Source organism: Calonectris borealis, chromosome 24 (genome assembly GCF_964195595.1).
Source record: "Calonectris borealis chromosome 24, bCalBor7.hap1.2, whole genome shotgun sequence".
NCBI classification, from domain to species: domain Eukaryota; kingdom Metazoa; phylum Chordata; class Aves; order Procellariiformes; family Procellariidae; genus Calonectris; species Calonectris borealis.
Window position 1 is genome coordinate 616,424 of NC_134335.1, and position 284,036 is coordinate 900,459.

At 55.4% G+C, this 284,036-nt stretch overlaps 1 protein-coding gene across 7 annotated transcripts; it reads right to left on the reverse strand.

Annotated features, from left to right (window-relative positions):
- Positions 1–935: 935 nt before the first annotated feature.
- CADM1 (cell adhesion molecule 1) lies at positions 936–165,046 on the reverse strand. 7 transcript variants are annotated; one of them, XM_075172796.1, is made up of 13 exons: positions 164,895–165,033; positions 54,437–54,583; positions 53,167–53,319; positions 49,498–49,635; positions 47,505–47,660; positions 36,681–36,780; positions 33,541–33,713; positions 29,472–29,543; positions 19,067–19,099; positions 13,378–13,431; positions 11,323–11,403; positions 4,101–4,232; positions 2,459–2,794 (listed from the first exon to the last, which is right to left on the reverse strand). In XM_075172796.1, the coding sequence occupies exons 1-13, from the start codon at positions 165,001–165,003 to the stop codon at positions 2,676–2,678; spliced, it is 1,467 nt and encodes a 488-aa protein (XP_075028897.1). In that variant the 5' UTR covers positions 165,004–165,033; the 3' UTR covers positions 2,459–2,675. The 7 variants fall into 7 exon arrangements, with proteins under 7 accessions (XP_075028903.1, XP_075028898.1, XP_075028901.1 ...); XM_075172797.1 differs by lacking the exon at positions 11,323–11,403 and having other exon boundaries at positions 2,392–2,794; XM_075172798.1 differs by lacking the exons at positions 11,323–11,403; positions 13,378–13,431 and having other exon boundaries at positions 2,394–2,794; positions 164,895–165,046.
- Positions 165,047–284,036: the final 118,990 nt, after the last annotated feature.

Genomic DNA, 284,036 nt, shown 5'->3' on the forward strand with positions numbered 1-284,036 from the left:
CGGGCGTTTTAAAGGGAGCCGCGAGGCAATCTGACAACAACCAGAACCGAACTGGGGGTAGGAACGGGCTGGAGGAGGGCACGCGTTTCAACGCTCACCCGCCGTTATTTAATGGATTTAAATGATGGATTTAGATGGATTTAAGTATTTGTCTGCGGTTAAGGCTCCATACCGGGCTGCCGCACCGCGGCTCGGGAGGACGGGAGCGCCAGTTGCAGAGGAGTTTTCTCCCGAGGCAAACGCCGTCGAGGGAGAAGCAGCACCGGAAGACGCAGTCGGAGCGCCGCCGACCTCGGGCCGGGCTTCCGGCTGCTCGCGGCGAGGTTAAGCCTGGAGATTAATTAACCCGAGACGGTCTCCCCCGCGGGAGATTGAAGGCTGCGGCGCTGGGGACGCGGGGGGAAGGGGAAGCGGTGCCGGCGTTCCGCCGCTCTCAGAGCAGGCCCGCGACCCGCAGCAGAGCGCGCGTAACGGCAGGGGGTAAAGAGCGCAGAGCGAGATTTAGTTTTGTAACATTAATTTTTTTTTATTAAGAAGACAGATATTTTATAGTACTTCTTTTCCCTTGTAAAAATGGTATACATGAACCGATACAAAATGTGAATGGGAACAGATGGATATGTATTTTCTTACACTGTAACATCTTCCATGGACACCTTAAAAGAGAACTGGCCTAAGGGGAAAAACTAAAAAGGCCGGGTGAATAAAGAACAAGGTTGTTTATCATCAGTTCCGCGTCCTTCATTCGTAATACTCTTTTAAACAAGGTTGTTCTTTCTTCACGCTTCAAAATCCTAATGATCTAAAGCTGTACAAAGTAATACTCAACAATACATTTCAAACAGTGCACTGCATACTGAAGAAAAAATACATAAACCAATATACAACTAAAATTCGGAATCTCCTGGTTTTTATCCCATTTTTTTTTTCTTTTTCCAATGCGTGGGGCCGAAATTTTGCAATCTACCTGAGACGGAAAACACCAATCAAAACACATGAACCTGAGACATGTCAACATCGTAAGTCAAAGTTACATCGGTAACACTGCACTACTGTACACTTCCAAAACAAAGATGGGCTGCTCAAAACCAGGATGCCGATCCCGTGACCGATGGTGGGTAAAAAAGCCCCCCGCCCTCCGCCGTGCTGACTGCTTCTCACCATGATGTGGTTTGGCAACGGTGCTGAGGGCTCAGAAAAGAGCTGCGCTTGACCAGATCTGCTCGGAAAACAGGGTGTTTCTGCGAGGTTCCTCTCGTGGCAAGGGGAAGGACAGAATACCGCCGGAGAACGGGCTGGCTCGCTGCCCTCAGGCCAGCCCCTTCCCAGAGGGCTCCCGCCCGGTAACGGCTCCGCCGAAGACGACAACTGAAAAAAACCGCACGAAAACGCTCCCCCCGAAACCCCTAAAAAAAACCCCCGAGGCTAAGATGAACGCTCCCCTTAAATAAATCGGCACACGTTGTCCACGTCAACACAGTAAAAAAAAGGATCGCTCGAAATCCAAGGTTACTCGCCAAAAGAAACTCAGCGTACACAACCGTAATGCCGGCTCCCCACCGCGGTCTGCTCCCCGCCGCCGTTCCGATTCACCTAGAGTCTCCTTTTCACCTATGGCTTTGTAAGTCGGTCAGCGCCGTCGTTTTAACGCGAATTCCCCCGTTTTACCGAGCGGGTAGAAAAAAAGGCAGTTTGGCTCGCCCGGCTGCTCTGCAGGTCTCGGCGCGTGCCGGGGGGGGAGGCCTCTCGCCCGCCGCGTCCCGCGGCTGCGGCAGGAGGGGAGGGGACGGCCGAGGCCGGGTGCCGGCAGCCCCCCGCCGCCGGCGGGGCTTCGCCTTCTCCAGCGCCCCGGGGGAGGTCGGCAAGGCGAAGGGCCGGGGCGGAGGCCCCCCGGCCCGGCCGGAGCGGGCCCCAGGCACGGCGCGAAAGGCGGGCTGGGTGCCCCTCCCGGGGGGAGGCCCCGGCCCCGCTCCCCGCGGCCGCACCGCGCCTTTGCCGAGCTCCAGCCTCCTTCCTCGCCGCCGCCACCACGGAAAGCCCCTGACACGCGGGCAGCCGCCGGCGGGCTCTCGGCGGTTGTTTATCCGAGCCGTCGGGACGACAGAGGGGACGGGACGTGGGCACACCGAACTGCCAACTACGGAATCTAACACGTGCTGGTTCTCCTCCGACGCGCTCGAGCTCCGAAGGGAAAAGGGCGAGGAGAAAAAGCAAGAGAAACGCCTCCGAAGAAAGCCACCTACTCCGAGGGGACCCCGCTCCAGAAACGGAAGAGGAAAGGGGAAACGACGAGCCACAGAAACCCGAAGGGAACTAACGCACAGAAGCCCCTCTTCTTCCCCGCCTCCCCCCGACCCGAACGAACAGAAATTAAACAAGGCACAGAATCTTCTGCAAATGACTTCACTAAACTAAATCCAAGCTGGACTTGGCCAAAAAAAGGAAACCCAAACAAACTGAGGTGTCGAACAGCAGAGTGTACTTTACGAGGAATATTTTTACACAGCAAATCCCGGACCCTCCCAGCCTCACGGCTCTCCACCCATTTGCTTTTTTTTCTCTAAAAAAAAAGACACAAGCTGGTTGCAACTTCCAATATCACTGTCTCTTTAGCGTTTAAATAGGGCCAGTAGTAACCGTCCACGGTTGGACACCTCATCGAAACCAAGGCTGCTCTAGATGAAGTACTCTTTCTTCTCCTCGGAGTTGTTTTGTCCTCCTTCTGCATTGATGATGGCTGTGTCCGCGTCGGCCGCGTCATCGGCTCCTTTGGCTTCGTGGGTGAAGTACGTACCTGAAAGGCAAGCGGGAGGTGGCGTGACTCCTCGGAGGCCTCTGCCAGGGGCTACGAGAGGGAGCCACGAAGCCGCGAGCGGGGGCGGGAACGCGAGTGGGGACGACCGGGAGGCTGAGCGCCGGGGACTGCGCCGCCCAGGTGCCAGCCACCGGCAAGACCGCGCCACAGAGCCGGCGACGCGGGGGCAGGGGTTCTTCCAGCCCCGCCTCAGGCCTCCAGGTGAGCAACCCCCGTTTATGTCAGCAGCCGCTGGGCGTGCAGCCTCCGTAAAGCAGGAAAACACCAGGCTGCGGCACGGCAAGCCGGCGCCAGCAACGAGCAAGGGCGATGCCGCCCGGCGCGGGAGCTCCCTGCTCCTGCTCCATCGCTGGGGTCCCGCGGCCGACCACGCGCGGGACACCGACCCCCCCGCTCCGAAACGCGAGGGCGTGTCGCGCTCTGCAGCGTCTCCCTCGGAAGGGAAATTGGGTCACAGCTATCTCCCCCTCTCAGAAGCACACAGGTATCGGTAAGGTTGCGTTTTATAGGCTTGACTTAAAGGAGACAAACCCTTCACCCCCACTTTCTCTCTCCCCTAACGTGCTTTAGGTTTTTTTTTCCCCTTTCTCCGCCCTTCTCGACATCATTCGCTCCATCCCGGCTGTGGTCGTAACCAGCCTCTCATTCTCTCCCTGCTTTTCCAAAGAAAACCCGCTTAACGTTAAATCCTTCCGTACAGAGATACAGAGGAACAGTCGCCGTTCTGCGTGCGGGTTTAGACTTGCTCTGGAAGTGGTAACGAGTTCCCCAAATGGTCCGTTCTGCACGTAAAGCGCAGAGCCCAGATAGCGTGGCACGTACGTGCCAGCTCGGGCCGACTGGGTTTTGCAGAGGGGCTTCCGGATCTCAGTTTCGACCTGTGCGCCGACGTGCTGGCCGCAGGCTTCGGGGCCGAGCTGGGCTGGCGTCGCTGTGCATCGTTACACACGGTAATCACCTCTAATACCTGGGACTCTAACAGGAGGTGCTGCGGGCGACGGAGCTCTCTGCCGAGAGCTCAGCGCGCCCCGCGACGTGGAACGCCGCTCCAGAAGGAGAATATACCTCGTTTGTCAGGCCTCGGCGCCGGCACGTCGGGTAAGGTCTGCGCCTGGGTAAACCCCCGTCCTAAGCCCCAGGGGCACAGAGCGTCGCGGGCTACCCCAGCCGCCGCCTCTCCCCTCTCGAGGGCCCTTCGGGAGACACCCTTCCAGAGCAAGACGGGGCAGAGCGCGGGGAACCACGGGCCAGGTCCCCCCGCCCTCCGTCGCGGTCTGTGTCTTACCTTTATGTCTGGCAAAGTATCGCCCTAAAACGATGAGCAGGCAAAGCATCGCAAACACGACCACGGCCACGACGCCACCAACCACCGCGTGGTCCACGCTCCGGATGGCCCCTTCCTCACCTGCACGAGAATCTGTTGAGATCAGAAGAGGAATAAGAATTCGGGACTTACTACGAGGCGCTCTGAAGGGTTTGGCTGCAGCTGCCCCCAGGACTGGAAAAGCCACCCTTGTGCTCTCCGAAGGAAAAGGGGCAAAGCGCGGAGCTACCGAGGCCGGCGAGTTCGGGCAGGGGAACGGTGCCCAGCGCCGAACTCACCTGGCGGCTCGACTCGCCAGGCGGCCCCCGCTCTAAGCAGCAGCGCTACGACTACGCAGGGGGAAGGCGGCTGGGGGAGGGAGAGGAGGGGAGAGCTGGAGCTGCCGGTGGGTAGGTATTTTGGGAAGCTGCCCTGGAACGCTCCCCAGATTTCGACCTCCCCGGGGGATGGGGGCGCAGGGAACAGCAGCGCAATACGGGAACGCTACGCATCGGCTCTGGAGAAACATCCCTAACAAGCCCCTGCCGAAAAACATTTCTACTTCGGCCCAGAGAACTCCTTGACCAAAACCCACCCCGCCCAGCACGCTCAAGGTGTTCACACCCACCCTCTCCCCCAACCCCAGAAGAAAACATCACCAAACGCACCCTTTGCCGTTCAGCGCCGTTCACGAGGTCCGAAGACTTGCACAAGACTCCTAACCCAACCTCTAAAAACCTCTTCAAAAGCAGACAGCGAGCAATAGTTGTACAGTGCCTCCAGCTGCTTTCGTTCATTTATTTAAGTCCTCACCACGCAATTAGTTTTCTTTCATAAGCGCCTCTCCCTTAGGACGCCGTCACCCGGGAGAGGAATGACTTATTTGGCGGAGGAACAACTCCGAAATGAACCCGGAATGAGCTATGGCCGTGTAAAATGAATGTATGGCAGTGTAAACAACTTTAATTTAAGAATGCGGCTACATCAACCCTCTCTGCAACCCTAATGGCAACCGAGATTTATAACGTAGTAAAAAACAATTATTCTCCCCTTGATTAATACATTAACATTTTGGAATAGAAGCTAAACCATTGTCTCTTTTTTTTATTGAGTCGAGCGCGACACCTCCATTAAAATGATTTACTGGCCATACCTTACAATTTAAGCACAGCAGCAACAGAAACGGTAAAAATCTTTTAACTTTACATGATTTGTGAAGTCACATGTGAAGGATTTACCATTTAAATCTTTCACTACAAGAAGCACATGGCCTATAAATCTGTCCTGCATGCAGTTGCCCAGACACCTAAGAGAAATGCATTTTACCAGGAAGACCGAGAGTGCGAATGCAAGTCAATTTTTAAGAAAGATTTATCTCCGTCTCCCTCGAAAGAACAGAGCAAATCTCTGAAGCCTCCACCTCTAATAATATTTGAAGTTTATCGATCAAGCGTGCAGATCCGTGACAGCTAAAGGTAATGGTGCTCTTTTGAGCTGAAACCCGATACAAAGCTTTCGAGCGGCAGCCCGGGATTTACGCTTTCTATCGATATTTCCAATTCTGCTCCAAGATTAAGGACTCGGGGACCCAAGTAAATAACTCGTGACTGAGAGCACTAGAAAGCGCCTTGTAATTAAACCGATTGAAGGAAAAACCCCTCCGAGTCTTTCTTCCAGCAACGTCTGAAAGCCGGGCCCTGGCGCGGGCGGCGGGACGCCCCGTCGCCCCCACCCGAGGCGCTGCCCTGCGGCAGGAGCCTGCCAGCGCAATCGGAAGGCAGGGAGAAGGGGAAGGGAGGCACTCTCTGCGTCGTCTCCAGCAGGAACAGACCGCGGCACCAGCGCTTCCCAGCGCTTGCTGCTTTGGCAAGCGGCAGAACTCCCCCGCTTGCCGACGGGGAAGCGCCCAGGGCGGCGCAGCGGCGTGCCGCGCAGACCTCCTCGCCCGGGTGAAGACTCCGTGGCTGCCCGGGACAGCGGCGGGGGAAAACCGGCGACCCTGGGTGTGCCGGGTAGCTGCCGCTGCAAGACAGCCTCTTGCTGCGGCTGCCAGCTCGGCTAATCCCGGCCTTTAAGGACTCGCCCTCCGTAAAGCAACCAAACCCGGCTCAGCCGCTTGAGACAAGTTCCGCTCCTTTTTTTTTTTTTCCCCTCTTAAGAACCTTAGCACCCAGTTCCGCTCGGCCGCGCTAAGGAGGAGACAGCGGCATCCCAGACTGGGAGGATGAGCGTCTTGTTGACATCTGGAGCAGCTGAGGGGAATAAACACGCTGAGTTACGGCTCTATAATGCGCTTCGAGCGGGATTCTGCATCAAGAGGCTTTTTTTCTTAATCACCATAAATCGAAGTTCTGGAAAGACGAAACCTCGGTGCGCCCATCCCGGCGGCAGCAGCCTCCGTGCCGCCCCGCCGCTGCAGAGCCAGGCCCGGGTTACCGCAGCCGTGCCCAAGCCTGGCGCCGACGCCGTCACGCCTTCCCTTCCACCTGCCCGCCAGGCGAGAGCAGGGAAACAGTGCTTCCCCGCGAAGGGACTTTTGCATAAAGCGTGGCCAGAACAGTTTGTTAGCTATGGGTTCGTCCACTGGGACGTGCAGGGCCGTTCGTCATAATTATTTCTGTTAAGGGAGACCTCTGCCAAGGGCCAGCCGCAAGTTTATTTTATTACGTGCGTGGCTGAACGGCTCGTCTTCAAGCTTACCCGCGAGGTAAAAACGAAGTATCTTCCGAGGGTGCCTAGCGCTTGCGAACCACCTCGATTCAGTCTGCGAGGCAGCCGCCAGCGCGCTCTCGCCTCACGAGGTGCTCCCTTTGCGGCGCCGGTAGCTTGGCAAGCGAAGGGATCGGCTCCTGCTGCCTCCCCGCAGGTGCGCGGGACGTCGGCTGCCAGCAGCGCCACGCGCATCCGCCCGTCCAGCAACCAAATATACCCGCGAGCCCGCTCTCGCTCCTGACGACGTCTGACCCCAAGGCTGCTCGGCGGGCCAGGGTGACGCTGGGATCGTGGCACGGCTCGTCAGCGGCGGGGAGCGAGAGCCTGCCAGCTCCTGGGACCTGCGGCGACGTCCTGAACTTGTCTCTGCAGGTGAAACGGGCGGAAGGTCTGTTCTACGATAAATACGCCGCACTCGGAGGCCTTGCAACGCTTGCGCTCATCAAAGCAAAATCCGCCTCGTGCCTTTTCCATGTTGCATCGATGTGCTCTCCAAAGATAAACCACTCGCAATTTTTAAGAAGAAGTCAAGTTTTTGAAAGTTCTTTAGGCCTCTCGCCTCTTTTTTCTTCTTTTTAAGCAGGAAAGTAAAAACAAGACACCTTGAGGGGCCAGGGACCACGATCCCCGCGGCACAGCCAGCGATGCCTCCAGCACTGCTAACGCTGCTTTCGCACGCCAGCTCCCGGGTGAAACCCTCCGGCGATGGATCTTCCCCGCGCAAGCCATCCCAGCGCGACGCCGTCCCCTTTGCCGGATGCTCCTCCTGCAGCATCTCCTCTCCACCTCACCGAACTCCGTCTGCTCCAGCGTAGCGCCCGCCCTCAGCCCAGCTCGAGGGCAAGGCCAGGCCAGCGGCCAGCGGCCGGCAGAGCCCGGCCCCAGCCCTTCCGGACGCCGCTCCAAGCAGATCGGTTCGTACGCCACCAGCACGAGAGGGGCTACTTCATTTTCTGCCGCTCGTTATTGCCCTGGTCTTCAACAGAAAGCCTCGGGTCTACGGGGCAAGGAGCAGTTCCCCAAATTTGTGCCAAGACAGAGAGACTTGACCTTAAAAACCAGAATCTGCTTTAAAATGCTGTCTCCGATTCACAAAAGCTATTCCCGCTTCATATCTATGATTAAAAAAGAAATCACAACTTTATTACTGAAGAGGGAACAGACGAGATGGCAGGAACTGACAAAATGCCACATTATTTGCTAATCCTAATATGTTATTCTTCCTCAAGATTTGCTTTTCTCAGCACCAATTCAATTATAGATGCTACAAATCCTTCTGACATTTAATTCCCTCTTGTCAGAGAGCAGTAAATGTATACACGCAGAGCCTTCCCATTAAGACATTAATATATATTGGAGCACGCTGGCCTTTAAATCGAATAGTCAGACTTTCTCCGTTACGGTCGTGTTTCTGGTCTGCTGGTGGCTTTTTTGCGGGCGGGAACGGAAGGCGGGAGGGAGGAGCGAGGAGAGGCGCGGGCACGGCTGCGTGTGGCGGCCGACGCACACCCGCGTGGCGCCTCCGCAGCTGCCTCGCACCTCCGCTGAGCCCCGTTTTGTGCGCTCTGCACCATTCCACAGCGCCGTCAGGGAAAACTGCAGCGATAATGGTACAATCCGCTTGCAGCAACTGAATATACGCAGAAAAAAATGGATTTTCCTGTTAAGCTGCTGCGATGCCTCCGCCGAGAGAGCGGCATGGTTGTGCCCTGCATTAGCGGGTGCCGCAGTTCTACCTGAGGTAGCGCTGAGCTCGGCTGCACGAGACGCAGCTCTATATACAGCAGCAGAGAGCTGGGGACCATTTCAAATTCCGGCCAACAGGAGACTTTGGGAGCTTTAAATTAGGTTGTGCTTCTTACTGCAACCAACTGCTGGTCCAATCAGCAAAAAAGAGATTGCGCCACTCGAACCCTGAAGTTCTCCTTTAAACAAGAAGCGCGGGTCGTGAAACGGGACGTGGAGAGAGAGAAGAAGGGCACCTCTGGCTGCTCCCACTTGTCCCCATGCTAAGGGACCTTATTCCCAGGGCCAGGAGCAACGCCTGGCAGATGGCTGGCTGGTCATCTTCCACGCGAGCGTTGTCAACTGACATGCGCGTCCTAAACCTGCAGCTTCTTCGTTACGGGGGTTTTTATGCAATGGGAGACACTTTGTAAAAAAGAGATGTGTTCATGACCTCGAGACTTCTAACATTTCTGCAGACGTAATTGTTTAAAAATAGCTTTCTGCCGACCGTCTCAAGGGTAGGAAAAAAAGCCGGCAGATTTTAATATCCTAACAATGTCGGTCAAGCGCTTACAGCAAGGTTTAGCGGATGGAAGACTTTTCTCCTCCCAACTACTCAATAAAAAGGTTCCATTTGATTCTCTCTTTAATGAGGCTTTAAAAACATATATATAGGTGTATATTCTAGCCTTCACTCTTTTAGTAAGTGGCAGCACCTCAAGATTAAGAGAAAGACTAGATTGGACCTGGCTGACTTTGCTAGCTAGCATTTTAAATCTCAATTCTCCCCGCTCTAAAAGCTTCAGACCTACTAGGAGCAAAGCACGCAATTTTTAACGTCAGTGCTCACCGAGTTCCAGAAGCGGGCCCGGTAAAGCTGGCAGCCCCTCTGCGGCGGGAGCCCTCTGCACGCAGCAGCAGCCCCGGTGCCCGCAGGCAGCGGCTCCTTCCCGGCGCCGGAGCTGCCCGGAGCCGGGGCCGAGCCAGCCCCAGCCCTTCCGCAGCCTCGCCGCCTCCAGCGGCACCTCTGCCGCCTCCCCGAGCGCTCCGCACCCTTTCCCACTAAGGCTCTCCGTCGCTCGGCACCAGACATAGCCTTTCCCGTTTCCACTCGGGAAAGCGCGTGTTTCGATCCAACGCCTGCTGCGTGGGAGCCCCCGTCTCTCTCCTCTCCTTGCTCCTCATCTTCCTCCCTGCTTTACGCTTGGTAGGCCAACGTTCTGGGACATTTTTGGGGTATCTCTGAACAGCCCTGAACTTCTTCTAGACACGTTTGTGCTGTAAAAGCAGAAAATCGATGGAGATTTCTGTGAAAACATAGTACAGACGTTAATTCTGGCATATTGGGATTTACTGCTGCTCTCCCACAAAAATGGACCTTCTGCTTCTTGGTGAAAATTTCCTTCAAGCCGTTGACGTGGGACGGCGCGGGCGGAATCCGTGTGCGTGCACAGGCAAGCGTATACACACGCTCCTGCCATAGGCACCGCGCCTCCCAGGCGTTCACGTAACAGCTGCACCACGGCAGGGAAAAGAAAACCTAAATCGCTTTCTCTGAAGAATCCCAACTCTACCTCTCGTTAAGGTTTAGGTTACCAAATAACGAACACACCGACGTGACTTAAGCTGCCACGTCTCACTGCTGGGCACGATTTAGGTGCGAACGGCCTGAAGCCTCCGGGTGCTTCCGAAAAACCGGCGAGCCACCCGCTCCTCTTTGCTAAGAGGTAGGAAACGTAAAGCTAGCACTAACGTTTCCCCCTGAACCTGTGGTCAATCCTTCTGCGGAATGAAGTTTTGGAGAGGAGGGAGCCGCGCGAGGCTGGGCTCGGCGGGGGCTGCTGGTGGGCAGGCCCGGGGGAAGAACAGGCGGCCGCTATTTCCGAAACACTGGAAACCGCTTATCCACGCCGTGGGAGGACAGGAATCGCTGCCTGCGTATGGCAGGATGAGCAATAATATTATTCATCACTACAGCGCGGCATTAAGCGTGCTACCCCTACTCTAATTCATTGACGGACCGTTGAAGAGTAGCGTTAACCTGTTTGTCGTATGGTAATTGAATCTGGTCTAATTTAAGCCAGAGAAACTCGAGGAGTTCATCCTTCTTCAATCAATAAGCTCCCCTTCAGTGACCCATTTCAAGATCGCTTCATAAAAAAGGATGCGCTTTGTTTCGATAGATTGAATCACCACGACGGGTGCTCGATGTTTGTTGGTTTTGCTTCTTCAGCCTCCTCTCTGCTAGAAGATGGGGCCCCGCTGGCAATCGATAGCGACTGATCCGTCAGCAGCCCCCCCGGACCAAGGTGCTGATCAGGTTTTGATTAGTTAATCAAACCCCACGGGAAGGCTACACGGTCCTCCCCGCTTGCTCCCTGTCTCACAAGCGGGGTGGCAACCCCCTCCAGCCGGGCGGGAAGCCCGCGAGGCAGCTGGGGGGCCGGGGGTAGGGGCGTGCCGAACGCGGGAAGCGGCTTACCGCGATCGCCGCGCCCAGCAGCGTGCATTTACCTCTCTGCAGGCGCGCGCGCGCACAAACGTCCGGCAGCTTGCCCCGGAGATTCCCAGCACTGCAGGAACGCGGCTGCCAGGCCGCGCCGGCTGAACAGACGCTGCGGCGGAGGAAGGGACCCGCGCTGCAGGAGCGCGAGGGCAGCTCTCCCGCGCCTTCTCTAGGGTAGGAAGGAGAGGGAGGTCGCGAGCAGTACGGGCACACACAGCTCGACCAGGAAAAGCGAGCACAGCTCTGGCGACTAGCTACCTGGACGGAAGGCAAGGGATGCATTACTTAATTGCACAGTTGGCAGAGCCTCCGTCGAAGCGTTTAGCGGGACAGGAGTACCTGCAAGGAACAGCACACTGAGCAAACACCGCAGCAGCGCCGACGCGTTCGGCGCACCACCACCCGCCCGGGGCGAGGCGAGGCGCGGGCACGCGCCCCGGCGTCCCCGTGGAGGGCTCCCAGCACCCCGTCCCGCCGGAGCGCAGGGCGGCGATCCCGACGGAGAGCTCAGCTCCAGCACTCACCTGGACCACCCGTGCTGACCCCGGCCTGCAAACGGGATCTGACTTCAGTCGCCCGGAGTCCGGGCACGGGTGATGGGACGGGGGCCCACCGCAGGAGAGAACGGCCTGGGCTGTTTCTCCAGCGACACTGGCGTATTTGCCTCGGTACGATTACCCTTTGGGCGTACATTAGCCGAGAGCAAAACAAGCCAAATTTTGAAATTCTCAGGGGAAAAAGAATCGGTGGTCCAAGCGGATGCTCCAAAATGGGTGTTCGGTAGGGCGCAAAGGGTGCTCGCTCATCTGCTCGCTGCCGCCAGCAGCTGCGCTTGCACTGCTTTCCGTGAAGCCGGGGGCGGATTCTGACTTACGTTCAAGACTCAGAAAAACGGGAACGTTGAGCTACGTTCCCGGGAGAACGCGCCAGCCGTTCGGCCCGTGGCGTGCGGCAGGTGGCTGCGCTGCGGGGACAGGGGCACGCGAGGGAAAGGCAGGGCTGCTAGCAGACACCCATTTTGAGGAATTCCGTGTGGAACTGTCTCCCGTCCTCCTCTTCGATTCACCAAAAGGTGTATTTTTCTTGAAAAAATGCAAATTAAAAGCCCAGTAAAGCTTATCAGAGCACAACGATCCTTTCCCATCCACAGAGTGACATTTGACAGACACCTAGTGCTTCTTACCCAGGAGACCTGGCCCCGGCCTGCAATAACAATCATTAGTATCGCTCAGGTGTTAGAACACACAGGGAATCAATCCATCGTTTCTAGCCTCTTGGCCAAAGCACACCTATAGTGGCTTACAGGAGGAGATGCTGCCCGCCGGCTCGGCTAAAAGGAAAGCACTTTGCAGAGCGGGCGGAGGGCTCGGGGGCTCGCTCTTTGCTGAGCGTCGGGACGCCCAAAGGGAGCAGCGTTGGACCCCCCCCCTCCCGGGCAGGAGGCTGCGGGGGGCTGCGGTCCGGCCCCCTCCCCGCCGCGCTGCCCTCGCGGGCTGCTCGACGGCGCGCTGGAGCCGGCCGGCGCTCGGCCTCGCAGCCCGCCCGCGGGAGCGCAGCGGGCAACCTGAGTCTGCAGAGGTGCTCCGCCACGCGGGAGCGAAAAAATGGGGTGAATGGCTAAACGGGCTTAGGGAGACTGGGGCAAAACACAGCGATCAGAGGCTTAGATGACATCTGCACCGCTGATACCGCCCCCGTTCGAATGCACCAACCGCATCCACGGAAGATGCTTTTACTTCTGATCCGCATTGGTGCCGATTCGCGTGGACCAGCTCTAAGGACGTATTTGCTTTCAGTCCAGCGTGGACGGAGAGAGGTTCAAACCATTTACTGGCTTCGCCTCCGCTGATAAAACAATTGCCTCCTTTTTATCCCCAGCCTGAGGCTCGTGTTATGAGAAATCACCGCGCGGCCGCGACCTAGCGCCGGCTGCGTTTTTTAAGGACGGTTTCGCACAATAGGGCAGAGTCGAGCGTTTTACAAACACAAAGCTTCAACTCAGCCGGTCTCCGAATTAGCCTCCCCCAAATTACGGCACAGCAGCTGGGAGGGAACCTGGAACGTGAGGTCTCACCGCTCCGCACGCCTCCCGCCCCGTTTTCAAGGGTGCCGCACAGAAATGGGTGCCGAAATCGAAAACAGGGAGGAAAATCCCACCAGAAAACAGCGTGCATCCAAGCTGCGAGACCGTGCGTTGGAGGAATGGCTACACCACAGCGACTATACAATGCAACATGGCCAAGATGCAGAAATCAGAGTGGAACCAGTAGCTAGCGTAGAAGAGCAGCGGTTTACCTACGTACTAGCCCTTACCTGAGAGATCCCCATAGTCCAGCTCCTCTGCCGAATTGGGCAACTGAGTAAAGCCTTACAAGCAAAAACAAACTCATTTTTCTCTGCGTTTCTCCAGTGACAAAAAACAGCACACTTAAGAACTGAGGGTGAAGTTCTCGGGGGGGGGGAAATAATGCGTCAATCACTTGCCGCCTTCTGCCGGTTTGGGCAGAGTAACTGGTAGGACAGAACGGCAATCATTTCCTTTATTACAGACAGAAACATTCCTCGGTCTACACCGTTGGCACACGAAACACGGAATCAAAATCACTCATTCATAGCAGCATGCAAAGACCCCCAAACTCTGTCATCACGGGGGGCAATCGCCCAATTTAGCCCTGTTGGATTTCGGTTCTGTATAGGCACGGCAATGTAAAGTTTTCCTCCAATTTTCCACACAAGTCAATCTTTTTGTGGTAATGTTGACAAGCCCGGCAATTTATCAATCCGTGACTATTGCGGATCGCATTTCAAAACCGTAAGGCACCTGTACGTGCAGACCGCGGGCTGTGCCTTCTGCAAAGAAATCGGACAAAAGCTATTTTTTAAATTTTCCCAAATTTGGTGCGTTTCTGGAAAAAGTATCCATCCTCAAAGCTGATAAAGCAGTTAGGGGAGACACACTCTCCTGACCACAAAAGGCAGCTAACGTCGCTGCCTGCGAAGCCGTCGTTTTCTATTTTGTTTGAGAAAATGTTGGGGGGTCCGCGGGAGGCCGGAGCACCCGGTTGAGCGAACGCCTCAGCAGAGGCTACGGGGCAAACCAGGGCCTGGAGGTCAGAGAGATCTATTTAAGTGGGGGACAGTACAGCGTCACTAATGAAGGCTGGTACTTGCGATAACTTACTCTTGCTGCTGGCTGCTACAGCAAACGCCTTATCGAAGAAAAAGAAAATACTTCCCATGAAGAGAGGCCACCGTCACCGGTCATTGGGAAACCCGGCGTCGGAAGCTTGCAGACTGCTAAAAACGCCGACTTTCTTTTAAATAGCAAAGACGTTAATGCAGTATAGTCGATGTGCAGACTGTCCCCCATCGGAAAGCAGCAAGCAAGACGTGTTCATATACAGCTCGTTAAAAAGAACACTCCTTTTCCGTGACTCTTTTTTCAATGCATCAGGTCACCTGGAAGCTACGGTCGGAACCGCCTTCTAAAGTGGGAAGCCGTTTAGATTAATAGCTAGGATTTTGTTTGTGCGCGGCTCCCGGATTTCAGGGACCCCCCCTTTTTCGCTAGAATAGAGAACCTAAATATAATTACCGTCGACTCACAGAAGCATCGGACGTGCAAACCTGGGCCGGGGAGAGGAGCCGTTCAACTTTTCTCTCTCCAAAACTGCTTCTGTAGAGCCTTCCCTTTCACTTAAAAGGAACTGCATTTCCTCAATAATGAAAAAGGGCAACGGTGCATTTTTTATGAGGGAAAAATATCTTTTCCAAAAGAAAATTTAACAATTCAACAATTCGGTTTCTACCTGCACCTGGTGTACTTAAAAATGCCCCCGAACAGTATTATAACCTGTTGTGAGGCATTTTAACTACGTGGGAAATTACTTCTTGTTTTTTCGCATTAAACTCTCATATTGGCTACTAAAGCCCCTTCTTTTCGCTTCTGATCAGAATGAAGTCAAAGTCTGCCGCGACGCCTGTTAAACAAATGAAAGGCGACTTCTCGCTCGGCTACCGTCGCCCTGCCAAATCCTAAATCTCAGGAGGGCGCACTGGCAAGCCGAGCCGCCTTCCCGCAGCCTGAGCCGGCTCTTGGCACAACGGCACGAGCACGAGCCGGTTCTTTACCGATTCCTGCGGCAGAGCAAGGCTCCGTACTGCTTCCTAACGGCCTCCCGTTTTTAAGGAAAAGCCAATTTCTCCTTTGTGTCGAGCTGTAAATAACCAGTCGGGGGTTCTGTTTTACGCTGCGTAATGCTGCGTGCTCCACGGCACCGCGCAGCAATCTGAGCGCGCGCAGAGAGCTTTGTCGTGTTTTAGTCAATCGCCCCAAGGACCGGATCTGGAAAATATACTCGGGAACGTATTTACCGTCAGTTGCGCTTCTCAGACGGGCTTTTTCAAAAGGAAAAAAGGCAGCCGGGCAGGCAGAGCCGCTGGATAAAGTGAATGCAGAAGGCAGGGAGGCTCTTCCCGTCCGTGCCGTCGCATTTGGCGAGATCTGCAAGGCGACTAGCGCTCTGGCACGGCCGAGCCTTTGGCTTCAGACAAGGAAAACCCATTTGCAGAGACTGAGCGCTATCGGAAAAAGCAGCGAGAGCTCAAGACAGTCGTGTCAAACGTTCTTGTACAAAACCCTGCTAAGGCCGTAATTAAAAACCCACCTGGGCCTTCGGGGAAGAATTTCCAGCTTACAAAATAATTTACCTGCTATATTATGGGCAAGGTATTTCCTTGTCACTCTTCATTCGCGACTGGGACGTTTTCGTTATTTTAACCTTCGCTCCAGACTTCCTGCTTTGCCAGCTTCGGGAGAGACTTTTGTCACCCTACCTCTTCGTGAGGACGAGCAGAAGTTCTGCCTGGGCGGAGGCGGCAGCGCCTGGTTTCTGCCTCGGGGGGGGAGCCAAGCGGCAGCCCTGAGCTCCCCCGCCGCGCCCTCTCTCTGCGCACGTACGGACCGGGCTGCCCGACGGCAGCGCCGCGGCAAGCGCGACGCCTTGCAACGGACGTCGCCCCTGCCCTTGAAAAAGCGCTCTTTGAGGAGCCCTTTCAGCTCTTTGCTCGGGGTCAAAATTTGGGAAGAAGTGGCGAAATTAAGTCACGGCTTTTGCTGCAGCAAAAGGCATCGCGTGCAAGGTCACGGCTGCTTGTACACGTCCTGCGTTGCAGGGGGCAAAACGTGAGCCAGGCGTCTCACCCGGAGGGCTGAGAAATTAAACGCCCGCCCGTTGATTTTGGGGGGGGAGAAGAAAAGAAAGGGCCCGGCAGCAAAAGTGCTTGCTTTCCAGATTCAGCGGAGGCAGACCCTCGGGGACGCTACTCTCCCGGCTCCAGCACGGTCTGCCCGTGCTTCCGCTGCCAACGGGCAGGGGGCTGCGAGCCCGGCCCCGCCGGCACCCTGCCCCCAGGAAGGGCAAAATGAGAGGGAAGGAGGGCTTAAGCTCGGTAAACCCGGCTTCGTGCGGTGCCGCAGAAGCACAAGCCTTCCTGCCGGCCGTGACCATGCTGTTATTGGAGTTCTGGCAATGAACAGTGCAGAGAAAGGAGAAAGTGCATCAGAAAATTTACAGTTAAGCTCTCACTTTTCAACAAAAGAGTTAACAACGTTCGTGCTTTGGGTCACTCATGCATGGCTGCCGTCAACTCCATTCCAGAAGGAAACGGGAACGGCAGGGGCTTTGCTACCGCTTTTACATGCACACACATACAGGACTCCTTTCCCCCCCCAGTCCTCTAGGATACGCTCCAAAAAATTAAATTACTCAAAAATCCTTTCCCCGATTGAAGTATTGTGCTGGTTCCACACTAGCCTTACATTTCGTGTTCTTTGCTATCAATCTCTTTTTTGGGTTCTTTTTTGTTTTGGTTTTGGATTTTTTCTTCCCCCAATTCATTTAAAAGCGTTTTTGGAGAAAATCCATTTGGCTGTAGTTCATGCCCATGCATTTCTAGTCATTCACAGACATGCTCACTCCCACCGGACATCGGTAAGAACAAATGGCCAACATACAGAAACACCTGGTATACTCCATACACACTCCAGCAACACAAGCTTGGAAAGAGACCCCCGAGTCTTCACGGGAAAAGCACCCCGCGAGGGCGAGCGCAGGGGAGCTCCGAACAAAGCGGCTGGGTTTTAAGGCAGGAAAGTTTGCGGCAGCTCATTTGACTGGGGCTGTCGTCATTTCAGCTGTCACTCTCACAGCAGCAGCAGTCCTCCCCCACAGAGGCGGAAACATTCCCAGGTCGTCCTCGAGGCAAAAACCTGCTTTTTATGGCTTTCCCCAAGAGAAGCAAACCTGAGGAAAGCCATCGGGAACTGCGTTAAAGAAACGGGCAAGGGCTGCTCGGCCGCAAGGCTGCGTGTCCCCTTCTGCATCGCCCACCCTGCGCCGCGGCCCCGCAGCTCTGCCTTCAGCGACGACGTTGAGCCTTCCCGGCTTGCCTTCACCCAGAGATTAATGCACGCCGCCTGTCAGAAAGGCCTCGCCGAGACAGCTAGACGTGACGCCCGGAGTCATGCTAGCGCCAGGGCGGCCCGCTCTTCCCCGAATTTAGGGACCGACGTCTGTACCTGCGCGCTTCCAGGGCTGCCTGAGAAAAAAAGGAAAAACCTGTCCTATTTTCGGCTGCTCTCAGGCACTTCTAAGAAAGCGAAGCGCCAGGCCGGTACTTCAAAGGAGCCGTCGGACCCTTACCACCTGAGCGAGTGCAACCGAGCAGACCTGCAGGTAATTAAACTCTGCTACCATCTTCAGAGTCAGCTCTTGAAGGCTCTCCCCGTGGCTTAACGATCGGGCGATTAACGCGTTGCCTTCATCTCGCTTCCACGGGCGTTAGCGCGGTGCTGGATGAGACGTCGCTTGGACTTCTATTGCCTTGCCGTGACTTTCCTTGCAGTAGCTACAAAACTACCGGTGTTGAGCCTTGACGCTAAACATACGCAGGGAGGTCGGCAACGTATAGAAAACAGAAGCACGCCTGAAGGCTTCCAATTGTTATGTCCAGCGGGAAAACGCGTCCCGGTAGGTAAGCTACTCGGGACAAGAACCGCGTCTCCCTGCGCTTGAGACGGGGCATCGCTACTTAGCCACCGCTTTACTCCGTCCTCCCTCTGTCATGGCCCCAGATACGCCTCGTCGGCAGCAGGCAGGAAAAGGAGCTTGCTCTGCGTTACAGAGTTCTGTCAGTAACAGAAACAGTCGATTCCTCAGAGCTGAAGGAAACTAAAAGAGCAAACTCGGATATGGATTAGCCGTAATTAAAATTGTCAGAGGTTTTGGAGCTTTAGCTCGTGCCAAAACAGGGTACACTCAACTTCCAGTCTGAAGTGACTACTTAGGCTCGCTTTGGAAATGTAGGAAGCTGAGGAAGCTGTCAAGCAGTTAGCTAGACTGCCTTCAGCAGACGAGAAGGGTTAGTGTGCTAGCCGGCTACGCTGACAGGAAAGCGTTGCTATTTCTTTTCCAAATCTGCTTCTGCAGTGCAATAACGCAAACTTCAGCGCTGGCCTCCGAGGCGAGCGCTCCCCTGCGGAGCATCCCCAGAATGCCAGCCGCTGGAGACGCTGCCTTACAAACTCAAAACGCAAGAAGAACGCTCCAGATCTCAAGCGCCTCTTAAAAAATTAAATTTGAATTCCTGTTGTCAAGAGCCGGCTTTCTTCTTCATGCGTGGAGCGATTGCCCCAGTAATCAAGACGACTGGAGAACGGCTCGCTTCCTCGGCGCTGCCCGCACAGGCACGCCGTTTCCAGGGGGCTTGGGGATCGGCGCTTGCCCGGCACCGGAGCAGCCGGCTGCGAGGCCCACAGCAGAAATGACAAGACCAGACAGACTTTCCAGCCTTAAAAGCCGCGTTGTATTTATGGGCTCAGTCCGCCCGAAACACGGTTTTCCCTTGAAGACTACATTTCCCTTTTTTGCTTCCCCTTCCCAGGCTTGTCTTGCCACTCAGCAGCGCTGAGAAATAAGATAAACAGGAATGTGATACCAACCGTGAACCGCCGGTTCTGTCGTCGCCGTTGTGTCTACACACGGGAACAGAGGATTGGAGGAAGGGAAGAAACAGGAGGAACAGCATGCAAAAAAAGGGAAAATGGAAAAAATGGAACAGATAATATATGAGCAAGCTTTCAAAGAACATTGCGTGACAAGCAATAATAAAATGAAAGGCAAAAAGCATTTGAAGTGAGTTGCACTGTTTTAGAAGACATGCCTCCAGTTCAAAAGCTATGAGCCTGAGGAAAACAGTAAATTTTTCTTTTTCCAGGACCTTGCCAGAACAATTACTGGTGGCTGCCAAGTCAGGGGAAGAACAGGAGACGGGGGAGAACACCAATGCTTCACTTGGTAGGGACCAAAACAGAAGCTCAAGACCAGGACCAAGTGCCGACTCTCGGGAAAGAGGTTTTACGCATTCAAACATTGCCTTCACCGAGGGCCTGAGCCGCTCCGCCTCTTCTCCCCCTTCGCCCAACGCAGGGACCCTCAAGCACGGCCGTGCACGGCACGGCCTCTGCACCCAGACCGTTCCGGAGGGGCAGCAAACGCTGAAACCGAAGGGACTCCCAGCCATCGCACTTCTAGTTCTGGAGGGGTGCGCGGCTACGCCGAGCCACGCGCCTGCCAGGGGCGTGATTTTTTCAGCGAAAACCCCACCGCTCTAGAACGGGCAAATGCAGGCAGACGTCACCGGTCCCTCTATCGCAACAGTTAACTGGTCCACAGTTGCTGGTAACTGAAATACATCGGCACTGTTTCGGTCGCTAGCCTGAAGCCGGCTTGACTCCGTAGGGATTACACGCCACGGGAAACCTGTTGGGAGTTGCTGCCTTGCCAAGGGAGAGACGGTTCATCTCTTCCCAGGTGTTTGGTTTAAAGACTGAACCAAATCTGAAGGCTCTTCCTGACAGCGCCCGATGTTATTTCCTCTACACCAGTAGGTCTAACTCATATTTATTCGCGTTACCCCAAGTGCTGGCTTTTTCAGTTACTGAAACTCGCTTACTCCTCCCCTGGCTCTACATGGCCTCCTCTCGCCCCTGTGACGCTGGCTGCTTGCTTTGGTGGGCTGGCTCCTCGCAACCTCGCTGCAACCCTGCCAATCCCCGCGGATACGCTCGAGCCGGCGGCAAAGCCCAGGTGCGGTCGCTCACCGCGAGGACAGGGCTTCGCACAACCCTCCTCGGTTCGATGCAGGCAATGTTTAAATGAATAAAATCCTCTCGGCAAGCGTAGAGGAGCGCTCTACTGCCTATTTCTGCAAAGCAGCCCCGAGCTTGAGCTTCGTAGCAGCAAGAGACGATTCACATTGGCGTCTCCCCTCATTAACGTGCTGGCCGGAGAAGCCCCGGCCGGGCAGTCCTCCTGCACGTTCAGGGGCAGCAGTGGGAAAAGGAGGACCCGCTCCTTTGCAATTTAGCAGAGGACAGGCCAGGTCCGAATTTCTGAAGCACCGGTGAGGACAAGAATCATACAAGGAACAGACAATACTTACAGAGACAAGGTCTACATGCTTTAATTACGAAAGCAAAACAAATAAACCCTGCACGATTTCAAAAACTGCACCAGGATTTGCGTAACAGATTACCAAGCCGTCATTAGCCTGTTTCCACTGCCAACGTATCCTGTTCTCATCTTGGCAATCCAATCTAACGCACGCTTAAAGACGCTAGCGCCTGCTCTCCTGCTGGGAGCTCTGGGGGAGGCTGCAAGGGAAGCCTTCCGAAGCAAAACGGAGAACAAGAGCGGGGCTTTTCTTTGCTTTCGGGTAGCAATCCCCGAACGATGCCTCGCTTTAACCCAGCGCACGGTGAAGGGGAAAATGGTGGTGAAGGTGGGGGGAAAGTTGTTGTTTAGAGAGGGTTGTAAAACTGGGTATTAATTCCTGAGATAGCATCTTGGCATCTACAAATAGTCTCAATTTACTGTCTTCCTGAAACAGAAAACGTTACGTCAGCTTTTACACTAAATAGAGAATCTGCGGAAAGCAAACTCGTATTCACGTGCTGGAAGAGATATTAGTCAAGAAACAGTGCAAACTGGACAGTGCATCTCGCTTCCCCGTCTGGGGACAGAGACCGACAGGTTACAAAAAATAAAGTTCTCAAGCGGTTGTAAGTGCGAACAAATATCCAAGTCAAACAACATGTTGGCTGCAGCTGGAATGACAAAGTTATGATTAGCAAATGGTTTGGATGGTTGCAGTAGGAAACACAGACCAGTTAAAGTTTAGGACGAGCTTTCTGGAGGTCCTTTCCATCCCAGAGTCTTCTTGGAGAAGGAGGATTGCGTACACACAGTGCTCCGAAGAGGAATAATCTCACGTTAAAGCGAAGCACGGAATGCCCCCGACACAGGCACACTACTACAGCGGGTGCGTGGCAAAGGAGAGAAAAACCGTCACTGTTGCTTTGGTATGAAATCAATGAATACGTGCAAAACTGTGCGTAGACCAAGCTCCACCGCTGTTCTGCCTGACGTAGGAAGCAACGTCCCCGGCCCTGCGATGCCTCTGCTAAGACAACCGATAATTTTAAGACGGATTGGCTAACTTTAAACGGGCTCTCCTGAGTTCCAGGTACGTGCCGTTGACCTCCACCTCGCTTTCAAGAATAGCCACGTTTATATGCTGGACCAGACACACAGCACTCCGGAGACTAGGCTTCTGCCCCACATCCTAGAAGAAAAATCACCTCTTCTCCTCAAATGTGGACCAACAAGAAAGTCCTCGATACGCTTCTGACTTAACTAAGGCTGAACGAAGCCAATGAAAGGCTTTGCCATCACCAAAAAGCACCGTTCTGGTCCCGAGCCACAGGTGTGAAGGGCAGTCACGCAATCGCACAAAGCTGATGCTTATCATTTAAGATGATAAGTTGGTGCTGAAAAAAGGGGCTGTTTTACAAGATGCAGCAAAGCAGAGGACGCAGAAAGCACATAGAGAGGCTCAGCGTGGTGCTTCCCATCTTAAGGGCAAGGCTTCTCTTCCTGATTCTAATCAGGAAGACAACAAAATTCGCTGCATGGGGAGAAGTAAAACAACGCAATGGTCCTTCAAAATCTACGCGTACATAAATTCACCAGAGGACTGGTTTATAATGAAAGAAGGTATCCGAGAAAGGAACCATTGGCCCCTGTAAAGCTGCACATTCCGCCTAACCGCGATTTCTTTTTAGCATCCGTCCATAAGAACAGAGTTTAGCGTTTGAATGAAGACACTAACACACGTCGTCTTGCGATACAGATGGTGTTATCCGCCAGCTAAGAAAACTCGGACGACACCCAAGTTTTCGGCACTCACCACTTCATTAGGTAGCTACGCAAGCGTGCACACACACGTATATATATACACATATTGATAAAATTACTGCACGGAGGCATCTGGGCAACATTTACTTGAGTTACGAGCTCCACCGCTAAGCCGCCTCCTTTTTTCAAATGGATTCTCTCCAACTTCAAACTGTTTGCGGAGTGTGACAGACCGGGCCCTTTAAACTCGTCCCTAATTAGTCCACAGCCTCAAACAGAACGAGCACGGTGGAGGAATACTAAAACCCCAGCAGCAAAATTAAGCTCGCCAACTTGAATGCTTGAGCTGCAGTGCTGCAGCCTTACAGAACCACATGATAGGTTGGAGCTTAAAACCACACAGCTATTGCAAAGAGAATTACAACAGCATGTCACCAAAATAATGGCAAAATACAATTTTTTTTTTAAATTTAAAGAGGCATTAGTAAGCATAGCTATCCGTTCAATATATTGCTTTGGAAATTGCTTTCTGAACCGAAAACAAAAGCCAATCTGATCGCTGACTCACGGAGCTCCTATTCCTCCTGATTTTCCAGACCACTTCACCTTCACTGGCCAGGGCGAGCACGAATCCCTTCATGCTGCTGCTTTCATAGCAGCCTTCGGGACCTGCGGGCAGTATTACAAACAGGATTTCTGCTTCGTTTCAGGTCCGTAAGGCTAGCAAAAGGCCCTACACAAATCCCCGTCATTCCCACTGAACAAACACCTCTCGGACACTAGCAGAGACGTTCCATTTCAGAAACACCGCGAGAGCGCGGTCCGCGGGGCGAAGGAGCTCGAACCCCCCGCCGAGCGCACAAGCACGGCGATCCTCTCCCTGGCTACATGCTCCTCGGAAGGATGGATGAAGATGTACTTTGCATTATCATACTCTGCGATGATCCTCCGTAAAGCCATTCCAGCTCGCGCTGAACGCTTTCGCGTACGGGCATGTTGCAAGGCACCCCAGAGACAGTTTGATTTGCGCACCAGATGTTTCACAAAAATAATCACAATCTGTATGGAAGTTGTGTGCGACAAGAACAAAAATATTCCGAAATTAGTGCTGCGGCTCCGGCTATGCCTTTTTGTGTTTTTCCGTAAAGACCTGCGAGGATTTTGCTTTTGTTCAAATCCCAGCCTTGTGACCACCCTACCTGCCCCCGGTTCACGCAGAAGCCAACGCTGTGCCGGCAGGGGCGTTCGCTCCCACCGCTCTGCTGAAACGGGAAAGAGCGTGGGTTCAGACGGCGGCCCGCCGCGCCGCCGGGCGTCGTACAAGCCCCGTGCAAGCCCTGACCCCTCCGGCGCTCCACCCGCAGCCAGCCCGAGAGGGGACGGGCCCGCTGCCCAGCGCCCTCTGCCCTCCCCCTCCTAAGCGCACACGTTTGCCGCCCGGCAAAAAGGTGGTTTCGGCACCGCTCACGCAGCGTCACCGCCGGTAGGACCAGGCGTGACAGTACCGCGCCTGCTCCTGACTGGACGGGGTACTAAAAGACCGAATTTTATGTCATTTTATTTTCTGCAACAGGCCTGTCAGCTACTCTCTCTTCCTTTATTCCCTTTAATGCGGTCACATCCTGGATGAAAATGTCAGAAGAGTGCAGTACCATCTTTAAATTAACTTGACATTTTACCAGGGACGTGCAGAAGCTTCAACGGAAAGTTAAATAATAAAAAATTGGGGGGAACAAATCACTGGGCTGAGTCCCTGCGCGGTGGCCTCAAGCGCCTGGCCGCGCTCTTGCCGACCCGCCCGTCCCCCGGGCATCTCCAAAGGGCCGCTCGGAAAAGCGGGGAAAGCTATGAAAGAGCCCAGAGAGGCGGGCTGGAGCTGAGCACCGCCGTCCGTGTCGGGTTTGACTGAGGGACAAACCCGCTTCCTATTTACGCTTGAATTCCCGGAGAACACCACCACCGGCGGCAGCACGCGCGAGCAACCAAACCCGCTGAGACGCAAAGCCTGCGATTCTGCGGGTACAGATGTACGTTAGTAATCCCCACGCCGCCTCTTCGCCTCCCACAAACCTACTGCAAGGTAATTTGCGCAAAGAATGACTTTCACTGCATTCTTCCCGCCCACCACCTTTTCGGATTGCTGCCGGAATAAACCCCATGCAACTGTAGGTTTTCACACAACAAGCTGTAATCAGAAAAGGACAAACTTCTGCTGAGGATAGCATCATCACCCTCCTCATGTCGAGGAAGTTTTCTGGCACGTGAATTCGCGGTTTGAAAACGTGCCACACCATTTCTTCTCAAGGACTGCCGATTTCCATGCATTGTTGTTTCTTAGGTAGCCAAGACGGCAGAGAAATGCCTGTTTTAACGGACACCTCGCCAGCCTCTGGCAATAGGCACCGAAGCCCTCTGCCCTCGTCCAGCGCCGGCACGGCGGCGCGCGGGCGAAAAGGAGGGCTCGGCTACTACGTCACCCTGGTCGAGACGTGGCGTTCAGACTCGGCATCAATTAACGGCTCCTGCGCTGGAGCGCGCGGACTTCTGAACACCTTCAGGTCAGACAGAGCTGGCTTGCTCCTCCTCCTGAAAATCCCCAGCCTCAAGAAGGAAGACAGAGGGTTTCCGCAGCACAGGCTTGGTGCTTTCCAAGCGAGTTCATCCGGGAGGCTCGAGCACCCCGGGAATTCTTAAGCTACCTTCCAGCCCCCTGAAGACACACGCACGTACTCTAAGGGATCCGTGGGGTTTCAAATATGGTATAAAATGGCATTAAAGCCACAGCGAAATCTGCCGGCTTGCCATTAATACTGTTGCAAGACGGACAGCGGGGGCTTTGCGGAATCGGTAGCATCCAATGCAAGGCTTGAATACTGGTAACGTGGACGCGTGTCGCACCCCCAGGTCTCCACCGAAACTGTTGCCAAGACACCTGCGCGATCCATCTGCAGAGGAAGCGTGATAAATGCAAATTTGCATGTACAGATAATACTGTAGGTCCCGGGGTGCGGAGGTGTATGTGCTAAGCAAGACCAGAAGGCAGCAAAATGATGCTTGAAAAGGCAGGCTAAAACTCTGCACTGAGCCCAAAGATGAGGGCTTTGCTGTTAGTAAGAACCTTTATCTCCCAGGAAACAACAGCTGTCCAAAACCAGTATTTCAAGGAACAACTCCAGGGGTAATTCAAATTATGCAGTTTGCTCTGCTGTATCATATTGTACATCTTAATGAACAAAGCCACAAGGACAATTTGAACTGATAAAAAAGGGCTTGCCAGCGATAACAGCTGAAACGCCAAAGGACGGTCGGAATATCAATGCGGTTGGAGGATATGCGAAGAAGATCAAACTGTCACGCAGGAAATCTTTTCGAGCGCCTACACCGAAGCAAAGCAACAGTGACAGAGGGAAAGCTTGAAAGGTCGTGCTGTTTTGGAAACTCTACCACTGCTCAGCTTTTCCTCCTCCCGGAAAAAAGCAGCAGGTTAGCTTTTCAGAGATCTCCCCCCAAACCCCCCTGCCCTAAAAGCGCTTTATCAGCTCAGCGTGCCCTGGTAGGTCAAGCCTACAGCAGCAGCGATACAGGGTTTGGACACGTCAAGCAAGAGGGGCCGATAAAAGGACCCTTTGCTCTAGGCATGGACTTGGGTGGCTTTGGGGAGGGACTGGGAGCACACGGGGGAGCACCCCGCACCCCGCACGCGCGGGGAGTAAGGACCACGCTCCATCATACGCCTGCACATCCATTGCCTGTCCTCTCCCGTTTGCTGCACCTCCTGCTCTGGCTCGTATTTGCTGAGCAGCGCCTATCATCACTCGAAGATAAACTCTTTGGGACAGGGTTGCGTTGAACGCGTTCAGAGCAGAAGTACCGCGCGTAAGCAAGTAAACCAGATGTTTGCCGTCGGAACCTGCACAAAAGGAGTAACTCGCCATGCACGTGGAGTAGCAAATGCAGCCCTCCGAGATTGTTCCGTTGGATAGTTTTAGGAGGGGAAAATGAATCCAGAACAAGTTATCTCCAGTAACTCAACAGGACTACATCCAGGAATACAATTTCCTACCGGCAGCTGCTAGAGATGACAGCATACCTACCGCGTGAGCTTGGAGAGAGACACTGTTTCAGTGCAGGGCTCTCTTCCCCCTTTTTTTTTTTTTTAAATTAAAACAAGACGCTTGTTTTTCAGAACTACTCTGCGGTTTCAGGGGACGTGAACTAGGCCAGCATTATACAAGAAACAGGGGGAAAAAGGCAAAATGAAATAGATTTCCAGTCCCCCTCATCCTAAGGAACGGTTTTCAACCCAGCTGGCTGGCGGACGACAGCAAAGACAAGAAACAGCCCGTCTGCTACCAAAGCGCTGGTGTCACACTAGAAGAACGTTTCAGCGTTTTGGTGATGATGGGAATTAAGGTAGCAATTGTCTCTTGAGGCTTTAGAGAGTGTTTCAACGCTACGATGCTATGTAATTCTAGAGATTATGTTAATTTGACCTAATTTCTTCCAGCTACAAAGTCTCTTAACTATTGAAGAGCAAAAGGTTCTGCAGCTTCATGCTGCCTGGTTGCTGGCTGGAAAACACACACGTGCACGTTTCCGCGCACAGAAGGGAGGCGAAGCCTCAGCCGCTCTTTGTGGGAAAAGCACGCTGAACTTGTGGGCAGAAGATGCGAAGGCACACGTCAAGAAGATTCAGCGTTAGATCCGTGTCAGGGAAGAATATAAGAATTTCTCTCATCAGCACCAATTAATCTCCTTCCCACACGTCGTGAGCAGTAACTGCTGGAATCAGTGAACAGTATTACATTTGCATTACCTTTCTAGCCTCTTCAGCAGTTCAAAGCCAATACAGAAGGGCGTCAAGGAGGTGATGGAGACACATCTGGGTTTTGCCAACAGGATGTCAAGCACGCTCTGAGTTTTAGATCCTGCGTCATTGAAAACAAAGGTGCGAGAAAAACGTAGGACAGCCACGCGCTCCGGATCCCAAGGTACTTCTGCTAGGCTGATAAAAAAGCAACCCACAACTCTGCTTGTAAAGGAAATAAAGAGCTGCCAGTCAACGCACCTCTGTGTGCGTCTAACCGTTTTCCAACGCAGTCGCACCTCCCCAGAGAGCAGCACCCTCACAAAGGGCAGCGCTGATCCTCAGGGCAGCGGTTTGCTCCGATGGAACGTTACTGAGGAGAAACGGCTGGGAAAACGTCGCGCCAGAAGGTCCTCCCTTCCTGGAAGACCATCATCCCTTCAGGTCCCTGTCGAGCAGCTCCTGGGCATCACCGACTCGCCAGCGAGGCCGAAACCCTGCTGGGCCCACAGGACAGCGGCAGCTAGACCCTGCTACGCTTGAGATCAGCTCGGCCAGGAGGCTTGGTGATAGCCACTTCTGACCTCGAGAACCGCCCACCTCCCCTTCTTATTCTGAAGACGAAAAAGCAAGGAACGACTGCGGAGGAGAGCCTAGAAGCCCAGAGGCTACTGAAAACTCACAGACGAGTTGCAGCGCTTGCGGCGGGAGAGCAAACGACAAAACCGCTCTTTCTTACGGCCAGCCGCTACCTCGGAGCCTGAAACGGCAGGTGAGGATAGCGCGGCTTTGGCAGCCCGTCCTCGGGCGATCCCTAAAATGACCGGCTGGTAACCATCCAGTTCCCGGGAAAAGGACCGTCATTAATGTTAGCAGGCACCGACATAAACGTAACGGGGTCAGTCGAGCACCAAGACAAATCCTTCCTTCCGGCCTTCCAAAATTCGCTGAAAGCATTAGCAAATTACCGTAAACCGAAAGCGTATGCACGTTCACTTCCGCCGAGACACACGGGAGCGAGTTGCTCTGCCAAGGGCTGTTACGGAGACTTTAGCGAAATCTGAAACCTACTCTGAAATGAAAACTGGTTAAGTTAAGAAATTAAAAACAGGTCTGAAACGAAGCGACCAAATCGCAAAACGGGAAAGCGTTCACTGTAGAGTGCCTCAGGCATCCAGACTTGGGTGCCTGGAGTTCGGTTTTGTGGATAACCACCTGGAGGGAGGAAGACAGAGAATGGCAAGCTCCGGACAACACGGTGGTGGGTGGCAGACGGCGCGCGCGCAGCGCGCGTTAAGGCACGTTGGGAGAAAGGCTGCGATTGCTTGTCCATGCCAGCGGAGTCTGACTCGGTTGCAAAAACCTCAGAAGGAAAGAAGCCACAAAACGCCCTGAGCAGGACAGTTAGAGTCAGCTGAGCAACGTCATAAAAGCAAATAAAACGTGAAGGCATTTACACAGGGGACGGTTTACAGCAGCAACAAACGTTATGCCGTTGGCTAGTCAACGGGCCGTTCTCCCCTTCGGTTTGTCACCTCTACCTCAAAAAAAAAAAGCAAAAAAAAAAGCAAGCCAAAGCAAAAGCAGCAGTTGAAATAGAAAAGATCAGAAAAATGACAATGCGAATGACTATAAAGAAACCAGAAAGGCCTTCCCTCTGCGTGGAGAGAGTCGGGTCTAGCGAGGAAACGTGACGGATGCGTGTAAGAGAGAGGTGTCCCGCGATCGGCTGGTTGGTTTTACTCACCCTGTCTCGCAAGACAGGGAAAAACTCAAACTGCTCCAGGCCAGCTCCTCAAAAGGGCCCCACGGGCGGTGCTGGACTCAGTAAAAAACGCGTGGTGGAATTCACTTTTCTGGGAGCGTGAGGGAGAGGGCTTGTCACAGAGACAGACCAAACACCGAGGCACGAGGGAAAGCGTCTGGAGCCACATCTGAGCCGCGTTACGTTACCGAAGACCGAGCTTTCCGCCTCCCAGTATAGCTCGCTCAGAAATCGGTACTGGCGGGGGTGAGGCTGGAACAACCGCCCGGATTCGACGAGCTCTAAGGCCGCCTGTATCCCTCGTGTGAAAGCACCCAGTACGAGCCACCAGTAACTGAATTCATAGCTGCTTCTGCCACGGCAATCCCCGCCCTTCAGAGACACCTGCAGCAAGGACTGTCCCACGCGCCGAGCCGCCCGACCGGGACCCGGGCTGGTCCGTGGGTGTGTTTGAGGAAAAAAAAAGTAAACCGCAGGTGATCTGTTTGCTGTTTTTCCCCAGGCTTCATGCTCTGCTTATATACATAAAAGACAATACACATTCAGGACATTTCCAATGGTTATGAAGGTACCGTACCTGTGATGGTGGTAGGGATGGTGGTGGTAGTGGTGGTGGTTGTTGTGGGAGGAGGGATAGTTGTGGGGGGATCTGGATAAAATATAAAAAGGAAAATAATAAAAAAGCAAATTAAGAAAAACCAAGCAGAACACAACAGCGATCAATCGTGATCAGAGAAAAACAAGGACGCTAAGAAGCAGCGCGGCTGTCGGATGTCTTTCCTCCCCTAAAGCCAGGTGGTGACCGCCCAGCTGGCTTTAAGGACGGCGGGCCAGGTCCCCAGCCGCCGGACGCGGCTCCCAGCTCAACCCGCGGCTCGGGAGCCGCGCGCGGACTCCTCTAGCTGGAGATCTGGCCCCGCCCCCGCCCCCCCGCCCCTTTTGGCCTTCTACAATGCTAAGGAAAATCAAAAAAATAAATAAAACCCAGCACAAATTAGTCAATGAGAGAGAGAGATGGAATGGGAGAGGCATAAGAAAAATAAACTGCACGCTTTCCACGACAAAAAGAACAGTTTATATGTACAAAGAGAGACACAGCGGTGCTTTCTTGGTTTTCTACGTCTACATTTGAAAATGCAGGTGGGAGGTTTGTGTGAGGGGCCCTGCTGCGCTTAACGGGCTAAATATCAACAGCACGCGAATGCATCTCGCTTTCTGCCCAGGGCCATTAGCTTCACCATTCTTCCTCTCCGAATACACGTCAGCAGGGTGGTAGAATCTACTTCAAAGACAGTAATAAGTACAAAGAAACGAGAGCGTCATCACTAGATATCCATTTCAAGGTCCGGAGAATTTCACCACGATCTTTAATGAGAAAAAGCCAGTCGTTTTCTGACGACTTCAGTCGAAGGCTCCTGTTTTTGCTACTAGTGCATCGTCCACGAGAAGCACGGATACGGGGACGTTTCTCTTTGTGACTGACAACCCCTCCTCAGACGTGCTTGAACTCAAGACTGCCCCTCTTCGCAGAACTGATGCTAGGTACAGGGGCACATCCTCATCAAAACTATTGGGCGGGAGAAGGTAGATACGAGGAGATGCAAAAGAAAAAATACGTATCGATGCCCCGATGATCAAACTGAATGTGCTAAGTACTCGGGAAGACTTTGAACTACGGATTCATCCGGCAATAATGGAGCATGAAACATTCCATGGGCTTTTGATTTCAGGTTTCCTCTATAGCATGTCAACTTTTCATCACTAACACATCTGCTACTCTTTTATCTCCAAGCGAGCTCTCTCAGATTCCCTAATTAATACACCTGAACTTGAATCGTATGCTGCACCTTCGTCATATTCCATACAACTTCCTGAAAATTAAGAAACATTACCTCGCAGTTCGCTTCGCTGGGCAGCGTTTGTTTACGGCTGTATTATAAGCGGTTATTGTCCTTCCCCTACATCCGAAGCACCCCAGTCCCTGCGCTTACGATAGGGAACCTGAGACTTGCTCGTCAATGCGTGCGTCTCCCGGGGAGCAGCGGAGACGGCCACAGCTGAAGCACAGCAGAACCAGGGGCAGAAGTCCCCGGCCTTTCGCCAGGGCCAGCAAAGGCCGGCAGACCCAGCCCGCCTCACAAACCGCACGGGGACGATGCCGTGCAGCAGAGTCTGCCTTGATAAAAGCAAAAAAAAAAAGATTGCGTGCTAGTTGCGCTCGAAGTTTCTAGCAAATGCGTCTGCCCGCTCCCATGGGGAGGAAAAGCGTGAAACGCATTTTAAAAATAAACGTGTTTTCGGTGTGTGTCAATGCGATTAGACATCCTTATACCACGTGCGCAGCAGAGGAAGGTGTGTTAAGCACAGCTCAGCAGCAGTTCCTTTGCAAGCCCTGGCTCCTGGAAACCATCTGCACGTAAAACCGTTCAACTGCATCCCTTTGGTACGGAGACTACGTCAACCCTGCCGCTCGCGGAGCTGTGCCGGCCCACGGCTCTGCTGTGGCTCTCGCTGCTCCGCTACGGGCGTGGGGGGGCCGTGTCCGTAATTCCCCCCCTTCCCAAGGGATTTGGGGAGCTCTGCACCGACAGGCGGCGAGGCAGAGGGCCAGCAGCGAGGCACGCCCTCCCTCCAACGTCCACGCTACGCCTACCGAGACGTTTCTGCAAGGACGCGGGTTCCAGCGCTGATACCGCTGTTGCCGTCCTTTAGCGGGGAAAGGGGCCAAGGGCTGGAGATGCTTTCCGTGGGCGAGCGGGGCGGGACCGGCACGCTCTGTGCGAGCAGAAGTTTCCTTCAGCGACAACCTGAGTTAGGTTCTGTACCAGAGGGCGTCGGAAGACGGCCACAGCCCAACCGCTTCCTCCACACCAACGCCTCCGGATTTCTCCCTTCTGAATTCAGGGCTAACGGGATTCTTTATGCTGCCCAGAGTGCCGGATTCTAGCCGGACACTCCCAAACGTGCAGAAACTGGACGTGACGGGATGTAAACCCGTTATTTGACCGCGAGCTCCTGAGAGACCACGAAAAGCCCTTCCCTACGCGGCCAAAACGTCTGCTGGATGCTTGAACTGGAGCCCACGGGTTTACATCCCCGGGAACCTCCATCTCCTTTAAAGTAATACGGTCTCGGGTCTCCTCCTGTGGATTTAATCCTGAGGGGGAGCCGCACTGAAGAAGTGCTGGGCGGTCTAGTTCTCGCCCACACCCAGGAGGCAGAACAATTAACAAGTGCGAGAGTCACCCCGGGCTCTACACCCCAGGTCGCTAACGTTGCCGAGGGCTGACCTCGCACTCACTTGGGCCAAAGCAGGTACATAAAACTACACGAGGAATGAAACCGCCTCGTCGGCAACTGCTTCACAGCAGTAGCTCTCCACAGTTTTAATCTCCCGGGGAACTGCCTGCGTCCTATTTCAACTTCTTTACTCTCCACAACTTCAGTCGTTTCTTTAGACACCGGTGTAAATGAGGTATTTTTTTTATACCAGGAGCATACAAATAATTCCCATCGTAAAAGCGTACCTGACTTCATTGTGTAAACTGGAGCCTTTTGGAGCTACAGGCACTAGAAAACTACCCGTACGATGTGGTAGACGAGTTCAATTTCAGCTCAAAGCTGTAGCTTGGGATTATCGCCAATCTTTGGGCAGGTTTCTAAGGCTGGGCTTAAAATGGCTCATGTGCCAGTGGCATTTGGATAGGCGATGTCAACCATTTAGCTGGATCAGAGCAAGTACAAGAGAATTTGGCCTGCGGAGCTTCAAGCGGCTGTTGCATGGAACGAACTTCAAAGCAAAGCGGGTTACCGTCCCATCCGAGTAACAGGCAATACCCACCACGAGCTTAGCCCAGCCACACAACAACCGCTCGTAACAGATAAAGTTTAAATATGCAGCCCAAGGGAATGGCTCGTAATTAAACTGGGGGATCGCTCTTCAAGTGCCTGCTGAACCTTTATTGTACGCAGCAGCTCGCGACAGGAGCGCAAGGTTTAAAGCAATGGCAAAACAATGCAGAGGAACGGAGAATTAAAGCAGTTACTTAATAGCTCTTTAAAGAGATGCTGAGACATGTTTTAGTGTCTGCCCAGCAGCCAGGGACAGGCTAAAGACGTCTCATCCCTCCAGTTTATTTACTGGTTTGTAATTACCTGGGGATGCTGGCTGATTCTTCGGTAATTTAACTTGCTAATGAAAGACCTGGAGCCCCCCCGCCCCGGACCATTGCTGAAGACACGGGAGAAGGTATGACAAAAAGGAAAAGGAATTGTCGGAGGAGTCCTAGGAGAACTGTCAGGCCAGAGAACTTCACAGTTCTCCCCGGGCCCCGGCTCTGGCTTTTCCCTGGGCTGCACCTGACAGCACCGGCGTGCCGCGGCAAGCCCGCGAGCACAGCTCCGGAGGAAGGAGCTCACCGGACACCGGCGCAGGCTCTGCGCCCGCTGCACGACACCGAGGCTTACAGGAGCAAAATAAGTGGTTTTCCAGCCCCTGCCCCAGCCCGGCGTGAGGTAGACGTGTCGGGAGCTATCTGTAAACCTTGCATTAAGCAAAACGTTAACTTCTGTCAAAGCTTTCCGAGCACGGTATGTTGCAATTATGTGTAAATGAGTCTAGAAGAACGGTGGTTTTTCTCACGTACCGTATACAAACAGCATGTAATCCGCATGTGATTTCCCCACCGCGTTTGAAGCCTCACAGCGGTATGTACCATTATCTGTTTTGTTTAGGTTACTAATGAGAAGGTTTGAACCAGACACTACAACGTGTTGAGGCATCTCATCATCTACTCTTAACCACCTCATGTCCGTAGGCCTACAGAGGAGGGAGAAAAAGAAACAATCACATTACTATTTTCCTATGGTAAAGATGGCATCTTCAATAGTTCATCCACAGACAGAAAGCCCAAACCACGAAAAACTGTAAAGAAATAACACATACTTTTTTGCGCTACTCAAGCCCAGATGCTGTCGGGCTTCCTCAATTTAAATTTATTTTAACCCAACAGGAAACTGTATCCAGACCTTAAATTTTCTGAAAGCACTAATGCAAGCAGGAAGAAAGTTCATTAGTGGTTAATCGTTCGCTTATGCAGTCAACCTGCAACCTTGGAGTCTAGGGACTACGGGGGCATCCACAGGGTGCTCTGCGGGCAGATCTGGACAGCACGGGGCAGAACGAGGCCGTTTCGGTCACGTCTGAACCCTTCCACAAAGCCATGCGATGGGCCCGTTTACCTCGGCGGTGGCCGGGCCGCCCCCTAAGAACGTTTCGGCTGCGAGGAGAGGGGGAGGCCTTTCTCCTCTCCCCCCGGCCGAGGAGCGGGCTCTCCGGCAGCCCTGCGCTAGCGGAACCACAACGAGCAGCGTGTTTGCGCCACTCTGGGAGCGAAGCGAGCGTGCTTTGTTAGAGCTCGTAAAGAAAGCGAGCGCTGGGGGGCCTGGGAGGGGGCTTTTTTTTTTTTTGTAGTTGTTACTACTGTAGTCTTTAAGCAGCGGTAAGGAGAGAGCAGCTACGCCTGAGACAGCCTTCCCCGGCAAGAAAAATACAGCCCCTCTCGGGGCGACTCAAGAGCGAGCTCTTAAAAGGGGAGGTTTCTGCAGCACGACGTTCGTCAGCCTCTCTGGTCCCCAAGTTTGCCTGCTCCCGCTGCTGGCGGCATCCCGCAGCTCGGGCTCTTCCCAGCGCCCACGGGGCGACTACTCGCGTGACGCAGAAGCTCCGGAAGCTTCGCCATCCCAGCCACGCCACTGGGACGGACGCAAGGCCGAGCAAAGCCAGCCGGTGATCGGCCGCCTGCCACAAAGCTGGCATCTGGTTTTGGACAAGGGCTTGGCGCTCTCCTCCTCGCCTCCCAGCCGCCAGCTCACGAGCCACGGCAGGGGCAGCGGCAGCTCTCGAGAGAGCAGAAACGCAGTTTAACCTCAACACGGGCGGAAAGGGTTTCGAGGCTGCCGGCTACGGCGTGCAGGAGGCTGTCCCTGACTCTGGAGTCCCGAGGTTTCAGACGCTGCGGGCACTAGGCAGCAGCCTGTTTCCCAGAGACGTGTCTCAGCCTGGATGTCCTACAAGTGACCCTTTCGGTGCCTTCCCACTTTTGCCACGGTCCTGGGGGGGGTGGGCGTGCGTGTGTCTAATCTAACAGAATACCCGTGTTAACACCAAAATAGAAATCTCTACCCTCCGGTCTTTCGTTTTCCTCTGGGCTTCCCTCCCCCAACGTTTACGTTGCCAAATTTTGCAGAGAAATGATTTTGTTTAACTGGAGAAACGTCCCCGTTCATCTTAAACCTCCGCAAAGGATTTTACTAAATCCGTTTGTCTTAAAAAGATAGAGCTAAACACAGCCCGTTGTTTTACCGTGTATTTTCTTAACGCTTTGAGAGACACAGGTGAAGTGACCTACATAAGCGAATTGCTAGCACGTTACGAGCATCACCGTAACGTTAAGTGGCGTGCTGCCGGGGAGATGCGTCTGTCCTATTTAACATGTGTATGTCTTATTCATAGCCTGGAAGGAAAAAAAGTAAAGCAGCCTATTCATTAAATTCCCAGATGATAGCAAATGGGAGGACCGGCAGTCACCCATGAGAGGGGGAATGCAAAGGGGCTTCGACAGACTCTGAGCAGGGAATAGCGATTAAAATGGAACTCAGCAGGGGACGGGCCGCTCTAACGTACGGGGAAGGAATCAGCCTCGTGCTGAACGGAAGAAACTGGGAAGCAGGGATCGACAAAACAATCTGGGCCAGGAGGTGGGCCCCCGTGGAGGATGGCAGCACCCCGAGCCTCCTCACTGCGGAGCGCTCGCACCCTGCCTGCCGCTGCCCGCGGCCGCGGCGCTGTCAAACCAGATGGCTTCCAGTTCGACTACACCTGCGGCAGCTCCTCAGCTCTGGGCACGCTACCAAGGAGACGCTGACAGATCCCAGGGACGTTTGCAGGAATCTTACGAACATGACGAAAATAAAAAAGGGTAGTAAATACTTGACAGCCGTAAATCCAAGGGGAAGAGGAAGTATTTTTTAAAAAAAAAAAAAAAAAAAAAAAAGTCGTCGACAAAACTTAAATTAGAACAACAATGGAAGTGTGGAAGAAAATCTACCCTCCCTGGCCAGGATTTTCCTGATGCGTACATTTCCTGATGCGTACTATATAAGCGAGCCTCAAGGGCATGGCAAGAAGGGGGGAAAGAACAAAACTTGCAATTCGTAAACACCCCACAGGGCACCGAAAGGGAGGAAAATCATCCCACCGTCGACACAAGCAGACAGACAGGCTGCCTTACCTTGGGGACCCATCCCACTTTTACAAGCGCTCAATTGCCGGGCGTCAGTCTCGCGGCTGCGTGCTGGCACCCCACCGGGACCCAGTACGCAGGGCCCTGGCCGCGCTTCCGCAGATTCACTGCCCCCGGCGGCCGCCCAAGCCATTCCCTGGGGGAAGAGGCGTGCAGCTGCGGGATCTCTCCCTTCCGCGCCCGAGGGCTTGCTGCGTGGGGACCGCGAAGGGCCCTCCTGGGAGCTCTTCCAGTGCTAACCCCTCAGCCATCAGCTGTACCGGGATCCGAGCAAATCAGAACGGACTCCTCAATTGCGCAGCAGACGCTCGGGCGCAGAAGGCGCCTCCCTTTTTCACGCTGTCGCACCGCCTTCGCCGCAGAGAATGGCACGCCGAGCGTCTGCAATAGCGACAGAGGCCGCACGACGTCCGCAGGCTTCTGCCGCACGACCCCCTCACCGCCGGACAACCTGGCCCATCCTCGGGAAGAGTCCAACTTACTGTGGTTTTCCAAAGGCTGCGCACGTCAGTTCGAGCGGCTCCCCTTCTCTCGTGAGGCCTTGCACCGGGTAATTCTGAGAGACCCGCACTTGCGGCTTATCTGCGGGAGAAAGACATCGTTCGGTCAATCGTCGTGCCGACCCGGGCCCGCCGCGCGCGCCCGGCACGAGGGCGTGGAGCCGACGGCGCCCGGCACGCCGGCCGCCCCGCCGCGCTTCCCCGGGAAATGCATTTTGCTGCCCGGGAGTTTATCTCTGAAGGCGCTCAAGCTAAAAGGAACTCATTTGCCTTCGCGCTGAGGTGAAACCAGAGATATTTGCGGTGCTCGCTACTGATAGGTTTCATCGCGTATCATATATTACTGTACGACAACACTCGGCGCCCACGCATATTAACGCGTCGGGCTTTTCAAAAGATGCTCGTTAGAAACACCAAAAGGAGTCACAGCCACTGCTGCTTTTGTTTAAACAACAGGAGATTTTATTTCGGCCAAACGAAGCTCTTCTAAATCCTAAAATAAACACGGGGAATTAAAGCATTTGGAGTTAGGGAGCCGGCTCAGAAACACGTTAGTAAGACCCTGCAGGGGAAAAAAGCGCCAAACCGCAAACCTAGAGTCCGCAATTAAAAAATTCATTACCTTCTACAACTGAAAGGCAGATTAAAAACGCAATCTAAGCTCTAGCTAAAACGTTATCGGCGCAAGAAATCAATTCGATGCTACAAATGCCATTAAGCCATATATATTTTTCAGGAATTTACTCAACTGTAAGGAACAAAGGCAGGCAGAAGATCAGTGCGCATAAAGGTCGAAACCGTTTAAATGTTTCTATTTCCTCTGAGAGTAACTGCTACCAAAAATATTGGCTTGCTGCATTCTATTAACTGTGTTTAACTCATTAACATGCTTCCTATGGAATAATAGAGATTAGGAAAAAAAAAATCCGTGTCAGGATTTAACCAATTTAAACTCTCATAATTTCCAGTAATGGAATAAGCTACAGGAGTAAATCCTCTCCTGAGATGACTATACCACAAACATTTTACAAACTAACCCCCGTTACAGATGCTTCTCGCAGCTATGAAACGCGGGCGTCTCCGCGGGCTGGAAACCGCGGCAGCCGCGGGGGATTGCGACGCTTTGGGGGTGTCAGGCGCCCGAGGCGCAGAGCCCCCGTTCCCCTGGAAACGTGCCCGAAAACACGCTTAACGCTTCGGAGGCGCAAAATAAAGGCGTGGAAGCGACCGCTGGGTTCCAGGCACCAGCTGAGGAAAAAGGTCCTTCGCAGGAGGGTGGAAGAGCCTCTGAGCGCGCCCTTGAGCCAAAGCCGGGGCAGGGACTGTCCCCGCGCACCCGGGCTCGCCCACCGCAGCGGGGCGCCGGTACGGCCAAGGCGGGCCAGGTCTCGGAGGCACAAGCCAGCCCTGGGAGGGACGTGGCAGGAGTAGCCAGAAGGCAAGCACAGGAAAGCACAAAGCAGTGCTGAAATGCTGTGGAAGCTTGGTCTGCGACGCTCGGGTCTGCACTTACACAACGCTTAAACACGGGAAGACGCGTTAAACCAAGTATTATGCAGCGAGTAAATCACAAGCAGCGTCTTAAGCGCCGTGCTCACGCTCGCCACTCTCATTCACAATTCCCACCCCCCCGGCCATCTGCTCGCTATTTATTATTTGCTTCGCGGCAGTGCCGAAGAGCCCATGCCGGGAACATGGATGCTGTTCTACTCTGTGCTGTGGAAAGAGCAGAAAACCTTTTCAGCCCAATTTGCACGGGAACACAAAGACGACGGCACCCTGCGCCGAGAAGGCTCCGCGCAACATCTTCTGCAGCTTGCCTCTCCTGTTGCTCCCATCCCGTTTTCATTAGATCGGTTTTAGTATTTCTAATGAGCTGTTTACCAGCTGACAATTACTTATGGAAATCTAGAGGAGCACACTGAAGGCTTGCTGTACTGAGGACGAGCCGCAAACTAAGCGAGCTCTCCCGGAACTGCAGGAGCTGAGCCCCTCCAGCCCCACAGTCTCCGTTAAAGAAGTGAAAGCAGCCAAGTGAACCCGCACCATTCTGACCTGGGCGCCCTAGAGACGCCACCTGCAACATAAACCTGGGCTTTATCAGGGCACGTGCACGCGCGCGTGAAGACAAGAGCATTCCCAACGGAGTTACCACAGCGAACGCCTCTCCCAAGCAGGACTCGCCAGCACGCCAGTAATTACAGCGGGCACTCGGGAAAATGCTTCACGAGTCTGGAGGATTCAGGAGGATGGCTGGGCGCTCCGGAGAACCGACGTCGTAATTCGGCTCACAGCATACCACAAAAATTTCACGTGCTTTGGCCAAGAATCTGGGGGGGGGGTGGTGGTGGTGTCTTTTTTTCTTTTTTTTAAGAACACGCATTTAAATAATCTTTAGTTCCACCACTAAGCATCCCAGCTCAGGCAAAGCCAGTATCCGTTTTCTTCAGATTATGGACTCTGCTAGCAAAGCTTTGCAAAATGCCGAGCACCGTGGGATCCCGCGCTCAGTTCCGACACGGGATTGTGACATTTAGCAGCCTACACCGGTAAAGTTGCGATGGTTTTCAATGCCTGGACTAGCAGTTTGCCACCTACTAACCGCTTTATTAAAAAGGCCCCGTTCCAGCCGCGACATCTGTGGCTGTACGATCCGGGGCAACGACTATCTCGGATGGTGATCCAGGGCGTAAGGCAAGCAGCAGCAGAGTTTTTCCCACCAAGTGCGTTCCAGCAGCCCGAAATCCTCGCCTTGGGACTTCATAATATCACACCGCTGGACTACTACATAAAAATAAACGCTTTGCATCTATGCATCTAAGCCACCACATACTCCACCGGCAGCCAATTAGATCCAACAACCCAAAGCTATTTCCTAGTATGCCTATTTCTAGCAGCTTAAAAAAACAGCCTAGTAATTTAATAAGGCACCTTTATTAAGCTAAATTCATTCAAAAAGCTAAGAGTGATATACAAGGTTAAATACCAGTAGTCTAAAGGTTACGCTGTAGCAGCAACCAATTTGAAAAACTTATTACAAACCCATTCTGCGTTTGATGAGATTTCTTTTACAACAGGCGCGCTGTGTGCCTGCAAGCGCGGGATCCGCAGCCTTCCCGGAGGGGACAGCACGCCCCGCTCCTCGCCCCGCCGGTCACTTACGGCGCGAGCCGGCCCGGCCCCGCGCCGAAAAATGCTCCTTCCCCCCCTCCCCGCCGAACAACCTATATTTTAATTTCTCAGGCCACGGAGATGCTGAAGACTCCTCCAGCCGACACGCCGTGCCGAAGCGGCAGGCGCGCGCCCGACGGCTCAGACGGAGCCCAGCCGACACCTCCTCTCCGGGTTTCACCGCCCATCCCAGGCTGCACCCACCGACGTCTCGCGGTTGCAAAGCTCCGGGGTTTGCAAGTTACCAACACACTCAAGTTATTCTGCCTTTGTCCCAATTCTTCCTCTCATTAGCTGCTCGCCCGGTTTTTGCGCCATCAGCAAAGATTATTAACAGTGACTTTTTAAGAACTTCAAATGCTTCGTGGGAGCACTGAACGGCATCGGGCCAAGCACCCAGGCCCGTGCATTCACTCTAAAAATACCATCGTTTGCTGATTACTCTCTAATGACTATCCTTTGAGATCTGCCAGTTAGCGATTTCTTAATCCATTTAAATGCGCGCTCCATCGATAACGCTTAGATCCCATTAATCAGCCAAGATATCAACGTTATACCGCGTTCGGTGCCTTACAAAAGCCTAAGCCTATTATTTCCACCCATTTCCTTTCATCAGGGCGACCTACGATCTTCAAAGGCAGGCAAACCTCACCGTCTCAAAGCCCGTCCCCAGACGGATTTGGCCAGCCTGCCCTCCCCGCGCGCCCGGGGTACCAGGATGCTCCGCTGGGTCAGCCTCTGCCGCGCACCCCCTTCCCACCGCGCCGCTCCTCAGCGGGGCTGCACCCAAACCCGAGCCCAGGGCAGGCTTCCAGGCTCCCCCTAAGCAGCTCCCTCCAAACGGCTGGCGCAACCTTTGGAGCTCCTGGAGGTGCGCAGCAAGCGCTCCGGAGGTGGCAGCGGCACGGCTTTCTCCGACCACCCCCTGCGGCTACATTCTCGGACGCTGCAGCCAGCAAGGATGACTACTGTCGGGGAGCATCGCCACGTACGTGAACAAAAGGCGGGTTTTCTTCGGAAAGGCGGTTACGTTCTCGCCCTCGCGCCTCTCCCCTGAAATACAGTCAGAATATGCGTAACGAGGAAACCATGTGCAATAAACGCAACTCTGGGGTCGTATCCGGTGATTTCACCGTGCACAAGAGCTATTGGAAGCTGCTATAGAAAACCTGCATGGCACTCGACGTACGTGTTCTCTGGGGCCGTGCCAATGGTAACGGAGTCGACTCATCACACCGCACCAGCTCCTGGTCCTCCGGTAGTCTCCGTGCAAGTGATAGGGCTCCTACCATGCAGCAATCTGTCCACTCTAAGCACAAAACCTGCACCAAAACGGCCATTAATAACACAGGAAAAACAGTTTGGGAAACACCGCTTCTTTTCCGAAGCCCAGGTGACTCCTAGCCCTCGCCAACCACCAACAGCAACAAACCAGTCAACCCTTCCCGGCCGATGGCTGCCAGCCGAAAGCCTTCTTCCCACGTGCTGCTTTGGGGGGAAACCGTAGAAAACCACGAACGAGGCAGACAAGCTCTTGAAGGCAGGCTGGGGCCCGCAGAGCTCCACCACGGAGCAGGAACGGGCACCCTCCGACAACGCCGAGGTTCTCCCCGACGGTTCAATGGCCTGCAGCCGCTCCACGGAGCGGACACGCAGCAGCAAGAGGGGCTACCCAGGGCCTCGGTACATTGCCAGCACAGGATTTCTCTCCCTCTGCTCCAAATTACAGCTGAGCAGGTACAGCAAGCAAACCACAGGTGACTGCAGACGGCCGCTTTCTCCACGGCAGGCGCGAGCAGACAAGGACGTGCTCCCGCGGTGGGTCTGGGACAGGGGCGCTGCAGCACGCGGCTCGGCGTCCTTTGCAACGCCGGACCGTTTGCCAACAGAGAGAACTGCGAAATGGATTCTTTCGACGATTCAGCTGAGAATTCTCTTGCCCGCGCCGTGAAATTAGGCACCCAAGCCAAGTTTTAAAGTCCGTTTTACGATTACTGTACTAATTCCTGACGCGCACCTCTTGGTAAAAATGGTGACAGACGGCACCCCCGGGAGAAGGGTCCCGCAGGTCAAGCAGAGTTCCTGCCCGCTTTAGGTAACTCCAGCTTCCACATCACCCGACAACACTTTATACACCTCTCCTCAGACCAGCACTATTTTCTCCAGCTCCCCACCTCTGCTTTGTTCTGCCGCCCAAACTGACCACGCACCAAACCTGACTCCTGGCCGTTTCTGCACCTTCCCACGCCGGCCTGCTGGGGGAAGAGCGGGAGGAGTCCCTTCTCCGGCGCGAAAAGACGTCGGCGAAGTCGCCGTTTATACACAGCTCTCGCCTCCGTCCTAAAACCAAGCGGGTTTGCTCATCAGGAAACGGAGTCTGCGTCAGAGGCAGCCCAGAGCCGGCAATCCCCTACCTTCCCCTCACCTCTCGCAAGGACCGGAGGCCGCGCTGCTGGTTTTCAGCCAAAGGGCAGGAGTCTCTCAAAGAAGTAGAGCCCGCGGTTAAAATAACGAAAAAGCGTACGACTGGCAGCTCACAACCTCTCTGGAAGAGCCTTTCCACCCCAAACACGACTTCGCAAAACTCGCCCTCGACTGAGAGAATTGCAACGCTCAGCTCGCAGCAGGAAAAGCAGAGCCAAAGCCAGGCGGGAATGTCGGGTGTCAACACTTCTCGCTCGAATCCGGAAGCGCGTGCTGCTGCTTAACGCTCGCGGAAGGCAGAGTCCAGGCCGCGCTGCGCGCTCCTCACTCCCAACAACATTCCTTCGAGAAAACCTTATTAATGAGCTTGCAAACGAGCACCCAACTGGGAAATGTCACAAACAAGAGTGGCTAATGCCCCAGAAAATCAAATAACTGAACACTTGGCTGATTGTGCTGCTTTTCATATTTATTAAAAGAAGAAAAAAAACGCTTTAAACCAAAGTTTCTGAAGGGGTCAACACCTCGCTGAACAAAACAACTCATTTATGCATTTTTAGAAATCTCCAGATGATAAATTACATTGATGTTAATCACTTCACTGCATACTACGCAATTAATATTTGTGCTCGATAGAAATGTAAGGATTACCAGAGATGCGACAGCATACATATACGGCCGATTTTTAACATAATTGGGCGCAAAAAATCCTCCCATCGTAACAGCAGCGGCCGAAACAGATTCCATCGGTGCCTATTTTAAAAGTACACGTGTAGATATTATAAAAATGAATGTGCAATTAATTAAAACTTCAGAAAAGCAACAAAAAAAGAAGAACCCAGAGAAAACGCCAGATCAAGGCTTCGACACTTTCACTTCCAGTAACGAGATAAGGAAGAGTACCACACAGGCTGAACTTAAATGTCTCCGAGAATATCTGGCTCCATGCCACTCCTTAATGATATTGTAATGCATTTTGTTGCTTCATTTCCTTTCTAAAATTACACTCAACGCGCTGGCCTGCCGTCCCTCCCTGACGGATCTGCTCGACAGCAGGCAAGCCCCCGCCAGACGAGGGGCTGTTTTCAGGCCGACAGCCCGCCGCACGCAGAGGGTCACGCGTTCTCTGGCGGGGCGGGAAGCGTCGCCCTTCCCGGGAGCACACGGCTCCGATCGTCTGTTTGCTTCCCAGAAGCGTTACCAGGAGCGTTTCGTACACGGCGCGGGCGGCTTGTTTGCAGCCATTTCTTTTCAATAACACACCCGACATTCACGCGGCAGCATTTCTCTCAAAACTTCGCAAGGGGCCAGGCAGCGCCACGTTACGTACGCAACAAACCGCCTGCTCCGTGAGGAGGACAAGCTGACGCTCAGCAGGAATCAGTCCTACTTTCGCTGACCACAGCAAAACCGTCCTTCCCCTCAGCGCAGGCGCCGTGGACTTGCTATTTATTTTTCAAGTGTAGCTTGGGTACGGTAACAAGCGATGGGCCTGTATTACGCCCGCTTACCCGACAACGCGGTACGCCTGTACCTTGCCGCAGCAGCAGCCCCTCCACGCCTAAGAGGAGGAGCAAGAGAGCCGGGCCCCCCTCTCCGTCAGAGACGAGACAGCCTCGGCAGCCGAGGAGATGCTCGGGAGGGCGCAGGGCAGCAGCCGGACAAACCAGGCGCAGCAGAGCCAACCACCGCCTCGTCCCATCTCGGCCGAGGCGGCGGGGGCTCGGTGCCGCACGCGCGCGGGGCGCGCCGGGGCCGCAAGACCAACCGCTGCGACGAGCCCCGCGCCTCCCCCTGCGGAGGGTCTGAAACTGCTCTGCCTGTCCCCCCCAAGGGCGCTGCCTGCTTCCTCCCTCCCGGCTGAGGACGTCGGGAACAAGCCCAGCCTGCCGTGAGGAGGCCAGCAGCCGTTCAGAAATGTCTTCCTGAAGCTGCTGAGCAACTGCCCAAACCCCCAAAGTCTGCAATGTTCTTTGAACTACAGCACAGAAGAAAACGTTCAAATGAATTGCTTTTAAAACAGAGCGAAGTAGGTCACTTTGCAGACTTAAATTTCTGCACCTTCCTTTCTTTTTTTAGCGGAGGAGACCATTTCAATAAACTAAATACACATTTTTGGCAACACCCCCAAGCAAGCCAAAGTACAAACGCTCCAGACTGTCAATGACACTTAAGGTCCTCATTTACCAAAAGACATTTGACACACCTAGCTTCGAGAAAATCACCTTAAAAAGGGAAAAGGTAAACATTTTGAAGGCAGACCGAAGGAACTCTGGAGGAATAAACGCCCCCCTCCTCCTCTCTGCGATCAGCCACCCTGAGCCTGCACCCCGCCTGCGCCCCAGCTCTCCCGGGGGAGCGTCACAGAAGCCACCGCCGCAGCCCCTCAGCAGCTCGCGAGGAGCAACAGCGGCATATTCTTCTCGGAAAACGGCTGGACCGCGTGGGAGAGTAACCTGGGAAAACGCCTGTTTTCGTTTCGAGATCGCCCGCCTCCAAAGGGCACAATCTGCAGGCGGCTCAGGGTCTGCTCCCTTTTGCGGGGCGCATTCTGAACCATTTCCTGCGACGACAAGGGTCCCACCCCTCCCCTCCCCACGTTCCCAACTATGCAGTTTTCTGCCTGATTTTTTCTTGGGGGGAAAAAAAAACCCCACAGCTTTTGAGTCACACCTTACAAAAAATCTCTCCGTACTCTAGAATTTAGTCAGACAAAAAAATCCCTCATTATCTGAGAAGGCTCCATCCATCATCCTTCTGTCCTTCCCCAACGCATTTCATGCTTGAGTTGGATACACTAAGTGCAGAGGAATACAACCTCTGCTGAGAAGAGTATTTTCCCATGCCCTGCTGACGCTCCGAAGAGGCGGATCTGCTGCGCCCGTGGCGGGAACGGGCAGGACTTACGGGGAGAGAACGTAAGAGCAGACACTTGAGCAAGCCGCAGAGCTGACGGGTCTGGAGCGACGTCTCTCCGGCTGCAAGAAAAGCAGCAACCAGCGCACGCACAGGAGAGCAGCCAGCGCGGGCTGCCGCGGCCGGGGGGTTCGGCAGTCGGCGTGCCTGCGCGGTGGTCAGCGGAAGCGCACAAAGCGGTCAGTCGGGAGGAGTCCTTCGCTCCGACTGCAAACCCCGTACCTGAAACGCAACTGAGAAAGCGTCAGCTAGGTCTGGCTGAGGGAGCCCAAGTTCCCCACGAGGCCAAGCCCCCGTCCGCAGGAGCTCCGATCGAGATGCCAGTCCGCGAAGACAAGAGGATCTTCCTCCTGCCCACGCTCTCCCATCGGCCAACAAGGCATCAGCCCGAGGCAGGAAAAGCTCAAGGGCAAAAGTTTGCTCTGTAGGTGCCTTTTCTACCCTAAGTTCAGGTCCAACAGCAGGTATTGAATGCAAATGTCTGGATGGACTCCAGCACACGAAGTCCCGGAGCCGCTAATTGCTGGGAGCCGCAAGGTTATGACGCATGACACGTTCTTCTGCTGGTACTCTTCTCTCGAGCCATCTGCTGCTGCCCGCTGAAGGAAGGGGCTGGACTAACGTGGGTCAAGTCCCCGTATATAAACACCATTGCTTTTAACAAGCTCAGAGATTCACTCAGACCGGAACACAAAACCAAACCCGTTTCCCACTCATCCCCGTTCCCTTCCGAGGAGGCTCTGCGCTAGCTCCATTCCAACAAAGAGCTCCGCAACAACCCACGGGGACGCTAAAATCAGCGCTACGGGCAGCAGCCTCTGCCACGGATGCAACGGGAGCCTCCAGCGCATTAGCTGAAGATTGCACGCGTCCCGTAGGACATCCAAATAACCGCAGTTTACCTGTGCTTTGCCTTCACGGCGCGGGGAAGGCTGCAAACGACCGTACTCAAGAAGGGGTTTACTTGAGGAAGAGCGGAAAAAACGTTGTTAAATTTTTTGCAGAAGCAGTGGCCCTCTCCTATCCCATCAAACGATCAGGATTTCAGGGGAATTTCTGGAAGGAAGCCTAACGGCACTCTGATGCCCTTTCAACCAAAGGGAAGAAACCCGGCAAGATTTCAATACCTCCGCATAACAGGGGAGATGGGATTTTTTCTTCCCCGTTAAGTATTTGATCAAGCCTCACAAAGGTGCTAATGTATTATTAAAGCTAATGAAGCTCTACAAGAAATGTTAATGGACGTTAAGTTTGCATAAATGAATTACACATTAGCACAGTCGCAAGAAATCTAGTATCTGCCAATTTAGGTAGTATCTGATCATTTCTGTTTTCCTCATTACGGGAACATTACTTCCCGCGAGTTTCAGAGATATGAGAATTGTAACCAAGATGTTCATAATGAAACTACATAATGAAGCAGACGAAATAAATTAATACAAAACTTCCTCTTCCCCTTTTCGGGCAATGTCATAGTTGAAGCGCACCGATAAAAACAAGCTCTTTGAGTCGCCCCAGCACCCCGGTTTGCCGCGGCACGCCAGCCTTGCTGCGAGGACCGTCTTGACTTTGCTTTTGGGAGCCATTTTCTGGGTAGGGGCACGCGGATGCAGCAGCTCCGTTATCTCCACCAGCTGCAAGTCAGGCTGCATTTGGGACCCCTGGTATTTCCAGGTAGCTGCTCGTAAACCCCGTAACGTCATATACAGTAGAGCAGTTCCTAGATGAAGGGAAATGCATTATTAACACCGAACATGTTAGGAGCATTACAGAAAATAGGTTGGCCTTAATCAGCGGTGTTACTACAGATTCCACGTAACTCGTGTTACTCTGATTTAGAAAAGCAGTTGGTGCTGTATGGTCACAACGCACAATACCGCGTTTCTTTCGCACGGTGCCAAGTTTTCGCCAGTAACCTCGCGATGCTGGCCAGTCGCTTTGATGTGGTAGCAGAGGAGCACTTTTCAAAGAGATAAGTAGGTTGCTAAAAGAAAAATACTCAGATTTAATCTGTTCTGACAATTACGAAGCCCAGCCAGGAACCTCCGACGCTGCGAATTCTATGTACGGAAAGTTATTCCTTAAGAGAAGTATTTCTCGTGTCGCAGAAGGGCTGGGAAAAGCCGTGGCTTAACCCGTGAAGTGGTACCCAGCATTTTGATTTCAGTTTTTAAATAACAGGATATAAAGCCCCGCTACGCTGTGATTTTACCACGTAGTGAACAGTTCCTGAACTCTTAGGTGAGCGATTTTACACGTTTTACAGGTTAAGAGAATTAAAGTTCTGCTACTCACACATGACTTCCAGGTAACGCTGCGTCTGCAAGTCTTTGACAGCAGGGTGATCCACCAGGCAGATGACAGGGACCCCGTCGTCCTCCCGTCCCACCTTCAGCACCAGCTGGCTGGTCACCGTGTACATGTCGGACCACTGCTCCACTTCCGACTTGCCTGCCGGGGAGAGCGGAGGGTGGTCACGGAGGGAGCGCCTACTGCCCCCAGGTCACCTCCCTCCTTGCCGTGCCCAGGTGACACCTCCCCGCCGCATCGCGTCCCCCCCCTGCAGCCACCCAGGCTTGGGGCGGGGGGCGCGGGCGCAAGAAGTAGCACACCTCCCCCCGAGGCTGTTGCCAATTAAAGTCCTCACTACGTTACCGCAATGATTAACAATCCCCTTACACCGTCCCCAAATCCCCAAACTCTTAAATCAATGAGCTACACAAATCCCCTCCCACTCTTGAATCAACAATTAGCTAGAAAAGCGATTAAACAGATTAACTTAATTAAAAGTAGTATCGATAGGCCGAAGCGTTTCAGCGGCGCTCCCTTTGAAGGGGAGAATAGCACGGTGGTTTGAGGGAGGGAATAGCACAGTTCAGGACTGGCTGCCTGAAGGATGCCGTAACGCACGGCACGGAAACAAGGAGGGAGAAAAGACAAGACAGGAGAAAAAGGATTTTTCCAGGAACTCAGCCAGCGCTTGCTGACAACGCACCTCCGCTTCGTCCTCCCATACTCTTATCTGTGGCTTTTCATTTAAGAATTCACAGTCAAAACGTTTTGTAGCAGAGGTTTTTCAACCACACAGTATTTCTGTACAATATAGTCAAGTGAAACAGAGGACGGCCGCAGAAAGCGACACCCCTTGGTATTTAGAGGAAAGGCTTTCTGATGGGCAAAGCCACACTTCACAGCCCGCAGTTGCGTTTCCCTATTTCTGTTTAAACAGTTTCCCTACTTCTGTTTAAAAAAAAATACCCGAGGCTTCAGCAGGGTGAGCTGGTCCTGCCAGAAGCCACTACTCAGCCCAGCGGGCTTCCGAGAGACAGGAAAGCTGGGACTCGACTGCCGACACAGGAAAACTCAACCAAGAAGCCGGACAGGTCAAGCAGGAAGGGAGACGTCCTGTCGCGCTGCCGCCCGCCGGAAGGGGGAAGGGAAGGGATGACTGGGAGGTCCCGCACCACGTCGATGACAAGCGGTGCTGGGGATCAGTGGGGCACCGCTTTGCGCGGCGGCGGGTTTGCACCCCACCTTTGTCAGCGCGCTCTCGGCACGTCTCCTGCTCGGATGCTCGCCGGCGTTGGACTTAAGGAGAGGGTTTTCTCTTGCCCGTGTAGGGGGGTGGATTTGAAGTAAGGAGCCCGGACTTCTGTAGAGAGCCCTTCAGAGCCTCAGACTGGGTAAAGCACAAAGGTGTTGTCAACCAAGCTCACGTCTACAGGCAGACTTAAACTAACAGCACGTCACATGCAATCAGAGCCAGTGACTCGAATGTGCAAACACCAGGAGCAAGCAGGCTTCGGGGAGTGGGAGAAACCCGTCTTGTATGCATATTCAACGGAGCACAGAGAAAACGCTCTATAAACAAGAGAGCTAGACCGGGCGGTGAATTGGAAACAGTTACAGCCCGAAGCGCAGATGAGCCTGCTCGTACCAAAAGCAGGGCAGAAAGCTACACGAACCACCGCAGAAAGAGATCCAACGCACAGCTTTGGGGCTCCTCAAGGTCACCTGCGCTTACAGAAAGACTCCAGAACCCTGCACTCGAGTCTGGCCGGTAGGCAGAGGACAAAATAGAGTTCAGCCCTCCTGCGTTAGAGAATAATCTGTCTGCCCACATATTCCTTTGTTCCCGAGCTGGCGCTTAAAGCAGCTTGCTCTACTTTTTTTTTTTTCCCCTTTCTTTTTTTTCCCCCTCAAACTGGCAACAGAGAACAAATACCCAGCATTACACAAATCATTTCAGCTATCTGAAAAAAGCAAGTGACCGAGAGGATACATCTACCGGTTAGCTCCTTGTTTCCTTTGAACCATCTGATGGTGGTGGCTGGTCTGCTGGCCATGGCAGTGCAGTTCAGCTCAATCTCTTCTCCCTCAACGGCGACTTCTTTCTGGATATCAATTACCAGATTGCGTGGCGGGACTACAGCGAAAGAAACAACACAACACATTCTTGATGAAAACAAACATTTTTTGATCACTAACACAAGACAAAACCTTCAGGAAAACCCATAGAATCTACTGGAGGAAACTAGCCACCAGCATTTATTTGATCTTTCAATCGATCAGATCCTTTGATAGGCGGTTTCACAGTAATCGGAGTAGGCACTTTCATTCTCCACCTAATAACCACCCTAGTTTCGCAAATGATTACTTATCAAATTTGTAACTTTCTGTTCTCCCTCCCAGGCAGGCACCGTTCCAGGGAAGAGCCTTAGTCTTCTGCGCTCCTCGGTTGGGTATGTTGCTGTTTAAAAACACAGCTTGACTGCACGCGCGTTTCTTGACTTCTTCTGACAAGGAGAGGAAACACAAAAGCTGACATTTGGAAGTGCGTTACTTACTGTGCCTCTAACCTCGCAAGGCGATTTCTCCCTCCTGCTGTTCAGCTCCAAGCCTGAGCCGTACGGAGCGGAGGCAGGCCAGCAAACACCAAGCTCATTTAAGACGCTGAAAAAGCCTCCGAGCACAAGCCCAGAGTGGAGTGCCATCTCCTTTGAAACAACACCGTGTCCCCCACCAAACCAAACACAAAACCACCCCAGAGAGGAGCGCGCCAGCCCTGCACCCAGTGGCAGGCACTCGCGTCGTACGGCAGCTCCTCTGGGATGGCAATTTGCCGTTCTCCCCAGACACGTGCCTCCTTGCAAAACGCAAAGCCAGGAGACTGCAGGCAATGAGAAATCATCCAGTAATATTCAGAAACAGGCCAGAACTTCAGGGGGATAACCGCCGCGGCAGCACAACCCAGAGGTGTGACCAACGGGCTTAAAAATTACGACACAGAAGAAAGGAATCTCTTCCCCATGAAAGCACTGGTGGCTAGTAAGGCAAAAAACAGGAAAAAATGAACATCAAGAGTTTGTGCGGCTGCAGAAAAAACCCAGAACTTCCAAAGGAAACTCAACTTTGCTCTGACGAGTATGATGAAGCAACTGCATAGTTCAAATGCGACTAGCATGTTTGTGAGCTAATGAAGAACAAATATGCATAAATACCATCCAGATGATCAAATGGACTCATTAGTCACTTGTGGCTTTTCTCTAAAAAGAACAGAACGGGCTACATCGTTGAGGTTTTCACGTGTCCCAATTAAGCGTGAATAAATCTATGGATCGTGTCACAGAAGACACTGAAGCACACGGGAGAGCGGGGGGAAGCGCGCTGCTAACGCAGGAAAAAGCAAGGGCGAAGCTCTCCCCGAATACTGACCACGAAGGACGGCTCAAAACTTTGCTCCGCTCTCCGCAGGGAGGATCATTACAAGCAGATGGGCAAAACTGCTCTTCGACAGAACTTAGGATATACCGAAGTCTGAGTGATGACCACGCGATCTTTGGTGGGGAATGGGACCAGCCATATACCGACACCGAGAACCACTCCCCTGCCCCGGCTCATTTCTTTCTTCTAATCACAGAGTCAGTAACAAGGAAGACAGGAAAGAGGTGTTATCCTTGGAGTCACGGTACCCGATCTCTCCGTACAAACGCTAGCGAGATAAACAGTCCCCTCCTTCGTCTCCTAACAACAAACACCCATCTTCGCCGCCTGCTCTGCGAACTGAGGTTTGGCTGGCGTGTGCGACAAAGGCGGAGAGAAAACACCCGCCGCTTTACGGATCTGGGGGAAAGGCAGGCACGCGCTGGCCGTGCTGCAAGTCCTTCTCAAACAGAACTGAAGTACGGGGCAAGAAAACAGACTTTCCCCTGAATTCTGAGGCGCGATTCACGCTCAAAAAAAAATCCCCCCGAACTGCATTTTGTCTCCCACTGGGAAGAGATGCAGCGCTGCCTTATAGGTGAATAAAGTAAGTACTGTTACTTCAAACACCTTCTTATCGTGGTTAGCAGTGACATGAAATCCAACAAACGGTGTGGGTGATCAGAGAGGGGAGCTGCGAGGGAGCTTCCTGTTCCTACGAATACCCGAAAGCGCACTGAAACTTTGAAGATGCTGATAAACGTAATAGCCATAGTAGAACTGCTTATAAACATTATTTAAACAACGTATAAAAAGCTAAGAACCAAATCTCATTAAATAAAAGAAGGAAGATTTAAACTAATCAGCGAGTGAGATCTTACATTAAGTCACCCTCTGTGATTCAGGTTCTCCTATTAATAGTCTTAAGAGCCGCTGCTAATCTGCAGGAACAGCTCTAATAGCGCGAGCTGCTATTATTGGTAACCGCATCGGTCTTGCGGCTGCACAGGCACCGCAGCCTGGCAAAGCAGGAGGGAGCGAAGGGAAGGGGGCAGAATTAACTTCAGCTCTGCAAGCAGCCGCTCCTAAGCAAACGAGCCAACTCACGATGTCAAACGAGAGACCTCACCTTCTTTTACATGTGAAACACATTTTCCCTAAAACTCACAGGAGGCTATCGCTTTCCAGTAGTTGAACTCAAGATTTCCCTGAATATGTAAGTCAACTGACAGACGCGCCAAAACTTACGCATCTTCACGAGGGCGGGAGGTTCACCCGCGATGCCGTTAGTAATATTTGCCCTTAAGGAGTATCGTCGATGGGCAAGGATGCTGTCATTCGTCATTAAAATGCAATCTCTCAAATCCCCACGTTTCGGAAGAGAAGATTCGGTATGTGATCATAGTCGTCTGATTATTGAAAACACAACATTCATAAAGCGAACAGTTCTACCACGCTACGAAGCATTCACGTGAATTTATTTTCCCTCTGCACATCAGATAATTGCTGAAAGACATTTTCTACAGCTTTTGCTTTCCGGCTGACTTCTTGCTCTCTTCACCGAACGAGACGCGACCACTGCAACTGATCTCCCTTCTTCCCAAGAAACGCGCCTTCTCCCGCCCTACGTTGGCAGGCCCGGACCTGCCCGAAAAGCCAAGCAATTCCCTCGGATACTCTTACGGAGCAGCGAGAGCACAAACAACTCACCCTTGCAGGCTGTCTGCAAGCGAAGGCTGGTGTTAAGCCCCACTCCAAAAAGGGCCGTAAACCTCGCAGCCTTTCCAAGTGACCTGCCCAAGTAAAAGGGAGGCTTGGAAGCGGACAACACCTCACGCTTGCACCTCTGCTAATTCTTTGAAGCCAAAAACCGCCTGCGAACAAGAAGGGGAAGACCCGAGCGCCCCGCCACCCACGACGTAAGCCACGGAGAGAGGCTCAGGTGCAAGCAGGGAGGCCTTGCAAGGGAGGAAGGCGCCGCACGGGCTGTGGCGCGCCACCGGAGAACCCGCTCGGCATTCGCTGGCAACCCTTGAAAATCTCGTCTCTGCAGGTTGAAGCCCCGAGCCGCGCTGAGCTGCTGAAGAGCTGAGCTGGTCTCCAGCGGGAGAGCGCTCGGCACGCAGCCCTCGCTGTGTTTTGTCGCTCTCTCTGGGCGGCTGGAGCTCTCCGCACGCCGCGCGGAGCCCCAGCCCGCTGACCCTGCGCGTCCGGGGATTACAAAGTTCACCGCGAGCAGCTGTTCGCTCCTTACCGAGCACTGTAATCGTGGTATAAATCTCCTGGGGGGGATCAGTGTAGAGCTGGCAGAAGTACCTTCCTTCGTCAGAAATGGAGACGTTTGTCAAGGACACTCGGAGCTCGCTGTTGGAGAAGTTCACCAGCTGGAACCTGCTGTCCTTCAGCGCTGCGGAGCAAGCACACCCTTAGTGACCGCGACGGGAGGCGCAGCGTCCCCTCGCACCGCACGACGAGTCCAAGGCCGGCAAAAGCGGCAGCAGCATCTAGACAAGCCCCCCGCGGGCTCCCCACCGCGGCTTCCACCCTGCTTCTTACCTCTGCGGCTGGGCCTGTGAAGCATTTCTGTTCTCAGATCATACACAGAATCGACGTAAGCAAACCACAGGCACGGTATCAAACCTTTGGACACCGTTTTATTACCAGATGGCCTAGGGACAGGTAGGTAAATCGCTTGTTGTGAAAACCCACTTCCGCATGCACCCATTCCTGACTGTGTGCAGACAGCGGACTAGGGACAGCGTGAAAGATGACAGAATTGGGAAAAGTATAGTTTAAAATTTGCTTCCTGACCAGTAACGGCTGTCCAAATGCTTTTAGGAATTTGGAAACCAGGCATTTTAAATCTCACCAGCCGAACAGAAGGGCCTCGGGTAGCGGCGCACGTGGAGGGAGCCGGCCCCGCCACGTGTACGCGTTAGATCACACAACGCCTCGGAAGGGAACGCGGTCTGCCGCGCGTTTCCACGACGCTGGGCACAACGTGCCGCCGTGTCCCGTCCCCGCAGCAACAGTAACGCAGACAATTTAAAGCCTTTCACTGCAGCCACCATGCTCTGTGGCATTGTCGCAACAGGAAACAAAGCCAGACTCATTCACTGGCCGCGGCAGCGTCGGGAGATTTTGTTTTGGTTATAAAGAAGCATAGATGGTCTTGAAATTTTCCGTCTTGGAACCAAACAGATTACCTCTGAGAACCGTCTCGGCGTTGGCCTATTCAATTTGTTTGTGTCAGCTAAATATTTGGCACTCAATTGCAATTCGCCCTGAATTACTACAATCAATTCCTATTGCAGAGTAAGACGGCCTGACTTTTAAAGGGGACCATCAAGGTTTCAATTAGGGAGAAAGATTATGACTGCCTGTCTCATCTCCCCTCTAAAGAACCGGCTAAACTTTAAGTGCCTAGCATTACATTAAAAGAAGAGATCTCCGCAAACGCTTTCTCCCGAGCGCAAGCGAGGCGCAGGAAAAGTTGCTATCAAGCAAGGGAAGATGGAACTTACGTCTGAAATCTCTGAAATAAATCGTCTGTCTGTTGGGATTCAGGAGCTGAATCACCGAGTCGTCGCTGTTCTTGACTCGGCAGCTGATGGTGGCGACGTCTCCCTCCACCACCGTCACATCTTCGGTAACCAAGTTCTGACCATCACCTTCGGAAGAGAGCAAAGATGAAACAGCAAACTGGGAAACGACGCCAGCAAGGGTCCTTTGGGAACGAAAAGCGCTCAGCGCTCCTGCAAACCGCGCCCAGCGGCACAACCCACCGGCCGCCCCGCCAAAACGATCTCGGGCTTTTATCCGCCCAGCCTAACTGGGGCAGAGCTGGTGTGTTCTGGGGGGGAACCCTGGGCAGGCAACGGAGGAGTCCCGGCCCGGGGTCCTCCAGCCAGCTGGGGTTATCCGGAAGCGGGACCCTCGCCCTTTTCCCCCCCCAGCAACTAACCAGACATACCTCGCGCAGCCGCGTTTGGTTTTTGCTGGGACTGATGCCAATTTCACTGCGCAGGTACAATTCCCGCCCGACAAACCCTCAGCACAGCAACGCCAGGGCATACGAGTAGGGCTCCTCCCCCCGACACTGCGCTGGCCACCACTAAATTAAAGAGGAGTAGCTGGAAGGGAGCTCTGCGACGGGAACAGGGGAAGAGGGACTGCTCCACGGCTGTTTGCAAAATGACCGCTGTTCGGCCTCATTACGGAGCACGCTCTTCATTGCAAAGGAGCCATTTTACCCCGGCACATTCTCTCGGCTGTATTTTAAAGCACGACCAAAGGCAGAGGACGAGGGAAAGATCGCGCTGGCCGCCACACGCCCCTCCACGCTTTAATACTCGTACCGGCCGCAGGGAGCAAGTTCCACGCCACACGCATGGAACCGCCAGAAATTCGCTGCCTCCCTCCACGGATGAATTTTGTTAAATTACCTCGAAAGAACAATGCGCTGAAAGAAGCATTCATCCTTTGACTGGAGCAGACAGACTTCAGGGAAGCGGTTTTTACTCACTCTGTGTAATCAGTAGGCGCTATTAATGTCCAGAGGCAGGAAAAAAAGAATTTGATGCAATTATGCTGCGGGAGCCTTGTAATCATTTACAGGTCATCACCTCGAAAACTCTCCTCCTAATGAATCGAGTCATTACATCACACGCACGCTGAGAAATTCGCTTCACGTGTTAAAGAATGCAGAGGATGGGAATTTGAAAAAAGCGCTTTGCATTTCTGTTTTTCCATAGCTACCGGGACTCTCGTCAGGACCGGCAAGCCAGCTGGAGGGGCGCGGAGCCAAGGCAGGACCGGGGGACACCACCCGGGGGAGGGGCCCCAGCCAGGGGAACGCTAATTGGAGTCCCTTCCGGTAACGACCGAGGGCCGCTCTCAAACCACGCAGGCGCCACGGAGCAGGAGGCGAAGCAGAGCGGGAGGAACGCCGGCGCTTTGACGGCCCGTTTGCCCATCGAAGCGAGGGTTCGTGGGCACCTGGCCGAGGGCTGGGCGGCCAGCAGAAGCCCTCTGCTGATCAGCCGCTGCCTTTGCACGGAGACCGGCAGGGAGAGGGCCAGCGCCCCAGCTCGCCGCGAAAAACGCAAAAATGCAGCATTTTGACAGCAAGTCTGCAAACAGTAAATCTGGGGATGTTATTCACGCTCTAGTTTTTCTCTCGCCTCGCCTTCACCTTTCGTGCTTTTTGACTCACTTTTATCATTTGAGACGCCTTGGAAACAAATGTTTGACAAAAAGTTTGCGTCGTTTGGAGAGACCGATGAATCGTCAGGCGCCTTTCCACGCCTGACGGCAACGAGTTGAAGCCTCGGCACGTTTTTTCTGCCCTCTTGGTACAAATTTCGTTTCTCCAGATTGACGAACTTTGAACAGCCACCCAAAAAGTTGTTCTCAACCAGCGTAACAGCCGTGCCGGAGGAGAGTCCCCCAGGCCCGTCGCAGGAGGCGCAAGGAGCCCGTCACGGACACTTTCCCGGCTCCTGCCCCACTCCCCCACTCAGGCTGATCATGCTCAAATCCCTCGGAGCTGAGGACGAGCATCCAGCCGTCCGCCACGCTACCTCTGCCCGTAACACAGTGTTCTTGAAGGTTTCTCACCGCTGTAATGCGCAAGTTTGTCAAGTAGTACCCCCCACCTGATGGCGGGGGGGGATACAACCGTTACTTAACAAAATAAATTACCGTCCGCGTGGTGTAAGGCTTCATACCCAGGCCAGGGGGTGCAGAGCTGGTTAAAGACAACTGCGTTAAAAGATGACAGCCTGTCGTTGCACCCGCTGCTTCGCACCGGACCTAGTGACGTCAGCACCGCCCCGCGTGGGGCACGCGTCTCCCCTCCCGCGCTCGGGGCCCGCCCAAAACCCATCGCCCACGTACCGGCCGCGCGGAGCCCGAGGGCCAGCCACCAAGAGCCGCGTCGACCGCCCGCGCGGCCTCTCACCCCGCTAGAGGAAACCATGGACCCGCCACGGCAGCGCAGACCCGAGCCTCAAGAGCCGCCGGCAGGCTCCAGCGCAGACGACATTCAAATACCTCAGAAGCAGTGCAAGCAGAAATATTAAACGTTACTAACTGCTTCTGGGGAATAATTTTATCAAAGCCGTTCAAAACAAGGTTCTTGCACAAGGATCAGCTTGATATGTTCTCATAAACGCAATATTCACTACAAATCATTAACAAAGCTATTAAGATTCGATTGCCATCTAAGCAATTATTGCTAGCGTATTTTTTTACATTTACTTTAAAAGACTCGATCCTATTTTCAATTCATTAAACTGTTCCTTGCGTTTACTGAATTTTACATCAGCTTAGAAGCCTATTTGAATTAATAAGAATTACAGTAGAAGTAATTTAGAAATAAATTATTTGAAGTTCAAGCCACTGAAGCTTTTCATGCCGGGATGCTGCTACATTAAGCCCGCTGACTGATGGCTTCAGCAGTCCGGCAGCTCGGTCCGGGCTGGCATCAGGGTCCCTCTTCTCCCCAAGGGCCCGGGGCTCACGACAGGCAGGGAGCACGTAAGGACACGCTGAATCCAGGGCCCGAAGCAGCCAGCGTCTCCAGCCTCACGGGCTTCGCCTATTTATCCTGAGTCAGAGGGCGTCTAATCCGGCCGCTGTCTGCAAAGCTCCTCGTGCGCTGCTGACCTAAATCCGCGTGCTCAGCTGAGAGCACCGGCGCGTACCCGTTAACGCTTTGGGGCATCTCTACCCCTGCCTGCTCCCGCCCACCCGGGCAAGGAAGCTACTTCCGTGAACAGCACCAATTACAAACTCTAAATGAAAGAAAAAGGCAACGTGAAGCGAGAACGCTTCAGACACATCTTCACGTCAACATTTCCGGAAGTTTCTTGGTAAATATTTACTGGCCCTACATAAGTATTTTGAGGAGCGTTCAAGCAGACACATTCACAGCACTACAACACGTTGTAACAGAAGAGGGAAGACTGGGGGCGGGGGGATGAAGTTCATGGACCCAACATAGAATCCCAGAAGTTGAGAGCAGCAAAGGAAAGCTACTGTTGAAACCAACTTGAAATCACCTGCCAATTAGCAACATCGGGGGGGCAGGGCACGAGTAGGGCCAATGGGGGAAAAACCCAACGGAATTGGGGGTATTCAAAACAGATTTCAATTCAAAAATAGATTTTCATCTACTACAGGTGAACGGAGTATAAAAGCCCCTGTGCATTGCCCGTGTATTAGACGGCAGTTTCTTGCTGGCAAGTCCAGTACAAAGCCCAAATCCTCCCCCCGGCGTTCGATGCGCACAACGGAGAGACTCCAGGACCTGCCCTGGAGGTCTGATCACCTTGATCTCGAGTACAAGGCATTGCTGTCGCGGGAGGGGAAAAGGAACACGCAAGAAGCCAGCCTCCGAGGTGGCCTTCGGGGTGAACTGCCCTATGCATGCAACATACGGATGCAAGATTGCTGAGCAAGTAGCGTAGCTGGAACAGGTATCTGCAATGCAAGGGGAAGGAAAAAAAATGCTATGCGTGTTTCCTTTATTACCCAAAGCAAGTCTCTGGCCTCGTTTACTCAATCTCTCTGGGCAATGTAAAAAATGACATGGTATTTGACGCTCTGAACTGGAAGGGGGAGTAAGATGGAGGGATGCAACGCTTGAGGAACCGCCTTGGCTGGAACCTATGCAATTAATTTTTGCGCTTGTCCTTCTGCCTTAGACCACTGCAGCCTTTGCTTTTAGGACCGCAAGGACAGACATGGACGAGTAAACTGTGTTTCAAACGGTTCCTCTTAGCTGGACACAGCCCAGGGACCTTGGCTCATATGCAGCGGTCACATTTAAAATCAATTCTTTCTCCCCTTGTAGCACACCAGGATAGAGCGAAGCGTCAGGGAGAAGAGCGGGCAAGATTAAAAATACGTGCTTGTGAGCACGATTCTTCAATTTCTAACAAAAGACGAGCCACCGGTACTCCGTCACGAGCAGCGGCGCTGCTGATTCAGTATACAGGGCACTGACAGGAAAGAGTAATCTTCATGATACCTGAACTAGGGAAGCCTGTAAACCTCAACAAAATTCCTCTTAATAAATTGAGTCAAATGAAACAACGCACGCAGATACACAGATTATTTGTTCATGTGTTCGAGGAAAAAATGACACCGTGGTCAATCCACCGAATTAATGTAATTTGAATGTCAAAACTCATCTATCAATTGCCGCTACCTAAAAGGAATGTGGTGCTTAAATAACCAGCCAAAGTTGAGCTAAACAGTAGGCAGCTTTTATAAACGCCTAGCGATCCGCCTCCTGCAAAAGCTTTGTCTCCTTGCTGTCACTTCTCTGCGCTGAGCAGTTTCTCTCCATCCACCCTTTAAAACAAACATCACGAACCGTCTCTTCGGGAAGACCGCAGGAGCCAAAGAGACCCTCTCTCGTGATCGGATGGGGAGCCTTACAGAGCAGGGAGAAGGAGGAAACCCAATCGCTGCTTGATTTCTCTGCAGCTTTGCTTCAAGGAGGGAGAAGAGCATTGACGAGGCTGCGCTGGAAGAAGTTGCTGGAGCTCAGTGCATCTGGTCTTGAAGCCTTGAGAGACCGTTTTGAACAGCTACAGTCGTCACACTTGAACTTTTGCGAAGAATGGACGATCTGCTCTAATTGTGCTGGCAAGAAAAGGCAATTGCTTTTTACAGAGCCAATTTCACGACATCTTTTCACAGGCGAAAGAATGATAACGATTTTGGATCAGGCCGCCTACAAAATACACGTGCGCACGCGAGCGCACGAGGTGGCTTTCATCCCGTGCGATCGCTGCTGCAGCTGGAGAGGTCCTGCCCCAGCGATGGAAAGGACCGGCTCTGGCGTTGGAAAGCAGCGCCTACAAAACACACGCTGGAGCCCAGCCTGTATTCCTCCACGGGTAGTTGAAGTACGCAGAGATAGGGATGCCGTCACCCACTTGCACGGAAAAGCTCGTCGCAAAAACTTTAGGGCCAAGGGGAGGCAGGAGAAAAGGCAGCCTGCTGCGGCTTACACCCACGCACGATCCCTCCTGGAAACCCTCCGAGGCCACCGAGCCTGGAGCCACGCGTGGGCATCTCTGAACAATTCTTCCTTTAAGTTGATCCCCGCCCAAAGAGCAACAGTTTGGTTTCCACCAAGATGTACGACGAACGTTTTGAAATGGCAACTTTCTCTCCTAATACGATCTAATTACCCGCTTTGGGACCCCGAGTCAGGCACCTCTGAGACTTCCCTGCATTCAGGCAGCTCTCCTTCCCTCTTCAACGCCTTCTGCGTGGCCAGCCACCCACTCAGCGCGGCCAAAACGCAACTCCGCTTCCCAGGGCAAAAAGCTCTTCAAAAAAGAGTAACGGTGGCAAACAAATAGAATTCTAGAAAAACCTCACTTTCAAGTTTGTTCTGCTGTGCAGGTCCGTCATCTTCGGTGGCTGGGGTTAAGTTTTGCCCTGCGGAACCCCCTATTCACCGAGCAGCGAGAGCGATAGCTGCTTTCCAGCAAGGCGTCGCTCTGCAGCCCCAGAACCCGGCCGCACGGATCCGGCAGAAAGGACACGAAGGGAAGGGGGGATCGCAGCTCAGCTTCCCTCTCTGAAGCTCAGACTACAGCGAATGGATAGGGTAACGCTCACCCTGTACCAATATATTTTTACTTTCCAGTTCAATGCGTATCATTCTTCCTTCACCGCTACAGCTAGGTTTAAAAGAATTGCTTTGAGAAAGGACACTGCCGATTCTGCTGCTACCGGTTTTGGTATCACCTGACGACGCTAAAAGCACCAGTTTCCGTTTGCGGAAAAAAAAGGTGGGGTGGGTGGAATTAACGTTCACAGAAACTGTTCCCCCAACGTCAGCATCGCGGAGCCGTAAAAACACAGGTACTGCCGACCACCAACAAAGTGCACTGCAACGAAGGAACTGCTCCTTGGCGACGTACGATGCCTTCTACTTTCAAAGCAGAGAACAATTCCGCGCAAAGGTTCATCGTTTCTCAGAAGAGGGAACGGAAAAAGAGATGGAGACCTCGCCACGTGCCCCTGAAACCTTCAAACCTAGGCTGACAAGCTTGTACGGTTTGGGGACGGCCAGTCACGCAATCCAAGTGGATCCCCAGCAGCGATCCCGTCACCGGCCCTGGCTACCGCAGGGCTTCTGCTCTTCGCAGCGGCCCTCCGCGAGTTTCCCTGACGTCGTCCGCAGGGACAAAACCGCTCCTGCCGCTCGGCGTCCTCAGCGCCAGCTCCTTCATCTTCGCGTCACGCGCTTTACTCGGCCTCTGCAATCGCAGGGACCTACTTCCCCTCTTTCTCGGTACATATTTTAGCAAGCTCACGCGCACGTGTGAAGGCTTCCAGCACCTTTCGGTGGCAGACGGCTCCCTTCCCCAGCCCTCCCAGGCTACAGCTCGCACTTCCCTGCTGAAACTGCTCTCCTCGTTTCAGGGAGAACGTGCGGGATTGTGCTAAAAATCACTTATGGTGGGGAGCCTGTTTACGTTATGAGACATACACTTCAGAAAAATATACTGCAAGTTCGAGCAAGTTGCGCACAGCTATTACATTTGCGGAGGAAAAAATGCTACAGCCACCTTTAGAGCTCTTCCTGCTCAGAGAGCAAGAATGAAAGACGACAACAGCTCCGAACTGACACCAGAGGCTGTGTTTACTTTAAACATCTGTGAATTTCTGCCTGATGGAACGGCACTGGGGAATTCTTCCTGCCGCTTTGCCACCAAAACGGTGCGGAGAGAGAAAACCGACGTGAAATGCTGCGGAGGCTACGCGGCCAGGGCTAGGCACGGTTAGTCCAAAGGAAAGCAGCTCCTCCGCCGAAGCACGCTCCCCCCGCCCCGAATTATTAAAACGCTCGGCGTTACTGACTCTGGCGGGGCGTACGTCACTCGGCGAGGACAAACTGCTTAGCCCGCGCCCCAGCTGATGATCGAGGCGAAATATTTCTTTGGGGCTTAAGAACAAAAACCCACGCGCCGTCGGCCAAAAGGTTTTTCAGCCTAAAGCATCTCCCGGCTCCCACCGACGCCGCTTCACCCCCTCCCCTCGCGCTCCTGCCGTTACCAGTAACGCGTCAGCGCAGACGTATGACCTGTCGCCTCCGCTGGGATTAGATGTCACGCTTGTCTTTCTATTACCCAGATATCGATAGGTAAAACTCCACGGCCATACGTCGCCTGTCCCTTCAAAGGTTACCCTCGGCGGGTGCTGAGGATCAATACGGATCTTACCCGCCACTGCCCGGGGGGGCACGGCCAGCCAGGCTCCCGGCGACCGGCCGGGGAAGATTTTGGCACGGCTCGCGGCGTTAGTGCCCGTTCTGCAACAAAGCCTGTTGTTCTGCAAATCTCAGGTTTTTGTTCCACGTTTCTAACCGAATCTTGTGACAGAAAGCAATTTATAACAATTGCCAGAAATTTAGTCTTTCGGAGTACGACCGCATTTCAAGTTAATGGGTTCGGACCACGTGAAGGAGGAATCCTACAAGTCACGCTCGCCACGATGGAGCTTCCGATGTCTAAAAACACAATTTACATGTTTTGCTGCCACGGGTAAGCTGGAAGGCTGTGCGCTATGTTTTTCCTGGTTTAGAACTAATTTCTTAACCTGTCTGACAGTTCTTAAATAAAAGATGTTGCTACTGCAGCTTTTTATTTTATTTATAAATATCTATCTATCCACGTAGGGATGCTCAAAGAGCTTAACTAACTTTCCAGAAGACTAGCTTTCCAGAAAGAGAAGCAGCTGATCTCCCGCTTTTATTCTGCAAGTTGACAGTCCACTGCCAGACAATAAAAGGTCACTTATTAAGAGCCTGTCTTGCTCTCATAAGGTCAGAGGTTTATCAGAGCATCGTCCAAAGGACGTCTGTGGAGCACCGCTCCTCGGCTGCCGTACACAGGAGACGCAGAAGACCTTTTTGTGGAAGGGAGGCAGGACGAAGCAGCCACCCCCCGAGAGATGCCTGGGGGCTCTGACGGGGGCTGCCAGGGGGGACGCCGAAAGGGAGAGCGCGGAGGAGCGCGCGAAAGTGCGGCAAAAGGCAAAGCCGCGCACGGCCCCAGAAGAGGTGCGAGGCAGGTACCTTTCGCTCGTGTTCCTCCTTACGCTCAGCCGCCGCTGCAAGCCATCAGCCGTCAAGGACACCTCCCAAAATCCAACGCTTCGGTCTCCCTGCCGTTGCTGGGAAGCAGCATCAGCAAGGGAGAAGTCGCTTGACAAGGTAAGACGGTCCCAGCAGACTGCTGCCTCCATTCCGAATGTGTAAATAACACTGCGTTAGGATCAACACTCATTTATTATTAATGTCGCCCTAACACAGAATTCCTTATCTGCATTGTATCTTGCAGCTACATCGCCACCAAGGACACACACAGCCTCGATCTACGGAAGGAGACCTTGGCTAATCCGGAGTTTAAAACACACCTGGCATTCCCTCTCTCTGCCGTGACTTGTTCCATTAGGCGCTGAAGTCTGATGTACAGCAGGTTGCTGCAGGTAAGAGGAGGGAGCACTGATGAAATATTCAGCTTTCGCAGAGGACGAGTGCATTCGGTACATTTACATTATCAGAACAACATTCTTTAACAGCACCTGCCGCCTTACATTCGTTTCCGTCTCTGCCACGGGGGGCTAAAGCCCCTGCTGAAACCCCCAGCACGGCAGCAGAGACTTTACGCGTTTGCAGGTCTGTCACCTGCACCGCCACCTCCGCTGTTGCACTGCAGGGGCTGGCAGCAGCGGCTTTGGCGTGGCACTGGTCACGCTGGGACCTCTGGAGGAAGCTCGCCCACCCGCTCTCTCTCCACCGCTCCCTGCGGCCGTCAAACCTGCGCTACCAGGGGCGTAAATCGGGTACCGCGCGGGGCAGGGCGGGGGGACCTCCCCTCGGCGTCCTCCGCGCACGGGGGAGCACCTGCAGGGATACCAGCCGCCCCGACCCTCCGTCGCCGAGACGCTCTTTGTGCTCTCCAAGCGCTCTGTGAAGATGCCGACACCGTTGAAGTCCGTCGTGGTACACGCTCAATTCTCAGACACCGCAGCACCTGCTCTAGGCGCAGCGCCCGCGCCCCCCAAAAGTCCCCAGTACGCATGAGTCAGAATGATGGGATTTTCCAACAAGGAGGAAGACTGCTTCAAGTCAGATGACGGGTTTCATTTCACTCTAATGAGCAGATATGTCTTCTATCCGTAGCTGTAACCCGTTTCTTGCAGATCTTTTAACATCCCTTTTTTCTTACTGTCAGTAGCATCTGTCACAATGCGCAGCTTAATAATCTCTTTTAAACCCAAGAAATCTTTATTTCCATAAAGCACCCAAGATGAATTTCGAGCAACACCAGCCCCGTCTCTTTCCTAAAGGAAGGATCTCCCTTAACTGCCTGCACACCTAAGTTAAAGCCGTTCTGAGACCTTTAGTTCCGCCACCGCAACAGGCAAGAAGTAAATGACAAAATTAACAACAAATGTGCAAACCTGTAGAAAACGTCCTGAAGCACAACGGGGTAACAGATTATAAATTGGAATGCAATAGTTTTCTTGGGGTATTCTGGCCAATGCCCGTTCTTTGGCCAAGACAGCACGCAGTCAGCTTTAAATGACAACGCTTTACTCGCTGCGTTATACACAGAAGTTATTTTGTAAGCCTTCAATAAAACCCCCGCAGAACTTTGATCCAACGTGTTTACTGTTACATAAAATGAGAAGGCAAAACCTTCACCAGCTCGAACAGCTGAGAGCTTGTACATCTAAACTACCCCTCCGCGTACAAACCCGTCAAACACCGAACGCGCGAGGATGAGTTCTCCTCCATGGATTAAGTGGAGTTTATATTTTGCCCTTTGAAGTTAATCCCCAGTTTGCAGTCATGGGAGAAAAGCCGATCTCGACTGCCGCGGAAATACCCGCTTTTTGAGTCCCTTTGCTCACAGGCGTTACCTGGCCGCTCTTCCGCTTTCTGGACGGGCGCGCACGTTAATCCACGGTCCCGGGTTTCGGTCCCCCGTCGTGCTCGGAGGCGCGCAGCGCCGCTGCTCTCGGCCAGATGCCAGGGCGTACACCCACCGCCCCGCGCAGCTCCGCGGGGACCGTCCCTTCCAAGAACTGCTGCGTCCAAGCCCGGGGTGAAAGACCTCCTTGCACGAGCGGTCTGCACGCTTTGCTGGGTTTTTTTTTTGTGTCTGAGACGGGGAAATGCCCGCGCCGCACAGAAACCAAACCTTTCAGGGCTCAGCGGAACGCTAGGGATTAAGATACAACGTGCCTCCTGCTTCGCCAGCCGCTAGAATTCAGGCGTTTAATATTTTCCTGGCCTTTTCCCGCTATGATAAGGCCAAAAGTGATGCTACTATCTTTTACAGTAAGAGCTGGGTTTCTAATGGAAGCTTGATTGATTCCAGTTGCTGGGGGCTTCACCGAAATGACAACCAGGCTCAATAAAACAAAACACAAGACGGAAACAGCATTCGTGCAGAAAGCAAAATATAGTTCTAAAATGCTCCGTCTTCCCAAATACGCAGCCTAATTCGGAAAGCCTAAACTACCCTCTGATGTGCCTGTCGAGGGATTACCGGGAGCTGCCGGAGAGCGCCGCCAGCTGCACGTGACCAGGGGCGAAGGGAAGCGGCAGCCCCCGCGGCTGCCCGCCCCGGGCTGGGCTGTGCCGGCAGCTCGCCCGCCCCGAGCCGGCGGCACGGCAGACGGCAGCGGGATGCACCGGGACGCCGTGGGAGCCCCGCGCCCGCCAGCTCCCGGGGCGGCTCCCGGGCAGAGCCAGGCTTACGCTCCCCGTTAGTCGTTCTTAGGAGTTTTCCCGCGCGTCAGAACTCTCGGGCCCTCGCCCGTCTTGCACGGCTGCTGCAAAGCCCACGCTGCCGGGGGGAACGCAGGGCAGGTCCTCGGCCTCAGCAACGCGACGCGCGAGCGGCGCCGGTTCTGTTTGCCTGTTCCCGTACAAGAGCCGAGGCAGCGCCCACTTCACGCCTTTCCCAGGCGGGTCACCGAAATATCCACGCAACGTCGGCGAGGATTACGCGCTCCCCCCAAAAAACAGGGGGGGGAAAAGTCTCAGCAGCAGCACTACGATCAAAGCGAGAACTCCTTCCAATTTCTACGTCCAAGAAGGGATAAAAAGGTACGTAATCACAAAAGCCTGCAGCCTAGGTTCCAGATCAGACACGATGATGAATGCTGGCCTAAAGGGCAACATATTTGTAAGTTTTAAGTCTCCTGCAACACCAACAGTCCTGATTCATCCCTGCGATACAGGCAGTTCCGAGAGCTATTTTGCCACATTTATTATTTTACAGAAGAGGAAGAAAAAATGCGGAATCAGCCCTCAATCTGCCACCCATCGGATTTATAAATGTTAGTAAAAGACCAGTGCGAATGTCTTTAAACATTAATCTGCTCGCTGCAGATCCTGCACGCCCCTTCAGCCTCCACCTCGCAGTTCTTCCAGCCTAGGGGAAATAAAATGCATTTTTGTATTTCCCCCCGCCCCCCCCCTTCATCTATGCGATTTGCTTTGACTAAACCCATGAAAAGAAGAGAAAGGGCAGATGCTCCTGAACACATTACTGCCTGCTGTCAGTGCTTTGCCAGCTGAGCGGAAGGCACAAAGCTCTGATCCAGTGTTTATTTTTAAAGATGCAGCTTGCTCGATACATACTCATTCTTCATGCCTTGTTTTCAACAGAGAATCTGTGCCTGCCGGCTAACAGGACAAAGGCAAAGTTGGAAGGAAGGGAAAAGAAACCGTATACTGCACACAAAAACAAACCCCTGATTTTATCAGCTGCGTCAGCCCAATCCCCCTTGCTGCCTCCAGAGTTACAGCAACGAGACCGTAAAAGAAATACAGAAATAACGGGCAAGAAAACAGTTTGGACGTGGTCCCGCCCCAATCAGCAGGCGCGGCTGGCGCCCAAACCCCCTCCAGCGCTCGACCCGGAGCAGGGCGCGCTGCCCGCGCTGCCCCAGCCCCGCGGCACCCCCGGCGGGGAGGGGGGCCGTGGCTCAGCAGCACCCTGCCACGGCAGAGGGGAGGCGAGGAGAAGAGGGTCACCTTGCCGCTCGCCCAGCCTTCCGAAACCAGCTCGAGCCACGGGAGCCCAACACCTCCCAATTCAAATTCTCATCAGGCACTGGGTCAATTTTATCACACATATTTCTTAAAGTTGCAGTCGCCTTTTAAAAATGGATCGCGCTCAGTTTTTAATTAAGTCTTCCTCTCTGTACAAAAACCCATCGGCCTCGAGGTTGAGATTGTCATTTGGAACAAAAGTAAAATGGTAAATGCCTTTTACATTCCATACAATTAAGCAACGGGTAAAGCATACATCGTGCTATAAACGTCATTTAGTTTTACAGTTAAACTCATCAACATTTATCAAAACACCGCCTCGAGAAAGAACGAGACAGCTACAGCTAGTGACTTCAATTCGCTGCTGTCTTTGAAGCAGCACGCTCCCAGGCAAAACCGCAGCAAGAAAAGCCTTCGCATGCCGTATTTTCATCGTTTTGACCGAAACGTTCGTTTTCTGCTGCCCTCCCGGACAGGGCGGGACGGGCGACGGGCAACTCCTGCGCGCTAACGCTGGGGAAGGGAGCCCAGGAGAAGCCCCAAAGGCAGGGGCAGGGCGAGCAACCTCACACAGAACGGCCAACGGTCCCAAACGACACCCCCACCGACGGCGTTTCGCCCGATCAACACCTTCGTGTCCGGCGCTGCTCCGCAAACCCCTAGGAAGAGAGGCAGAAATTATTTACGGGACTTCGGGGAGCGTCAGCGGGCACCGGCACGTTCTGCTTTTGCTCATTAGGATCCTGTTTTGTTCCAGCACCTTCTGCTCTCCCATCCTCTCAAGCTACGCGCCTCCGCTGCCCCCGCGGAGCACGACGTAAAACCACAGCCTTTACGCCGGCGGCAGGGTTGTGGCTGCCGGACGGCAGGATCCTGCCGCCACCTCCTCCCCGGGGACAGCGCGACCGTCACGGCCCCGGGGTGCCTCGGGCTGCGGGTGCGGAGGAGAGGAGCTACGTAAGGGGCGTGCAGCGATCCCCGCGGGCTGGCGTACGCACGGGGTTCCTGCTGCAGCAGGGCCAAGATAAAATGAGATTTTTGCGTCTGCTTTCTGGTTAAGGGGGCGTTTGAGCTACCACAACAGGGATGCGAACTGTAAAGGAAGAGAAACACAAGCGACGTGCGTTACCAGATACCGCTGTGCCTGTTCTACTTTCAAACCTCAACATTTCTTGTTTTCTCCCGAGCAGCATTAAAACATGCAAACTGAGCCCATTAGAGGCAATTTTCAATTTACTGCTCCTCCTTGATATTCACATGGTAAACACCGGCAGCTATCAGCTCCGTCAATAAGGATCGCAGGCAGCCAGTTGACTGTAAACTATGTCGAGCTCCCCGACTTTGCAGCTTTAGACAGAAGAAAAGGCAAAAAAAAAACCCAGATTGGAAACTGATGTTTCATCATTAAAAAAATTATGCTGTCGTACAAATCCAGAAGTAGCAAGGAGTGAGTGCTGAATGATTCTGCGACTATTTATTAATCCTCCCTTTCTGCAGTTGTGTAAAGGAGCGTTTTTAAGCGGGTGAGGTTCTCCTCCTCCTCCTCGCCTCCCCGCTGCCCTGATCCGCCTGGCATGGCAGCTCTGCAGCAGCAGCAGCCGCCGTCTCTTTGCTCAAACGTCTCCTCGCACCCGTGTTGGCAAGGCAACAGGCATCGCCGGGCTTCGGGGAACTCGCTCCCGCGCCTGCGCCCGCAGAGGGGAGACGGGAAGGGCCGCAGCAGTCGAGCGGTGCTTCAGATACCCGAATTGCGTCTCGCTTTGCATTTGTACCTTCTCCGAAAGATGGGAAGCCGTTCCCGGCGCGGGGCTGCCCTGATGCTCACAAGGAACGAGCCGGTGGCTGTTCAGAGCAGCTAGGGGAAACCGTTTGCAGCCCTTATTGGAAATCACAAGCGCTAGTATTAAAACCAGGTTTTTGCCAGGGCTCGAGCAATTACTACCTCGGCCATGTCGCTCGTGCATTTGCCCGCGCTGCCTATCTTTAGACGACCTGGCTGCTGACGGGAATGCGTCCCGTGGATAGCACGGCCGAGACGCAAAAGTGGTATTAGAGAGGACCCGAGAACAGCGAGAGCTGCGAGGCGCTTGCCGTCTTGGGGAAAAAACAAAAATCGGTGAAAACGTCCAAGAAAGTCAGTCTTCCCCCGGGTTTTTTTGCCCTTTTGGCTCTCCCAGTGAGTTTTGCCCACCCCTCGCCGCAGCGTTTTCCCCCGGCGTGCGGCAGCCCCTCGGAAGGGCTGTCCTTAAGCACAGCGCGGGCAGGGAGGACAGCAGGAGCGCGCGCTTTCCATGCTGCTCCTTTGCCACGTTTCTAAGCTCAGAGACCAGGCTTCAGGGATGAAAGGAGTTTGGCCGGTGTAAGTTTGTCCCCCCGCCCGACGCTCCTCCTCCTGCCCACCCCGCAGCGTGAAAACTCCCAGCAGATGAAACTCCTGCCTTCCAGCCCGCCGGACTGCCCCCAGAAAGGAGGGGGTACGGATTTACAGCTACCGCCAGCTGGAAGTGCCGCCAGCGACCTCGGAAAGGGACGCCACATCCTAGCGCCAGTCCTCCGGGTCACCTTGTTCTAAAATGGCCTGCAAATACAGAGACCGCTCCACTAAAAATCTATCTTCTTAACTGCTTGAAACGGAATTAAAATGCATGTATGCAGCGCTCCTCTCTGTTCGCTCTTCTGAGTTTCTCCTTTGGCCTTATGATAAAAGAATGCAGGAAATTATAACCAACCTTCCCCCCAGCCCGGAAAAGGGAATTAATTACTGCGAGCACAAAGTCAGCGCTATTCCAATAAAGCAAGGCAATCCATTCAAGGGCTGAAAAGCAAGGAAAACATCCTAGAGGCGTGATACCTTGCTAGCCATTCATACCGCGTACCGACGTGGATATTACGGAACAGCTGTGCCCGGGACTATCACAAAGCCAACATTATCTCTACCGTTATTAGAATTAAATAAAGCCTCTCCTTCCCCGCACCAGTGTGGCCAGGATTACAAAAAACCTGCAGCTTCTTGCTGCGCCTGGCTTCCCGGTAGGGTTTACTTTTTTTAGCCAGGATTAGATGGTCGCAGCGATCAGCGACAGAGCTCCTCGATGCGACGAGAGGCGAATGCGTGCTCGGTGCCACCTAAAGCCGGCTGGTGCCGCGGATCAGCTCTCGGAAACGCTCTGGAGGAGCCCAGCACGGGCGCGAGAGAGGGATGCTCAGCTGGAGGGATTCGCTGCTCTCCGCTCACCCGCGTTCACACACCGGCTTTTCAACCCGGCGTCACGCTGGTGTCCCGCCTTCCCCTCCCCGCCTCCCTGCAAGTCCCATCTTCTCTCCGGCACGAGCCTGGGTAACGCCAGCAGCCAGACGCACCCGACAAACTGCTTTTTTGCTGCCGTTTTGCACAAAACCGCGCTCTCGTGCCGGGACTCCCCAGGCGGGAGCGGCCTCTTCGCGCTGCGGCTTTCCCGAGTCCCCGGGTCAAACTGTTCGGATCGCGCCGTCCAAAGCTGGCGCTGAACATTGCCGCTGCGGCGGGGAGCCTGCACAGCGTCTGGGCGAGAGAGAACAATGTCTAGCGGTCATTCAGAGGAGGCAAGCAGGTAGTCGGTGTATAAACGGCCTCCCCTCTTTTTATTTGTAAATACAGCAACTGTATTTCACAATCCCCTCCTCCCGCAGCTTATCGTTGTGCCCCTGCTATCAAAGCTAAGCGCACTCAAATCGTTCTGCTGACACGTCGCAAGAGGGACACGAGACCTTTTACAGGTGTTGCCCACAGCAGCTGAAAACCTACCAGACAGTCGCTTAGCATTTCTTGAAAGAACAACTGAGATTATACACATTCTTCACCCTGCTCTTCTCAAACCCCAACAGTTTGACGGGGTCTGCTTATTTTCGCCGACTTGTAAGGAACGGTAAGACTGGCCCTCTACTACTCGGCACACCAAGGGCAGAATATTTTAAAAAAAGGCTCACTTCTAAAGGAAGTGCTCTACAATAAACAACTCAGCAGCACCGTCGTGAGAGTTTAAGTTCTCGGCAGCTGACTGTTTTATTCAGGAGTTGCATTTGCATCCGAGAGCAAGAGAAATTCCCCGCCTTAATCCCTTGCGTTTAAAAACGCTTTATAAAAACCCCTCCACCTCATAGCAAGGTCTGTCAAAACTACCCTTCCTTAGTCCCCGGGAACCCCGACCTTTCAGTAACGCTGCCGTTGACGAACTGCAGGACGCACCACATTTTGGAGCTACAAACATTAAGCGCAATTCAGCGTGGGTACTCTTCTAGCGAGTCACTGCCATTACAGTCTGGCTCAGCCTGGCTTTTAGAAGCCGTTTATAAGCCTTAGAACGGCTTTTGCTGAAACGCCACTTGGGTGGCTCCTGCACTGAAGGTGCTTTTGTTTTGGGGTTGTTTTTCTAAACCTGCCAGGGCTGCCTATTGCTGAAATATTGCCAGTAGTGCAGGTTAGCTGTTAGCTGGAAGAGTTACGCCAGCTTGCAGGTACCATAAATCACTCGATCCTTGCCAGGCGCTGGCAGGGTTCCGCCTCCAAAGTTACGTTAATAACTCGCCCAGACTCGAGCCACGCCATCCTCTCCGCGAGAAGCGCGAGGCGCGGGCGCAGCTCCTCTCGGCAGCTCGCCTCCTTGGGCTGCTGCTTGAAATTCATTACCCTGGAATCACGATCCCGTGAATGGCACGTATGAAGCTCAGCTGATGAGATAAACCACACGGGTTTTGCGGAAGAACGCTTTGGCGCAGGCACCGTATGCTTAGCGCCGAAAGCGAGCCAGCTTACTTCAACCAGGAGAATCTCGTTCTCCTACCGCGTCCCTCGAATTTGGCGGCAGCTCGTCCCCCTGTCACCGCCCCGGACACGGAGATCTAAGCAGCGCGCCTGGAAATGGATGGGCGAGCACGTGCCTTTCTCCGGTCGGGGATGAATTATCCTTTGCCTGCTACCCAGAGACAGCCACGAGCAGCCTTTGCCGGGTGATGAATGGCTTTTTAGTGCCGGCTGCGTTACGAGAACAAAACAAACCATCACGAGGTTTTATGGGTATGCTGTTTCGCAAAAATTTCCTAAAAAAGCAGAATTACATTCCGCTCATTAGCAAACCTCGCTGCGCAAAGCGAAGGATTTTGAGAGCGCGCAGCAAGCCGATGCACGGAGGTAGCGCGGGGGACAACGGATAACGAGTGAAGTCAAATTCTATTTTAACACGCCCAGAGAAACAACAGCATAATCGAATGGGGGTAGGGAATCAGAAAAGAGGGAAGTTCAGCTGCCATACTCTTCGTTTCAGTCTGAAACGCAATATAACGGATTAAACTTGTCGCTCTGCAGCCGGAGGCTTGGACGCGAGCTGCCGCAACCAGGATGCTTGTGAGCGCTGGCTGGCGGGTGGGAAACACCGATCCCCCCCAAACCCTCGTACCAGACATCTGCGAGGTGAAACGGCAAGTTTGCCTGCGTTCGCCCCCACTTGCCGTGGCCTGTAGAGCTACGAGGCCTCACAACGCTCCCACGGCAGCAGTCCCGCTGCTGTATTTCGGACTGAAACACAATACACGCCGTACCCGTCACCTTACTCAAAGTCCCAGCGGGACGAGGCTTTCAGAGGGTTTTTTGGTTTGTTTTCTAAGCAAACATCAGCAAAACATACGCTGATAGGCAAGTTACCCACGTGGACACAAACACGCCCGTCTCTGAGCAGACCTGGCAATAATCAACTGCAGAAGCCACGGGGATTTTTATCGAAACTTCACGTCTTGTTTGGTACCTACCAAACTCTCAGGAAAACACCCAGAAGCAGCAAGCTTTAAAATGCTCAAGCGCAAGCCCCAGGGCACCAACGGGTATAGCCGACAGGGGGGCGTTCGTTCCCAAAATCGACGTTTGAATACGCTTTCTCCTCTGGAGGGTCCTGCCATTGCACCGGCCGCAGGCTGTCGCCAGCCTGGCACTTCTGCTCGGGACCGTTTGTGAACGGCAGCTGGAGCCCAGCCACCGCGAGCCCACCCATTTGCAAAGCTCCGGCGTTACTCTGAGCTGCGAGATTTTGCCAGCCGGTCCCGACTGATCTGAAACAAAAGGGTTTCGGTGCTTCGGGCCCGGACTCCACGCGCGAGCAGCAGCCGAGGCACGGCTCGTGCGTGGTGCAGCCCGGCGGCAGCCGCGTCCCCACGCCTTCTGCTGGTTTCGTGCATGCCGGGAAGCTGGGCAGGACCTTTGCCAGGAGGCACGGAGGACGGCCACCCGCCTAGGTGAGGTAGCGCCCATCGCCAGCCCTCCGCCTGTACTCGCCACCCTGACTGCCGCCTTCCAAAGACCCGCCGGGGCGAGGGCGTGCGGGGGGAAAGAGCTCGGCCGGAGCAGCCTCTCCCACCGGGTCACAGCTAACAAGGATGGTGCTGAAGGCAGAGAAAGCAAGCCTTCTTCCAGAGGACCGCGTGATCTTTTTGCTACGATGAGACTCGCCCAATCGAGAAGACGACTTGGCGTACTTTTCTGGTCTGAAAAATGCTCAATCGTGCCTCATCCCCATCGCCAAAAATCATTAACGGCGAAATCCGCAGGAGCCGCAGCTTCTCAGCCCTCTTCCCTCGCTACCAGCACCCTCCCCCCGGGCTGGAGCTCGGGACGCACACAGAGCTAGAGGGAACCTTTCAAGCGGCGATCCCAATTAGCAAGCCCACATCTATTCACGTTAAAAGCTTTCGCAGCTTTCATTGAAAGTGTTGCTTTTGTCCTCCCGCCGTCCCTTCCCAAAGTAAGGGCTCATTACTGATGTAGACCGGTTTTGTAATTGGTTGGGAATGTGGTTCTCGGCACAATACCCCGGAGAGGCTGCTTTACGAGGTCTCCTAATACTACTGAAGATCGCCATGAAAAGCCCAAACCCAGATGTCTGGCTCAAAACCAGGAAACTTGGCTGGCCCAGCGAGCTTTCCATTGCGCCGACAGCGTGCTGCTGCAGGGCTGCCAAAGCATTGTGCTTATGTAAGGGCGGCATTCACCGATGAATACTGTAAAATAACGAGCGCAATCGCTACCGCTTTCTGCCCGCTCCCCTCGCGGGGAACGCGCAGTTTGGCTTTCGGCAACCGCCCTTCCCCAGCGTCGAACTGCAGCTTTCTGCAGGCGAGGCCGTGCTGTCTCACCACGGACGGGGACCGTTCTTCCTAGGAGGATAACGCAGACGCTCACGCCTCGTAACGTCGCTTTGATGCATCGGACCTCAGCGCACCATCTAGCGAAAGACAACACCCCAAGACTCTGAGCGTTGTTCGCCAACCGTGTTTTTAGTGTTCTGATTTTTGCACGCAGTCCTTGCTGTCTCATAATCTGCGCGGGAACTCGAAGGAAACGCAGCATCTTCACCTAAAAAGTTTTGCCCAAGTACAAACGCGAAGGCGTCTTCTGGCCGCAGAGAACGAGGAGCATCTTAAGATAGGACAGGGTCAGTAAAGCTGCTGAAGGGAAGCTGCCTGTCGGGGGCAAGACCCAGATGGAGCCGAAACTGGGGCAGACTGGGCAGCGTGGCGTGCCCCCGCCTTGGCTGGGGCAGTCACGGAGGCTGAAGGGCCGCCCGTCAGCTCTTTGTCACGGGAGAGCCACACCTATCGCAGGGAGGAAAACCGCGTTACGGGCAAGCACTTCGGCACCATGCAGATAAGCAACGGCAAACTTCGCAAAAGAGAGAAACAGGTCAGGAAACAGGCTGGGAACCGTGGCGAGAGAATTACTCGTGCATCAGCATCCCCCCCAGTAACGGTCAACAAAGCGAGACGGTGGAGTTATCCACGTTAATTGCTCTCCCGTGGTTTAGAGCAGAGTTTGGATAGAAGCCATGTCCTCCAGTTTCTGCTTGAACTGGAAGATGAGGGATGACCAAGGGCAAGGAGAGGAGCCACCACCAGAAAAGCACCTATTTCTCCGCAGCAAATTTTCGCCCTGTAAGGAACACGCTCCTGTCTGACCGCCCAGGACAGCGACAGACCGACTGTATGATACAACCGGCAGAACATACAGCACAGGAGAGCCCTGCTAGAGGAATTTAAATAGCCAGGGTGCCTGCAGTCGCATCGCTTCACTGCCAAAAGCACTCTAGGAACATAAAATAAACACAGTGAAAGCCTCTTAGCGAGACTGCCAAGCTCGAGGAGCCAGCCCTCCACTTAATTAAGAGAGCCACGCAGGACCGGGGAGCTTCCTCTGCACGTCTGCAGGATGCATCCGCCCACCTGAAGAAAATGGAACTGCTGTCCACCACAAAAAAAAGGATTTCTCTCAGTTCAGCACGCCGGCTGCCGCCGTCATGTCCGCCGCTCGTGCTGCGGTTCCCTGAATCCCCTGCTCCCGGGAGTCCCGCAGCCCACCCGAGCTGCGAGCGGGCAGCCCGGGGACCAGTGCGGGGCAGCAGAAGCAGCGATGTGCAGCTGTGGATTTGGCAAACCCCCCCCCGTACAGCAGCGCCGCGAGGCTCGGGCGGCTGAGAGGTGCCCGCAGCGACAAGCGAAGCAGCCGGTCAGCTCGCCGCGACCCACGCCAGCCCGAGGAAGCCCGCCGGCGCCTGGCAGGCGCAGCACGCCGCCTGCAACCTGCGGGCGCTCCCCGGCCCGCCGCTGGCCAGCCTCAGGACGCGCCTCCCCCCGGCTCAGGGTGCAGAGTCGCCCTCCCTGAGCTTTCTCTACTGTCCCAGCGGGCCGGAGCACCTCAAGCCTGGCAACAAAATGAAACAAGGATGAAGGAGAATTGCCGGAAGAAAGGAGGTAGGGAAAGTCCTTCGGCGGAGGCGCCAGACCACGGGAAATTTGCCTTCTTACTCATTCCAAACAAATCTGCATTTTCCTTGTTTGTCAGCTAAGGTCCCCCCACTGCATCCCTTCTCTCCCCAGAGGGGGTTGCAGAAAGGAACGTTTTCTGGAAGCAATACCCACGGCGTTTGAAAGACAGCCTTTCTACGAGAAAGAAATTTTGGATTGGGTCGCTAAAAGCATCAGCCTGCTTATCAATCTAAGAGCAGCATCTTTAAAGGTCACAAGCGGAAAAAAAAAAATCAGAGACTCATTCTAATTCCTCGCAAACAGGAGCTCGTTTTTCACAAATCCACCCTGCAGTGCTCAGTAAAATGACCTTTCACTTACAAAGAGAACAGCGGATTTCTGTCTCTCATGTGTTAACCTCCCTTCTTTTCCATAAATTAAACAGTCTTGATACCATCGTAACACGCTCTTCCAGCAGTCACCCTACAGTTTCCACAAGCTGTTTCGGTTTTGGAACTGCTGAGGGTCTTGAGCCCACGCAGTCATGGACAAACAGAAAAAAGTCAAACCTCAACGAGAAATGCAGACGCTCACAGAATTTGTGGGCGAAAAACCTGACCATTAACCGCCCAGAGGTTTAACATAGCGTGGGCAAACCGGGAGGTGCCTTAGTGTAAACCTGCGCTTTTCCGTGCCCAACCACAGAAGTCCTGGATGCCAGTCCGATCACCAGTTCACGCTTGTTAATACGTTGTCAGGACGATAGGGGCTTCTCGGAATGGGAATTTTTAACGGTACCTGGTATATACAAAGACAATACAAAGCCAGGAAACGTGACAACGAGAACAAGGCCTGTCCTCTCGAAACCTTCCCGTTTCTCAACACCTACAAAAACCCCAAATCAAAACCAGAGTTGAGTTGGAAATAGGCGGAGCCGAGTACCATTTGGAGGACAGAGCTATTTGTGGAGTCCTCAGGGGAGTCTGTAGCACGCCGTTTTTCAATCCTAGCCCATTTTAACTACTCCAGACTGCAAAACCCAAACCAGGAGCATCCCAAAAGCCAGAGTCACTTTGGGGGTGGGGGTGCTAACCTGTGTTCCCCTCCAAGGAGGCAAAGGAACAGAGTTATCACCTCCTACGATACAGTACACCCACAAACAGGCGTAACGTGACTTGCTTGGAAAGCCACGTATTTAACATCATCGTTACATTTTGGCAGCTAGAAAGTTGCCAATACGAGTATAGGTTGATCTTATATTTCTGTAGTTACTCATAACGATCTTTATCGGTTGCGTGATCTTTGCCTACTTGTTTGCACTGCTTCATCTCTTTTACAGGAGCAGAACATACGACATTTACCGCTGCTGCTGCTTTGCAATTATCTCTTCTTTTAACCGAAGGTATCTGAAATGTCAGCATGGGATTCCACCCACACCCACTGCTGCCCAACTTCATTTTGGCCAGAAACGCTCACGCATCTCCACCCCGCCTTGCAGTTTCTCTGGCGTGACAGATTAGCCTGTAAAGGAGCTCACGAAACCTGGAAACCGTCCTTCGGCGTGGAGGCGATCAAAGGTGTGTTCCCGAGGGACGAGACAACCTTCACCATCCCCGGGCAAACTCTTCATGCCAGGCCGGCGCGCAGCAGGCTGGACGCTGCTGGAGTACCCGAAGCGAAGCTTCAGCTCTTCACCTTGCACACTCGTAAGGGAGACCGAAGCGAAGAATAACTGTCACACTGCCCTGCACGCTCTCACAGGTCCGTTCTGAACATTATGCATACTTTTTCCCCTCTCTGACACGTACTGTCATCACGCGGCTAATACCAGTATGATTTGCCAATTTAGAAGGCATTGCAGGAGCAGCAGGCAGGGCTGCTGACTTCTGGTGACTGCCGCAAGCGTGACGACGGGATTTGACTATTAGCCATGAGGTCAATTGGCTTCCCGCGAGCTGAGTCGGATCCTTCCTACCACGTACGCCTCCAGAAGGAGCCCCTCGGCTTGCATTCGATAACGTAAACCTTCCACAGAGTCACAGGAACTTGCGACTTCCTTGAGCCAGCTGACTGCGCTTCAGCCGAAAACAGAAGTGCTGCAGTAACGAGAAGAGAAAGTCCCCAAGGGCTCCACAAAGACAGCGTTACAATAAACGAACGTGCTTCTCCAGGCCTCCCGCTCTATGGCTGCCCTCCCTCGGGCACCACCTTCCACTCAAGGGTCTGCGGTCCCTTTGAGCAGCGAGGCGGAGCGGCGAGGCGGCACAGGCGGACACACCTACAGCCACAGGTATCCCTCTGAAGGAACTAACAGGCAGACAGACAGACAAGGGTTCGCTTCCACGACAAGGAACAAGACGGTACGGAAGGATCGCTTTGATCCCTTTACAGGCTGATGTGACGCAGCCCCAAGCATCCGTGATTGCTTCTGTCTGCTTCCATCTCCGGCAAACGTTTAATACAAGAAAAACCGGGTAGCAGATACAAAACCGCCAGAGAAAGCAACCGTGCAAAACAGCGCTGACCGGCAGGTTGCGCCTCCCCCCCTTCTGCCGACAAGCAGGCTCTGTAAAAATGCCCCGTGTTCCTCCTATTGCCAAAAATGGGGAACTAGTAGCAGCCTTCCCTCGATTATCCTCGCAGGGGAGGGCGAGCGAGTGGGTTCTGCTGAGCTATCAGGACCAACACTATCGGAGTGCTTATGAGCGATGAGATTAAAGCTCAAGGCAGCGCGTGGGGGGCTGTGGGAGGGGAATAGCTAGCATTTGCATCGCGTTTTGCGAGCTCTCGAAAGGGATCTGGCAGATGACTACGTTTCTCTCCACCCCCGCTCTTCTGGAGGCGAGTCAAAGGCTTCGGTCAGGGGTGCGCATCTCGCGTAACGACCACGTTCAGCTCAGGTGGACCAGCAACATCAACTTTCATCGGGTGACCTCACCTCCAGAGCCAATTCCGTTCCCTGCGTTCACGAACAATCGATCTCTGCCGCCGTATCAATAATAGGCAGGCAGAGCAGAGCACAAGCAATCCGCGCTTCGCAAAAAGCAACACCGGAAAACTCAGTGCAAGCAGAGGAAAAGTCTCGTTTCACAAATTTCAGTTTAGCTGTGTATTTCCAGCAACTCCCCTCATCCCTATCTTTATCACCGTTATTTTGTATCACCTCCGTGCTTTTAATGCTAACTCTGTCTGGAAAATATTTCTGCGAACAGCCTTTGTTCGGCACCCACCACTGCAAGGCTGCTGCCAGCTCCCGTAGCGGTATCGCAGGCAGCATGTGCCAGATGAAGAGAATGGCGTGTACCTGTCAGTCTTTGTGAGAGCAGCTATTTCTGGCTTGGATTTACACGCGCAGCCTCCTGCGCGTTGCTTGAGATCTCCATTTTAGAGAGGAATCCGACGTTACCTGACCGCTGGCTGCACCGGCGTGCTGACAGCGAGCGGACAGCACCGGGGCGTCCGCGGCTTGTGTTGGAGAGGGCTCACTGCAGCGCTCAGCTCACGGCTCATTTCTTCATAGATTTAATTAACTCAAAAGGCTTTCGTCTTTGCGCTTGCAAAAAAGCATTTTCCATCTTAAACCGGGGATAATAAGGGCGGTAGAGCTAAATCTCCAATCAATTTAGAGACACCGCAACGCTTAAGGAGAACTGATGAGAAACTAAATAAAAACGCCCTTTGTGTTCAGAGCCGTTAGGCTCAGACGTTTCGATTCCCTTTTGCTCCCCAGAGCTCCAGCACAACAGCCTGTCCTGGGGCAGCCTTCTGGACCAGACTTTTTGATGTGCCTTCCCGACCTGGGGCCTTGAACGACTAACTGCTGCACAGAGAAGCACGACCGCTCACCCGTGCCTGTCCAAAGGAGGTCCAAGGATGGGCAGCTGCCGCAAACCGTGCTCAGCTTATGCCGAGGTTGGGCCTCCTCCGGTTACTAAAAATAAAAATCAAAACCACGGAAGATTTTGAAAATGGCAACGGCCGAAAGCGAGCCAAGAAAGACGCTGTACGTACGCACATCCCGTCCGCACCGCGCGCTGACGCGGCGCTGCTTCCACTTGAAGCCGGAGTGCTCGGCCGCCCCGGCTTCAGGCACGTTACCGTACAATTCGGCATCACATCCCGGCACCCCCGCGGTCTGGCACGCTCCTCCTGAGGTGGGACGCAGCCTTACCGAGCAGCCGCGAGCGCAAGGCGGCCCTGGAAGCCCCCGCACGGATCGGCATCAGCCCTTCTGGTGACGGAGGCGATGCCGAGCACCGGGACACGCTCACCACCGCCTTCCCCAGGACGATTCTCTTCTGAAGATGGAAACGGAGTCCCGTCTTGAATCGGTAACGTTTAAACAAAAGGCAACAGAAACAGTTGTTTGCGCATTTAAACATCTGCAAAGTGTCCAGAAGGAATCTAATCTGGCAAAAAAAAAAACCAAACCAAACACTTTAAAGTTACCTCTGCACAGAAGCAGTCGAAACCCCTTTCTGATAGGAAAACACGATTTCAGATTAGCCGCTTCAAGTGTACGGTTGATGCAAATGTAACAGCTTTATTTTTATCCCAGCTAAATTGAGTTATAAACAGAGAAACTAACATCTCAACTGCTCTAGGGAGAAAAGTACCAGTTTTGTGTCAAGTGAAAATTTCTGAAAGTAAGCTTTCTCGGGAAGCCGTACTGGACTTTCAATAGAAACACAAGCGTTCGCCATAGTTTTTTTCCCTGCCTGAACATATTTTTCCACGTAGGAAAAACGGTTGACTCGGTTTATATTCGATCATTTCTTCTGCAGGACATACTCGCCGAAGAGAGCTGCTTAACAAGATGCCCCGTTGGCCCGTTCAGCACCTGTGGCGTCCCGGCTCTCCGTGGGGTATTGCACTGCTATGCCTTCGGGATGCTAGCGCGGGGGAGGACAGTCGAGAGGCAGGTACGCGCTGACGTACGCGAGAGAAGTTCCGATCCGGAGACCCTGAACCGAAGGACGAGAGCACCTCGGTGCCTGGGCGGCGAGAAGACGACGCGGAGCTCGGGCACAAGGAACAAGCTTGAGATTTCTCTTCTCGCCTGCCCGAAGGAGGCTAGCCGACGCTTGCAGAGACCAAACCGCCCCGCTGAAACCCAGACTCAGTGCTGGATTAGCCTGAAGTTCTGCGCGTGACGCACCGCCTTCGAGGTACCAACGGCCGCGACCACGTCCCGCGGGCAGCGCTGAGCAAACAGAGCAAGAGACCTCCAAGCAACAGCGACCGCCGCCTCCCCGCCCGGTCCCTTCCCTCGCTTTGCTTACAGATGCTCGCCGTTTCACCAGACTTCATCGGTACAATGAACAAAATAGGTCTTTAAAAAACCCCTCCCCTTCCGACGTACAAGGCGAGAGGCGACATTAGCAGGGCTGGGGTCGTGCAGATTATGGGCTAATCCAAGCACTGCACGGAGAACTTCAGGTTGCTTCAACCTCCACTTGGGCAAGCGCCTTCAAGAAGTTTCCACCCTAGGAAAAGTAATGAATTCTGGTTTTCTTAGTACAGTAATAATTCTCTGCTCCATTTCCACAAGAGCTACTTCTCTTTAGTAACGGCTATAAACTCTAATCCTTACCAGAATTCGCTGGCTCGTCCGCACCAGCTTCATTGCGGGATGAAAGCCACAAAGGTGAAAGCGTTTCCCGACCGAAATCATGAGACCAGCCTCAAAAATAGCATGGTGTTAACTCCAGTAGTCGGTGAAAAGCCTTAAAAGGAATTTAGTTTATGTGAACTCTTTGAATCAAATTACTTCACTTTTTATCACCTCGAGTAAGACTAAGTAGCAATAGAAAAACCTTTCAAACGCAGTAAAAAAGTTCAGAGTGAGATTCTGGATGATTTTCAGTGCTCTTCATTTGGGTCAGGTGTTCCATCACCGGCGCTGGAACGCCTTTAAAGTAATCGCAAGGGTTTTCCTTCCCTTTTTAAAAAGGCGGCAGAAACGATGCCGTCATCCAAACAGCACAAGGGTTAATGTTAAATAGAGGGCAATTCACGTACCCGTACAGAACTTGGCTATAAAAACAGCAGCTGTACCTACAGGTGCTGTGCTCGCTGTAACCGCGCGCCAGGTTGCCGCAGGGGAAACGAGCGCGGCCGGGCGACGCTGTCCCGGCTCCAGCACGCTCCTCTCCTGCCGGCGACGGCGCTTTCTGCTCGGCCGGTTTTACCGTTCCCCGCAGAACTGGCTCCCGCCTTCCCGAAAAGGCCACCGGCCGCTGCAGAGGGGCACGCTGGCATTCCTCAAAGTACGCACGCAGCTGCTCATAAGGTATACGTATTTTTTATTATATGACACCAGGAACCTCGCTGTGTGTGTAGAAGGCCCTTTTGAAGGCCAGGGACTCCCCGATTTCTGTCGGGAGGAGAGCTTTCAGACGCGCTTTTACAAAACCCATCTGCATTTATGCGGCAGCCAGCGTATCTGGGACAACCTGGTATCCGGCAGCTGCTTGCTCTGCCGCTGCCGCACACCCAGACGACGCCCAGCTTCCCGAGCCGTTAATCCCGGGAACGTCAGCAGGAATATCTCGCGCTTTCTGCTATTCCAGCCGGGACCGCTCTTTCAGCCCTCAATGCCACAAAACGTTGAGGGGCTGGGAGAGGGATCGTCCGCCGGTTTTAAACTGGAGGACGGGGACAAAATCAAATAAACCCAACTTGCCGCTGCCGAGGCGAGAGCGGATGCCGAGCGGCGGCAGAAACGCCGATGACTCCCGGTTCTTTCCCGCGGGCAGAGAAGAGCCCGCCGGCCGGCCGGGCAGGCCGCACGCAGAGCAAAGGATCAGGTTTGTGCATTCCTTCCCCCAGGGAAGCCGAAAACTGGATTCCGGGGTACGAAAACAGGAATAAGTGCATCTCCGGGGCGGGGGAGCCGTCCTCGGCACGGCCGCCCCCCCGGGAGCGTCCCCCCGCGCCCAGCGGCGTCGGGGGGCTTTCGTAAGGGCTACGCCGGGCAACACCTCCGCTCGCTATAGGAGACTGACCCGCTCTCCAGGGATATTATGTGCAAATTGTCTGGTTCGAAGAATAAATAGCGGGTTCGCTTTATGACGGACGTGCGCAACACGTTCATTTGTGATCCAAGCCTCCGCTTTAAAGGAGGAAGAAAGGATCCTCGCCTGCCTGGAGATAAACTTAAGTAAATAATGTTTGCCATCAACTCCAAATGAAGAATGACAGTTAAATTTTATAATCATCTTCACAGCTCCAGGACTTACTTTATATTTTCTCAGGCTCATGACCCAGGGGTTGTCATAGCAACGAGGAAATCCTACCTTATCAGCCTCTTACATTTACATTCCTTACGGCTGCTTCCCTTTATGAATTAAATCCATCACGGGCTTCTATTCTCCAAATAAGAAGTTCTTAGGATTATCTCGCAGAAACAAGGATCAAATGCTTTGATTGAAACACTATGCAAAAGCTAATTCACTGGTGGTTTTCTTTAAGGGAAGATTGACTGTGCTACAAATAAATGGCTCCCGTCCAAGTTTGCAGTTGGCAGCTTCTCGACGAAAAAGACCACGTTGGGAGAGCAAACACGGGTTTTGCAGTACGTTCACGTCGGTCGAAAACGCTTCTACATCTGGGCGGCAAGAGGAGCACCCGCTTGGCCGAGAGGTCTGCAGATCAAGAGCTTCCAGGGCCCCGAGAAGGTCACCGTCAGCACGTGTTGATGCGCAGTTACGACGACATTACGATAACCTCCAGTACGATTGCACCTCTGCAAATCCTCCCTGTTGGGCGGAGCAGGGGCCGAGTCCCGAGGCGGCATCGGTCGCCGCGAGGCGGGCAGGACGGCAGCACGGGGGGAAGCCTCGCGGAGACGCGGCCGAGCGGCGAAGCTGTGGAAGGGGGCACCTCCCGCACACGTCCCTGCTCTGGGTGCCTTTGACACCGCGCGGTCACCTAAGCAGACCGTCTGATTCAGGCTGTCATCTCCTGCACCCCGACTGCGCGTTAACTAAATGCAGGTTGCGGGAGGGGGGTGAGACCACGTCATCGTTTCAATTCCATTCCCCTGCATCCGACGGGCCCCGAGTCAGGGCGCAGTTAAGCATGCAGGCAGGACACCAACAATGCTCGCCTCTGTCCTGAGCAACACAGCATTAAAATAAACTTTAAATCCCGGAATGTTTTCTGCAGGAGTCTTTTGATTAACAGAACTCTCACAGACTGTAATGAATTTCATAAAGGCAACTCTACACTTACAGACCTACAGGCATCAAGAGTTTAATTTAGTTAATGTACTTTTTATTCATTATTGGTCCTCCACCAGAAGCTGATCACCAACTTGTAGAGTGCATTGCTTAATTATCCATGCTGCACTTGTTAAAAGGAGAACTCTTTAAGCTGTCTGTCAATACGGCACGCAGGGCAGCGGCTGTGATCGATTGATGCAGTGAGAGCAATGCAGCTGGAATGCCAAAGACCGGCAGCAGCACCACACTGTTGCACTGAAAGACCCGTGGAGCATGCACGAAGCGAAACAATCAGAAACTCATCGCAAAGACTTAAAATCCTCTCTGTTTCCAGTGATACCATCTTCCGCATTTGCAGGTGGCGAGCAGACTCCAGAACTCTTCTTGCATGCGCCGTACATCTCAGCTGCAGTGCAAAGAGCTCCTGAGCATCTTGCCTGGGCAGCATTAAGCCAGAAATACGTATGGTTTTTTGCTTTCTCTCTTTCCTCCATGTTGCTACAGGGAGGACAACGGCGATGTGCAGCGCAGTCATCTGCCGGCTCCCTCCGTCCCCCGGGAAAGGCGTGCCGAAACCGGAACCGGTCCCTCAGGAGCGCCGTTTGCCTACCCGTCCCTAAGAAGTTGAGATTTAGAACAGCACACCTTTTGCAGGGGTATCGCCTCGAAGTCAGCAACTCAATAAACACGAATTGTGGTCCCTTCGACTGAACGCAGATGAAAGCTGCATTTACCAGGAGAAAAAGCCCTAGGAAGCTCTAGGACTGACCTAGGACGCCATTCTGTAGAGACCTCTCCCCCTCCGGACTGAAGCCCTGCCCACCGACGTCTTCATCAGCTGGCGGGTTTGACGGTCTCCCCGTTCCCTTCTCGGTAACCGAAGTGATGCTGTGTTTCAGGGAAAGCTATTACAACCTGCCGGGTGGTTGAGGAGCCGCGTCCGCAGGGACGGTGCACAGCGATCCGCCTTTGGTCCGAGACGAGGGCGGTTTGAGCCCGGCCAACGCACCCTTCGGGACCCGGCGAGACTCCGCTCGTCCGCTTTCAGGGCGGAAGGAGGGCAGAGCAGGCGAGGGGTTTGCCAGCGCCAGCCTTCGTCGCGCGCCTTTACTGAAGTATTCAAAATCAGCGGATCAATAATTCATTATATAATATGATAAAAGGTAATCCACTGTTTGAAGTCAAAGCTTAAACAAACTCCGCTTCAGCTACAGCACTGCGAGGTCTTACAAATTTCCAGATACTCAGCGCCACGGTGAAAGGCAGAAAGAGGCGGTCGGAGGGGACGAACACCTCCCTGCTCCGGAACTTCCCGAGCCCCGTTGGAACGGAAACGATTTACAGCTACGACTTAAGCCAGAAGCCCTTTGCAAAGGGACACTAATTCAATATTAAGTAACATAAGTCAATACTCTTGTTTCCCCTTCCATCCAATATAAACTAATACAAATGATAATGACGTGTCACCCATGACCTCTTAAACACGCTCCTTATGTTAGCAGTCTAATATTTATTCTCCCCTTGAAGCAGATGACTCAAGTCGAGTGAAAATTTACTTTGGGCAAAGGAAGACCTAAACTGCGTTAGTGCAATCCTCCTAACACGCCAAAACCAGCAGAAGCAAGTTGAATGCCCCATTTTGAGATGATATGCTGGGATTTTCAATACAAACGGAACGCTTTGCTTTAACAGCCCAGGCTGTAACTCAGGCGTGCGGAGCGGGAACACGGCAAGCTGATTTCAAGGGGATCGGATCAGCTTTATTGCCATTTCTGGACCGAAGGTGTGTCAGAGCTGGAAATCCGAAGGGCACTGCGGCAACCAGACACGGAGTTTCCAGACTTGCAGGAGGCAACCGTAGCCGGCGCTTTCCTGGACTCCTCATCTGCCTAGAGCCGTTTAGGAGAGCTTAAAAAGATAGGTATCTAAACAGAAAACGTACCTGCATTCACAAATACCTCACCGGCACAATAAGCGCCAACGGCGAGATGCACGTGAAAGGGAAAATCCCCGCCTCCTCCGACATCCACCCCGTACCGCGAATTCTTTTGCCAAGCCCGTAGCCACAATAGCGGCTTGTTCTTCGCACAGAAGGCCACCACGGCGCACAAGAAACCCTGCTGATACTTGAAAGGCACGGATCCAAGGTCAGCCAGGCTCAGAGCCAAGGCTCCAGCAATAAACCATCAGATCTGTTCTGAAGTGGGGAAAGCAAAAGACCTTTTAATTGCAGAGCTCTAGAAGTCTTTCATATTAATTTAACGTCCACCTTGAAAGGCGAGCTTTCCTCAGACCCTCAGCGGAGCGCGGAGGACGGGGGAGACCACCTTCAGAAAGGCGGAACGCTTTTCCCCAACGCTTGACTGGGTGATAATCAAGGTTATAACAGAAAGGCGACAAAATCGACATCCCAAAGCCAGCCATCATTCCGACAGCCCACTCGAAGCTCCCACAAGCCTGCCCGTGCCTTCAAACCCTGCCCCATTCGTTGCAACCACGGGCACCAAAATCGCACCTGAAGACCTATACGCGCTACAAAAATACTTGCCGTGGGAGAGGCTTTGCTCGTAAATCGAGCGAGAAAGTTCATTAAATGATAAAAATTCCAACCATGCTACCGGGATGTAAATTGCATTCGTACCCAGAGCTGACATCTTAAACAGTTTAATTTAGGTACAGCTCTTAGCAGCGTTGGGTGGCTGCAACAGAAACAGATGCCTTGAATCATTTCAAAGTATGCTCCTGTCAGAAATGTCCTTTCTGACACCAAAATCAATTTCCTTCTCCTTTACTAACTACTTTTCCAAAAATAGAACGGGCAAAGTTGCCTCGATTTTACCTTTTGTAAGCGGTACAAAACGTGCGTTCGAGCTTTCAGGAAGAAGACGGTAGCGCGTAACACGTGCGACTGCGGTAATTAGCACTATTTTGATAGCGCAACTGGCAATGAGAACGAACCTGATCCATCTTCATTACGGAGACTTACAAAACCTTTGACGAGCCTCGACTACCAGGCAGACAGGCGGCTTCCTCGTGTTTGCACCGGCGTTTCCACCCAAGACGGCAGGAACGGCGGCGGCTCCGGAACGGCAGCGGCAGAAAGGCACCCCTCCGAGCCCCCTCCCTCTCTCCGCGGAACGCTGCTTGAGCAAACTGAACGTACGGGGCCTGGATTATTTCACGCTGATGGTCAAATGAACACCTCAGCAGTTCCAGAGACCTTGCTGAGCATATTTAAGCAGGCCTTGTAAATCACGCCTTTTCAGCGTGTTTGCAAATCCAATCCTCGGACGACGTCTATCGCCGGCCGCCGCCGGCCGGGGCGTTAAAATGCTCGGTTAGCTTACCTCTTGCCCCCGAACACGCAGAAGTGTTTTCAAGACTTCTTACCCGCACACACACCGTGCCAGCCTTCACAGTCAACGGTTACGTGTACGCTAAAACGTGAAAATACGTCACCGCTTCCTCATTTTTTTTTTTAACCTATGCAAAGGAAAAACCTGTCATGGTTTGTGTTCGAAAAGGAGAACGCGATGTGGAAAAGCAAGCTTAAAGCACGTAAAGCTACAAAAAAGATAGCCCGAACAAGCTCATATTCCTGAAAAATGGATTCAGAGGTTCACAACTGAACGATGAATCAGCTGGCTAAGGGCATCTGCATATCAAATTAACGCGGTCGGGGAGAAAAGGGGCCTTCGGCAGCCATAAGCCACAGCACTCGCCGTCATATTTTAAGTTTATTTTTCCTTGTCTGACCAGTTCCCATAGGGCGGAAGGCTAATGACGGCACTTCATCACGAGCAGCGGCGGGTATTTACACCCGCCCTGCGAGCGTGACAGCTGTGTCACCGCGTCCCCAACCATCTCCACCACCCCAACCAATCGGCTGGTGCGACGCCGCGGGACGGAGTGCCCCGCAGTCATTATTCACCAAGCACTTTCATTAACAAACTGCCCTTAATTACAGCGGTAATTGCAAAATTATTTCGTAGCAGCAATTATTCTTCTCAGCCCGATCCAGGCTATTTAAGCGGGACATCGTCTCCGAAAAAGGCGTAACCCCAACCCGTCTACAACCACGACTTTGCTGCAACTGCCCTGCACCGCTCCGAAAGGGCGCAGGCAAAGCGGCCGCGCCGGGGGGACGGAGCCCCGAGGCGGGACACCGCGTCCCACTCGGGCGACAAGGGGTAACGAGGAAACGGCTCATTAGACCAGCTCGTTAGACCAGGTCAAGCAGGGACGAAGGCCCCTGGAAACCCGCATTTAAAGCCTTCTTCGAAGTTCACCATTTCAAGCACGATCCCGGGTCTCCTCGTAGCAGCACGGGATTGAGACAAACCGGTGATTTTCTCCGAAAAGTCTACAGCTGTGTTAAAAACTCCTCATACATCATCCTTGTAACAACTTTACAGCCAGTAAGTGAATCTATTTCATTTTGATCATTTCAAACACTCCATTAATGAGAAAAATTGAGGCGTATTAGTCAGTGATCTGAAATACGGGCAAGTGCAAGTTCAGCGCCAGGTTGCGAGCAATTCGCGCCTCTGATGGTGTCGGGGGCAAGAAAAAACGGGGCAGGTTACGACACACCACCGGGAGAAGCCGCAACTCGAGTTCGCCGCCTGGCACCCTGCTCCGGGAGCCACAGGCTGCCCAGATTTGCTCAATTAATTCCACGCTCCTCTTTGCCTCTGCTGCTTTTTAACGTCCTCTGGAGTAAATACGGTAGCTGCGAGTGTGCAGAGAAACACCCAGCGTAGAAAATTTCAGGCAAAGTTCTCACGTAGTTGGGGAAAAGAAAAAAAAAAATCAAACGGCAAATCAACCTGCCACAAATTCGGCTCTTCTTGGTCTCCTGAGTCCGAGTGCCCGCACGCCAACCGCACGACAATGCACCTTTAATGCCTGACCCCGTTTACGCGTGCAAATATTGGAATAACACCATCTTTGACGCTCTGGGAGCACCCGATCCGCAAAGACAAGAGCTGGCTGCAAAACGCCCGAGTCACCGGTTTGGGTTTCCCGGCCGTTGTGCTTCCCAGCCGCTCCTCGCTGCGCTGGCAACACCGCGATCTCGTCAGGCTGGTAATTCCTACCGCGAGATGTTTCTAAATACCGAGAGCTGGGGGCTTTTTGCATCTGTATCATTTTGGAAATTCTAGGGTGATTTATTTGTCAGTTTTGTTAGAGGAACGCAAAAACGACTCGCCTCCGCTCAGGGCGGCTAGTAAAACGAGCCTACTTCCCCGCAGAGTTTCACGCTCAAACGCAGCGGGCGAACGCGAAGGGGAAGCAGATGAGTCCGCTCCTACGTACGGGCAGCTGAGCCTGCGAGGCGGCCGTTTGTCCGACATCACCCAAGCACCTTGGCCGAAGAGGAGGGGAAACACTGGCCCCCGCCCCACGAAGCGCTGCGGAAAGCGAAGCGGGGCAGACGCCCGGTTGATAGCGCGACTGATGACAGGTATCTAGCTACAGACACACGTTCTCCGAGATCTCAAATACCTCAAATTACAATACGCTTACGACCGCGGTGTTACTGCACCTCTCAGTCAAACCAGAGACATTCAATAATCACCCAGAAAAGCACCATCTGTTATGCCTTATTGCTTAATTAAACTAAAATACAGAACTCCTTAATTCTCACAGCTCATAAAAGATAAAGGTCATCACACAGCTTTACTGTCAGGTAGCCTGTACATAAAATGTGAGGTTGGAATTTCTTTCGCCCAGACATCACTCAAACCGCACCATCCGCCCGACGCACAAAAACATAATTCCAGCAGCGTGACACCGGATCGATGGCGTGACTTTTGGGCTGACAGCCGGAGCGAGCGGACCGCGAAGCCCGAGACACCATTCGCTCCTTCGGCACGAGCGTGCCGCCGGCGGGGCTTGACCAGGCTACGGTGGGCACCCCCTCCTGCCACCCGGACCCCTCCTTGGTCTGGCTCCGAGCACCTGGAGGGCGCTGGTCCGAAGACCGGGAGCAGCAGGACCAGAGACGGTGCCTATCCACAATACCCTAACGCAGAGCTTTTGCCCAGGCTGCTTGCTGTCCCGTCGATTTGCAGGCACCCGCCACGCCAATATTTGAAAGTTGCCAAGCACTTCAGTGCGCTACACCCTTCCCGTCCTCCGTACAGGGACATCCCAAGGCGAAATCTGTTCTACCGAAGAGCAACCCCGACATTCACGTTGGAAACCGAGCCGAGCTGCTCACCACTTCGGGAACAGAACGGGAACCGAACGGTTCCCCGCAGAGGAACCACGGGCCAGTCGTCCGCGCTTTGTTGCTTTTTCTTCTGCGTTCGCATGCAGAGAAAAGGGAAATGGAACGTGACCGTGGAGGGCGACTCAAACAGCAGGCACCACCTCCGCACGCAGGCACCACCGCCTTCCCTGCGCCCAGCGCGGCCGCCTCGCTGCCGGCTCCGGGGCAGACAGGAGAGGTCCCGCGCGCCCCTTCTGTAATCGTCTCTAGGTGAAAAGGGATCTCGAGCACTTTCGCTCCCCCGAAGCCCCTGCCCAGCCTGGCCGGCGTGACAGATGTGAATAATCGACCCCGTCCTCTTTTCCCGTGCAGGGGCAGCAGATCGAGCCAGCTCCCGGGCCGCTCGCCTGCCGACCGCTCCTGCCGGACCACGCTCAACGCTCCACCTTCCCCACAGCTGCTGCTTCCCAAAACCTTCCAGCACCATTATTGTTCTCCTCGGAAATATCTGCTTCGTCTTTCAACCGTGAACCCCAGCGGAAGCCTCACTAATGCCAACCAAAATTCAATTACTGGCTTGTCAGCTTTTGCGCGTTTTCTTTTCGAGGCTTGGGTTATGAGAAAAGGTGAATTAAAACCTGTCTAATGGGTAAGAATTCTTCAGACTGCCACGGCACCTTTCAGGAGCACGTCAGAGCGGTTTACGCAGCAACGGAGACTGACAAGATGCTTTAGAGAGCTCCTCTGAAAGATGAGGGCTAACAGACGGTATTGTGTGATTACGGGGTTTTTTTTCTTGCTTTCTGCTTCCTGTAGGTGGAGGCAAACTCCTTGCGGACGAGAGGAGGACGTACAGAAAACAGCTGAAAGGTACCTGCAGCAGCTGCGAGAGAAGCGCCAGCGCAGCCCTCCTGCACCGAGGACTTCTCCTGCAGCAGAGCACCCTCGCCGGTGCCACCCCAGCCGCGCTGGAGCCATGCACCCGCAGCAGGCTCCCAGCGCAGGAACTCGCCGCAGCCCCACGCACGATGCCCAGCGGACCCCCCCGGGGCAGTTACCCCAAAGCACTCATCGCAGAAGACCTCCGGTGGCGCGTCCGCCTGACAAGCCCTGGGACCGTCGCGCCATCTGACGCCGTCTACCCGCTCGCCCCACGGCCAGTAACGCATTTCGCCCCCCTGGGGTTTTCAAGGCCCGATGAGCACTGCCCGTTCCGTTTCGGAGCGTCCTGCCCTGGCTCCCGGGGAGAGGCTTCCGGCAGCGGAGGTGTCCCAGCCACCAGCCCCATCCTCCTCCCAGGCAGAGCCGCCCCGGAGCAGCAGCGCGTGGGGACAACGGCCGGATGCTTAACAGGCCAGGCTCAGACGCACGGATGCTGCCGAATCCCTGGCACCGAAGGCTCCTCTCCCCTTGGAGCTATTAGGCTGGCTGCGAGCGCAACTACAGCACTCTAATGAGCTGCCTAACCTTGCCCCTCTTCTCCACCCAGGCTTTAAAATTTAAAGCTCCAGCTAGCTCAACATGAATAGATGAGCAAGAACATCACACTGCTCTCAGGGTAGGTGCAGTGCTTTATATCTTCATTAATCTTTCAGTTTCTCGCCTCTCCTCCTCCTCCTCCTGCAACCGTCCTCGTGTTATTTATCTCTGCAGGACACCGCTCCTACTGCCTCCGAGCTCTTGTTTGCCTGGAGAGACGCTCCCCGCCACGGGACCGCACGCTCGCAAGGAAGCAAGCCCTCCCCCTCGAGCTGGGGTAGGCTGCGCTAATTGCTCCTCACCTCGTTAAGAGGCGTTCCACGGACCAGCGCAGGACTCGGGCTTGCCCGCTCGTTCAGCCTCGGCCACCCAGGCCGGCGCGTCGCCCCGAGCTGCGGGGAGGGATCGCTGTCTTCCGGCTCCGAAACCAGCGGGATTGGTACGGCGCCTGTGCCTCGCAGGTATTCTAACGCTAGCGACGGATCAATGAGGTTCAAGGTGCGAGAACAGGCCTATCGAGCGTAGGTCACCCGAGTAAAGGCGAGGGAGGATTCAGTCGTCCGTGTCAACGTTCGGTATAGCGAGGCGTATCGGACGGACCGCGCAGCTGAGGTTCCTGAGCCCCGTGGTCAGCCCATACTGTTCTGACTTGACTACGAAGAAAATTCAATTATACAAATATTTCACTAAATATCTTTTTAAGCCTATTAATATTAATACCAATTTTGCCTCTTATGTGCCTGGCATTTAAAAATCCATTTTAAAATCTCAAACCGACTTAAGATTTACATCTAGAATACAAATCAGCAAGCAAGACTCCCCGCTCTCTGTTTTGCCTGGCACCCGTCTCTGCCCAGTTAGTCTTAGATGTTACTTGGTGGCACTTAGAGAGGATGAATATTAAAAGCGTGCCCTTGCCTGCAAATGTTTTACAGCTTTCTGGCCACTGCATTTGCTTAAAGCTGCAATTATACTGAACAAACGGCCCCTAGAAGACCAAAGTATCCTATTCGTTTGCACGTCACCACACAACCAGCACACTGATACGGTTTCAAATTAACATTCAGAATCCTGTACTGAAGAAAATAAATGCTGTTATGCACGCGCGCACGGGTGTGGATGAGTTTGCTTTTCTGTATGTACTAGATATAACCTTTAAGGGATACACGAAGAGATGCACGCTACCCGCTTCGCATGCGATAGCCTTTCCTTTTCTTCCTCCTCTACTGAACTGCCTCGGATTTACGCGCGTTTATTTTATTTATTCCAAGAGCCACTTTCCCTGCAACCGCCTCACGAGACACGCAGCTTGTTTTTGTGAAGGTAGCCATCCAGAAGCAGAGGAAAAACGAAAAAATTGCCTTTTCCGAACGGCTATCCAACAAACAGAAGACGAACAGTAAATCAGCGTCGTTTAAAAACTGGGACATCAAGAGCTACGATTGGAAGAGACGTCCCACGCTGTCGGGCCTGCCCCTTCGCCTGCCCGGAACCCCTTCCCAGCCCCTCTGGGAAGAGGGTCGGTCCATATTCCCTAGCTGGGGTCATGACGGTATTTCCAGTAACGCAATTTTCCTTCCGGCGTTTAAGGCGTCCCCGCACACCGCGTCACTTGCCGCCCTCCCGCAGGCAGGGCACCTCCCCGGCCAGCCCCGCGGGACCGACGAGCCGCTCCCCCGCCCCGCGCTCCCCTCCAGAACCTTCATCAACCAGCGAGCTCGGCTCCCGTCCCCGCAGCACCCGCGGGCTCCCCCCTCCAGGCACCACGCGTCCCGACTGAGTATCATGCCAATCTGTCTTCCAGTCTGTGTAAGAAGATCCAGCCTGCAGCCGACTTGCAGTATTACGGGATAAAAATACCAGTTTAGATATGCAGTCACTCGGGGAGCGCTGCAAAACAGGCAAATTTCAAAAACGACCTGCAAGCACACGGACTGGTTAGCCTTTCGGGGTTCAAAGAAGCCCACCTCCGAGGGGAAAAAAATAAAAGACAATTTAACACACATCCATCCTGCGTGCGGCTGAAAGGAGCCTGCATCCTGCCTCACGCCAGTCCTGCCCACGGCGCCAGGGTGGTTACACAGAGCAGAGCGGAGACCGAGGACGGTCTCTAAAAGAAAGCCACTGCTCAGCAGCAGCCGATCATTTCAAAGGGGGAAAGCAACCAGCTCGCTGGCCTTATTCTAAGCCGCCCGCTCCTGCAAAATAAAACGCGGTGGCAAAAACGAGCTGCTGCTGGCCGAGCCCCTTCCCCTGAGGCTCCTCCGTCTCACGAGCCCTCCCGGCGAGGGTGGCAGAGCATCCCGGAGGAGCACCTACCTCTGAGGGAGCACAGACGCCGAGCGGAGCGCAAACCTGCAGCTTCATCGGAGCTGGGGTCCTTTGGCGGCGAGCCCGGCCAGCTGACGCTCCCATTCAGCGCACCTGATGACAGGAGGACTTACGGGCTGCGTCTTCTGGACGCAACACCCGTGCAGACGAAGGCGGGGACCGCAGGGCGGTCGTTCATCCCCTGGAGAGAATCCGTTTTTGGTGTGGCTTTGCACAGGACCGATCCAGACAGCGTGGTGGCAGTCCACGGCAGATACTGCAGCCCCCCTTGCTGGCAAGAGAAATGGGAACCAGGTGGGTGCCGCGTCTCCCCAGGCCTGGGGACCCGGCCGAGCTGCTCCTCAGCCCTGTCGCGTCCTATTTCAGACTCAGCTTCTTCCCTGCTACTTGGGAAACCATGCGCAGCTCTATCTACCGCTCAGGCTTCCTCCCTTTTATCTCCGATGACTCACGAGCGCATATCAAAATATTTTCTTGAGGCTGGCAAAATCTGAAGCCAAATTTTCCTTCCCTCTTGCAAATGAAAGTATAAGCACGGCAGATGCAGCCAGGGAGCCGCAAGCGTCAACCGACTCGCTCCTTTCTCATCCATCTCGCAAACGAAAAGGATCACACGATGTATTTGGAAGGGCAATACCCAATTAACATCACGCTAAATAAAGCTTCGTTGCGTGCAGAAGAAAGTGCACATCAGCAAACCTCGTGGACCTCACACCGGTACCGCCCGGCTCAAAATCAAGTCGTAAGAACACAAACAGCGATACCGCGGAAGAGGAGCCGTACCCTTCGCTCCGTGCTGACCACATCCACCAGGACCGTGCCAAACGAGGAACGGAGCTAGCCCGCAGCCAGACCAGGGTTCGGGGAAGGGGTTTATTCCCGTCACCACCGCCGGCATCGCTTACCACGTCGCTCTGCGGCCCCACGCCACGTCACCTCGATTTCTGGATGTCCCTTCTGCTGCTCCTACCTGTACCAGACAGCCAACAGGCAGGTACGGAAGGCTCGGCTCTCTGCGTGACTTGCGTGTTCAACCAAACGTCGTTATCCCTTTGAACTAGCTAAAAAAGGTGCTGCTTGAAAAGATACTCAAATCACGTTCTGCTCTTTGCTTTCTGCAACCAGGCACCCCAAAGGCCTTGCCCCAGGCCCGCCCTGCGAGCCGCCACAGCCCTCGCCCACCGCACCCAGGCCCCGGCGCGCGCCAAGCCCCGGCCCAGGCGAGAGGGAGCATCCCGACCCCCGCCGGCGCCGTCCTGGGGGATCAGCCCGTCCGCTGCAGCCGCTCGATCCCGCAGCTGAACGCGCAGCTCCTGTACATGGCAGGAAGGGGATGGGGGGAAGCAATCTTCATCCCTTGGATTCTTTGCTCCTCCTATCCAATCGACGCAGCAACAAAAAGCTGCCAACATACAGTTCGTCAGCCGAGTTCCACTTACGGCACCAACAAGATCGGAAAACAATTCTCTATCTTCTTGTCAAGTTAAATGTTTCAATATCTAACTCAATGTTCCCAATCTAAAAATTTATGAATTCAGTGAGAAGCCCATGTAATATCTTCACTTTATATCCATCTACTAAGGAAAGAAATTACACCAGCCATTTGTCATGACCATCGTTCCAAAGATAAGTAACAACTGAAATAACTTTAACTTACCTTAAGAACTATAGCTACCATAAAAAATAGCTGTATATGCAGGTTCTACCACGCTCTAATAGAAGATTACTTTGATTTGATTACTTGGGAACAAAGTTAATAGAGGACCTAAAAAGCAGTGCCAATTTATCATTCCGGAGAGCTACTCCTATGTTCTGCTCAAGAACGTTATCCGTGTAGTAGCTAAAAAACATACCAATTGTGCAAGAGAATTTACAGAAGTCATAATTTTCTTCTAAATAGTAATAAGGAAATGAGATTTGGGTTGGGGAAATGCCAGATTCAATCCTAATCCGAAATACTACATACGTCCCTTTTGTTTCAAAAGCAAAGAGCACAGGTCGTTTTTTTTAAAAAAGCAAAAAGCTTGACGGCACATGCAAAGTGCCCTTATTTAGCGGGAAAATTTCCAGCGCGCCTTTCAGCCAGGGCACCTGGAACGTTTCAGCCAGGCGTTTAGCGGCAGCACGACGTCTGCCCTCGATGAGAGAGGAACTCGCCGCCCGCACCTCCGCCAGCCCAAGGGACCTTCCCTCGCAGGGTCCTCCCGTTCGTCAGCGCGGCTGCTGCAAGCACTTCTCGCTCGCCCAAGGACCTTGCTGGGTCCGGCACGTCCCGGTCTACGGCAGAACGGCCTCGTGCCAGCCGCGACGGCCGCTCACCCCTGGCCTCGCCTTCGCTTTGCGCCGCGTGAAGGTTACGGCATTTACACGGGTGCGTTGTATGCCGAGACAGACGCATGCCAGTTCGAGCGGCTACGGGAGGAGGCAACAGGACAGCAAGTCTCGTTTTTCAGCTGCATGTTTAAGCCTAATAATAGAAATGCACGCTTGCCATCCAAGCAGCATTTTAACAGTCAAGAGGGCTTAATTTCACAACCGACGGGGGTTATTTAATCCTGAGATGTCACCACTTTCTCCTTATTAGAGATGCAAGCCAACCGGTGCTAGATGAAAGGCTGGAGAACAATGAACAATCAAGCCGCGGCAGAGAGACGGGAGGGCCGATGAGTGGAGATGCCGGCTGCTCGCTGGACAGGCCGTGCTGGTCACTGCGGAACAATTCATCAGGCTCTCTTTGGAAGAGACCAGCCAGCTGCAAACAAAATCTTTCACAACGCTCCCTGCAATAGAACGGGACGACCAAACTCACGCACGTCGCTCTCAAGACACTCCGGGTTCCCTTTTCCGTGGTTCGAGGGGGAGTTTGGGTATCCCGCTTCACTCATCTCACCTGTTCATCTGCCCATTTCCAGCTGCAGTTGAGGCAGCTGTAATCTCCTTACTGGGAGCAGAGCTTGCAACTATCCAGGGTCAATTAATTTGCTTGTCCAAATGCAAAGACAAGAGTTCAAATTAAATCTTGAGGCTCAACTGCCTTAAAAAATTCCTTCCCCTGAGGGCTCAGGTTTGAATAGCCACCACAACACAGCAAAATAATTAATCTCTGCTCAACCAACCGACCACGGGACTAAATTAGCTGGGGAAGATCTGAGGAGGGCTTCTCAGAGGAGCAGCGAGGACCAGCACGCACGCAGCCTGTCGACGCTGCACGAAGCGCCCGACGCTGGCAATTACTAGTTACGGAAGCTCCCGAGATGAGCGGCTCCCTCCTGTGCCGAAGTGTACCGAAAAGCCACCTCTCCAGAGCCCGAACCAACCACGGTCCCAAGCAGGACGACAGACAAGCAAGGAGTGGTGCGCAGCCCGAGGAGGGGAAGCCGTCCGTCCACGGATTTGCTTCGGGAAAGGACTGAAGACGACCTCGGGAGTCCCGTCTACGCCCGGCACCCTTCCCAAACACCCCGCTAACCGACACATACGTTACGAAATCGTTACCTCACACGGATGAAAACCCGGAGCAGACCGCAACCTCTCCACCGGGCAACCCCGCTGTCTTCGCGGTGCTGCGGCGAGCCGTGGGCGCGGGGCTGCAAGTGCCACAGCTTCCCAGGCTGGCACCGGGTTAGCGCCGGGACAGCTGCGCTGCAGTTAGGCCAAGCCTAAGAAAGTTCGGCTTCTTGTCAGCATCGCTTTGCGAAACTTCGCATCTGAAGCGGAAACCAAGGGCAAAACTAATCAAAAGGATACAGACGCTACGCCTGGAACGGGTAGTGGGGGGGGAGAAGGAACAGGGGGCTTCGCTCGCTGCTAAATTTAGTCTGATTTTCATCTGCCTTGGAAGTGTCAGCACTCAGCAAGGAATAAAACAAGGTTAAAGAATGTGAAGTTGAAAGCGGGTGTCTCAGTGTTTATCTACAAAAGCAGCACAACTTTTAACAGCATCATCCCAAGCGACGCGATGCAGCTCTAAACTGCAAATTTGCATAATAAATCTCCACGTTCTCCTCGCCGCTCAGAGCAGGCCCCTGCCAGGGCGTCAGCAACCCACAGCCTCCCTGCCTTCCCCAAGCCTTACCAGCCAGCCTCTCCCGCGGCGAAACCCTCCCCATACCTACGATGCACCCCTGCCCCCCCAAGCCAATTAACCGCCTGACGACAGCTCGTTTCGTGACCTGCCGGCACGGCCCAAAGGCACGCCGGCAGGAAAACAAGCCGCTCCCACAGTCGCGCGGCCGCGGGGAGTTCAGTCCCCGTGAGCGGCTCGCTGCAGCGCCTTCAGCACGTCAGCACTGGAACGAGACTTCGGAAAGCTTGGCTCCACAGCTTCGCCCAACTTTTGACAAGAGCATACTACACATGGCTATTGTTTTCTCCGCAGCACGTTTCATCCCACCGCCTGATAGAAACCCAAAAATCCCACGTAAAACCCGTGGACAGGCTTGAAGTCGCGGTTAACCACCCAGCACCATCTCAAAAAGAACTCTGGGGGGATTTGGCAGAGCACGCAGAGAAGTACCGGGAATCAAAACAGGCTCGTGACTCATCTGTGGCATATAACTAGAGAAAGGCACCGTGTAACAGTGAAACGGATCCTAGAGCCTTCATGAGCTTCACTCAAGGTGAGAATACCAGCGCTTCTTTTCTGGGGGGAAAAAAAAAAAAAATGATGCCAGCTGCAATAAAGTTGCCCAAATAGAGAGGCTTCTAGTGTTATTGGTAAGTTGTACAAGTTTGTTAATAAAGACTGCAAATTACCAGGCTGAAACCTGCCATTTACTAATCAAATTTAATACTCATTTTCCTCCTACAGACACCAGCCGAGTTATCCACGCCTGCGTATCGCAACCCGTTCGGAAGCGGGCGCCAATGCCGCGCGAGACGGGACCTCCGGAGCCTCCCAGCGGCAGCTCCCCCGTGGGTGGTCACAGCGGAACCCACGGGCCCGCCCGGAGTTTCACGTCACGGGTCCCGGCACCGAGGAGCCCGCAGCGCTGCGTCTGACTGTAGGGTTGGACCTACAGCGAAGAGCTGATGCAAGCACCAAGGGCCGAGGAGATGTTTGCACGTTCTCCGTCTCTCGGCTGCACGTTCCAAGAGCGCGACGCGTCGGCTCGCAGCCGTCAGGCTGCGGAGGCTCTTCTGTTTCTGCCTCTAGCGAACACCCCGACGCCGTAACGCCAGGACTGCCGACCGCAGGCAGGTCTCCCCGCGCAGCCGAGGCGCAGCCAGCTACTCACGGGCGTCTCCGAGGCTGGGGAGGGAGAAGGAAGGAAACACGACCCGCGTGTTTCTTACGAAAATGTACGACGAAAGATGACTTTAACCTAGCCTATGTTGTAAGAAAGTCACCAGATTAGGAAGTCCAGGAAAGCCCGAACTACAGTCTCGGCACCGGCATTTGTTTGCAGTGTATTAGATTAAAAGGGCCATGCTAACGTGACATTTTCCTATCACGAAGAAAACCCAATACTAAAATGAGAACATAAATCAGGCACAAATATTCTTCCAGACACGCAATCAACTTTGCTTTCCACTTATCCTCCTTTATGCACCAAGGGGCTATATTAAATTCTATTACGTATTTGTTAACGGTAAGCATTGCTCCTTTATAACTTCAGCAGAGGTGCCGGAGCAGTTACAGCACTGCAAAATAGGTTAGGTTCGCTGCAGATGAAGCAAGGTGATTAGAGCGCTTGGAAATATTCGTTTAAAATCCAGATTGAAAGATAAATCCTTTAGAGTCCGGGATATTTATCTCCACGCATTCCACCTGCAAGGCACTATGGGGAAGGAAGAGTGCCTTTAAATGCAGCATCAGCTCATAAAAGCAACGCCGTTTGCACCAAAAATAACATTGCAAGCCAAATGGCAGTTTGGTAAGCAGCAAACAGCTTAAGTATAGATTGCACGTACATAAACTTTTAATTAAAACAGTCAACTTGAGGCAAGCTCTATAAAATATTACCCGAAGGCGTACAAAAACATTACCTACGAAGGCCCGCGCAGCCAACCAGCACCGCGCGCTCTGCTGGCATCTCCGGTTCCTAATTTAGGAGGCGGCGGGCACCTCCCAGAAGTTGACTCCTGGGGTCCGAGGAACCACAACCAGCCGCCCCCTTCCGCGGCTGAGCGCCACTCACCTGCTCCGCCGAGCACCTCCGCACCGGAGGGAAAAGCCCGTCAAGCCAGCTGAAACTTCAGGGCTATCAGGGAAGGACGCTGAACCTCATACAAACTGTGAGTCAATATGCGATGAAATACAAATAGGCCACAGCAGGCTTTGCAAATTAAACAGCGCGTTTTATAGCATGTCAGAACTTAGCGCATTAATAATTAGCATTTCCTTTGTTCCGAATTCAATGAATTTGTATCATCCTTCAGCACTGTTTAGCCAAAGCAAATAAAAAACAAGTAATCACATTAATTTTTCCAGGCCATACAGAATGATCTGGGTATTCACGTTCAAATTTGCTATCACGGATTAGCTGAAGGCAATTACTTGACTTGCTGAATTCTTTTACGATAATTTAAAAAGAGAACTCCAGCCTGTTCTAATACGAAAAATGAAATCCCATTAGCTGCGTCTCCAACGTATATTAACATTTCTTTTGTTTAGAAAGGTTAATATCCCCCAAATAAAGGAGCACAGACCGCCTGTTAAAATAATTACATCATGACATTTCGGAAAGGTTGGCAGATAGACATGGTTTCCAGCAAAGCAACAAACAAAATAAGCAGGCTTTTCCAAAAATTATCCAGACTTAAAATACGCGAGGCATCGGTGACTCTGACCGCACCGGCAGCTCTTCGGGAGGTTTTCTCCTGTGATACCTTTCGAAGCGCTTTCAGATCCCGGCACCCACGATACAAAATCGGAGTCTCTGCTAGCCCTCCGGTTCGGGGAGGCTGGACCTTCAGCGAGGCATTCAAAAGCCCCAAATCCACAGGTTTCCTGTAAAACTCTGCACGACACGAGAGAAGACGAGAAAGCCAGGCTGCGTGCTCCCGCCCACGGGAGCGGCTCGTTGAGGGGAACCCTCACCGCACCCAACATTCAAGCAGCACGAGTTCAACGCTGGCTAATTAGAAAGCCGCAAACATTTAAAATACTGTGATTTGAGGAATGAGAGCTTGTAAGCGCTGCTCAAGGCGGCGCTGGCTGCGGCTCCGCGCGCGGATATGGCGGCGCAAGCCCCTGGCAGCTGACGCGCGGTACCGCAAAGCCTTGAGAAACGCCGCCGCACGTCGCGTCGTCTGTAGTTGGAAGCATTTCTCAGTAATCTTCCCGCTACTTGTTTAACAAATGCCCACAGAGGAGAGCAAACAAACGCTCCACCTGCTCAGCCGTCATCTGGGGTAACGCGCATCCGCAGCAGACGGCACGGGCGGGGAGCCCTCCCGTCCTCCTCCCCTCTCGTCAGGGGATCTAACGGATTCGCTTCGGGCCGCCTCCGGAATCACGTTTTGCTTTAACGCTGTTTGTGGATTCCTGCAAGAATCACTTCTCTTCATCGTATGAAATATTTGCATATTCTGAAGTGTCTGAAAAGCAACAAACGTTACAGTTTCCAAATGATTTTGGAAGGCGCACGTATAATTAGCCCCGTCTAACAGATCTGCTCCCGACTGCAGTAGTAAACAGCTGAATTTAAGCCAAAACCTGTTTCAAAGACATCAAATGTCAAGGTCTGACTCCTGTTCTAACACCCCAGCTGAAGCCTGGCAGGTAATATTTTCTCGAGGCTTATTTGCTTTGACTAAGCTGTGTTAAAGGATGAGATGCCCTTACCTCAGCAAGTTCTTCCACGCAGTAAAAACGCACCGTTCCGTTCGCATAGTCTACCACCGTTACTCCGTTTCAGCCTGCAATGGTTCAAGGACCACACCGGGACCACAAAACCAGCCCCAAGCATTCTCCACGAGCTGCCGCAAGCTTCGGGGTCCGTTCTCTGATTTGGGCGCAGGAAGCAAGTGATGAACGTATTGCTATAGGTTACCTCGCGCTACCAGATTTTAAAAGTTACTTAAACAAATCTGCTTACGACTGTAGCAGTTAGCGACGGATTTTAAGCCAGGCTTAAGTCTTGCTGCAACAGGGCTTGGAGCCGAAGAGCTGCAGCTCCCGAGCCCAGCGCCAGCTTCGGTACACGATCTCCATGCAACTCTGAAACCCTGACGATCTCCAAACGGGAGACGCCCTTCGGCGGAGGGAAGACGCGTTCATCGTTCATAAAAAGCCAAGAACGCTCAGCAGCCTCCTGGCTAGTTATCTGGCAAGGAGAGGAGGCTCTCCGTAGCAAGTCACCCGTGACACAGGCAGAAAACCAAACCCCACCCCTCGTTTAAGCCGAGTCGAGCGGAAACGCTCTGCTCCCAGGAAAAGGTAAGACCCACCGCCGCGGTGGGAACAGCCTCCCGAGGCAGAGCCAAAGCCAAAGCCTCGTTACCGGCGGTGACGCACGGGGCGAGAACAGGAACGTAGTCGTCGGCCAGTTTTGAGATCAGGTGAGAGAAAATTGGATTTTTGCAGAAGTCCGTTCAACACGACTTCCGCAACAGCGTTGCACCGAAATACTAAACTGTAAGGATGTTTAACACCGATGATGAAGATCAATCTTTTCTTATTGCTTCTTCTGTGGGATGGAATAAAGGCCGCCTTCAGCCGATAAAGGTCATGTTTGCATTTCTGGTAAACACAACACTTTGTTTTTTCCTCCCCATCCAATATGCTCAAGTGAGTCACATCTGGCTGACTTGTCAAAAGATAGAGAAAGTTTGCGGAAATGGTGTTCCACAGATGTTACCGACTAAAAATAGCCTTTCCACAAATGATAACAATTTTCCAGCTCGGTGGCCAAATATACTGCTCAAAGGCACGTATTGCCAATAGAGATTCACTGCAGATGGCAAGTTCAGCAACTTCTTTCTTGTCCTATCAAAACTTCTCTCTCCTGCCATCTTTTGTGAGCGTAACCAAATTAAATCATTCCAGAATCTCAAATCCCCCTTGAAAGCCTACTCTAGAACGTCATCTGATCTAACGACCCTTCCCAAACAGATGGGACATCCTCCCGCTACCCGCGTGAACGGAGCCGTTCCCCGCTCTGCGGAGCGAGGCCACGGTTTGCAGAACCTCTAGATAAATTATTCATCTCGGTCGATTCTCATCCAGAATTGCAGGCCAGCAACACAGCGCTGCTAGGTTTATGAAAACACGCTCATCTAGCAAAGATACTTACGCTGACAAAATCATCGTTTCAGAAGCAGAGCCCGCGTTTCTCTCCCGTTCGTGAAAGTCCGGGACAAGAGGACCAGGAGGAGCCACCTACAAAAGGGAGACCTCAGACCAGGAATTTCAACCCCATTTTCTTCAATCTCTGCTCGTTCCAATCTGCAAGAACGGCTCAGCAGCTTGCAAAACCGATGTATTTTTAAGAGCTTACGCTTACGCCTCATATGTCTGCATCTGAAAGTAGGAAACTCCAGCGACTGTGAGTTCCCACGAGGGCGCAAAGGCTTTATTTTCGACACCGGGTTCGCATGGGCTCTTCCTTCTCTCCTCACACTTCACCTCTCCACTTTATTCCCGAAAGCATTCCATCGCTGGGGTGGGTTAGTGGCCACGACAGGGACCAGGGCTCGCATTCAGACACCTCTTAGAGGTGCTGAGCGCATCCAGCCTCGTACCGGAGCCATGCCGCAGGCATCCTCGCTGCGGGCTCCTCTCCCGAGCCTTCCCGCGGCGAGGAGGGGGTTGTACGTTTTCCCTATAACGCACCAGGAGAAAAATGATGCAATGGCTCAGCCTCCTGCAGAACAAGGGGACGAGAGGTCCTCTGGAAACCCAGGCAACGCCAACAGGGAATTGAGCGGCAATGAAGACAGAGCGCTGCAAGTCCCGCTTTGCGGCGTGGTTGTTCTTACTCGGCCTGAAGTAAACCGTGTCGATCGCAGGCGTCACCTCAAAGGAAATATTACCACTGTTTCATCACGTATCTGGGACCTACCTTTCATAAATAGAAAAAATATGCACCGCTCCTTAATCTTCAACTTCCGAAGGAATGATTTTCAAACCAGCTCCCCGTAATAAAAAGAGTTGTTCTCCTACAAATTCATCAGTAGAAGAAAACTGCAGATTGTGCATCTTGGGATAGCATCTTTCAAAGCGGTATCTTTAACAGGGACACAGAAAAATAATCGTATTATAGCGTCGGCCAATAAATACTGGAGGAGTAAAGCACAGACAAAGCACTTTCTGCGAACTCCGCTAGGACTGCTTCTACAGTTATTGATAGCAGGAAAACTGAATGCGAACAACATCAGACTGGCAAAAATAGGAGAAACATCTTCCGGAGAAAATTCTATAAAATGAATACTGATATCCCATTGCCATCTCAGTTAAAACTCGGCAGAGGCTAAAAGTACTTCAAAACCCGATGCATTTACGATTGAAAATTCTTCGCGTTCCACGACTGAATCATAAACGCTACGGTGGTACTTCAATCTCAGATTCTGCTGATGTTCGCAAACCGAACCGTGCGTGTGTGGTTCACGCCGTCAGCAGAACCCCTGGGCTGAACAGCCTGTCACTCATAAGATAAAGTGTCCGGGAGGCAATTCACCGGGTCTTAAGAAGGAAAGAGCGATGACCTCAATCCCCCGAGGAAGACCGTCTCCCCAAAATGCCTTCAGAAAGTGAGAAAAAGGGATTCTGCAGGAATCCATCATCTCGTACTTAAGTAGCCAGCCTCAGCGCCTAGCCCGCTGCACTCTTGCCTTAAATTATTCAGCCTTTAAACTGACCTCTGTCCTTCGGAGCAGCGGCTCCCGTTGAGACACGCGGCGCACGTCGGTCTGGGTTCGGGCGGCGAAGCTCAGCTCCGGCTCGCGGCGCGGGCTGCTCGGGGGGCCTCGCCGCAGCAGGCGTGCTTTGTTCCAGCGGCTCTGCTCTGCGACGCCGGGACCCCCCCGCGCGATGCTGCGCGCAACGGCCGCACCCCACAACGCCTTCGCTGCCTTCAGCGGGGCTGCGGTGCGGTGGCTTTGCTTCTTCACACAGAGAGCCCAGAATTAGATGTTGCAGTTATCACACAGCTGCAAAAAAAAAGTCAACTTCGCTCCCTTTCGTTTTCTTCTTGGAGAGGAGGGGGGAACGAGCTGCAAACTGACAAAATAACTGAATTGCACCACGACCACCAAGACGACTGAAACCCCGAACAGAAGGGATTTTTTCCGCAGCACGACCCTTTGTGTTTTTTGTTCCGATTACTGCTTAAGTTCGCAAGCCCGATAAACATACGGAAGGAAGGTATTTGTTAAATCTTTTACAAGCATCTATTTAACTGATGGAAACAAGCTGATATTTTTCCTCACCACTGCAGTAAGAAAACATGAAAGAATAAAAAAAAAAATCCCACAGCAGTTCTTCCCCTCCGGGGAAGATGGGTATTTGATATTCTAAGTATTTCCACAGCAAAACTGTAGGGGAGCAGAACGGCGGCGCGCTCAGGAGTGCTGCGTGCCCTACATAGCGGCGGAAAACACCCTTTGGCCCCATCTCCTCGCTTCAGCTGATACAGGCACCCAGACGACATGGTACCGACAGACTGAGAGGCAGAGGCTGGAACAGGAGCGGGAACTGCAGCAAGGTCTTAACGAGGGTTAACGATCGTGACGCTACGGCCATCTCGATAGGATATGCTGTCTCCTACCCCAGAGCCTGGGGCGGACACCCAGCACCTGAGGATGAAATGCCTTTCTGCGGCAAAACCTCCCGACCGGCCGGACGCCGGGGAAAATACACTGTTGGTTGCCCGACACGCGTTTCTAATACGTGGCAAAAATTCATGGGGCTTTCTGGGAGGTTGTTTACAAGTCAACAGAACTTACGAGGAAAGGAAGCAACGTTCAGAGCTCTTGATAGCCCCCAGGGCGTACCGCGAAGCCACGGCATCCCGGCTAGTGGACCGCAGCCGCAGCCGAGCTTGAGGTTCGCTCTCCCGTCAGAGCCGGGGAGCTGCAGGAGGCCCAGGGACGCCGAGAGCAGAACGCGCCAGAAATAAACATCTCCAAGAGAAAGTTTTGTAACATCTCCTATGCCTGTCACATCCAAGTGTTCCGTGAGGAGACAGATGGTCTAGGCTTCTATTAGCAATGAATAATGAGATGTGAAGTGAAAGGTGTGAGATGCTATTTAACCTTGCTTCCCCCCAACATCGTAAGTCTTGAACTGTACAGCATTTGATATTTTTGTGGTTATAAACCACCAAGAGCAGCAATAATCACAAGTTAGCTACGCGCTAGTTAGTTCGCCATCTTTAAAACCGAATTTGTTCCTATTTTAGCCTTCTTCAAGACTGGCAAAAGCGGAACCGTCTGCAGCAAAACCTTGCAACAGCCAGCTGCAATTAAAAGGAGGTACCTAGTGAGCAACCCACCACCCTGCGAAGCAAAGCAAAGCCATACCGGCCGCTTCTTCACCTCTCGTATTAAGTCATCTTCATTAACCAAGGAGTCCTGGGACAGCCATCCTGACTTTACCCGCAGGTTGAGAGATCGGCTAACCCAGTGAGAAACGGTCGCCCCTCTCTCCCGCTCGAGCCGTGGTACTGGCACGGGTGGGACGGTGCCGCGAGCCGGCGTGGCGGGCTGAAAACCGACCCGGCAGGAGCTGTCAAGAGCAGGTTCTTTTTTCAGCGGGATCAGTGCCTTGGCGGGGCTCACCGCAGCCGCGCGCTCCCTGAAGAGACGCAGCCCGTGCAGAAAGACTCAGCAAACCGAGCTCGCTCACTCTGGAGAGGAGATGGGAAAGACAACGCGCTTCAAGCACCTGAGGCAGCTGCGAAGGAAAAGAAAAGGCATCGTTCCGCACCTACGTTACAGACGTGGCAAGCTGCAGCAGGTTAAACCACAGCACGGAAGGTTTACGCGCGTATAAAAAAGTTAACCACCAAACCAGATTGCTTAAGGCAGTCACGGCTGTTTTTGAGCTGATGACTACCTGTGGGGAATGGATTGGGTCTACTTGACCCCGGCCCAGGCAGCGAGGGCAGAGAGCAGGTGACTTTCGGAGACCAAAAAGTCATCTTCCAGCTCAGCTCACCCCGTTTTGTTTAAAACTGGAGGTTAGGAACGGATGTCGCGGAGCCAGTGAATTTACCAGCTCAGGCACCTGCTCACCTCAAGACCGCCAAGTGGAACCGTCGTCTGCACGGAGGGCCAGCTGATTCTGACAAGCCTCTACGGAACGCCGGAACACAGCTACGCTCTCCGGACGGCGCCCGTGCGTGTTTGCATACTGTACTTCCCTTTATTAGCTTACACAAATAGCCTGAGCAACTCAAGCTACCGAGCGATGCACGTTCCCCAACCTTTTTGCGTATCGCTAGCAAATCAGCAATTAAGCGCACCAGAAAGCCTGCTGCCGAGCGTTCTTACAACCGGGCTCCCTATCTCTCCTCCAGGAGACTGGCATTATGCAGAATTACAATGTCAGTGCAAGCCGAGACTCCTCTCAAGCCCATCTACCACATGCGAGAACAAGCATCAGCACATCTGCTCATCTGCTACTTGTTACATCAGAGCAGCTAAGCTTTTAGAAATAAATCATCTAAAACTATTTAAAACGTTTTGTTCAAATTAATGGGCTACTTTATACAAAAGCACGCTCCCTAGAGCCATGTGCATTTGCAAATATGCTTGCATAACCGGTTTTAGCAATTTGTAGACAAAAATTTGGCAACATGATACGTTTATCCGGGGAATACACATTATGTCTTACTTAGATAAACAGACATAATAGCTATTCCCCATCCCTTTTCAGCGCCTCCATTACCCGTTGAATTGACTAATAACCACAAAGGTTCGCTACCTTCACAGCGAGGAAGGTCAGACCTGCTGCGCGGGAAATGCCGTTTCATCTTCTAGGTGTACAGGGGCTTTCAACAGCGTTTCTGGGATCACCGGACACACGTACGAGGCTGTAAATAACCTAAGTCGCCTTCAAAATCCACTAATAATAATGCTGCCCGCAGCATCCCCTCTGCCCTTCCTCTCTGCACTTCGATGACAGTAATCCGTAGGATCTGTTTCGTTTTGCCTCGTCTCTATTAAGAAGTAGTGGTTTACAGGAGCGACTCGCATTTCCATGGCAATCCTTAGGTTTCCACGGACTGCATTAGAACAATGAAATTAGTAAAAAGCCGTACAGTAGACATCCTCCTAAGAGAATGCCCTTCGTCCAAGAAATATACTTCTTCTGTCGGACGATTATTCGCAGCGAAATTGAAGTGAATGTGGAACGAAGGGTCTGCATCTGTTATAACTATGTTATTAATGTCAAGATGTTTTGTTTCCTCCTCGAATGAGAGTCGATATCAATCTCACGCCAATGGAGGACCAACTGGAAATCCATGCTGAGAAGATCAGCCGGAGAAACGGGAATTAGCGACGCCTCCCGTTCCAGCAACCTGCATCTCAAATCCTGACAAAGTTGAGACAAAACAACAAGCAAATGCTTGCACATGTGTTCTCTATCCATATACACAAACATGCAGATACATATACATATATGTATACATACACACTTATTTTAACAGCAGAGGGCCCGGGAAGTACAGCAAATCCTTTCGTCGGGGCAAATAAAACCCTCCGGCAGGAGCAAGTTTTCTAAATCCCGTTTGCCACCGCAAACAAAGGCATGACATCCATTGTTACCCTTACGCAGACATTTACATTCCTTATTGTTAATTTAAAAAGGGCAAGAACATTTCTTTCCGGCAGATGACATAGAGGTCTCACGGTCCTGAAATACGTTAGAAGTAGAGGTGTTCCACGTGCAAGACGCTTCCTAAACACCGCGGTCAATATTAATAGGTCTTCAAGTCTCACAGGATCGGAAGCAAAAATTAATCCAGTTTAACAAAGTCTGAGGCCATAGCGTGCTGCTATAAACTCTTCAAAGTTCATCCGAAGGTAATAAATAATTTAACAAGGCATTGCTACCTGTTGCGTATTGGAGACTACGAGAATGCCAAACAAAATGGGTTTTTTCTGTAGTATCTTCACCGACGCGGTGCTGCAAAAATTCCATTTCCAAGCAGCCTGACATTCAATACTGAGATGTTAAGATCTGACTTATCCTTTTCAAAGCAATCTCCTCGCTAATGCATCTCTCCCCACCAGCCTTCCCTGTGGCTGATCCCTTTCCTACAAAGTTGCTCATGATTCAAGCAGATAATTTCCGTCTTTAATCTAGACTCCGGCGGAAACTAAATTAACTTCTCGGTGCCTCAAATGGAAAGCACTGCGTCAGAGAGCTCGCGTTTGAGGAGTTAAGGTTGTCAGATTTACCAATACATCACGAGAAGGTATTTGCGGAAGCACGCGAACGCTCTCAGCCAGGGTGCCCGACAGACGCAGACAAAACCGCGCCGTTCCCGCGCCCTGCCTCTCCTTCCCACCCAGACACCAGCCCCCGAAGGCCACAGAAGCGGGGAATCGGAGTGGCAAAGAAAACGAAACCAAACGCGCTCCGCCGCGCCGCCGACAAGCCGCCAGCGGGGCTCCGCGGGCAGCCGCCAAGCCGCACGCCGACGAACGCCGAGGTTCAGACCCGCGACGCGCTGGCACCTCTGCTCCGCAGGCGCCCCGGGGAAAGAAAGCCCCGACGAGGAACCAGGGCTGGGAGCCGCCGGGAGAAGAGACGCAGCACCCTGAGCAGGACCAGCGGCAGGCAAGCCCCTCGCGGAGCCCGGGGGCCTGCGCCTCCAGCCCCCTCCCACCACCCGGCTTTTAAAAGGGTCTTTCGACGGCGCTCAGGCGACCACGTTCTTAAATTCGACGACCACATTCGAAGCCGCAACCGTATGTCCCGTTATGTGCTTGAACTAATGACGGCTGCTTGAGTACAAAACTCAAGCCACCCGCGTAACGGCCGCTCACCGCACCCCAAACACGAAGACGCTCGATTCAAAGGTCCTGGAACGGGGAGGGCGACAAGTGTCTCCGCAATACCCGTACGCCCTCGGGACGTCAGGAGGACTCATGCCCGCTCATGAGCGGAAAAGAACCCCCCAAGCTGCAGGATTAGAGGCTTCTCTTTTTGCTAAGCTGGTGTTTTGACAATAGCTTTTTTCTACGAGACATTTGTCATTAACAAACTTTAGACAAGGTTAATGAAAGTTCTGTCACTTTAATGTCTAGCCTGCTTTAAATTACAGATGTCACCTGCCATGACTAAAGAAAGGGCACTGAGCAATAATACCATAAACTATCATCTCCAGGGACACACAGGTAATTGCATAGCTCATTAAAAAACTGTTTTAATTATTAATTGACCGTGTCAGAGTTGTCCTTTGAAGTCAGTTTTAATTTTTTTCCTTGCGAGCATGATGATTCCAAGCTGACCTACACAACTTTCTCTACCACCTCCAAGAACCAGAAGGGAGGGCTTGGGACCTGGCTCACAGCACGGTGACCGTCTCCCAACAGCAGAAGCGCCGCACACCCTCAAACACACCTAAATCACATGGGGAACAGCGTTACATCAACAGATCTGGGCGATGAAGGGAAAAAACATCTTAAACATTGGCTGGCCGCTGAACCTGGAGACGGAAATAAAATCTGAACGGTTGACAAGCCACAGACGACAAAAATGCAGGAAGACTTTTGCTAGTTCCTACTGCTACAAAATCAACTGACTCGTCGCCTCTGTGGCGGCCAAAGAAGTCTGCCTCAAGCTGGATTTCGAGAGCTCCCTCCCAGCCTCAGTGATTCCGTCACCCGCATACTGACAACGACCAAAAAACAGGCTGGGAAACTGGTACTGAAAATTCACGCAGTGGGGTTAAACCTTTTTGCTTGAAAGCCACCATACTCATGTCGCTGCCTTGGGAAATCCCCACGACCCAGAGGAACAGGAGGAGGTTTCCTGAAACGCCAACGCACAAACGCAGCTCCGCTGGATGTTCGGCTCTTCGGCCGTTCAAAGCCATACGGAAATTAAACACAAGCCTCTGGAAAAAAATAACACCTTGCACAAAACCCACCAAATCAGGCACGTGTACAGAAAGAGAGTAAGACGTATAGACGAGACATCCTATTGAGGCAGCGCACCCAGACAAATTCTGGAAGGGGAGAAATCTCAGGTAAAGGCGTGTGCGTTTGGTGGGGCTTTTTTTGTTGTTTTTTGTGAAACAGCCAAGTGAAAAAGCCCGAGAGAAAGCATGCCACAGAACGAGCTCACGAGTCTCAACAATCACTAGCGGGGCCTCTCCTACAGTGCTTGACTCGATATAAGGCATTTGTACCAGAGGGAGAAGCTAAGCACCATGCAACAGATACCTTACGGAATGAATCACAGCCACACCAGCTACCTACCCGTTCGCCTGCATCTTATTAAATTTAGCCCAACGTTGAACGCTGAATGAGCTAGCTGTCAAAATGAGGACAAAGTAACTGAACACAGAATAGCAACAAGAATTTGGAAAGAAAAATCATTTATCTTCAATTAAAATAACCACAACCGAGAAGAAAAAGGTATTAACCCTTCACTGCTCTACAGTCCCCTCCGATGGGTGCATTAGCAGAGAAATCAAGTCTTTTGAAGACGGCAGTTTCTCCCGAGTAGGTTTTGGGGGTTATTTATTTTGCAAGTTTGGCACACGAGGAGGAAACTGAACACACACAACCCTCCCAAACGCTGCCCTGACAATGAAACGCCACGCTAGTTTTTGGTCTCAGCAACGGTTAATACCTTCCCTTCTCCAAATCACAGAGATTTTAGAAACAGGCAAAGAAGATCAAAGTACGAGCATCATATGGTTTCCTTAATTGCCAAGTGCTAGACTGGGAGGAAGGGAACAAAGTTTCAGCCTCTGCGGTTACGTCAAGAGTAAGAAAACATCTCGCTAGCTATAATTGCACTCCTAAACGAAAGCTGTAGGAAAGGGAGTTTACAATGCCAGCGCTGGCAAGTTCTGCTCTCGCTCCCCCTGAACCTCGTATTGTGGCAGAAAATACAGTTTCTTGTTAACATTTGTCTGAGGCACTAATTAATTTTACAAGGAAGCAATATAACACAGCTGCTTCTCCTGCCTTTACCTTTTAAAGCACGTCCTTTACACGTTGAGAATACGACTCGTTTCTTTCTTTCGATGCTTTGTGGGCACAACCAGCAAAACCACCCTCCCCGTTCTGCTCTCATTAAAGCACTGCGGAAATACACCCCTCGAGCGAATACCGAGATCATGCAAGAGCTTAGCTATCCTGATTTTGTGTACCTAAGAGACTGAACGCCAACGTCACCTTCCAGTCACCAGCTACAGCAGCTTCCCCACTGTTGACATTATCTTGCTTCAGGAAAAGAATATTCAAAGACAAAAGAACAAGAGGAGTTTGCTTTCCATGGGCAGATGTTTTGGGCATTTTAAGCAAAACCAAGCACCAGAAGTATCTGCCCGCAACCCAGACTGTTTGGTGCTGCATTTGCCAGTCGGAGTCGGCAGAGCAAACACCAGAAGGTCTCGGGCAGAATGCGAGCAAAGCCGCCCAGGACGCGCGTTCCCGCTCCGCCACCCTCCAACTACCACAGCTGCGGGTCCCCAGCAGAAACGGCAAGTGCTGGGACATCGCCCCAGGCACCAGCACAGAAGCAATTCCCAGCAAGAAGACATTCAAACAAAATTCTCAAGTTTCATACGAGTATTAATTAGGCGTACCATATGCATAAACTGTTGCCTACGCATCAACACACGTGAAGTAGCATAAAACCCACTACCTAAAGCAACTTACAGGTATGTCTCCACAAAACACACCATGCAAGCGAGCAGCCTGCAGGGATGTTATGTGAATGGGAGGGTTTAATGAAAATAACGTTTTCATCTTAAAACTATGTAAATCCACAACCGGCATCCCACTGCCCTACGAGCTCCCTTTTTACCCAGTTCCTGTTCAAGTTATTTGCCAACGTAATTGAATCCTTCTTCCAGAGTCTTTATATTCCATTCTGGTTTGGGGACAATGCTGCTGAAATACGTTTACCATCCATCTTTCTTAACGTGCTTAATCTAAATAGAAGACTCAAACCCAGGATCCTGCGTTTGATGGATAGCTCACCTTCTTCTAACACTATGCCTTAAATGCGTCCTAGTATTGCTCTCGGAAACCTTACAGAAAACCTGCATTCACAGTGATTTCAGCCTCTCCTAGCAAGCTAGCTGTCATATATACTTATTACAGTACAGCACAATTAAAAATAGATGACGTTAAAGGAGCTGCCACATCTAAGACAGGGATACGTGAACGCGCTTAACAGACCCACAGCGTCAGACGAGACTTTCACAAATTTCAGGCTGCAGAACCAAACCCGCTGCTCCCCCAGGTCACCCGCTCGGTGCCGGCAGTAGTTTTCATTGCAGTGAAGGCCCTTCAGCGGATCCCCAGCACCAAGGTATGTTGGGCTGGCTTACCCAACTTAAAAGCAAAAAAAAAAAAAAAGATGCATTCTCCGTTTACTTCTCAAATCAGGCAAACACGAACGTACCTCCCATACCCACCTCATAACAAAACACAACGTCCCTGCAAAGTCCCAAGCAATTCCTAATGAAACCTTAACTATGAAGTTAGAACGGTAATAACATTGTCCGATGTATTTAGATGCAAACTGCGGGTAGTAAAAAGGCATTACATTTGAACAAAAAAAATGAATCACTCATGCCACACAGTGCAAAGAAGCGCACTTTTACATGGCTAACATAATTCTGCATTAGGAGAGTAACCGGGATATTCTTGATCCCAAGCATGTATTTGCCCATATTTCTCAAAGGGGCTCAGAGTACCACGGTATCGCGGCGCGTATCGCTAAGGAAAGGCAATCCTTCACTTCTCGGTTCGTAGCGTCACGCAGACCCACACGTTCCCCGCTTTCAGAAAAGCGCTTGTTATTTTGTAGGCAAAAACGCCAAGAAAACCGCCTGCTATTCCGACCACAATGACGTCTTCTGGAGCAAACAGCTGGCGGCACTCCGCATCCCAGGGATTTACTAGATAATCCCTGGTTAATACCAACCCCACCCCCGCGCCCGCCGCCCCGAGAACACAACGCGGCGGCCGCGGCGGCTGCTGCCCTGACCACGGCATCGGGCCCGGGGCTGCCGCCCGCCGCCCCCGCGCTCCGCCAGCCTCACGGCCTTTCCTTTGAAGGAGGGACACGAGGCCGAAGCACGCAAAAACCGCAAGACTGGCTTCTGCCCCAAGCTTCTCAGCTTGAGGCACCCCTGCAGAGCTGGGGAGAGGGGGCTGCAACGGCTGCGCCAGGGGCTCTGACCAAGCGCTTACGGCGTGCCGCTTCCCATCTGTGAGCTCGCAAGACGTCCACACCGTGCCTCCTCCAGCGCTTTACCGGGACCGGGCAGCTGTGCCAAGGAAGCGTCTACCCGTCATCCTTAACACATTTGGCAGCAGAGCAGCTGTTGAATCCTGGCCCAACACGGGGTGCGGGACATCTGCCAGCATCCCCGAGACGTAAACGAAGTAACCTCTGCGAGCGTTTGAGCCTTGCTGGAATCTTCCTGGAAAAGTCGATTATGTCAAAATTTAAGCGGCACAGGTGTTCCGCAAGACACACATCCGACGCAAAGGCAGCGCTGCACGGCTTGCTCTGCCTCTTCTCTTGAAGCGAAGCCGACAAGGACCACCGAGAGAGCACAGCCAAGTTCAGGCCGACGGCTGCAGGGAGCCTAAGCCCTAGGAGGGTACAGGGCCGTGCGCTTTGGGCAAAGCAGCTACGCGTCTTTCCCGCGAAAGGAAAGAAACCCGTTTATCCCCACCCCTCTGAGCCGCAACCGAAATTGCGTTCGGTATTGCCAGCGCGCTGCAAGGTCTCGCAAGGACCCGGCGCCCCTGGGACGCCCAAAGGCACCTCTTTACGAGGGTGCGCGATACGGCGCCGAGCGGCAAGGATCGTTGCCCTGGCAAGCATCGGAAACCGCCGGTAACCTTTCCGAGGGGAAGGAGAGCCGCCAGAACAAAATGAAAACGCTTTTATTTCTGGGAACAAAGTAGACACACCGTTCTCCTCTCTCCTCCCCCTAAAAGCTCATCCGCCCTTCCGGAGCACAAGGAAGAAAAATCTATGAGGTCAATGTCCTACATCAATTTTGCAGCTTCTCCCCAGTCAATGAAATAGTTAATTATAGTTTTTCTACTGGTTTAATTCGGATAGAAGCAGCAACCACTTCATTTAATAATTTAGTTGAAACATGTCCACACGAGAACACGCTAATTTCTCATTCACTTTTCAAATTGAATCAATTTAAAGGCTGCCAATAATACGGCAGCAGAAATGCAAAAACCCCCACAACTGACAGTAAAGCAAAGTTAGTCGTTCTTCATAAATTGACTATTGTCTCAAAGCCTGCGAAAGAAATCAATGTACATCACTGCCTAGAAACTATTAACCTATCTGCGCTGGGCTGTAATAATGGAGCACAATTAGACGTACAAGTCAGAGAATTCATCAAAACGAACAAAAATAAAGACGTTTTCCATTTGATTCTCCTTCCTTTTCAGAAGTACGCTGCCCTTACCGCAGCCTTGTGCCTCACCATTTCTTCGCCGCACCCAGAGTCTTTATCAGCGACGGGATTACAAAGGACGGCGCGTGCCGAAACGCAGCTCCCTGCGCAACGCCGAGCCTCCTCGACGCCCTTCACGAAGACGAGCCAGCCGCTGGCTTCTGCCACAAGCTCGCGATTTTGAAATGCAGCTTCCCAAGTCAGATGTCAGGAACCGCGTCGACACACATCAGCAAGCCGCTGACAGACCCCTACTTAAAACAAGATTGGCACGTAATGATTCATCGCTGTTGTCGGCCATTCCCTGTACGTTTTCATCACAAGAGCCTTAGGAATCCAGCCCGCGCACAAATCTGGATGAAGATACGGTTCACAAAGCCGTTTTCACACACAGCCACCAGCCCTCCTGCTCTCCCGAGGCAAATCAACGCGGCAGCCCAGCGTAGCAGCTCAGCTCGGATTTCTTGTACCTAAGTCGTAACACACGAGGCTCATCGCTGTCCTCCTCCCACCCATCCGCCGTGGCGTCCCCGGGCCCCCAGCGCTCCACGGGACCGAGTCCTAGGTCGCTTGCCTGGGCAGACTTCAGCACGGATGTTTCATCTCACCAGCAACGGCTTCCCCTCTGCGCTTCCCGGACTTTGGAAAATATCCACAATCAGCTCTTGGGACGCCTTGAAAACCAGCCTCGGCAGGCCCTTAGTAACCACCCTTTTCAAGCCAAAATGCACGTCCTTTAGTGTGGGAAGGGATCTCTCCACAATGATTTTAGACCGAGGACTCCGCTGCAAACCTCAGTGCTTTTCTACCCCTGTTTTCCAGAAAGATTTTTACCTGTAACTCATTTGTTCTCCCGCCTCCTGCCACCAGGCGACCCCGCGGCCGATCTAACGTTGCCCTGCCTCGCTGCTCCCGGGCTCCCTCGCTGCTCCCGGAGCCAGGGACGAGCGCACCGCCGAGGCTACCGAACCGCAAAGGGAGGCAGAGGCGGCGACTTGGAGATCGTTCGTTGATAGGTGCTCAGCCCGCGGCTGCCACGGCAGTGACATTATTCCAGTGGCTGGGCTCAGCCCGTCGCCTCCAACAGCCCGTCCCATCCCACCCCTCCGGCGCCCGGGGTTCCTCGCAGCGCCTTACCCAGGCACCGCAGATCCGAACCGACTTCCGAACACGTTTTCTAGTCAGAGAACTGCACTAACTTTGGACTGTACCCTCAAAAGGTAGTTATTGCACCGTTTTAAAGCGCTGTCACGTTTGCGGACGCAAACCGGAAAGGAGTCAAGTTAAAAGTAAAAATCATTGCCTCACGGTTCATATTTCTTTTTTCCTCCATCTTCAATTGGAAAAGCTCAAGAGAAGATTAACAATGGGCAGAGCACAAAAAGGAATACACCTCCATGTTTTACGGAACCGCAACCCCACGTCCTCGGGCTGTCTCCCCAGAGGTGGAAGTCGCAGGGACGCTTACAGTTTCACGTCCTCATCTTTCCGAGCACGGCACCAGGTTCAAACAGATACAGGGTAGGAGCGAACCGACCGGAGGAGTGAAGACGAAGGGTACTTGTGGTGCCAGCGCTCCTCCTCCCATAAATCTACTTCCTTTTATATTAAAGGAAGTCATTGATAGCAAATGCATTTTTCAATATATCAGCCAAATATAGAACTGCAGTGAACTCGGTCATAAATTCCCCAGGAGGCAGAGGGCTGGCTGGGGAGGGAGAGGGAAGACTGCGGTTACACAACAGCAGCAGAAGCCAGGATGCCCTATTTTCACAGCGTACTTTTCTGCTAACTTTCTCATTTCCCTCGCCTGCAAAGGATTCTCAAAGCGGACGCACACCCCCACGGGACCCTCTTCGGCAGCCGCGGGAAGAAACACCCAAATCCCTCGCAGAAAGCGTTACGGCACTCTAAGTTTACACAGCCGTCTTGTAAAGTCACTGTAGGCTGTAGTCTAAACCAAACTTAGCACGCATTGCCAATGGAACAAAGGAGGAGTAGAAAAAACCTAGCAGACCTACTGCTATTTTTCTTTTGAAGTCACATATTTCTTAAGGCTAAGCATGAGACAAGATGGTCTGATAACAATACTCTTCCTTATAGCCTCTTTGTTAAGTCTATCTCCAGAGGGAAAACTCTTGTTAAAGCCTAACACATGTGAAAAGCCATAACAAAGCAAATAAAGAAGCGAAGGTTTAAGTTGCAGGCAGGACTTTATGGTTTATGGATCGCAGAAATCTGTACTTACTCATCTCTTCTAGTATTACCAACCGCAAGAGGAAAACGACGCTTGAGCTCTTTAGAAGCGAGAGGGCAGGGAAGCTGCTTCAGAGAGAAAGGGCGCGCTGAAGCACACGCTCCGCAAATCGCTCATTTTATTCCCAGCAAAAAGCCTCGGGGGTAGCGCCGCGAGGGGATGCCGTTCTCGCGAGCGCCATCCCAGCACACCGCAAGCAACGCCCTCAGCGGGGTTTTGTCACCGGGCCCCTGCCGCGGGCCGGCCAGCTTCGCACCAGGCTCTTGCCTGCGCCTTCGCCTCCCCCGCGAGCCACCGCGAGGGGCCAGGGCGCGAGCCACGGCGTCGCCCACGTGCAACCTCCACGCAGAGGGTGTGCAGGACAGGTCTGCAGCCGCCTGCAGCGCGGGAGCCACGTGTACCCCTCACCACACTGCTACGGCCACTAGCGCTCGTTGAAGTTCAAGCTGCGCCAAGATCTTATTAGTACTCTGAAGGACTGCATTAAAAAATACATGAAATATGCAGACAATCGCACTTTTTCTAGGTGGCTTCACTGCTTTAAGCACCTGCAAATGGAGATAACATTTGAGCAGCAGTAACCTTCTGTATGCGCTTCTCTATTTCTATCACCTTGGCATGCTGCGGGCTTGATGTTTAGGAAACGGTCGAGCTCAAAGGCAGCGTAATATAAGCACTTGCTCCAAGTTCCACTCCTACGGATCAATCGCAGCGTACCTCGGTCCTCTCAGCCTTCCCCCAACACACGCGCGCAGCACCTGCTAGCCACGCTCATTTGACAAATACCAAATTCCCAACACCATGTCTTAACTGACAGCTCTGAAAAGGATCGGGAAAACGGCCGACAAACTTCCAAGACTGCTTCCGTGCTCCTGGCATCAACGGACGCGCTTGCTTCAGCAGAGTGGCCAAGGACGGCGACGCAGCCAGGCAGCGGACACCGTCCCCTCATGCTGGCTGCAGGAGGAAAGCCTTTGGAAGATGCTTTCACATCTGCCTCCCGAAAGCCCTTCGAAAGGCAAGCAGTTCCCCAAAACCAAGCCCCCAAACACCACGTTTTTCTTCTCTAAAGGGAGACAAAAGCCTGTCCTGGCAACGGGCAGCCCTGACGCAGCTCGCGTCTTACCTTACAGCAAGGCACTTCTCACCTGCTCCGAGCCAAGGGAAAGAGCATCAGCACTTAGGGGGGAAATTCCTCTCTTTGGGAAATTTATTGCAATTTATTGCAGTCTGGCCAGCACGAAGGCGCAAAAAGCGTCGCAAGTTGCGCCATCAAGCTGCACCACCTACTGAACAATACCCCGGGTACGCAAGAATTTTCTATTTCGCGTCATCGCCACGAGACATTATTCAGCTGATATCTCCGTGACAGATAACCAAGCCTCTTCACTACCTATCCTGTATTAATCCTTGCTTAATCCTCTTTCAAATTTTAGCTCCAGCTTTCGTTAATAAGCGTCTGATTTCTTAAACGCATAAAAAAGCATCATCTTGAAATCTGTCGTTCCAGATCACCGTCAACTGGCTTTCTGCAGGGTAACAGTGCTGCAGCAGAACCCCAGGGTTACCGCTTCGTCCTCACCCATACACGACGCACCCATACTCTGGAATCCTTGGATTCCAGAAGCTCAAAAGACAAAGATTTGACACTACGAAGAGGGGTGTGACCCCCCAGCTCGCGGTCCCGCTATTGGCATCACCGGCTGAAGGAAACGAGCTGTTCCTCCTCCGGCTGCTCTGCCGCCACCTCGGATACCCGACACTGCTGTGGAGCCAAGGGGGTAAATGACAAAGTGCGAGCCTCAGCACGGCTTCGCAGTCAAGCTTCTGCAAGCCGAGGTGAGGAGACAAAGTAAGCGTGGTCGTATACGTACCGGCTGCCAGAGAAACACGCTGCAGCCCCGACGCCTTTTTCTCTGTTTTGTTTTGTTACCTCTACTGAGGCTCGGGGCTGTTTTCCTTCTTTTGATAATGGTTTCTAATATCGCCTTTCAGCCCACATTTTCCTCCTTTGCCATCCCGTTGTGAGGTCATGATACGTTTGTGACAAAGTTTCCATGGCAACAGACTGACGACATAAACAGAAGATTAGGATTTCTCTGCAAAGCGGGAGGAGCAGAAGATGGGTTGGGAGGGAGCGGGCTGCTACTCCAACAAATCTCTCCAGTAATAGCTGTGGGAATAGAGAACATTACTGGCAAAGTAAATTGCTTTTTGCAAAAATGTTCTCTGTTTTTGAAGTTTGCCCCCCTGTGAAAGTCTCCAAGTCAGAACCTTAACATTATTTTAATGTGCTATTCTGTATTTAATATCTTCTGCTTCAGACACTAGTCTGTTACCATGGGAATGACAGCCGCACAAATACAGGATTATGGCTATCATGCAGAAGGAGAAAAGAAATTATGAATAAGCTAGTTAGGTTCAATAATTAGCAACCACAGGAAAAACCTCAAAATCATGAATTTAGATTGAGGCATTTATCTCAGTGTTTGAATACAACGACGAGGGTGTTACTGCTCAAAAATGGGATGCTAACACATCACACAAGTACTTCTGACTAAACGGGTCCTGCTTGGAACGGTAATTTATCTTGCTCCCGTTCCCGTTTTTCCCTTCTTCTCCTTAACAGACCTCTCCACCTCTGGCTTCTCGTGAGAAAGGCAGGTGCCTAACGCCCGCTGAAGCTCACCACCCACATTTCTCCGGCACATCGCGGCTGGAAAAGGCAGCCCGGGCACTAGCCCTAGCCAAAGGGGGCATTACAGCCATAAGGAACGTTTCCTGCACGAGTGGACCAGTCTGCCCAGCTTAGACCACGAGCCGCAGTTCACTGCGGTGAAGTAAAGCTGTCAATATTTGCTTTTTTAAAAAATGGAAAAAGCTTTCTGCTTTAATTGGAATTAGTTACGGCGCCACCAAATAACTGACCTGGAGTGGCAGCCGCAACAAAACCCTGTGTCGTTAAACTAGATTCTTAGACAAAAACATACTGAGAGCATCTGGCACCCACCTCAAGATGCTTGCATTTTCCTGGAACGTCCCAAGCCTTAGTAAAAGGAGGATATTCGCCTCTGCTTTCAGACGGCTGATCGTGACTGCTCCTCCCTCAAAATGCAGCACCCTCTCTAACAACTAGCTGAAGTTAGGGAAGCATGTCAAACATTGACATTGGGTTTCAATGTTTTCCTTTATCATGGGGACGCTTTAATTAAAGGAGTCGGGTACTTGGAAGTGGACTCGCAAAACAAACTCACTTCCGCAGGTGCAGCCTGCACGGAGAGGTTTGGGGACTGCTACTTCATCCCGTTTATTTCTGGTGGGAGGCTCTCATGCCAACAGGCAGGGACTATGGATCCTCAAACCCCAAAAGCTCCAGGGAGCCGGTTACTCTCCTCTGGCTTCGCCGGGGAGGGCCAGGTTTTGCGTCCGTGCCACAAAAAGTTGCGTTCTTCAAGCTTGGAAATGATCCGTCGTTTGCCAGCCTGCATTCTTTATTCACTTGAGATATTTTCCTCTTTGCATATCTGTTGCTATTAAAATTCCCCTTCCAGCATTTAATTCCCTCTACTAGCTTTTCTTGCTTATCTAATAAGACAAAAAGTATTCGGAGAATCTGATCAGAGAGATCTTATTTTCTCCAGGCACTCCTCTGAATTTAATTCTAGATTAAGTGTTATTTTTAAAAAAAAAAACACCACCCTTCCTGCCTCCTACCTCATGCTCCCTTTCAACACGACACTGAAGAACACTCCCAGCCAAGGAATTGAGCGGTATTTAAAAATGACTCTTTGAAGAGTAATGCTCCCAAATACACTATGGAAAACCAAACCAAAAATCACTGAACGGGAAAGGCTATATGGGTTTTCACTACAGGGCTGGGAGAGGAAGCGTTTGAGTCCTCCTTTCCTCACCCAAGTGGGAGAACGCCAGAAAAACTCAAAGAGCTGTTGACGCGTTTTTCCATAGTTTTTTTAAATGGCAACGGGCCACCCGAGCTTATCGGCACTTTGCAGGCGAGAGGAAGGGCTGCTGCCCACCCAGCAGGCCAGGGAAACCCCCGGCGTCCAGCAGCTGGGTGCCCCGAGCACCCGAGGCCGTGCGCCCCGTCCTTGCTGTCGGCACGCTGCAGCTCACGCGGTCTGTCGTTTCGAGACTTACTAACGAAGCGCCTCGGCCGACAACGGGCTTACGATTTCCAGCGTCCGCGCTCGGTAGCTTACGCGTCTGAACGTATTCACTTACCTAAAGAAATCAGGGAAAACACAAAATTAGTACAAACGTCGCAACCGAGATACACAAACCCGGAGAAAGAAAAGTTTCGTTCCGCGCGTTCGCTCCGCAGTACGGGAATGCAACGCACGCAGCCCCTAGCTCCAAGCTGCACCTCGGGAGGAGGAGAGGGGCAGACCCCGACGCTCTCCCCCACTTACTGCTTCCCGGCGGGACCCTGCCCTGCGCGGCCGGGCGTCCCTCCTGGCGAGGCTGGGTGGGCACCCCTTCGCCCGGGGCCGGCTACCGCTCGCACCGTGCCGTCTCGCAAGAGGAGCTCTATCTACAGCTTCTCCACGTTAAGGCAGGCCCCCTTTTAACAACAGACGGGCACGGCGAGCAACGACGGTCAGGAAGGTGACAGGTTTTTGCGGCAGGCGTTGACAGCCCTCCTTCCGCTTCTCCAGCTCCGCAAATTCCGAAGCAGACAACTAACGGGTTAAAGCCTCGGCCAAGTTTTGCAGCCAAGTTAAGCCCTGAAGAAGAGGAGAGGTTAATAAATACCGAAACAACCTTTGAGGCCTTTTTATTTATACCTACATACATATTAGCATAGGGATTTGATGAATAATACTTCTCAAATCACTCCTACGATGTTAACACTCCGGAGTATTAACTTCTCCGTGCCCGAAGGAAATGGGTCAATTTTAATTCTTCAAACAATTCTTGCCGGCACAATAACTCATTCTTCAAGCTACAGATAGCGAGTTGTGCTTTTGCCTTAGGAATCCCAGTACGATGCAGGCTCTGGGATGCAGCTGAGCAGGAAGGCAGCAAGGAGAGGCTGCTCTCCCCCTCCCCAAGAGGAGGTCTCGCTGCCTTACCAGCCGGCAGAAAAATCCACTCCAAACCAAAAATGAAGGAATTACAGTTATGGGAACTCTCGAATAAGGATACCGTGAAAAAAGCGACGACATTTAAATGCACGCCTTTGCCGATGCATCTTGTCATTACTGGCAGTCACCTCTAAGAGCACGTTTCCGTGACCAGTGACACGGAAGCCTCTCTCCCACCACGGGGGCTCCGACACACAGCGACGAACCCTTCGAAACGCTCCCCGAGCAAACTCAGGGACCCCCGGGGTCTGAAAACGTCTCAATACCTCGTCCATCAAAAAAGCTCATTCGACCCTTTGCCAAGAGGAGAATTTTGGCAGGTGCCTTGAGATCAGTGTTTCTCCTTTTGAGCTTCTGTTTGGGGTTTTTTTTTGCATTCTTTCTGCCAGTACCAGCTGAAAATGCGGCAAAGGGTGTCACGCAGAGGAAAAATTCCCATTGTTTAAACGTTATGAGCCATGTGCACAAGGAGATTAAGAGAAATTAAAGCAGCTATAATAAGCTGCCTGGAAAAAAGTTTCCTTCAACGCAACACTTCAAAGGCTGCAAGTGTTTCGGTGGGCAAGAGGAGGAATGCAAGGAGGACGATGTGAGAATCGTCCAGACGCGCAGCAAACCAAGGTTAACCCAGGGTACCTTCTTCTCTTTTGGATGCTGTAGGCATCGGCCTCTGTCCCCACTGCTACGCAGACAGCAGGCTTATCGCAGCTCTGCTAGATCTGCATCCTCCCTCAGTTGCTTCTCCAGCACAGGGAAAACCTAAGCGGAGGGGGTTCCTCAAGCCCCTCATCGGTATGCTTGCCACACAGAAAGCGTTACCGTTTTATCTGCCTCACGGCAGCCCTCCTCAGGATGTCCCCCCAGGCGTTCTTGCTGCCTGGCCTACACTTCAAGGGAAAGGAGCGACGGCAAAATCACCCTCACAGCATCAGAGCAAAGACATACTAAAAGGAAAACAGATCTCATCTCCAGATATCCATAAGCAACCAACCCCCAGCCGTCCTCCAAAAGCCGGGTAGAACAGGCGCTTCCGCACGCCCCGCAGACGTGGCTGACGAGGTAGCCTGAAGTCATCCTCTCCGGCAAAGCTCCACGTCGCAGCAGGTTTTTAAGCCATAGAGAAAGGCCCGGCCAGAGCTCTCGTGGACCCCCGCAGGGCCCCCACGTCTCCCAGCGCGAAGCTTCTCCTCGCATCCCCCGCCCACCCGCGCCACGGCAGCAGGAAGGCCGCGAGCCCCCTCGGGCACGGAGCTTTCGCCCGTCTCCGCGCGTGCAACAGAACCCCTTCCGCGCAATGGCACCAGGAGCTTCGTCGCAGGACCGCAGCCGGAGCCCCGACGTCAGCGTGGCGCGCGGGCTGTTGGAACGCATTTTTCAAGCCGTAATTACACATAGTAATTACATATTTAATTGTTGCGCATTAATATCACCTCAGCCTGTAATTAGAGCTTATTCATGTAAACCTAATCAAGGAAAACCGGCGTATTTGCATAAAAGTTGTAATGAAAAGTATAACGATTTCACTAACAAGACGTGGATAAGAATGCGTATCTGTGACAAACACTTTGTGTCAAGAAGAATAGAAAACGATTTTCCTTCCTGAAGATTATTTCAGGGCCATTTAACACAATCTGTACCACTCCGTTGATGTGCAGTATCTTACACACATCAAGTCATATCTGGATAATGTTCCTGACTTCAAATACAATTTCATTTCTATATTTAGTTATACAATGGCTGGCTACGGTGGCATTGTTAAACTTAATAAAAATTGGAATTTGTGAAGTATTAGGCAATCCTCAGGACCAGTTTTTCCCCTTGCTGTTCGAACACTGCAGCGGTTCTATCCCAGCCTCCTCGCGCTGCCGTTTACGTTACAGCTTAATTTTCACCCATAAAACAAGCAATTAAGAATAAGTGCAACTGCTTTGGAGTTCCTGAGGCCAAAGATAAAAACAAATTGGCTTTTATAAATTCTCTTTTTGCAACGGTAAAACAAAAAGCAGCGCTAATTATCAATAATTTGTCGCCTCTAATTTAGGCAGGCACACCGATGGGCACGCATCTGGATCCTTCCCAGCCCCGAGTTAGGAGGCAGGTACGCGCGCAGAAAGGCGTCTCCCGCGCAGTCAAAGCAAAGCGCAGCAGAAGGGCTGAACTTAAGCGGCTTGACCGTCCTTTGCCTTTCCTGGCAACACCCGCTCGGTCCCGGGATTGACGTTCCTTGTAAGGGCTTTGTGTGAAGTTGACAGCCCGGGAGCAAACGCCCTGAACTTCAATTTTCTATGGAAGAAAGTGACGCTCTACTAACAGCGAAGTCGGGGCAGCAGAACCCCCCTGCAAGGTCAGCAGGGACCAGGGGCTGCTTTACCATCAACTGCTTTCACATCCCCGCCTCTCTCGCTGAAGAGCGGAAAGAGCTGCTCAAGCGCTGGAACTTCCAAAGGCAACGTGACGGAAATCCTTTAGATCCGTTCAGGCAAGGAAATCCAGAAAGAAGTACTCTGAGGAGGGCGGCGAGTCCCTGCACTTTCTCGGTGCCCTGCCGCGCACGCCGCCCCGCCTCCGCGAAGCTGGGGACCACCGCTCCCCCAGGGAGCTCCCGCTCCACAAGCACCGGCTCAGGGGGACGTGCCCATCCTGGTCACGGACCTCCGCTCATCCTCACGACACTGCAGAACGGGACAGAAGTGTTCCTACACCACCGTTTCTTAATTTTTCTTCGCCCTCTCGGCTGCAGGTAAACGAACAACGTAAGGGAAAAGGTAAAAGCAGTACTGCTGGAAGCTAAGCTTAATTTCCTCTGTAGTCAGAACAAGACCTCCCTGTCTGGCAGAACTGCTAGTGATTTACAGACGATCCCTCCCCCCACCCCCCCAAAAAAGCAGTTAGGCGGTCCGCGGATTTAAAAGGCCGATTATATATCATTCCACGTGGAAAGCATCCTCAATTTCTCACTTCTTGAACGTTATTTCCTTTCCAATTACAACCTCTGCACATCTTGTCTCCTCTTACCTAGTCATTATCAAGCGTGGCTACTTAGAAGACTGCACGATGAAGGTACGCAGAGAATTTCCTAGCAGCGCGGATAAGAGACGGCTTTTTTGTATTCAGGTGTGTAATTCTGAAATCTATATTGTAAAGGCAACAGCTGTACGTAACATCTGGAGAACTTCGCTGTCTCAAAGCGCTTCTAGGACGAAGAGGAAACGCGCCAGCTTCTCCAACACGATTTCCATGCGTTCAACAGGCTTCATTTGTCTCCTTGACAACACGCAGTGTGACTCAGTTACCAGGTTCCTCGGTAATTAAGAATTTCATTTGGAGAGAGAGGTCAGGACAAGGGAGGTACAATTACGGCCACCAGAAGGATGAGCTGGCAGCTGCCTACGAACCAGGGCAGGCTGCGCTCCCAGCTTTCCCACCGCAGCCTCCGCTGCACAACCAGCCCCGCTTCGTTTCGCTGCGAGGAGGAGGAAAGCCACCGCTGAATTTCAGACAATCTGTAGGAGTACCTCTCTCGCAGCGAACTTCGGTTTCGTGTTATCTATTGCTCCACCTGCCATTCTGTTTAAATACCGTAGCTCAGTCATCTTCCCAGAACCGAGTCAAACAATTAGCATGCAGCATCTCCGCAGAACGACACAGCTCGGAAGCGCTCTTGGTTACTGAAACGCTGTAAGCAATAGCACAGAAAGAAAAAACCCTTCCCAAAGTCTGCGCCTTCGGTCAATCCTCTGCCCGTTTCCTCGTTAATCCCCCAGGAACAAAGACGCACGAAACAATACAAAGCATTCCGGCTTTTTCGCCTACCAGACCAACCAAACCCGGCTACGAAACCGGCGGTGACTACGGAGTGAGCACCGTCACGCAACAACGTGGCAGGACTGGCCGTGGTGACCCACTCAGCCTTCTGCTCCTAACGATCACGCCTCAGCCTTCTGCAGATTAAGCACTTCACACCACCCACACTAGCCTGGTGTGTTTTTATTTTGCCCATTACCTATTACGAAACTGTGCGTATAATCCAGCCATCAGTTCATCAAGGGAGAATTTAAACATGACATACTAGTAATTAAACTACAGGAGAACCTGGCTAATTCACCTCAATGATTAAGAGCCACTGCAGACTAGCAAATTTTACAAGCGAGTGAACATGCAATAAAAATCCTGCTCATTTATTTTGACAAGTGTCACTTCACATTAAAGGTACACTTCACCATGAACTCCAGTCGTCCGTGAGCACGACTCTATTCCCAACATGGCACCTCATCAAGCCCTAGACTTCGCAAAACATCTCCCCACGTGCTCAACTTCCAGCACGAGGGCCCGGAAAGCGCTGCAGAAACGCAGCGAGGGCGGGACCCCCGCCGCCGAGGGCAGCCTGCAAGCCACCACCCACAGAAGACCCACCTCCACGTACCCTGAGCGGGCAACCCAGGGATAACGTTCGGAAGAAGGCGTCTCGGGGTGGCACCACGGCACCGAGCACGCCGGCCCCCTTCCCACCCTCCCCCAGCGCAGCCCGCGCAGCCGCCGGGCCTGGGTCGCCCCGCGTCTCGCTCCGACTCCACCTGGGAAACACGTTCTGCGCTTCAGACGCTCGCTAATTGCAATGGCTGCTGCAAAGGAAGAGGTAATTGATCCAATCTGTTTTGTTTACAGCTTCCTACCAGAAAGACGACCCTGTTTCTGCAGAGCGTAATCAATTTCAAAACATTTAATTTTTCAGATGACACATCCCTGCTGCTCTTTTTTCCTTGTCCATTTGCCTTATGAGGGTCAAAACCAGACTCCAGACTACTGAAAAACCCTTCGGCGTACGTTAGCGCTTCCCGGGGAACAAGCCGCAAGACCGAAACACGGGAATTTCAGGGAAGCGCTCCCATCCCTCTTGACTTATGAAATACGTGTTCTGCCTTTCTCAATGTTACGTTTCTTAGCGCTGAGCTATTTAGGCTGAAACGGTTAATCCTGACGAAGAATGTGGGCAGACCGACCTCAGAGCAGCATTCGGCTACCCGTTTCCAGGCGATGCCGGAGTCAAAGTCGCCTTCACCGCCCAGCAAACACAAGCTCCGCAACCCACGGAAGGCTTGCGGAGTCACCTCCAAGGGGCCCGCCGCCCGCGCGGGTTCTCCGTTACCTGACGTTTAGAAATAACGGCCAGTGATTCTTTTTTTTTTTTTTTTTAATTATTTATATACTTGCCCGAAAGTCTGCAGAGCTCTTCCCCCGCCGTGGAAGTTCCCTTCGTTTGGATGCTGGGGACGATTTCCGAGAGCGTGTGTAGGAAGCGATAATCGAACTAGTTCAATCATTTCTGACTCAGCTACAGTCTGGGACCACTCCCTGTGTCAGGATGCTCCTACTCAGTCAGAACAACCAGGGAGCCAGTCCGTCGCGATGACAGCAGACGGGGGCACAGACAGATTACTGAAGCTGACGGGGAAACATTCTCAACAACAAGGCCCGCACCCTGCATTTGCAATTTTCGACTTTGGGACAGCCTCAAGAAGCAAGCCCGCTGCCCCAAACGACGCCCGAAGGCGCATCTCCGAAGCGCGCTTTCGCATCGGGACCTCGGCACGCTCGCCGGGGAGGGCGAACGAAGCAGCAGCGGCGCCTCCACCCCTGCGAGCCCTCGCCCACCAAACCTCCTCTGAAACGGCGAGAGCAGAGCGTCAAAAAGCCAGTTCGGTTTCCACTGAAAAAACGCATTCCGTGCTACCGCCTGAACAAATTGTGCAGCTTTCCATCAAGCACTTTCATACCAACGTACTCGACAACTTCAGAGAACGTTTAAAAAGAAATATGTTACGGGAGCCCTGCCAACCACAAAAAGGTCTTGTGACTCAAAAAGATCAAACCTGATAGGAAAAAAAAAATACTGAGACATTTTTACACAAACCACTTGAAGTCAAAAGTTCAAAAATTAGTATTTTTACATGCCTGCTCATAGGCAGGTGCCCCGAGGTTACTCTCTCTATCTACAGCTATCTTCTTGGACCACTTCGCCTTCCTTGCAGCGTGCAGCCAGGCAATTAACTTCAAAACTTTGCTACGGGCATTAGCCGCTTTGGAAGTAAACACAGACGTTTCCAGAACCAGGCACCACTGAGCCAGGTAAGAAGACAAGTTCACAAGCACGCTCCAAGGTAAATATCCTCGCTACGCTACCAATCACACCCCTCAATTCCCTGACGAGGCGAGCACCCAGTCGAGAAAGCAGCCCGCCCGGGGCAGCGTATTACCTTCGTTACGACGCGTGCAACTTCTTACTCAGTCTGGTTTTGCGTGTGTACACAACAACGCGGTTATGTCAGGTGTATGAAAATATGCACGGCCTTACGTTCAACTTCGGAAGCACCCGGGATGAGGTGCAGAGGCGGCGGAGGACGCCGAGGCACACAAGCTACGCCGAGGAAACCCGTTCGTTATCCATCCCGCCGGCAGCAACGAGGCCGGTTCAGGCACCGCCGCCCAGGCAGCCACAGGACACGCGACGCTTGCAAAGAGACCCCCAAGCACAGTCCTGGCAGACCTACTCCGGCACCGCCGCGGGTTTTAGGTAAAGCCGGGAAGCATCCACCGCGAGGTGACTTTTCAGTACGGTTTTTACCGTGCAAGGGAAGGATTTTGCCCAAGGCGCTGTACGTTCACGGAGACAGCACCAGCTGCGTTGGTTATACGAAATGCCACTGCTGAGCTCGTACCATACATCCCTTTAGGTTTTACACCAGACTATTCATCTGCCATAAGACTCACGACAGAAGGTTTAACGCTGCTATAATTATTATATTCAAAGTTCACTGGTTGCTGTACAACCCAATCTGAAATGAAGATTAACCCTAACGGTTAAAAAAAGCAGTCCTGCCAGTAAGTTTCCAGTGTCGCTATTTCGAGGCGGCGGCTGTGCAAAATTGAGCTTTCCATTGCCAGCTACCACAGCTTTGGCTTACAGGTTTGCACCTACTTGAAGTTGTTCTCATTCGCTCCAGCAGAAAACAAAAGCCTTTGCCGTTATTTTCTCCTGCATGAAGCTCGGAGGCATCAGATACCCGAGCGCTGGAGAATGCCCACCCGTGGCCGAAAGTCCTGAAGAGCACGGCGCCGAGAAGCACTCGGCCCAGAGGGGAAAGCAGGCGGTGGAAGGCTGACACAAGAAGGGATGAGGCTGAAAAGCCTGCGTGGTCGTCGTAAGGCGAGGCTGCCTAACAAGGTTCAATTACTCGGTCACACTTCAGAGCTAAAGCCGATACCCTTTCATATCACAAATCCCAGGCTGCCCTATTTTGCACCTTGTTTATACGGTACACGGCAACACTAAGTCTTGCAAAATATTCCAAATTACTTTCGAAGGGGTGAAATGAAAATAGAGGCAGTCACCAGAAGACTTAAGCCCGAGATCTGCCAGAGAAAAATAAAATTACAAAAAAGGATTAACCTTCTTTGCTGGCGATTTAAGAATACTAGTAATTGAAAAAACAAAACCTCATTTTCAGCCTTTAATGCAAGAGGAGTGAAAATGTGCTTCTTTTGCAGTATTTTTGTCGCCCTGTCCACCAAAACCAGCCTTTTAGATAAAAAGCCCGCAGCCAGGACCGCTAGCTAATTCTTAACGTACCTTTCATAAACCCTTGGCTTCCTTCAGTACAAATTCATCGGAAATGTGGGAGGCGTACGTATTTTAGGCAGGGTTTGCCGTGCGTGTTACTCTCACCCGATTTTGCCTGCCAAGCCTGAAAAGCCAGCCGCAGAAGGAGCCTGCCAGGTGGTGGTGGCAGCCCTTCCCCAGCAGCCACGGCCGGGGCTTCGAGGTTCTCTCTCGCTCCAGGCTTCCCATGAATTGCAAATCTCCGGGTTGCGACAGAAACTCTCCGGGCTGACACGCAGCCATCAGGAAGCATCACGGTCATCTTTTCCATCTTGTTTGCTTTGCATCAGAGCACTTTAAACTCCCTGTGGCATCGGTGCTCTGCAGAACGATTCCCTCCACGCAGTTATTCTTGTGCAGTGTCCAAGCCGCAGTGATTAATCATTCCTGCTTCCTCGGCTGACATATCGAGGTGGGGAAACGACATCCTAAATGAGCAGAGCTGATTACCTGGGAAAGCAATTCTTCAAGATAGCACAGCTAACTAATAGCTCCATCTGCTACAAAAACACATTCCTGAGCCCCAGAAGCAGTGTCAGGATGCAGCTAACAATTTCGTTGCATCTGCCAAATTTGAAATTGTTTGTCACAAGTTGCCACAAATATGTGGGGAGCACTTCACCGTTTCTCCCCGTGTCGCCTGGGAGAGCGGGGAATCTCAATCAGAAGGACCTCAGCGACTTGTGGCAGGGAAGCTGAAGGTTAGGTCTCGACTGAACACAACCACCCGGTATTATATATTAAAGGATTTGCCAGAACAAGCCTTTTTTTTTTTATCTCGCCTGTCCCTGTTTCCAAGCAGGTGTAGCAAACGTCTGTCCCCACGGATGGACAGGAGGGCTTCAGTCACAGGGCAAGGGACGGGAGTTTACCGAGGTCTTGGCACGCGCCCAGGTGAAACGTCGACGCGGCACGGACGGTGCAAGATGCACCGTATCGATGCAAAGTGCCCCGACACTGCGGGATGCCCCACGGAGCAGCGGCGATGGCAAACTGTCCCACAGGGAAATGGAAACGGCCGCCCCTTCCCGAAAAACGCGGAGCCGCAAGCGAGGACCCCCAAGCCTCGGGGAACACCTACGGCCAGGCAAAACCCAGCCTGCCCGGAGCCATTTCTCACTGCAGCTCCCCCACTTTCTGTCCCCACCAGAAGTACGGCTGCTGCAGCAGCGAGAGGCCTTCTCGTTTTAAAGTCAAACCACATTTTAACAGGGAAAAAAAACAACAAAAAAGCCTGTGTTCATACCCACGTCGGCGGGAGACGGGCACCTCTCGCTCACCGCAAGCCCACCCGCTGCCAGCAAACGGCAGCACTGCTGAGGGCTGGCTGCGCCGCGAAACGAAGCCTCTGCCTTAAGCTAGACCTTCACTGGGCATTAAATACCAGCTTTTTACGACACCCATAAGCTCATAATTAAAGTGCTTGCTTCTTGGTTCGTACAAAAAAAAAGAAAAAAAGAATCATCTTATATTCAGGAACTCCAGTTCCATATACTCCCAATCAGACAAACAGTCTCTTGGAATAAGTCAGAGGCAGGACCAATACGTACGTTAGACTTCTGCGGTCATTTAAAAATACGTTTTTACAAATCCTATCCAAGACACTTCTTTATAGATTCAGAAAAATTTGCCTAGATATTAGAGCAGCAAATTAGCAAATGCACCTTTCAGTAGATCCCTGTCCCACCCAAGCCGCTTGAGCTGCTCTACAGGGACGCTCTACATGCCAATTTTATTTATTTTTTTAAAGTATGTTGATAGTTCATCTTGCAACTCTGTTGCAACTAAGACAATTCCACACAGCCCGACTGGCACCACTTTCACTGTCTCTCCCATACGAACAGCACGTTGTTGGAGATTTGGTCAAACGCTTCTCAGGTTTTTCCCTAGGGTCATAATATTAGGGTTCCTCCTCCTCCTAGTCCCCTCACCCCTTCTGAAATCGTAGGCTTAGGAATATTCAAGTGACTTAAGAAGCTGAAGCTTTAAGAGCGAGACTTATTGTGAAGTTGGAGTTTTCTCCAACTACCTGCAGAAACTCCAGCTACCTGCAGAGCCACCAGTTCCCGCGAGTGACCATCGCCAAGGCAAAGCCAATCTGGTCTGAAAACCCAGTTACGGCTTCAACCGGTCAAGACGGTTTAGCGCCTACAGGAAATAAAGTCAGAACTCGCTTTTATCAGTGCCGCTAGTGACGTTGACGTCGTTCATCTCGGCGCGCGGGTGCCGCGGCCCGGATACCATCGCTTAGGAACAGCAGCAGCATTCCCAGTTGGCGTTGCACCGGCCGCGGCTCTCGTCTCGCGGCCTCCCCAGCAGATCGCTCACGACCTGACGGAACGGGTTCCTACAAGCACGATTAGCGGAACTAGAGGTGTTTTGCAAAACAGACGCATCGCTACAAATGGATGAATTGCAACGCGCGCCAAGCAAAACCTAAGGACGTCACCATGACAGAAGATATTTCATACAATACAATCAGAGAATACCGCGTGGAGAAAGTCTCCTGGTGCCTGACCAAGGTGCCAAGTCACCTTGACTCCTTATGAAGCCCCAGCTTAACAGAGCACGACAAGAGAGTTTCACAAATCATCTGGAGCTCCTCTCAGTAGATGTTTTCTGTATCTACATTCATCTACCCCTCTTCCTTATTCAAGGTGCTTGGGGAAAACCTTGCCACAAATTCAGCTGTGACCGGAGGTTTGATTATCAAGGTAGGCATACACCAAACTTCCCAAGGAGACGCAGCTATCCCCGCTTTAACAACGGGGTTTTTGTTTGGGTTTTGTTTGCCTTTTTTTTTTTTTTTTTTAAGGTTATTAAGAGAAGGCTTCTGGGAAAAAAACATTAAAGAATGACGTCAGATCTAAAGGCAACAAAGCTGGTCTTGGAAACCCAGGCTTGGAGGCTTCATTTGGATAATCCACTCAATTCTATCATGAGACAACCTTGGGTAAAACAGGCATGTTATATTTAACATTAAGGCTCCAGCAAAGCTGTTTATACTGGCGCGCTGTCTCACCAACTCACATCACTGCACACCCATCAAAACATTAAGATATTTTAACACTTCAAGCCGCCTTGCTCTCCCTCGCTTCACCGTTTTGTCCTCAGCTTTCTCCCCTGCGCTCAACCGATGCGCCAATATTCCTGATAACCCTGCCACTCTTCCGTCGTGTGTCAGCCAAAGCAAGGAGCTCCAGATTAGGAGCGTTCAAGTGATTTGCCGGCTGCGTTTTATTTATTGCGTTTGTAAAATAAGTGAATTACCATGGTATCCAGCTGAATGACAGAAGTTCAATCACTTAAGAAATTAGCGCACTAAATGGAGAACCACAAGATCACAATCTCGGATTTGCTTGGAAGTGCACTTCCAGCCTGATTTAATATCCTCGCTGCGATAGTCGCTCACTTTCAAGCAAGAACCGAAGGGTTATACGCTTCTGTAATTAATACAGGAAAACTGCGCAGGCAAGAGCATTTCCCTGAGATTACTTAGCTTCTATCTAAACAAATCTGTCGTGTTTCCCTCTGCCTTGGAAGGAGGGAGAAAAGTGCCTCAGGAGCAGAGATTTCATAATTTCATTCAAAAGTCACCATTCATGCGTTGTGCTGTTGACAGCTAATTAAGTTCTCCCAAGGTGAAAGAAATTTAATGTTTTAAAGTTGCTTCCTTGCTTTAAAAATCTTGACTGATATTTCACTTACGTATTATTAATCAAGGCAAAACAATTAAACAGGGTATCTGAATTTGCTCAGGCTAGAATCCCAGCACCTTCCGCATCCTGTAAGTAGGTCACGAATCAGGTTTGGGTTTAATTTTGCTCAACGCTATTCCTTGGCGCTGACAGCTATCACCCTGGACACAAGCACTTACTCTGCAACTTCGGCGATCAGACAATAAACTCCATTTTGCTTTGCAAGGACAGAAGATGTGGGAAGCTGAGCAAAGGAGACAGAAACGTTGAGACGCAGCACCCGTTCCCCGTTTTTACCTTCGGGTTTTTCCACACCGCGCACCGCCTGCCGCGAGGCCAGCGGTACCTAACTGCCTTTCGCATAAAGACCCCCCCCACACTCAAAGGACCGTTTGAGCCGTATTTAAAACGGCTTTGAGAAAAAGCCACGGGATTTGTGCCGCTACGGAGGATAACTACACCACCTCCCTGCAAAGTTATCGCACACAGAGGGTATTTCCTAACACGAACAGGGTGGCTGCGACACGACAGCCCTTTAGAGCTCTTCCCAGCGGACTGCAACAGGCATCGCAAAGCCACGACAAAATAAAACCTGCTCCCGCAAGTTCACCTCAATAAACATACCAATTTAAAGCAATTCGGAGAGGTTCATTTATTCCTGCGTATTCCTACGGCCAACGCTATTTCGTGCTTAATACGTGGGGGCAGCTACCAGAACAGCTGATAGGTATTACCAGCTAGATCCGAGTAGATTAAACTGAAGTAATGGCTCAAACAAAGGAACTTTTCAAGCCAAAATTACCGGACACCTGAAAGTAGCCTTCAAAGCACCATTTATCAGATATATCTGCTTGGCTGTTTTTAAAAAGGTACACAGTGAGGAGAAAATATATTGAGCCACATCTCAATACGAAAACGCCAAGGCATTATCACAATAGCGTGTCCACAACAGTTATTGCAGCAAAGTGCCTTTTCTTCATCTTCTGAAAACCCATGTAGATAATATTTCAACAATAACCACACATTTCTCCCTGCGGTACAGACACATACAAAACGCATTAGGAGCGATGCCAACGACTGAAATGCTTTTCTCAGTGGCTCTATTCAGGCGAGCGTCTCGCAGGTGCTGCAGCGCTTTCCGAATTCAGCTCCAACGGGAGCTCCAAATCAATACGGCTCCTCGGCCATCATCCAGCCTAACTAAATCACTCCAAGGGCAAGCCCTGCTGAGTTATGTGACCGTTCCTTCTCCCGCTTCACCGAGAACGGCACGCCATAAACCAATTCAAGCCAAGGTAACCCAAGCTCACGGGTAACAGGGAGCGCGGGCGAGCTACGAAGCGAGATGGACGCGCGTTAGGAATCACGGTCCACGGAAACGAGCGGGGCGAACGACATCGCACCGCTCAGTCGGGAGGGCACGGGCGCCAGGAGCCACCTCTGTAGCCCACCCTCCCCTGGCTCGCCCAACGACGCTTCCTTTCAGGCTCCCTGGGTCTGAAGGTAAACCCCAGCAAGGAGAAGACACAGGTCAGCTGCCTTTGCCAGAGCGCTGCGCCACGTAAAAGCTGCTGCAAACGAAAATAGATTTGCTTTCCCAGATCAAGGGAACTTCACGTCCTCTTTGTGGCAAGTTATTCAAAGACGGTTTTCACAGGAGCCTGCCAAAGAGAATTTGAGGTTTGTGGGCTGCGCGGCAGGAGATTTTTTTGGTTAGCTGGTGGAAGCGATTGGGCTGGAGGCTGGTTTTGAAGTTCTCCCATTTGCTCAGATTTCCCCTGAAGTGACCTACAAAAGCAGAGGGGAGAGAGAAGAACTTGTGCTTATTTTCTCTAGTTTACCGCTGTCAAAGACACCTTAAAAGCCTTCAGAGGTATTTTTCCTCTCGTTTTCTTTCTCCACGTTGTAAATTCAGGTCATGCCTGCATTTGAAGATTATCAAAAGGCAAACCGGAGAAACCGTCTTCTCTAACAAAGCAACAGAGGCTACGCTTTCATGTCCTGAGGGCTTCACCGGCAGCATCACCACCAGGAGAGGCCACTGTCCCACTCTGCGGAAACAAGACAAACCAAAGAACCGATCTGTGCCTCACGTGGGGAAAAACCACAGGCAGCGGGGCTGGCTCGCACCTATCCCAAAACCAAAGTGCCTGCAAGGATCGGAAGACAGGCAGACGTTTGCCACGGGCTCAGTAGCCTCCTACTTGCATTAAGTGCGCAACTCTGCATCTGGGAGTGTCCAGATGAGAGCAGGTCCGGTTAGGCTTGGCATTCCTTGCGTTCCAGGTACAAATCCCAGAGGACAACAGCAGTCTCCCATCCTAACCACGGCGCGCTAGCCCCATTCAAACACGGAGCAAGGACAAAAACCACTCCCTTCCACAAAAAAAAAAAAAAAAAAAATCGAAACACGGACCGCTCTAAACTGGCCCCCTCCATTACGAACTTTCCGCCTCTCCGACGCGCTGCAGCCGGCCAGGTCCTGGCTGCCGGGAATTCCACAGCCCCGCAGCCGGGCCGGCTCAATGATGTGCAGAGGACACTCCGGGCTGCCTTTCATGTTTCCTCCTGTGTGCCGGGGACAGAAGGATGAGGGAATTCTTTACCCTGAAAATACTCAATTATTTTAATAGGATTACATTTGAGATTGACAATGTTTGGAACAGGCCCTTGAATTTATTAGCCTGCCAGCGCTCCAGATAAGTAATTTGGATGCAAAGATCTCTTAAGTTTAAGTAAGTAACTGGCAGAGAGTCAATTCCCACCCTCCATAGTTTTAGGCACAACACTAAGTTTTGGAAAGGAGTTCCTGACCTCAGCGGCAAAACGCCTAACACAGCCTCACGCATCTAACCTTTCCTCCAGATTTCTTCCAGTCATGCTTTTGCCTGTTGTCACAGACGCACAAACACAAGGGCGGAGGAGCTAAAAACTGCAGGTTAATCCTCCCTCTTCAAACGTCCCGTGTTAAGTGTAAACCAAGTCATAAATGGATGGAACAGAGAGTCCAAAACGACGTGCACTAACGCAGCTCTTCTTCCGTACAAGAAACATATATGGCACAAAACAGCAGTACATTTAAACCTAGAGCCGGCGTTTCAGAGGGACACAACCATTTTTGCGGAGCCACAAAATAAATTGCAGAGAAGGCTGTAAGGAGGCGGCCTGCCCGGAGGGACTACGGCCCAGTTATTTCCACGTCTCCTGCTGAACGCGGCATTCCCACCCGACGGTTCATCCGCGATGAATTCGCTCGTGCGCCTCCTTCCCTGGGCACCGGCAGAAGGCACCGACAGCACTGACCGCTCACAGAAGGAGCAGGGCGGGCGGACCAGCACCGCTGCCCAGCCGGGCTCCCAGCAGAGCGGTGGGAAGGGCAGGGCAGGGCTGCACCCCCAAACGCCCCGCTTCGCCCCTTCCCCGCAGCCTGCTGTCGAGCAGCGGGCACACACGGTGTCGGTGAGTTACTGGAGGGGGGAGGGAGTGAATAAAACAGTCGTAACTGACATTTACATAAAGCTTGACATACTCAGAGCCCTGTGCAAACATTAATCCTTAACAGCCCTCCCAGGAAGGTCAGAGTTATCCTCTTTCCACATCAAAGAAATCTTTGACAACTGTGCTAGCGCCGGCTGCAGCGGCTCCGGCTCCCCCCAGCTCCGCCTCACCAGCCCCAGCTCTATCACCCTAACTTCCTAACCCCCCTCGACCACCCCCATTTCAAAGACGCCCACTATAACTAAGGAAAACAAACCTAGATGGACTGGCCGCCGCGAGACCGGCTCCCTGAAAACGCGGCCGAAGACACTGCCAAAACGACCGGCCGGCCGGCCGGCGCGCTCGGGGCTTGGCTCCGGCTGAGCGGGGGCGGAGGGGGCTTTCTCCTTCCTGCGGCAGGGGGGAGTCAGGGGAGTCCGGCCTGTGGAAGAGGGCGGCGGCGTTCCAGCAAACCCTTCTCGGCTTCCCTTCGGAGCCAGGCAGGAGCGGCCATCACATCCTTGCTGGCGGACTTTTGCCAGCAGCTCCAGCCGTAAGCGTCTCAAGCAGCTGCATTTGCCAAAGAAGCTGGGGAGAAGGGAGGGGGTGCGGCGGAGAGAGCGTCGCTTTTGTGACAGCCATTTGCCTTCAGTCTTTGAGGCGAACACCTCCTGCGAGAGAGGCCGGGCCCGGTCTGACGGCACACGCTCAGGAGAGGTGCGGCAGAACTGGCACTTAAAGCAGCTAAAGGCTCCGCACCGGTGCCCAGCCCCACTCGTTCCCACACAGCCCCCCGCTGCCTGGCGGATTCCCCGCCAACCTCCGTGCTCACGGCCGCCTGGGCTTCACGCGGTTCTGCCTCAAGACGAGCCAGAACGGCGAGCGCAGGCAGCCGTACGTGCAACTGCTGCTGCCACCACCTCCAGGACCAGCGGGCAGAGGAATGGAAGGCTACGCAGGCTGGTAGATACCAAAAAGTCAACGGAACAGGCACCGAGGGAGCCTGGGGCAAAAGCAGGGAGAAATCATAGAATCATGGAACGGTTTGGGTTGGAGGGGACCTTAAAGACCACCTAGTCCAACCCCCCCGCCAAGGGCAGGGACACCTTCCACTCGACCAGGCTGCTGAAAGCCCCGTCCAACCTGGCCTTGCACGCTTCCAGGGACGGGGCATCCTCAGCTTCTCCGGGCAACCTGTCCCAGCGCCTCACTCTGCAAGCAGAGCGCTGCCGGCGCTCCCAGAGCAAGCCCAGAACTCCGCGATCCTCCGCCGCTGTCAACCAATATCTATAAACCCTCGCACCGGCGCGCATTTCCTCCCTCGGCTGCTGGCTGCCTCGCACCCCAAGTAACAGCTTACCGCCGAGGCCCCCCGCTAGCTCGAGGGACAGGGGTCTCTTCACGGGAATCTGAAGGTTGACGATCCACGCGGGAATAAACACGCCTCAGGTGTCAGACTCCGCAATTCCAGGCTTTTAGACGAGAAGACCGCGTCCAAAAATCGCGGCGGGCACCGGCAGTCCTTTCTTCTTCCAGTCCCTACCGGCGGTAAGGGAGCGCCTTTCCCAAGCCACCCTCCCGCACGCCAACTTTCGGAATAACGCCAGCAGCGTCAAGGCTGCCAGCTACTCCTGAAGCCTCTTCTGAGCTTTTCCCCTTGAAATGCCACTTCCTGGCACCCCAGGTTGCGAGATACAACTCAGATACGGGAGAAGCAGGCCACCCCTTCCAAAGGCTGCAACGCTTCTGAAAAGGCAATTTAATGCTCGCTTTGTGTTCAAGCTGGGGGAACCAAACGGAGGAAGAGAAACATGTACAGGCATTATCACGCTGGCCAGCAACCAAAAAGGTAATTAAAAACCTCCCCCCGAACAGGTGGTCAACAAAAACCACTATTAATGCCTTCGATTGCCAAGCAAATGTCTTTTAGCACACTAGCTGTCGCAGCAAGTCCCTGGGACCTGAAAGCATATTTCTGTGCTGACATCTGGCCCGTCACAGAATTGCCATCGATCCAACCGCGGGCTTCCGGCGCGGCTGAAGGCGCCGGCCGGGGCAGGGAAGCAGGGCCAGGCACGCCGGGGACGGCGACCGCGCCGGGCTGCTCCGCGCGGCTCCTGCTGCCGCTCCTGCAAGTGGTTTGACTGACGGTGAAGCCACTGTCGTTACAACACTTGGGCTGTTGAGGAAGGGCTCTATTAAAAGGCTGCTTTTCCTAAGCAATTTAACCGGAGATACGTTTTTTCTTGTCGAGGGTGGCAAATTGTCCACATAATTTTAGGTCTCGGTAGTAAACATCCTAAAAATAGGTGCTTCTCCAGCAAATCGCGTTCTCTTGAACGACGTTCGCTGAATTCTTCTGCTTCTCTGGCCAAGGCCGACGAAAGGAAAGTACTCCGTATCCAGCGCACCCGTGCTCCAGCCCGCAGCAGTTTGCTGCACATGTGCTTAAATCCCATTCCGCAATTTTGCGGCAGACGCCTCTTCGGCAAGGGAGATTTAAACCTAACAGTCGGAAAACTTAAAAATACAAAAACCGTCAGGACAGCTAAGCGCGTGCAAAGGCTGCCAAGGAACGCTTCGGGATCCCTGTAAAAGGAGGATTTTCAAAACTAAATGAGAAATTACCTAATACATCTGATCCTATCTCAGAAATAAAGATAATCTCCTTCAGCTCCCTATTATCTTGGGTGCTTATACCAGGAAGAGTTTGATTTGCTCAGATGGATTTTTTAAAGAGGCAGAAGTGTATTGTACTCCAAAAATGCCACCTTTTAAGCTTGCCCAGTATTAAATGCTAGTTTATAACTGATATTAACCTTGCAAGCGTGTTGATCATTTTTTCTGCCATTTTTCAAGGGGTCAGAACAGGAGCTTTGTGCTGCTGCCTGGAAGGAGTGACACTGGCAGTTAAGCTGTACTAAACACCTAGGCACACGTGCCTGCCTTGCGCTTCAGAGCGTCTTCACCCTTCCTGCAATGGTACCAACAGGAGCTTCTCTTAACAGTGGTGACTAATAAGCACTACGTAAAATTCGATGCACTGAAATAAATCTCTAACATACCTTTATTGAAAGGTGCATCTATTTTAATAATCCTCCTACGACTTCACGCCAGGGCTTTCTCTTAAACGGTCATTTTAGCCGCTTCAGGAATTGTAGATATCATTACCCTGAACCTGGAACCGCAAAGAATAACAGTGGGACTAGAAAACGGAATCAGGTGCGGACGTCTGCTCTGCAAAAAATTTAAGCAACGCAGCCTGCGGCTAGATGTAGTGTCTCCTTCATTCCAATCCCATTATACAGAGAAATAACTTTCAAAAGGGACATCAAGCGCTTTCTTCGTGTGAAACTTTATATTTAAATACTAGCTCGACAATCGCAAGTGAAACTTCGCATCAGTAACGCCGGCACTTTGCAAAGCTAGGCTCAAACCGTACCGATGCAGAACGGGAAGCGGTTTGTTACGCGTTCGCGGGCGAGTTACTCAACGTTCACCTGAGCACGCGTGCACCACCTCCTGCAGGCAGCCAGCCCTCGCCCCGAGGAGCCAGGGCTTGCAGAAGTTCTCCCAGGACTCACCCGGCTCGCGGCGAGCGCCGTGCGGCACAGACAGCACAAGCCTTTGCATCCCACACTGCTACCAAGCACGCCGAAGCCATTCAACCTGAAACTCCTAGATGGGACACGCATCTCGACCGTGTGATACGAGACGATTTGTGAATGAGGGTGACGCACCTGGGATGTTTATTTTGGGGTGGGGGCTCCCCCCCCCCAGTTTACCCATCTGTTCATCATTCACGCAGAAAGCTGCTGAAGAGCTAACCACAGCACCAGATTTCCCACTGAAATTAAGGAATCTCCACGTCCTAGGGGGATGGGGGGAGGAACCGAGACCCGGGCAGATGCATGCAAAGGGACACGCTCAACGTACAACAGAGTTAGCGTGCCATGAATATTCACCCTGCTTTAAAGAAGGTAAGTTTGTCAAAAAGTCCCCTCCAGGAACAAAACGTAGCGCATGCTAATCTCCAGGATTCCCTCTGAAGGAACTGCCTTAACCAACTGGAGCATCTTCATCATGTCAACAGCAGCAAGCAAGCAACGTGTGTCCAACCAGCCCAGCACGCATCCAGCGCTGCAGCTGCTAAGCAGCTTTCCTTTTTATATGTATTTATATGCACATACACGTATCAGTCTGCTAAAGAAACGGATAAAGTTGTAGGTTGTTCCCACAACTTACTAAGGTCGTAAAAGAAATATATATAAGCCACTGAAGAGCAGCATCCCGAATGTAAAGCTTAAGTCACGCACAATAAAAATACCTGAACTCCCTTCCTAAAATGGCTGATGAACAGCCTGAGGAAAAAAGGCAGATGTGAAGAGCAGGAGATTACTGTACTCACAAATCATGTGCTTTTACGGTAACAGGCAGCTTCGTAAGAAAATGGACTACGCCTGCATGAGGGCAGATTTGCCGGCAAAGCGAAAGGGCCCCTTATCAAAACCTCAAGTAGCAGCCTGAAGCGAACGAAGCCCACGCCGAGAACAGACTTTGTCAACTTCTCCTAAGGCAACCCCGCTTCCCTAAAACGACCTTTACGAACGTCAAATCATCTGCAACACACCGTGACGCTTTTAGTGGAAATGAAGCTAACAGCTTGGAAATCCGACATCATCGGATGACGCGGGGCTTTTGTCCCCCGCAACGGGGGGGCGAGAACACGTATAACTGAGCCCTTAGTGGAACAGTACAGCAACCCAAAGCCATGCTCTTTATTGCTAAGGAAAATACTAAGAGCAAGTGGCAAAGCTTGATAATGCGTAAGCCTCTGTATGGTATATTAATGCTTCCACAGAAACTAAGGTTCTGCCAGCCTTTAAATTGCAGCTGTGTTGCAGAAACCACTGCACTGCCAACAAGTGGAAAGCCCAAACCAGTCTATCTAGCGCTAACCCGGTACGTAAAACAAGTAGAGCAACGCGATGTCACTTCCCTTCAACATTTATGCTTGAGAGAAGAGCCTGCCTTACTGGAGGCTAGCAAAATTGCAGTTGAAAGTATTAAACATATCCACTACCAATTTACTTACAAACTCCGGGAACACTAGGACAGAACCGTTGCTTGCTCCGCGTGTGAGAGCCTGGCTCAGGATTTACTTCACACTTGCATCTTCCCTAAGTTAAGTCAACAAGCAAAGTGTTGAACAGTCATCTCGCAGAAGCCTTATGAAAAATACCTGTATAGAAACGCACATATTAAGGCCACAGACCACTGGGTAGCTGCCAGAAATGATGGAATACAGTATAGTTTACTTATTTCTTTTTAATGGCTCCGACATTCCACCTGAAAAATGGGTCCTGGAGCTACATAATTGGGTATAAAAATTAAGCAGCGGTTGCCATTTGTCACTACGAAGCTCATCACACGCATTTCTCATAAAATCACGCAGCGCGCAGCTGATCCGTGAGTTGCCCTGTCCTAAAAGAGAGCAAAGAGGCACTGCAGAATGGTATAAAACCATTTTACTCCATACCAGTACAAACGTGTCTATTAAACAAAGTGTGATGGAGGTTTGCGTTTTGCATTCTGCTCTGACCATCGCCGTTAGCGCACTTCAGCCACAGGCTCCTGCCCGCCCTTAGCCCTCTCAGAGGGCACCGAAACAGTTTCTCAAATTCCGTGTCATGTCACGGTTTTACTGCGTCCCTCCCTTCATCCCTCTTTTCTCGTGCTCAACGGGGGAAAATTCCGTTTTAAAAAGAGAGCAAGCTTCTCCAGACACCACTGTTGTTATACCAGCATGGGTAACAACCTTAAAGCCTCGGCGAGCTTTGCCACGCACGCGGCAGCGGCAAGGCACCCTGCTCAACGGGTGCCCCGTACCCGAGGCGGGGCCGGGGTGGGGTGTCCTGCACCTTCCTTCCCTGACCTCGTGGCGACGCCGGAAAACAGGAAGAGTCTTCGCCTCCTGCCGAATGAACTCCCAGAGACTTTTACAGGGCCAGCCTCGTTATCCGAAGAGGTGATTTAAGGCCTGCCTTCCCATCACTCCAGCCCACGTCTAAATAAGACCCGCCACCAAAGAAGGTAGTTTAACACCATCTAATACGTAAACAAGTTTTCAGGGAAGGGGAGCAAATGCAGGGGAAGAAAACCACCAGGTTGTATTTACAGACTTCCCTACACTATGAAGGCGCATTTTCACTTCGTTCCCGTACAAACATGCCAGCAACAGCTCTCCACTGGGAAGTTACACCTTCATCTTTTCATTCACTTCTGTTCGTGCTCTCAAAGGAGGCACGGAAGTATGTGAAATACTTGTCTTTTTTTCTTTTTCCAATCACAAAGCATCCCAAAATAACCACGAGAAGGCTCTGAACCACAAAATGTTCTTAAGTACTTGACACCACGTTCCCTCCAAGAGCTACACAGATTGCACATTCACAGAATACTGTAATTCTTCACACATTTTCCAGGCCATATTTCCGAGAGCTTGCACAGTTTATTCCAAAATATTGTGCAACATATTATACCACCAAAAATCATCAACTGCTTGGCTGGACACACAGGATTTGCTCATTTTCTTTTCAGTCCAACTTTCAGGTGATATTTCTACACGATTTTTTCAGCCAAACCAACAATAAAATCACTTCCTAAATCCCCGTAAGAGTTTGAACTATTAACCATTTCGCACTGAGCATCAACTCCAGAAAACTTGTTCCAGGAGAGTCTGTCAGAAGCAACTCTGTTGAAAGTCAACTTAATTCCTCCAAACTCAACCATAAGAGATCTCCAGCCTCACTGGGGGTGGGGAAAGTGTGTATATATATATATATATAAAAAAATACGTATCTATCTATCCCCAGGTCGCTCCTGTTTCGAAGGAGCTCCGTCTTCAATCCAGAAGGACCCCGAGTTGCGCTTAGGCAGAAGCTGTCACTCGTGTTCCGTAGACGATGGCCAACCAATAAGACCAAACAGCGATGTTCATAGGGTCTGTAGACTTGCTGGTCAGACTCAAGCTAGAAAGCCCTGCCGCGGAGATTGAAAGTTCAAAAAAATCCGAAGAGACCGTTAAGAAAGGAGAGGGGCTCAGGAGCCCCTTGTGCGAAGGCTGCAGCGAGCCCGTGTCCAGCAGGCGCTGCAGAACTACCGAGGCGCAACGTGCTGCAGACGGACCGACGGACGGGAAAGGTCAGAAAGGGAGCCTCCAGCGTCCCTGGGGGGAACCCGCTCGTGAGACCGAAAGCCTCCAAAGCCGACGCCGTCAGCTGCGCTGCTGACACGACTGCTCATTCCGGCCCTGCGCCGGAGCCCAAAGCCGCGAGTCCAAGGCCAGAAGACGTCGTGAGGCACCATGGCGAGCGCGGGTGCCCAGGGCAAGAGCGTTTTACTGGAGCCGGACCCCGGCGAGAGTGCACCCAACTGCGGACACAGGTGGCCGGTGCCGTCGGGCACTCCGCACCGGCGGCGTTAGTCTGCGTGCAGCCGTGACCACGGGGCTATTTTGGTTTTACGTACAGAGGTTTACTACCACCTTATAAAAGAAGGATTTCCAGAAGGCAAATGGACCGACGTCTCAAAATAGAGTGTTTACATTAACGCTTGGCAAGCAAAGCCCTGCAAACATAGATGAATAGAGATAAGCTATAAAAACACCGCGGACATTTACTTGCTGGAATAGTAGCTTGTAATCCAATTTCAAGTCCTTCTGCCAAGTGTTACACACAGCATCTTTGTGTATGACGATTCCAGTCCTCGTCCCCCACCGCCCCTCAGCGAAGATTAGCCAAGAAGAAACGGCAATTCAGAAAGAACGCTCCATTTAAAAAGCCATTTAAAAGGGAAGTTATGATCTGGGTATATCGGAACCCACTGTCCTTCCATTTGTGGAAACATTAAAAGATCAGGAAAGGACAGTAAGTACTGCCTGAGCAGCAAACAGGGATGCTGGAACAAGGGCGGAAAAACAAACCTTTCCGCACCTTTCTGTTCTTAATGGAGAACAAATAGGCTTTCCCTACGTTTGAAGGGCTCACTAGAGCCTCGCTGATGGAATTACTGCTTTGTAATTAAACTCGCCTGCTTGTTTCACACACAATCCGCGAAGAGCAAAGTCGCATAAAGGGAGATAATTCGAGCCAGCTTACCCAAAACGGGACAGAGAAGGCACCTTGCTTGGCAGAGCCACCAGCCGACAGGTAGCACGGGGCACCACGCCAAGCCAGAGCAACGCCTCTGCCGAAGCCGGACGAACAGAGCTGAGCTCCGCTGACAGCCGATTTCCAGGACGAACGCAAGCTGGCAATACGGACACTTTCGAAATCCTGATAGACCTTCAAGCAGGGGAGGGAGAGGAAGACGAAACAAGCGGTTTCACAAGCCGGTGTGCCAGCCAGCCGACCCTGGAGACGAAAGCCTCTGGGGGTGTATAACTGACCGCCCTGCAGCTGGAGGACCGTCGGACACCCAGCCCCTTCCCTTCCTGACGGCTGAGCGTGGCGGACGCGGTTAGTCAGCACGAGACATGCTGGGACCGGTGGGTGCAACCCTGCAGGCTGCTGCGATGAGACCAGGAACACGGGCGATCCAGCTGCAAGTGCTGACTTTATTCTAGAGACTTTCCTGCTTTTGAAAACTGTTTGACTGGCCCAGATTACCCTGGGTTTTGGTGGTTTTAACGCATGAAGCTGTATTCTTAAAGCTTCTATTTAATTTCTGATCTGATGCATGGGAAGAATTCTTCTTCCATTTGATTTTAGTTTGACACAACATAGGAAAGATCCATAATTCAGCTAATCACTCATCACATAAACAAAGAAGCCTCTTGAGAGCCAGAGAGCAACACGTACATGTATTTGCAATGCATAAGAGGATTTTTTTTTTTTAAATGGTAACAATGCAATCTATTCAGCGTGAAGAGTCTGTGAGGCCAATTAAATACTTTGGGTTCCATAATTATAATTGCAGTAATGAATGGAAAGGAGCATTACAGCTTGCACAATGGAGTTCCTATTCAATTCAATGATTCAGTTCTTGTCTGCTTTCAACTAACCTTTTGTGTCTCTTCATATCAGATCTTGCAGATACTTTCAGAGTATAAAAAAATTTCCCCAAATATCCCAGGTAATGTAATACATTGAGCATCCTTTGATTATGCCTACATGCAATCTACAGAAGGGATGATGCACTAAATGGATAACGTTTGTATTTATTAATTTTAGACATTGATGAAAATGCAGGGGGGCTCAGGCCACCGTCTGAACGCCCTGGCAAGCCCACGGTGGCAGGGGAAGGCCGAAACCTGACCTCCTGGGGTTTTCTTGAGGTTTGCTCCTCCTTTAAAAACGCTCTTCACGATCGCCCCTCGCCTGGGAAGGCGGTTTCCGTGAAGGACTCCTCTACCTCCTTTCCTGGCCCGCAGCCCACCAGCGGCTTTTATCCACCCTGCGTCTGCAGAGATCAGCCTTCGGAAATTGAAGAAGTTAATCCCAAACTGCTCTGTCTCAACTTAGAGAAGTCAGACGAATCTTTTTTGGTTTGGGGGCAGTTTCTGTTGTTGTTTTCGGTTGGTTTTTTTTTTTCTTCCTCAAATATTCTTACAGTTCCCCTAATCTCGATGCCTATACTTTGCTGCATTCAGTACGTTTTGCGAATGAATCACCTTACAGGAATGCCGTAACTTTTGAGTATCTCCCAGCACGCTAGAGTTGAGGTAGATTTCTTCCCGGAGACCTACCATCTTTGATAAAGCTTGCCCATGATCTCTCACAGCCAAGATGTAGTATTTGGCATACAAATGTATTTTTTTATCTGCTGACACCCCCCCCGGACCATAATTTTCCGACAGCTGGCCCACGGGGCTCAGAAGGAAATTAGGCATCATCGAAATGGGAAGGAAGTCGGCTTCATCCCCTCCCTTTTTCATATCGTTACCCTATTCTTAGGTTTGGTAGGGAGAGATTTCCTCTACCATTAGCAGCGATTTTGTTGCCTCGGAATAGAACAAGCAGCAGAAGGCAGAGCAAACAGAACGCTGCATGGCACTAGGCGCTGCGCAACGCACACGGCGCAAAAGTCACCGGCGCACACAACTCTGGAGAACAGGAGGACAGAAGGGAAACAGAAGCAAAGACTGTCAGACTGTTTGTACCGTCAATACAAAGGCGGTCTGGAAAGCAAGCCGCAGCTCTGCCCGCGTTATCTCAGCTGTGAGGCTGCGCACGCTGCCTGCCCGACGTGCAACTGCACCATCCACGTGCAAGGAAATACGCTAAAAACGTTAGATGTGGACCTTCGGCTTTGGAAATACGGTAATGCAGGCTGTCCAGGGAGCACAGGAGCTTATTTCTGATGCCGCAGCGGTTTCAACTCGGTTGGAGAACCCGCAGCTGACACGCACACACACAACGAGCAAGGCTCCTACGCGCACCTTGCGCTCCAGGAGGAAATGCGGTCTTCCGAGTCATCCGCAGTGCGCTGCTCCCCCGTCTCCGAGATTTAAAGACTGCTGACCGAGGCTACGGACAACCTTTTCCTTTACACTGAACCAATCAGCGAAGTCAAGTATCTCGCCCATTAGTCTTGTTTCGGTGAACACCGTGCTCCCTAAGCAGGCCAGGCGGCTGCGACTAGAGGGCCTCGGTGACAGAGCAGCACAGCAACGCCGGAAGAGGTATTTAAGTTCCTCTGTTCTTCCTTAAAAATATATTCATCCAGCCACAATTTACTGAAAAGGATTGCTTCCCCGCTGCCCCCACCGGCCATGAATCTCTTCAGAGAGAACATTACATTACACCCGTAATAGCTTTATGCAACGCAGCGCATGTTTGATATGTCAGTCATGTCTCCAAAGCATTCCCTCCTTCATTTCCTAAGCTTCAGAGGAGCTCCTTTTCCCTGAAAGAGAAAAGGGTTAACGCCGGGCCAGAGCTGCGCACGCACTAACTTCCCCATTTGTCTTGAGGAAACGAAAACAAGAGATTTAAGCAAATCCAGTTTTATGAATTCAAAACTCAGACACCGCTCGCAAGACGGCAAAGCAACATCCTTCATAGATTGACAGAGAGAGGGAAAAATTAATTTTTTTGATGGAAGGCCCAAAAAAGGCAGATCCTAATCCAGGCGAGTAAAAAAACGTCTCTTCGTCTACAACAAATGGGACCTGGAGTACCGTGGCACTGCAGAGATTTATGACAAAGCCGAGGAGACAACGAAACCCACCGCCTTCCTTCGGATGAAAACCGGGGTGCTTCGGGACTGCCACTGCTCATCAGAATCCGCTCTGAAGATCTGATCACCTCTGCCAGGAAAAGCCCCGCGCGTCGCGGCAAAACGAACGGGCTAGCTGGCCCTCTCGCAGGGTCTCTGCTCTCCCTTCTCCCGGCGGCAGCTCCGCACCACGCGCGCAAAGCGGCACGCTCGGCTTCGGCAGCGGCTCCGGCGGGAACACGGAGCTCCGTCCCCGGCTCTGGCAGGGCCGCGTCGGACAACGGCAGCCCCTCGCGTCCCGGCTCGCACGCGACACGGCAAAACCGCATTTTAGAAATCGCTGCCTGCCTCCAGAACTTCGAGGAACCGGGCGCCATATCAACCTGCGCACGCCTTCCAGTCACCTCCGTTGACCACCGGGTTTATTTCTCCCGGGTACTTGCAGGCAGAGGCTGATGAAGCGAGGCCTCCCCACCCTCGCCCGCCTGCGGACGGCTCGCCGGGGGCCAAGGGGAACTCTGCAAGATCTCCGGCTGCGCAGCTCTCACGCTCACCGCCGTCTGAGATCTTGTCATCCGGGACGTCAGGAGGCTGACCAACAGCCGCGTGCAGCCGCGTATCTGCCTGTAATTAATACGGGCCCGTAAAACCCCAACCCCGCCACAGCCTGGTCCGAGCGCGCGCGCGCGGCCAGGTTGGGTGACATTTCCTGTTGACTGAATTGGAGCGTCTTTTAATGAGGCTCGCTTCAAAACCATTTTAATTCCATTTGCTCGTGTCAACATCAATGTACTCAGCATTATCTACCAATTAGTAAACCGGAAAGTATTCTTCAGATCATCTAAAGTCTCAGTAAAATATTCAACGTGTCATTCATTTGCTGCAAACTGCCCTATAAAAACAAATTACTGGAACCAGCTGTCACAAAGCAACAAGTGTCTAAGGCCAGAGCGCTTTTCAAACCTGGGGCCTTCCAGAAGCGTTAGCACCGACGTCACGTCTTCACCTCCTGCCGAACTCGGCCCCTTCCAACGCCCTCGGTGGCCCGAAGGAGCGGGCGAAGCCGTGACGGCCGTTCCCGCCGTCAGGAGGCAGCGGATCCTTGGAGCGCAGGAGGACGTCCCGCCGGTCGGAGGCGAGAGCTGGGAAGGGGTCCGCCCTTCTGAAGGGTCCAACCTCCGGGCTTTCGCCTCCCGCCTCCTCGGAGGCACCCCAGCGCCGAGGGCCGAAGGAGGGGCTCGCGACCCGAACTAGGCGTCAGTCAGCCAAGCCCTGCCTGCCTTTCCCGGCTTATTCGAGATGGCCAGGCTAAGCGATGGGAAGGTATTTTCCACTAGATCAGGTTGGCAGGGATCCCCAACGGCTCTCTACTCCCAAGCCAAACCCCGCGAAGCGGTGCCAGGGCTGCAGCTCAGGTAGGGCGCGGTGCCAGCCCAGCCGAGGACCGCTCTAGAAGGATTTCTAACCCAGCAAAACCCAGCGCTCCGAACGCCCGTACGGCCCGCGGCCGGGCGAATTGGCTCCCCAGCCGCGGCGTCGTACCCCAGAGCCACCCCCGAAGAGTCCACCCTCACCCGCTCCCCGCCGGGAGCGGGGCCGTCGGCGTTAGAAGAAGGAGGACTCTGCAGGCCTCTGCAGAAACACGGCAAGAACGTTTGTTTTTTTTTTTTTTACTCGCAAGAAGAAAAAAAACCTTGGTTTTCCCTAAGTTTTGCAAGCGAAGGAAGGGTGGTTTGGAGGGTTGGGTTTTTTTTAATCTCGGCAGTGTGGCAGAGCAGTAAATCTTGCATTATGCTCTGAAGAGGATCGGGTTGGGGCTTCATTTTGGTCTCAGATTAGACTCCTGAAGCAATGCATCTTCCATCATGGAGGCCATTACCAACACAGTTTTCCTTCATTTTGGGCTGCTTTAGCCCTGATTGTATTATCAAACTTATCTCCAACCTTCCCTCCGCCGCAAGGGCTCCGCAGGCCCGCAGGCTTTTCAAATATTCATCGACCAGAGGAGCCAAAGGCTCAAAAAGCAGGAGCTGCTAAGGCAGGGCAAGCTCTCCTGCGCAACCCACCCTTGGGGTACCGCAACGCCGGACGCTGCCCTTCAGCGGCGTCACTTGACGGGACTACTTGTCCCTCTGCTGATCAACTCGACAACACTCTCCCGTTTAAATTACGCCGTATTTTGAGAGTTCTTCCACTGCAGGTCCCTGAACCCCTTCAGATCGCCCCGGGGCGTTTGGCAGGACCGCCCCGAGGAGGACTCGGCACCGGGGCTGTGCTCGAGCCGCGACGCTCGTGCAACAACCCGACCCGCGCCCCGGCCCGAGGCATCGTCGCCGCGGGGAGACGCAGGGGGTTGAGTCAACGCGGCGGCGCAAGAGCCCCCCTCGCTTCGGGCACAGATCGAGAAGCCGTCGGGAAAGCTGAGTGACTCCTAGAAGGAATGAATCTTGCGACAAGGGTCGCACCTCAGGAACGCCTAAGCACTTGCCTTGGATTCAGGCCAATTAAGACAGCCGCAGCAATCTGCCACAGCAAATTAATGCGACAGCAGCCCAAGCATTGTACAGCAACCGGAGGAGGAACACGGACACAGGCCTGAAACGCGCTGCAGTCGGTGGGGAGAAAACCAACCTTTCAGATCCTATTAAAGTCCTGTGATCCATCAGGATCTCAAATTACTGTATGCAAATTTTGGTAATTTAAAGGCATTTATAAAATTCAAGTAAAGTAGTCCATGAATATTGAAAAACGCTTAAGCGCCAAGTTAAATGACAATTTTCAAAACACGCTAAGGAAACCTGATCGTAACAAACCCGTCCCATGAAATACCGTATCTATCATCAACTTTTTAATTACCGATTGATCAACATGTAGACAGTGTAACAGCTTTCAGCTTTTAATTACTGAACTATCAAAATTCCAACCAAAAAAGGAACCTCCAGAGATGGAACTGTAGTGCTTGATTATTCATCGCTACATAATGAATGATTTGTTTTTAAACAAGATGTCAAGTTCCTCATGTAATCCATCTGGATGTGTGACTCTGCAAAGCTTACACTGCCCATACTAACTACTCGGGGTTCCCAATTCTCCCTTTTCTCCTGACCCCACCAGAGAAGATTTTTTTTGTTTTCCCCCCTTAAGGCAAAACAGTCCTGAATCAAGGGGCCGAAAGGCAAACAAACTGCCAAACCGCGCTACGAATCCAGACCGGCCGCTCCACCTCCCGCCCAAGGGACAGGTTTTGCCTGGGAGGGAGCAGATACTCCTTCCAACTTGCCCGTGCTCCCCAGGAAGCAGCTCCAAACGGAGAGACGCATCCGCCGAGCCGTGGGCATGGAGGCCCTGCCGCTCATTTCACACCTACGGTGCCGGGAAGAAAAACCAGTGCCATGAGAACCAGGTTTTCCTCACGTAGCCTAAGCCGCAGCGAGGCATACAAGACTTTAAATGTTAGTGTCACACAGAAAAGTACATCGGGGCGGGGAGAGACTTTATCCATGCCCTGAATTCAGCATGGAGTGCATTAGAAGCAGCCAGCAGACCGGCTGCATCTCCAGCCGCTGCCCTGCAGCACCCTACAGCTTACGAACTTGTGACTGTTTAGGAGCACACGGGGCCAGCGCCTGCAGGTCCAGGGTTTCCATCCCCCGGCAGCTGGCAACACAAACCCGCGCCAGTAAGGAGGCACCATCCCCGCCTGGAACCCAGTCCCGGCTTCTAGCAGGCGCGGGGGGCCGTGGTTGTGCAAAACCAGTCACATCTACGCCCTCCCTCCACGCACAACACGACCTGCTTCTCCCTCCCCCTGCGTTTTTTAACGTAACAGCCATTACCGCCGTAAATTACCTCGAAACCTCAAATTACACCCCCAAATTTTCATTTCCGTTGGTCGAATGCACAAGAACCGAAGATTTCCAGCAACGTGAAGCCGTGCCTTAAGGCTGCAGAGAGCCCTCTACGACCCACACCCCCGGGAGAGGATTTTGCCAAATCCAGGCTCTTTGCACTTGGAGAGGCGTTTCCCAGAAATATTCGTTCGCAAATGCAAGGGATCTAGGTAGGTACGTAAAGCATTCTGGAAGCAATACCATTAAACAACGGTAGTTCAGGCAGAGCGTATTAGGCAATTAAAAAGAAACTACCAGCAACTAATGCGTTTGTTCCTTCAACCCCAGTGGCAACAATTAACGTTGCTCATCCCGAGCCCCTCGCGTACAACCTTACAGATGTTTTCTGCGCGTGTCATCCCAAACAGTTATTCCGCATAACGGCATCTGTTCCCACAAAAAAAAGAAGGGAACAAGCACCTTTTGTTCTTCCTTCGTTACAGCCTCGGAACCCCAGTTGCCGCCAGACAATACCCGACAGTTCTTCCCCAAGAAACTCACCCGCCCCAGCCCCAGCCAGGGTTTGATTTCTACACGGAAACCGTGAGCTCGTTCCACGCGCTTCCCTTGGGGAGCTGCTCGTAGGCATAGCTTGTACAGATTTTCACATAAGAAATTCAGTAATCAGTCCAGTAGCTGTAAGCACTTATGACAACAATATCTATCAACACTTACCATATTTACAACTAAATCATGTAAATACAAGTCAGCTCTCCTCTGCATGCTGATAACCTGGACAAATGAAGGCTGAAAGAAGCCGCTCCAAGAGGAGACTAAACGTACAAAATCAGGCAGGGTGAGAAACAAACACCGCTGGCACTGGCGAAATTGCCAAAGGCAACGAGAAACCGGGGCCGCTGACCGCGGAGCCGAAGGACGCGCCCAGGGCTGCCCTGCCCCGTCTCCGCCGTACGGGCAGCCGTGCACGCACGGCAGTCTCCCAGAGCTTGGCGCCCACAGGATCCTCATGTTTTCCAGGAAAACTGGACAAGTTGCTTCAATACCTACTCTCTATCTGCCTTTGACTTCCTGATAAATCCTAGGAACCCATTTAAAATGAAAAGATACCAGTTTCAGAGGTGCTTTTTTCCCCCCCTAAGATTTACCGTTTTATTATGCTTATTAAACCGACAAAAATTACTCTTTAGCTGGTCCATCCAAATGCAACTTCTACAGAGGTTTAGGCAGGCGATTTCCTAGACGTTTATAAATCAACGGAGCAAGGACAAGTTATTCTGCAAGTAATGTGATTTTCTGGCACAACAAAAATACCAAGTTATTAAAACTTTCACGTTGTTTTGGATTGCATCTTTAATGGACGCCAGTTTCTTCGACTGCTACAAAGACGTTTTATTTAAAGCAAAGACGAGCTGCGTTTCCAAAGGCTTCCCCGCTGAATTTAGTGACAGTTTGCAGCGCGAGGTTCATTCTTCGGGCAGCGAAATCCAGCAGAAGCGGGGAACAACCCACACCGTTTTTCACCAGCATCCCCCCCTGCCTGCGCGCACCCGCCAGCGTCCCCGTTAATTCCGGCGCAAACCCCTTTCATCCCCGAGAGCAGAGGACGCCCGCTCCATCGGCCCGTCCGCTGGGCTCTCCCCAGGAAGAGAGGCAATGAGCAGGCTTAAAATAACTTACTAATCCTTACTTATTTACCGCGGGATAATTTAAGCTGCTCCCTGCTTGAGGACAGGACTGATAGATAGCCAGGGGGAGAGGACGGGAGAACGAGGCACCGCTCGTGCAGCCCGCGAGACGGCGAGCCCCAGCCCTGCCAGCCACCTCCCCCTCGGCAGCCCCGGCCGCCGCGGGAAACCGGGGCAGAGCCACGTCAAAGACCGCTCCAAGGGGCGGCTGCCGGTGCCGCGGCGTCTCGTACCGAAAATCTCTGCAGCCCGACAACACCCAGAAGACCACGCTCCATTTTCAGGCTTGCGATCTGCACGTACCGCAGGTTCCTCTTACCCTCTGGATGCGCAACGCTGTGCCGCCGACACCATCTGGCTGCACGCGGCCGCGCGCTCCCTGAGGATTAATTCCAGGGGTTAATACAAACGCCGGACCCAAACCGGCGACGCACCCCCGCCACCCACCCACGCCTCTTTTCACCCTCTTTTCCTGCGGCGGCAGCCTCGCACAGGAACCCAAGGAAGTCAGATCTTTGGGGGGTGCGGTGCCTGAGTGGGAAGGAGAGGAAGAAACGGTGGATTGTGAGTACAACGGGCAGCCCGCAAGGTATCTATTCTTGCGAGGAATTAAAAAAAGTCATTCCGTAGGAAACACTGAAACCACGTTTAAGGGGAGCTCTCACTAAAGAGACAACCTCCCCCATCTCAAAGAGGAATGAGATCAACAGACCTATCCGACCTCAACACGAAACTGAAAAAGCACCCCAGAAGAGACAGCTTTACCCGACGTACCACGTGCACCTTCCAGAGCCGCATTCCATGTACGTCATGTTGTGTTAACATACTTGAAAACTTGAGATCCAATTTACCAAAGAGAGCCTGGAGGAGAGAGTCATCGTATAATCGCGCATCCGAAATTCTCCCAGAGTGATTTAAAAGCTACATCATTGGTTTTGCTATAAACACTCTGTTTACAAGGCTCTATATATTCCCATATAGCAATAAATGATTTGCCTCCGAGTATTTTCTCTGTTTCTTGTCTAGAAGTTTCTCCCCCCTTCCCTGAAGATGTCCGAAGGGAACGGCATTAATCTCCTATCTATCCCGCTTTAATCTTTGCTCTTACCGAGAAAAGATGCGACTGCGCTTCACATGCTGAAGAAGCAATACCTGGCAGTTACGGATTCAGGGAGAGTTGATGAAATGTGTACGTTCTGCTAAAGATTATATGGAACGATTAAGAGTATAAGACCTTTAAATCAAAGGCGAAGCTGTTCATGTGGACAGAGCTCAAAAACCTCGGCGTGGGAGTCACTTTTAGTAGTTCTGTCTGCTAGGTTAACGTGTAACGCCTCTTCCGGACTTTCAGACCAGAAGCTGAGCGAGGAGAAGGAGGAACGGTCCTTAACCGCTTTGCGGCAGAAAAAGCGGTCGTGGATCGCGACCCTACAGATACGCTCTCTTACCGACAGAGTCTTCATTTTGAGCAGTCGGTAAACTGTTAGAAAATGAAGGTCAGAAGGGAAAAGTTAAGTGGCAAAGGAGAAGTTACACTCTGTGTTTACACACCCAGAAGAATCTTTCCGTGCATCCACGCTTCGATGGTGCCTTCGGACAAGCAGCAGGAGCGAGCTCAACGGGTCCTGCCTCATCCCTACCGCGAGCCGCCGCAAGCACCTACAAGAGCCAGAGACCCGGTTCGGGCAGGACGGCACGCTGCCTGACAAGCCCCAGGCGGGGTCTCCGCTCCCCCCTCGCAGGCACCGAGGACGGGCACCCTCCTCTGCTCCACCACCTGCGCCCAGGAGAAGCGGCGTGCCGGGGATTCGTTTGCAGAGGAGCTAAGGAAATACCGGCTGGCTCAGCCGGCGCCTTATTGCGGCCGAACTACACCCGCTGCTCAACTGCAAATCCAAACGCTCCCGCCCACCAATTTAATTTCAGCCCCGTTGGCCGGTAGGCGCTAAGGAACCGCGCGTCGTTTCTCCGGACTCTGCGCCGCACGGTGAAAAAATTAATCTGCCTAGAGAACCGGAGCTGCTGTCAAGCCGACCTAGATTCTCCCCGACACCATGAAAGCGCTTCACTGGCAAGCGGGGCTTTCGCTTTGTTTCGTCCTGCTGCACCCGTCCTGGAAAAGCAGGCTCGCTCCCAACAGCCCTAAGCAACCCAAGCCGTCCTCCGCAAGCTCCGTTTGACAAAGCCGGCGCTCACCCGATGACGAGCGTTCCCCGTTTTGATGTTTGCCCACCGGCTTTCCACCCGCCGCCACGAAGCCCGGTCAGGCCGTCATCAGGACGCCAGAAGGAAAAACGGCCCGCTCGGGACCTCAGCGCCAAGCAACGCCACCGAGTTACCCAGAAGCCTTCCCCCGGGTACGGCAGGAAAAGCCACCTAGGCACGAACGCTCTGAAGCAGCTGCGGACACCTAAAATGACGCGGCATTCCTTCCTGCTAAAAAGAGCCCGCGCAGCGCATGGCAGTGCCTGTCCTCAAGGCGGCTGCAAAGAGCATCCGATGGAACACAGACGGGGGAAAGCAGGAGGGGCAACTCTGAGGAGCTGCCCCGCTCCTCCTGAGCTTCCATCTCATGACCTACGTCCACGTTAGCTAATGTGGGTAAAGACAAAGAGGCAAGTAACAGGCGCACAAACAGATAGCTCATATCGTGTTTTCAAGCAAAATAGCTTAGAACGCGAATTGAAGCCAAACCAAGCTGCAGCAACAGTTCTCTAAATGCAAACGTTTCAGGTCTCCGTTACAACGAAACCAGTTAGAATTAGCTGAGCGACCTCATAACCTAACGCCACGGAGCGATACGGGGTTCTGTGTTTGTCCTGCGTGCTTAAGCAACTTGGGCCCGTCCAACCCCACCGCATCAACGGATTACTGCGGCGTAACGGAACGCCTTACCTGACGCAGCGTTGTAAGAGACCCGATGAGCATCCCTTAGAGCAGCGCTCTTGAACGCAAGCCATCTTACCAGCGGCGGCCAGCAAGAAGTTCAGCGTCACCTGCCGCTCTAGGAAAGCGACGAGAACAGTACTTGCCATTCTTCGCCAAACCTCAACCAATTGAACTCATCCGTGCCAAACGCCTGAGCAGACACAACTGTGTAACCAGAGGCACTGCAGCCTTGCAACTGTACGGGCAAGTGGCTCTTCCGACGCTACGGAGCGCCGCAGACGTTAAGGACGGGGGGGACGTCCACCCGCCTCCAGCCGGCGGCAGAGACAACCCTGCGTGAAGAGGAGAAGCCTTCGCAGCTGAGCCATAAACGGCAGCCAGCAGCTCTTCCCCCGGTCTGACCCAGCCGCACCGTTTCAACGCCTTTCGGTGGACAACGGGCGGCTGTGGCCCCAAAGTTATCCCGTGCCGCACCAGGGCGGCGGGCTTTCAAGAAAGCCGCCGCGCTTTCTCAAGGCCACCGACGTATCGGCCCCAGGGGCCGCACCTCGGGGAAGTATCGCCGCGATAAAACGCACAAAGCGAGAGTGCACGCGCTGCAGTAAGTTAGGGACGAACGTTCCTCTTCTCGGCTACAAAATAAGGGCCGGGAGGGTACGAGACGCCTTTAATTTTGTGTATTAGCCCGGAGGCTACACGTTAACGCTCAGGCTGAAAGTCGTCTTTTTCGCCCAATTTTAGCAGAGCCCAATTTCTTTGCTGTAACCCCAGCTCCAAAGCTTAACGTCACCAATATTTTAAAAAGCGTTCTGCGAGGGAAGCTGCCAGGCAGCCTCATTTAAAAACAGAAAAGCAGCAACAAGCAGTTTCTCATGCCTGATCCGATTACTCTGATCTCTCTTTTGATGCTGCAGACTCCGACTCGTATTTCTATTACTGCAGGGGGGGAGCAGGGGAACGTCACTTTGCTGCTTGATATTTCTTTCTTCCCCGTCACACTTCGGAGAAGGGACATACACCGCAGGGCGCTGGAATAAATGGACGAGGGGTCTGGGACGCACCCGCCTCCCGGGCGGAGGCGTCACGCAGGCTGGTGGCACCGAGGACCCATCCAGCCACCGCTCGCAGCGACCCTGCTCTCGGACCTCGCTCGCCGGAGCGTGCCAAGTCCCCATTCGGCCTCATGCTGTCTGTGAAGAGATCGTGTCTATAAACAGCACTGCTGCTCTAACAAAAAGGCGTGTTCCCGCATCAAGTTTTGAGATATCTTAGGTCCGAGCTCACGAGAGCCGCCACGTCTTGGATTAGCCCTTGAGCAGATCTTTGTGAATGAAGCCCGCCACTGCCGGAGCCCAGCCCAGAGAAGACCGACTCGAGAGACCCGCCGATGGCTGGGGGGATACGATGACATTTCCATTCCGGAAGCAGACCTCTGAAGAGATTATATCAGATTCAAGCGCTTACTAACACTGCTAAGAAAGGGCACAACCAGATCAAAGAGGTTCCTTCGCAGCCGCAGCCTGAACGCAGGGCCGTATATACCCAGCACTTGTCAAGCCCAGGTGGAACCTCAGGAGGCCACGCCGGTCCCGCGGGCATCCTTGGCTCCGACAGCTGCATTCGCGGCTCCGCAGGTAGAGATCGCTGTCCGCCACCACGTCCAGCGCTTAGCCGGGGACTCCAGAACACGCAATGGAAGCGCCGCGGTTTCGCCGTCCTGCTGAAGAATCGAGCCAGTAACGTAACTGCTTCGGGCAAACTTCACAGCTGGCCTTGGCAGAGAAAGCAAGTTTCTAGCACAGCTATTTCCCACTGCCAAACGTACACCTGGGTTTTAAAAAGCGCTCGCCATCACGTCCTGCTAAGAGCCTGGTTTCAACACGCGCGCTTGACTGGCGTTGCCACTAAGGGGAGGGGAGGGGGCGACACGGACTTCATCGTCCAGGCGGGACCCACGAAAACAGGCAGTGCTTCCTCAGAAGGAAAAAAACGAGTCAAACCCATCACGAACCTGCACCCACGCGCGCGACCGTCGGCAAACGGACGACACCGAGAAGCTGCCAGCATCTCCAGTGACAAAAAACCACCCGAAAAATCAAAACCGAAGAGATTTTTTTCAGTTAAGCTAGAGCCCACCGAAGTTTTAAATTTCTGAGCAGCGAGATGTGCTTAAGGGTCACTTTGATCCTTTATACTGGCATCTTAATGGGGTCTCAGGTCTTATAATAGATTCACCTTGAGAATTCAGTAAGGTCGGAATGTTTTTAGTACTCAAGTTTTTAAACCACAGAAGACCGTAATCAATTAAAACCAAACCGTAGGGTAAAAATAGCACGCTGGCCCAACCCTACAAAGGGACGTCGTCGGTTTAAAATAACCAGGCGTGCAGGCCAGTAGAAGTTCCTGGCACAATCTAGTCGAGTGTTTTAAATACAACAAGAAAGCCGCCGACCACTTTCGGCGGGTGAGCGCGTGGTAAGAGTTCGGCATCAATTACGAGAACCGCCGCGGCTCCTCATGTATTTTTATCGCTCGCTATAATATATTCGGAACGGGTGAATCGGATCGACCTGACAGTCAGGTTTTCAAGAGCGCCATCCGGCACCGCAGCGCGCACTCCGCAGGGCTGCCGAACGTCCACCTCCTCTGCCAGACGCAGACTGGAGGTGAGAACCCGATGTGCAACAGAGCAGGAAAGTCCACGAGTTCAGCAGGGAACGAGGAAGGAGAAAAACCGTTATTCTGGCAAAAAAGGCCGAGAGAAACCAGGCGGATAGTAGTCACGTGCAGGCAAGGGTCGTTAGAGGAGCCAGCCTGCAGCCAGGGCTCTTTCTGCGCTTGCAAATTAAAAGCCGGAATATCCAAATTCAGCCCGTGGCTCAGCCGCAAACGCCAGCTCATCTCGGAGCAACGTGGGCCAGCTACCACGCACCGACGTGTGCCCCCGCCGCCGAGCTCCCTTGTGTTTCAGTCGCCAAAGCGTTGACTGAAGCCTGGTGGTACGTTCCTTCAAAAACCGCCTGCCACACATGCAAAAAATACCCTTTTCCACCAGCACGCTCCCCTCGAAGCCAAGCACACCAAAGCGTCCAAGCCGGCGCTGGACGACCTTCAAAGCGTTCTGTGGTGCAGCTCCCCGTTAACCACAACAGCAGCTGCTAGCTGCAGCATGCAATTACATCTCCAGGAAAGCGACTCATTTATGAAACTTAAACAAGTACATACCACTCGTAATTACAACATTCCACCTCGGGTCTCTCCTTCATTGCAGGTTTCCAAACAGGCTCTTTATTTAGCGCTGGTGGGTTTGCGCCACCAGAGAACAGCACACAACATTCCCCGGAGAAACAAACACAACTTTTTTTTTTTTTTTTCCCCCACGTAGCATCCAATTTCTCAGAAGAGATACAGATTGCACGTCCAGCTTTGCTTGGGCTCTTAAACCACCGCATAAGTATTTACTTACTGGCCGGATTCCAGCTACAGCCAACGCTGCAGACTTCCAGCCTGCGCTACGCTCGCAGCCTCCGGCGTCTGCTAAAATCCCGTCCCCCTGGACCACAGAAGGAAACTCAACTTTTTGGACACAGGGAGCCCCTGCATTCAAGGCAGAAGCGCTGCCCCGTGCTATCAAAAACCAGCAGAGGTAGGGGTTGTCAAAACCCCTTTTAAAAGCCTGACAGTAATCTCAAAAAAACTGGCATTAAACAGAAACATCCAGAAAAATCTGCCTACATACAGTATCAGGAAGCATGTTTTCTGAGCAAACGCACTCTTAGGAGCATTCAGACTGCAAACAGAGGGCACATCCAGGCCGACGCAAACGTTTTATTCCGGCTGGCCTCAGGCAGAGGCAGGGTTAAAGAGCTGACCCGTTTTTAGTCCAGCAATAGGGCAGAGACCACGTCCGCACGCCGTCGCCCCACCACTGTGTCTCTAGCTCTGGCACGGCCGGAGGAAGGCACGCCAAGCCACCCGGGGTTACTGAGTCAGAGCTGCGCGGTTACAAAGCCCTCTTTATTTGCGCACCCAGGAAAGGCAGCGAAAGACAAACAAAAAGAAAACCGCAGCACGGCATCAGCAAAGCAGCCGCCGATAAGGCCCGGGGCTCCCCGGAGGAGCCGAACTCCTCTCTCCAGCCTCCCCTCCGCAGGGCCACCTCTGCCAGACAAGCAGCAGCCGCTGGCCGTGCCCGGGAGCGTCCCGACGGCCGGCAGCTATCGACGTGCCCATCCAGCCCAGGGTGCCGACAACCGCCCCCTCCGCCGTGCAGAGGGTGCGTGGCACCGAGCTGCTTCCCAGTCTTCCCATCTTCGGGAGCCACGGGAGCCTCCTTGGCAGGGGTTTCCAAGCCAGATTGTCATGCTTATAAACCTGCGCGCAACTGCCTACATGCAAGACAAATGAGCCCAAGCTGCAACCCAGATGGATGACTTTATTTACCAGCCCCTTCCTTGCAACGTTCCTCCGGTGTTTGCATTGCATGCAGAACGCAACCGCGTGTTTTTCAACGCCAGAGCTCAGCCAAGTCTGAGCGAAGCCGCTGCGGATCAGAAGACTTGCCTCGCTTGCATACAAAAGCTCCTTGGAAGCTCGCTCCGTATTTACAAAGGAGCCCGGCTTGACACAGCCTCAGCGGGAGCGCTCGCTGCATTCGAGAGGGCCTTCTTCTGGCCTGCCGCATACGGGGCTTGCCTGGTGTCGGCAGACACGGAGGCTACAACGGCGACCGCCCCTCGCCCAGCCCGTCGCACCTCCGGGCCACGGCCGGGTTGCAGCCCGATGCCGCCTCTAAACGCCTCCCGCGGCTTCAGCTGAAAAGTTATTCCTCCTAAACTGCCGTGCAACGTTGCTCTGCACCGTTAGACGGACGCTGCGTTCCACCCCAGCGCTGCCTGCCTCTCAGTATTAGCTGAAATCAGTCCTCGGCTCCCTCCCGACTTCACAGGGGCGTTATGAAGTTTAATTAACTGTAAAGCATTGTGATCAGATAAAAAGGCGTCACAGAAACGCACAGAACTCGAGTCACCGGCTTCGTTTAAAGCAAGTCCAAGCGTTGCCTATCGCCGCTCCAATTACCCCCGCTTAAAGCGGGCAGCCAAGCCACCACGACACGCTCCGAAGCGCGCTCTGGATGACGGGGCGCCAGCACGGCGGCGATAACAGCGCTCGCACCGTCGCGCCTCGGGTGGCAACCCGCACGGGAGACACGACGACAGCGCTCGGCAATCACCGCCAGGCGTTGCCTGCCACAACGCTGCTCTCCTCTCCCAAGACTACCGAGGCCAACGAGTCGATAGCTTTGAAAAGGTGGTGGTGGGGGGGAAGATTGAGTTCTTCGGCCTGAAGGAGATCTTGTCTAAAAGGCATTACAGCAGGAGGTCTAGGATTTATCCTGTGATTCGCGACGGAGCACCAAAACCACGAGATAGCGATCTTCTACTAACAGCGTCGCAATCTCAGTTCACACCGTGCGGTGCTTCTCACCGCTGGAAAACCCCAGCTGCGCCGGCCAGGCACAGCCGTTTTAATTCAGCATCCAGCCCTGCTTTTGTTTCTCCTCAGCCGCTTCGCTATTCTACATCACGTCGTTGTGCCCATTAGCTGGGTGCTGATTAACAGCCTTACCCTCTCGGAGGATCATACCAGCCTTTAGCTAAAAACAGGTCTTAAAAAACCACGGATTCGAAACGCGAGGCGAGGCATTAAGAGTCAGACAGCAAAACAAAGAACCAAGGCGGCTGTCCTGCGTCGGGGCTTTTGTTTTTACTTCAGGCGTCTTTCTAGCAGAGGGTCTCCGGGTCAAGCCAGTGGGCAATTCGCTACGCGTCGAGCTAAACCGCACGTAAATTCCACGAAAAGCACCTTGCGACAAAACCATCTAAAAACTAGGAGGAGAACACACCAACTACATAAACATCTGGGCGTCTGCTGCCAGGCGCCGACGCGTCGTACCGAAGCGACGCGAGCGCTTCCCCGTCTTGCAGGGAAAAGAGCCGACGCCGATGGCTTCTTTCCACCGCTCCTGGCTACCCTCGATGGACGCTGCGGAACGGCTGAATTCGGAGACCAGTCACCCTTCAGGGCCGCCGAAACCAGGCGAACGCGCCGTTAAGAGAGAGAGAGCGATTTTCATTGTCGGAGCCGGCCTCCGGGCAGCAGCCCCCGGCCCCGCTTGGAGGACGCCGATCTCTCGCAGAGGGAGAGGGAGCCGGGAAAGACGGCGGCTCTCTGCCCCCCGCCACCATCCCACCAAAAAGGCCGTTGGGGAAGACGGGGGAAAGCATGTACAACACGCCGATGAATAAAGCTCTTTGTTCGGCCGCGCTGCCTGCTCCTTTATCCCCCCCTTCTCCTATTAGTTAAATTCAACAGATCGCTCAATGGCCTTCTTGTTCTCCCCAAAACGTCCCGGGCAAATAATGCTCGCTCCTCTCGTCGCGCGAGCCAGTAAATGAAGCCTTGTGCCTCTCCAGTGACACACTGTAAATATAAAGTGGCATTAAGGAGGAATATTTTATCAAAGCCATCAGACACAAGTGCAAGTCCCTCCTGCGGCTACTCGGCTCAGTGCAGGAGCGACGCCGGGCCACGCCGTGCGGCCACGGGCTGCGGCCCCACGCCGCCCCCGCCACGCCGGCTCCCGGGGTCCCGCTCCGGCGGCCGCGCCGGCCGGCGGGGGGCGGCTCGGGGGGCCCCGTTCAGTCGCCTTTAATTAACGTCCGCTTCACCCGAGGCGCCCGAGCTGGGCGTTCGCCTCCGAGAGCGGCACCGCGCCCGGTGGCCGCGGGGAAGGCGTCTTCGGCGGGGCCCCCGCTGCCACCGGGGGAGGGAGGAGATGGAAGCGCCTGGCAACTTGCACTTGGATTCCAACAGGTTCCCCGCTCCCCCGGTGCAGCGTCCCCGTTCCCCCCCCCCCCCCCCGGTGCAGCAGCCGTTCCCCGGTGCAGCGTCCCCGTCCCCCCCCCGGTGCAGCAGCCCCGCCGCGGCCGAGGAAAACACCGGGGAGGGGGGGAAGGAGGAGGGGGCGCGCACGGCAATTACTTTTTAATTGTGCGGCCGCCCGATGAGCCCACGGGCAGCGGGGAGAAGCTGCTTCCATGGTAACCGGCAGCCGGCTGCCCGCGCCGCCCCGACACGCGCGGGTGAGCCCGCCGCCGGGGGTCCGCTCCCCGCCGCCGAGCACCGGCGGGCGCTCGCCCCCCGGCACGCCCCGGGCTGGCCGCGCCCCGGCCCCGGGGATGCTCTCCGGGACCACCCTCCAACTCGGGCGCCGCGGAGCTCGGAGCGGCCCCCGCACCCGGCCGCAGCCGCCCGAGCGGCTCTGCCGCCGCGCCGCGCCCGGGCCGCCCCGCTCCCTCCCCGCGCCCGCCGCAGGCCCCGGCGGCGCTCGGCGGCGCCCCCCCGCGGGCGGGGCGGGCCGGGGCCGGCGGGCGGCCGCGTCCTACCTCTGGGGATGATGGCGGCGGCGGAGAGGAGCAGCAGGAGGAGCGGGAGGAGGCCCGGGGCGCCGCCGCCGCACGCCGCGGGGCCGCTGGGCTGGGCGCGACCCGCCATCTCCGGCACCTGCTCCGCTCTGCCCGCCGCGCCGGCACCTCGCCGCCGCGCGCGCCGGTAATGAGATGCGCCCGCGTCAGCGCGGCGGGGGCGGGGCGACGCCCAGGCCCCGCCCCGCGCCAGGGGCCGGGGGCAAAGTGCCGGGCGCGGCGCGGGGCGCAGGGGCGCGGCGGGGACCGAGCCCCCCGCGGGGCCGAGGGAGCGGGGCCGCCGCCCCCGGCCCCGCCGCCGAGCAGCTCGGGGCCCCGCGGGGGGGGCCGCGCTTCAGCGGGAAAGCGCCGTTTCACGCGCACGGGCCGCGGCCCCCTGACACCCCACGGCGGAGCGGGGCCCGCGGGAGGGAGCGGGGCCCGGCCGCCTCAGCGCGCGGGCCCGGAGAATCGCGGTCCGGAACAAGAAAATTGAAAAAAAGAACCAAACCGAAAAAAACCCCAACCCCCTCGCATTTCCCACGGCCGCCTATCGCGACGCCTGCCGACAGGGCGAGAGGCGGGGAGGCTGCGCGCATCAGCCGCTCGGCGCCTGCCCCACGCCAGCCCCCCCCGGCATCCCCCTCCGGGGTTCCGTCCCCAGCATCCTCCCTCCCGGGGTCCCTCCCCAGCACCCTCCTCCGGGGGTCCCCCCTGCATCCTCCCTCCGGGGGTCCGTCTCCCCCGGCATCCTCCCTCCCGCCGTCCGTCCGTCCCTCCCGGCATCCTCCTCCGGGGGTCCCCCCCCAGCATCCTCCCTCCCAGGGTCCCCCCCCGGCATCCTCCTCCGGGGACCCCCCCCCCGGCCGGCGCCCCCCGCCCGCTCCGGCCGGGCCCCAGGCCGCTGGAGGCGGTGTTGAGCCTTCGCCGGCTGCGGGGGCCACCGGGAGCGGCGGGGGCTCGTTAACCGCAGCCCGGCAAAAATCAACCTTTGCTGCAGATTTTCACCCGTGCGATGGTTTTGACAGGGCTTAAATGGAGTAAGAATGAAGAAGTAAGCCGCACCGGCCCCCCCCCGACTGCTAAGCCCTGCCTTAATAGGCCGGGACTAGGAGAGGCGGCCAGCGCCGGGCAGGTTTATCTGGGGACCGAGCCCTCCCTCCACCGAGCAGGCCAGGAACGCGATGGGCCCGCGCAGGCACCAACAGCGGAAAGGCGCAGGCTGTCAAATATTTCTAACGTTATTAATTAGGTTATTCCAAGTTACCCTGAGGCCGGTGAGTTGTCAGTTTAACTTTATCATCCTGTCTTCTGCCAAGCCTAAAGTTAAAACCGCTCAGGGCAAGCGTTGAGTCACCGCGGAGGGCTGGGAAGAGCTTTCACGCACCGGACTGCGAAACCAGGCTGGTTTCGCCCCGCCGGCGCCCGAGGAGACGCAGAACGCTGCTCCTTCGGACTCGGTGCGGAGCGTGCCCACCCCTCGTCCCACCTAACACCCTGCGTCCCCTGGGAGGGCAAGCCCTCCTGCCCCGCAGACGTGCCCGACGGCTCTCCCTCCCGCCCAACAAGTGCCACGGAGGCAGAGCTCCGCGCCGCCGCGATCACGGAACGAAGCCGGATTTATCCCCCCGTTTGTACAAAGCGTTTGGCCCCGTGACGCCAGGTTCCCTCCTCCCCAGAAGGACTTGAGGGCTGGTAAACAACAACCGGGGCTCGAGCGGCTCTGCCGAGAAGCTCCATTTGCCGCTCTGCCGTTAGGCAGCCGGCTATCCCCTTTCTCTGCTTTTAATGACGTGGTGGTTTAGACCCTTTTGTACAATATCGTACGTTATGACCCGCTGCGCCTCAAACGTCAAGTTGAAAGACAACCCGTATTAACTAAAAAGGTTTATAACAAGTTAAGTATTCGTAGGGTGCAGAACAATAAGTAGTAGGAAATACGATTTGCATAATAAATATCAATATCACAACAGCTAAAACAAACCGTGACAAATTATCTGCTGCTAAATGACCGGGAGATTATAGAATGCAAATTGCAAATCCTGAACTCTAGGAAATGACTTCCCTCACCTCCTACGTCCCGGCCGGCAGACAAAAAGGGACTCGGGATGTACTAAAACTGGCTATGTTCCTGCTGGAAACATCCTACTGCATTCCATTATGCATCAACTTTAATTTCAAGAGGAAAACGATTTCCTCTGTCCTGGAAGCTTAGCCTCAGATTATTTGTCACAGTGTGTTTAGCAGTTACGATATTGAAGCGCGAGCCCCGTTGGCAGCGATTGAAAGCTGTATTAAATCAAGTCACGGGCAGCCAGCGACCGATACGGGAGCGGCGGCGGTGGGAACGAGGGGATGGGGGGCAGAAAGGGCGGCTGAGGGCTGGCCCGAGCCACAAACAGCGCCGATACCATCGCGGGCGTGACACGACAAGGTTGCTCCCCAAGCGACGCGTCCCGCTGACAAGCAGCCGCTCGTTTCCGAGACTCGCTGTGACCCGTCTCCCGAGGGAAGCCGTCGGGAGATGCGGGATGCCGGAAAACCACTCCGTGCCCGCTCCGGAGGCGAGGCTGAGGGCAGGCGACGGCCCTTGGGTTTTCCGATACCTGCAGACGTCTCTCCAGCATCAGGGAGGAGAGAGGAGCCTGCGATGGAGGAGCACCGCGCTGCCGGCGTCGCGGGCTGAAACGCCGCGGCACCCTGTAAGCGAACCCGCCCCGGGACCCAGCGGCAAGCCGCAGATTTCGAGGCGCCCCCGGGGAGGATGAATTTCCTCGCCTGCGTTGACAGGGGTTCCGAGGGGCAGGAACTTCTCCCAGCAGCCTCGCCCGCGCCACTTGCGGAGATCCTTCAGATGTGTCATTCCCGCCCCCCCCAGCCGCAATCTAGCGCATCTCCCAGACCAGATGGTGTTTTCGCATCTTAAAACCGATAATCAATTGTTTGTTAATTCAGCCTTTAAGTCAGGAGCAGAAATGAACTTAAAGACGAGAACTCCAATCTGCGGTATGCTTCCAGAGACAGAGCCAAGCCCCTGGTTTCAAAGGCGCTTCTCAAGAGAAGAACGACGAGGTGCGCTTGTACACTGCCCTCCTGTAACACAGCCCCGGGCGGTGGCTTTGCTCTGCCCCCAACGGCACTCGGTAGCGTGAAAAAGCCGCAGATGTGTGGGTGAGTGGCAGCTGCTGCGGAGGGATCAGGCGGAGATCCACCCGGTCCCGGCGCAAATCGGCGCCGGTCCTTCTGTTGCCACTCTTGGGAATGGCGCTGGAGGACACGGCGTCACCTGACTTGCGGCTAATTTTAAGTGACTGCCATTAGTCACTCCACCGCAGAAGTTACAGTAGGTGCTGTTTTCCGAGGGGCTTACAAAACCAGCGATCGACTACCTGTCTCACGTTCACAAAGACGGGCAAGGGGAGCCAAGACTACTCGCTAGCCACGATGGCTTTCCGCCGAGTCCTCTAGCTTTGCCATTCATCCCCTCCGCCAACCTAGGAAGGGAAGAAGGACCTGAAGAAGCCCACGTTTTCCGCTCTAGACAAGGACGGTAACGCAGAACGCGTTTAACTTCTGCAGGTACTGCGGGGCTTTCCATCCTTACGCAGCTCTTTGAGCCTCAGCTTAAAGGTGCTATAGAGACTGAGACCAAAAGGATTCCTCCAGGAATGGCAGCGTTTGTTCGTTCTACGTACTCTGTCAAGAGAAATAAAACAGTTGTCGATCTTGGGAGAGGCGCCGGCTCTGAAATTTTCAAAGAACTGCATGCAATTTTAGCCACACAATTCACACGAAAGCCAGCATGGGGCTAAATCCTGTGTAACTCTTTGAAAACGGAGGAGTCTGTCAAAGGGAATCCGGAGAAGGAATAATCAAGTTATAGCGTTTCAGATGTAACGGCTCGCCTGAAAGACATTTCGGCGCTTCCCGGGTGGGTTGCGTTCCCCTCGGCCGGCTGGGCTCCCGGCAGAGCCGCCGAGCATCTTACCTGTCCCCGGCCTGGAGAGCCCGGTGCCGGCTCTTCAAAGATCAGGTAGAAACGCAAAGCCTGATTTCCAGTCTTTCACGTACTGTGACAAAGTTGTCACTGGCTACGCTCTCCCTCTATAAGCGTAGGGCTTTAGTTACAGGACAAATAGCTCCCCATATATTTTATTTATCTGCCTTCCACTGCGACGAGCGACAAATTTGTTCCAAATTTTAAAAGGTGTAAAATGGATGCCAAAGCGGCATGCGGAGCTACGGCTTGCCATCGCCACCGAGGAAAGAGGGAACATTTCGTCGTCCAGCCCCAGCAGGGCTGGGAGCTCTGCACGGCCCGTGGCTGCACCCCACTTGCACGGGAACGTGGAGGGGCACGGGAACCCCCTTCTCACCAGGTACCTCGGTTTTGCAAACTGCCCGCAAAAGGTGCGCTGGGGGCTTCCCGGCCGCCCCCCGCCTGGCAGAGCCGTGACCGAGCCGCAGCAAGGCTCGGGGGGCTTCGGTGGGTTGTCTGGAACTCCCCAGTACTGAGAGGCGGCGGCCGCGCCTGGCTGCGGCACCCCCGGCCCCGCGGCCGCAGCTCGCCGACGGCACGGGGAGCCTGCCCGTGCTGCAGCCGCCCGCCCGCGCCGGCTGGACCGGCAGCGTGGGCACGGCTGGGCGGGCTGGATTTGTACTGAAAAGACGGGACGTTTCAAAACTATCCAGAAAAATACTGGTGCCGAGTTAGCAAACGAAAGCAAGACTTACGCGAGCGTGTAACGTGTTGACTTTCATTCCCTCGGGACAAACGCTGCAGGCAGAGACAAAGCCCAGTCACGCTTGCCGAGAGCAAGAACGTAGTCTTGGCAAAGCGCGTACGCTGGGCACCCGCTGTAAATACGATATTTTCATTTATAATTTGCAAAATTTTCTCCAACACCCACTGGATATTTGCATTTGCTTTGTCTTTTTCCTGCATGTGGGGGGCCTGTTTCTGCATTTTCATTTTTGTTTCGAGAGCGAAAAGATTAAATTTAATTATTTTTAAGCCACAAGTGTGATAATAAAACAAAAACGCCTTTTGATTTTGGAGAAATCCTATTGAGGATCTGAAGGGCTGTCATCAGTGCAGCATCAGTCTTCATTATCTGATTCTTTTTTCAATTGGCAGAGCTTTACAGAGAACACCGCTCTTTCAACAAAATGATAAAGGGGTATTTGAAATAAACAGAGAGAGTCCCCAGCCGGTGAATACCTTAGACTGCTGCGGACTGTGACTTAATGCTAACTCCTATGAACTCCGGCTTTTTATCTTTTAATAAAAAAGCCATACAGATGGGATTTTTTTCTCGGCTGAAACCTTTGTTAAAAAAAAAACAAACAAAAAACCCTACCACGCCACCAAAAAACCCCTGAGGAACAACAGACACTAAAAGTATAAAAGTTCTCCCTGAGCAAAGTCTCTCGCACGTATGCATTCGCGACTGCCAAGGCAAGAAAAAACCAAAAAGGCGTTTCCACGCGGCCGCCGCGTCGCCATCACCGCCCTGTCCCCGTTGCTCTTCTGTGCGAAGAGCGAGCGGGAGCGGCCCACAAACGCGCTGGGATTTCGCCATCCCCCCTCTGCCGCAGCCCCCGAACGCGCCGGCGAGGGAAGGGGTCCGCCGAGCCGGGGCACGGAGGCAGAAGCAGGCGGGCACCAGCCGGCGCTCGCCGCCGCGCGCGGGGCGAGAGGCGCTTCACCGGGACACCCCTACCGCGCGGGGCGGTTGCGTCTCTAGCTCCAGCCGCGTTGATCAGCCGCCACGTCAAGCCCCGGAGCCCTCCCGGGTCTGAACGCTCGGGAGGGGGTCAGGTCCCCGCGCCCGGAGCCCACCGCAAAGCGGCGCGCGGTTCTGCGTCAGCGGAATGCAGGCACGTGCCGGCGGGGTTTCCCCTGACTTGGGCAGCAGTGCCAGCGAGGCACCCACCCGCCGGTTCCTCCTTCCCGGAGAAAGCCAAGCACACCGCTGTCGTGGAAAACACACGCCATGGACGCGGACCGGCCACCGCTCCGTGCCGCGTAGCGCGGCGCCCAGCGAAGGCACCGGCCCCCCCAGCCGGCGTACCTCGATGCTGCTGCCAGACAAAGACAAGCCTTGTTTTAACCCAACAGCTTGCTCCCGCCCGCCCGTTCAGACACCCGCGCCTGGCCCAGAGCGTTGGTACGTGCCGCGCGCGCCGGCCGCCACGGCTACGTTATTTAGCGCCCGATAAGGTGTATGCACAAAAGACCGATCGGTTTTCCATCATCTCCAACGAGTACAACCAGAAAGGTTAAGCTCCCAAGTCTGCTGAAACAAGATGAAATATTTTCAGCTGGTTTTAAAGAAGCCAGATTATTCCCTAGCGTAAGGATAAAGCACGGAAAATCTAGCCAGTCTGGCTCCCCTGCCGGTCTAACCTTTTTACTACTGGATAATGAGGAATAAGCTATAATTTAGATTTTTTTTAATTTCTCTTTTTTAAACACAGATCCAATTGAGAAGGGCGGGGGACAAATCATTTTATAGTCTTGCATCATCTTTCCTGCAGATGAGTCTCTAATGCACCCGCGCCATAAAACTCGGGAACTGTGCCCTCTGCGTGTTGTTGTGACAAATTTCAAATCAAGAGGGTGCTTGAATGGGATTTATTACAACTGGAAGACACGAAATTGTAATCTTTATGAGCCAATGACACAGAGCCTTATAATAAGAGAATGAAGTATCATTTTAAATGTAAAGCAAATTAGATTACCGGGGTCAAACCCTTCTACAGAGACATCATGTCTTCAGAGCGCCTCTTGCATTTGACATCCTCTTTTCAGGTTTCGCATTAGCATTTAAGTGTTTTTTAAATATGTTTAATATTCTTATAGGAGAAAAGTGCCTGCAAAAGTCAAGTCACGGAGATCACGGGGCGGGGGGGGAGCAAGCCATCGAAATAAGTGCCGGGGGAAACGGCAGCCCCGCCCGAAGGAGAGGGCTCTGGCGCCGTCTCTCGGCTCCCTCCGCCCGCCCCGCTCACGCTCTCCGTCCCGCGGCGGAGCCGGGTCTCGGCTGGCCTGGACCCCCCGGCGGCAGGTCTGGGTTTTAGGGTCTGCTGGGAGGCGGTGGGGGAGCTCCCGCCGCCGCCCGCCCGGCCCAGCACCCTCCGGACAGGCACCATGGCAAGCTGTGTGGGGTTTTGGTCCGTTTCTGCCCCATTTGATCCCATCCGAAGCCGTATCTTCCCCACAAGAAGATGCCTCGCGGTGTTGTCTGCCCCACCTGAACTCCCAAAGCCCCAGCGTGGACCCCGCTGAGCAGGCGCCGCAGCAGCACCCCATCACGGCGACGCTGCTCAACCTCGGTTTGTGGGAGCATCCAAGAGATGCAAAGGCAGCGTTTGCCGGAGCAGGAATCGCAGTTTCCCAAAGTCGCCTTACAGGCTTTGCTTGGCGGGGAGGCACCAGAGCCTGGCAGAAGCTCTGCTCCTCGTCTCCACGAAGCGAACCCGGTAAGGTGACTTCTAAGGACACCAGCAAATCCAGCAAGATCATCCACCGCGAGCATACTGCTGCCAGCAGAGGACTGTTTTCCCTCTGGTATCTCGCTCGTACAGCCCCGGTTTGTTGCTCCCTTCAGCGCCTCCTTTGCTTGGGACACCTCACGCTGCAAGAGGCAGCAAGTCCCAAACCTCAAAGCCAGGCTGAAACGACTAAACCGCTGTGGGTAAACACCTGAGCACACAATGCAAAACTTTGGCTGCTCCTCTGATTTAAGAGACTTCATGTCTTAATCATCTGTCAACACCGCATGTAACCAAGCACGCTACAGAGGAAAGGGCTCCCAGAAGGGATACAAACATCGCACATGAAAGGAAAAGTCTTACTTGGCCTAGAGGGAATTTCAAATGAGGTACAACATTACTTCAGCTTTCACTGTCGAGAGCGCTTAGATTTTCATTGACTTCTTCTGTAACGGTAGGGCTTGCCTTTGAAGACTCCACAGACGCCTTCACCTTCGGCTCACATTTGCAAGCTCCTGCTCATTTTTCGCACGGCGATAGCACTTAAAAGCCGCAGGCAGGGGCCCGGACCCCGGCTGCAGCGGGCGCTGTGCAACAAGCAGCGGTTTACCACTCGCTCGCCCCCAAAAGAGCTTCCCGTCGCTGAACAAGAGGCGGCGGCTGGCTGCAGAGGGGGTGCCCGGACAAACGCCGCCCGAGGGAGGGAGACGCGGCCGGCCCCGGGCCGGCGCGCCGCTGTCGGGGTTTTGGCGGCCGGGGGTCAGAAGCGCCCGTGTCGCTCATCCAGAGACGCGCAGCGCTTTTAGCCGCCCCTGCAAGCCGGGGCCACGCCGCTCCGGCAGGGCTCGCGGCGGTGACCTCTCCTCTCCTTTCCGCCCGCCCGAATTCGCTCCGAGGAGCACCCTTCTTGTTTACCGTCAGAAACGGCTACGAGCCGTGGGCGTTCCAGCAGGCTTGGGAGGGAGACGGCGTTTGCTTGCGGACAAACAATAAGCAGGAGAAATCCCGCTCCGCACCTTCATCGGGGCGAGGTACAAAGAACGCAGGAGAGTGTTATCGAAAGGACCCCAGACTGACTTTCTGAAGCAAAACGCTTTGCCTGGCTGGGGAAGAGACACGGCCCGGCCGGGGCTTTGGGAGGGCAAACGGGGCGGGTCAATCTGCAAAAGGATGGCGGACTTTGGCAACGACAAAAGGATTGCCGTGCTTTCAAACCACCGGGTAGTCTCCGCCGCGACGCTGCCGCCCTTCCCTGAGCGCCGGCTGGGCGGTCGAGATCCAGAAGTCCCCGAGGACGGACACCGGGTCCCCAGCACCCCGCAGCGTCCTCTGTCACCTGCTTCAGTTCCCAGCAGCGCCCGCGCACAAGCTCTGCGCACTGAGTCGTTACGGCCCCAGAGGATATAAACACACACGCGTGCCTGTATGTACACACAGAGTGTTTTAAACGTGCATCTTAGCCTAATAATTGCGGGGCTTTTGTCAGCCTGTCTCAACTTGCCGACAGCTACCGAGCAAAACATAATTCGTTAACTCTACTCGAGTATTAAAGAACAAAGCTGGACCTCCCATACAATTATATTTTATCTCAGAGCAAGGTGAAATCATTAGATATTAGTGAGGTGCAGTGGCATAAAAATGATGTGTTAGCGGGGGTTCATTACATTGTATTTTCAGAGCCAGGAAGATCAATGCGTTCATGCATCATGAATTAGTCTCATGCCTTTGTCTTCCCTGCTCTCCGGAAACCCAACATGATCTATCGCCAGCCATACATCATTGTTTCAGCGTTGCACGTTAATGACAAAGCTACGGTTTCCACTTGTCAAGCTGACCAGCTGCATTTTTCTGCACAAGACGGAAAAAATCCAGAGGAGGAGGAGGAGGAGGAGGAAGAGGGTCATTTCTGGGCCAGGCTTTGCAGTAAATTTCAACCCTTCAGGCCTCGCCTTTTTCTGTAGATCCATCACTTTTATAATCTGTGCCTTAACTTGCTCTCCTTGCTTACATCCAAAGCTTGAGGAGCTCAGGGAAATTGGAGGAATAAAGCCATTCAGTGATTTTGCCGAGTCCCCTTTGGCCAGCGCAGAGCTTTGCCTCCCCAGGGACGTCCCGCTGACCGGGACCCCTCGGGGCCGGTGCCTGCAGCAAAGGGGTTGCCGTCACGCGCTTTAGCAGCGGAGACCCTTTTGTTCTCTCCCCTGCCGAGCCGGTAAGAAAACAGCATTTTCCAAAACGCCTGTCGGCGTGAGCCCTCTAGGAGAGCCACCTCCGCCCTTTGGTTCTTCTCCCTCCCGCCAGCCAGCAGAGGGGATGCAATGAGTTACGGGGGATACAAGTCAAGGAGCTGGCAGCTGCTGGCTTCTCCCACCACTGCACTCCAGGGCTTCCCAAGGCGGCAGCGTGAGAGCCACCTGTGACCGCCACCCCCGGCGCGTCTCCGGGGTGCTATCGTCCCCGTTCCACGGTCAGGGCGCTGCGCTAGGGCTCAGTTCCTCCAGGCCCCCACGGAAGTTCGGGCGACACAGCACGTTGCGTCCGGGTCTCCCTCGCCGAGACTTCCCCTTCTCCCGGGCATCACCCCTTTGCCCCTCAACTCCCCCCCTTTCCTTCCGGCGCAAAGACTGCAACCTCGGATGGGGGGCGATTTATTTGCTGCAACGTTGCCCTCCCCTTTTGAACACCGGCCGCGATGCTCACGGGGAAAAGGAGATATCCTCTCCTACGCGCCGCGGTGAGGGCAGAAAGGGCCCTGGCCGGGGTTTAGCCAACACGCCGCCGACAGACCCACCCGTTAACAGGGCGGCTGCTGAAAGCTCGCAGTTCGCTCCTCCGCTAGACCTCTTAAAATTGCAGCGATGCAGGTTCCACGCGCCCCGAGAACTCGGGGACAGGAGCGGGGTCCCGGCCGCCCCGCACCGTGCAGCCCCGCTCCGCAGGCGGGAGCTGCCCGCGCCCTGCCCGGCCTCCGCCGTGCCTCCGGGCACCGGGCTTTATTAGTATTTTTTTTTTTAAAAAAAACATTGATCAGCAGCGTTCGAAACATGACAACGTGCCAATACTTCCCTCGTTACATGACAGATGACTGCACAGATGCAGGGCTAATGCTGCTCTTGCTCCTTATTATTCACTAATGCTCACAACCCAGCTGACAGTTGGCTGAGCTCTTTAGGGCAAATCGTTTCTTTCCCGGCCTCGGACGCTTCCAAGGTAACGAGCCAGCCGTGGCCGGGGGGAGGCCCCTCCGACTACATCTCGGTCCCTCGATGTCGGGACCCGCGGCGTTAGGTGGGCGCTCGCAAGCGCTCATCCATCAATGCCAGCAACGCACGTATCCATTTTGATTTCAACGGCGGTGCCCCCCCGGGCCCCGAGTACCACCCTCCCCGTAGGAGGGAGCCGCTGGTCCTTCGTGCCCTCTCCGTCCTCCCCGGCCCCTCCACGCGTTCGCCAGCCGCAGCAGGGCCGAGCCGCGGCTCCTCGCCCGGCGCGGACCCGCCGCCGCCGCGCCAGCCGGTGCCCTTGCCGTGGCTATTGACGGCGGCGAGCGGGGAGCCTTTCAGTGCCTCTTTGTTGGTTTTAAACAATGGCTGTTGCCAGAGCTATTTTCGCTTCCTCTCCCCCGCTTCCCCCTCCGTACAGCGCTGGGCCTTTTTTTTTTTTTTTAACATCAATGGGCTCAGATAGCATCGTACTCAAAGTGACCTTTCGAATGCCGGCCGGAGCCAGGTCATCGCAAATTGTGCTCTCCGCCCCTGCAGAACACGAAAGCCTTTTCATTTCTGTCTGAAGGGCCGGGAAGAGCGCGGCTGTGTTTTGAGGACATCCACTTCGCGCCGGGTCCCGGCGTTCCCAACAGCCGGCGGCTTCCTGCCCTGAGCGGCCGCATCGCCCCGATGTGACTGCGGCATTATCTGCCGCATCCTGCTCTTCGGCCACCCTATTTTTGCGCTTTGAGCAGCGGCCACCAGCCCCAGCTGAAATCCCGACACCCGAAAGCCCGCGCGGCCGCCTGCGAGAATCCCGGCAAACCTGAATTGTCAGAGCGGGGCTCTGCGGGGGGTGGGCGAGCATCCCACCCAGCGTGCCGGTCGGGAGCGGCGCCGCTTTGAAATCTAGAAGCCTTTGCAGGGCCCGTCATCAGGCAGGTATTTTGTGTACCGGGGAAACTAGAAACCTCGCTTTCTTGCCCTCCGGTCCGTAACTCTCACACGCACCACTGAATTCCTGCCTCTGCCGCGACCGCAACGTTACAGAGCATCGTACCGCCCGTTACACGAGCCCGATGGCATCCGATACCCCACGCCCCCCGTTTCCAGGTTAGAAGCCAAAGTCACTCCCCTGGACCCGACAGAAAGGAAAACAAGCCATTTTCTCCCAGTGAAGCCCGGGGGTAGGATCAGCGCCCTAGGCCGCGGGGCAGGAGCTGCCGCGCTGGAAGGGCCGGCAACGCGGTGCAGCACGCGACAGCGGTGGACGGAGAGCCGCCGGGAGGGGAGCGAGCGGGTGCGCGGGGGTCGGGGTCCGCGTGCCCTCGACAGCCCAGGCAGGACCCCAAGGATTTGATCAGGCACGAAGGCAGCAGACAGAACCTTGCTGTGCAAGCAAGCAGCGACGTCCTTCGGCGGAAGCACAGCAAGCGGGAGGCACGGGGCAGGGGCACGGGGGCGAGGCGGGCTCGCGGGTTAGGTGGCCTGTTGCACAGCTGGCCGGTGGCCACGGGCCACTTCCAGCGCTGCCGCCGCGAGCGGGGAGGAGAAGGAAGGGCGCGAGCCGCGCCGTGCCTAGCTCGGCGCCAGCGAGGACGCCTCCCCTCCGCGCACTCGCGGGGAAGCGGCAACAAATTGCTTCTCTTCCTTTGAACCTCTTCACCGGCGTGCTTCGCCCTTTCAAAACGTAAAGAGGGAGCCGGCACAACGCTGTCGGCGCTTTAAAAGCATCCTCTGTTATGGCATCACAGGCAGCCCGTATGAAACAAACCCAGCTGCAAACACGTTCCGTAAGAGAAACGGCCAAATACTCGCCTCCGAGGAGGCTTTCATTGGGAAGAAAGCCTTCAGCGAGCACTCTCTACGGCGCGAGGGGAAGGCACGCCGCACGGGGTCCGGGCGTGGGGCAGCCCCAGTTCCCACCTCCAGCTCCTCTCCCCGCGGCACGGAGGGATCTTGGGGCAGGATCTAACAGCAGGACATCTGGAAACCATCCGTGCTGCCGAGGTCAGGCTCTCGCCAGCAGAAACAACTTTGCACAGCTTCAAACGCACGCTGGCTGCGTAACGGCTCTCAGCAACGCCTCCGTCCTTCTCTAGGCTCTAAACGCTACGTCAGAGCAGCTCATTAGCGCTCCAAAATTAATGCACAGAAAAGAAACGTAAGCCGCGCAATGGAAAACGTATAGTACTACATCGATGCAGTTTGGAAAAAGCTGTTTGTTCTCCACAGTAAGCATCCTGCTCTTCCACGGAAGAAATCCGTCTTCCGCTCTGCCCAGAGTGATTTATTTTTTTTCCATTTTACTCAAAAAAGATGCTTAGTCTAGCATTGTTACTCAAAAGTGAGGAACAACTTGCTTTTTCATACGCAGAGCTTCAATGAGTAGCTTGCTAATTATTTATTTGACCATTTAGGCTTCTAATATCTGCAGACAGGTTTCAATTTTCTCAGATTTTCTCATTATTGGGAATTACTCAAAAAGACACTGTGTCACTACAAAAAAAATCAATGGCTTTGATCATATTTCCTTTGCAACTGTTCGATGTTTACAACTGAAGCTGTATTAAATTGCAATTGGCTTCCAAGGTCTGGGTTTTACCCGGGCTTATTTGTTTGGAGAGTTGAGGAATCACGCAGTTAACCCAAGAGTTGTCGCGCTTGATATCAGCCGGCTGCTGATAAAGAAAGCAAAGGTTTTAAAGATAGCGAAGGGGGGAAAAAAAGCTCTTGCTCGGCAGGAGGGGCAAGTTGTGGGAACATACCCTGAACCGGGCAGAGCACCGGTGGAGATGCGCCGGCGGAGACGCGCCGGCGAGTGGTGCTCCTCGCAGAGATGCTCCGGGAGCTGCTCCTGCAGGACCATCTCCGGGAGCGGAGAGGCAAAGCCGGCATCCCAGGAGCTGGGGACGCTCCATCGGCAACGCGATCCCGGGATCCTTGCTACGGCCCTTTACCCGGCGTGAGCATGCCAGACGCCTCGCAGACCCGGCTCCTCCTCGCCCGTGGCTGGAAGCCTCCAGGCTGCGCGGGGCCAGCGCTGGCCATCGCCTGCCTGCCCGCCCAGCGCCCCGAGGCGCCCGCGGGGACGCGCTGCAGAGGCGAGACCGATCGGCCCGCGAATCGAAAGGAGGGAGGTGGGAAATCCTCAAGGTCAGGCTCTGAAGAAGCATCTCGCAGAAGGTGCAAAGCCTGCTCTGGAGGTTTTTTTCCCATTCCAAAGCCTCAGGGAACACAGGCTGTAGCACGAGGCACCGCAGCGCTCTATAAATGTCTAAGAGAACAAAAACCGGCCTTAATTTGGGCAGGGACCTGGCTCTCATGGCGACTCAGCCATCACCCTCTCCTTTTGCTGGGCTGGCATCCTGGCCACCCTGCATATTTTAAATTAATGCACGTGGCTTGCCTGCCTCCCTGGCAGCACCCTGCCTTCAGGAGTGAGTCGTTGCAAGGATGAACTTCTAGCTTCGTTTTTCAGCGCCCCTCTTCAGCTTTTGCACGTGATTTTGCTTCCACGGCCACGTGCAATGGAAGCGCCTGGGCTTTGCTTTCCTTCAGAGGTCCTTCGCAGCACTGATTTTGACTGAAACAAATTCCTTCTTCTCGGGCATTGTGTTAAAAATACCTTCTCCTCCGCAAGGAGAAGCTGCCTATTCCTCGCTGGTATCCTTCTCTTTTAGACCCTCGGCGCTGGTCGTGAAAAGGAACAAAAGCGTGAGTGTAAATTGAAGGGACAGCGCTGCAAGCGAGCTAAATATAGGTGCCCCGAGAGCAGCATTTCCCAGTTCAGGGGTTGTTTGCTGCTGGCTTCCTCCTCCCCCCGACAAAAGGTCCCTTTCAGAAGCCTCCCAAAACGTGCCAACGAGCGCTCAGGGCACACGGTCAAAGGGGACGGGATGAGGACCGCGACGTACAGTTGCTTTTCTGCCAAGAGCCTGAAGAGAGACGCGCTTCACCGACCGCGTCCGGGAACGCCGCTGCACCGTCTTAACGAGGCTTAATGCGGGCCGGCCGGCCCCAAAAGCACACGGAGCCAGCGAACGAGGGACATGATTAGCAGACTCGAAACTCGAGGGATTTTAAGCGCTTTTGACTAGGCATTTTATTTCAGCGCGAGAGGTATCCAGGAGATCTATTATGCCTGTCAGGCGAGGCTGGGCTTGCAGAGGAAGAGGTAAGTGATGCCCGGTGACACTTGCTGTAATCAGATTTTCACATTGTTTGAGCAGATGCAGTTCCTGAGCTCCCCAGCTGTCCTGCCTCATAAGCAAACACATCTCCCAGCGCGGGCGGGCCGCGGCTTTGACTTCATTCCCGACGAGGCGAGGGAGCCCAGCGTTAGCCCGAGCGGACCCAGGAGCGCCCCGGGGGCAAGGCGAACGCCGTAATGGAAAACCGGGTCACCGGCGCGGCTCCCCTCCCCCGGCGCGTCATCCATCATCGATTCCAGCGGGGACGGCGCAGCGAGCTCCGGCTCGAAGCCAGGGGCCGCTCTCCCGGAGGCAGCCGAGGGCTCGCCCACCAGGCAGAAGGCAGGCGGGGAGCCCAGCCGCGGCCCCTCCAGCCGGCGCGCCTCGGGGGGGACCTGCTTCCCAGCCACGCTCCCCGAGTCAGCGATTTGTAAAGAGTCTAAAATCCTCCAGTCCTGGGCTCGTACGCAGGTTACTGGGTTTTTCCCCTCCGCTCTCCCGGACAAAAAGCCCGCTCACCGGGAAAGAGTGTTTCCTAAACGCGGGTTTGTTACCCAGCGTGTTCGTATCTCGGAGCCAGGGCCTCCGACGGCAGGTCGAACCCCACCACCGAGGCGCCGAGCCGGTGCCGTTGCTTCATTTAAGCCGCTAAAACGGGGAGCAACGAGCACCGCCGGGCGCCCGCTGGGACGGTCGGCAGTCGCCAAGGGCCCCCGGCGAGAGGCGCTGCGCCAGCGCAGGCGCGCGGCGCAGAAAACACAGTATTTGCAGCTGATGTCAGGATGGGGGCGTACGGGAGGATGCGCGAGCCGCTGGCAATGCATCCCCGCTGTTGGTGCAATAAAGTACATAAGCCCTTATTTTTCTTAATTATTCCTGATATTTCACCTGTCATGTTGTCAGCTTCCTCTGAGAGCAACGATAAATAGTGCTTCTCGTCTCACATCCTTAGGGAAAGCTTGCTATTTATTCCTGTGATGGGCAAGACATCATGACTAATTAGGAAAAATGGTAGCCCGCCTGCACCCCAGCAGGAGACGTGTGTCATCAGTTGCTGCTCTCGGGGAGACCGGCGGCTTTTCTCCACGGACCTTCAGCAGCTGCCCCCACGGCGTTTGCGCGCTGCGGCTTGGGAGCGGGAGGGGGTGGGGAAGGGGTCCCCCGGGAGCTCCACGCCCCAGGGCTTAAGTGAGGGAGACTGGAACTGTGGAGTCACTCCATTTCCCACCAGGTAAGCGGCCACAAGCGGGCAGGCGGACTGCCGGACGGACTGCCCCAGCGACAAGTCGTATTAAATAGGGGCATCCCCCTCAGCCCCCGCGCAGAGCCCAGGAAGAGCAGCCTCCGCGCTGCCGTCGTCAACCCCAGCCCGCCGCTCGTCCTCAGCGGCGGTGGGATTTACTCCTCCTCTTCCCCTGCCGCCACACACGCTCTCATCACAACGAGGTAATCGAGATCAGCGCTGGAGAGGACAACTCGTGCGGGAACTGCAAATACTCCGGATTAAAAGCAAGCAAAATTAATTTAGAAGTTGCTATGACCACAGAAGAGAACAACGCTTGCTATAACTCTTAGACCTACGCCAAGCAGCAAAGGGCAAGACAACCATCGTCCCTTCCCTTCCCTGCTCCCTCCTACCCCAAAGGAGACGTGGGTTCGCCCTCATGCTAATTGCGTGGGGACACGGGGGCAAAACCCCTGCCGCAGACGCAGGAACAAGGCCCGCGTGTCGCAGCAGCCGCGCAGCTCGCCGGGGAGCGGAGGGCAGGGGCAGGGCCTCTGCGCTCCCAAAGCCCCGGAGAGCAGCGGCTGGTTGCAGGGCAGCGGGGAGGCGGTGAGGCCTCTGCCCGCAGGCTGGATAACAAACGCGCGTTCAGGAAATACCGTTTTCCAGTGAGCGACGTGCGGCAAGAGCAGAGCTAGCAGCCTGCACGCTGGGAAAACTAGAGGACAAAACTCCTATTGTCTCTGTCACGTCGGCGAGCACCGCCTGGGACTTTTGTAATCCCTTGCGCGCTGTCACGTCGGGTGAAAGTTATTTGTTTGCAAATTCTACCTCTGGGCACCAGCCCCTTCTAAATAAGCCGTCAGACTTAACCGAGGCAGCTAACAAAATAGAAGAGGCGTGTGCAGGGGTAACCTCCTCATAAACGGATGCAAAATAAGAAATCTCAGTCGGCAAACCTCCTAACTGGAAGCGTAAAAGCCCGCGTCGGCAGGCACGCAGCACGGCCACCCCCGCGGCGCAGGGCTCGTCGCCGGCAGGTGAGCCAGCCCGGAGCTGCACGTGAGCCGGGGAGCACCAGCAGCACTGCATTAAGGAGGAGAGTGCCAGCCCTGCTACGGGGGCGAAACGGGGCATAGCAAGCCTCCTGCGTCAGTGACTCATTTCTCCAGCATTTATCTCGGCTAACGCGCCGCGGCTGCCAGCTTTGCCTGCGTTCCCACCCATTCCGCTCTGGGCTCCCGGCCACGGAGCGCTCCGACCTCGCAGAGCTCCCCGGGGGCGAGCGGCTTCTCCCCGCGGCCCCAGGGCTGGGAGGGAGGGGGGGTGGACAGGACAGCGCTGGGAATCAGGAGAGGAAGCGGCGTAGCCATCTCCTTGCGTCGTTGGCGCTGCCTTCCAAAAGCAGCCGGGATTGTGCTACTGCTGCTCCTACGGACGGGACGGGTCGCGCAGGAACCCCCGTCACCAGCTACTGCGCACGCTGGTCCTGGGAACCTGGGTTACCAAGCGACAGCCCTTGGCTGCGATTCCCCGTGGCGTTCCTTGGGAAGAGCAGAGGAGGACGCACGTGGCTGCTGCTTTGGTTTTGTCGGCTGGAACCCGGGGCGAGGGGCTAAGGAGGCGCGCAAAGCACCCGCCACGGGCTGGGAAGGGACGCTGCTGACCTGATTTTTGGTACTGGCCTTGCCCTTTTACCAGCCGCAAGCTCTAGACAGGTTTGGGGAGCGGCTCTGTTAGGCGGCAGCAATCATAAGCTTTGCTCCGAAGGAGCCATCCCTCCCAGCCAGGGGCCAGGCTGAGAGCAGCACGGGACCCTCGTTCATTCCGGCCGTCATCGCGTGTCAGCTCGCATCCTCTCCCGTTTTCCTCACGATGATCTGAGGCTCAGCGCTGCTTCCCGTATGCCACCGACATTCCCCATTCACAAAACTCTGCACCTCGGCCGCATCTCTGTAGAGACGCTGCTGGTTGATAGTCAGGCATCGTGCCCTGTCTGCCAAGTATTTTCCAGAAACCAGGAAGCCTCCAAGAGCCGTGAGAAAATACGGGAACGGCCTCTCGTGGAGGCTGGCAGGTGTCCTCCCTGGCTCCGTCACCCCAGAGCAAGCCGGGCCCCCGGCGGCACGGGCCTCCTTAGGGACCAGCACCAGCTCGCTGCCGTCCAGTTCGCAGCGTCTGCACGGCGGTTTGTCACCGTCGGCACCAGGCATCTGGCCCTGCTCAGAGCACCCTGCGAGCAAAGCTCCTGCAGCCTCTAGAAGAAGGCGGCAGGAGGCGAGGCAAGTTTCTTCCTCAAGAAGGGGGGGGAAAGGGAAAAAACCGGGAAGGATCTGACCACCCAGCAGCCACAGGCGCGTCTCCGCTCAGCAGCGGCTGACAGAATTCCTGCTTGCAGATACGGTTTCGAACAGTAGCCCGGTAAATTAAATTAAAGCTATTTACTCCGCGTTTACAGGCTTACAAATAAATCTCAGAAAGCATTTTACTGAAAGAGGCAGGGGGAGGAGGAGAGGAAAAAAAGCATTTTCTGGGCCAAATATAATAAACAAGGCCAAACCTCCTCATGGTTACTCATTAGCTGAGGGAAAAGGGAGCTGAGAGTTGGTACGCTTGGAATAACCCTACGCAGAGCGGAGGAGAGCAGCATTGCGTTCGCATTTGCAGGTAACACGAAAGAAAAAAGCAAACTGGTCTGGTTTATGTAAGGAAAGAGCTCTCCTGAGCCTGCATCTCCAGCCTGTATTTGCACTGCTACCTTCGTTTTAACTGAGTGCTGTGGGTCAACGGGAACCCTTTCGAGTTATAACCGCGTGATCTGCCCAGCCTATAATGGGAAGACGCTGGGTTTTGTTTGATTTTGGGGGGGGGTTTTGGGGGGTGTTTTGTTTTGTTTTGTTTAAGTGGCTGATTGGGTTCTCTTTGTTTCATTTGGTGCGTGGTGCACAACGTAGCCCGGTGCACTAGTCAGGAAAATCAATGGCCGCTTCCAAGGGGAAATTCAGAGGCGAACCCGGGGACTGAGCTCGGAGGCAGGGGGCAGGCGCGGGAAGGAAGGAGGAGGGTGCTGCGGGGCAAGGGGGCCGGGGGCAGAGCCTCTGCGGGCGAGACCTCCCGGGCGGAGCGTGCACCGTGCGGCAGCTCGCGACGCCCCGCCGCGGCACCGCAACCCGACAGCCACCGCGCGTGGCACCCATTCCCCTGCGCCCAAACCCCAAGCTTTAGGAGTCGAGAGCAAATTTTGCACCTTCAGGACAGGAGTTTGGCACGCAAGCATCCATCATAAGTTATTTTAAGTTGAGTTTAAGGCTTTAGCCTTCTCCTGGGTCAGATCGGAAAGCCCTGCTCCAAATCAAAGGCCGAGGTTTCTACTCATTTACACCCTTTTCATACCTGCAGAAGCCAAAGGACAGCAGCTTTTAAAAGCTCAGGCATCTCGAGGCTCACCAGGCTTGCAGTTGCACTGCAGGATGAGTCTCCTTTCCAGACAGAGATTGGCACCGGCGGTTACCAGGCAAGAGGGAGCGAGCCTAAGCCACGCATGACTTCGACACGCGCTGCACCGCCAGTCTCGTCTGCAAAGGGGGACAAAGGGTGAACCACCAACGCCGCCCCAGAGCCGGGAAACCGATGCACACGAAGCAATGAACCCTAACCACACACCTAAACGTATAGCTCGTAAATGATTAGCCCTCGTCTAACGACGCTTGCATTTGCCGGTGATGCATTAACCTCCGAACATATGGCCTTCCTGCCTCCAAACAGCTCCTCACTCCTGCATCGCTGGGTTTCCCAGGAAATCCGAGATGAAAAGCCCGTGTTTTAAAGCCACCCTTCAGAGGCTTCGCTTGAAGTGCCGGGAGGCAGGTGACGCTGCGGTCACAGCGCAAGCTGTAAGCACGCCCCAGATAACAATACGGTATTTTCCCCTCTTCCCGAGGTTCGCTCCAGCGTCAGAGCTGCGTGGGGCTCTATCGGAGCCCGTCCTGCCTGGAGCCCTGCGCCAAGCTCGCCGGCGTTCGGTCCAGCAGAACCAACCCTGGCCCCAGCGCCGAAGGCTCCTTTCTGGTTTGATTCAAGCCAGGGGAGCCCGTTCCTCCTCTCCGCCCCCACCACAGCGGAACGCGTCTAACGCCGCGTTCAACACCTGCCCGGCATCCCAGGCAGGACGCAGGAGCAACGGCCATCCCGGCCCGGCAGCCCCTCCACCTGCACCGGCAAGACCTCCCCGCCGCCGCTGCGAGCCGTCTCCCCAGAACCTCAGCCCCACCTCCCCCCTGGATTTCTCGGCACGAGTACGAACTCAGAGCGAAATCAATCGATTCCCAGCTCTGCGTACCAGGCCGCTTACCGTGCCCGGCTTTCCTTTGAACTTTCCCCGCTCTGAAAAAAGAAGTCAGACTAATCTGTAAAAACATTTTGGCTGCTGTGTTTGGCAGCCCTGCATTTCTGCTTTTTTCTTGTCCTCCCCGATTGACACAGGTGTCTGCGAACAGTTTACGTTTGACAGTGGTATCGTTAATAATGATGTAGCAGGCGCTGCCTGGCGCTTCGCCGTGGGCGCGGGGGACGTCGCCCCTTCCATCCCCCACCTCCTTCGCTGCGGAGCGCGGAGGCTCTCCGCGCGGGTTACGCAGGGAGCTCTCGTCTGGCGGGGGATGTTTGTTAATCAGGCCGGTGGCTGCAGCGAGGTAGCGATCCGATTTGGCGATAATTAGGCTCCAGTAGCTATGTCTGCAGGCAGCCGCGGTGCAGCCGAATCCTCCCTGTTGCTGCCGCCGCCGCCGCTGGCCGGGGGTCTGAGCTGCCAAGCGGGGCAGGCGCGGGTGCTGCCAAGGGTGGAGCGGTCGCCCGCCCGCGCTCGGGGTGGGTCCGGAGGCGCTCCGGCAGCCCACGACCAGGGGAAGGGGAGACGGGGGGCACAGCGATGCCCCTTCCCCTCCCCGAGGCAGCCGCTCCGCCAGCGCGGGGCTGGCCCCGGGGCCGGTCAGCCTTTCCCCAGAGGAAGATGGGAAGCCGAGGGAGCGGGCTGATGGCTCCCCGTCCTACGGTATTAAGTGCGTCCGTAGGAAAGACTTGGCACCCACGGCTTCCCTGGATGAGCTCAGCACGTTCAGTAGCACTGCAGAGCTCGTTAAGCGATCCCTGGGCTTTGTGCTGACTTCTCCTACAGCTCTGCTGGATGGCGGCAGAGCTGGCACCCCTCCTGAAAACCCGGCGCGGGCGTGAAACTTCGCCTTATTTATTCGCTCCCCGCTGCAGAGCAAATAACGCGCGGCCGTAACAGCCAGCGTTTACTACACGTGCGTAAGGGCTGAGGGCTTACCGCCCTCGCCGCAAGGAGGAAAGACGGTGACCCCAAACACTTGCGTCCTGGGGCGAGAGGCACAGCCCCGCGCCCCGTCACGCAGGCGTTTCCAGTGGAGACATCTCGAGCGGGAGCACGCGGAGGGAAGACACGAACGTTCCTGCAGGAGAGAGGGCGGCAGGCTCGAAGTCCCCCCCAGATTTTCATCGCCGTGGCTCTTGCCGCTGGCGGCGCGTGCGTCACGCGGCGCGCGAGAGGCAAAGGCCCCGCTGCGCAGGGTGGTGCACCGACGGAGAGGTGGTAATCCAAGCTTAAGGACAAACAGCTGGTGATCAAACAACAGATGGGGAGGAGGGAAGAGGGGACAGATTTCTTCCCCCTTCCCTGTTGTGGTTTTTTTTTTTTACTTTCTATTCCCCTTTCAGAGACAGAATGCAGAAGAGAAGGGAAACCCCCCAAACGCACACTCAAAAGCAAAGGAAGGTTTAATTTGCACAGATGCTGGGGAATGGAGCATTTCCAACAAAGCGCTATAGCCTTTGGGGAAAAGGCGTGCTTAAAATAAAACTCTTCCTACTTCTTCCCCACATCTCTGAGGAAGGCCAGCGACCCCCAAACCTTCAAAACCCCCAAACCTGCAACACCTCTCCCACGCCAGAGTAAGAATCTGCGCGAGCAAATACGTTTTGCCCTGAGGAGCCCGGCTATTTCAGCTGTGATGCCTCACCCCTTCAAGAGATTTTTAGCTTCCAAAAGAGCACGGAAACCCCTTCCTCATCTTCGGGTCTGCTGATCTGCAGCGAATAGCAGCCCTTCAGTAGGAAGAAAGGCTCAAATTCTGGGAGAAGCAAGGCGCCTTAAAATAAAACCACTCCTCTCCCCACAACTCTCTCCCTTTTCGGTTGCACAAGCAAGGGGGAGAATGAAGTCAGCCACGGTTTTCGTTTGGGGTTTTCTCCCTTTTCCGTAAAGAGAGGCCTCCTGCGCAAATGAGCCCTAGAATAAAGCACGCAAGACAGGCTTCCCTTGGAAATGGGAGATTAAAGTCGAGGGATCACAGGAACACACACAGAAAGCAAGGCTGCTGCTTCTTCCCCAATTATTGTGCGCTCTCTGCTCTGTTTTGTTGACCTCGCACATTTCAACCAGGCTTCAGCACATTCTGCCTCCGCCTGCTACGAATCAAGACCTGGAGGGCTCAGATCTCCCCGCAAAGCAAGCCTTTGATAAGCTTGTTACGGATGCCAGACAGCTCTGCTTTGGTGGGGAGCTCTCGCAGAGCGCCATTGCAAATTCATGTCGTCACCCAAGGAAGCGGCGGGATTCACTCGGCAGCCCGTGGGAAGGCAAGGGAGCCGAGGCGCGGCTTGGTTTGCTTCAGCAACACACGGCTCGAGAGGACGCGCTGCCCGCCAGCAGCGGGGCCGATGGGAAGAGGTGCCCAAGTCCCATCTGAAAAAAAATAAATCGCAACCTGGAGCGAGCGGGGCACTCTGTGGAGGGCCGAAGCAGAAGCGTGTGGCATTTCCACCACGTTTGGGTTGTCAGGCAGCCAAGGATCTCTGCTGCTTCTGCTTGCTCCTACAGGCTTTAAAGAAACGCTCGCCCACAGGCAGGGCGTTTCGCAGCGCCTTGCGGCACGCGGGTCTGACGCCCGCACCCCCCGCCCCGCGGCGCTGGCCTGGAGGCGGCTCCCAGCAGGGCGAGGGCTGCCGGCCGGCGCGGCCGGCTTCGCTCCCCGCCCAGCACGAGCGCTGGCCCGCTTTCTTGGGCGGGTAGCGCTCGCGTCGCCATCTTCCCCATCTTCCCGCTTTCCAGTGAAAGGCTGGATATTCACCACGTGCGTTTTGTCAATTGGCCGAACAGAAAACAGCTCGTGGAGGCAAAGAAGCATCCCGCAGGTTTCCTGGGGCTTTTTTTTCGGCTCCTAAAGTTGCTAGCAACTTGCTTCTCTTATCAAGCCAGCTCTCATCAGCCCACTCTCCTGCTCCACAAAGCGAGGAAAACCGAGTCGGCAGCCTGACAGCCTCCCAAAGCTTCTCGGCCCCGTGGAGGACCACTCAACCCCCTTTCTCTACCCATCAGCCGTCCCTCCTCCCCCTGGCTGGAGGCAGGCTCTCCTCGAGACCCTCCCGCTCCCGGCTTCGCAGGCTTTGGTGGGCAGCGCCATGGAAATCAAACACAAGCCCCTCCAGGAGGCTGAAAAACTGCCGCGATGCCAACGCCACAAATGTTTTCCAAGCATCAGACTCCTCTCGGGTATCAGGAGGCCAGGGATTTAGGAAGCTTCAGTGTTTACACCCTGAACTTTGCTGCTCTGCTGAGGGACACCCTCCCAAAATCCGTCCCGCGCATCGCGCAAAACGCTGGTTAATCACCGGCAAAACGCTCCCTACTCCGCAAGCTACATCACTCCCCCCGCGGGTCTCGCATCCAAGCACGCGTTGGGCCCGACCCTGCTTCGGCTTGCCAGGGCGGCGACGGCAGCCCGAGGCCGGGCGGCTGCAGGGCACCTTCTCCCCCCGGGCAGCCGGGGGCTCTCGGCTCGCCCCGGTCAGCCCTGCCCCGCCGCACCGCACCGCGTGGTCCGGTGAGCTTCACCTCGCAGCAGCAGCTTCTGTCCTCCCCACCGATGACCCCACACTTAGGCGTTTTAAACACGGTCGCAGCAGTCGGGAAGGGTTGTAAATCCCCGGCGCGCAGCCGAGCTGCAGCTGTGGGTCGCAGAGAGCTTAGGCAGCAGCGTCCCAAGGGCTGGACTGCTCCGCTCAAACGCTTGGACAGACTCCCCCACCTCTGGCATGTCCCGGGTGAAGCCCTCTTATTTCTGACATGCGTGATAACGCCGTTGCAGCTGGGTTGGCTGGTCTTGTCCGTCTGCACAGCTCCACGGGCGACGGCCACTTTCTCATGCTGCTTTCCATCGCCGTGCAAAAGCCTTCCTGCTATTTCGAGCTGTTCCCCCACGCCTTTCCTCGAGGTCTCTCTAAGCACCGCCCGTGCCCAACAGCAGCGTATTTAAACGATGTGACGGACACCGACCACGCGCCATTTACCGCTTTATTCTCTGGAGGAAACGGTGTGTGCGAGTTGGGTGTCGGTAGGTTTAAGAAACCCTTAGAGCCATTCTGTCCCATTTTTTCTCTCAAAGGCAGCAAGTCAGACGAGTTGTTTTCTATGCACAGAACGGCTCCCTGCCCCCGTCCCTGGCTGCACGGTGCCGTGCCCGGCTCCCCGCAGAGGGGTTGGTGTCCTGAGCATCCCTGCCCCGCATCCCTGCCCGGCCGCTGGGATCCGCTCCGCTCCGCCCCCCGCGCTGCTCGCTTTCCCTCTGCTCGTCTCTTCTGCGAGATGAGAGTTTATTTTTATGATGAAAGACAAAGCTGGATTTTATGTTTTTACATGAATGTAGATGTTGGCTGACAGACTCTATCCACAGTAGTGAGGAAATTCAGACCCTCCGGCGCTGGGTAAAATAACCCCGCGCATGCAAACTCCACGTAGTAATTGGAAACATTTGCTGCTGCTGCAGCTCTGAGGCGGCGCGGGGGCACCGGGAATGTTTTCCTTCTCCCCCAGGTTTGTTTCATGGAGCTCCAGAACCGGAGGCTGGAAGAATTTAGCAGAGTTCACGACCTCTACAGCCCAGCAAACCTAGCAGTCCAGGCATTTTTGTGTACTGAATCGCTTCTTGCCTGACAGGACTCGCACCTTTCAACCTTTGTTCAAAGAACTGCCGAATTCTTTATTTAGCCGACGCACAGATTCCCGGGTCCGGGCGGCGGGTTATCCCTGGGCTTGTCTGGAGCAGCTCGCTCTGATAATAAACCCAAGCACCGGCTGCACGGCTGGGTGCTCCGGACGGAGCTTGCGCCCGACGCCCCGCACGCCGTCTCCGTGGCCTGCCTGGCGCCGGGTCCGAGCACGCCCCGGCAGGGTGGCCCTCAGCAGCCACCGCCACGCTGCTCCTTTCCACGGTCCCATCGCACCCCCGGCTCCCAAACCCCGGCCGCAACCCCTACTTTCCCACAGCTCCAGGCGAGGTCGCAGGGTACGAGCAGCGCCAAGGGCCGCGGCGAGTAAAGCCAAGGGGCAGCAGGAGGTTATTTCTGGAGCACGAGAGCAGAACCCGGCAGGCCCCCTCGGGGGGGATGCTCTGAGCCGCCGCGCTGGGGAGGCTACAGCCTCGCGCCGGCTCCCTGCAATATGGAGCCCACACGCGCAAACACAAATATTGAGCTAAACGATGGCTGGTTTCCAAGCACAGTATTTCCTCTCCAGCCCGAGCACGGGGACCCCGCCGCCGTGCCTGGGCGCTTTGGGGAGCGGGCACGGCGCAGGGCGGCGGTGGGGTGGGAGCGGCCGAGCCAGCGATCCCCGCAGCGTTCCCCAGCGCCGGCGGCGAGAACACAAACAAAGCAAAAGGTTGTTCAGCTTCTCAGCCTCCGAGACCAGATGGAGCTGAGGCATGATTGCATTATTTCTACTGTACTGCAGCAGAACTAAACAGAAAGCTGTAATAAACTGCTCGCGGTATGTCCCTCAGCGCAGTGCCCGGAGCAGGGAAAAAAGCAGCTCAACAAAAGTGTGCTTACGGAAGCCGTGCTTCTGGAGGTGAGCCGCGCTCTGCGAGGCAAGGGCTCCGGGGCTCCGAGTCACACGCGTTTCCACAGGGCTGGACGATGAAATTCCTACGTGCTTTCTTCTCTCCGCCCCCCCCCCCCCTTTCTGGGCAATTAGATTTGTGTCTGGCCAGCTCCAGAGTACGACGGGTCTTAGTAGGGGCTGGCAGTGGAAAGCCGTAAATAGAGAAGAACACAAAGTGAATTTGTATGGGATCCACCGGCGTGCCCAGGCACCGCCGAGGGACAGCGCGGATGCTGCTCTTGCCTCTCCCCCAGCGCGGAGGGCGTCAGTGCTGGACGACTTTTAGCTTATGTCTTATGCAGCCTTGGGAGAAAAGCAGGAGAATCACGGAGTCCCTGTAATTTCCTGCTGTATACTGCTGTAACGTATAGGAGCCACATAAGGTGGATAATCTAGCTGATACTTCAGCTCTGGCCCCTGCTGAATGGGCAATATCAGACCACAGATGCAATTAAAATCCTGAGAGAGATACAAAGTCAGAGACAATTATTTCTAACTCCAGCGTAACTTTGCTTCAGCCACAAATGCGCATGCCAAAGAGCCAGAATAAGCCTCAAACGTGCAGATGCCCCTGTATGAAATGGCTTTAAACTCAGCTTTCCCTGTTCTCCCCACCCCAAAAACCCCATTCAGATCGAGAGAAAAGGCATTGCCAAAGCCAGTCAGAGGGAGGGATGCTTCAGTAAACGGGATGCAGGAGCCAGCTGACGGTTCCAAGTCCTCCTCCGAGAAAGCAAGCTGCTTGCAAACAGATTTGCAAGTAGCGAGGGAGGGGGAATCTGTCAAGTTACTCATTCAGGAGACATTCAAAGCAGCCAAGCTCCAGCTCTCTCTACGCTCTGCAAGACACTGCAAAAATCTGCTACTATGTCAGCTGAGACGGGATGCAGCAGACCCGTCAGGACACGGTGTCCAAGCTAGCTAGCTCGGGGACCCTCAGCTCCATCGCAGGGCTCGGCCACCAAAACCATCCCCTCCGGGGATCGGCGAACAGAAGAGAGTTGGCATCCCCCTTGCCTTCCAGCGCGGGGTGCAGGTGTGGAGGGAAGGGCACCCACAAGCCACCGAGCTCTGGGGCAGGTCCAGCATCTAAAGGTGCTCCAAAGCGGCAGCCTAAATCCGGAGCCTGCCTGCACATAAGTCTCTGCTCCCGAGCGAAGAGGACGCTGCTCCTACGGGTCCCCGGGGAGATATCAGCTCAAGCTGAAAGTCAGCTCCATTTGCTGTAGCACCACGTGTTTCGGCTGATGCATCCTCCGAGACCGCTGAGCCCGCCGAGAGGGCAGCAAGACGAGGGGTACGGGACAAAGCGGGGCTGGAAACGGGAGAAATGTGCCCCCAAGGCCAAGTAACCACAACCAGCTTTGCCCTCAGGAAACCCGCTCCGGGTGAACGCCCTCAGATTTGTGCCTTCAAAGTCCTGGCTCAACCTCGGGAACACCCGAGCAAAGCAATCACACCAGATGCAATCTAGCACGGGCTAGATCGCCTGTGGATTCCGGCCCAAGGATGGAAGTTTATTAGGCTGTGGCCCACATCAAAGTTGTTGTGCTGCGTTAAATTTATTGGTACTATCTCACCTCATTAAATGCTTAAATAGACCTGACAAGACAGAAAAATGGGACGCTCAAAAAAAAAAAAAGAAAACAAAAAGGAAGCTGGCGTTTGCACGCTTCGGGTCACCTCTAAGGCAACAGCCTGCGCTTCAGGAAAGGAGAGGGCACAGCACCAAGCCCAGGGACGCTTCGCAGCACAGCTGCTCGCGCCCGCTTCCCAGCAAGGCCCGTCCCCGGAGGAAAAGGCTCCTGCGCCGCTCTTTAAAACCCCGCGTGCCAGAGAAGCATGCATCCTCCTGGCCAGCCGGAGCAGGAGGTCAGCGCGAGGAAGGAGAGGACGGAGGAGACGGGATGCGTGCCGTCCGTGCTGTCACACTCGGCTTGGCGTGAGCTGAGCCCTGGCCCCGCACGCAGCTAACAGCAACAGCTCCCAGCGTCCGCCCCCTCGCAGCTGCAGCCGTACCAAGTGGCTGCTCAAGACCTCCGGGGCAGACGACTTAAAGCTTCCCTTTGTTCTGTGCTCTTCACCTTCCCTGCAATTACCCGCCTGTTTCACACCAGAGCCTCTTCGTCGCCTCGCCCGCCCGAGGATGCGAGTCTCGGGCACCCTGCGGTCGGGGCCAGCAGCAGGAAGAGCCGCAGCACGAGAAGGCTCCGCTTCCCCCGCTCCAAACAGGCATCATACCGCACTTAATTTTGATTTAGTGGGACAGCGACAGTATAATGGCTGCGGGAGACCATTATCCTGCGACAATGTTCTGTTCCACTGTTATTGCTTCATTAATTAAGTAGCAATTGACTATTAATTGCGGGAGATATTTATTACGGGCGAGAATCCGTTACCAAGTAGTTAAAGGTCAATAAGAGGTTTAGCTCATCAGGCGGTATTTACACAGGCTCTACACCTCCGCGCCGCCTTCCGAGAAGCATCTTCCCCAATCGCTCTGCGCGCCGGCAGGGGCGACGGCGCCTCGCCGCTGCGGTCGCGGCCCGGTTTGCCTGCGGGGGCTCCTGCTGTCCCCGCACCGAGAGGCGAAAGGGGCCAGGTATCCGCTAGCCGTTACTTCGCCCCTTGGGGATTCCCACCGCTACGGAGGGAAGGGTGCCCGCCGACAGCGGTAGCGAACCTCCGCCCCCAGGCAGGACGCGGGCTTGGGATCGGATCCGAAACGCGGAGTCAGGGCAGGAAGGCCAGCGCCCCGGGGTGGACGGCAAACGGCTCCGGGAGTTACCGGCCCCGCGCCGCAGAGCGGGACGGGCAGCGCGGGCAGACGAAGCGCCTTGCCCTCATCACGCGCCGTTTGCGGCCGGAGGGAGCCGTGAATGGAGAGTTGTGTATCCCCAGACGGTGCTCAGCCTGCTGGAGCCTCTTAAGGCGAAGATGCGCCTGAAATCTTAGGAGTGAATTGTCACAGAAGTATTTTTATCTGCCTTCGGAGACCCATCGCTCGCTCGCGCAGCCTGCCGCAGTACCCTTCCCCGTTCCAGCAGAGACTCGCGCGTGGCAAACGCCACGCTGAGCTTCAGCGAGTCGCCTCCGGCGAGCGCAGACGTCCCGGGCGCAGACCGAACCTCTCTGCGTCGGAGTGACAAGCCGTGCAAATTCCGGCTAATTGATATTAGGTCGCGGTTCGCACTCTTTAGGTTGCTTTCCGCTTTTAAAATACGCTTTAAAGTGACTCCGGGCTAACGTGTTTGGAACCTGAAAGGAGCTTCAGTTCGGAAGAGGCTGCTTTTCCGGCAGAAGAGCCCAACTCTTACAATGACTGGGAGATTATCTGAAGAGACCTTCGCTCTCATTTAACAAATTAAACGACTAAGGTGTTCAGGAGTTCGGCATCTGAAGTGCTACGCTGTTTTTGAAAAATCTGGCTGTAAATGTCATCACGCTGGGCCCTTTAGAAAAAGCTGACTGCAGCGATGGCTGGGAACTTTTGAAACCCAAACCCGGCGCGCTGTTGAAGCGCTGACCCTAAGCGGATCCTATTCAGGAGCAGACACCCATCTTGGGATGTGAAATTTACTCTCTGCCTTCGTTTCTGTTTAAAGCGACAGCATTCTAAAGGGAGGAAAATAACCAAAGGCTGCGCATCCCCGTCCCCTCCACGTCTGCTCCTGCCGCACCGCACCGACCGCACCCGACCAGCCCCCCACCCCAGCCGCCTTTGCCTTCTCGGCGCGTCCGCGGGCAGGCTCTCGCCCCCCGCAGCGCCCGTCTTTTCCCGGGCAGCTCCCAGGGTGGCGAGCCAAGGCTGCCCTACGTCCTGTGTCAGCACCGCCACGGCCGCTGCGTAGCGGAAACGGAAGGTGCCCTTTCCTTGGGTGACGCCGAGCGCTCTCTGCTCCCCAAGACCGTGCCACGTAACCTTCATGCGGTTTATCTCCTCCCCTCTCCAAAGGCGGGCGGAGGCGGGTCTGGAGGGGAACGAAGGCACCTTGGTGCGGCTCATCTCTGGCTACGCGCCTACCCCAGGAGTCCTGTCTGCTCAGCCAAGTGACAAGAACGAGCCGTTAGGGCCCTCAGCGCCGCGAAGGCAATACAGCCGCAGAGGGGAGAGCGGGAGCCTCGCTGCATCGTACAGAACACATAGATCATGCGGGATCGCAAGCATTAATGCCACGCCGGCTCAGTCCCGATTCGGGAACTGGTATTGCAGGCAGTGGAGCCAGAACCAAAAGTTAAACAAAAAAAAACCACAACAAAAAAATCAGCAGATAAAAGCAGAAGAGACCAGCTTGACTGAGATTTCGGCTTGCATTTGTAGCCTTGCTTCAAGCACTGCATTTGCTGCAAAGGTTGTAAGGACTTTGGGCAGGGACAAGCTTTAATTGCACGCTGGGCAAGGCTCACCTCCGCTACGGGCTTCTTTCCTCCCCGGCCCTGGGCAGGGAGGCTCTCCGGAGGCTGAGGGCTCCCTGCCCAGAAGCGCAGGGCAAAGCAGAAGGCAGCGGCCCTCCCGAAAGCCCAGCCGCCTCCGCGCCGAGCAGGCTTTCCTCTTTGTTCCGCCGCAGCTGCCGGCCTTCCCCTTCCAGCAGCCTCAGCCGGCTCCCTTCTGCCTTCTTGGGGTTCCCTATTATCGTCTCTCTCTCGCAAGGCCTGGCGTGCCTTCAGCCCGGCCCCAGGAGGCAGCTGAGCAAGGCAGCTGATGAGAGGGGCAGGCAGAGAGAGACCGCCGTCGCCGGGGAGGACGGAGGCCTCGCGCCTGCGCCCCCCGGGCTGCTGACCCCGTGCATCCCTGTCAGCCCCCCCGCGGTGCCTCACCTGCCCTTCTCGTAAAACCGGCAGAGAACCCTGCTAAAGAAGAGCACCAAAAATTACCGGTGCGGGGGAGGAGGGTGCTGCAAGCGTCCAGCGTTTCCCCCCCGCAAGCGTTACGGTTTGCACGGCCCCGTCCCTTTCTGCGCTTCCACACCCAGGCAGCACCCTTCACCAGGGCACGGCATCACGCCAAAGCGCGCGAACCCGCCTCTACAACTGAGATCGGAATACGCGGAGAGCCAGTCCTTTAAAGAGTGCCCTAAAAAGCAGGCGCCCGCAGCAGGAGAAAGGGGAGTTTCGCGTATCGAGCAATAATAGCAAGGTGTTATCAATGCGGGGCTCCGATTGTGCCGTATAAGAAAACAAAACACACACCGGTTAATCAAAGAACTGCAGACGCTTCTAAGTAAGCCCAACTCTGCCTTTGCATAACTCCTCACGCTGCCAGCAGCACTCCTGTCGACCACAAGAGACCATCATATACATCAAAAATTCTCCTTTAAATTTATTTTCTGTAAAGATTGGTCTTTTGAACTGCAGCGGTGGAAGCTTAAGGGTACAAAAATCCGCCTTTTTTGTCTCTCCCTCTCGTGGAGGACGCTGATCTGTGGGGAAAGTGCTGCCACAAGCCTCTGTGCCTTCTCAAGATACCCGTCCTTTTCATGGATCACTTCTCTTATCAGCCACTTGATTAAGACATTAAAAGAAAGAAGGTGAAGGAAGGTTGTGCAGCAGGAAAGAGGCAGCGCGAGGCTTCCTCCTCCTTGAAGCCTACAGAACTGCTGCCCGCTTTCCTTCCAGGAGCCTGGCTCCTTCGGGAGCCGAAGCAGCGCCCGGCCCCGCGCTCCTGCCTGGGGCGTCCCCGAAAGCTGGCCAGGGCGGACCGCTTCCCCCCGGGGATGCTCCGGGGGGGGATCCCGGCTCCGCGCGTGGGATGGCGGTACCCTGGGAAGGGAGCCGACTCGGCTCTTTTCCAGCCCCGCACAGCGCTGCGGTGCCTGGCGGCAGGAGTGCCGCGACGGAATTAACGGCCGGGGCAATAAAGCGGTCCCGTGCATCAGAGCGTGAAAAGGGGGGTTACGGTTTGATTGGCTAAAAATGTCAAAAATAGCTGTGGCTGAAGGCAACAGCGCGGTTGGCTGGAAGCCCTGGGGGGCGGAGGGCTTCGCGCTCAGACGCGGGAGCTCCCTCAGAGATTGAAGCGGGACACGGCTGCCTCGACTTCCCTGAAACTCTGCTTTATGTGCAGGGCTCTTTACATTGTCAAAGAACGTCATAAAAGTTCAATTAAATACCTACACTTCCCCTGCGAGACATCAAAGCGGTACTTATGGTACCAGTGGGGAAACCAGAGGCAGAGCCAAGGCCAGAATTCCGAGGTGTGTTCAAGAACATGCACCAACACATGCCCGTTATAAACATCTAGCACAGATGAGGCTTTAATGTGCTCTACAAAGCCTCAAGCACACGAAATACCTGCTCAATCCCGGGCGTGTTACCAAAGGCATTCTAAAAAAAAATATGTTTCGACTTTCTTGTGCGGAACACCTTTCCTCCGGCCAAAGAGATGAAGCGATTTGCTTTCACAATAACTGGGAGGTAAAGGAAAGATGGCAGAAACATCAGGCCTCCCGCCCGCCGAAAGCTGCCCCAGCACCAACGAGAAAAACAAGCCGGCCGGGAAAGCGGCAGCGGGTTTACCCGGGGGAAGCCCTTTCGGAAAAATTAACATCCAGCGCCAAGCCGGGCTTGGTAGGCGACGGTGCGGGACCGCGGTTGGGCAGCGCCCGGCAGCAGCCCCCCGGGCAAGCGGCCGCGAGTCGGAGCGCGGGAGGTGAAGCCCGCAGCACTGCCTTGGTCGCCGGCCCCCGGTGGAAGATGCGGGAGAAGATGAAGTTTATTAAAATCTCCGCTCCAATTCCCGGTGGATGATCCAGACTCCCCAGCGTAACAAGTGCATTAAGGGGGGGGAGAGAGCACATCCCGCCAAACGTATTTACCGCCGTTAATAATTCATCATTGCATATGCAGCCCAGATAGAGCGCAGTCCCTCGGAAAGCAAAAGCCTTTCCGACCGCGCAGATTCAGCTAATGTCTTCATAAAAGCTTCTCAGCCAGACCTCCTCTCCACATCGACGGCACCAAAGGAAAACTAATAGCTCCAGCTGGCACTCGTTGAAAAGTCACTTAATATTTCACAACGCAGGGAGCTTTGTTTAATGGGACACGTTGTTTTTCCCTAAGCAGTTGGAAAACCCCTTGACATCATATTAATAATGTCAGGTTTTATTGGCGCTCTGATTTGAAATGATATTAAACTTTTCAGACCGTCTCGACTGAAGTAGGAAGCTGTTAAGATGCGGACAGTTTGGATAACCGGGAAAATAACAGGTCTTGTCAGCCATTTCTTCCAGACTGCAGGGGAATGATGTAAGAATCAAGAAATGGGGCGTTTATCCTCCATGCTAGCTAGGTGGGAAGCGTGATTTCTGAATACGAACGCTGGCTCGGGGCGGCAGACGCCACGCCTAACCTCCGGCCAAGGTCATACAAGTCGCTGCCGTAGCGGCCGTAACGCCAGCATAGCTGCGTGTTGAAGAAAACGCCTTTGTTTTCAAGCTCCGCAACTGGTACAAAATAAGCCGAGGAGTTAGTTATGCACCGAAGCGGCTCGACAAGCCTGGCAGCGCTGCGGTCCACCCAGCACAGGCGTTTCCTTAGATGCACGCGTGCGCCGCTGCCGGAACGTCCTTCTACACGCCTTGTGCGCGTGCAACTTATTTATGCAGCCTCGCTCCCTAAAACACAGTGGTGCCGAATTACCGTCTGCGGTAAGGAGCTGCACGTGGAAAAAAAAAGTCAGCTAAATGCGTGATAAACCAGAGACTCGCACGTTGTTTTCACATACACGTTTCCAGCTTGCCCGCTGTCAAATGACTCTTCATTACCGGTTTATTCTGGACCACCGGCTTAAAGAAAGCCCGTCTTGACAACCAAACGCTGCTCAACGCACCTGAAGGACGGTACTTTAAATTGCGCCTTTTGTTTTGCATGACATGAAACGGTGATATTGCGACTCGGTTTATCGGGAGGTTGGAGCAGCCCCTCCCCAGGTGCGGTCTACAGCCTGTGGAGCTGATGGAATTTCCTTTGCTCCATTAAGACAGCGCGTAACTTGCTACGGCTGCCGCATGCCAAACAGCAAGCGAGCACAGCCGCTCCGAACAGAGGCTGTGCGTGTGCCCAGGAAGCTTATTCAGGCTGTGAATTGTCCTTAGACCGTATAGGCAAGTCTGCTCTCCCGAGCTCCCAAACGCCTTTGCTGAGGCTTGACGCCTCAAAGCAGCTCCTCTACGAAGAGCGAGCGGACACATCACACCCTCCTAGAGGAGGTGTCCCTTTGAGCGAGTGCTTATTTCTAATTTGATTTTTAGAAGGCCTTATTAGAGTCATATTGCAATTACAGGTACTTCACCGACGCGGGTCTTTCTGCGGCTCCTCAGACGTTTCTGCGGTACGGCCGCGCCTCAGCCCTCCCTTTGCCCGCAGCGCGCTGGGTATCGATTCACCGGGAACTGCCCCTGCCTGCAGCCCCCGCTCCGCATCCCCCCCTCCCGCCTGCTCCAGGCAAGCGGCAGCGGTGGCAGCGGTGTCCCCGGCTCCCGCGCCCCTTTGCCCGCCTCCCCGCTTGCAGTTAGCGGTTTGAAAAGGCAGCCTCTCATTTGGATTATTTCCCACAGCCGTGCTGTAAATCTCATTTCAATCACGGCTTTCCGCTTTACAGGTGAATAGACCTATTCTTGCTGACAGAATAGCCGAGGAGGCAACTCGAGCTCTGTTTGGGTAATTTACAGGACAAGCTCAGCTTCCCTCGTGCAGATTCTGGCCTTCGCTCTGCCTCGGGTTTTATCAATTAGCAGGGTAACGGACATCTCTTCAGAAACTCTTTCCCATGGTGTCTATTTAAAACCCCCGAGCAGTTTGCTTCCGAAACCGCTGCCTCTCCCACTGCAACGTCGTCTCGTTGTTCCTCCGCACTGCCTACCGTCCTCTTCTCAGTAGCCGCGGCACCGCCGCCGTCGAGGGTCCGCACAAGCCGACACCGACGTCCCACGCAGACTTACTGCGATTGCTCACAGGGTGCAAAAGCGAGCTGGGCGCGAGAGCTGGGGTAAAAGACCAAGGGGGGCCGCGATGTGTGGGTCTAAGCGCATCAGGTAGCACTAAAACGCAGCAGCGGAGGACAAGACTAGGCGGTATGAGAACTTTCCTGAAGGTATACGAAGGAGGGAGGCACAACGATTGCTCCCGGGGGGTTTCAGGACCGGTAAGACCAGCAGCAACGTAAGGTCCCAGACTACCTATGGCATGCCATATATCAGGCATCATCCTGTTAATTGGAATGCACCGCGGACTGCAGCGTCTTCAGGTTTATATATAGGCACAGACGCTATTGTTAGCGAATTTACACAGCCACATTCGCCGGCGCTGTGCCGCTCCAGAAAATGAAACAAACTCGCGCTCAGTGGGAGAGTTATAAATAAGCGACTCGCCCACTCGAGAGGTTGATCCTGCTCCTCTTTAGGCAGCAGACATACGGAACTCCTCCAGCTCTTCCCACGCAGGATTCCAACGGGAGGCTTATGCAGAGAGGTCCCTCGGCTCTCTGCACGGCCAGAGGCTCGCTGCAACTGCTGCGGGGGCTCAAACAGGCAGCAAGCTGCATCGCTGCACGTCCCTCAATTCTCCAGCTGTGGCAGACCGAGGTATTAGTTGGTGATCTGACGCCGTCGGCGGATGAGCTTAAAGTCAGCCCAATGCCACCCCAAAGCCCACACCAAACCCAGCCCCCACTTCTCCGGGGGAGACAAAGCGCACGGACCCAGCGGCAGGACCACACGAAAAAACCCTGGCGACCAGCTGAACGGAGTCTTCTCATCCCGCCGGGACGACGGCAGCATGGAAACCAGATCCGTTACCGGTGAGGTTCAGTATATCAGCGCGATACAAGACAGAAGCATCACTAAGAGTCCGAGGTTAAGAGAAATGACTGTTATTTGGTTTATTTAAAGCCTATTACGTGTCGTTTATCAGGGTAAAAGTTAAAAGTTCATATTAGGTTGGAGAGCCAGTGCCAGAGGAGCAGCAAGGATTTTCCTAAGCGGCTCATGAGGTTCAACGCCCAAACTAAAGCGCTTCCAACAGCATTTTTAGGAAGTAGTTAGCATGCAGGCTCCGAAGGTCAGGCTTTGCTCAAATAGCTCCGTTTCGGACATTAAACTTGATGGTGCTGGTCTGTTTGCAGAATCTTGACCTGTAGTTTCAAATAAATTATTCAGCCTAACCTCTGCATCTGCAATTATTGGCATATTCAAACCTACCCATTTGTTCTATTAAACCGGGCAAACAAACATTTTTAGTCACATACATGAGGTTTTACGCTTGCGAATAACCGCAGGTACAAAGCCATGCACGCAAAGCGGGAAGCACCCCTGGGTGACCTCTGGGAGGGCAGCGCCCCGAGACCTCCCCCTCCAGCCCCGGACGCTCCCGCGCCGCCTTCGCGCGGGGCCGGCTGTGGCGTCGGTTTCTAGAGCCCCCGAGCTTTAATCGTCGTTCCTGCCGTTATCGGAACGCTTCCTAATTCATCCCCCTCTGTCCCCGAAAATCTAAATCCTATTTAAGTTAATGCCCTTCATTTTCAGTTATAAAGACAGATACAAAATAATTATTTCCTATCTCTGCTGTTTCCTTATCTTCTGTCCTAATAATTCCTCGCTGTCTCTCTTTCATCATCTGTCTGCAGTACAAGAAACTTTTCTGTTGGTTAAAATATTCTGTGTGTTCATTTTCCTCCTCTTTCATATCTCGCCGCTCCTCTCCCCCCACCTGCCCTCGCCCCCCCGCCCAGGCCTGCCAGCGCTTTTCACGCTCACCCTTCACACTGATCTTCACATCTTGCCGGTGTTTGGATTTCAGCTCGCAATTTCGTATGCAAATTCCAGCAGGCCACCTCTTCAGTCTCTGCCTTTGATATCCGAGCGGCCCTGCCTGGCTGAAGCCTTTCGCGTAAGCACTGGCACGCGGGAAAGGACGGCTCCGTCCTCGCCGCTGACGGAAGCCGCCCGGCGAGCAGGAGCAGATGCCTCTCCCGCCGGCAACTGGATCAAAAGAAGAGGACGGCGTTTGGTGCGGGAGAGCGGCCCTGCGAGCGCCAGCGGAGAGAGACCCCCTCCTCCGGCGGGCGAGGGCAGGGGGCTGCTGCGGGGCTCGTCGCCGCCACCAGGTACCGGAGGCGAGAGGCGGGCAGGGCTGCGGAGGGGTCGGCTGGCCAGGGCCCGGCAGGCTCCGCCGCCCTCCGAAACCCGCGTCCCCAGCGGCTGGGGCTCCTCTCCGGGCTCAGCCCGCCAACCCTCGCCTTGGCGTCCTCTTCGTGGTTCCTCACGTTACCCAGGGCAGCGTGGGCGTGCGAGCCCTTTCCCAGGCACAGTCCCCCAGGAGAGCCGCCACCTCGCTCGGCGCTGCTTTGGTGTCGTGGAAGCCTCCGTCCTCCCAGGCTCGCCGCAGTTACAAGCGTTGGTGGGGTCGAACCACGAACGCCGACAGCTCCCGTCCTTCCAAGGCTCTCAGCCAACGCAGCCGTACTTCGGCGCTTGCTTTGGGCAGGTCTCTTATGAGCCACCTTCCTGAAGACGCCTATACGTGTTACATGCCATCCCGTGTGGACGCAAATAAGCGCTTGCTGGGTGCGTGCGTGTCTTTACGCATTTACCAAATCCGTTCTCTCACCGCAGGTATTGTCAGCCCTTGGTGTAGCCTGCTTATTCTTTTCTCTGCATAGCGAGTTACTCGTACATTCGCTGAAGAGTGTTTATCTGTTTGCAATCAAGAGAAACCGGATTGTCAGCGTTCAAAAGTTGACAGCGGAGCTCTCGGCACCCGAGATTCCCAAAATGCTTTTCTAAAGGCATTTCCTGAGACTGGCTTAAGCTTTGCTTATTCCTTCCGACTCCGGAAAATATTGCATTCTCGGTGCTGTACGTATGCCCTTCTCTAGGACTCCTCCAGCCTCTCAAAGATGTGAAAATTGACTCCGAATCATTTAACCGCGGGCAGAACTTTAGAGCCCCGGTAATTGTTCACAGTAGCCGCGTAGCTCCGGCAAGAAAAGAAAGAGCTCAGTCTTAGGCTGTCTAGCGCAGAGCGATCGCTTCTGATAAATAATTTTGACTAGTGACTCATCAGCAGCCTATGCAGGAAGTATATATTTAAAGCTGTGCAGCTTAAACAATTGTTAAAGATGTCAGTTTATCATGCTGACAGTTTGTATTGAAAGAAGGAAAAATATCATTTTTTAAATTAATGAGAGCAGACCTTATCTCAGCCGCTTTTACTACACCGTATTTTGGAAAATATTCCTCTATTGCTCACAATTGCTTCTCTTTGTTGGACCCGCACGCCAACAGCCACATTTCAAAAGACTTTATAAACATTAACCAACAAAACCTCAGCGCTGGGAGCTGCAAAAGCGACAAACGCGGCAAGATTAATTCACTTGCCCGAAGTTGTATTAAATCAAGCCAAACTCGCGAGCAGAATCCGGGTCTCGGCTCCCCTGCTCCAAGCCCAAGCGGTGCCTGTGCTCCTGCCCCGGCTTTGCCAGCCCCAGACAGCCCAGCGTCCGTCGCCTGCTGGGACCGGGGCTGCCTCCAGCAGGAGCGGAGCGCTTCCCGGCGCGTTTTACCCGCAGCTGGACGATGGCTTTTTTTAACCGCCGTGGTCAGATCTAGGGCGAAAGATGGAAGCGACTCCCCAAATCGCCCAGGCCGCTGCAGGGAGGACCTCGGAAACCCGCATGCGCCCGGGCCGTCCGGTTACAGGCGTTGATGCGCTTTACCCGCGGCGCGAAGGGCGACGCCAGGCGGGCGGGGCAGCTGCGGGGGAGAGCGGGGAGCTTCGGAGACCCGCAGAGGCTCAGGTAAGGCGGCAACGGGACGCCAAACGCGGACGGCTGCCCACGCAGGGAGCAGTCTGGGAGGGAAAGCCAACTCTTCCGCCATATGGGATTTTAAATTAATCCTGTCAGCTCAGCGAAAGGGGCTGCCAACGCCACAGACAGCTCGCTGAAAGCCCTGGCTGGGCGGCGAAGGCGGGGTGACCCCCGGGGCCGGGAGGGCACGGCGGCGGGGAAGGCTGCGGCACCCCGCATCCCGCCTGCGGGGCCGCGGCCCCTCCGCTCTCCCCGCCGCACACGGAGACCAAAGAGAGAGAGGGAAGCGGTGACGGTCCCGGACGGCTCCGAAACAGGGGCAGGTTTTAAAAAAATGAGACTCTGGCTTTGGGATGGCAACTGGTAAGAGGAGGCAATAAAGAGACAAGGGATGATCCCCAAGAGGTAGACTGGGACTTCTCCACCGTCTCAGAAGACAGGAGAACCGGGGCTTTCAATAAAGTCAGGCAGGAGGCAAGTCCAAGCTGATAAAAAGAAATACTTTTCCGGCGCGGTAATTAAGTTGCTGCCACGGGAAATAAGGACAAGAGCCTGGCAGGGCTCCGGGCGGGACCGCGTGCTCGCCCAGCTACCGGCAGCACCCCGGCTCCTCGGAACACACGGCAAAAAACGTTTCTGAGAAGCATTTTAAGCCTCATCTCCCACGCTGAAGAGCACCTTGGACTATTAAGAGACTAGGATGAAGCCTCGTGCGTGGGACGGGTAATTATGCGTTGATTAGCCTGGCCTCGAGTGCGATGACAGAGCTGAACGCCGACTACGACAGCAGCACCGACCCCTCGGGAAAGCGCTGGCTGGTTCTCCCGCGCGGGAAGGGCCCGAGAAGGTGGCCCGGGCAGCCTTCCAGGAGGGGGGAGGAGAAGGGACCCAGCAGGCCTCCGACCCCCCCGCACGATCCCCAAGTGAAAGGGGGAGACGCCCATTCCTCCCCACCCCGAAAGCTGCTAAATCAAGCCCTAATGGACTCGCATGAAGCTGGCTGCTGATGAGAATCCGCGCAGCCGTGCCTGCTTGAAGGGCTGAGAGGACTCTTCAGCCAAGTCCCTGCTGTGCTCTTTTCAGGAGAGGTCCTTTTAACTCGATGCTATTCCCAGACCGTTGCGCTGATTTAAATGTTAACACGCTCTCCAGGATACAGGCACCTCCCGCGCGTCAGAGGCGGCACGAAATGACGCCGGCGGCAGCCAAGAGCCTTGCGGCGCAGGGAAGGGGCCGTATCGGGTCCCCAGGCCGCCCTCGCCAGCCGAGGGGAAGGCAGAGCATCCCAGAGGGAGAAAGAAACAGCCGATTTGCAGGAATACTGGCGATATTTATAAGTACATATCACAAAGTGCAACCCCGGCCGAAAACAAAGGCAACTGGGAGAAAAGGCCACTCTGGAAACACAGCCGGGAAAAACATTTGGGGAATCTACTTGGAGATTTGAGAAAGCTTAAGTCTGGGACACAAATCCCTCTTCTTTGTCCTTAACAATAGAGGGTGAAGTCCGATACAGTTGCCCGGTTGTGACGGAGGGATCTCGCTGCTTACGTCCAGCTGAAAAGATAGGAGCTCTTTGCTGGTTACCCGGGGTTCGCATCCTTGACAGCAGCCTCAGCTCGCCGCGTACTTTCAGTAGCCGTGAAGGGGCACAGAAAAACCCCAGTGCAGCGTAAGCAATACGTTGCCCGTAGGGGCAAGACTGTAAACTCTGCTTTCACCAAAAGAAGCGGGTTTGAAATAGGATACAAAGGGGCAAATCCCGAATGCAGACACAGCAAGAGGAGGTGAGAGGCAGCGCGTTCCCCACGGAGCCGGGAAGAAGCTCACGCAAGCGAGCTGTTTGGAGATGAAGACGGCGAGGCACGGAGCACCCAGGCTCCGAAGGACAGGCGGGAGTTTCCCTGCGGAGACCCTGCCGTGGGAAGAGCATCCCGCGCCTTGCTCACCGTGAGCTCTCGGAGCCAGAAGAGGCCTTTTATCCCCCCCCGCCTGCCGTGGCCACGCTCCTGCCCCGGGGGTTCACCGCCCCGAGGCAGCCGCTGCAGTTCTGCCTGCGTGCTTTCGGGGTGGGGAGGGACGGAACAAGGGCTGTCACTGTCTGGAGCTCTGCAGCCTCCTCTCAATGCGAGATTTCCCCGTCTCTTCCCTGCCGGTGTCTGCAGCAGCACGGAAAGCCTCTGAACAAGGCTCCCTATAATCCATCAGAGGCGCTACTGCCCATTCGTGCTCTGCGGGAGCTCTGCCTCTCCACTAAATCCCCCAAGCCATCTCCAGATCACCTAATCTCCACCTCCGCCACCTCCCTCTTTTCAGTGACCTTCCCCCTCAGATACAGTTTCTGCAGGCTTCCAGATAACTCTCTCTCATCCTTATCTGCAAGAGTATTTCAGCTCCTGTCCCGGCATTGTGCTCAAGCAGCAGTGAAGACATGCGAGGAACGCACCAGGAGCGCTCAGGAGGGGATGGAGAGGACGGCAGCTTTGCAGCTGCTCACCTGAAACCTCACCGGCACCTTCGGTTTTGCACAAAGAACGACGGGCATCACATCAAAAGCCCACCTGCCGACCCTCACAGCAGATCCAGCTGCACGACCCAGTCAAACCAGTTGCAAAGAGCAGGGGGGTTTGAAACGGGTTCTCCCCTTGTCGTCCTGGAGCGCGACCCTCCACGCGGGTCGCCACGCTTCGTGCCTACACGCGCCCCTCATCTGGCGCTGCTCCCGCGTCTCGCTTGTCACGGCCTCACGCCGCTCCCCCTCCTTCTCCGCAGCAGCTGTAAAACTCCCAGCCCCCAGCTCCGACCTCCTCCGCCGCCCCCGCATCGGAGGGCCCGTTCTTCTGCCAGGCAGGGACAGCAGGAGACGGGAGCGGGGATGCGAGCGTGACAGGTCTAGCGAGGACTCGTTCCTTCGCGTAGACCTGGACGGCTTTGGCAAGCCGCACGTGCTGGCTTTCCAGAAGCGACCTGGAGAGCGAGTCTAACCCAGTAACGCGCCCGAGCTGCGGGACTCCCCTGGAGCCAGCGGAGCAGGGAGGCTGCCCCAAGACGTGCCAGCGCTCCGCACCCAGCGGGTCCCCACCCAACGCGGCCGGTGACCTTAACGGCCATTCAGGTGGCCCTAACGCCTGCAAAGGCTGCAAGCAGCTCATCTCCTCAACTTGACAGATGTGCCGTTTCTAAGTAATATGGAATTCCCAGGTCTCGTGTAACCCTGCTTTTATTTTTAACAATAAAGAGCTTCCCCCAGAAGTTTCCCAATGTAAACAGGCACCGTAAAGGAGACGGATGTGGATTCCGCAGCGCTAAGGAGGAACACCGGTACTACACGGAGCGGCTGGGGCACAGAGGTGAGGACTTACTACTCCACGGAGAGGAGACGGCGGGGTGCAGGGGCATGGGCTTTGGCAGCCAGGTTACCCGGAGCTGCTCTTCTGCGCTTCAGCCTTGCTCTCTCTGCGGCTAATGAACGTTACAGCAGGAGAGGGAGGAGGCAGAGGCTGGAGGGAAATGGAGCAGAAATGCAAGGCTGCCATCTCAGATATCGTCTGCCTCTCTCCAGACAGGCTCGCGCAGAAGCGGAGGCACGGCAGCACCCGCCGCACCGGGGCCCGGCTGGAGCAGAGGACGAAGGAGGAACCCGCCAGGCTCCAAGCCACGTGCAGCGGAACCCGTGTCCGGCAGCACTTGTAGCTGGAAAATAAAGGACGACACCAGCTCTGCTGAACTCTGCCTGTGCTTTTTGTTCTCCCTCTGCCGAGGAGGAGGCAGCCCAGCTCTCGCCCTGGCTCAGCCGTCGGCTTCCCTCCAGCCCTGCCGGTGCCCCCCGCTCGGAGCACCCTCCACCCGCCGGGGCTGCACACGGGCGCAGCAGAGGCCCCCCCTGCCCCCAGCAGATCCAACGACGAGCTCAGGATTGCGGAGGGAATCCGTGAACTCGGTCTCCCGAGCCGGCTCTAGTGCCCTCTCCACAAGCTGACCCTCCCGCTCTCCCCGGGGCGGATGCCTCGCCAGCAGCGCTGCGGTTCTGCGCCGTGGGCACGGCTTTCCGACAAGCCATCACATCTTAGAGGCTCTGGCATTTTCTTAGAACACCTCAAATTGCTTTTTTTACACCTCACTGCTCAGTGCCAACCCCAATTCATGTTATTTGTGCATTTGCTTAGAGGACATTATCTGATCAGTCACCCTGTGAGAGGCTGGGGAAGAGGCTTCAGCTTCTCCCTGTCACTGCACGGTCCTCCTCATGGAAGCAGAGAGAGGAGGAGAGCGCGGCTGGCGCGCTGAGGGACCTTCCCTCTGCTGGCAGAAGCTGGAAAAGGCAACACCCGAAAGCCTCACGGAGGGGCTGGGACTCGCGAAATCCATCGGAAAGTCTGTCCGCTCGCCCCCTCCCAGGCGGCGCGGCGCGGCGGGCCACGGCACGGCCCGGCAGCCTGGTCGCCGCTCTCCAAGGGGGATGCGGGGGGCTAAGCCCGCACACAACCTTGCAAACTCCGTCCGCGAAGAGCGTACGGAGCAGCTGGCGTGGCTCGGCCACGCCGAGCTAGGGTCACCGTGCCCCCCAGGCCCCCCGGCCCTCCCGCTGGCCGCATCGCACTGCCACCCGCTGCCACAGGCGGCCGCAGCCCTTGTTTGAGAAAAGGTGCAAAAATCGCGACGATTAATAATTTTGTATTAGCCCATCCCTCCAAGCTGTTCCTTCCTAACCATCTGCCTGTCCTGAAATGTGAGGTTTTAGTCATAAATGCCAGGCCTCGTTTTGGAAATTTCTAAGCTGTTTTGCTTCCATTACCTGAACAGCTTCCAGCTACTACATCCAGGCATTTTAATTCTCTGAAGTCCGCCACGAAACGGCACGATGAACTTCACAAGGCATGGCTCCCGCGCCACAGACGCCGAATATTCCTCGGAGTTCCCTCCTCCCTCCGGCAGAAGGCAGGTATCCAGCAGCTCGGACCCGCAGCCCGTCTGCTTAAGCGCACAGGGGCACGGGCACTTCCGCAGCAACGGAGCGGGAGCCGTTCCCAAGGAAGGCGACATATTTCAACTCCCATATTGCCGCCACAACCCCTGATGCACTATCAATTAAGAGCAGCAATAATTACAAATGGAAAACTGCAGACCTCGGAGCAGATAATGTGTTTCCATTAGATTAAGTAGTCATACAAATCAAAAATAAAACCTATGCTTCGGCTAATTAAGCCCACTCACCATCTGATTAAGATGTGTTGCGATACCATGGAAAAGTACCAAAGAGCTATTGTAAGGAAACCAACGCAACTGGGTATTAGCATTATATTCCTCGTCAGAAGGGATAATTGATCTGCCTAGGGGTTAACCGAGATAGTCGCTGCAAGTTGACAATACTGCCAGTGCTAAACCTCGTGGCAGCAGCGTCGGGGGAAAAAACAGGCTGAAAACCTGCCCCCGACAGTCCTGCGTTTCCGACTCGGCACTGCTGAAGCGACCTCCCCTTTCGTCGCGCTTTAAAAGGAGCGCCGAGTGCTTGTTGATAGTCTCCCCCGCCCCCGAGCCTTTGCTTCTGCTCAAAGTTCTGTTCAGGAAAAGCTGATCTGGGGTTCTCTAAAAATAAACCCCTGCGATTCTTTCGCTGCTGGGGGCAGGGGCAGAACAAATCGGGCTTTCTCAGCTGGCTGCGAGTCACGCCTACAAGGCCGGACGCTGGGACTAAGCGCCTTTACTTTGGAGAGGCTGGGGCCAGATTTTTACGAGGTATTTCCATGCCTACCAGCACCTTTGAAAATTTAGCTCCAAGCAACCAAACCAAACCACTGCTTTGTCCCGACGTCGTATCTGCAACAGCATCCGCTGACCTGTGCGTGGGAGGGTAAATCTGGGACGGAACAGGCCACCCCATCTCCTAAGCCTCCCACTCCAAAGATACAGGTCTTGCCGTCCTCCTTTTCCCCAGGGCGCAGGATTTAGGGGGGAGGAATCCCCTTTGGCTCTAACAGCCGCAGCTACTGCCTGTGTCGGCGATGCTCCGATTTGTTCCACGGGACTTCAAGGCACGTCCCTGGCGAGTCAAGTTAACAGGACGGGACTGGCGTTAGGAAGCCCCACTCCATCAGACACCCCGGCAGCCCCCCGGAGGCGGTTCCCGGCAGGACCCCCCCTTAGGTCAGCCAGCCTTCCGCGAGCTATGGAGCTCCTGTCCGACAGCTTCTGGGGCTGCTCTGGGGGGCGGTTTGGGGGGAATGACTGCTTGGAACGAAGCTTTAGGGACAAAACCACGTCGTTCAGACTCTTACCAGAGAATACGTTTCTGTCACGGCATAAATTACTGTGTGCAGAGCGCGCTTATGAATGGTCTGCTGTCAAACCCGAAGGATGTATTTGCTGGGGACGCTGCTGGGGTCCGAGGTCTAGCACTACTCGGTATTTTCATTCATGACCAAAATGACAGAACAGAAAGAATTACGAGACTTGCAGATGACACCGCGCTAGGAGTGACGGCAGATCAGAGGATAAGTTTCGGATTGATAGCGATCCTGAAATTGGAAATACGACCTAAAAATCCAGGGAGGCCGAGAACCGTGAAGGTACTGCTAGAAACACAAGAGCGCGGAAGGAGCCCGGGGCTGCTGCGGGTCACAAATCGAACAGGAGCCCACAGCATCACGGCGCTGCACAAAGGCGTCATAGCGGGACGCGTTCACCGGTGCGCGCTTTACAAGCCTGGAAGGAGCCGTTCCGCCCGGGAACGGCGCTGTCAGCAGCGCCGAGGCCGCCGCGGGGGTCTGCGCCTGCTCCTGGGCATCTCCCCTGAAGGGCGTCCTCCACCGTTGCCTTTAAAGTCCATGTTTCCATGAAATCTGTTTACCGAAGATCCACGGAAAATAAAGATAAAAGGGGCATGACAGTGGATTTAATTGAATAGTCAAAGATTGGTTTTGGCATTATTTACTCAGATAGGACTCCAAGCTTGGGTTCCAGGTTTGGCTGTTACTGTGGAAACCAGCTTAACGTGGATGTATAAAAAGAAAGGGCTCAGCAGTTAAATAATTTAAAAAGTGAAACAAAACCTCGGGGAACGCAACATGACAGGTTGTTCTGTATTTAGGATTCTCAGTCCCGAGGCTTTGCACCGAGAGGCAGGAGCTATCTGGGACGCTCGGCTTGCCCGCCAGCTGATTGCTCGGGCACTCCTGTCCTCCAGGACACCCGAGAGCGCGGAGGAGCCGCAGCTCCTCATCTCCGCTTGCAGGACAACTGCCAGGCCAGACGCGTTCCAAAAACCCGGAGCAGACGGAGCAGGACCTCGCCGCCCGGGCAGAGGTGCGGGAAGCAGCACCGCAGAGCCCGAATCCCGGCGCTCCCGCGCTGCGCGGCCTTGGATTCGCTTCCGCGCAGCTTCTGGTTTACGGTCTCTGCTAAACGGGAACACTAATCCTCACCTGCCGCCTTCATTAATATTTGCAGAGGGCTTGGAAACCCGCCGGTGCAAAGAGGTGTAAAATAGCGAAAGGCATTATTCAGCCCCCCCCGCCCCGGCTTGCTGGGGAATGGCGAGCTAAACCGCTGCTCAGAATAGCGTATCTGAGGAAACGCAGATGAAATTTGAGGTCAGACCGGTATTTACTCCTCATCAGCAATGCGAGGCGGCTGCCAGTTGGGGGGGGTGAAGGAAGAACGGCGAGCAAGAGTTACCCCAGCTGGGAAAAACCCCGCGCGGCTCGCCACCCCTCCCTGCCGGTTGCCCGCAGGGGGGGACGCTGGCAGCACGGCCCCCGCACGTCTGCCCCTCTGGGAGCAGCTCAGCCCGTCGTCACCGTCCCCTGTTTTTGGAGGGAGGCACGGAGGGGATTAAGGGGCCGGCGGCAGGTCACAGGGCGATGGGACAGCCGGGGCGACGCACCCATCTCTGCCACAAGAGCTCAGGGCCGTCTGCCCTGGCCCATTCCCGATTCCCAACAGGAGTTCTGCAAACCCCGTTTGCTCCAGCACCCGCCGCCGCGCTGGGGGAGGGACGGAGGGTACCGGACTCGCACTAGCCGCAGAGGTTATTTGTCTCACCTCGCGGAGGAAACTAGATCAACGATGTGCGCGGAGGAGCTAAGGGCACGTTTGACAGCATCCATAAGGTTTTCTGTCACGCTGGCCAGAGGATATTTCTTTGCTGGCCGAAGAACACCATCATTATTTAACCAGTGCCAGAAGATGGATTTCCCTTTTGTTTCCTCCCGTCACACTCACTGTCCTCACTCATCACGCACCCGTCAGCCCCTCGCTGCGCCGGCTGCGGCTCCCAGGCTCCTGAAGCGAGTTCTCCCATCCGTCAGAGAGGACCGGGTGGAGATCTATATCCCCCCCGCGACCGGTTGTTAAACCGGACCCCGAACAGCAGCGGAGGGGAGAGCGCTGACGTGCGTCGGCATCAGCGGCGGGTGGGTACCCTGTACCCCGACCCCGCTGTCTTTGACTGGTCTCGCTGGAAGGTCAGACCACGCTCACAACCCTCCGAAAGCTCTCCGTCGGCGCAAGGCGAGGCGTGACCCAAGCACCCTGGCACGCTGGCATCTTTCCCCAGAAATCGGCCAGGAGCCCAGCTCCCTGCAACTGCCGAAATCCTCCCGGAGCCCGAACGCGACCTCGCGCAGGGCACGACAGCACCCGTGGGTAGCTGCTGCTGCAGCAGACGGCTCGGGGCAGGGTCCCCCCGTGGGAGGGGTACGGCTGCCCAAAGCCCCCCGGCAGCGCAGGCAGCAGACCTTCCCTCCAGCAGGACCCGGCTGCCTCGGAGGAAGAGGAACTGGCAGCCAGCGCTTTTAATTGAATAATTTAAACGGTATTGATTTTTCCTACTAGCTGGCAACGAGGCCCAAAGCCCAGGCAGACCAGAAATGATTAAAAAGGAGTCTCTCCTCAGACAGCGAAGATACCACTCTCCTCCAACGTGGAGGGAGCAGACGGAAACCCAAACGAGCTGCTGGGTCAGCTTTGTTCCCAGCAAAAGGAGAGAGGGAGAGCGCAGGACCAAAACATCCTCACCTGCCCGCTCCGCAGAGACAACGAAAGGAAGATGGAGAAGGTTTACAGTCACGGGTGACCAGTCACAGCTCTCCATACGGTGCTGCCAAGCATCCCAGCACCAAGGCACCAAAGCCAGCATCACCTTCAGCATACCGTAAAGCACCAGTTGCTGTCCAGGCACCGAACACGCGCTTTGCGTCGGCAAATTACAAACGGCGAAGGGGGAACGGTAGCAAAGCGGTACTAAAGCGATCCGCAGGCTGCAGATCCTGGACCTGGGACCTGCAATCCAGCTTGCTCCCTGGAAGCGTGACAGGCGAGGCAGATCTCGGAGAGGAACGTGGAAGAGGGCAGCGAGGGGCTTTTCGTGCTCCCGCGTAGGGGAGTCGTGCTTAAGGACATGCTTGCAAATGTGCGAGTCCCCTCGAGCACGAGGAGTCTAAGCAAGTTATCCATGCCTTGGCACCCTTCACGCCCCGACTGCCTTTTGGAGCGTGAGCAAGCTGCAGGCTGGCAGCTCCTCCTTCACGTTGGAAATCTGCAGCCGCGTAGCTACTCTGCTCCAAAAATCTCTCTAACCCACCCTTCCCCTGCTAAGGGATCAGCAATCGCACGGGCAGCCCGCAGAAAAGAGGACAGGACAGTGAAGTATTCCCCTCCGCAAGAAGAAATTAACTTGTTATAAAACAGTTGCCAATGCAGTGATGAACGCAGCAGCATCACGCGCAGAAATTGGAGGTGCACTTTAATGGCTTTGCTATTGATCCGAAGATGGTGATTTTGCCTTTGACATTGGAGCTCGCGATGGGAAGAGGAAAAAGGCGGCTCGCAGCCTGCTCCCGAGGGGTAGGCTGCCGGCTACGTGTCTATCAGCCGCTACTCGTGGGCTCACGGGTGCCACTGCAGCACAGCAGACCTGGGCTCTGTCAGGCCAAGTACCACGCAAGACTGGAACAAGCCCTGCCCAGGGTGTCAGACCACCGCGGGGTCCGTGTCCCTGGAACGACATCTCCAAGCACAAATCCCCCGCTCTTGCGCCCAGACTCCTCAAAAAGCACACAAGAAATACCCCAGAAGCAATGGTAACTGAGCAGCTCGAACCACTCAAAGGGCTGCGGCTTCTTTCTCCCGGTAGCGAAAGAACAAAACATGAACTTGCAAAGCTGAAACCCAGTTCAATATCAAAAGAGCCCCCACACTTCATGATACTCCAGCTCCGATGGAAAGGATTTAACTGCCTTGTTTCTCCTCCCGCCAATAACCTGGAGTTTCAAGATAATTTTCTTTTTTTCACTTCCTCCAGCTTCCCTAAAGAGAACAAGAGTGCCAAATGGACTGGCATATCAGGAAATCTTGATGCATTTAAATAAGAAAGCAATTAAACACTTTAATAAGGCGGGGGGGGGGGGGGGGGGGCAGGAAGGAAACTATTAAAGCGATTTCAGGATGACCTTAAAGCCTTCCACTCTTGTAGCTGAGAACATTAACATTTAGCAAGCCTGGCTGACTTGATGTCGGCACCAGAGTCCATCCCCACCTCGTGCCAGCGCGCCCGTCGCAGCCCCGCAGGGCTGAGCGGCGCGGGGCAGGACAGCCTTGCTGCCGTCTCTGCCGCGAGGTTGCACACACCCCCCGCCCCGAATCCACTAATCCTGCCTCCTCCCTCGGGCTGCTTACCGAGACTATTTACCCATCATCTGGCAACAGGAGAAAGCAAGCCAATACCCAAATAATCCCCTCCCGGCAGCCGCGATGGGCTGCTGCATTAAGTACACGCAGCTCAAGCGTCCCCAGAGGGTCCCGGCGCCCAGCCCGTCGCGGGCACAAGAGAGCGCGCCGGGAGCCTAGCTGCTGCCTGATAGCCGCCCATCTCACGTCATGATAATAATAAACGACTTGCACTTCCACGGTACTTTTAACAAGAGGACTTCAAAGCCCTTGTCAGTTCGGAAGGCCCTGTGACACCCTTAACAAGTACATCTTTAGTCTCAGTTTTATGGATGAGGAAATCGAGGCTGGGAAGGTAGAATAATTTGCCCACGTGACGGAGAGAAGGAAGAAAAGCAGCAGTAGCAGCAGCAGGAAAAATCCAAGAGCCGTCTCTCAGCTCCCGGCCAGGACCGGCCCCCGGGGAGCAGCCCCGCTGCCAGGGCTGGGCAGAAGGCGCAGAGCACCCGGTCCCCGTCCGGGCTCCAAACCGCCACCGCCACCGGGACCTGCCCCAAACGCTCCCAGTCCTCACGGGGCCCTTGCGCACTGGGGGGCTCGAGCTACACGAGGCAGGGGGCACTTTGCAGCGATTACGCGGGAGAAGGGCTTTCACGACCCATGGGGCAGGAGGGTTGTCTCGCCCTGCCCCAGCGCATCGGCCAAAGGCGGGAGCAGGGAGCCAGAGGCATCAGCTGCTACTTGTGATTTAAAGGAGGGCAGAGGGAGAAGGGCTCTCGCACGCATCGCCCGCCGAGCCGAGCCACCGGCACCTCCCGGGGCAGGCGGGAGGCACGGAGGGCAGCAAGGGGGAGCGGGGACAGAGGGAGGATTTGTCCAGAAGGGCTGGGGAGGAGGGGGGCGGGAGAGGGGCGACCCAGGGCACAGGATGCCCGCGAGCAGCTCCGTCTCCCGCGCTTGGCGGGTCGCACGGCGAGGCCGCGGCAGGGCCGAGCAGCCCCGGCCCCCCGTTTGAACAGCCTCGTTGACGAGCCTTGTCATCGTTCCTCAAGACTAATTTTTTTAAATTGCAAAATCTTACGGAGCTATTAACCTCAAAAGAGTTTAACATATGGCAGCGCAAGTCTCCCTCTTACCCTAATTATAAGGCTTGCAGTAATGGGGCTGTCTTTTAAGTTACAGCTGCTACGCTTTTGGCTTTTCGCTAACGTTACATCCTATTACGGAGCTACATTTAATGCATGCAAATTGCCAGAACACAGAGTGCTTCGGACCAGCGAGGGGATGCATTTAAGCAACAGCAGCAATATCCCAGGGTCAGGCTCACCCTGCTGAGAACTCCCTACGATCCATCAATCAAACTCCACTCATTAATTAACTAATTCATTAAATATCTTTATAGATGAAGGTTCATCAAGGCGGAACATTGTGTTGACAGCGACGTCCTGTCAGCACTTATTGGTACAAGCCGCTCCCCCCCAGCCCAGCCGCCGCTGGCCCCGCACTCACCGTGGCTCTGTGCAGCCGCCCCAGCCCCTCGGCTCCGGAGGAAGGAGCTGCCCCCCCCTGCCCTCCCCCTTATATAGCCCCTGGCAGCCCCACAGCTGCCAGCCATTGCCATCAGCCGTTGCCCACCCAAGCTGCCCCACCTGCCCCAGCACCGGGGAAAGCCAGGGCACGGCAAGAGCAGAGCGCTCTCTTTTTTGAGCGGCGATAGTAAAGCTTGCAAATAAAAACAAATACTGGTGAATAATTAATAACAAGATGCTGCGGGGGACTCGTGGAGCAGGGGGATGGGACCGGCTGGGGAGGGGAACGGGAAGAAAACCCCACCGCAGCTGGAGGTTTCACAGCCGGCGCTGCCAGGGCGTTTCGTTCTGCCAGACACAGCTATTCGCTGTGGGGCGTGTTGCTGGTAATGACAGCAGCTCAGAGCTGGGCCAGGTACTGCCCGGAACGGCTTTCCTAGGGGATTTTTGGGAAAGCCCGCCCTAGCAGTGAATGGCATTTTCCTATCGTATAAATAAACCTACGCCAGAGATGCAAGGGGAACCGCCGCATGCGCAGCCGTCCCCAGAACGCCCCCGGCCGACCCCGCTCGGAGCAACGAGGCCGCGGTGCCTTGAGCCGCAGTCGCCGCACGTGCCTCCTGGGACCCCACCTCACTGTCACCCCCCCGCCTAGCACCCTGAAGCATCACCGCAACCAGTCCCTCGATTCACTGCGTTTCTGCGAGCTGAAACACAGAGCCCCTGGCTCCAGCCCAAGGGCTAATTTACTTTCCCAAGCCTGGAGTTCAACCAGGCATATTAAAATGGTGCAGGAACCGCTGCCAACCCCCCGCCCCGGTCTAGACGGGGCGCTCCGACCTGGCGCGTTGCACTCCCGTTTCCCGCAGTGGCCGGGTATCATCCCGCTGCTCCGAGGTCCGATGAGATCTGGTGGCTAAAGCCTCCCCCTCCCCTTTCTTAACAGCCTCCCCCCCGGCAGCAGCTGGAGGAGAGGCCGTGCTGCGGTGGCGTGCAGTAACGGTAACCTCTGCGTCAATTCGCGCTCCCCGAAGAAAAGCCGCCTGGCTTTGGTGCCACGAGCTGTAATATGGAAAATGGCTGTAAATTTGAAAAATTGGCACATTGTAGTCCAACAAGACAATTTCTGAATTGCTCCGTGCAGCTGTGCAGTTCTGGATGCTATGCTGCCTGCATCCTAAACCGGGGGGTGGAGCATCTTTGCCGCCGAACAGCCTGGGTTTGGGGCTTCCTTTCTGCCTGCCCAGGACCCGCCTGCTGCTGCTTGGTGAACTGGGGCGGGAGGGCTCGGCAGCCCGCCTGCGGGAACCCCGGCCCGTGGGGGCGAACGCACTGGGGGGGAGTGAAGTGCCCGGGGGAGAGAAGGACTTACCCCGCAGCCCCCAGGCCCACCCGGGAGCTTGGCCGTGATGTTTGCCACAGCCTGCATTACCGATTTTTTTCCCTTTCTCCGCTAACGTCGGGCTAAGGTAGCCGGGTGTCTCTGCATCCCGCAAGCGGCGAGGCAGGGCGCAAAAGGTGGTGTAGCCGTAGGGGCTGCTGAGGTGCTTCTCGGAGAAGCCAGCACCAGCCCTGCCATCAACCGGTGTGAAGCTGCTCGGTAAATGGAGGTTTAGCGCTAGGACCGCGTTAGGGGTCCCTGGGCACAAGGGACGGGGGAGCTGGGCGTCGGGGAAGCCGGGACTGAAGCCCTTAGCAGGGGTACGGGGCACCCGGAGCGAGGACCGCTGCAGGGTGGGGGGGGCTGCCTAAGCAGTGTAGCGACCCCCTTATTCAAAGAGGGTCTGCGTTGGTGCTGGAACGTGAAGAGAACGTGCTTTCTGCTTCTGTGCTCTCAAAGAGACAAAATTCCGGAAAAAAGAAATTGTGGCAAGATGAGAAGGTGAAAGAAAAAAAATCAGTGCCTGGCCTGCAGGAGGAGGGGGAAAAAACCCCCAAACCCTCATTTAACCAGGCCTAATGAACTATTTCACACGTCGTTTCTTCTGGTGAGCAGAGTGAGGAGGTCTTGTGGATAATATCTGGAAGTCAGGCACCTTTCAGCAGCCACGCTTTTATCGTCGTGCCCCTCTTCTGGGAAGCAACCAGACCGGCTGATGAGAGTTTAGCATTACCTCTGTAGCCTTCTGCATTGTTGGTTCAGGTTTAGTGACTTGTTTGGTGGCTTCTTCTGTCCGTCGCGGAGCCTTGCCCCCTCCCGCCGGCAGCCCTGCGTTCGCCGGGGGCAGGTGGCCTCGGGGGGCGTGGGGTTAGGAGGTGGCACATTTGCAGAGGGGGTCTCGGCACCCCCCGGGGCTGCCTTTCTCCAGGATGCTCTTCTGCCTGCGTCGCCAACGCCGGCTCCGGGTGGGCTCTCTTGGGAAGCGTCACGCTCCTCGTCTTGCCCGAACACCCCCTGGCTCCATCGAGAACCGTCGGAGTGGACGAAGCCGTGGTAAGTCGTCTCTGGAATTGCGAGCCTGCAAATTGCAAGAGCTCTGAAAGCCCTGCCTGCAAAGTCCTTTCCGTTCCTGGTGGCCATTGGAAACCTACCCGTTTCTGCCTGCAGAGCAGGCTGCCAGCAGGCCAGGGCACCTCCTTCCCAGGTACGCACGTGAGCCTTCGCACTTGCAAAATACCTGCAGGCGCCAGGCTGTGCAGGCAAAATGGAGTGCCCGATTGTATGAAAATGCTCTCTGTGAAATTAAACGGTAAGTCTGAACGAGCAGAATTTTACCCAGGTGTTTGCGTGTGCGTTGAAATGCAGAATGGCCCCAAGCTGTTTGTCTTAAGATTTTAATGAAAACGCTTTCTTTATTGCGGTGAGTCGTATGTGTGAATTATAGGTGGACACAATGCCTAACAAAGGGAGCGCGCTTCTGCGTCCGCTGCCTGGGGGATTCCCGCTCACACATCCTGGAAGCAATGCCAGTAAAGGCAGGAGCCAGGAAAAACGCAGCCCTAGCTCCGTGGCAGCGCGGGAACCTTTGGTCACCGGAGGCGATCCTCGGGATCGTGAGACCTTCTTCTAGCCCCTCCGGCGAGACCACCAGAGCACCTTGGTGCGTAGGCTGGAGTAAGGAGGGCTCGGCTCGTGCAGGCGCCCACCTCCTCTCTGTAAAACGACTTGCAGCGTCTAGGAGGGACGCTCCGTGTGCCGCGGAGAGGTCCCCTTGGCTGGCTGGGGGCGAGGGTCTGCAGGGGGGGCGCCGCGCGTGTCCCGGGGGGGACAGCAGACGCAGCACCTCTGCCCTGCACCCGCCTCTGCGCGGCATGAGGCGGCTCGCCGCGTTTTGGGGGGTTTAAGGTAAACGGGAGTTTGTAATTGGGAGGGCGAGCGCTACCACAGAGAGCCCCAGCCTGCTGCCGGGGGGACGTGCCGCGTCCCTGCAGAGCCCTGGGGACAGCCGGCAGCACGGCGCAGCCCTGTACCGCCCCGGGGCAACGCGTACGGGCCCGGCACTTACCCGGCAAAGTTTCACTTGACCCCCTTTTTGTGGAGCTACGAAGCGCCTTTCTTCTCTTTCCCCTTCTTTTTTCACGAAAATCTGAAGCCATTTTCAGTATTACAGCTTTGCTGCATAAACCCGGGGGATTTTCTTCGGGGAGCGAAAAATTGATTCAGAGGTTTCCATTAAGTCACATTAGCACAGCACGGCCGCTTTCAAGGGCCGAGCTCGGCAGTGAGCGTATTGTAAAAGAAATGGGGCGTTTTCAATGCCCGACTTCAGCGGAGTTAAGCTGGAACAACCCCATTAGGCCGCTTTTACCGTGGGGCGTGGGAGACGGCCTCCGGAGCGCCTGGAGAAGATCAGCCAGTCGCTGGGACAGGGCTCTACTGGTACTAGGGCAGCTTTTTCCTCCTGCGTCCCCAGGGCCGAGGAAACCAAGGCACGGGGAGGCAGGGGTTGGCTGGAGGGAGCCTTGCGGAGAGGACTCAGCTCACCGAGCAGGCAGACAGCCACCCGGCCCCTCCCCTGAGCGTCCCCATCGCTCCGTCAACCCTCAGCGCTGCCCGGTAATTTCTCCTTGCTATTCCAGTTGTGACCTGCCACCAGCTGCCAGGTCGCTCGTATTTTGGCGGCGCTCTCGGGAGCAGAGGTCGACGATAACGCTTATTGATGCGCCGAGATGGCGATCCCCTCTCTGCCGGCTCGCTGAACCCGCTCGCTGACTCGGTGGCACTCCCAGAGTTTCCCCAGACTCTTCCGCAGCAGCATCCCCGCTCGCTGCAGCCCCCTTCCCTCGCAGCTCCCTCGCAGGTGATGGGAGACCCCCGACTGCCAGCTCCTTTGCAGGGGGCAGGCGCTGGCAAGGAGCTGCGTGATTGATACTGCGGTTACGCGACTGCACCTTGGCACCGCAGTAATTGCGCTAGACAGAGCTGTTTAAATACCACCAGACAGAGTATTACTCACATGAAAATGAGGCCTTAAATGTCATTATTTGTGTCATTATTAATAGCCCCTAATTGTGTTCTCTAATCATCATGAAATTATGTTAATATTCACATCAAAACTGCCTAGGGAACGAGGAGAACTACTTTTAAAAAAAAAAAACCCTACCATATGTCAATCCCCATTAACGTGAAACACTTGCCTCGTGCACAGGCTGCAAGGAGGGGAGATAGGGATCGGTGCGGGGGGATTTCTCTGCGCCTCCAAGCCCTGGAAAAGGCTCTGCACCATGACGTCCCGAGGACCCGCGGGCGCATCTCAAAGAACCCGCGTCCTTAGACCGCCGCGCTGTTTCGTAAGGAGCTTTATTGCTTTCGGGAGCAAGTCCATCAGAGGGAGCAAAGCTGGATCCTTTATTTACACATGGAAATCTCAGAAGACGCAGGGCTATCACAACGTTTTGTGGCATTACTAGCTTTTCGTACGTACTTTTCCTCTATTAAGTTCACTCTTTTCACTGTGTTTTCACCAGCACAAAAATCCACCAGAGAGAAAGAGCCCACCAAAGAAACGTGTGGAAAAAGGCATTCATTTTAATGGCTGTTGCTCGAGAACCAGACTCTGTGGATGTTGAGGACGTTTGGCACCCTGTACGCACCTGTACCTATCGTAACGGTCCACTGCGGTAGCGTTTTAGGAGCCTTTACCAAGGCACGGCCCCGTTACTACGCCCGCAGACACCGAGCAGCAGGTTGTGCCTCCGCCAGCTTCCAGTCCAGACGGGAAGATGTCCTGGATGAAGCGGGTATCGGCCAGGTGGCAGGGAACACATTTTGTTCTGGAAAAAAAGGGTGATGAAAATAAATCACTTTCTCTGCAATATTCTGCAGTTCCACTTCCCAAGCAGCTCTGCTTGCAAGTATCCAGACGCCTTACTTAATAAAGCAGAGCGGTTCCGAAGCGCCGAACTATTACGGCTCGAGTTAAATACACCTCGGGGCGTGAGAACCAGCCCAGAGCAGAGGTGCGGGGAGCCGACGGGGCGGGGGCTTGGAGAGCGGCTCCGGCTCCGGAGCCGCCGGCCTCTGGGGGGGCATTTTGGGGAGCGGGGCGAGCGCCTCGCCGCGCCCGGGCGCCGCCCGCCCGCTTGTTCCCTGTCGGGGTGAGGCCGGAGCACCCCGGCACCCCCGGGATGGAGGTGCTTCCCCGGGGCCCGGCGGGTCACCGCACCCCCGGGGCCCCGGCAGCGCCGGGCAGGGCTGCCGGCCGCCGCCGAGCGCCTGGTCCCGGGGGCTGGGGAGGAAGTTTGCGAAGGTGTTTAGCACTTTCGTGCGAAAGATTTTTCCGTAAAATATTAATGACGTATGTATAATCTAATTGATTCCTTAGGGCAATAACCTCTGACAAAATGGCCCTGATTAGGAGATAATTGCGTGTGTTGAAGTGCGTCCTGAGAGAGCTTAATGTTGACAAGGTCCATTATCTCGTGATAATGACCCCCTTTTGTCAGGTGCTAGGGCCATTAGGGGAGGCTGGGGGGGGATAAATCCTTCCGCTTGACTCCTTTGTCCAATTTCGCGGGTCGCTTTACAAATCAAAGCCGCCGTTTGCACCCTGGGCGGCTGGCAGGAGCAACGGGCAGGGTGGCGGCAGCAGCTCCTCCGCCGGAGGGGAGGGGTGGGCCGGGCCGGGCCGGGATGCTGCACTCGCCTCCTGCAAATGAAGAGACCCCGGGATAATTTGGGATTGCGCATTCTCCGGGCAGATGCGGGGGAAGAGGGAGAAAGGACGGGAAGCCCGGGAGCCGGTCCCGGGTGCCGTGGATGAGCGCAAAGCCCGGGAGACGGTGTTTTTCCCCAAAGACAAAAGCCGCCTGTGCTCCGTCCCAGACGCGCACATACATGGACATTCAAGAAAGCATTAATGTAAACCGCCATTGATTTCAATTTATATTAATACACTGTGCGGTGAACTGAGATGGCCGATTCACAATCCTCATCAGATTTCAGTGCGCTGGGTAAATCAGATCCCCTGGTTCACTGTAGTTTAATTATAAGCAAATTGTAAGTGAATTAAGACAAATCGAATTAGAAGCACTCTAATACCGAATAAAAACACCCACCAAGGAGTCTGCAGAGGTTTAACTAACCCACTTCGAGAGGTAACGTCGATGCACTGGCCTGCGCGTCCCCGTCCAGCCAAGAGCCGGGGCCAGACCGGGAGCCGGCTGCCGGCGGGAGCGCGGCCTCGGCGCGGCGCGGGAGAAACCATCACCCCGGGCAGCTCCGCTCGCCCCTGTGATTACAGCCGCTTGCCGGGCAAGAAGGGCTGGCCGGTTTTGAGGGGGCCAGCCACGGGGGAGACGGGGACCGGAGCCAGAGCATCACAGATGAGGCTGAAAGTGAGGGGGAGCAGAGGAACTGCAGTAGGCTAATGAGGCAGAAATTGGAAGCCGGGGTGGGTCTGTCTTCTCCTTCCTCTTTTCTCGCTCCCGGGGAAGTGTCATTTGTACAAATTGCCCGTCCGTGCCAGCCCGGGAGAGACCTTCCAAGGGAAACCTGGAGCCCTCCCTGCTTTTCATGTGAGCGGATGCCCCTTTTATTTCTGAGCAAGGAGCAAGTGGAGAAGAAAGGAGCCCCTGTCAGCCTCCGGGAGACAAATTGCTTCCTGCAGCCCGAGGTGGCTCAGCTCTAACAACCACCCGTTCCCGGAGGTGAGCCGAGGTGCCCCCGCGCTCGCCGCTCCCCCCCCCCCCCAACTGCCGGCTTTTAAATTGAGCCCCAGATAAGTAACTAACCATCCTTTTCATTTTTATCTGGCCAGAATGATTTACTGGGCCGCCGTGTGAAAGTGCGCGGGGCTCTGCTGCTCAGGCGGCAGAAAATACCGTACTGCCTAAATGAAATGACCCTGCCGATGCCCAGGGTTAAAGATATATGCGGCGCTCTTGTTCGCTGCCTCCTCTACATCAGATGGCTGTTATCTCCCTGTGCGCGCTCCTCTTCCGAGAGGGAGGTGGGCAGAAGGGGCCACCGGAGGATTGCAAGCCGTAAAGTTATTAAAACAGAAGAGGCAACAAAGCGGCGCGGATTCCCCGCTGCTCTGACATTTCCAAAGGGTGAGAGGTAAAAACGCGGGAAGGATCTCATGCTGCATAAAAAACACAGGCCGGGGCTTTTCGGTTTCTGCCTGAGCTCTCGGAGCAGCTAATTAAACGGGAGGGACAAATCCGCAAAGCAAACTTCAAGCCAGCGAATAAAAGCCTGGCCCTCTGGGGGGGCGGCGGGAAGGACACCAGCTTTTCTCCTTCGAGCCTCCTCCTCTCGGGGGAAGCGGGGAGCCGGGCTCGTCGCAGCCGGACGCCTCCCTCAGGGCCCCTGGGCATCCACCCTCACGCAAAGCGCCGAGGCCGGGAGCCAAAGCCCGGCAAGCGGCACCCCCCGGCCGCCCGCCTGCAATTCCCTCCCTCCCCCCGCAGCCCGGCGCTCCGGGCTCCCCGTCCTCCCGCTGGTGCTCGCTGCCGGGGCCCTGCCCCGCTGCCCGCAGCGTCCCTCCAGGGGACGGGGACCTGCCCCCCGCTGCCGGCGGAGGCGGTAGGGAGGGGGTGCGCTGCCTTTCTGCGGGGGCCCCCGCCTCCTCGCCCTCTCTGCGCGCAGGCAGATCCCCTCGTCTGATTGATCTCGGGTGAGCTGCCTGTCCGCCCACGCCCTACCGCTAATGGCCTCGTTAGTTAGGGAAAAGGGTTGCTGAAGTCAGTTTATAATATGTAATAGTGCGAAACAGCAAAATCAATATCTCTGCAGAGTCAGGGCGCTGGGTTCCGGGGGGACAGCCGGCGCTCGCCGCTCCCGTCGCTCTGCCGGCGCCTCGGGCCAGCAGCGCGTCCTGCGGGGAGGGGACCCGGAGCCCCGGGCCGCCGCCGCCGGGGCTCGGGAGCGCGTGCGGTGCCGGCGGCGAGAAGGCAGCTGCGGCCTTGGGTCTACCTGTGCCGGGAAGAGAAAACCTGGCTTGAGCCGTGCGCCAGTCTCCCCGTTAAAGGCGTCCCGCAACGCCCCCAGGGTAACAAGCTCGAGAGACAGATTTGGACGAGCAAGGCAGCGGAAGGTATCCTGGAGGGTTTCCTCTTCTGGGGAGACTGTAATTCGGGGAAGGACTTGTTCTTTTGAAGCATGCCCGAGTTCACGCAGGAGTTAATCCGCAGCAGCCGAACGTACCGGGCTGGACGCTGAGGGATCCCAAAGGTTCCTTCTGAGCCGTGATCCAAAACCGCAGCCCCCCTGTGACACAGGCCTCTCCAAAGCCTCTCGCCAAAGATCTCCATTTAGTGGCAATTCCTTTTATAGCTGATTTCTACCAGGCGGTCGCACACCCCGTGGTTTACAGGAGCATGCGAGTCCTTGGCAGATAGCCTCTCCTCGCCCTGTTTCGCTCCTTTCTCAGCCGGCTCCCGTCGAGGCGGTTTCCCCCTCCTCCTGTGTTTTGCCACCGAGTCTAAATCGCCACATCTGTTTGTAAGAAGAGGAGCGGTAGCATCGCCTTGGGCTCCCGGCGCGAGGCATCCAGCCACCGCCGCCGCAGCTGGGGTCAGGCAGCGGCAAAGGCCATGCCCGAGCAGTCTCCTTGCAGCGCTGCTGCCAAGCCGCCCAGCCACGGTGTTTATATAGGGCCTACAAAAACCCGGAGTTGGAAAAAACAACAACAGAACGTTAAATGTGGGCTTTCTGAGCTTTCCTCATCAAACGACGGCAACTCTTGAAATTTGCAGCTTCTTTTTTTGTCTTCTGATTGTGCTGAGAGCATCCCGCTGAGAAGAGTGGTTCTCCGCCAGCCACCATCCAGGCTGAATAGCCTGCGGCCACGCAGCCGGGCAGGCGAGGCGGCGGAGCGGAGCGGAGCCCTGACCCTCCTTCCGAGCGGCACGGGCACGGCTACGCAGGGGCGGCTCCTGGAGCTAGGGAGCCCACCGAGGTGCCCCCCGTTTCAGCTCCTAACCTCCAAACCGCCCTTCCTTCCACCTAACTCCTGCTGCGTACCCCCGCAACGATAAATCGGCGCTTGGGAGGCTTGGGGGGAGCAGGGAGGGGTAGCTGCAAACGCTTTGCAGCGGGGAAGCGAAGCCCCGGCGGGGTTTCACCCATGCCCCGCTGACGGGAGAATGAGTTACGATCTCCCGTTTCCAGCAAGGCTCCTGGGACGGGGCCGCCTGCCCGGGCAGAAAGGCGGCGGGCTCGCGGGTCCGAGCGGGACGCCCCTCGCCCCCGCCCGTTAGCCGCCTAGGCTTCACGAAGCAGTTTGCCCATCGCCCTGCTTGTGCGCCCACCTCGTTTCCCTCCTCCCTTTCTCTCTCGCCATTCTTTTTCCCCATTATAAATTTTGCATTTCTAGCGTGCTTGTCATATTTCCTACCGGATTGGGTGTTTAATTAAAATCATAATTAAAATTGATCTCCTCATTAGCATGCACCTGCTCTGCTGCTCGCGGCCTGGCATTTAATTATACGCTGAAGATGTCAAGTCTGACAGGCGAGAACGAGACCCCGGCCAGCAACCCCTGACAGGACTTGCCGGTGACAACATCTGGACGCCGGGAGCCCATCTGCCGGCACGCTCCTGCCGCCAGGCAGGGGCCGCGGCCGCGGCCGGAGCCCGGGGCTGGCAGCCCCGGGGGGGTCAGCGGGGTCCGCGCCCCCGGCAGCCTGCAGGCCGAGCCTGGCTTCCGAGGCTCGAGGTACCTGCCTCTTTTCAGGGGGTTTGGGAATTGCAGTGGGACACAGAGCCACCGGTACGGAGGGTGCGGAAAGGGACCCGCCGGGAGCGGCGGAGCGGCTAAGCCGGCGGGACGAGGCCGAGCTCTGGGGCTGGCTTTGAAGCCAGCTCGTCCTGACGGCGTGGGCAGGTCCGGCAGAGACCTGCTGCGCTGCCCCGGCAGAGCCAGAGGCCCTTCCCTGTGCTCCTGAAGACCGGCAGCGAAGTTCACGCCGTGCCGATCGGGGTGTCGTACCCGCAGGTTTCGCACATCCCTCCTGGGACTAACGCACAAGCTCAAGATTTCTGCCGGTTTTTCCCGGCTGGTACAAACCTCTTCCTACTCACCGGGCTCCCGTCGGCAGCGCGCGTGGCTGCCGGCAGCGGCGTTGAGATCCAAGCAGCTTGAGATCCCTGCCAGCGCTCCTCCGGAGAGCTCCGGCAGCCCGGGTTGCTCTCGCTTCCTTGGTGAAAACAAAGCCCCCCTCGCCTTACCTTTTGTCGGTTATTAATGGAATCATCGAAGTGGTTTCCCGTTCTTAAACTGCATCTGCTCCTTTCCCTGCGTGTGACAGGCAATAAAGCTGCCAAAAGGCATTTTTGGGGCCGTTATAAATGAGGACTTTTATCCCCCTGCACTTTGAAAGCCTCTAACTGATGGATGTAGGCTGAGTGGGATTCACGAGACGATGAAAGCTGACATCAAACATACATACCCACCGGCGTTACGGCTCTCCCAACGGCTCCTCGGGGACCTGGCGTGTTTTGTACCTACCCAGGGAGCTGCCCCTCTCCCGGCGTCGGAGGGTGCTGGGCAGCACCGACCCGCGCGCCGTCACGCGTCTCCGAAGGTCGGAACTTCGGCTCAGCTACGCCGCACGACGCAAGCGAGGTTGCTATCGCAGAGGCTTCTAACGAGGAGTAAAGAGGAGAAGACCTTTAAATCCCCCGCCCGTAGCACTGCTCGTAGCTGATTCTCGTCCTCCCTCCCCAGCCAGGGGCGGCTGGTAACAGACGGCAACGCGCTCGCCTGTACCGGGGCGAGATGATGGGGAACCAATACCTTGAGGTGTAGTTGCCCTTACGTTTTTATGGCTGCTCGTAAGGCTGGGGCCGTCAAATGCCAGATACGGAGACCTTTCTGCGGTGAGAAGCAAAGCTGAGACTGGCGCCGAGGCTGAAGCTTTATCGCACCCCGGCTCCCCCGAAGCCGGCGCTGTCTGGGAGTCTTCTGCGTGCCGAAGCGGGGGACGCCTGGGAAGCTGCAGACGGACGGGAGGAGAGAGTCACCTTTGCAGGAATAAACTTCACGCGTGGCCGGAGAGTGAAAAACAGACGTGCCCGGTTGGCTTTAAGGACGCGTAGAGACCTTTAACAGTAGCGACCGCTTCAATTTAGAAAAATATATTAAAAAACCCCCGCCAATCCCGCCAGTAAGAGCCACTCGACTACTCCTTAGAAAGACAGTGAGGCCCGTTGATCGTAAATAAGGCAGTAGAACATTATGAAGAAAAATACACCAGCGTTAATAGCCAGACACCAACACAGCATCCCATTGGGGAACATTATTTACGAGGCTACATCATCGTCAGTCCTGCTGGGAAAAACCCTGCTGCACGAAATGAGATGCGGGAGGGCGGCAGCGCGTGTGGGATGTAGCAGGGGTTAGCCGCTCGGAGCCAGCAGCCTGTCTCGGCGGCCATGTGCGCCGGCCAAGGACGCGGCTCCGATACCGACTCCGTGAGACAGAGCAGGACTGCTCTGCCAGATCCTGGGGTGCTTCATTTGTGCAAATTCGCAGTGATTTTAATGAGATTTTGCATGGGTAATAATTCATCAGCCTTGAGTACAGGCTGGGGAGAAACGAAGCCTGGGCACTCGCAAGGTCGCTGCGCTGGGAGAGGGTGACATTGCGCAGGGCCACGTGCTCCGGAGCGGGGGGCGCCCGGAACGGGGCGAGCTGAGGGCGCCAGTGAAAAGCGGGGCCTAGATAAACATTTGTCATTCGAATTCTAATTACACCATTACGTAAATGTGCGACATTAGTAGTCAAGAGCCTGGCGTTTTCAGTAAAGAGTCCCTTAAGTAAATAACCATTTTCAAGCGATTACGTTGAGATTTTAAAAAATAACATGTTAAGAATGGTGCAGGATTGCACCAGAAGGCAAGGGGGAAAAAGGAGAGCAAGCCAGGAGCAGCGGCCGTCGGAGCAAGGGAGAGAGCGGGCTCCGCAGAGGGGTGGTTGTTTTTCGGTGGTCTGTTCCCCGGGAGAGGGGAGCTGTGCCAGGAGGGCCGGCAGGCTGCTCCCCAGGACGCCGTCGGGGTTTCTGGAGCTCAGCGGAAAGCCCCCGCCCCACAGTTCCTTCAACACGCCGCCACTTCGGCTGCACTGAAGCGAGGACGGCTCCGGGTAGCCGGCGGTCGGGAGGGCAAGGCGGCAAACCGGCTCTCCGAGGACGGCACCCGGCTCAGCACCCTCCCGCGGGACGGGCACCACCTCGGCCAGCAGCCCCCCCCCCCGCCTTCGCTCTCCCACGGAGCCCGCTCCGGACCAGGCAGGCAGCGGAGACGCTTCCCCCCTTCGCGCCCGCCTGCGCGAGGAGCTAAATATTCATCGAGTAATTAGCCAGCGCAGATTAGCGGTATGAAAAGACAATTCCGTCTAATTATAAGAGATATCAGCTTGAAGATGCCACGCAAGGATGTCAGTCGCAATGGAAGTACAGAATATAAATAAATATATATGTGTAAAAACAAACAAAAGCCTATCAAAACAACCGAGAACAAAACCCAATCCCTGCACTACATTCGGTAATTAAATATTTATCAGAGGAGAGGAAGTTAAATCCGTTTACTCTTTTGGGCTAGTTACAATCTTTCTCTTAAAAATCCTTGGCAATTAGTTTCTTCCTTCCTCGGAGATGAGAACGCTGAAATAGTCTTCAAGCCCGTCTTGAACAAATTGCAGAATATTTTCCCCTCTGATTGGTATGTGCGTGCGCAAGTGTTTCAAGGAACTTTCTTCAGCTTAGGTCTTCCTGCTGCGTCTCCTTAATGACGGGTTGCTACGGGTTCTGCAGGCTGGAGGAAGCACGCTAACGCTTACCGGCAACCCCGGGATTGTCGCCTCCCGTATTTCCTCTAGCCTTGCTAAGGGCTACCGAGAGCTGTCTCCGAACAAGGCGAACTAATCTAAGCTCCTTCTCCTCAGCTTTCGGGGCGGGGGCTGCCTTCGCCGCTCGTCCGACGCCAGCGGGCGGCGGGAATCCTCACGCAGGACGCCGCTCCGCTAGCAGCCGTGGCGTTCCCCATCGCTTAGGAACCAAAGCGCGGGCTGGGCCGGGCGGGCGCGGCGACCAGGCGGACCTACCCAGAGGTTCCTGCACGTGGCTCGACCGCAGCAACGCTCCGTGCCGGCGGGGGCTTGCTCCTCCGACCACCGCCCCGCGGGCCGCGGCAGAGCCCAGCGTCTGCCTCCGGCGTGCTGTCCCCCCAGCTGACCGGGGACACCGGCAGCGGGGCCCGACGCCTCGGCGCGGGGAGAGCCCCCGCTTCCCCCCGTTCTCTAACGCCCAGGACGCGACGCGCTGTCGCGAAATTTCACGTTGGAGATAATTGCGTTAAGGTAATTGCCACTACAGCATTATTTTCCATTCCTAGGAGAGGATGAGGGGAAGGCTGAGTGCATTGTGTCTGCGTTAGCAGATTAATAATTACAGCCCTCTGGAACAGCGCTGGTTTGTATAGATTCACAGCTGCCGGATCATTACGAGGCAAACTTGAAGATACCCTATAGGAGCAATACGCTGCGTGCTGCACAGTCGGTTTCTTCTGCTGCTTGGTCGTGGTTTTTCTGTGCTTTCGTCAGACTCGCAGCTTGTTAGAAACAGAGAACGTTCACTGCCTGAAGAAACCGAGCGCTGGAACCGCGTAGAACGGCCAAGCGCCCTCGGGGCTTACCTGGCGAATACCTTCGGAAGGAAACACTCGGTCCGTCAGAGGAACGCTTCACGCCTCTCGACGGCAGCCCCGCCCGCGGGAGGCTCTCTGGCTGCCGGCGGGAGTTAACCGAGCCTCCGAGCCCCCCCGCGAGGGACGGGAAGGTCTGCGGAGGTCCTCCTCCGCGGCTGGGGCACAGCCGCCTCCGGGTCGCTCCCCGTTTGCCGCGACATAAGGCGGGAGAGGGAGCGGAAGGCTCCCGTAGCCTGTTGACGAAGATGACTGATTCAGGGAAGCTGGACGCAACGGCCAGAGCGGGTTACCGCAACGTCACGAAAAAGATAACGTAGAAACTCCAACGATCCCGGAGGGCGAGGGAGCAGCCGTTCTGTATCCCACCGAGTAGAGCGCATCCCCCGCCGCAAACACGACCGGCGTAGCGTGAATCCACGGCAAACCGGGACGAGGACATTGACCGTACGCAGAAGCAACCGCTCTCTTTAGCGCTGCTGCCTGATTAGAGCGAATTGGAAAATAAAAGCATAAATTGTGGACAGAAAATTAGATTGATAAATTGATTTCAATTTTCACAATCTGGGATGTAACACGGCAAAGAGTTCATCTCAAGCGAAGAACTCTGTCTTCCCTAATGGAGTCTCTTTCATATATTGATTAACGTCTATATAAAGCATACCATCTAATTTAGGACACAGTAAAACGATATTACATTTCTTCTGCAAAGCACCTGAAGGGATTTAACACAGAATTTTAGCGCAAAGCAAGTACCGGTTATTCACGGGCGAGGCAGTCGGTACGGCAGACGACGGAGAGGACGCCGGTTATTTCGGGAGGGCAGCAGGACCGTCCATCGCAGCTCTTCCCACATCTCCCCAGGCCTCTCAGCTTGGGAGGCTATGCAGGGAAGGCTACGCAGGACAGGGAGCCGCGATGCCAAAATGCGGACAGAGCCGAGAAGGGCGCAGGAGGCTCCCGAAGGGGTGGGGGGGGTCCCGGGCTGCCGCCGGCCCCGCCGCCCCCACCACCTCCGGCAGCGCGCACGGCTCGCCCGCTCCAGGCTGGCCGTCCTCGCAGAGGGGCTTCGGATCGGGCTGTAAGCCGGGTAAGTCCTTGTCGGAGCCACGATGCGCCTGCACAGCCTCACGGCTTGACCTCTGCGCGTCGGAAACGATCTTCCAGTCTCTCTGCAACGGCCGGTGGAGCACCAGGGCTGAACACCTACGGCGGCTCCGCCAGGAAAAGGGGGTGACAGCTACATCTGTAGCACCCAGCAGAGGCGAGGAGACCGCTTTTTCTCTTTTTTCTTCTTTACCTTCGCAATTACAGTGCCGAGCATTACTTGGATTCGCCTCCGCAGCTGCTGCTGTCCTGCGGCGCGCTCCGGCCAGATGACATTTCGGAAGCGACGTTTCTACTGGCAGCAGCACAGCCCGGCTCCCCTCCGAAGGGGAAGGAAGGAAAGGGACGTAGCGGCTTTAGCATTTGTTCTTGCAAACAAGAAGCACTTGTTCTTCCAAAGACGTAAGCCGCTCACGACGCGAGGGGCCGGCCGGCTCTGCCTTGCCGCTCGGCGGCAGAGCTGGCTAAGACAGACGGCAGGGGCAGGGCTCGCCGTTCAAACAGCAGTAGCTAATCTGGCCGCTTAATCTAGTAATTCCCATTTATACTTCTCCAGCTCCTTACCTATCCATCACGGCTAATTACACCAAGCTCATTATCTCCGCATCTGATGCCCGCTAACCGCTTTCACGCTGTCGCCAGAGCGCTTACGAACTCTCCCGCAGCGTGGCAGGCTGAAGTGGCCCCTCGCTCCCCACAGAAGAGCAGCAGACCGCTGCTGGGGGGGTCCTTGCCCGGCTCTTATTTAAGCAAAACTGAAGTCGTCGCCAGGGTGACGATGTGCTGCCAAAGATGATTTTACAAATCATCATCTTCCGAAGAGCTGGGCAGCATCAAGGCACGTGCCGTGAGGTCTTTGCCATGCCCACCATTAAATTAGCTTTCCCTGCTGCCGTACTAATCGCTAGCCCGTGGCAGAAAAAATGCTGCTGTTGTTTCTTCCTTGCTGTCGAAAGAAAAAAAACTCTGAACAAATCCTGTGTTTCCAGCAGTGTTTCATCTTTCCGCTGCCGTTCTCCTGAGATTTATGCCTCGTGGTCTGGAGGAACCCGCAGTATCCATCCCTACCTGTTTCTTGTCTGTTTAAGTGGCAAGGGCTTGTCAATGCACGGAAGTTGCATTGATTTACTGTGAGATGCGGGATCACGCTGCGGCAGTCGAACCGCTGACCGTGCTCCCGCTCTGGATAAGGAGCGGTTCCTCTCGGATTGGCAGAGCCCGGTCAGGCGCTGACAACGCGCCAGGGCCGGAGCGTCCTGCGGGGCGGAGGAGAGGCAGGGTAAAGGACCCAGGCTGAAGTGGTCTGCGACCGCATCTTCAGCTGAATCTCAGCAGCCTCAGCCCCTGGGAGAGGAACGGGGGCTCTCCTCTGTCTCCTCCTGCTCCGCGGCAGCTTCTGCTTCTCAGGTCGACAGGGGACCGCAGCGTCTGCCATGTCTCGGAGCAGAAGGACTTGGGGATAAGTATGCGCGTGTTTGTTTTTACAGCTCATTTCAGTCTTCAGGTGCGCCGGCACCGTCCAAAAGAAAGGAGCAGCATGTAAATTGCTGGCTGTTTTGCAGCCTAACGAAGTATGGTGTTTCCCTCGTCGCTGCGTCTCATCGTACGGAATCAGGAAAGGGAATTGGCCCGACACAAGCTCCCGCTTTACTCCTAACGCTGTGGAAGTGAGAACAGGATCGCGAACCTCCTTTTCTTTCCGGGCTGGCGAAAGGGGTGGTTTGGTCCTGGAGCTCAGGCCGCCTGAGAGCCCCGGGAAGCTCGGGCGCAGCGCCGGGAGGGAGGGAGGTCGGTCGATGCAGGACGAGCTGGAGACGGGGCAGGTGGACAAGCAGCGCCGAGGCCCGCGGTGCGTCTCTCCTCCAGCAGACGGCAGGCACTCCGAGCACGGAAGGGGTTAGAAAGCTTGCAAACTAATCGCAGCTAATAAATGATTGATGTGGTCACTCTTCGGGGTGTATTTTAAGTGGGAAGATCTATGGCGGTTCTGAGACGCCAGAAGACGTGATGGGAGAGCTTCTGCCTGCTGGAAGGGGAAGCCTTTAAACCCCGATGTTTTGGTGCAGGATGGATTTGATGTTCCTGTGCCTTGGCCTATCCCCTGCACCGCTGCCTCCCCGGGCACGCGTCCCCGCGCTCCTTCGCGTGCACCTGCAATACGGCGCGCGAGCCGAAGCCCTCCCCGCAGCCGGAGCTGCAGCCTCGCCGCAGGACGCCGCTTCACGGCCCCGAGAACCCCGGCTCTCAGCTGCGTTACGGCTGGTGATAACCCGCCTTTTACAGACGTTGCTGGCTGCGCCGCCAACGAACACCGCGTTGCCCACGGGAGCTCCGCAGCCGTGTTTTCTGCACGGACCAGGCTGTCAGCATCCCGCTCCTCTGTTCTCTCTCCGGCAGCGTGAGCGAAATGGCTAAAAAGACACGAGGAATAAAGCCCTCGAATTTGACTTTCGCCTTGCAGGAAGCCTTGGAGGGGTCTCTGGCGAAGACATCCTCTGCTCTCATCTCCCTGCAGGCTCACCCCAAGAGCCGTCTCCCTGCCAAGCTGGTCGCCTCCCATCCCGCTTCCAGCTCCGAGCTTCTCCTCCCCATCCAGCTGCGCCCGGGGGGAGCAGCCCCCCCCTTCCCTTCTCCCAAGTCGTCTTGGGGTAAGGGATGCGTGGGGATCCGAGGCGCCGCTCCCGACCCTTCTAAGAATCTGAAGCGGTGGAAGAAAAGTACCCCCGGGCCCCCCAAGGAGAAATTTAAGTAGCGGCTTGATCCTCTTGCTGCTGAACTTCCTGGGAAAACTCCTCTCGAGTTCCACGGGAGATAGATAAAATGCATTATTGTTACCATTACATATAAACACCGGCCAATGTGGTAAAATTCATCTGCGCCGAGTCCCGTCCCCGTGTAGGGAATGAATCAGGTTAGCAGCTACAGCCCTGGGCTTCCAGCAATCCCCGCTTCGGTAATATAAACAGAAAATTGGAAAGGAAATGTCATCTCAGTGAGTTGGTTCCTGAATCACGCGTTTGATGAAATACTCTTCATAAACCCTTAAACTGCCTGAAGCCGTTCGCCTGAAGAAAACGCAACATTCCTCCTAGGAAAGAAACAATTAGCGATACAATTAGTTTTCCGAGAGGCAGCGATAAATCCTTGAATCCCGTCGTTCGTGGGGAGGGACGGCAATGGCGTTCTCAGTTCCCTGTATTGACAGCAGAGGAAACAGCCCGTGAAACCGGCCGTTTGCGGGGAATTTTGATCTATCATCAGCTGCGAGCGGGGAGAACGAGAGACGCCCGAGAGATCCCATTAGCTGCCAAACCTCCAGCGCTCGGGCAGCAGCAGCAGCACGCAGCGGCCGCGGCCCGCGCAGGCTGTTAGGCAGACAGGCAAGACCCCTGCCTGCTTCCGCGCGGGAGGGCCACGTAGCAGGGCGGACGCGCGCCCCGGCGGGCTCCGCGCCCGCGCTCCCAGCGGTGGCGCGCAGCTGGATGGACCCCCCGGCGCTGCTGCGGCTCTCCCCAGCCGGCGCCCGGGACCCCAGCTCCCCGGGCAAGCTGGGGGAGGGGGCGCGGCGCGGCTGTGATGCCAGCGGGCTGCAGCCAAAGCAGGAGCCTGGCAGCCTCCTGCAGCCTCCCCTCTGTCCCCGGCGCCCAGCCGGAGGGCAGGCGCCCGCCCAGTCCGTGCTCGGGCATTGCGCCCTCCCGCAGCCGGGAGGGAGCCGCGGCACCGCCGACGTGCTCCGAGTGGCCTCTTCCCAAACCGGTGAGACGGCTCGGGGCTTCGTCACAGCTGCTGCGTTGAGTCGCAGCACCTCTGCACCTTTCCGACTGCAAGGATGCGCTCGCGGCACGGGAAGAGAGCTGCTGCGGATTGCACTGGCCGAGGCCTCTGCAGGCAGGGGAGCTGGAGATTCGTCTCTGCCACCGAGAAATGAACGAGTACCGGCAGCACGGCTTTCAGTTATGAACGTCCGGTCAATAAGCTGTTCTCACTGATTCCCCGCTTGCTGTAACGAACCGATTAAGAGAAGGACGGCTGCGAACGGCGCGCAGACTGGCCTGCTGCTTCTGGCGGGGCAGCGGCCGGCGCTGGCGGGCGAGCGAGCCTCGCTGGTGAGGGCACGTGTTAGAGCGGGCTGGGCAGGGGCTCCCGGCCACGGGATGGCCTCCGGCTTCGAAGATTTCCTACGCGAGCGTCGGGGGGGCGTTGTGCACCTCTCTCCCCCCGAGCCCCCCCTTCCTCTTGGCAAAACATTCCTGACCACGGCCAGGCAGGAGCCAGCCCTTTCAGACCTCCCAAAGAAATGCAAGCTGATGGGGGAGAAAGCTGATGTCTTCGAGATCTACGAAGACGTGGCGTTTGCCCTGGCAGCGTGGGACCTCCTCATTCTGTTTCAGCTAGTTCTTTGGTATCTGCCCTCTCACCTCGCTTTGTGCTCCTTTGCTTCTCCTCAGCCTCCATCCTCCCCGACCCTTTCCAAAACAGGAGAGTGAAAAATACGTATTTTGCCCCCTTAACTACTTTCATCTGAAATTAGAGCTCACATGGGCTGACCCTGCTGCGGCTGAATCTCAGCGTTTTCCGTATCGAATCCTTCCTGTAAAATTTATTAGATGGTGCAGCATTACCCTCATAAAAATGCAATAAATGGCCCTGTTTGCGTTACAGACCATAATGACTCTAACCTAGTGGCATTCTTAGAAACAAAGGGGGAGAAAAAAAATCTAACAGAAATCTTTTGGATAATTAGGTTGCTGGAGTGCAGGAACCTTTAAAATCATTTTAAATCAAAGGAAACCCAGACTTTAAATCAGAGGTTAACGGCATTTGGTAGAGCCGCAAAACTCTACAGCCTCGCAATCTCGCAACACCTTCCGCGCGCTCTGCGCGCTACCGATCGTCAGAGGATGGTCTTCCTGCCTTTCCCTGGGTTTCCCCATTTATTCCAGAAAGCTGGCAGGCTCCCGAGAAGGTCTCCTCTCCTTACGCCGTCTCCGTCCGCCCTGGGGGGGGGCCGCATCTCGCACCGCGTTGTTGAGACGGAGGGATGCTCTGCGGGGGGGGCGGGCACGGCGCGCTCACAGCTTGGGTGGGAAAGGAGCAATTTATACCAGTAAGATCCACCGTGAGGCTTGGCGCGCGGGGCATTCGGCCGGGCACGTCGGGAGGTGCCTTTGTCTGCGGGGACGGCCCAGCGGTGGTATGTACGAGGCCGCACGCGCGTCCGAGGTGACGTGTGCGCCGTTATTAAACAGTTGCTGGATTTATTTGCCTCATTTCTCTTTGCTAAGCTGGAGTTTGCCCAGTGCCTGCTGAAATTCAGCTACAAGAAAGGACACTATATTTCCTCCTGCCGGTATCACGTCTGCTATAAAATGTTTGTCAGACTGACTTAAAAAGAGATCTTGCCTTACTTACAAGACATTCAGCCCCACGTGAAACGAGTCAAATTTTACTGCATTTGAAATCAACGGCGTCGTGCAATAATATTCTGCCGGATTCGGACTGCCCTCCAATCCCTTGGCTTTTCATAAGGCACAGCCGCCCCCACGCGCCTAAACCGGAGCGGGGACGACCCGCAGCTCCGCGCGGCCCCCGCTCAGCCCTGCACTGCGCAGGAGCTGGGGCGCCCTGGGGGGCAGGAGAGCCGGGGCAGCGAGAGCATCCCCGGGGGCGAGCATCCCCGGGGAGCATCCCCGGGGACAGGAGAGCCGGGGCAGCGAGAGCATCCCCGGGGTGCCCTCGGAGTCCGGCTCCCCAGAGAGGGAAAAGCAGCTTTCACTCCCCCTCTGAAGGTCTCAGCACAGGCTCTGGCCCGTTCTCTTGTGCCACGAGCAGCCTCCACACCACGAACTGCGCTGGCGGGCGCAGCCAGCTGAGCGGCGCCCGCAGCCGGAGCTGCTCGGGAGAGGCAGCGCAGCCGGGGACCCGGGGCTGTTGCAAGCGGACCCGCGGGCCGGTGGGAAATGCTAAGCCAGTGGTTGTTGCCCAGCTGTAAGAAGCAGGAAAGGGAAAGCCCTCCTTGATCCCGGGGGAATTAAGCACGCGCGCGACGACCAGGATAACCTTTCTGAGCTTAAGCGTCTGTTCCCCCAGCTCCGGCCCGCGGTTCAGCGCCAGTCCGTCGCCGGCGTGGGGACCGCCGCCGTCCCCCCACGGTCCCCAGTGCCTTACCGCTCGCTGTCTGGTGACAGCCCGGGCAAGGCAATAATGTTTAGGAGCACGTCGTGGGCTCACAATGAAGGGCTTTCAGCTTTGCTAAACGCTTTGCCGCTGCTGCGCTGTTTACCTGACCTGGCAGCCATTTATTGCTCTTTCAACTGCTCGCTTCTAAACGTTACGGCTTAATTATATTTCAGGAAAGCGGCACTTCAGAACTACGGAGCCCGCTGTTTCCGTCAGGTGTGCGTTTACTTGGCCCTCAGTTCTTTACCGGCTAAAGCAATTTCATCTCTACTTGACTTCACGGAGTTAAGTTACAAAGCGGAGACATAAAGCCACAGCGGCGGGAGAGTGAAGCACAGCGGGGAGAAGGGGGAGGAGAAGGGCCCTGCTTCGGCGCATCCGTGGAGCCGGCGCTCGTCTCCTGCCGGGCTGGGGGGGACACGCCGGCACCGAGCTTCTCCCAGTCCTTGGCCCCTTCCTGCACGTGCCCCAGGGGAGGGGAGCGCGGGGAGAGGCGACGGAGGGGACGAGGGGTTCGGTCAGTCCCTGCCGCTTCTCCTAAGGACCGAATGGTCGGGGGTGAAGCCGGGCCCCGCGAGCCAACGACCGCCTGAGAACGGCCAAACCCAAATAGAGCGCAGTGCTGGTTTTCTCCCTGCGTTCCCCGGGGCAGGGCTCCCGTCCTGTAATTTACTCGGATGGTATGTGGAAATGAAAACAAAGAGAGCATGAAAACAGCAGCTCGCTGCTCTGCAAGGCCAGTAATCGAAAACTCCCGACACTAAACAGAAATGAAAATGTTAATGGCCAACACCCAAAGCAAATGTATTCCATATGCAAAGGATCGCCATAGGCTGACAAATACAAATGTTGCCTTAGCTACAGAGGGAGGAAACGCAGGAACGCTGCAGCAGGGAAGAAAGCAGCCGTGCTCCCCGCCACGTGCGGTGCAGCTCCCCGGCACCCGTGGCTCCCGACGCTCTCCCCGGCCAGGAGCGGCACGCAGCGATTCCTGCGGCACCGGGACGTGCGGCTGCTCTTCCCCTTCCCGTATACCTCGCCCCTGGGGAAAAGGCGAGGGAGCCCGGACCCCTCAGCCAGCTCCAGCGCCGGGGGACGAGCGTCCCCCCTCCGACCAGCGCCTTCCAGCACGGGAGGGGGAAAAAACCAGCCGAGAGCAATATCCATTAGCGCCGGGCGCTCGCCACCGCCGCGCATTACCGCCTTGTTCGGAGGAGGCACGCCATAAATTTCTCCTGTAAACGTCCTCGAGTCGGAATAGGAGGCAGAGGTTAACGACTTAAAAACAGTACACAGAAATACAGCCAGGATACAGAATGCCTTGTCGGCAAGCCCCAGGGAAATTAGCCTAATGCCTGGCAAATGTCGGGCAGCGAGGGGATTACTCTTCCCCAGCCCCGGCTGCTGCCACGGGAGAGTTTATAGCACTTTGTCTTTTACGGCTGGAGCTCTTTATGGCTCTGGGGGTTTTAACAGCGGCCGCGGTTCCTCCTGGCACGCATCTCTGTTGTCACGGACAAGGAGATCTGGTGATGAGGGTACCGACCTGGGACTTGAGAAACCTGGACTCGGTTCAAAGCTCTGCTATCAAATCCCGGCCGCATCCTCTGGCCGGGCCCCCGCTCGCCGAGGCCGACCTCGCGCACCGCCACCGAGCCCGACCTTCGGTCTCACCCCGCCTTCCTGAGACGCGGGTGACGCTTTGTGAAACCCCCGAAGGTTTTTCTTTTTTCCCCGTTTTCTTCCCAGACTCGCTGCATGCCTGCAAAAACGGGCAATTCTCACACTTCTTGGGTTTCACCACAAGCATTCCTTCTAGCTCCATCTGTGAGCCTTAATTAGTGCATTCACCGACAGAAACTTTATTAACGCAGCATTTCGCTCTGCTGGCAGCCTCCTGCGCCCTTCAGAGCCTCCTGCTCGGCAAAGCACCGGCTCCCGGGGCAGCCGAGCCCCTGCGGAGGCGGCGGCGGTGCTCGGCGCAGCTGGCCCGGGGGTATTTTCCTGCCGTTATTTTGCCTGCTCGGGGTCCGGGAGCACCCACCCCCGCCCCGCTTTGGGGGGGGGGTGGCAGACAGTCAGGCGAGGACAGCCCGGCCCCGGGACGGGGACGGCGACCTGCCCGGGGCGAGCCAGCGGGCACAGGGGCAAGCGGGCGCTGGGCCGCGACTGCACACCCAGGCACGTGCCCGCACGCCAGCCGAAATCAGGGACCAGCTCCTGCAGGACAGGCCCCTGGAACGACGCTCACGAGAGGCATAAACCAGGGTTTCCACGGGCTCTTCCTGTTTCTTTCAATTTTTTTTCTCCTACTGGGTTTTTTTTTTTTTTAAAAGACATTAACCAGAAATAAAAGTTAAATGTGAAGTCGAAACAATAAGGCATGGAAATAGCAGAAATAACTTAATTAAGTTTTTAAAGATTTCCATGCTTGAATAAATTAGCTTTCCTGCAAATGTCACAACAGTCAGAAAAAATGTGTAATCAATGGAGCACAATGTTACTTTGCTCTTTATTTAAATGAAAGCTCCGGCGGTGTGTTTCTCCTACCGCTTCCCCGAGCCTCCCTCCCTTCCTCCACGCTCCCCACCGCCTCTTTCCCCGCCCGCTGAGCTGCTCCGGGGGAAAAGCTCCAGAAAGTCCAACATCAGCTTTTCTCTGTGTGGGCAACGAGCTGGGGAGGTGTCGTTTGCCGCCCTGCCCGCCGCTTCGCCTTCCCCCCAAGCTGGCGGGGGGAGCGGCTCTGCAGGAAAGCGGGATGAAGCACCCCTGCGTGCTGGTGGCACGGCCAGAAGGGAGGGGACGCTCCTGCCTTTTCGTCGATCGGGCAAAAAAAGGGGCAGAGTCAGCGGGAACGAAGGGCGTTTTGCCGGGGAACGCGCCGAGCCGCCCAGTGCCGCTCGGGCCCCTGCCCGGGGAGGGTGCTGCTCCCGAGGACGGGAAGCTACGGGGGACGCTTTGGGGGAGGGCAAGCAGGGAGTTTGAAACACGGCTACATGATAAAAGCGGAGAAAATTTGGGCTTGCTTATTCTAGAGAAGAAAGACGAGGAGAGACGTGAAAACAGGCTTCAAACATTTAAAGGAAAGCTCTGAAAAGGACGAGAATAAACAGGTTTTCATGTTCGCTATGAGGATGACAAGACAAACATGAACTGCAGCAAGGAGCGTTCATGTTCGACATCAGAAACGCACTTCCGATGCCAAGGCGAGGCAAGGCTCTGCGAAGAGCGAGCGCTGCTGACGGCACGGCTGGTGAAGCCCTGGGACGGGCGGCCCGGGAGAGCGGGCAAGGTCCCTTTGCCGGGGACAGACGGACGAGCAGGGCGGGTGGGATGAAGGAGCCCTGGAGCCGGGGACAGAGCGGGTGACCGCCCGGGATGATCGCCCAACCCCGTCTTTTGCAATACCGGTTCGAATGCAGCCGGCACGCAGCGGTGGGAGATGCAACGGCGGGAGACGCAGCGGCTCGGGACACCGGGGACGGGCTGGGAACGGGTTAAAATCTTGGTGCTAAACTGACGGTTCCGGAGCCTGCCCTGGTTTTTCTATTACTGCTGAGAAGAGACGCATCGACTTGATAACAATTACATATCGGAGATAGACCCGGGGCATCGCTATATTTTGCAGGGGGCACCACACGGGCATTAAACGATGAATGCTCTCGGTTACTTCAGCCGGGTCAGATCCGACCCCTGAAACCGCGGGAGCGCGCAAGGCTCGATGGTTTCTCCTTCCTCTGCTCCCTCGAGCGCTGGAACTGCGATGGGGGCATCAAGCAGCCCTGCGCTGCCCGAGCCCGGCCCTCCCTTGCATTTCTCAGCCCAAACACACACGCTGGGTCTGTGCCCAGACAGCACCGGGCGTGCGGACCCGCGACGGCCACAGCCGAGCTCAAACCCCGAGCAGACGGCAGGGAGCCGCGTTTTCAATCTGCTTCCGATCCGCTTGGACAACGATAAGGGCGAGCTATTGAACTGCTCCGCCGGGAGCCGAATCCCGGGATGGGAGCGCTGCCGTCCGTTAGCTGCAGCGTGACAGGTACTTTCCAATACAGGGAATCAGGCATGTAAGGTACTGGAAACTCTTCTAAGATCGTTTTGACTGTCCTTGAGGAATCAGTGGCCGATACTGGAATCCAGGGAGGACGGAAGCGGCTGCCAGATTAAAGTAAAGAGAAAGGACTTCTCTTCTTTGAATCAGCAGCCAATTACATTTTCAGCACGATAAAAGCGAAGGGCAAACTGTTCGGCTAATGGCTCTCGCCGGCTGATCCCGGTACCGGCGATACCGCGCTGGGCTGGCGGCGCCGGGGCCGCCTCGCTGCCAGGGCTCCGAGGGGGACGCCGGCGACGTCCAGCCGGCGGAGGAGCTGCAGAAGGGCCCGGCAAAGCCTGGGGAGTCGGGCTGGGAGTCAGGCAGGGAGCACGCACGCCGCGTTGCTGGTGCGCATCCCTGCAGAGCTAGAGCCTCCTTCAGCCGCAGCCTAAGCCTACCGTCTCGGTGACTTTATCGTTGACAGGCTTCGTCAGAACGGTCACTTTGGCGCGGCTTGCGAACGGCTTCCCCTCGCTCGGGCATTGCGGTGTGTGAGCCTGGTAAAGCAGGCGAGAAACCTGCCGGCGGGGAGCGGCTGGAAAAAGAGCAAATTCGGTTCCAAGACGCCTCGCTGGAGCTCAGTCTCTGCCTGGTTTTGACCAGCTACAGCCAAGAAGTGAGGATGGACTAGCTGGCTTTTACTCACAGTAGCCCGACTAATGAGAGGCGTCGACAAGCTGGGGGGGCGGCTTCATGGAAACGTTGCCTTTTTTTTCCTGCCAAAGCCTCAGATAACGTTTGATTTGGCTGGAAGTATGAACGAGCTCGTGCCGGGCTGCAGGAATCTTGGTTTAACTTGAAAGCAGCAATCCTCACGGGGCTCGTTCCCGTTTGCCCATTTTTGATCGACAAACCCCTTTCAGGTTTACGGACACATCCCGCGCCCGGCTGGTAACGCCGGCGGTGCGCCCGGCAGCAGAGCTGGGGCGCGGGCAGCAGCCGCGGGCGGGAGGGGAGGAGGGGACGCCGGCTCCGCGGGCGCTGCCGGAGGACGGCCGGGAACGGAGGACGGGGGCCGCGGCGCTCCCCCCAGCACCCTGCCCGGGGAGGCCAACAGCCCGGTCTGGATACACAGGAGCAGCTACGGTCAATGCAGAGCAGGGTAGGCAAGGCGAAAAGGCCTGGGGACTAAAGAGGTTTGAATTTACGGTTCTTGATTCTTTGCTGAGCTTCGAGCTTTGCCACGACAGAACATTTCTTTCCGCCTCTGCCCTTCGCCCCCTTCAAGGCTGCTGAAATATAGAGGATAGACAGGGAGAAGATAGATCTCCCAAGTCCTCACAGATTGTTTACCGGAAAGACAAAAGCCTGGAAAGTTACGTGTGTTAATTGAAGATAAATCTTCCCTCCCCTTGCAAAATTTGGGAAGATTGTTACTAACGACCTCTTTGGATCTGTGCCCAGGATGCAGAGATATCATCTCCCGGTCCCAGTAATGAGGCTGCAACTGATCCTGAACAAATGGCAAAGTTATTTAATAATTATTTTGGAAGGTCTGCTCATGACCTTTCAGCTCGTCAGGATAAGTGGTGCCAATTTATCACCAGTGCCATGTGAAGGGGCTTGATTATTCGAGATGTTTTTCCTGGCAGGAGCTTGTTTTCCCCCCTGCTTTCCGAGCCTTTCAAGGGATCCACCTCTGTGAACACAAATACGATGCCTGCCCGACCGCACGTGGCGCTGGATTTTCGCCTGGGGACGGGGGCATCCCAGAAAGGGCACCAAGCGCAAATATCCACCGGAGACGGCGCGGACGGGCGGGAGGTGGATTTATTCCAGCTGTACCTGCCTTCAGAGAGCCTGCTCAGTTCCCCGCAGAGCCCGAAATGCCCACTTTTATCACGATAACGCGTGCACAACACCCACCGAAGGCGACGGAGGACGCGGGCTCGCGAGCAGCGCCTCTCCGGGTCGGAACAGGGGGCCCTTTCACCCCGCGCCCCATCGCCCGGGAGTTGTGTGGGGCGAGCGGCAGACGCCCGCTGCCCGCCGCCCCGGCCGGCCCCTGCCCGGCCGCGGGCTTCTCCCCTCGGGGGCGGCCGCCCAGAGCCGCTTCCAGAACCGCCTGCAAGCGCCCCGCGGCCCTCCGGTTTGTACAACCGTCGGCAGGCAGCCCTGCCTTTCATTTCCTTAATCTTAAATTGCATCAAAAAGGCAGAGATTAGAGGTAAAACCTCAATAAAAGACGGAACAAAAGCCTCTGCCCACACTGGGTTCTCCTACCTAGCTTTGCCGTGGTTTTTGTCTCCTCTTGTCTGACAGGCTGAGTGGCTGAACCTTAAAAAACTGCAAAAACCCCCTAAGATTAAAACACTATTTAGAAAAGGCTGTGCCAGTTTGAAATCACCTGTGGTTCATACATTAAACATCAAATGTACATTAACTCTGAATTATGGTCATGAAAAGCAAATCCTTTAATACCGTTTTCTGTGTTCCACGGGCTGGAGCTTAGCATTAATAGTCCCGCTTTTCCGCAAGCCAGTCAATGGAGTACGACTTTCCTGCCTGGTGTTATTCCTCCGCCTTCGGAGGTGTTCCAACGCTCCCGCCCCGGGAAGCAACACGCAGGCGGAAAGCGGGCAGCAGGAACAAAAGCGCTGGCCGGGCGCCCCTTCGCCGCCGCCAGCTCTCCCAAGCCTCTCCGGGCGGCGGTGGCAGCCCTGGGTGCCCTGCTGGCTGGCGAAGCGGGTTTCCAAGCGCCAAGGAGCTGATGCTCCCCGCTCCCCGGGAGCGAGCAAAAGGGCGCCAGGAGGAGAGGGGAGGCTGGCGAAGGGCGGGCCCCTGCGTGCAAGACCCTGGAGCCCACGCAGGGGCGATGGATGCGCCTCGCCCGTCCCCAGGAAGAGCGGAGCGGGGGAGCGTCTCCCGTTTCGCGGGGCGAAGGCTGGGGAGCAATTCCATTTTGACAGCGCGTCAGCTCTATGTTACGTTTGCAACATGCCTCCTCGACGAAGGATTGGGTTTACGCTTAACGGCTTGAGAGAATTGCCCGACAGGCAACACAGCGATAAATAATAGATCCCCCAACTGCACTTGGCTCCTAAAATAACACAACAATTAAAGGAGAAGAGAGCAGCGGTGACGATGAACAGAAATAAATCAAAGCGCCGATACAGGTTACTCAGTCAGACGTCCTCTTGGGTGACGGTGTTTTCCAGAAGGAAAACGGTGCCTTAAAACGGTACCGGGAAAGGAGAGAGACCGACCCCCTGCGCCGAGGGGATGGAATTGTCGTCTCAGGACAGCGAGGAGCCGCTTCCTGCCGTTCTTGCAGACCGTCACTGAACGTTGTCACGACTTGTCCCGCTCTTCTCTTCTCATTCTTCCTCTTATTATCAATCTGTAAATAAAGCGCCCCAGGAGTGCTGCCGGCACGCGGAGTCTGATCCTGGGAGATTAATTTACGAGCGCGGAATAGGGTGAACCGAACCGGCAGCTTCCGCAAATTGCTGCCGGTTGCAGGCAGGCGCGCCCGCCGCCGCCGCCGCACAGGCAGGGCTGCTGGGCGGCGCGGGGGACGGGGACCGCAGGCGGGGAGGTGACAGAGGACCCCCCCGCGCTTCCCCAGCCGGGCTCCGGCGCGCTGGTCGTCCCCCAAGGCGCGCAGCCGGCCCCAGCCTGCCGGGGCTCTTCCAGCAGCGGGGCTCAGACCGTGCGCGGGGAAAAGGGGGTAGGCGAGACCCGCCGATTATTTTGCCCTAGCGCCAGCGACCAGCAGGAAGGAATACGGCCCATTTGTCTCGGCCCTAGCGAAAACAAGGAAGAAAAAGGCCTTTCTCGGCGCAGGGGTACAGCGCGGGCGCTTCCCCAGCAGCCAGGCTCCCGAGCTCTCCTCCTCCTCCTCCTCCTCCTCCTCCGCTAAATCCCAGCTCCCGCGGCAGGACTTTAACCTGATTTATTTTTTATCTTCCCAACATTTGCTTTCCCGTGTATAAATATTGAGTTGCGTGGCGGCCGAAGCGAAGGCACGATGACAGCGGCGGCACTCTGACAGGATTACGCTTAAACACAAGCTTTAAAAATCACGGGGCTCCCAAGATCTTTTATTTCCCAAAGTCTAATTTGTTTTTTCATTCGTAAGAGACATCACAACAAAAACGCTGCCTCCGAGTTCGCCGATTATTTCCCCGTCTCTGCCGGCGGTGAGGCGACGGGAAGGAGTCATTGCCTACAAATAGGAGAGGTCTTCACGCACCGCATTAAGCGAGCCGCCCCTCGGGCGCGCGGCGACTATTACCTTAGTAACGCACCCTGGGAGGCCAGCGTGGAAATCCCAGCCGCTGCTTTCGGGGTGCCCGCTTCAAAACCGGCGGCAGCCTCGGTCGTTAACACTGCACCGGCGCAGCGGCGTCTCCCTTTGCAAGGGCTGCTGCCGCCCGCCCCCGCCTCGCGGCATTCCTCCCCCTCCCCTGCGACGGGAAGGAGGGCCCCGGGCTGGCAGGACGGGGGGCCTGCCGAGGCGAAGGGTCCCCGCGGAAGGACGGCACCCGCGGTTCACCTCGCGGACGCCGCTATTTCCTACCCACCCAGCGCGCTCCTCCGGGAACGTCACCTCCAGCCTGTTGCTTTCCAGGACACCCTGCGCTCTGTAATTGCCGCTCACGAAGGCGGCGGACAGCACCGCCACGGAACATAACTCCTAGCTGTAAATCTTAATAATAAAAACCAGCAGACCTTCGCTCTTCTATTTGGACGCGATGCCCTAGAGAGCGCCGCGCGCTGCTGGAGCCTCACCCGGCCTTGCAGGAGGAAAAGCGGCTGGTCGATCCTTCCGGCAAATTCCCGTCTCCGAAGCATTCCCGCCCGGACGCCCAGAGGCTCCCCGGCTCGCTCTTCTCTTTTCAGATGACAGGCTGGAAGCTTTCGCTGCCGTCTCACGGGTTTGCGCCCACCCTAAGGCAGTCGCCACCCGGCACGTGAAGCACGAGAGGGCTCCTTCCCGGCTCCCCAAAACGGAGGGAGCTCGCCACAAAAACAGCTACTGGCACCTCAGCGGCAGCGTCTGCCTGCGTCTTTTTTTTAAAGAGGGCACCCAGGGCCGGGGCATCCGGCCCACGCTTGACGTACGAAACGCCCTCGTGCAAAAGTTGTCATTTCACACCGATCAGTCGTCGGAAAGAGCGGGGTTTTTCTTCCTTTCTTTTTCTCGACGGCATGCTTCCCTGCCCCTCACGCCCTCTCCAACCGGGAAAACTCTGCTGCCGTAGCAGGCTGGGCGAGACGGAGAGCTGTCGAACCCGAGCGGGCAAAAGGCACAGCAAACACCCCTGCTCAAACAAGTCCTCGCAGCTCACCCGGCACGCGGGGCACCTCCTTTCATCACGTGTGACATGGCTTCGGTATCTCGATGCCATGTGATTTGCGAGGACGCTGGATCCCTTCTGGAAACGGAGCCAAACCCCGCCGGCGGTGCCTGCGCCTTGGGGCTGGGGGGGTGACGGCTCCCCAGCGCGGCCACCGTCCTGCCCGGCCGAGCTCCGCGCCACCTCCCCCCGAGGTTGCTGGCGAACGTGTAGCGGGAAGAGCGGTCAATAATTCAAGGGTTATTGATTGAAACCAGCTCTATGCTTTTTTAATTTATATTTTATCCAATTTTTTTCCTACCTGTTTTTTTTTCCCCCCCCTTCATCTGAGGGCTCTGGGGCTTTCTCTCCTGACAAAAGCCCTTGCTCGCCAGGGCTGGCTTATACTCAACTTATCATTTTCTTTAGATTGTCCAGGTAATTCAAGGGGCACTTAGAGAAGCAGAGGGCCGGCGGTGCCAAGCGAGGTCACAATTCAGCCGCTCACCGGCCGTCCCCAGCCCCGCGGGCAGCCCCGCTCCCGCTGCCTGCCAGGGCTCGGCGTCCCCGGCACGGCCCGGGGAGGGCAAGAGCCGGGAATTGCCTGGCAGCACCTCCGCACCGGCTTCATCCCGTCCCCGCCACAGTCCGACGCTCTCCTCCCCATCCGCTTCACCTGGAAGGCGGCGCACGAGCTCCCCGTCACAAGCCGTGTAGGGCTGCGATGGCCACAACGGGACCATTTTAACCTTCACCCTGCAAGTCGCTCCTCGTACCTTACATTTCACGAGATCTAAACGCCCCGTGGTTCTTCCCTTCGCATTTTCCTGCCTCCCGGACACGGCTCTCGCCTTCTTAACCCGCGGTTTGGAGCACGCTTGCCTCTCCTTGCCAGGCAGGGGACCGGGTTCCTCTCTAGCTCAGCGTTTCTGAATTTGTGTTTTGTCACACCGCTCCGTTCCTAATGAGCTGTTAATGATATGACCATTACCTATGCAAATTAAGAGAGCGGATTCGGAGGGTGTTTTTTACCTGGAGAGAGAGGCTGCTCCCTCAGCGCGGGAGATAATAAATCACGCTAGTGTTTTTATTAAGCTGCAACTCCTAGGGGACCTGGTTCTCTGCAAATCTCCGCTGCGAGCTGCAGCGGTGCAATCAACACCTTCCGCAAAACCGCACTGGACAGTTGGGCAGGGAAGAGCCAGATCTATCTCTGTTTTAATTAGGCAAAGAAATAAAACGTGATGTCTAAATACCCCGGGCAGCCGTAGCCAGCCTGCTCGGACGCGGCCGGCCCCGGCTCTGCCGGCGGTGAAATCCCCCCACCCCTGCCGAGGACCGCTTCGCGCCGCGGGACGCTGGGCCAGCCTCCGGCGCTGCCGCCGGGCCGGACGCCGCGGAGCACCCTCCCGCCTTCGCCCCGGCGCTGGCAGGGCCGCGCTCGGCACGGTGCGGCACGGCGAGCTCGCAGCTCCGGCCTGCTCAGGGGTGACCCCCGCCAGCCCCGCGGCACGGGCTAAACCAGCTCCCGAACCGCACAGAACAGAACCTCGCCCGCGCCCCGCGGCGTTAACTTTCGCTTTGGAGACGCACGCTGCTCCGGGCAGCTGGGGTGGCCGCGCCGTGCCCCGGGGCAGGGAGGGGGCTGCCTCCTCCCGGAGCTGCCCGCGTCCCCTCTGCATCCAGCCCGCAGCCCTGGCTCTCACCCCTAGCGCAACCAGCGCAGGCGCCCAGCAAACGCGGGTGCAGCCCGCAAGCCCGCAGCCCCGTTCTCGGGGTGTCTCCGGGGCGCAGCCAGGCGCGCGGCTGATGCCCAGGCACCCCGCCAGGCGGCTGCAGGAAGATTAGATCTCAACTTTCACGTATCTTCAAGCCCGTCGTGGGAATTCATCTCTAAAGCACTTATCCTTCCTTTTCTTTTCGCGGGCTTTAATTAAATCTCTCTTTGTTTGAAGGCAGCCGCTGGTGGCTGTGAGCTCTCCCGTGCTTTATCAGCGACGGCAAGGAGATAACTGTCCAGAATCTCGCCTGACCTTTCCTCGGCTCACAAGAAACGGCATTCGGCGGCTTTGTTCTTCTATTCTTTCGTATTATCTTCGGCTTTTTCTACTCTCTGCCGCATGTTAATGTTTCCGATGATAGCGACTGATGGGTCGCTATCAGAAATATTAAGCAAAGAAGCGAAAATACCCCTGGCAGTTTCACTGCCTCGAAAGCAGAAGGGCCGTCTCTCGCTGGCCGTCGTAAGCAGTTGCCAAGAGCACGGAAGGTCAGACTTTAATGAACTGGCGAGAATTAAACAGAAGAAATGAAACTGAAAGGTGCCCCGGTGGCTCGAACCGCGTTTAAAGCAACTGACCTTTGCAAAGGAGGAAACAATTTCGTCTCTTAAACGTCCACGGCTCGGGTTTTATTTCCTCCTTTGCAGCCCGACGCTTCTCGGCTGAACGGACGCGCCGGCCGGAGCACCAGAGAGTCCACGCGAGGGGCCCACGGCGACCCTTGGCCAGCTCGCCGGGTCCCGGCGCAGCGGAGCCGGGCCAGCGGGCGATGGCGAGGGGCAGTCGCCGCTCCTCCGCCGGACCCGGGCTGGCCGCAGGAAGGTGCCCACCGCCTCCCGGGGCTCGAAGCCCTCGCCCGCTCCTTCCCTGGCGCTCGCAGGCGCGCGGGCGGGGGACTGGGAAGGGGCTCCGGCATCTGCACCGTGGCACTGGAGGGAGAAGGAAAATCTGCACAAGCCGAGCGCCGGGCTGCAGGGGAGAAACCTCCCGGCAATCCGACACCGCGCGCGAAGGTAGAGCGGGAGCGGCGTCGCACCCCATTTAGGGCTCCCCAGCTTCGTCTCCTTCCAGCCCGAGGGTCAGCTTTCTACGTCTCCCCTGGTTACCGGCGGCCCTGAGCCATCGCACGCGTCTAGACAAACAGCCCCGATGCCAGCTCCTGGACTGTGTCGGGAACAGCCGGGCGCCCGGGCTGGGCGCTGCCGAGGCTCCCGGCGCAGGCCAGGGGAGGGCGGCGGATCCGGCTCTGCCGCGCGTGCCAATGGCTTCTCCGCTTCCCGCGGGCGTTCGGGAACGAGGAGGACGGGGAAGCAAAGTTGGTAAAATACAAACTTTTGCGGAAAATATTCCTCGGCATGACGCGTGTCGGCAGCAGCACAGTGAATAAATCCATTTTAATGGAATTATCCATTTCAGTTCCCAACTTAATTGAGCTTTGCCCTGTAACTGAGCACAAGGGTGCCGCTCTTAATTAACCCCATGCAGGCTGCAGAGTGTTTTACCACCGCTTGCACACGCGTCCAAAGGTTAGTTTGAGAGCCGATAGCTACGCGACATGATTTATCAGGGCTCGAGAGCTCAGCTGTCACCGGGAGAAACGTCCCCGTTTGCACTCGGCAGCGCTGGATACGAAATTGGGCGGTTGCAGAGCGCGAGGAGGAGCTGCAGAGCCCGTCGGCGTCGGCTGTGGGACGGAATTGCCAAGCGTTGTTCCCGGCGAGGCGCTCCTGGTGATGAGCAGAGCCCTTAACAGCCCGAGCCTCACCCGGCGGAGATGCGCTCCGGCTCCGAGCGCCTGCGCTTGCCTCACGCTGCAGGTAACACGTCAGGGGAAAAATCAGCGCTGCTCTTGGGAGCTCTCGCCCCGCCTCGAGAGCTGGGAAGGCCACACACGTGCTGGTCCTCGGACGGAAAAGTTGCTCGAGCTGGCAAGTTCCTTCCTCAAAGACAGCGTCTCGCGCTCTCGGGGCCCAGCTAAGGCCAAGGAAGCCTGTCCAGCTACCTAATAAGTCATCGAGGATGCGCAGTTTAATTAACTCGCCCCAAACTCCTCCTTGCTCTTTCCCATTTCTGCTATTAATATTTTTCTCTGTCTGATAACGCAGCATAGCTAATTCTTTCTGGCTTTATAAGGAACGACGCCGTGCTGAAAAAAGGTCAGCTGTGCTTCAGCCGGCTTTTAATGATCCAGCTGAGCAGGTGAAAGCCCTTCACTCCCTGCTTTCTCCCCCTGCACGCACCACCTTTGCTCGGCGATTAGCTGGGGGGCTCCTTCTGCACCTCTTTGCTTTCCGGCGCGGGAAGCCGTGGTGCTCGCAGCCGTCCGCCCTCCCCGGCCGCCGCCAAAGGGGGACGGGCGCAGCCCGCACCCGCCGCCGCTCTTTGCGGGGGGATGGGCAGACTGCAGCACAGACAAGAAGTCGGGATGCAAAGGAAACTTCTGCCCCCCAACGAGCCAGAGCGCAGCGGAGGACCTCTGGCTGCGTGGGAAAAGGCGTGCTCGTGCCGCCGCGGCCAGTGCCACGGGGGTCTGGTGCAGGCGACAACTCGCGCGTCTACAAGGCTGCGTGTACACAACAGCACATCCGTAAATCAGAAGCAACTCGGAGCAAAACTTTTTTTGGGTGCAAACAAATCCCTCTTTTTACAAAATAAATGAGGTGTCCGGAATACTCGTCGATCAGCAGGGCGGGTAAATCAGCTCGGCGCGAGCAGCCGCGAGAGGAGGGGAGGCAGGGGGAAAATAGGTCTACGCCCCGCGCCATTCACTGCACGGAGGGTCGGTTGCGAGCCGGCTCCAAAGCTGACCAACCGGCCGGGCTGCGGCACCCCGTGACGGCGGCAGCTCTGCGCCTCCCTGCCCGGGGGTCCCCCCAGCCGGCAGCGGAGCCCCTGCCCCGCTCCGGCGGGGCTGGAAAGCGGCGGGCGGGCAGCGCCGAGCCCGGCCGGCAGCCACGTCCCCCCGGAGCAGAGCCGTCTCACGGGCCGGAGAGCACGCCTCGCCCTGGCGAAGGCCATCTGGGTCCTCGCCGCCGCCGCGCGGGATTCATCATCTCCTGCAATGACCCATGAAAGCAGCCGAATTACACGCCTTCCCGCGGAGCGCTTAGCTTGGCTTCCGCCGAGCTATTTCTTTTCGTTAGGAGCACGACCCTGACGGGCTCGCCGCACCCCACCCACCGGCGTCGCGCAGGTGGGGAAACTGAGGCAGGGCAGCCGACCAGCCCAGCCCCCTGCCCGGGGGGGTCGGCGGCCGCCCCCTGCCACCCTGCCCCAGCTCCCCCGCCGCTCCCGGCCCTCGCCCCGGCCCGGCGGATATATTTGTTTTCCTGCTGTAAGTCCTGAATGGAAATGTCACGAGGACAATCACCATGGTGACATTTCGGCAGCTCCATATAGAGCTACGCAGGAAATGAATTTCAAAAATCCCTATTAAAAACGGAAGGGCAAAAACAATTTTCTGGTGGAAATTTGTTCTGAGAGGGTTTATAGACTTGTTTTACAGAAAAAGGTCTCCAGCAAAGAAAGTTCGAAGCCTCCTGGTTTTTAAGGTTTCATTTCTCGATGAAAGAACGGACCTTTTTTGTGAGGGACTTTTGTGTATGTTGTTGTGTTGAACCATTTACCAATTTTTTTCTGCGAGAAGCATTTCATATTTGGCTGCAATATAAGGTCATTGGATACAATGGAAACGCTTCCAGCATGGAAAAATAAACAAGGGTGGTATTTTCATACGACGGGGCCCCAAGACAGCAGGGAAAAACACGAAAGCGCTGTAGCACAAAGACAGGTCATTTGAAGTACTATATTCAATCCGCTAACCTTAGAGGGCATCGATTAGTGCCAAGAGCCCGAAACCATGGGCAGGACTTCATTACTGTAAACGGCATTATTCATTTTAGAGGTTGCATATGCAAGAAAATCTACGATAATCCTTTTCTGCTCCCACTAACCGTTTTTTTCCCATAAAAATATAAATTGGAAGATATCGGCCGGCTGTAACAGAGCGGCAGCGCATCCACTGGCGGTTGGGTTGCTTCTGCTTTGATACTGCCGATCACCTCTCCTTTACAGGCACACTAAAGCTCTTCCCTGAAGAAGCAGCTCCGCGGGACGCCCACGTGCCACCGCTGTCGGACAGCGCTGAGCGCCCAGGGACGCCCCAGGAGCTTCTCCGGGGACGGGATGGAGACGGGCTGTACATACGGGACCCGCGCTCGCCGTGCGCTCGTGGCTTCCACAGGTGGTTTGGAGGAGTTGTTGTGGTTTTCATTAAAAAAAGCGGCCGGGAGGTCCAGATCCCTGCCCCGTTCAGCTGGACACGGCTGCTCCGGAGGATGATCCCAGCCGAGGGCTTATTCTCCAAGCCGGTGCAGAGCTCGGCAAGGCCAAGAGAGAGGCGGGTGATTATTTGAGTCCCTAGTTCCTCCGACGGGCTTGTGCATCACAAAAGAATGCTAATGTTCACGTCTTTATGAAAGCACTCGAGTTCATCAGCTTTGCAAAGAAGAGAAATTAAATCAAGATTTAATTGGGATATGCATGTTTTATTCATGGTACTATCCACAGGAGAAGCCAGACAGCTGAAGGTAAAGAGGAGGGGGGGGAAAAAAAATCTCTTTTGAAAAGTTGTTTCTCTCTGATTAAATAGAGATAGTTTCCCACTTCAAAGGGAGGGCTCCTTTAATGTATTTTAAATGCTCGGATGTGCCGTTCCAATGCCTCCGTGCCCCAGGCTGGCAAGGGCAGCGCGGGCCCCTCGCTCCCCTCCTCTCCCCGGCCTCGAAGGGGACCCGCTGCCCGGGCGCGGCACGCGTGGCACGGCTGGGCACGCGCCCCGCCGAGCCGTTCGCCAGGCTCGGCCGGAGCCAGGCACCTCCTCCGGCAGCACCTCTCGTGGCATCCTGGGTGACCTGCTGATTTTCCTGGGTGACCTGCTGATTTCAGCGACCGGGTGGGTTTTTCATCCCGCTTGTCCCCGACTCCGGCGCTGGGCGTGATGGGCGCGTTGCCCGCGGCCATCGCCCGCATCCCTCCCGTGGCCCTGCCGGGCGCTCGGGGGGAGCCCACGTCAGACCGGGCTGCATTGCGCAAGAAATAGGGGAATTTGGTGGCTGACAGGTTCTGGAAGGCACGTAAGGAAGAAAAACCTGGCTTCAGTTTTCAGATCCAGCTTCGCAAGTCCAGCGGCTGGGAAATGAAGCGTTTCTGCCTTTTCTGTGGCCGCACCAGGAAGCGGGGAGAGCGAATTTCATTTTCACTGCCTCACTGCTGAGAGAAAGCCTTCCTTTATTTTTACTTTGCATATTTTCGTCGGTCTTCGTCTTCAGGGCAACGGCAGGTTCCGGATCAGAAGCGGGCGACGCAGAAGGCGGTGTAGGCGCGGTAGGAGTTTTTCCAGCTGGCTTTGGAGCCAGGCTTGTTTGGACAGCGGTCTGCAAAGCGGTTTGCGGTGGTGCTCCTCCCCGGGGCAAGGCGCAGCCCCCGGCGCCGGCGGGGGAGCGGGAGGGAGGCCTTGCAGCGTGTCAACTGGCGGAGGAGGACGCTGGAGCGGCCGATAACCGCCACCGCCTCGGCTGCCGTGGGCTCTGCCGTGGCTACGGGTGGTTTTTCTCCTCGCCAAGACACGTCCCTGCTGGAAACCTTTCCCTCTTCCGCCTGGGTACCGCTCCATGGAGGCAGGTGATGGAGCGGGATGCTCCGGGGGGATGCGGGAGGGCGGGCGCCCAGCAGACCTGGGAGGAAGGGGGAAGCGGCAGGGACGTCGAGGGGAGCGGGATGCAGGAGCCTCGCGGCTGGGGGATGCGAAAGAGGAGAGCGGCCGCGGGAGGGTGGGAAACGCCACACGTAAGGGCCACAAAAGCAAGGCTTTAAGGACACGGGGAACTTCTGGTTCGCTTTTTAGATTGAAATGTGTATGCGCGGCGCTGACAGATAGCACTTGTAAGGGAGGAGGGGGACCGGCGCAGCAGCGTTCGTGTCGCTCCTGGTGGGAATTTTTCTATAAAGGACCGATTGTTCGGCAACGGCGCCTGACAAAAATACAATTGGAAAAGTGGAGGAGGAAAAAAAACGGAAGAAAAGAAAATCTTCTCTGTAACTTGTGCCCTTCAGAAGCAGCCCCTGTCGCGTTCGGCGCCTGGCGGAGCCGCCGCTGCCTTGGGAGCCTCAGGTCTTTGTTAAGAAAAGGACACGAAGAGAAACACGAGTTCTCCCGAAGGCTCATTATTCAAACTGCTCCAGACCCGGCGTCACAAGTGCCGGTGACTTTGGAAGATGAACAATCTTATCTCCTGGGTGAAAAGGACCATTTGTTGTTTACTGTCCGGGAGAGAAAGCTCACAATAGGCACGAGAGGAAACTTGGAGAATATCTGGGCACAACTTGCCGGGCGATGTGCGAAGCGGAGCCAGGAGGGAGCGATGCTGCTGGCCGGCGCAGGGCAGGCACGCCGCCGCGCCGGGGCTCGGCACGGGGAAGGGATGCTGTCCTAGCAAACGCGGCACGGACAGCTTCCCGGGGAACCAAACCTGCCGTAGAAGTTATCATCGCTTGCCAGCGAGCGAGTAGCGGGCAAGGACGGAGCGGGAGCAGGGGCCGACGACCTGTCAGCATTTCTCTTCAAGGGGAGCCAGCCAAAACCTGCCTGGCCGCAAACTAAAGGCTGACGAGAAACGCTAACTTTCTCACTGGCCGTGCTTGGCCCGCAAACAGGCAGCGTGGTACGCGGCGGGGCGAGGGCTGCCTCCTGCGCCTGCTTTCTCTCCCGCTGCCCCGGCTGCTGCCGGCGAAGGGGCCGCCGGCCAGAAGGCTACGGCAGGGATCCAGGGTTAATGGGGAACTGGCTCCTGCGTTCACCCCCGCCATACCCCAAACGGCGGGCTCTGCTGGAGCCGCCTCCCAGAGCAAATCAGACCTCCAGAGCCCTGCTTAGCCTGAGTACTTCAGCTTTGTGCCTCTAAGAAAGTCAAACCAGGAATGCGCTGTTGTTCCTTGTTTCATCAAGAATTGTGCACGTATAAACGGAGCTCCAGTACAGCGCACGTGGTGCGGAACAGGTAATTCATTCTACCAACTCCATAAACAGCTCCTCCAAGGAAACGGCTCCTGCTTCCGAATTCCCAGACCCTCAGGGAAAGCCTCCGGGCAGAGCGGGGAGGCAGGGGTGAGGGGTTTGAAGCACGCGGAAGGGAGGAGACGAGACGGTTTCGTAGCTGCGAGTGGGGAGGTGCGCCCTACGCTCTTGGCTTTGCCCTTTGCTGCCAGCCAGGTTGCTCAGACCCCCATGCTCAGACCAAGACGCCCCTCTCCTCCCTCGCTCTGCGGCGCCCGTCCGGGTGCCAGCCCCGCGGAGAGCACCCGCCCGTCCCGCCGCGGCTCGAGCCCACGGGGACCGGCGTGCCGGCGAGCTGCAGGACCGGGCTCTGAGACCGCGTATTCGCCTCGCAGGCAAGGGCAGCTCTCGGCCTGGGGACCAGAGCTGCAGCCTCGGCCGTAAGAGAGCGCTGGTGCCGATTCAACAGCAAGGCATACGGGGTCATCCTGCCTTCTGGGGACAGGGCAGGGAGAATTTACACGAGAAGAAGTCGTCTTTCCAGGCAGGGGTTACCGCCCACCTCCCTGCACGCAGGAGCACCGCGGGGTCCCCCTCCGTGGAAGGGGATGACTGGAGGGAGGGGAAGCCGAGGGACGAAAAGCTCAGGCTGAGCATCCTCCCACACCTCCGGAGCCGAAGGCCAGGCAGCGCCTGCAGCCTGCGGGCTGGCAGCAGCCCTGCCTGGCTGTCCTGGGGCTGCCTGGGGATTTGCAGGCAAGTGTTTGCCTTTGTCGCTTGTTTGGCTTGGAGGCTGCCGTGCCAACTCCCGGCTCAGCCGGGGCGCCGCGAAGAGGGGCTTTGCGGTAGCTGGAGCGGTGCGATCCAGGTGCCGGGAGGGAAGGCACCTGGGCAGAGGTGGGATCCGGCAGCGGCACAGATCTAATCAGAGAGGCTTCGCACGCCGCCTCCCCCCCCCCCGAATGGCATCTCTTAACGATAAAAGTCCCTGTGGCTTATAATTACCAGTTTGACAAGTTCACGAGTTCTCTGTTAATTATTACAATTAGCTCTCGCTGGGTGAGAATGCACGAGTTTAACAACAATATTAACAATGGGAGAACTATTATTGAGAATTAACTACAGCGAGCCGACTAGAAAGGGTTCCTCCTGCCTGCCAGCGAGACCCGTCAAGGGAGAGCCCTGCTCCCCCGTCCCCCCTCTTGCCTAACTCAGCCCTGGCTGGAAAGGGGCTTGGAGAGTGAAAACCAGCGGTTCTGTCCGCAGGACAGCTTTGGCCGTACCGGGACGGGAAGGGAAATACAAACTCGCCCTGGGCTGCCCGAAACAGGGTCGAGATTGGGACCGGCAGAGGAAATCCGCAGGTAAGGCTGCCAGGGGCCGCAGAAGGACGCGCGGCGGCTGCAGAAGGACAGACGGACAGAGCGGGGGCCGTGGCACGGCCCCTGGCTCGGAGCAGCCGCCCTGCAGGGGTAACGCAAGAGTCGGCCCCACCAATTTCTCTGAACGCCCGCTCTGTTGCATGTGCTCCATAGCTGCCGAGTGGAAGAAGCGGTAAGAGCCGGCGATTAAATCCCCGCGAAAGCCGCTCTCCCGGGAGTACACAGCACGAGACGCTAGCCTGAGCAAATATTAGAAAAATATCAGTTTTCGGCACCCCTAATTTGCTGAAGATGAACGGATTGACTTCTCAAACACGGCGAGATCCCGAACAGATCCACACGGCTCGCCTTTCTTCCTAATTTCCGAGCTCAAATGTATACAAAATGTTTATCTGAAGTGCAGGAGAGCTTAGAGAGGCAAGCTGTGCAAATAATTAGTTATCTTAAGCGCCTTCACACCTGAAACAGAAGGCTGGAGGTTTTTTTGGTTTGCTATTTATTTTTTTAATTTATTTAATCACGCCTTTGCGGAGCAGAAGCGATGACCAAGAAACTTCGGGGACGGGTATTACCAGCAGAAGACGCCTCTTGACACCCGGGTAAGCCTGCGCGGGACCCGGGACCCTTCTCGCGGGGGAAACGCCAGCAGCCCCCGGGGCAGGAGCAGCCCCGCAGCCACGACCTGGCTTGGCCACCGCCGCGAAGCCCTGACAAAGCCTCTGTTAAACGAGGAAAGGAGCACGGCCCGGAGCCGGCAAAATTCAGGCACAAGGAAACACGCCCAGACCTCCGGCGGGGCCGGCTGCCTCCCCCCGGCCCTGCCCGGAGCCCGGGAAGCTCCGGGTTTCTGTCCTTTGCTGGAAAACTGCATTTGCTCTTCAGGCAAGAAGAGTTTCTGCACACTCAGGCTGCTTGTGAGAAATACTCCATTTCCAATACATACACGCTCTTTTTCTATTTTTCTAAACTGTAAACAGGTTTTGAAGAAAAGATCAAAATCTCAGTGAAATATTCTGAAGCTGTTGGGATGAAGCGCTTCGCTCTACACGATATGAATTTCCTTGGAGTAATTTCTGTTTGAGGGATTTACATTTGCTTTTACATCCCAAAAGCAGGATGGGGAAAAAGAGGTCGAAGCCGCAAAGAGCTTCTCGGGACAGCGCAGCCGTTTCCCACCTACCTCCGTCGAGGGAACTGGGACCGGCCCGGAAAACGCGGCGGCGGGGAAAGGCTTGGGAGCTGCCTCGGGTCCTACAGCCTGCCCCAGCCCAATTACTCGGCATTCAGCCCCTTCTCCCTGCTTCGCCCTTAGCGGCGGGAACGTATTCGTGAAATTCCCCCGGGAATAAATTCTTGCAAATGTCTCGCCGCTGCAGAGAGAGGTAAGAAAAAGGCCCCGAACGAGCCAGAACCTATTTCGCACGTGGGAATGCGGAGACACGGAGGAGGAGACGGCGCCGGGCGCCTGGAAAGGATCCGCTCTCTTCCCGGGGAATTATTAAAGGTTTTGCGCCGGGGAACTAAGGATTTTTAAGTGAAGGAATCCCTTTTGCTTTGCTCCTGCAGCCAAACCATTGGTTAGCGGGAGCGGCAGTGCGGAGATGCGGGGTTAGTCCTCTCCCTGCGCCTTCTGGGAAACTCCTTTGAACGCGTACAGCATCAGAGCGGAGGACGTGATTTGTTAGACAAGCCCGACTTTATTATTCTTTTAAAAGAGGGATATTACCTTCTGCCTCCAAAGGAAAGGGGAAGAGGAGAAAGCCACTGATACAGAGAGGGGGGTAGAGGCAGACGCAGAACCTCATTATTAAACAAAATAAATAAAATATACTAGCAGAAAATGTGTCTTGGTTTTATTACTATATTCTGTCCCCTAAATATTTCATTTCCAACTAATGCACAAGCCAAATGGAAAATTTCAAGCAAAACTGCACTACTTAGAATATGCTTAATTATTGATTCAGCCAGGAGGGAAAAAGAAGCAGCAGCACGGAGGGTAAGAGAAGGCACCGAGCCGCCGTCGAGCCCTCCCTCCTGGAGCTGCCGTTTGAAGCCCGCGCGGCTTCCCCCCCTCCCGGGGAAGGGGGCTGCCAGCAGAGGCAGGCACGGCTCGGGCTGGCGCGACGCCTGGCAGCAGCCCCCACCGCACCCGCGCCCGGGGCTGGCGGGGTGCTCGCCCCCTCCCCTCTGCCCTGGGGCTGCCGGAGCTGGTTTTAGCTCTTTGCTGAGACTTTAGCTTACATCTTTTGTAACCAGAAACGCTTCCTCGGGGGTCAAAAGCCAAACGGCACGTTAGGGTAGAGAGCCTCAGCACCTGCCGGCACCCCTCCCCACAGAGCCCCGACACCAGCCACCGCCGAGGGCAAAACGCGGCCGACTCGAGCCTCTGCCTTTTGGTCAGCCCGCCCTAAGGGACCGCCGAGGCTCCCCGCCCCGCCGGGGCCGCAGAGCCAGCCACGCGAGGGAGACGCGCGGAAGCGCCGGTGCCCGGTCCTCCGCCAAGACAGCACGGAGGACAACAGCCCACCGCTCGGCTGGGCGCTGGCAACGAATCTCTTCGTGCCGCAGGTTCGCCGTCTGGGTTACGACCCCTCGCCAGCCCACCGGCACGCGGCGAGAGACGCGGCATCGGGAGCGACTCACCCTGGCCGTCGCCGTCCCGAGAGCCGGCAGCACCGAAGCGACCCCGTCCCGGCTGAGCCGAAGGGAGCCGCTGCCCTGCACCAGGCTTTTATAGAGAAGCAGGAGCAGCTGGGGCCGGGAGCCGCGGCCACGCTGACGGGGCTAACTGAGCCCACCTGCGCTCCTGGCCCCAGCAGGGAAACCGCTCCGGAAAGCCGGGGAAGGGGACGCGAAATAGGAAATCGATGGCAAGTGAAGGCCGGAGAGAGCAATTAGGCTCTAACTGCGGCAGGAGTGAGTTTTTAAGTGTAGATGAACCGGGTTTACACACTGAGACGGGGCTGGAAGTCTCTCAGAGAAAGCCGTTTAACCGCGCTGCCATTGACGGGGAGAAAAACCGAAGCCGGAGTGCATTTGCAAATGGACTCCAGGGACCCGATTTTCTTCCCCCGCTGGGCTAAGTCCAAACCAGCCGCTTTGAAGTTACGGGAGTTGCATCGGAAGAACGAAGGGGGAGAGACGCCTGCGGCTGCAGAGGAGCTCAGAGAGCTGCCCGGTCACGCCGGGGCGCGGGACCACCCCCCCGCTCGGGGTGGCCGGGTGTCTCACCAGCCCGCCCAAAGGCGTGCGGCGAAGCCCCCAAGGTTAGGCAGAAACAGGAGGTGCAGTGCCAGCTCTGGCGACCCGCTTGCCGTCCCTCCCGGCAGGCGTTCGTGGCAAGAAGACGACAGCTTGGTCATTGTTTTTCCCTGGGTTTATTATAGGCACAGCAGCCGCTTTAACCCCGCAATTAGCCTCAGCTGGAGTTTTCCTGCCGCCCCCTCCCTCCGGCGTGTTTAGCCCCAAGCTTGCACCCGCGCTCCTGGGCACCCCGTTAGCTAACTGAGATTGCACGTACGGGCTTGGGCGCCCTTGAAAGCACCCTTATCCCCACGCTCTCTGGAAGCTGAGCGCTGCAGAAGGGTTCCCAGCGCCCTAAAGGGACCGAAGAAGGGGGAGCACCACCGGCGGGGTCCCACGCGGGGGCTTGGGGGGTAGCGCGATGCCAGGGGAGAAACCGTCGGCGTCGGCATGCCAAACGCACACTGCTTACAGCTGAGAGGTGGGGAACGAGCGAAGCAGCCAATTAGGAATTCCACTGAAATTTGAAATGACGGTCTTTTTTTTTTTTTTTTAAGCGACAGAATTATGCCGCGTTACAGAGAAAGTGACAGGTAATTTGGGACACTGAGGATTTCTCGGGCTCTATAGTTAATGGGGAGTTTAGCACCAATTCCTCTGTAATTTGCACTTCTGAGAAACCGCGTTATTATAAAGTCAGAAATCTCAAGCACTTTCCACTCGGGGATCTGCCAGACTGACGATGACCAGGAACTGAGGAGGCCCGAGTCCACAGGTCACCCATTTCAATATCTGAGGCTGGGTGACTTCCAAAAACGGCCGCTCCGACGGCGGAGCCGAAAATTGGAGGTGACATTCAGAAGTCTCTGAAAATTATAACCCTGACTTCCTCCTTGAAAAGCTTATCTGAATCCTGGCTTATCCTTTGATGAGGTTACTGAAAAAGCATTCTGCTCCGAGTACTTGAAAGATAACAGGCAATATATGTGAGCCGGTGCGCTTCTCCCCAGGGGGAAAACACTATCGAACATGCCAAGCGTGGGCCACTAATTAAATGGTCTGAATTATGCTGGACATTAAGGTCCTGGGGTGGCTCGGTTTAACTCCTTCCCGTCCTCGCCCACCCGGAGCAAACGTGCGTGCTCATCCAGCCAGGCTCCCGGGAGGACGCGCTCCCGCGCGGTCCCGGGCATCCCGCTCCATCCCGCGTTTCCACGGGGCAAGGCCCCTCGTGGGAGAGAACCGCGGTCGCTGATCCCAGCTAACGAGCGAGCATCCGTAAGGAGCCCCTAAGACCTTCATTAACTAAATAAATCGCATGCAGAGAACAAGCTCGCTTAATTCTGGGAGGATGCTAAGCCGGGGCTCTGGCTAATCCTGCCCATTGGTGAAGACGTGGCAACGTTTAAATTTTTGCTTACGTTTAAGCAAACGCTTGGGTTTCTTGGATGCTAAACCCTCGGTTACGAGCAAGTGTCTTCCTGAGCTTTAGGAAGACAGGAAAAGCGAGCAGAGACAGAAATACGTCATATCGGTGAGGAACGGCGCATCCAGTAACGCTTCACGGGCTGGCAAAGGGGCTATGAAAATTGACCCGCGTATATCTGTGGGGGAAAATAACGGGGCTTCCTTTATAAAGTGGAGTAGCAATCACAGCTCAAAGGGTGGAAAGGAGGAACGATGATGCACTGAAACAGAAGGTATTATGGCAAAATCGGTATTAATTACGGGGAGCCGAAGCCCTGCCCTGGGAACAGCAGCCGCAGCCACGTTCCCGGGGAAAGGGCTCTGGCAACAGGCTGGCGTCTCCGTTAGCATCCCCCTTGGGAAGGGACGGCCGCGCCTCCCCAAAGCTCGGCACGCGGCGCGGCACCCATCGGGGCACCAGCTCGGGCAGGGCCGGTGGCAGGAAAATGCTGTTCTAGCAATTTAGCTTTTTCACAACAGCAGATTACGCCCTATGCAAAGCCTCTTTGTAACGCTCTAACGTGCCCTCAAGATGCGGGGCCCTACGTCACATATTTTTCGTCACTCCTCTTCCTCCGGCAGAATCTTTGCGTTCGCGACAGGCAGAATTACGGTACTGTTTTTCTTTGCTTCCAACTTTGAATACCTTACGGCAATTCCATGCCGAAGGTAAGGCGGGGGCCAGGTTTGGAGCGTGCAAATTATTGGTTGTTAAACGGAAAGCACCTCGCGAGGGAGGTTTGCGTGTCCAGCCTGAACGGGTCAATCCCCGCGCGAGTATTTGGTACGGCTGGCGGGCGAGTGCGCTCGCCCGGTGCAGGGGCTTGTTCCCAAAGCTGCCCTCCTCTTCCTCCTGTCCGCGAGCACGCGGTGCGCTCCCCTGCAGCCAGCACGGCCGCTCCGCCGGGATGCTCCAGCTTTGCCTCTCCTCTGGTGAGCCTGTAGCCCAAAAAGCAGGGAAAAGGAACCAAAGCGTTTTAATGGCATAATTGATTTTAAAATGAGCTGTCTCCTAACGCTGCCCCAGCCCCCCAAACGCCAATAATTGTTGTCTGGTTCCCTGCCATATCCCCAGCCAGCGCCTTCAGCGTTTCAGGCGCTGCTGCGTGAGATTAGCGGGGAAGTGGTTTGAGTCCCTTACATCAAAGGGATGGAAAAACTAGAAATTTAACAGAACGTATTATGCAGGTGAGGAGGAAAAAAAAGCAAGTTCCGTTAGAAAGGACGGCTCATTTCTCCTCGTTCTGGGGCAGGGCTTAAGGCAGCTAATGTGTCTCCGGGGAAAAAAAACCGTTTGGGCGGACACCGGCCCGGAAAAAAGCGAAATGCCCACAGGTGGGAGAAGCAAGCCGGGAAAGGCGCTCGGTCAAAGGCGGAGGTGGCAGGCGGTGGGAAGCCCCGGGTGGCCGGCCCAGGGCCGGGGCGGCGGCGAGGCTCCTGCTGCGCCTCCAAGAGCAGCCCCGCACCTTGCATCGGGTCCCTTCTCCGCCAGGCGCTGCGTAAATAAGGACGGAAGGAAGGAGGCAAGATGAGAAATGAGGAGGAAAAGATGAAGCTAGCAGGATCAAAGGTTAGGGAAATGTTTTGCGAATCGCCCGTGGCAAGCTCCCATCATCAGTACACCCCTGCCCGCTCGCCCCGGCGCCCGCCGCCGAGGGGGCCGCCGGCCGTGCCGCGCTGCGCCGCGCGGGCTGGTGCCGGGGCCGTGGCCGTGGCCGGCAGCCCGCGCTCGCTGCCTGCGGTGGCCGGGACAACAAAGCCCGGCAGCGCCGGGGGGGGGCAACTGTTCAAAGGGCCCTAGCCTTGAAAACGCTGAGCGTCATTTCCACGGGCCCTTAAACAGAATAATTCATTAGTCAGCTCCGAACAATCAATATCGCGCGCCGACAATTTATACGCCGACTCTGTTTACCCAGCAGACCCTCTTTGATAATATTATTTATGGTTCTAAATAACTCCATCGGTGTTCAATAGAGCTGGGAGTACCGGGGGGACCGGGGCACCATCAAATTATGAAGACGTATGGTTTACTCGGCGCTGGAAATGTTCAGCTGCATTTCGTCGCCGTTAGTCCTGCCGCAGTACCTTCCCCAATCGGTTCTCCAGCCTCCTTAATATCGTTGGCTGGATGGGAAGGCGTCTTCAGGGAGAGGGCTCTCGCTCGGCCGAGGGAGAGGTGCGGCTGTAAAGGGAGCTTCACGGCGGCTGTTTCTGCACTGGCGGAGCTGAAGGACGCGCCGAGCAGCTCAACGCACCCCGGGCCGCCGTGGCAATTAAACTCCTGCGCGGCCGGGGGTTCGCGGAGCAGGCAGGAGAGGCAGGGGGGAGGCGGGCAGGGCTCTGCCTGCGAGCAGCCCCCGCCCAGAGCTCTCCCGGAGAGGCTGCCCCAGCGTAGGCGCCGGCTGATCTGTATGCGGCGCGGCACGCTCCGCATCTCTGGGCTGTATTTATGTTCGATGCATATACTGTGTACCTTTTAATAAAGCGCTTCTGATAGACCCACGAACCGGCCAAATGCTGAGTCATTATTATCGACAGAACAGCGCATAAGTACTCTGCTGAGCCTCCTCTGGGCTTTGAGGGGGTATAAAGCTAACGCTAATGCTATATTGCTCTATAAACCCTAGTCCTCCCCGCAGAGAGGCAATAATTAATCAGACGACGCGTGATACGTAACAAATTAAAAAGATAAAACTTCCCAGCAAAAATGATGGGACTAGAGAGACGCGGGCTGTGCTTTGCGGCGAGCCGTCCCCGGCACCCCACCTCCCTCGCCCTGCCTTCCCAGGGCCGACGCTGCAGGCGCTGCGAGGCAGCCAGCCCTGCGGCTCCCGGCGCTGCCCTCGCCCGGCGCGCAAGCATGAAGCGGACCCGACGCCCGGCCGACCTCGGGGCGGCCTCGGCCTTCAGCCTTCGCCGGGGACGGCCGTGAGGTGGTGGGGAGCCAGGACCGGGCCGCGAGCGCCGGCGACAACGTCGCGCTCCCGGTAAGCGGGGCAGAGGAAAGCCAGCGCTTTCTGGTTTTGAACACGTCCTGGAAACTCTTCTCGACACGGATCCCGGCTTGCAAATAGCCGAGGCTGTAGAATGAAGTGATAACAGTTATCACCGTGGAAATACAATCTCTGAGAAAATCCCACCAGAGTAATAATTAAACCAGATACCGAAGACTCTGACAAGCCTGGATTTATTTTCGGGTTTCAGCTATTTCTGCTACGCCATTGCCTTCCGAATCTTCTCCTTTCCACAGGAAACCCAGACATTTCAGGACCCGTTTTCGTTCCCCTTGAAGCGGAATGGAGAAGCGACCAGCGACCGTTCCTGCGGAAGGGAAAGAAAGGACGTGTTCGACGCAGGAAGGGTGGGGGTTTTCACCCCCACCTTCCCGGGCAAAGCTGCAGTGCTGCTGAAGCCCCGGGTTCCCGCGGGACCTCCTGTCCCCCCAGGCAGCCCCCGCACTTCGGCAGGACGCGTGGGACGCGGCAGACCTCGCCCTGCGGCTCCCGAGCCGGGCACGTCCCTCTCTCTTTGCCGGCGGAGGACCACCAGGGAAGAAGCCAGCAAGGGGGCCGACGGTTCTGCCCAGAAACATCCCCAGCCCGCGAAGAAAACCCGTCGGCAGGGTTCACTGACCGCGCTGGCAGTCGGGGGGTCCAGCGGTGAAGTCCTCTTTGGAGGAGCAGCCCTGCCAGACCCCTGGGACAGCGACGTTCGGGTCAGCCGGAGAAGCCCCTCCCCAGCCCTGCGTGCTGCTGCCGGGGTACGGAGCATCGCCGGGCAGGCGGGAGAGGGGCGAGGAGGGGTTTGTGGGTGCCCCGCGCCCGCCCACCCACGCAAAACCGCGGGGTCCCCCGTCGCCAGGCTGCCCTTAAAGGCTTTGCCAGGCCCAAGTCTAAGAGGCCGCGTGTATCGCACTGCTTTTGTAGCCTTAAAGGAGGTGTTTGGATACCTATATTTAGTCGTCCTCGCTTCCTTTCCTCCTTGACATTTATGCATTTTCGATGTCTTTGACTCTGGGCCTCCGAAGGGCGTCTTGGAGAAACGCGCGGCGGCCCCCGCGCTGCGCTTCGTCTCCCGGTGAAGCCGAGCAAGGGACACCCCGCCGGGATGCGGCTCCAGCTGCCTGCCGGACCATCGGCGCTCGCCCAGCCCCGGGATGCTCGGGCACCGCGGGCGCTGCCGTGGCGCTCCCCAGCCTTTCGCAGCACGTGGGGCTGCTGCTGGCTCTGCGGCTGCCGGAGGCGGGGAGGGAGAGGGGGAGATGACTGGGAGCGGTGGAAAAAAGCGAGAGCGCAAGGGATCCGGGAGATGCGGTTAAAGTGCGTGGCAACTTACAGCTGGAACAGGCAGCGGCTGCCTTGAGCTGAAGGCCAATCTGGCAGCGGGCTTGCGGGTGGATAAGCCTTGCCGAAGCGTGGGCGGGACGGGAGACCCTGCAGACCCCTCCGTCGCTCCTCGCGCCGGCTCGTCGGGACGGGGTCCCGCTCCCGTCCTCCTCACCGAAGCCTGCTTCAGCAGCACGCCGGGTAGCGTACTTCTCGTTCCTCCTGCTTAATACCCCGGACTCCTTAAACGGCGCTGAAGCTAACCGAGTGGTGGATAAACATTAGTTTCACAGCTCACAAAGCAGAACTGCCGGCTACTGCCAGTCTGGACGTAATGAGTTCCTCCCGGGGCCCCTGGGAGCGTTTAGAGTGGGCTCTTCTTCACCCAAGCTGCCAGTCAAGCCGGTGCCAGGGGGGAAGCGGCGCCGTTAATCTCTTTCCCACCATCCCAGCCGTAGCTGAAATCCCTTCGGGCACGTAACGGTTTTATTTTAATGTGCCGCCCCACCGGCACGCGGAGGGGAGCGGCGTGGGCTGCCCCCCCCCAGCGCCAGCCCCTGCCGGGGAAGCTTCGGTCTGGGGGGGCGAGGTGGGCATGGGCCGACAACGAGGGAAAAGCCGTTCGCATGTTTTGCTTTTCACCCAGGCTGGTGTTGTCACCTCCTCGGGTATCCTTTAATTAACAACAGATTGCTGTTCTGCGGAGAGAGACTAATTTAGCACCCAGAAGAGGAGCACGGAAAGTTTGCTTGGCAGCCAGGCACCAGCGGCCAGGGACGTCTCCCGCCGCGGCGCGCTTTCACCGGGACACTAAATCACTTGTCAGGAGCGCTTCCCCAACAGCCGGAGCAAATCAGCTAATGAAGGTGATGTCATGCGGATTTTCAGGAGCGCTGCGATGGACCGGCCACGGCTGCTGCTGCTTCCCCATACCTCGGGTCCTCCTCCCGCCCCCCGACAGCTGCTCGGAAGCGCTGGGGAGCCGGGATGCGGCGCGTACGGATGCCGTCCACAAACCCCGTGCCCGCTAACGAACGGCCAGCGACAGCAAGCGCGTGGCACGACACCCCCTTCCGAGAAACACCGGCTCCCGGAGGAGGGGTGGGGAGAGTCGCACGTAGGATTCATCCATTTCTCCTCTCCAGACTCGTTCCAGAACAGGTTGGACACAGGGGATGGAAAAAAGGGAAAGAGTCGCTGTCAGGTCCTTTCCAAAAGGCCGGCGGACTAATTGCCAAACTCTAAATATATCCCCGCTCCGCCTGTCAGCCCAGGGCTTCTGCTCCCCCGTCCTCCACGTCAGCGGAGCAGCAAAGGCGCAAGCGAGCCTCTAATCCGCAGGGACGGGCAGGGAGCCAGCCGGGACTTTTCCATCCCTAACCTCCGAGAAAACGGACACCTGTGTCTCTCCTCTCTGCCGGGCCGTATTTAGCAGCCGTAATTATACCCTTTCCGCCTACGTATAAATAACTGGAATTCCGGGTAAAACGTCGGGTTGCTTGATTTACATCCCCAGCGCGTCGATAAGGGTGCCACGAGGATAAATCGCAGCAGAAGTGCATACTCAGAAGATCCGAGAGGAAGAGAGGGAAAGTTCTGCCCCCCCGCTCTCCCATTACTCATGCTTGTTTATAAAGCGGCTGGGATAGTTTGGGCATTAAATAAACATTGTGCGATTGCCCGAGTATTTCATCATTGTCCTGAGTGCCCCCGGAGAGCTGGGGGAAAGAGGCACTTGTTTTTCCTGCCTGCGTCTGCTTCCAGGCCACCGAGGACAGAGCCGCAAAGGGGGCCGACAGGCTGAGGCTGCTGCTGAAGGTCCCCGGCCCCTCGCCCCTGCCGGCCCCCAGCCTCTCCGGCTCGGGCTGGAGTTTTCGGAGGCGCCGGGGCAGGAGCCGGCGAGAGGTGGGGAACGAGCTTCGATCCCCCTGAAAACCCCAGCCCTGCTCCCTGAACCCTCCAGCCCAAGGGCTCCCGGGAGTTTCCTCCCTCGAGTGACCTTGCTTTTTCTCTGCAAACCAGACCTGCAGCCGGGCGCTCATCGACAGCCTCGACCTCGGCTGGAGCAACACGGGGACAAACTCCCGCCGCGCCACGGATGCGCGGCAGCGTCGTTAGTCTCAAGCCAGGTCTTAAACCGGTGCCTACAGCCAGCAGCCAGCGTCGGGGGAACGTCAGCGGCGAGGCCAGATCGTCACCCGTCCCGCTCCCTCCCAAGCGCAACACCATCCGCGGCGTGGCCGGAATCGCCGGGCCGGGGACGGAGAGGCCAGCACCCTCCGCCTGCCGCCGCGCGGCATCTCGGCCGCGGGCTGGAGAGCCGCCCCGGGGAGCGGGGCGGGGGGGGCTGGCCAGCGTCCTCCCGTACGCAGAGCGCTGCCGGGCTGCCTCTCGGGCAGGTCTCGAGCCGGCACGCCGTTCGGCAGGGGCTGGCCAGCCAGGCAGCGGCAGGGAAGAGCCACGGCGTTAGCCGCGGCGTCTGCGCCTTTGGACAGCAGGCTGCTCGGCGGGGAGCGCAACGGTAGATGGACGAGCCTGTCCTGGATGTTTTTCAAGTGGAGATTAAGCACTGAGTAGGTTCTTTTTATTTAAGATGCCATATGTCTCTTCCCTCTAAACAGCTCTTCCATCAGATACCGTTGCGATTCCCAGTCCGCCTTCCAACCCTGCCTTTGAGAGACTATTGCACTCACTTCATAAAACGGCGTTAGATCGGAGATGGAAAATGCTCTGAAGGCTCCTCAAGGCCGTTCCCCCGCCTGTGTCACACCCGAACGTACACGCAGCTGCTTCCCCCGCGCCCGCTCGGCGCCTCGGAGCCGCGGCGTGCCCGGGAGGCGGGCGCGTCTCTGGGAGGCGGGTGCCATTCCGGGCTCGGGGCAGCGCTCCGGTTTGACTCCGGTGACTCAGCTGAGTACGCTGCAAATTCTCTTCCCCGGCTGCGAAATGGGGATAGCAACGCTACCCTTTTCCCCTGCTGTGAGCTTCAATATATCAAGGATTGTGAGGCACTTAATACTATGTAAATGGGAGACGTATCAGCTGTGCCTCAGATAAATGAATTTCACTTAGATGGATGGGTGTGAAACACTTCCAAAATTAGGCCTATTCTTCTTAAATCAAACAGTTTCCCCAAGCCAGTTCAGCTCCATTGATGTAGAGGAAGTCATCAAGCTGCGATTCATCATCGGGTTCAATCAAAGGCCTTCACCACGCTGACCCACCGCGCGCCGCCTCCTCTTCGCAGGGAGAGCCGGAGCTCGGCCAGGCCGTTAGATTTATGCCGTTAAATGCTCTACAACATACAGATAATGCCATAAACCTCGTCTCATTCCGTTAGCAAACAGCAAAGCCCCATCGCACGTAGGAGCATCACCGCCAAACCAGCTGGGTGACGCTGCGGTAAACCCCAGCGAGCCGTTCGCTGCAGCTTCGTCTTCGTCCTGACCTCGGGGGCTGCCGGCGGGGAGGGGGTCCGCAGGCAGCCCGCTCCTCCCCGGGCTGGAACGTCTCCTCTTCTCTCTGCCGGAGCCAGGCACCCCCCGCCTACAAGTACCGGTCCGGTGTTTACGTGCGGAGGAGCTCAGCGCTCTCCAACTTTTTAACTGCAGATAATCAACAAAGCCGGGCGAATAATTTAGCCTGTATAATTTATTCTATGAATTTTGATTCTTTGCCCACAAGCAGCTTGTGCTTCTCGCAAAGGTATTGGTCCTACGCAATTATGCAGGGGAACCGCCGCCTTGGCCTATAGCTCGTTCAGCCGGCTGGCAGCGAGCGCTCGACACCCCGAGCATCGCAATGCTGGCCACTGGCTTGCTTTCGATTAGGTGCCTCGCTCACGCGGTATTTCTTCTGCTGATAGCCTGGGAGAAATCTAACCTCAGAGGGCATCTCCTACGGGCAGAGCATTGTTAATAGAAACCTCACCCGCCCGCCTAGGGCGGCTGTTCCCAAGCCCCGACGCAGAATTAGGCGTCTGAAGGGTAGGGACGACAACCGGTTGGCTGAGCGATCGTCGCAATGCGGTCGCATCATCCATGTGCTTGCGTCAGAATGCCCCACGCTGTCACTAAATGAGACTAAATATACCTAGGAGCAGCAGTAAGCACAGCTGGGCTGGTTCTCCCCATCGGCAGAGGAAGGAGCGGATGCCGCAGCCTCGCGCGTACCCGCGGTGCCAGTTAGGAGCCTGCCCGGAACTCAGACGTTGAAGCGGTGAAGGAAACCGCATCTGCTTTGGGCGGGTTTTGCTGCGTGGCTCCTGTCCTTCCAGCCGTTCCCCGTGCCGCGCTCCTCCCCGGCGGGCTCGCGCTGCCGCGAGAAGGTGCTCGGCCGCCCGCCGTGGGGCACGGGGCAGCGAGGGGTAAGCACCTACCGCCGTCTCGGAGGGCGGCGGAGCCCTGCGCCGTCCCCAGCCTTGGCTCTGACCGCAGCGCCCAGCAGCGTCGCCTCGACGTGCGACAGGCGTCGGAGCGGCTGATGCAACGCTTCATCAGCGGCTCTTCCACGGTGGGAGTTAACGTGTTTGTGAAAAGACTGCTGCATCAACGTGGGATCGTAAATCATCCTGCGGGCTCTGCGCTCGCATCTCGATTTTTGCCACTGCCAGCGGCAGGGCGTTCAAATGGCTGTCACTCCGCGGGTGCCCTCCATCCCCTTTCTTTATCTTCTAAACATTGTGATCTTGTCGTCTGCGGGAAGAGCTACGGCCCTTCAAGTTAACTGCGCCTGCCACGAAAAATGTTGATTTTTTTCCTCCACCTACCTTCAGGTATCTGAGTAATTCAATGCAAGGAGCAAGGAATTAAGCTCTTTTTTTTGGTTTCCTTTCAGCTGAATACAGAAACATTGATGTAACAAAAATACCCTGGCTGTTAGAGCCGTCTGGTGACCAAGACAGCCGTAAAATGTGTTTTAGCCTGGCCTGGCATGCTAGCTTTTAGGAGCTAAATGGAGAAGTGAACTAATCCCAGGTCTTAATGAATAATGTTCAAATCCAACTTTCATCTTCAAATCCGTCCGTATATTCGAGAATGAGTCACAAGGTGTTTGTTGTGCGGCGGAAGAACAGACAAGCCGGGAAGGGTATTTTTATGTGTTTGTGAATCATTGTATATGATATTCTCCTCCACTGTGCCTCTCCGTCCTAGCAGTTTTCTGCAGTGAAATCTATTCAGCTGTACTGGAAATGTAGGCACTTTATAGAAAATCTTTAATAGCGCTACCGCAAATGGATGGCTCTTATTTCCTCTCTGCAAAGTGGCGATTTGCAAAACCACCGCCGACAAATATTTACCCCCCTCCCCCAAGCCATCAAACGAAGACCGATGGCGATGCCTCCCAGCAGAGGCGGGCAAGGCAGAGCTGCCTGCGGCAGCCGCCCGGCGCGGCGCCGCCGAGGGCACGCGCCGCCTGGCAGCCGGCTGGGGAAGGCGCGCTGCGGGCGCCTAGAGCCCGGCGCGACCGGGAACGCGGACACGGAGGGCGCGGGGCGAGGGGGGGTGCGCGGCCCTACAGCTTCAACGTGGGAACACGCTCCCTAAAGCGCCAACACGCGGGCGCGGGAACGCAGGGCTGCACGGCTGCCAGCGTCTACACGGACACGCGCGGGGAGAGGCAGGGAGCCGCGCGGATCCGTTCCGGCTCTTCCCACCCTGGCTGTCGTGCCTGTTTGCTTTCTGGCACGCTCATCTTGCTGGAATTTTTAACATTTAATTAGTTGAGCCAGCTGCTTCCGCTGTGCAAAGGGCCCTTCGGTTTTGCCTCATTTTAAACGCGGGTTTCTTTTGGTAGCAGGACCAGGCGCCGGCCGAGCCGCGCAGCCCGGACCCAGCGCCCGCCGCCGCTCACCGGTTGCATCGTGCTCCCGGCGCCGGGTTCAGCCACGCGCTGGGAGCTGCGGGCTTTGCACGGCTCCAGCCCGGGCGGGGATAGAGCCCGGAGCTGCCATACGTCTCCTCTTCATCCCTCTCCAGTGAACTGGAGCTGAGCGCGACCCTACGCTCTGCAGATTATCGTCCCTTGGAAACGGCACGAAAACCAGAGGACCCACTGAGCAGAAGAAAGGGATCTCTACCCAGTCCTGGTGGGGCCTGGGTCCCGCTCCCCCGGCAAGGCGGACGCGTAACCGCTGCCTGTCTGCAGGAAAGACGCTGAATTTTGACCAGCGGTGCTCAAAATCCCCCCTAGGGAAGGCCACAGGAGAGCTCTCCGGTGACAAGGGGAGGCTGCGTCCCCGTGGGAACCCGCCGTCCCACGCACAGGCCCAGGCACACCCGAAATCAGCTGCTGCTCCGGGCTGAGCCCAGGCGGGCAGGGGTGGTCCAGCCAGGAGCCGGAGCCGCGTGTGGTCCTGCCCGACAGCCGGCCGAGCGGGCAGGAGAAGGCTGAGCGCTCGCAGGCAACGCAGGCGGGAGAGATCCCCTCGCCCAGCGCCGGCCGCGGCGCCCGAGGTTCTGGAAGGACGTCACCGCCTGTCCTTAAATCTTTTGCTGAATTACATGGCAGGCACGCAGCCTTGACTGTTTCCTAGGTGCTGAAGACGGCCAGAAGCTACATTTATTTTTAATGGGTGTAAAACAAGCGGCATGAAATTTGGGGTGGATAGGCGGGTGGCAGGTTGTTGGAAGGGCAACGGCGTGCCCTTTCCCGGGGCTCTTCCCCCACGTGCAGCATCCTTCCTCGCCGGGGAGGCTCTGCCCCTACCTCCTCAACAGCATCTCGGCTTCAAGGCTGCCTTTCGCTCCCTCCCTCCCTGATTTTTGCTAAGGTCTGCCCTTCCTTTTGGTCTTTCAAGCCTGGACTTTGCCTTGCTTGCTTTGTCCTAGTCCACATGCCCGTGTTTTCTTTCTAGTCCTCTGCAGGACAGGGAATCATTTTGTTTTCATCACTTTACCCAGTTCCCTTCAGTACGTTCCTCCTTCTCCCCGGTCCCTCTCCCCGCTCCCTCCTTTGCGTTTTCTGCCCGCAGGTTTGGGAGGCTCCTTGCCGAAGGGCGGAGGAGGAGCAGCTCCGGGCATCGCCACGGTCCCTTCCTCCGACAGCCCTGCCCCGCGCTGGCACGGCGAGCTCATCCCTGGCGGAGGCCAGGAGAGGGACGCTGGCGGCGAAAGAGAAAGAGTTCAGGGGAGCTGGGGCCGCAGCCTGATTGTCGCTACCGCTCATGAAAAGACTTCTGAGGCGTTTGCCTGCGGAAAAGGGTAAGTTGCCTGAAATGCCAGGGGTCAGCAAAGCCTTTCTGCATCCCTGGGCGGACTCCCCTCTCCAGCTTCAAACGACACAAAAGGAGCCCGCGCGATCCTATTCATACCAGATGCGATCTACCTTTAAAGCCGAGAGAAGTTTGCCTGAAAAGAGACACGTGGACTTTTTTCCGATCGTTCTAATCATTCCTTTTCTCCCGGGAAATAAATTTTTAATTGTCCTTATTCTTCCGTGTCACCTTTGAAACGCATTTGCTTTTTCATTGAAAGTCCAAGATGGAAGAACGCTGAAAAGTTTTCAATTTTCAGACCCCGGCAAAGCTATCGCTTCCGACATAAACAAACAAAGCCCGAACATGTTTAATGAAACAGTTTCGGTTTTCAAAATGAAGGGTTTTGTTTTGATCAAAAAGCCATTTGTAGCTCCAATCCGGAGACGTTTCCCCAAAACCCATTTAATCCCGCCCTGAAAGTCTCTGTGCAGAGAGAGGTGCGACGGACGCTTGTTTGCCAGCCTGGGTTTGCTTCCCCCTCATTAGAGCTGCCAGACGCGAGACCCGGGCTTGGGGGGAACGCAGGTGCTGCCCGCTGGCTCGAGAGAGCCGAGGGAGCGCGGTGCTGCCGGCCCGTTAGTCCTCCGACAAGAGGGCAAAAGCAGCGCCCGGCAAACGTACCCAGCCAACAGCAACGTGCGCTGTCCCTCCGCTTCCCTTCTCCAGCTGTCGGGGAGTAAAACTTCATCGTTTTCTCCCACGCGTGTCCCCGTCGTTGCACGGCCGACCCCACGCCGGGATTTTGGTCCCGGCCGCGCCTCCCGCGGCTGGCACATCCAGCACCGGGCTGTGGTCGACAACCCTTGTCTTTGTCAGCTAAAAATTCCTTCCTAGCAGGCAGTGACTTCAGAACTGCTGTCCAGGCAGTTGTTCCTGCCAGCAGACTCATTAGCAGAGATACTCACCGAGAGCGAGCGCACGGCAGAAACGAACTCGGCCACCCGGGCGCTGCCGACTGCGGCTCCCGGGGTAAAGAAACAGCTCGGCACGCGCGCGCGCGCTCCTCCTGCCCGTCACGCCGGGCGACGGCCACCCTTCGAGCCCGAAACACCGAGGCAAGGCAAAGCAAAGGAGCCTGCAGTGCTCTGCGCCGTGGTGCCCGCTTCGGGAGAGGCCGAGCGGGCTGCCCGCAGAGGAGCGGAGCAAAACCCAGGGCTGTTTCTGCCCCAGCAAAGCTTCCACCTTTTTGAAGGAGCCAGACGCTGCTGCCAGGTAGCTCAGCAGCTCCTGGCAGGAGCTGACCCCCTGCAAGGAGGCGCGTCCCCCCGCTCGCTTCCCGGCCCCGCACCCCTTCACGGACCTGCAGCCCTGCTCCCGAGGGAGCCCCGCACCTTGCCGGTCCCCGCAGCCGCCTTTCCCGCCGCCGGAGAGCGGTTACACTTCGAGGCACCTCACTAAAAGCAGGAAAAAAGAGCATGAAAGTCGAGTGGAGACAAAGACGAGAGGGTGCGGCAGGTCTGACTTAGGAGAAGAAGCGAAGGAACTTAACACATAATCTGTAAAAGAGGAAAGGGGCAGAGGGGAGACGTGGAGAACACGAGAAAACTAGACAAATAACAGCAATAATGAAAATAGCGTTATTTATAAATTGCTCACTCAAGGGCTCGGAGGGACCCAAGCAGACGATTAAAGCATGATAATAACAAAGAATAATAATTAAAACCCCATAAAACACGTCATAGGAAAAGGAAGGAAAATAATCTAAAGCTCATGAAATCTGGCAGAGGACATAAAACAAAGGCAAGGGGGAAAACTTAGCCGAGGCTGACCGAAAATATAGCACAGGCAGTAGCGGGGAGGAAAAGAGACAGAGAGAAGAGAGGCTCAGACCAGAGAGAAGGGAAGATGCCGTTGCGGTGAGCAAGGGCCAGCGGCGGGGAGGGAGGTGCCCGGGGAGGCCCCGCGGCAGCCGCCCGCGCCGAGACGTCGGATGGGCGCTCGGCCGCCCGCGAAAGCACGGGTGCGCGGGCGGGGACTGCTCAGGGACAGGGGCCGCGGCAGGGCGGCAGGCGGCAGACCCGGCGTGCCCCTGGAAAGCCCCAGCATGCGCGGGGGAAGGCGGGATGGCCGCCTCACCCTCCGGGGCGTGCCGGAGAGCCGCTCTGCGACATGCTCTGCTTTCAGAGAGTCTCCCGTCCGCCAGCTTTCCCCCAAACGCCGGATCGCGTTCCAGGAAACAGCCGGGATCGAACCTAAACCCAGGCGGACGCCTTTAAAGGATGCTGCCTCGGTAGGCTCCGTCGCGTCGTCCCCAACCTCCACGGGGCTCGGGCTGGCGGGAGGACAACGCCTCCTGGTTAGGAAGCGAAAGACAAGCGTCGGCTCCCGCGCTCTTCCTGGGCGCGTACGTGCGCTCAGATCCTTCTTGTACGTTCTGCGGAGGCAGGAGTCGGAGATCAGGGGAGTCTAAAATGCAGCATGACTGCAGCACATACAAGCGGGAGTGCGCCAGGATGCCTCTGACAAGTTACACCAATTATGTACCAGTTATTTGTCACATCTGTTAGCTCATCACCTTGCGTTTCAGGCAGGAGGCCACGTCTAAAGAGAAGACAGCCGCGAGGAAGCGGGGCGGGCTGGCGGTGCCGAAGGGTGCTCTTTGCGAGTCCTCGCCCCGCGCCAGCTCTCCCCTGCCCCGGGATGATGCTCCATAAATATGCATGCGGCGTGGCAACGGGGTCTCGCCGCGTTTTGACATGTATTATACGTTGGAGTAACGCCGAGGGATTTCTGCACGGTATAATAACGAGCGTGCCCGGTAATAGCCGGCTCTGGGAAAGGAGACAAAGCCGGAGCTGCCGCACCTGCGGTTTAATAGTTGGAGAATTGTGATCTTAGAAAACCAGTTTGCCCTAACGACATTATCCGTACAGCGAAAGCCTCTTGTCTCGTTTAAGCCGGCGGTGGGGGATGCTTGCAGCCAGAGGACTCTCAGAAAGGGTACGTTTTCTGACAGCGAGAAGGTCGCCCAGCCCGAGCGCGCTGCTGCGTGCTTCTGCGGCATTGAAATCTCCCTGCCCTCCATTCGGCTTCGCGACGTCGGCGGAGCGTTAGGGACGGGGAGGCCAGCCGAGAAACCGCTTTGCTGGGGGGATCTCCCTGGGACGTCGCCGGCGGAGCGGGGCGGCTCGCGTGGGGAAGGCTGGGCGGGGAGAGTCCCGGAGGGCTCCCGCGTCCCCTCTCCCGCCGGTCGGAGTCCTCGCCCTCCGGCTCTCCCAAGGCGGCTTGGAATCACGGAGTGCGATCGCACAGACGTGATCTGAGCGGCACGCCGTCCGTCCGGGCTGACACCTCGCCCCCGGCAGCAGCCGGCATCCCCCGCTTCGGAGGTGAAACCCTGACCGCCCACCGAGGCACCCGGGCAGCCGCGTGCCAAGCCCTTCCCGACCTCCGCAGCCATTAGCTTGCCACCCTCGGCGCCAGAGCCGATCGGCCCGCCGTCTCCTATGCACGCTTACAAATGTTATTATCGATCATAAAATTAGGCAGCTCCTCTTCAAATCCGGCTACGGTTAGCTTCACGAGCCCGGGCGGCCGCGAATTCTGCAACTGCCGACGTGCCGGGCGAGGCCACGCGTAGCTGCCTGCGCTCGCCGTCTCCCAGCGGTCCCAGGCTCTCCCGCGCTGCCCAAACAGGCAGCATCTGCCTCTCATTTTATTCATCCTCTTCTCAAGCATCGGGGGCAGGTGTCCTCTGCCCCCTCCCCTTGCCCGACTAGAGGCATGCCACCTTTTCCCTGGGCAAACCGCGCATCCGCAGGGAGAGCCAGGACCGGGAGCAGAGCCGGCCCCGGGGGGGACGGGGATGAAGACGCAGGCGCTGGCGCGGATGCTTCCAGACGAAGCCGTCTCTCCCGCGGTAAACAAACAGGCTGCTCTTGAGGGTTTTTCATTTCCTCCGCCACGGAGCGGCCGTGTGCCTTTTGTACAGAGAGCCTTTAAAGACTTTGGGAAGCAATTCCAACATTTCCTATAGGCACGGGGAGATAATTGAAAGCTTTCAAAGCACGCTGTATGGCAGGGAAAGTTCAATTTTTACAGAGCGGCGCATCCTGCGTTTTGTGCTTCGGCATCATCCCCCCCTCTTTTTATTTCCTAGAAGCCGAATCGCTCTCAGCGTTTTCCTGTGGCGTCTCTCTGATGAAGCACTTAGGGTTGAGAAGCAAAACCGGACTAAAAATCAACCAAAGGCCTTGCCACGAGACAGCCAAATAAATAAATAACTGGAAGCGGGGACCGCTCTGCCTCCTGCGATGGGGAAAAGCGGGCGCCCGCTCCGCGCACGGCACCGACGGGCAGAAAGTCTCCACCGAGCTCTTTTTAGCCCTAACGTCGCCGAACAAGCAGCAGCTCCAGGCAATTTTTTTTTTTTTTTCCTTTTGCCCCCCCTCCTCTCTGCTCTCAAATTTGTTCCTTCCGAGCCAGAACCGAAGCGGTGTTGCAGGAGGGGGCTCGCCGGCTCTCCTCTTCCAGCTGTGCTTGGAAGGGGCAGGGGCACTTGGGCACAGCCGAGCGCCCGCCGGGCTGCCCCCGGGGCGCGGAGCCGCCCCGGCACCCCCCGAGCTGCTGCCGTCCGGGTGCTGCGTGGACCCACGGCCTCAGGGCCGATAAACCAGATACGCTTCTCCTTCCAGAACGCAGCAGAGGAGGGTGGCGTTCCTCCTTTGTAGTAGGATAAGCGCCCGTGTTAATGCCCGTCCCTTTGAGGAAGCAGCAGGTGGAAATGTTGGGGTGAAGGCTACCAGCGGAATTTAAAAGCGGCCGACGCCGAAGCACGTTTCCCTCTCCGCGCTTCCCCTTGCGAGGGGCAGGGGGGAGGCAGGAGCTTTGCGGGGGAATTCGGCTTTTGCGTTCGCTGCTGGCGACGGTTCCGTGCCGGCTAATTGCATCCAGCTTATCTCTGGTCCAAAGAAAAGACTGATTCAAGTCTCGTTTCTATTGGAAGTGGCATTGCTTATGCACAGCCGCACACACACTTCACAGGCTCTGTCCCGGCCTCTGAAGTGGCAGGGAGACTTCAGCATGAAACAAGCCTACACAAAAAATAAATTGTGTTGTATTTAAATATTCCTTAAGTCATTTTAATGTAGTTAAGTCTTAATTCATCTTCTCAAAGTTCCTTTTCACTGCCCTGATGTGATGGGTTTGACAGAAAGATGAATGACGTTATTAAAGAGCCTCTCTGGCAAATTTCAGTAATAACATCTGCCTTTTCCCCCCGCTTCTCTCCTTTTCCAGACACGCGGACCTTTTGCTTCCTTCATCCCCACAGATTACTCCCGGGCTTCTGGAAGGGGCTCCCAGGCATCCTCCCCGTGCGGATAACTTGGCCTCCCGTGCCCGGGTCGGGATGCCACGGGAGAGGACCCGGCTGCGCAACGCCGTGCGCCCTTGGCGAGAGGAGCCTCCGCACGCGCGTGGGGTCCCGCGCACCCTCCTCATCCTCGCCTCGGCCAGCCGGTGTGAAGGCGTCGGGGGCCGCCCAGGCTGAGCCTTGCCTTCCTCCACGCCAGCCCCGCGCAGGCACCCTCTGAATTCGTGCGCTGCTTCCCCAATCCGTCTTGATTTATCATTTCCAGCATGCCGGAGAAGTCACATGCATTAATCATCCTGACTTTTAAACCATCTCCCCTAAATCATTCTTCACGCTGGGAGCCATTTGCCGCCAGCGCCGGCCAGCCCCCCTCTCTGCCGGCTGCGGCATCCCAGCCGGGACGGGCGGGCTTCGCGCCCCATCCTCGCCGGTCCAGCCCCGCCAACGCAACTGCTCTAAGGCGGAGCCGGCGGCCCGGCCAGGATCGGGCTCCGCCGCGGCGCCGAGGCCTGCGAGCCGCGCTGGGACGTGGGGCTGGGGAGCAGCGCGCGCTGGTCCTCGGTGACACAGAGGTAGCTTAAAAATAGAAAGAGTCGGCTCGAAATCGCTGAGAGAAACTGCAGGCGTGTGCTTAATATGAAATATTGAGGAGACGGCGCGGAACGGAGCTGTCGGCGCTGTGGGCGTCGGGGAAAGAGCGGGGAGGGGGGCTGGGCTCTGCCTCTGTATTTGTTCGGCGGCACAGAGGGAGGTAACACGGGGAGAGGCTTTGGGGGTCGCGGCCGGGTGGGGAGGAAGGGGAATCCCTCTGCTAACGAGCTCTCGAGGGCTGGAGGGGGAATCCTCCAGCTCAGGCAAGCGAAAGGCACCGAGGACCTCCAGTAACCGTCGGGGGGAAGCAAGGCACGCGGCAGCCTCGGCGCGGGGGTCGCGCCTGCCTCCCCCCAGCCCGGCCCCGGCACGCCGCCCGCTGCCTCGTGTTCCAGGCACGTGAGGGATTTTATCTGCCAGGCCTTCGCCTTTGCAGGTTTTGCTCTTTGCCCTCAGCAGGAGGAATTTCACTAACTCCCTCTTCCGGATCCAGCACGCAGAAGAAAGGCGAATAAAAGCGTGTCACGACCTCCTCCGCCGGACCTCAAGCCGCGGAGGCAGGCTGCAGCCTCCAACGCACCCTGCATTGTAGCCCAGGATGCGGAACAGCAGCCAAGGGGCCAGCAGAGTCCCGGAGCCGGGTCTCCAGCGGAGCCGGAGGCTGGGAAGAGCGGGGCGTCCTCGGGGTCCTGCCCCGATCCCGCAGGTCGGGCTGCCGGAGGGGGATCGCAGGGGAGGAGAGGGAACTGCACAGGCACCTCGGTGGAAGCGAGGCGTCGGGGGGTGTCAGGCTGCGGCGGGCGCAGCCGCGAGCCGCCCCGCGAGGGTCTCGGCGCCGTGAAAATCCCTGCCGGAGGGCAGGCTCTGCGAGCGCTGGGGTCACGCTGGGCCAGACGAAGGCAGAAGGTCGACCCCCTCTGCAGAAGCATCTTGCTTGCAACGAAGAAGAGATCTGCTCTCTGGCTGTTTAGCCCCTCCAAAGCTTCAGTGATCTACCTAGATTAGGACTCAACAAGCTGAATTTCTGCTCCAGGTAGTGCAGCTGCTCCTCGCTGAATAAAACATGCTGTTCACGCTGCTGCGCCCCAAAGAATTCTTTTCGTTCTTTTTCTAGTCAGGCACGTGCTTTTTTTTTTTTTGGCAAATGCCTGCAAAGAGGGGCACCGCTTGTTGCTCCCCTCGGGTTATTTCCTGCAGGGAATGACGCCGCTATTTTCACAAGCCTCCCATCGCTTGCCCGGGAGATACGGGCTGGTGGGTGCTGGCACCCACGCCGTGAAGAGCACCGTGGGCTCTCCAGAGCCGTCAGCCGTTCCTCCTCTGCTCACCCGAGGCAGCGTGGGGGGATTTCCAAGGGATGCACGTCCCACGGCGCAGCACGGGGAGGGCGTCACTGCTGACTCGGCGTCCCCAGGCAGATTGCTGCCTTATGATTTCCAGGGCTTGGGGTGAGCCGACAGCAAAGCCAGGGCCGGGCTGAAGGCTCGTTTGCTGCCCGCTGCACGTCGCTCCACCTACGCCTGAGCTAAGGCGCGGCAAACCGCTTGGCGGGGACGCTTGTACACCTTCAGACCGTTTAAACCGCTATTCGTTTCCATGGCTGTTGTTACCACTTAAAAATTACCTACCAGAAAGCTAGAGCAATTTTCTGCCTGTTATATTTGGTCCAAGCTGTCGGCTCGGAGTCTCCTGACGTGCCATTTTCATTTACTTACAGGGAAAACGGCCAGAACGGATCGTTTCTGCTTTGTGCTAAAGTTTTTAAGTAACAGGAAAATGACAACCAAGTAACGACGGTGGCAGCGCAGTTGTAATTAAACGATCAGACAACGCAACCTCTGGATGGGACCGGGACCTCGGCCTGGCAGAGCAGGCCGGCTCGCGGCAGCCCGCGCCCGCCTGCCTGGGCAAGGGGAGCGGTGCCACACGCCGGCGCGTCCGCAGCTGCGTTTGAGCAGGCACGCGCCCCTGGGCAAACGTTCTCCTCGCCCTCCGAGCTTGCCAACGAGCTCCGAAAGCCCTCTGCAGCACCACGGCAAGGGAGAGCCTTTTCATAAACGTGCAGAGATCTAAGTTTGGCATCTGCTCCCGTAATGATATAGCAGATCGTTACAGCTTGTGACATCCCACTATAAACAGAAAGCTGTAAAACCCTGTAATTTAGAAAGCTGGATCAGGTACTCGTGTGCTTTGCGTGAGCCAAAAGATAGGGGGGTTCAGGCTGAGCTTTCCTTTTCTTTTTCCTCTTTTTGCTTGCCGTCCTTGTCTTCCCTTCTGGTTGACATGGTTACAGAATCCTGAGGATGGGGTAATAGGACACGACACGTGCGTCTGGGCAGACTCAGAAACCCACTGATGCCTCCCGGAAAAGTACGAGAAGCACGCTGTTCAGAGACAATTCAGCTGCTCTGTCTCCTTGCACGCCTCTCCCTCTCCTTCTGTTTCCAAAGAGGGATTTGCAGGAAGACGCCGCTTTCTTCCCCAAGCCTTCCGCCCGCCGCTGGCCTTTCCCTACCCAAGCCCTTAATTCTCTGCTTGCGCCACCAGAGCCGCTTCCGCCGCCACCCGCTGCTGCGGCAGAGGGGATCCGGGCTTCGGGTGGGGAAGCAGCCGCCGGTGGGAGCAAGCGCTCACAAAACATGGAGAGATGGAGGCAAAATTGGTCCTAAATTGAATGTTTTTCGCAGTTCTTCCAGGCAGTGTCTGCAATACTTTAAGATTATTCTCTCCCGGGGGGCCTCGTAAAAGCTGTAAATACTCCGAATAGCTTTCAAGGCTAGCCTGGCGACAGTTCACTTCTCAAGAAAATACATGCTAATGCGCGTCGCCGTCACTATCTGGGAGACCTCGCCGCAGACGTTTTTGTGTCTACGAAGAGAAGATTTCTGATTGCTGGTGTTTTGCTAAAAGTTAAATACATCCAAGCTGTGAAACTCACTGCGAGCGTTCTGAAGCAGCAATTGCCCGCTGGTGGCTCCCGTCCGCCGTATCCCAGTCTGGGATTTGATTAAAGACCGCGGATCGAGTTTTCCAAGAGCTCCAAATCCCGCTGGCGGTCGATGGGGACGGGATGCTGTGCCGCCCTGCGTCCCTCCGGCGGCAGAGCCGCCGCGTGCCCCGGGTGGCGGGCAGCGACGCGCGCGCTTCCCGCCTGCTCCCAGGGATCCGGAGTTTGCCGTTGTGACCCCTTTTCACGGGCCTTCTCGTTGACGCCCACGGGGCTTGGGCAACACCGCTCAGGGTTTGGCAGCAAGCGCAGGAGACAAAGGAGTTCTCAGAAGCGGGTTCCTGTAGAAAGAGGAGCGGGTTCTGCAGCCTGTGCACACGTGGCCTCCTCGCTCCGACTCCCGGGGAGTTTTGTTCCTTGTCATCAGCACTGACATGCAACAAAATGGAAACAAGGCTATTTAAAGGTTCCCGTACAGAATGGTGCTTAAAAAAACCCACGCTCGAGTGCAAATGTCAATGGGGCTACGGCTGTAATGCAGGCACATAGTAAGCTATTTGACTTAATTGAGGCTGAAGGCACTGAAAGGGAAAAAAGAAATAAATCAGGGAGCCGTGCAAATGGAAGCAGCGAAGCCCCAGCAGATTTACCGCGCCTGCTCCGGCACAAGGTTGGTCGAGGTGGCCTGACGCAGGCTGATGTCGGCGGAGGCATCCACGGGTCGTCTTTAAATCAGCGCCCGTGGGCGAAGGAGCGCACAGCGCTGGGTCGGAAGGGAGGGCCCGGCTGGAGCAGGGGCCGCTCCGGAGGCACGGCGGCGGGCACGGCCTCGGGAGGAACCGCGCTGTCGCCAGGGCGGGAGCCCAAGCCCCAGCCCAAAGCTTGAACCATCTTCCCTTCTGAGATGGGTTTGCAGCTCCCCTTGGTGGAGGTAAGCGGGGGGACAGGGGAGAGGAGGCAGAGGAGGACTTTGAAGGCCCTGTGGAAAGAGAGGTCCTCGCTGTCCCGAAAGGCTCCCCAGCAGCGATTATACCGACGCAGCAGCCCGCAGGGTTGGGGGATGCTTCTATCGGTCCTGAGCGTGGGATGCTGTTTACAGCCGTCTCGTCCAGCGGTTTCTGCAGGAACCCAATTCTTTCGTCCCGGGGGAAAACAGAGGTGCTCAGCTTGCACGGCAACCCGGTTCCTCCAGGAGCCACTGCTGGGGGGCCCCCCCCCGGCATCGCCCTGCTCCGGGGGAACCGGGTCTCTCACGAGGTCTGAATGAGCCCTGAAATTCCTCTCGCCCCTTCTTCTGAAGTGTCCTTTGCTTTCAAGCTGTGTTTATCACGCATGATTGGTATTTGACACGACGACGTACCGGGAACACGCACGGCGGCGCTCCGCCGGGACGCGGCGCTCTTCCCGCGAACGCATCCGTCGGAGCTGCGAGCGCCGCCCCGTCCAGGGGCCTCGCCCCGTGCCTCTGGCCTCGGGGGGCAGAGGGAGAAGCAGGGAGCGAAAGGCTCCGCCGTCGGGGTGCTGCGGAAAGCCTCTCCCGGCCCGCCAGACCGGCGGCAGGGCGGCCATCGGACCGGCTGAAGGATGCTGCCTGCGCTCCGCCGCCCCCGGGCAGCGCGCGCCCTTGAAAGATGGCTGAGAAGTCCTTGGCGAGAGCGAGGGGACGGGAGGGCTCCGGCGTGCTCGGCTGTCGCGGCCGAGGGGAAGGAGGGAGCGCAGCACGCGCGGCGAGCCAGAAACACCAGCCTGTGGCGGGTGGAGATAACGGGGGAAGTATTGATCCCAGTTTGCCTTTGCTGCCGTTCGAGAGGCGACGGCTGGAGGACTGTGCCGCCCTTCCGATCCCTGCCTGTGCGCATCCGGAGGAGACGGGATGTCATTCATTAAGCAATTCTCCAAAGAGTCCCGAGGTCCAAGAAGCAAAACGCCCTCG

Coding starts and splice junctions, on each gene's coding strand:
- CADM1 (XM_075172796.1), bottom strand. CDS start 165,003: ATGGCGGGTCGCGCCCAGCCCAGCGGCCCCGCGGCGTGCGGCGGCGGC. Junction 13,432..19,066: donor GACAGAACCGGCGGTTCACG/GTTGGTATCACA, acceptor TTTGCTTGTAAG/GCTTTACTCAGTTGCCCAAT. Junction 11,404..13,377: donor GGACTATGGGGATCTCTCAG/GTAAGGGCTAGT, acceptor TGTTCCTTGCAG/GTACTCCTGTCCCGCTAAAC.